This window comes from Carcharhinus amblyrhynchos, chromosome 20 (assembly GCF_965287045.1).
Source record: "Carcharhinus amblyrhynchos chromosome 20, sCarAmb.v2.hapA, whole genome shotgun sequence".
NCBI classification, from domain to species: Eukaryota; Metazoa; Chordata; class Chondrichthyes; order Carcharhiniformes; family Carcharhinidae; genus Carcharhinus; species Carcharhinus amblyrhynchos.
The window spans coordinates 15,277,802-15,527,268 of NC_137343.1; the positions used below are offsets into that span (position 1 = coordinate 15,277,802).

The following is a 249,467-nucleotide window of genomic DNA, read 5'->3' on the forward strand; positions in this document are numbered from 1 at the left end:
TAGGCATATGAACAAATGGGGAATAGAGGATATGAGCAGTTGGTTAGATAGGTAAATATGATGGGCGCAAGCTTGGAGGGCCGAAAGGTCTGTTCCTGTGCTGTACTATTCTTTGTTCTCACATCAGGTTAAAGTCCAACAGGCTTATTTGGAATTACTGTAATTCTGACAGATCTTATGCTAACTGCCCTGTTTTTTTTGTCTCCCTTTTTGAAAAAGGTTGCTACATTGGAAGTTTCCCAATCCTCCAGGACCTTTCCAAAATTTAAGGATTCTTGGAAGATTACTACCAGTGTCACTACTTCTTTTAATATCTGGATAGAACACATTAGGTCCAGGGGTATATCAGCTTCTAGTGCCATTAGTTTTCCTATTTTGTCTTCTCTTGTTATACTTATTGTATTTATTTTCTCCACCCCTCCCCACCCATTTTTGCCGCTCGATTATTTGGGATTTTTGGACTGTTATTAGTGTCTTCCACTGTGAAGACCGATAAAGTATTTTAATTCCTCTGTCATTTCTTGGTTCTCCATTATTACTTCCTCAGTTTCATTCTAATTTTGATCATTCTTGCTCCTGCAAGATTTTGTTAGTGACTCAGTTAATTGTTAAATTCATGTCAGGTCTGAATTACATAATGGCATTTATATATTCACATGGCCTTTCAGCTTATGTCAGGGGACTTGACGTTCCAAAAAACAGCAGAGATAGGAAAGACAGTGGAATCACTGTAGGCCCTCTTGCCTGCATAGAGTTTAGATGAGCAAAAGGGCTTACAATTGGCATGTCATCTCCAGGCAGCTTGGATGTGCATAGTGATGTGCAGACTCATTTGTTTATGTCTCACATCATCTTAACTTGACAGTATATTGCTCTACTTTTGTTGTGATTGGGTCAGCATTCAAGAATTGATTGCCTATCAGAACTGCAGCACCTCCTCATTGATACTAGGAACTGGAAATAAATGTGGATTTGTCAGATTGTCTATGAAAAATACAGATGTTTTCAACCACACCCATCAACAAATGCAATTAGCGCCCAAGTCAGTCAACGCAAAGTGCAAATAAAAAAGTGAACTGAAAGTAGAAAGACATCTCTCTGCACCCAGTAAAATACTAATTGCGGTTATTGCATTATGAAGAAATGAAATTAAAATCTAAATTTTACTTGTAGGGGAGGATTTAAAGCAGTTAAGTCAGCCATCCTAAATGATCCTTCTTCGAGCCACATTACATTTGATTTCAATATCCTTTGGTACTCACTTTATCTCTATCTTTCGATCTCAATCCCATTCTAAGTGGTTCACAGAATTGAAAGTTGTTTGTTTATTTTCTTCTACTATTAGTTGGAAGCATGGAATCATGTAGTTAACAATTCAATTCCTGTCTCTGTAGGAATTCTTCTATGATATTAAACACAATGACCTGGCTAAGAAAACTCTGGAACTTTCTGTGTGGGATTACGACATTGGCAAAGCCAATGATTACATTGGTGAGTTGTAAGTTATAAATTCTTGCAGTGAAAGATGACAACCTAGAAAATAAATAAACTATTTAGAAGTGTTGCAAAATGCTTTTGCATATTTTGAAATAGATGTAATGAGATGTAATAGATGTAATGATGTAATGAGACATATAAGCTGTTGAATGGGATGGATAGGATAGAGGTGGAGAGGCTTTTCCCGCTCAGAAAGGACAGTAGGACTAGAGGGCACAGCCTCAAGATAAAGGGGGGGTGATTTAGAATGGAGTTGAGGAGGAACTTCTTCACTCAAAGGGTGGTGAATCTCTGGAATTCTCTGCCTGTTGAAGTGGTGGAGGCTGCCTCGCTCAATATTTTTAAGACGCGGGTTGATAGGTTTTTGATAGGCAAGGGGATTAAGGGTTATGGGGAGAGGGTGGGAATGTGGAACTGAGCCACGACAGATCAGCCATGATCTTATTGAATGGCGGGGCAGGCTCGAGGGGCTAGATGGCCTACTCCTGCTCCTATTTCTTATGTTCTTATGATATAACTCCAAGTCTTACAATATATTTCATTAACAATCTTGATACATCCCATTTGATTCTTCTGGATCCAGCTGAGCAGATTTGAAGTAACTGAGCTAACTGGTCTTTCTTATTTTAGGTAGTTATTAGATGAGCAGCACGCTGGCACAGTGCTAGCATTGCTGCCTCACATCTCCAGGGACCCAGGTTCGATTCCTGCCTTGGGTCATTGTCTGTGTGGAAATTTGCATGTTCTCCCCGTGTCTGCAAGGGTTTCCTTCGGGTGCTCCGGTTTCCTCCCACAGTCCAAAGATGCGCTGGTTAGGTTGACTGGCCATGCTAAATTGGGTAAACACAGTAAAAAGTCTGACAACACCAGGTTTTAGTCCAACCGATTTATTTGATAGTAAACTCACAAGCTTTCGAGGGGACTCCCTCTTCATCAGGTGAATGGAGAGTTCTGGCCTCAGACAGAGCATATAAAGCACAGACAGTTTAGAGATTACTGATTCTAATTTACTATCAAATAAATCGGTTGGACTAAAACCTGGTGTTGTCAGACTTTTTACTGTGTTTACGCCAGTCCAACGCCGGCATACCCACATCATGCTAAATTGCCCATAGCGTCCTGGGATGTGTAGGTTAGCAAGATAAATGTGTGGGGATAGGACCTGGCGTGAGATTGTTGTCAGTGCAGGCTCAATGGGCCAAGTGGCCTCCTTCTGCATTATAGAGTTGCTATGATTTCTAGGTCTGGATATTTCTACAATCATGGTATTTTGGCTTTCGGAGCTTGAATTCAGCTCCGACACTGATTTGCCTCTCAGTATGGGCACACATCATATTTTGTTTAGTGGTGGCACCAGTTAGAGATGCAAAGCTTCAAGGACAACTACTTGCCTGTGACAGTCATTAAGAACCCCAACTATGAGTGCATACCATTATACTGGGCTATTAAATACTGTTACATAAGATAATATCTTCATTGACAATCTCTTAAAGGAGGGACCACACAGTGTAAGGTAAATCAAAACTGATACCAAATATGGTTGTGATGTGATCCCTCTATTATACTTGTCTTTGATGCACACAATGGGCCATAACTTCTTGGCTCCCCAGCATAGGATTTGGGGGTACCCCAAAATTGCACTGAGGAATCCCACCTGGAAATTCGCATGTAATGATTCACCTGGCAATTGTCCATGATGGCAAACTTGCTAACTAAAATCGCTAACTTTGGATGGTTCTGCTAGTTTACACACTTATTGGAGAAAAACACTTCTAACGTTAGATTATTTACTTTAAACACTCAGACCAAGCCCCACATGGTACACCTCCCATACTCCCCTCCCTCCAACCCAACAGGTCCCGACCCTCTCTCCGCGCCGACACAATGTACAGTCATCCAGCCAACTTCCACCCCCACATCACATACCTTAGACACTTACCTTCTCCTTTTCAATGGGACCTTTAAACTTTCCTGCTTTTTCTCCATTCCTTTTGCACTTCACTGCTGGAGATGTGAATGCTCCCCACATCTTCAATCTCACCCAGCCAGAATCAGGAATGTCGAGTGAGATAGGTACTTCGCAATTTAAGTGCAGGTAAATCTCTATGGAGTGGCGATCTGCCTCTGTATGCCACTCTGAGGAAGTTATGGGCACATGTCTTTTACGTAGTAGGCATACAAAGACATCGAGATGTAGGGCAGAATCAAATTGAGCCTGCTGGGGTGGGCATGATAGCAGGTGGGCTGAGAGAATTGGACAGGAGTACCTGTGTCCAATTCTTGGCGTTGGGAAAACTATCACCAATTAAGTTGGGTGGGGGGTGGAGGAGGAGGTGGGCAGAAAGAACCTGTCATAGGAATCCTGCTTAGTAGCAGTGGGATGCAATTAAGCTCATTAAAAGCCTCTTGGCACCAATTATCCCTGAAATCACCAGAATTCAAATGGTGGCTCATGAATTAACTGGACTCCCTTGTGCTTCCTGAAGAACATCCAAAAAACCCTATCAGGTTGCCTATGCAGCAAGTTTCCTTATTGTCAGGCGCTCAGGCCTGATCAAGGAACCCAGAATCAGGAATAGTCTAGGGACTCCAGCTGGAAGTGGGCCTTCTTGCCCTTGCTTCCAACCCATCCCTATTGTACGAAACACATCCCAGCCATACTCTTCATTGTTTCTTTCAATTCTGACTCTCCACAAATTGTTTATGAAAACTCAAAATCATTATAGGGCTCTAGACACATGCACGCATACAATTCATTATGGTCCCAGAAATGAAGTCATGAACAAGGTCGCCAAAGACAAGGTAGTTCCTACAAAATTTCCAGATGGCTAATCTGTTTACCATCTAACATGCAGTTAATTATCCTGAGCTAATGAAGATTCTAATCACCTCAAGACCATCATGACTGTTTCATTTCAAAGTGAAAAGTCTGACAACACCAGGTTTTAGTCCAACCTATTTATTTGATAATATTCTCACAAGCTTTCGAGGGGACAGCCTCTTCGTCAGGTGAATGGAGAGTTCTGGCCTCAGACAGAGCATATAAAGCACAGACAGTTTAGAGATTACTGATTAAAATGCGAATCCTTACACCTAACCTGCTGTTCAAGACCTGAAGTGGCTGACAATGTGAGTGGTAGGAGCACTGATCACAGTTTAAAGAGATGTGTATTGTCTCCAGACAGTACAGTAAGTGAGGTTTTGCAAACCCAGGCAAGTCACGGGGGTTACAGATAGTGCGACATGAACCCAAGATCCCTGTTGAGACCGTCCTCATGTGTGCGGAACTTGGCTATCAGTCTCTGCTCAGCGACTCTGCGCTGTCGTGTGTTGTGAAGGCCGCCTTGGAGAATGCTTACCCGAAGGTCAGAGGCTGAATGCCCGTGACCACTGAAGTGTTCGCCAACAGGAAGGGAACAGTCTTGCCTGGTGACTGTCGAGCGATGTTCATTCATCCGTTGTCGTAGCGTCTGCATGGTCTCCCCAATGTACCATGCTTCGGGACATCCTTTCTTGCAACGTATCAGGTAGACAATGTTGGCCGAGTTGCAAGAGTATTTACCATGTACCTGGTGGATGGTATTCTCACGTGTGATGATGGTATCCATGTCGATGATCCGGCATGTCTTGCAGAGGCTGCTGTGACAGGGTTGTGTGGTATTGTGGTCACTGTTCTCCTGAAGGCTGGGTAGTTTGCTGCGAACAATGGTCTGTTTGAGGTTGTGTGGTTGTCTGAAAGCAAGAAGTGGGGGTGTGGGGATGGCCCTGGCGAGATGTTCGTCTTCATCAATGATATGTTGAAGACTCCGGAGAAGATGTCGTAGCTTCTCCGCTCCGGGGAAGTACTGGACGACGAAGGGAACTCTGTCCACTGTGTCCCGTGTTTGTCTTCTGAGGAGATCGGTGCGGTTTTTCGCTGTGGCGCATCGAAACTGCCGATCTATGAGTCGAGCACCATATCCTGTTCTTACGAGGGCATCTTTCAGGGTCTGGAGGTGTCTGTCACGATCCTCCTCATCTGAGCAAATCCTGTGTATACGGAGGGCTTGTCCATAGGGAATGGCTTCTTTAACATGTTTAGGGTGGAAACTGGAGAAGTGGAGCATTGTGAGATTGTCTGTGGGCTTGCGGTACAGTGAGGTGCTGAGGTGACCGTCCTTAATGGAGATGCGTGTGTCCAAGAATGCAACTGATTCTGGGGAATAGTCCATGGAGAGGCTGATGGTGGGGTGGAATTTGTTGATATCATCATATAGTTGTTTCAGTGATTGTTCACCATGAGGCCAGAGGAAGAAAATGTCATCGATGTATCTAATGTACAGCATCGGTTGAAGATTCTGTGCAGTGAAGAAGTCTTGTTCCGCACACATGAGGACGGTCTCAACAGGGATCTTGGGTTCATGTCGCACTATCTGTAACCCCCGTGACTTGCCTGGGTTTGCAAAACCTCACTTACTGTACTGTCTGGAGACAATACACATCTCTTTAAACTGTGATCAGTGCTCCTACCACTCACATTGTCAGCCACTTCAGGTCTTGAACAGCAGGTTAGGTGTAAGGATTCGCATTTTAATCAGTAATCTCTAAACTGTCTGTGCTTTATATGCTCTGTCTGAGGCCAGAACTCTCCATTCACCTGACGAAGAGGCTGTCCCCTCGAAAGCTTGTGAGAATATTATCAAATAAATAGGTTGGACTAAAACCTGGTGTTGTCAGACTTTTTACTGTGTTTACGCCAGTCCAACGCCGGCATACCCACATCATTTCAAAGTGAACAGGCATAATCACACACTTTCAGCAGAGATTAAACAAAGTCATCTAAATTGTACCCTGACATATTAAAAGTGTACTGGGAATGAACTTTAACACTTTCATTATTTCTAGCTACAGTACATAGCTAAGACATGTCTAATAAACAAGAAATGGTAATCATAATACATAGTTATGATAACTAAATCCTAATTATGTGTTATGTGTAAACAACTCCGGGTTTCTTACAACAGGGCAATTTGAGTCATGATTGCCATAATTGCCTTCTAAGCAGAATACTGCATAGCAGATTTACTCATCAACAATTGTTTAGTCTGAATCTTTGGACAAAGAGCTTTAATCAAGCCTCAGGATACTTGGTGACAGCACTGACTCTCAGCTTGATCCTTCTTCCTTGCAACTGGTTTTTCTGGCTGTTATTCTTCAGACTTGTAAGCCAGAACCCAATTTTACAAAAAGAAACTAGCATCTAACACCAGTGGAGATAAACACCCCTATCTAGATGAAGCTAATCCCTGGATATTAGATTCAGTCTTGGTGGGAAATCCACTTTGGGACCAGTGACCATAATGCTATTAGTTTTATGATAGCTATAGAGAATGATAGATCTGGCCCAAAAGTTAAAATTCTAAATTGAGGCAAGGCCAATTTTGATAGTATCCGGCAGGAACTTTCAAAAGTTAATTGGAGGAGTTTGTGAGAAGGCAAAGGAACATCTGGTAAGTGGAAGGCTTTCAAAAGCGTGTTAACCAGGGTTCAGGGTAAGCACATTCCCCTTAGGCTGAAGGGCAAGGCTGGTAGAAGTACAGAACCCTGAATGATTCAGGATATTGAGACCCTGATCAAGAAGGAGGAGGCACATGACATGCATTGGCAGCTAGGATCAAGTAAATCCCTTGGAATACAGTGGGTGTAGGAGTAGAGTTAAGAGAAATCAGGAGGGCAAAAAGGAGACATGAGATTGTTTTGGCAGATAAGCCAAAAGAGAATTCAAAGAGCTTCTACAAATACATAAAGGGCAAAAAAAGTAACTAGGGAAAGAGTAGGACCGCTTAAGGATCAACAAGGTCATCTATGTGCGGGTCCACAAGAGATGGGTTAGATCCTAAACGAATATTTCTCATCAGTATTCACTGTTCAGAAAAGCATGGATGTTAGGGAACTTGGGGAAATAAGTAGCGATGTCTTGAGGAGTGCACATATAACTGAGGAGGTGGTGCTGGAAGTCTTAAAGCGTGTCAAGGTAGATAAATCCATGGAACCTGATGAAGTGTGGGAGGCTAGAGAGGAAATTGTGGGTCTCCTAGCAATGATGTTTATATTACTGATAGTCACAGGTGAGGTGCCTGAAGATAGGGGGGGTGGAAAATGATGTGTCTTAATTTAAGAAGGGCTACAGGGAAAAGCCTGGGAACCACAGGTCAGTGAGGCTCATATCTGTGGTGGGCAAGTTGTTGGAAGGTATTTTGAGAGACAAGATCTACAGGCATTTAGAGATGCAAGGACTGATTAGGGACAGTCAGCATGGCTTTGAGAGTCAAAAATCATGTTTCACAAATTTGAGTATTTTGAAGGGGTAACTAAGAAGGTAGATGAGGGCAGGGCAGCTGATGTTGTTTACATGGATTTCAGCAAGGCCTCTGACAAGGTAGGTTGTTGCACAAGATTAAATCCAGAGTGAGATAGTTAAATGGTACAAAATTGGCTTGATGACAGAAACCAGAAGGTGGTTGTAGTGGGTTGTTTTTCAAAATGGAGGCCTGTGAGCAGCAGTGTGCATCAGGGATTGGTGCTGGGTCCACTGTTATTTGTCATTTGTATTAATGATTTGGATGAGAATTTAGGAGGCATGGTTAGTAAATTTGCAGATGATACCAAGATTGGTGGCTTGGTGGACAGTGAAGAAAGTTATAGAACATAGAACATTACAGTGCAGTACAGGCCCTTCGGCCCTCGATGTTGCACCGACCAGTGGAACCAATCTAATGACCCTCTAACCTAAACTATTCCAATGTTATCCATAGGCTAGAGAGGTGATTGCAGAGCCTCTGGCTCAGATCTTCAGGTCGTCATTGGTCTCTGGTGTAGTCCCGGAGGATTGGAGGATAGCGAATGTTGTCCCATTGTTTAAGAAGGGGAACAGAGACTTTGCCGGGAATTATAGACCGGTGAGTCTTACTTCTGTTGTGGGCAAGGTTTTAGAAAAAATTATTAGGGATAGGATTTATAGTTATTTGGAGTGTAATGAATTGATTAGAAATAGTCAGCATGGTTTTGTAGCAGGTAGGTCGTGCCTTACTAACCTTATTGAGTTTTTTGAGAAGGTGACCAAAGAGGTGGATGGGGGTAAGGCAGTTGACGTGGTATACATGGATTTTAGTAAGGCGTTCGATAAGGTTCACCATGGTAGGCTTCTGCTGAAAATGCAGATGTATGGGATTGTGGGTAATCTAGGAAGTTGGATCAGGAATTGGCTATCAGATAGGAGACAGAGGGTGGTGGTGGATGGTAAATATTCATCATGGAGTGCAGTTACGAGTGGTGTGCCTCAGGGATCTGTTTTGGGGCCACTGTTGTTTGTAATTTTTATTAATGATCTGGATGAGGGTATAGTTGGGTGGATTAGTAAATTTGCTGATGACACCAAAGTTGGAGGTGTGGTAGATTGTGAGGAAGGGTGTCATAGTCTGCAGGGAGACTTAGATAGGTTGCAGAGCTGGGCCGAGAGGTGGCGGATGGAATTTAATGCGGAGAAGTGTGAGGTAATTCACTTTGGTAGGAGCAACAGATGTGTCGAGTATAGGGCTAACGGGAGGACTTTGAATAGTGTGGATGAACAGAGGGATCTAGGTGTGTGTGTACATAGATCCCTGAAAGTTGGGAATCAAGTAGATAAGGTTGTCAAGAAGGCATACGGTGTCTTGGCGTTTATTGGTAGGGGGATTGAATTTAGGAGTCGCAGCGTCATGTTGCAACTGTACACTACTCTAGTGCGGCCGCACTTGGAGTACTGTGTGCAGTTCTGGTCCCCGCATTACAAGAAGGATGTGGAGGCGTTGGAGAGGGTGCAGAGGAGGTTTACTAGGATGTTGCCTGGTATGGTGGGGAGGTCCTATGAGGAGAGACTGAGGGATCTAGGGTTGTTTTCGTTGGGAAGAAGGCGGCTAAGAGGGGATCTTATTGAAACATATAAGATGATTAGGGGTTTAGATAGGGTGGATAGTGATAGCCTTTTTCCTCGGATGGAGAAAGCTAGCACGAGGGGGCATGACTTTAAATTAAGGGGGGGTAGCTACAGGACGGATGTCAGGGGTAGGTTCTTTACCCAGCGGGTGGTGAGGGATTGGAATGCCCTGCCTGCTGCAGTTGTAGATGCGTCTAGTTTGGGGGCGTTTAAGAGATCTCTGGATAGGTTTATGGATGAAAAGGGATTGGTATAGGCTAGTGGGTCATTGTTTTTGTAACTGGTCGGCGCAACATCGTGGGCCGAAGGGCCTGTTCTGCGCTGTAATGTTCTATGTTCTATGTTCTATGTTCTATATGCCTGTCCACTGACCATCTGAACGCCCTTAAAGTTGGCGAGTCCACAACTGCTGCAGGCAGGGCATTCCACACCCTTACTACCCTCTGAGTAAAGAACCTACCTCTGACATCCATCCTATAATTACCACCCCTTAATTTAAAGCTATGTCCTCTCATGTTAGCCTTCACCATCCGAGGAAAAAGGCTCTCACTATCCACCCTATCTAACCCTCTGATCATCTTGTATGCCTCAATTAGGTCACCTCTCAACCTTCTTCTTTCTAATGAAAACAACCTCAAGTCCCTCAGCCTTTCCTCATAAGACCTTCCCACCATACCAGGCAACATCCTGGTAAACCTCCTCTGCACCCTTTTCAATGCCTCCACATCCTTCTTATAATGCGACGAACAGAACTGTACGCAATACTCCAAGTGCGGCCGCACCAGAGTTTTGTACAGTTGCAACATGACCTCACAGCTCCGAAATTCAATGCCTCCACCAATAAAAGCTAACACACCATACGCCTTCTTAACAACCTTATCAACCTGGGTGCCAACTTTCAGGGATCTATGCAAATGTACACCGAGATCTCTCTGCTCGTCGACACTACCAAGAGTCCTTCCATTAGCCCTCTAATTGCAATGGGATCTTGATCAATTGGGCCAGTGAGCTGAAAAGTGGCAGATGGAGTTTAATTTAGAAATGCAAAGTGATGCATTTTGGTAGATTGAACCAGGGCAGGACTTAGTTAGTGGTAGGGCATTGGGCAGAGTTACAGAACAAAGAGATCTTAGGATACAGGTTCATAGCTCCTTGAAAGTGGAGTCACAGATGGACAGTGATGAAGAAGGCATTCAGCATGCTTGGTTTCATTGGTCAGAATATTGGGATGCCTTGTTGAAATTGTACAAGACATTGGTAAGGCCACACCTGGAACACAAGATACAGTTCTGGTCACCCTATTATAGAAAAGATATCATTAAACCAGGAAGAGTGCAGAAGGGATTTACTAGAATGCTTTTGCGACTTGATGGTGAGTTATAAGGAGAGGTTGGATAGACTGCGACTTTTTTCTCTGGAGCGTAGAAGCTTGAGGGGTGATCTTATAGAAGTCTATAAAATGATGAGGGGCATAGATCAGCTAGATAGTCAATATCTTTTTCCAAAGGTAGGAGAGTCTAAAATTAGAGGCCATAATGAGAGAGGGGAGAGATACAGATGGGTCCAGAGGGGCAGTTTTTTCAGACAGAGGGTGGTGAGTATCTGGAACAAGCTGCCAGAGGTAGTAGTAGAGGCAGGTACAATTTTGTCTTTTAAAAAGCATTTAGCCAATTACACGGGTAAGATGGGTTTAGAGGGATGGGGGCCAAATGTCGGTAATTGGGGGATTAGCTTAGGGGCTTAAAAAAAGGGGAGGCACATTGAGTCAAAGGGCCTGTTTCCATGCTGTAAATTTCTATGACTATGACACTTCTGAGAAATACTCAGTTTTGTTTAATCAGAAACGCAAAGACCAAATTGGGAAAATAGTTTTGTCGTCCAGAGCTGCTGTGTTGTCTTGGTGAAGGTGCTACTATTGATTGTCTACTGTGGAGACCACAGGAGAATAATTCATGCATGTTAATGTAGATTGTGCCAGCTACCTTCATTTCTTGACACTGGCACTCAAGGAATAGGAATAAAATCACATATTGGAATGATAGTACTCGCAGTCTGGAAGATTTTGGAATAATCTATTTAGATGGATCCATGGCAACTCTTTCGTGATCTCAGATATGTTCCAATGTCATTCATTAATTCCTCTTCCTTATGACACATGTTCAGAACTCATTTACCATCTGTCCTTGCTGTCTTCATCATCACACAGCTAATATTGATCACAATGTATGGAATTCAGTATATAAAAATGAAGGGCCAAAAATCCACAGGATGAAAAATTAAAAGGCAGAAGTAAAAACCACAAGTCCAAAAGGATTTTTAGGTTTTACAGTGTCTGAAAATATGGAACTTTATCAGATGCAGAGCGGTTCGGCTGGAGATGTCCCTTTTCTGAGGATAGTCAAACTCAAATTATGGTTCAAGTCAAAAACTCTGAAGTGTTTTATGAAGCTCGCCTGAACCATAAGTATTTGATGTTGAATTTAGCTAAGATAAGCGTGACATGTTCCACTTCAGATGTGATTCAAAAGACTAGCAAGCTTTTATCAAACGAAGATTTAAGAATATAGTTAACATGTGTAGTAATAAAATTGATTTTACCAATCACAAACAATCCCACTATAAATGTATAACTCTGAATGAATGTATATAACCTGTCCCCATCAAAACCAACTTCAATAGACAAAGGACTCTTTTCACGGGTTTAACACAGCACAGATTAATGCTCACGTGATACTGGGATACTATTTGAATTCTGCAGTCAAATGCTCTTGAGACTCAAAACAGTTTGAAGAAATACAGCTTCCCAAAACCCCAAAGCACAAACTCTACTGCAGCCACCAAAACACAGATTCTTTACTGCAGGATGGCAAACAAGATGTGCTTTCAGGTAACTGGTAAAACTTTCAAAGTAAAAACAGAGAGAAATTTCTTTCTGCGATGCTTCTAACACTGCAGCCAAAACAACACTAAAAAACAACCCTTGTCATCTGAGCTGCACAGTTTTTTTGCTCTTCCCAATTATATCACCCAAGGCTGTGAGCATGATAAACATGGATTGTGAGAGCTGCAGAGATCATGACTGAAAAAAAATCTTAAATCTCTAAAATGGGAGGTACAGTGGCACAGTGGTTAGCACTGCTGCCTCACAGTGCCAGAGATCAGGGTTCAATTCTGACCTCAGTCACTGTGCAGAGTCTGCACATTCTCTCCATGTCTGCGTGGTTTCCTCCAGCGTGCACAAAGATGTGCACGTTAGCCCGATTGGTCAAACTAAATTGTTCCTTAGTGTCAGCAGGATAAATACGTGGTATTGCAGGAATAGCGCCTGTATGGGATTGTAGTCAGTAAGGACATGATAGGCTGAATGGCCTCCTTCTGTAACGTAGGGATTCTATGTTGCAGTATTTATGGGCAGCACAGTGGCTAGTACTGCTGCCTCACAGCTCCAGGAACCCAGATTCAATTCCCAACTTCAGTCACTGTCTGTGTGAAGTTTGCACATTTGCCCTCTGTCTGTGTGAGTTTCCTCCAAGTGCTCTGGTTTCTTCTCAGTCCAAAGATGTGCGGGTTAGGTTGACTGGCCATACTAAATTTCCACTTAATGTTCCGGGATGTGTAGTTAGAGGGACTAGCGAAATATATGTGTGGTGTTGCGGGGGATAGGGTCTGGGGTAGGATTGTTGTCAGTGCAGACTTGATGGGCTGAATAGCCTCCTTCTGCACTATAGGGATTCTATGAAAGGGACACTAACGTCACAAGCCATCTATAGAAACAAAGAGGGAAGTTCAAATTTACACACAAGTTTCACAATCAGGCAGCTGTTGATTTTAAAATATAGAACAAATTTGTATCCAAGTTTAAAGTACATGCGATATATGAATCTTTATGTCAAATGGGACAAGAGAGTATTTTAGTGTTTAAAAGACAGGCAGAAAAGATAAAAATGTATATGAATGACACCTACTCAGAAAATTCAGCAAGAAATGTAGCAAACCACTAACTGGTCCAGACCCCTTCACCCTCAGTACTACTACTACTGGCATTGAGGCAGATGGAAGATCAGAAACTTAGCAAAAGGGTTGTATCCACATTAATCTAGGGTGGGAAAATGACATTTACACCAATGCTTCAGCAAACTTGTGCCAAAGTTATTTACTCAGATTGTTAAAACTCAAGTTGATCATTTATCTTTTCAGACACTGACATTCCAACATTTAAAATGCTGGCAAGAAATTCAGGCCACACAAGATTAAACTACACATCCATCTCTGTTTAATCTAGTGAGGCTTTAATTGAACTAGTGGTACTTAAAAAATCAGAGAAACTGATTAAACAGATTAGTCCCAGTCTTTCAGAATGTTAATCCTATTATAACTATTAAAGATCAGTTTGCATTACTAGAAGGGGGGTGGACAGCAGGCTGCAGACTTCCAGAGACTTCAATATGGATACTGGATCAACTTGTGTTCAATAGCACATTTAACCCAGTAAAACATGCAAAATATTATGATGATTACATTTTGATTTGGAAATACTGAAGCAGAAAGTATTTCTTCTTTAATATTAATATTATTTTCTAAGCTTACGTATCTTACAAATACATAGCTTACAAATACAGGTTCAGAGTGCAGTTTGGAATATAGGCAGATTTACACTGTTGGGTACAATACATTAACAGGGACAGTGTCATTTCTTGGCACACAGTATTGGGTAAAAATAAATTAAGTTTTAGAATACCAAATACTTGGCTTCCCTTCCCATTTTACATTGTCATTATTTTTTGATTGTCTTTTTTGATGATATTTACCTATAATACCATTTTTTCTCCCGTCTGTAACAGGCAGTATTATAATGGGCATTAATGCAAAAGGAGACTGCTTGAAGCACTGGTACGAGTGTTTGAAGAACAAGGATAAGAAGATTGAGCGCTGGCACACTCTGTATAATGCAAATCCCATCCCTAGTGACTGATCAACATTCTCACCAGAGCCTAATTTTAGTTTTTAGCCATCAAATTTTCATTCATTCATTTCCCTCCTTCCTCTCTAGTCTCTCTCATTCTCTTCAATCTCAAAATACTTTGATTGGGGAGGGGGGAGGAGGAATACCAGATGAAGTAATGGCATTTGTGAGAAATCATCTTCGTGAAGTGTTTAATCAACACTTGTCTTTTGTTTACACACAAAATATATGCTATATCACCTTGGAACACATCATCGCACCATACGTGCAAAACATCACTGTGAGAAAAAATGTGCATGATTCTTCTGGAATTATTTATTCTCCCACAAAGTTGCTAAACAATTTTCTGGGAAGACTTTGTCACATTAAGCAACTATATGGGTTTGTGTCTATTTTCTACTTTCTGGAAGCACCTGGCTTTTCCTTAGCAAACTTTCTCCAATTAGAACCAACTGAAATACAAATGGTCCTAGTGGGACCACCAGTTTCTTCAACAGCTTTGCACTGGTACATGTTATCACTGGGTGTCCTGTACCAGGGCAGGTGATCAGCTGAAACTTGCATGCAGCAACCACCACCATCTCCCCCATGCACCACCATATTATGAATGTTTGTGCTGACCTACACTCACCAGACTAAAATTCCCATCAGGGAACAAACTGCAGTAGAATCTGGATTCATCAGGTATCCTACCCTTTAATTTACTTGGCACTCAGGTTGCTTCTTTTAGCCTGTTACATCTGGTACAATTTTGGGTCATTCTTGAGATAAAAGCAGGTGTAGCTTCCTTAAAAGGGGATAGTAATGAGGGGATTAACACACAAACATTTTTTTCCTTCCTCTTCAGCCTGTTTTGGAACTCCTGCCTCCTCCTTCTGAAGTAGCAGTGTGTCACTCCAACTTCTGTCTCCTCAGTGAGCAGACACCTCTGTTGCATTGTTAAAAGTACAAGCCCTGCCCCAAGTATTCACGTGACTCCTATCTCCATGATATAAGGCAGGGTCACTAGCAGGCACAATGCCAGATGCAAGTCATGCCACAGCATATGCTTTCTCAAAGGTAGACTGCAGAATTTGCTGCCTACTGGCTCATGGAAATGCAGTTTTGACCTAAAATGATTCAACCTAAAAATTGTCTAGTAACTGCTAAAAAGGCAAATTAAGCAACATATTTGACAATAAACATCAGGTTTGGAGTATATCCACCATAAATATTGACCTAAATCAGTGGTTAGGTTATTAAAAAAAAAATCATTTGAGCATGAAGATGGAAGAATCTGGTACCTGGAACTCTTGAGTTGATTTAAATGATGTAATAGAGAATCACTAGCTTCTTGTAATCAATATTTATATTGAAACTCTGACTTCAATTATTGACCTGTTTTTCAAGAGCAACAACACCAGAGCAGGATAGCAGAGAGAACTTAAGGGGAAAATATATTATACCAAAGTGCTTAAAGTTGTAATGGTGAATCTCTGGATACCTCTTGATGTCTTAGCCATTGCAACATTGATTTGGTTAGAGAAGAAGAGCAAAGTATTGTAAACAGGCTCCCCTCATGTGTAATCATAAATGCCAAGTGTTGTCCTCAGCATATTATTCTGATTTATGCTATCACAAGATCATGATATGAATAGGAGGAAGGTTTTATTAAAAGTCTGCTTTCAGGCTGCGCGTAACCGTTTGCACTAAAGCACAAAACACTGTAACAAAAGATACATGAGAAGGGAGATGATGTAGTTAACACCCTTTTATAACTTTGAGGTGATTATATAGAATAATTGTTGTTTATAATTGATTTAAGCGCAATGTAAATGAGTTCCTGCAAAGAATTACTTTTAAAAGAAGTTGAGAGGTGCGCATTCCAATATAAAAGGAAGATTTGGAAAGGCTGAATTTTGGTATGGCGTACTTTGAAAATGTGGCTGTATAAGAATATCAGATCATCACTAGGGGAGATTTTCTGCCAAGCAACAGGTATTGCATCTTTTATAACAGTTCTACAATAATCTTTAATCTTACTTTCAATTAAAGCTATTATCACCGAATCTGGAATCACAGAAGGCAGTCTTACAGTTGGCCTCAGTGCTCCATTTTATGGAACGTTCCTAGTCCTGATTATTGTCCAGTGCCTTGGTGTTGCATAAGCATGCATAGTGGGACAGGGCAGAATTAGACTCCGCTTGCATATCTGCTTGAAGTACTGAAGATTTCTGAACCTGTCTTATGCAAGGCCTCTGGCAGAGAAAGGGAGAAAATTGAAGAGAAAGTACCTTCCAAACAATTTGGAAACATTCAGCATTTGAGAAAGCATACAAGTTAACATTTCAGGCATGAAAATACCTGCTTTGCTAAATTGGTTATTTTCTCCACAAATGTTGGCTGATCTGTTGTGTTTCCAGCATTATTTGGCTGAGTACCACGATAATCAGTCAATCTTTTTTTGTCCATGCATCTCCTGTTTATACAGCAACACATTTCAAAATAATTAAATTACCATCTCATTTTATCAACATTTCCCTGCAATTAAAAGGTCAGTAATAAAAGGCAGCAACAAATAACGGGAGAATAAGTTTTCACTGAATTACAATATAATCCTAAATGACATCAAGAGCACTTACCAGTCATTCACCCTTATTTTGTCCATGTTTTATGCTTTCAAGTTGTTAGACTAATGTAATCCTGGAACAGACATTTTGTATGGAATCCTGTCATTAAAACCATTGTGAAGCATTATAGAAGTCCATTTTCAGCTCAGTTGTCAGAGATGGGGGCAGGTTTTCAGCCACGCTGACCCCAAAACCAGAAAACCCCCACCCGAGATCAACAGACCTTTCCATAGTCCTGCCCGCCCCCCGACAATTCCCGTGGCAAGCAGGGATGGGAAAATTCTCCCCCCCACCCCGGGGAGTCCAGATAAATATCAACTCCAATCTGTTTCTGGAATGATTATTGAAAACATAACTGGGAAACATGGCAAGGCATGAAGCTAGCCTGTGTGCTGGAGTTTAACGTTTAACACAACTTTCAGTCTGTGCACAGTCAACAGCTGAATTTATTAATGAAACTGATTTTGTTGGAACATAAACAGTTGTGTTCAGAATAATCAGTATAAATGGCACTTAAGCATATTAATCCTCACCCCCTAATGGTCCAGAGATTTTTATCATCAGATGACTAAAATTACCTGAAAATCTAGGGTGTGTATCCTGTGTGTTCAAAGTATGACATATTTATTTCAGAGTACCAGTTAACAGAAAACAATGTTTAACTATTGACTCTCACATGAGAACAAAGGCACTAATAATGTCTCCATAAGACCACAGGGTGCTGTCAACAATGAACTGCAAACATTGTGGATTCTAATTAAATAAGACTCAGAAACAGGCACCTTGATACAAATGGTACTCAGGTTGTGGGTATGAAATGATTTGGAAAAGGGCATTGGAAGCACATTCTTCAAGTCTGGAGCTGAATAAGGAGCCAGGCACATGGCTACCAATTCAAAAGATATGGATCTGCTAGGAAACAGTCAGTGTGGAAACTTAAACAAGGACAAGTATAGAACAGCTGAACTGAATAGTGTGAGGTCAGTGATGGAAAACAGAATAGAAGAACAAAAGTAGGCTATGGGATAATAGCTGACTTGCATCTCAATCAGCCTACCTTAGTTCCATAAGCCTTAATGCCCTTGCACAATAAAAATATATCTCAGTTCTGAAGTTGTCAATTGGTACTCTCAACCACTACCACCCTCCCTATCCCAAGCCTTAATAGCTTTTTGAGAGGGAGGGAGTTAGATTTCCACTGCACTTTCTATCCCCGAATAGCTTCGATCTAATTTTAAGGTTATGCCCCTTAGTTCTGGACCCTCATCCTCCCCTCCACCAACAGATTCCATCAAGTCCTTTATTTGAATTAAACACATCAACTAGCTCACCTATTAATCTTCTATACTGTTATCATTCTGGTGAATTTACACAGCATCCCCTTCAAGGTCAATATATTCTTCCTGAGATGCAGTGGCCAGATCTGAAAACAGAATGCCAGGTGGAGGCAACCAAAGTTTTATAACACTAAAAAACTTAGACCCTTTGTTTCACTGCCCCTTGAGATAAAGGCCAAATTTTTGTACCCATGTTCAGTGATTTCTGTATTGGCCTCAATTTCTCTGCTCCTTCACTGTTCCGATTTTTCTCACCATTTAGAAAATATATTTTGATCTATCACTCTTGGATCCAAAGAGAATAGCCTCATACCTAACAACGTTACATTCCATCTGTACAGTTTTGCCTACTCACCGGATCTATCAATATTCCTTTGCAACTGTTTGTTTTCATCTAAAGAAAGGGAAGAGACAGACAGTCAAGTGGAAGTGAAACCACAATGATTTTACTGAATGGCAGAGCAGGCTTGAAAGGCTGATAGGAGCAGGAGTAGGCCAAAGTCATGTTACTGTATCCTCTCACCTTGGAAACCTGTGCATAAGTCAATGCAGATTAATGCATACAAGTGGCTGCTGGCTTCTACGGTCCTAACTAAAATGAATTGGGAGTGGTGGGGGTGTGATCAAATTTTGGATGTGGGTTTAAAAACAAAATTGCCCATAATTTAGATGGTGTAGACATTGTGCTCCATTGTGAATATGGTAAATGGAATGGCTAATTTGAGGCTTTGAGTTAGGATGGAGTAGGTCTAGCTTGCTGCTATGGAGTGGGAGCAATGTTAATTCAACCCATGCTGAATCTGCTACGTATGGACTTATTACTGATGTGAAGTGGTGCAGCTGTTCCATTTCCCAATTCCTACAGCCATCATCTGATGGAAACAAAACTCCTCTCTTCCATCTACCAAATGCACAGAAATTTACAGCAACAACAATATCCCATATGTATATAACATTCACCATTAACTTTGTGATATGTGTAGAGGTAGTTTATAGGAGTGTTAACACAATTAGATTTATTATTGTCACATGTGTTGATATACAGTGAAAAGTACTTATTCTTGCAAGCTATACCGACAAAGCATACGATACATAGAGAAGGACAGGAGAGAGTGCAAAATATAGTGTTACAGTCAAAGATACAGTGCAGAGAAAAATCAACTTAATGCAAGGTAAGACCATTCAAAAGTTTGATGGCAGCAGGGAAGAAGCTGTTTGACTCAGACATGACCTCAGAGTTTTGTATCTCTATCCACCCCCTGCCCCCGCCAAGGAAGGTGGAAGATAGTATCGGGGGGGGTGGTAGCAGGGTAGGGTCCTTGGCTGAAGATTAGACAGTGTCAATGCTTGCTGAAGATTAGACAGTGTCAAAAGATGGAAGGCTGGTTTGAGTGATGGACTAGACTTCGTTCACAATCCTTTGTAGTTTATCTCAGTCTTGAACAGAGCAAGAGCCATACCAAGACGTGGTACAACCAGAGAGAATATTTTCTATGGTGCATCTGTAAACATTGATGAGAGTTATAGCAGACATGCCAAATTTCCCTAGTCTCCAGAGAAAGTAGAGGCGTTAGTGTGCTTTCTTAACTATAGCATCAGCATAGGGTGTTGGTGATCTGGACACCTAAAAACCTGAAGCTTTCGACCATTTCTACTTTGTCCCCATTGATGTTGACAGGGACATGTCCTCCACTACGCTTCCTGAAGTCGATGACAATCTCCTTTGTTTTTGTGACATTGAGGGAGAGATTGCTGTCGCCGCACCAGTTCAAAATTTGATCCCGATAAGAAGTTTAGTCAAAGAAGGAGGTTTAAAGAATTGTCTTAAGGGTGGAGAGAGATTCAAGGAGTGAATTTCAAGCAGTAGAAGATACTAGTGGCAAACAGAATTAACTTTGCTGTTCCCGAATGAGTGGATTATTTCAATTTTCATGGAGGTATGCAAGTAATTCAGTGGGTGTATAATTATTGGCTGTGCCTTGTTACTTACAACTATAGGGACACAAATTCCAAGTAATCACAATCTAACGAGCACAATATCATCACAATAGTAATCAGAATAGAGGAGATACAAATATAGCAACCCACTCCTGAAATCTCTACAAGCACCTTACAGCATTGAATTATTTTCATTTTCTCTGTCCTATGTATGCTAATTGTCACCTAATTCTCAAATCTTCATCGAATGGCCAAGAGAAAGCTTTTAAAAGGAAGAAAATATTTGGCACTAAATACTCCCTATAAGCAGCTGGCCTTAAACAATACCCACCTTCTCCAAGTAGGATATTAATCAAACAATACTAGTCTTCCAGTGTGTTTTTGTTGAATTCCAGTTGTCCTTCCACAATGTTAGATTGAAAATCTGAAGCTGGCTGTCCATGCAGCCACCCCATCCATTCTCTGGAGCCTAGTATTGAATCTGAAGAGCCAGCATGGAGGGGGAAAAAAAAGTGTTGTGATGATTATGTACTGATGTATGTCTTGAACTCTGTAAATAGGATATGATGCAGTATTTAATCAAATATGGTAGTGACATCTAGTAACAGAACTTAGTACATCATTGACCTTTGCTTTCTATTTTATGAACAGGCCATCTAGTTTGGACAGCTTTGACGCTTTCTCTGGTGCTTCCACTGGAATGGCTAATAAATGTCCTTTGTTAAATGTTAGATAGATTTTTTTCCCCCCACTTGAGATTAAAACTTTTATTAGAATAATGTGCATAGTGACTTTTGTGACAGATTTAACTAATGCGCTGAAACATATTGAACCCCATATCTGATTTTACCAATTTTTGTGTATAATACAATCTGGAGCACATCCTAAAGTTGACAAATTGAACATTACAATATTATGGCATTTTGCAGCTATTTTTCAGAATCCTATCCTGTTGTTCTAACACAATCTGAACTCTATTTGCAGAGTTATACATTTTTCAATCTTTGAATTCCAAATTTGAAACTTAGTTTTTTTTTAAATGGTGGTTTTAGCTATTAATTCAAGCTTCCATTTCCCAGCAACATATCAGAATATAATGGAATCTTTCTGAGACTAATAAGCATCATAATAACCAACAATAGCACACAAAAAAAAAATAGGCCCTAAAAGGCAATAAAAAAGGATAGATGTCCATTCTTCCATTAACAAAGATTTGCATAAACCTAGCACAAGACCTCATCAAGTCTCACTGAGACTCACCAACATTTCATGAAATGACAGATTTCCAAGCTCTCGTGAGGTCTTCTTTATATCCTTTCATGACATGAGAATGTTGCTGGCAAGGATGTTGCCCATTCCCAATTGTTCTCAAGAAGATGGCGGTGAGCCACCTACTTGAACTGCTCTAGTCCATCTGATGCATATTGCTGACATTTCACGCAGTCACATTGACACTTGCTGAGGTTTCACAGAATCACATGAAGACTCGGAGGTTCCATGGAGTAACCCTGAATCTCACTAAAACCACCAAAAATCTCTGAGGTAGTGTTTGACTATATGATGATATTGTAGTTAACTTCCTTATAACAAGTGCATGTGTCACAATATTCCACTGCTCACCTCTGTAAATTGTCTTCCATATGATACCGGTTGAGGAGAAGGACATCATCAAACCGGTCAGTAAGAAAATGGGAATCTTTAACAGCAGAATGAAAACCAATCACTACTACCAATCCTTACTTGGTCATTGATCTAGCACACAAAGTGATTTTCTCCACATCTTATCTTTTATATATAAATCAGGCTTATAGTCATACATGTCACTTTCTGGTCTCTGTCTTTGCTTCTGTTCATCTATCTGTAATTTACTTGCTGTTATGAGTTTAGGCAGTGCATGTTGCTATATAGCAGGCACTTCTAACAACCATGGGCTTTTATGGGGGTGAGTCATTCAATAGCAACAATGATAAATTCTAATTTGATGCTAAAGTCTGGAAGTATTAAAATCTAAAAGTGCCACTTTAGTGTGCTTATGGATAAAAATAAATCTACCAGTACTAAAAGAAACAAAAAAGGGTCAGCTATGAGGTACAGCCCCTAGCTCTGCATATAAGCAGCATGTGATACTTACTTAATCAGCATGTTCAAACTGATTACAATTGGAAGCTGCATAATAATTTGCAGCAGGTTTACATTCAAGTATGTAAAAGGAACCAAAACTTTATTTTGTATTGAGGTGCCTGCAATACTTAGGCTGTCTTCCAGTGCATGCAGATACACGCTGTGAACACTTTGTCCTGATGTTGCCTATAAAGTGATTCCACACACAACCCTGTCTTGTTCTGTTGATTTAAAGTAATGAAAGTGCTGATGGTGGATAGTTTGTGCCTTTGAGTATGGCCATATTAGGATGTGTGACCGACACATACAATCACACATTATTTGAGAACCTACCGCCTTTAAGGGTTTCATGATATGGAGGTGCCCATGTTGGACTGGTATGGGCATAGCAAGAAGTCTCACAACACCAGGATAAAGTCCAACAGGTTTATTTGGAATCACAATGTTGGCACACTGCTCCTCCATCAGGCACCTGATGAAGGGGCACCGCTCTAAAAGCTGGTGATTCCAAACCAATCTATTGGACTTTAACCTGGCGTTGTGAGACTTTTTAAGGTTTCATACAGGCCTAACCATAGTAAAGTAACCTCTGGCAAATAGCAGAGCCCGTCCCCGGCTGTTTACAGTTTTCTGCCCCGGCGTTACAACCGTGAGGACTGAATACGAGCGAGTGCACCGAGAGAAGGATTAAACATCAAACTGGATAAAGACCTGGCAGTCCTGCAGAGATGACCTCCGCGGTGGTAAACCCATTTGCGTGTATTAAGCCCTTCCGGCGATTTAAGCGGCGCCAAACAGTTCACAAGTTGCCATTCCATTTCCACAGTTTAAAAAAAACGAACGGTAAAACAATTTAAAACAGGCGCGTGACTTACAGTTAATCATCAGGCCGGCCGCCATGGGTATCCGGCGCCATTTTGGATGGTGGATGGCGGGAGGGGGGTCTGTTTAATGGGGGCTCAGATCTTGGCGCCAATCCTTTCTGCACTCATCTTAACACAGCCTCTGATCTCCAGATGGTATGAGCCAAGTCTGGAATCAATTACCGAGAAGATAAAACTGCAGCCATCTACTATATCTCGATGGGGCTGTTGGTGAAATAGACAGCCCTATTACTTTGCTGCAGGTGAAGGTGAGTGATGGCTGTTTTTATGTAAAAGAACTTAACATTTTCAAAAGTGGGCACGTGAAAATAAATTGCTGTAAGGGAGGCTCAACACCTGTGAGTAACACTAGTGCTCCGAAGGGGGTTGCTGAGACAACGGCCGAGGATTTCAGAACGAAACCATAATCCAGAGGGGACAACAAAAAGTGACACGGGGCGAGACTAAGTCATAAAGCTTACTCAAAAGAGGAGAAAGACTGAAGACCGAGGCAGACCAGAATATGATGGACGCTTAAGGTCCTTTAAAAAAAAATAAGGAATCCAGGTACACTAAAAACTGGGTGAGTTATCTTAAATAAAGGATTATAGACTCAGAGTAAAATGCCAGAAAAAGTGGATAACTTACATTTATGTAGCACATTTAATACAATGAAATGCCCCAAAATGCTTCACAAGACCATTATCGAACAAAATTAGAAACTGAACCAGAAAAGAAGATATTAGGTAAATTACCAACATGATAGTCAGAGGCAGGCCTTTAGTAGTTTAGATTGAAAGGAAATGGGACAAGAGGCAGAGAGAGATGTGGGACCTCGGCAGCTGAAAGCAATGGTGAAATGATGAAGGGATACACAAAAGGTCAGAATTGGAGAAGTGCAGAGATCTTGTGGTAGTTATCCCAGATCAGCGCTTGAAAGTATATTCATAGCTGGATGGAATTAATGCCCACCATAAATGTTTTTTCAAGGTGTTCAACAGAATAGCCTTGTCCTCTTTGAAGAGGCCCAATAGTGGTTTGTGGTCAAAAATGATGGTAAAGTGTCTACCATGCAAGTATTGGAAGCTCAAGACTATTGATAGTCCCTCCTCCTTGATTTGTGAGTAATTTTTATTTGGTCTCTGAAAGGGTTCTTAACACACACCTTATCAGTCTTCCAGAGCCATTGTCCATCTCGTGGACAACATCACACCAATGCCATATGGAGAAGTGTCGCAGGTCAATATCAATTCATTACATGGGTCAAAGTGTACTGACAGGTTAGAGGAATACAGCAATTGTTTCCTCCTGGGAAGCTTTCCACGACCAACAATCGTATTCCTTTTGCAGAAAATGCAGGGAGGTCAATACTATCAATAAATTGGTCAAAAGAAATGTCCATAGTAATTTATCATCCCCAAAATGGGGATTTACCCATTTACCATTGGGTTGAGTTGTGTTTGTGGGGGGCAGGTGCCTCCTTTATTGTCTTGACCTTATCTTCCATGGAGTGTATATAATCCATTTAAGGACAATATTGCAGAGTAAGGGTCACATGGCCTGGATGACTCTTCCTCTGCTGTGTTGCCTTTACAGGGACAATCACCACAGGAAATTATTGAGATATGATATAGAAAAGCTATATACGGATTTGGAAACCAGATTGAAAACTTCAAAATTGGCATAATGCTGAACTGGCTGTTGAGATGATGAATGAATAGGATCTAGTAGTGTTGGGATATGTATAGCTGAGTTTTGAACAAACTTATGTTTGCAGAGGATGGAAGATTGGAGGGAGGCCCTAGGAAAGTATTGAAATATTAAAGTTTCAAGCCAGGAAATACATGGATGAAAGTTTCAGTAGCACGAAAGCTGAAGTAGGATGGAGTTGAGCGATATTACAGAGTGTAGAAAAGGCAATAATGGCGTGGACATGTGGTCAGGTGTTCAACTCCGCGTAAAAATGACACTAAGCTTGTGAACAGTCTGATTTAACCTCAAGACAATTCTCAGGGAGAGGCATGAAGTCAGTGGCTAGGAAATGAAGTTTGGGGCAAGGATTGAGATGAAAACTTTTCTCTATCCAATAATTATTTAGTGCACATTTCTGCTCATCCAGTACTGGATTTTGAGTCTGACAAGAGAATAAGGTAGTGAGATAGATTTAGACACAAAAAGTGAACACGTGGACACTCAGTGCTTTTGGATGATAGGTACTGGCAGCACATAGATGAGAAATATAAAAGTAGACACGGAGGTGGGGGGCTCAGAGATTATGGTACATGATTGGGAAGAGAAACCAATGCAGAGGATTCTCTGACCATGACTGGTCAGAAAAAAATGCAGCCAAGTGATGCATTTCCTCCCAGCTGGATAGCAGTGGAGTGGCAATGGATTATCAAATAGATCAGAGAGGATGAGGGGGGGGGTTTCTGTTTGTCATAGCCACATGAAATATCATTTGTGACTGAGAAGATCCACTTTGATCTGTGGCAGGGATGGAAAACTGATTGCAGGGATTCATACATGGAGTTTCAGAAGAGTTGGCTATGGACTTGGAAAGATGACATGGTGGCATGATAGTCACCCCACTGCCTTGCAGTGCCAGGGACCTGGGTTCAGTTCCAGCCTTGGGTGACTGTCTGTGTGGAGTTTGCACATTCTCCCTACACCTGCGTGTGTTTCCTCTAGGTGCTCCAATTTCCTCCCACCATCCAAAGATGTGTGGGTTAGGTGGATTGGTCATGTTAAGTTGTTCCTTAGTGTCCCAGGGTGAACAATGAACAGTATAGCACAGGAACATGCTCTTCAGCCTGTCAGGCCTGCACCGATCACCTTTACCTATCTAGTCTTAAATGTGGCTAACGTAACTGCCTCAACTGTCTCACTTGACGGTGTGTTCCAGGCTCTCACCACCCTCATGTAAAAGAACATCCCCCCCCCGCACATCTCTTTCCCCCCTCTTACCTTGAACTCGTGCCCCCTTGTAATTATCATTTCTGCCCTGGGAAAAAGCTTCCAGCTGTTCACCCTATCTACACCTCTCATAATTTTATAAACTTTTATCAGATTGCCCCTCAACCTCCTTTCCAGGGAGAACAATCCCAGTTTATTTAATCTCTCCTCATAGCTAATACCCTCCATACCAGGCAACATCCTGGTAAACCTTTTCTGCACTCTCCCCAAAGTCTCCACGTCCTTCCAATAGTCTGGTGATGAGAATTGGACACATAATTCCAAATGTGGCCAAACCAATGTTTTATACAATTGTAACATAATTTGCCAACTTTTATACTTGATGCCCTGTCTGATGAAGGTAAACATGCATATGCTTTCTTCACCACGTTTTTCACCTGTGCTGCCACTTTAAGGATCTGTGGATTTGTACTCCCAGATCTGTGTGTGTGTATGCTCCTGATGGCTCTATTTTATAGCTTCCATCTGAATTGGATCTACCAAAGTGCTTTACCTCCCATTTGTCCGGATTAAATTCCACCTGCCATTTCTCCACCCAATTTTCCAGTCTATCTATATCCTACTGTATTCTCTGACAATTTTCACTATCCACGACTCCACCAATCTTAGTGTCATCTACAAACTTGCTAATCAGACCAGCTATGTTTTCCTACAAGTCATTTATATATATTACAAACAGCAGAGGTCCCAACACTGATCCCTGCGGAACACCACTAGTTACAGACTTCCATTCAGAAAAACACCCTTCCACCGCTACCCTCTGTCATCTATGACAAGCCAGTTCTGAATCCATCTAGCTAGTTCACCCCGATCCCATGAAATTTAATTTTTTGCACCAGCCTGCCACGAAGGAACTTGTCAAATCCTTTACTAAAGTCCATGTAGACAACATCCACAGTCCTTTCCTTGTCAATTATTTTCATCATCTCCTCAAAAAACCCAATTAAATAGTGAGACCATGACCTCCCTTGTACAAAATCATGCTGTCTGTCTCTAACAAGACCATTCTGTTCCAAATATGTATAGATCTTACTCCTAAGAATCTTCTCCAACACTTTCACTATCACTGACATCGAGCTTATTGGCCTATAATTACCTGGGTTATCCTTGCTACCCTTGTTAAATAATGGGACAACACTGGACATCCTCCAGTCCTCTGGGAGTTAACCAGTGGCCAAAGAAGAAACAAAGATTTCAATTAGAGGCCCAGCAGTTTCATCTCTTGATTCCCTCAGTAATCTGGGATAAATACTACCTGGCCCTGGGGATTTGTCTACTATAATGCATTTTAATTCACCCAACACTTTCTCCCTCATAATAATGATTAGTTCTAAATCCGAGACACCATCAATCGACATGTCCGTGTCCTTCGTGAATACAGATCCAAAGGACTCATTAAGGATCTAACCCACTTCCTTTGCTTCTACACACTTCCCTTCTTTGTTCTTCAATGGACCAACTCTTTCTCTAGCTACCCTCTTATTCCTAATACATGTGTAAAATACCTTGGGATTCTCCTTAATCTTGTCTGCCAAGGACATTTCATGACCCCTTCTTGCCCTCCTAACTCCCTGTTTGAGCTCTTTCCTATTTTCCCTGTATTCTTCAAATGCTTCATCTGTTTTTAATTGTCTAGACCTCACATATGCATCCTTTTTCTATTTGCCTAGACTCTCAATTTCCCTGGTCATCCACGGTTCCTAAATCCTGCCTTTTCTTTTCGTAGGCACATGCCTGTCTTGCACTCTGAACAACTATTCCTTAAAAGAGTTCCACATGCCCTGGATTTGCCCTGCAACAGCTTCTGCCAAATAACAGCCTCCAAATCCTGCCAAATCTGGTTGTAATTAGCCTTCCCCCAATTTAGCACCTTAACGCTAGGACAACACTCGTCCTTTTCCATCAGTATCTGAAAACTTACGGAATTGTGATCACTGTTCGCCATGTGGTCTCCCACTGCAGCTTTGGTCTGGCTGGACACATTCCCTAGTACTAGATCCAGTATAGCCCTTTCTCTAGTTGGACCATCCACATATTGTTCTAAAAAGCCTTTCTGGATATACTTAACAAATTCCTCACCATTTGGATCCCTAGCCCTAGGGGATGTCTAGGTCAGATGAATTAGCCGTGATGAATGTGCAGAGTTACGGGGATAGGGGGGAAAAATGGCCTGACTAAGACATTGTCAGAGAGTCAATGCAGACTTGATGGGACAAATGGCCTCCTTCTGCACTGTAGGGATTCTGTGATTTTAACAGGTTGAAGGACTTTGAGAAGGAAAACAGAATTTGGCCATGAGGTTAGGTGAATTAAAATGCATTAAGATAGACAAATCCCCAGGGCCAGGTAGTATTTATCCTAGATTACTGAGGGAATCAAGAGATGAAACTGCTGGGCCTCTAATAGAAAAGAATCAATTGTTTTTTGAGAAGAAGGGTCACGACACAAGATTTGAATTTGAAGGGCAGAATACCTGAGAACAGAGAAGTGTTAATTAACAATAAGAATGTAATGTAGTTAGGAGGGAAATTGTGTGGTTAATAGTGGGGAATTGGGTCAAGAGGTGAGTCTCATGGACTAGATGAGTTCAGAGGAAATGAGGGGAGAGAAAATAGTGAAAGATGCAAGTTCAGAGTTGAGGAAAGGGGAGTTTTAGAGAGCACTTAGCCTGGAGAACCAAGGAAACGGAGAATGTCACAGCACATAGGAACTGCAAAAAATAAAATTGGTTAATCTCAACCTCAGTGACTAAGAAGTCCATGAGCTCCTTGCACAAGTGAGGATGAAGGAGTCAGGATGGAGAGGTTTATGAGGATTTCTTGCAGCAGAGGAAAGAAATCATGGTTTATCACTGTATTCCAGGATGATTCTAAATTTGTGAACAATTTTGGCAAAGGAGAAGGACCATGTGATGCTTTATGTGGTCCAACCAGAAGTAGTGAATGGCTAAACCTGTTGTCTGTCATATCTGTTTAATTTGGCATCCCTTGGATTTAAGAGCATGGGGATGAGAGTGAGAGAAACTAATTGTTTTAATAAAGACAGGTATCAAACATATAGGTGAGAATGTTGCTAAGCAGATTGGTAGCTGCAGAAATGATGCAAAAGGATGGCCAAAGGGCAAGCAGTTGGAATTTTAAGTGAATTGGGAGAAAGTTTTTTTCTAGGGCAAACATGGATGTAGAGTTAGATGGAAGGGGAATATGAGTGAAGGGTGATATAAAGAAGTGATCAGAGATGTTCTTATCCATGACTGAGACAATGGAAATAGCAAGGCCATATGAGAGGGCAAAGTCAAGGGGATGGCAATGAATATTGGTCGGGGAGTTTATTTGGAGGGAAGGGTTAAGGAATGTTAAGAGGACAGTGAACTCGGGAGATGGAAAGCATGATCAATTAAACTGGAGGTTAAAATCACTTGGATAAAACCTCACATGGTGCAGAGGTTGAAGGAGGAAAACAGAAGATATCTCCAATACTTAGATGGACGGTAGACAATGAGGAAGTGAGAAAGATGGAATAAAATGACATTCTGAAAGGAGGAGAAAGTGCTAGAAGAGTAATAGACAGACTAAGGTGTGACTTGGTGATAAGACCCAAACTGCCACCACAAGTCAACCCAGGACAACTTTGGTAATTGCTATGACATTGTACACTTGGACTTTTAAAAGACATTTGATAAATTTCTAAATGAAAGAATTCTAATTAAACTCAATTGTAGAAATATGAGGTCAAAACCTGGAATAAAGATTGCCCTGCAGATTGCTGTTTTTCAAAATAATCTTGCATCCATCTGAAAGAGAAGCCACGGCTCCTGGTAAACGTCTCATTCAAATGTTGGCCCCCTTCTGAAAGTGTAGTACTCTCTCACTGCTGCACTGGAGAGGAGTCAGCTACCTGATAACAGATTTGCAGAAGGCACTGTGGCTTGCTGCTGATGAATTTTAGGTTTGCACACTGATCAGGGAAAAAATATAGAAACCCTACAGTGTAGAAGGAGCCATTCAGCCCATTGACTCAGCACCGACAATAATCCCACTCAGGCCCTACCCCGTAACCCTACATATTTACCCCGCTAATCCCTCTAATCTTTGCATCCCAGGACATTAAGGGACAATTTAGCATGGCCAATGCATCTAACCTGCACATCTTTGGATTGTGGGAGGAAACCAAAGCACCTGGAGGAAACCCACGCAGACATGGGGAGAATGTGCAAACTCCACACAGACAGACTGACTCAAGCTGGGAGTCAAACCCAGGTCTCTGGAGCTGAGAGGCAGCAATGGCAACCACTGTGCCACCATGCCTATCTTAAGGAATTGAGTTAGCAGGGGATGATTTGAAATATACCAGGTGCAGCAGCTGACATGCTACTTTCAACGCCCAGCTAAAAAAATTAAAACTAAGGTAATACTGAGTTATTAAAGAGGTAATTCCACTATCCTGTGCCTCCAGTTGGAAGCTCTACTAGAAGGAAGTGTGAATCGGAAACAAATCTACAACATTATAGTCCAAATTCTGTTTTCTCTTGCAATTAAAGGTGGTAGAATTATTCTAACAACCAAAATACAAATCTCCAAGCTTGTGCTAAATTTAAATATTCTAGTCAGGACAGACCTGTAATATTAGTTCTGCCCATGAGGCCACAAAAATACCTACAGCATCTACATTTCAAGAGGGTTCAGAGAAGAACAGTACAAACAATGCAAAACATGAAGAGCTAAGAGGAAAGATTAGAAGGATGAAAGCAGTTTTGATAGGGACTCCTCCTGGAGGTGTCTAAAATATCAAATACCTGTGTGGAAGGCAAGTCCAGATTATCCTTCAACATAATGACACAAAATAAGACTACCAGATATAAATTAATGAAAAATTAAATGGATATTAGGAAAAACTTATTTTCCTAAAAGATTTAATTTAAATAATCAGTAGAGTAGTAAAGCCAAAATCATTAAAGAAGTTTCAAGGCACGCTAAAATGAAAAAGACAAATTGCTTGACAGAAAAGCTGCTGGATTGAACGATCTATTCACATTTTGACTTGTGTCATTTTCTGCGAGTTAAATATGGAACCAATTAAACTAAGAGATGAGGGAAATTTTAATTCCATAGCAGGGGCTGGTTTTGATCCTGGATCATAGAGGTGAAGGGCAGCACACAGTGTAACTCAAAGTGCCATGTTGTCTCACACACTGTGCTATCAAATCCCGGAAATGGGTTATCCATTGAGCATGAGTGTCTTGACAGCAAAGGGGCACCGTGTTCTCTGTCAGTAAGTAACCTCTTTTCCCACAACAATTATGGGAAGGTTCGTGAAATATTAATTAATTTCTATCCTTTTTTATTTTCAATGGAACACTGAGTTGCAATAAAACATATTATAATGTTAGCTCGTTATAGTTTGATAGAACATTGACATAACAGCAGATATCCACGTCTGAGGTTAAGCTGTAAATTCGATAAATCTGGGCAAAAGTATCCACTTAACATCAAAGAATAGATTTATTTAATTCAATCAATTCATGGCTATAGAGGAGAAATTATATGTAAATTTAAATAATGCTTTATTGCAGTTTTGCTCAGCTGTAGACCATTGATGAGTCAGGTTGCTTCCAAACTATTGTCAGTATGCTGCTTACTCAGATTCTAGTAGATCTACATCAGAACAATCTCGTGGAAACCATCTCTTCTATCCATCCCCCCCACTTAAGATCTTTAAGATCAGAGCCTACTCTGAGCAATACACCAGGCTGCATCTTCCTGTGGTGTGACATTATCCACATCCTTCAAAGCTTTTCTGTTTTTGTTTCCTTACCATTTACTCACTATAAATTAAATCAAAAGGTATCCGTTTTAAGCTATTAAATAAGATGGCCTACCTTGCTGAAAATATGTGCGGACACAGGGATGCCTTCGAGCTGGCATCAACACATTTTTTTAAAATTCATTCATGGGTTTTGGGCATTGCTGGGTGGCCAGCATTTATTGCCCATCCTTGGTTGCCCGAGGGTAGTTGAGAGTCAATCACATTGCCATGACCCTGGAGTCATGTGTAGACCAGACCAGGTAAGGACGGCAGATTTCCTTCCCTAAAGGACATTAGTGAACCAGATGGGCTTTTCCAACAATCAACTATGATTTCATGGTCATCAGTAGATTTTTAATTTCAGACATGGTCCAGTTTCAATTTGTAGGGCAGGCAGGAGTTTCACTGACCAGTGTATCCTGCTACTAGTTAATCTATTCACCCTTCCTGGATAAGCCCTCATTTCTTGTGTAGGATGAGATAGCAGTACTAAAAACATTGCAACTGATTAAAGGGCAATACGTTTTTTTTGAGAACAAAGCAGTAATACAGTGCTGCAGTGAGCGATAATAGCATTCGAAGGGTGGTCAGCAATAGAAATGGATCCCGGATTTATTAATTTCTGAAGCTGAAATGCCTTTTGTACCTTTTTTTATTTTACCATTCCACCATATGTAGATGGGAAGAGCCTGAAATTACCAGGATTTGCACACTGTATTCTCAAAGTGAAGCCTTATTAGGAACAGATCTGACATTCCCTGGAGGCATATTCTTGTGCGTACCATCATGCGAAGAAGGGGGAGTGGTGGCATACCAGCATTGCGGAGGTCCAGGCTAGTATTCTGGGATTAGGAGTTCGAAACCCATTTTGGCAGCTGGTGCAATTTAAAAGTTCAATTAATGAATACAATATATAATTTAAAGGTTAGTGTTAATACTAAGGGAATTAGGGGATAAGGAGATGTTGTAGGAAGGTGAACTTGCTGTGGAAGATCAGCCATGAATATTGAATGATGGAGCACACATAAAGATTAAAATGGTCCACTCTACCACTATTTCTTATGTATCTTTTGACAAAGATTTAAGATAGCTGCCAAAAGAGCCAGGGGTGAGGTGAGGAGAAATTTAGCTTATGCAGTAAAATCTTGATCCAGATTTTGTTCTAATGACCAGACTGTTGATATTCACCATTGTTACCTCTCTGAGGTAACTTCTGGATTCTACATGTGTGCTGTAAAATGTGGCAATCCAGACATTGTTGTCAGTGATTCTTTGTTTCTCCACAGGTTTGCTTTTGAACTCCCCACAGTCTGTAATCAATTATACCTAATTGAACTGATAAAAGATTTTCCTTTTATGCTGAAGTTTCACTATCAATAACTGCCACCCCCACTCATCCCCAACCAAATGTTCCACCTTGTTAATGAAATGTAACTGGGTTTGTACTGAAAATTCTGGCTCTGGAATACCATTTTGTAATTGAAGGGTATCAAATATCAAACGTCTCCATTTTGTTTTAAAAGCTCCCAAGTTTCTTAAATTTATATCCCAATTATTTACTTCTGTCTAACATTTAATGGAAAGTGGTTTTAAACAGTAAATTTACTTAAGTAAAAGCAAAATAGTGTGGATGCTAGAAATCTGAAATAAGAACAAAGTGCTGGATAAATTCAGTAGGTCTGCCAGCGAGAAACATCTGGAGAGAGAAACAGATTTAACATTTCAAGTTGGAGTTCCAAAGAGCCATTTGACTCAAAATGTTAACTCTGTTCTGTAGATGCTGCTTGACCTGCTTAGTTTCCCAGCACTTTGTGTCTATTAACATATTTTATTTCTTTTGCGCGCTGTCAGTGAGAATACTTAATTATTATTGACTGCTAACCCTGACTGACAACTTCAGTGTTGCAGAATGCCTGGAAGTCTCTTTGACTTGATACCAGATTGAGACCTGAATTAGGATAGGGGAAAGCCACACTATAGATTATTTTTTCCAAAGTTAATAGTTAGCATTGTCGCTTTGCTGCTGACTGTAAAATACGGGCCATCTGAAATGTACTGCCTGGTAGGATAGGGAAGCAATGACAATTCTCATGTTCAAAAAGCAATTTATATAAATATTGGAAAGGAAGAACAATATAAGAGTATGGAGAAAGAGAAGAAGAACAGCATTTATTGGCTAGTCCTTTCTAAGAGCTGGCTAAGCAATGGACCAAATGTCTTCCTTCCTCTAAGATTCTATTCCAAATATTTACCTAATGCCAAAACTAATGTCAAAGCTGAAATCATTTACAGATGTCATGTGACTTGCTAAAACTAGAAAATAGCTTTATACTTGCTTTTATACAATGATGGCATAGTAAGACTAAATTTAAACATTCAAATAAATGGACTGTAAAAGTTGTTCTAATGCGATTGTAGAATAATGCAACTTCATTAGAGTATAAAGCAAAAAAATAGTTTTGTAGTGCCAAAAGACAGAGGAGGGATAAAGGTCTCCCACATAAATTTATTAATAGTAGATCTTGGTTTTATTTACTTATTACACTGTAAATGAATGACAGTTTGTGTTATTTTCTGGTAATTAGAGATGCTGAATAATGCAGACTACTGACAGTCAAACGTGGTTCATTTTCAGTCCCTACTGAAAGACATTTCTTTAGCATGCAGAATGACATATGCGTCCACCTGATGAACCATTTTGTATCATCACAAAATAATTATGTTGGTCGTGGGAGCTGTATGTCTTATCAAGGATTCACAGGAGTTTGACTCCAAATGAAAACAAATTTCCAAACACATCTCACAAAACAGGAAAGTACTGATTTCCAGCACATTCTTCAGTGGTTGGCACTGCTGCCTCAGTGCCAGGGACCCAGGTTCGATTCCCAGCTTGGGTCACTGTATGGAGTCCTCCTGTGTCTGCGTGGGTTTCCTCCGGCTGCTCTGGTTTTCTCCCACAGTCTGAAAGATGTGTGGTTAGGTGCGTTGACCCAAAGAGGTGCTGGAGTGTGGCGACTAGGGGAATTTCACAGTAACTTCATTGCAGTGTTAATGTAAGCTTTACTTGTGACAAATAAATTGTAAATAAACTTTACTTTCAACCAGTGCAAACTGGATTTAATATAACCTTTATATTACTGGACTGATCCAGAAATAAGAGTTCAAATTCCATCATGGCAGTTGGAGAATTTAATTAATTAAATTGATCTGGAATTAAAAAGTAGGATCAGTAATGGTGACGATGCAAATACCAGATTGTCATGAAAAGCCATCTTATTCACTATGTCCTTTATCTGCTGTCTTTATCAGATCTGCCCATATGTGACTCCAGCAGCAAAACAATATGGTTTTGTCTTAACTACCCTTTGACAAGGCATAGCAAGCCAGAGTCATATTCAAGAGGCAACTCACCATCACCTTCTGAAGGGCATTAGGGCTAAGCAATAAATTTTGGCTTGCCTGTGATATTGACATCCTGTAAATGAATTCATTCATGTGTGTTGGTGCCTAAAGGCGAATCCTTGGCTGATTGTCAACTGATGTTTCATCCTGAACTGCTTTTCTTGGCAGCTCTTGTTACTAATTGTTTGTCATTGCCTTCCATTCTCAGGGAGAGAGTGGGAGAAGGCAAATCCTAGGTATGCCTCAGCTAAAACAGGATTTGAAAATGTGTAGTTGGCATTATTCTGAATATGCTCACCAACTCAGCTAAATGCCTCCCACCACCACCTCTCCCATCCTTACCATGGATGAATAAGGTCGGGGGAAGGGGGCGGGGGGTGTGGACGCTAGCCTTAAACAGTGCAGGCTAGCTTTCAGTGGTGCTACCAAGACATAATAATGACAACTTGGTGATCAGCTAATAAACTGCATGGTTACCATTTGCTGAATGCTCCGATCATCGAAATGGCAGACAGTACAAAGTTCTGCTATGCTGCCTATATTGCAGTCAATATGTGCATGTGAATCGAGCATTGTGATGATGTAATATCTGGTTTTTGAGAGCTGTCCATTTTATGTATACAACCTTTGCATAAAAAGATACAAATTAATTATCTGACTGGAACATCTGCTTAATACAAGAAGCAGTAACTATATAAGGAATGCAGTGCGGCATAATTTAATACATACAATTTTCATGAGGTACTATTTAACAGCACAAAAAACATGGGATAAAATAAAAATGACTGGAAACAAAATTATTTAAGTAACAATTAAATATTCTGATGTTGAAATTAGCTGCATTGAATGTTGAACCTGAAGGAAGGAGTGAGTATCAACTCTGCACTGCAAAGGAAAGGTAATGTTGGAACCTCAAAAGGGAGCCCTTGTTTTTCATGAAACACACCACATTGTTTGTGTGTGATTGAGAGTACGAGATGAGACAGGAGAATGAGAGAAAGGCAGCATAAGTGAAAATATGTCTGCTTGTGTGATATAATGAGAGGAATTGAGTGGCAGAGGAGAATGCAGAACTGAGCAGTTAAATGAAAAACTAAGAGAGGGAAATGAGTAAAGAGAGAATCTTGATACAAAAAAAATTCAAAACTAAAAAAAACATTTTTCTAGCAGTTAAGACGGAAGCTGCCTCTTTTTTGCATAGTAAGAAGTCTCACAACACCAGGTTAAAGTCCAACAAGCTTCTTTGGTAGCAAAAGCCACTAGCTTTCGGAGCGCTCGCTGCTCCTTTGTCAGGTAAGTGGGCGTTCTGTTCATAAACAGAGCATATAAAGACACAAACTCAATTTACAAAATAATGGTTGGAATGCGAGTCATTACAGGTAATCAAGTCTTAAAGGTGCAGACAATGTGAGTGGAGAGAGCGTTAAGCACAGGTTAAAGAGATGTGTATTGTCTCCAGACAGGACAGTTAGTGAGATTTTGCAAACCTAAGCGAGTCGTGGGGTTACAGGTAGTGTGATGTGAACTCAGGATCCCAGTTGAGGCCGTCCTCATGTGTGCAGAACTTGGCTATCAGTCTCTGCTCAGCGACTCTGCGTTGTCATGTGTTGTGAAGGCTGCCTTGGAGAACGCTTACCCAAAGATCAGAGGCTGAATGCCCGTGACCACTGTAGTGTTCCCCAACAGGAAAAGAACACTTTTGCCTGGTGATTGAATGAACACCGCTTGACATTCATTGTTGTAGCATCTGCATGGTCTTCCCAACGTACCATGCGTCAGAACAAGTTCCGCACATGTAAGAATGGCCTCAACCGGGATCTTGGGTTCATGTCACACTATCTGTAACCCTCACGACTTGCCTTAAAATAAGTGACAAATAACAGTGAACCCAGCACCGATCCCTGATACACACTGTTGGTCACAGGTCTCCAGTTTGCAAAACAGCCCTCTACAACCACCTTCTGTCATCAAGCCAATTTTATATCCATTTAGCTACCTCACCCTGGACCCTGTGAGATGTAACCTTACGCAACAACCTACCATGCGGTACCTTGTCAAAGGCCTTGCTGAAGTCCATGTTGACAACATCAACTGCACTGCCCTCATCTACCTTCTCGGTTACCCCTTCAAAAAACTCAATCAAATTTGTAAGACATGATTTTCCATTCACAAAGCCATGCTGACTGTCCCTAATCAGTCCGTGTCTCTAAATGCCTGTAAATCCTGTCTCTCAAAATACCTTCCAACAACTGACCCACCACAGATGTGAGGGCTCACCAGCCTGTAGTTCCCAAGCTTTTTCCCTGCAGCCATTTTTAAACAAAGGCATAATATTTGCTACCCTCCAATCTTCAGGCACCTCACCTGTGACTGTTGATGATTCAAATATCTCTGCTAGAGGACCCACAATTTCCTCCCTGGCCTCCCACAATGTCCTGGGATACACTTCATCAGGCCCTGGGAATTTATTTACCTTGATGCACTTTAAGACTTCCAGCATCTCCTTTTCTGTACTATGTATATTCCTCAAGACATCACTATTTATTTCCCCAAGTTCCCTAACATCCATGCTTTTCTCAACAGTAAACACTGATGAGAAATATTCATTTAGGATCTTGCCCATCTCTTGTGGATCCACACATAGATGACCTTGTTAATCCTTAAGAGGCCCCGCTCTCTCCCAAGTTATTCTTTTGGCCTTTATATATTTGTGGAAGCTCTTTGGATTTTCCTTTGTATTATCTGCCAAAACAATCTCATCCTCATTGATGTAGAAAGGGGCATGTCCTCTAGTCAATGACCATCTTCTTTGTTTTGTTGACATTAAGGGAGAGATTATTGTCATTGTACCAGTTCATCAGATTCTCTATTTCCTGCACCCCATCTTGACATTGTTTTGAGATCTGACCCACTACTGACTACGGTGGTGTCATCAGCAAACTTGAAAATTGAGTTGGAGGGGAATTTGGCCACATAGATGTATAAGGGGCTGAGAGCACAACCTTGTGGACACCGGCGTTGAGAGTGATTGTGGAGGACATATCAGCAATGGACATGACTGGTTCAAAATTAAGTTTAAAAAGTTTATTTATCAGTGTCACAAGTAGGCTTACATTAACACTGCAATGAAGTTAATATGAAAATCCCCTAGTTGCCACATCCCAACGCCTGTTCGGGTACACTGAGGGAGAATTTAGCATGGCTAATGCACCCTAACCTGCACATCTTTGAAGGAAACCCACACAGACATGGGGAGAACATGCAGACTCCACACAATTACCCAAGCCAGGAACTGAACCCGGGTCCCTGTGCTGTGAAGCAGCAGTGCTAACCACTGTGCCACCATGCTGCCCTAATGGCTAACTCGATTCAGGTATTGTTGGCAACGGATATTTATCACCGCTGAAACATGGCATTAAAATTGCTAGCCCTCTTCAATTGTCTTTTAGCCACCAGGAATTAAAATTTAATCTCCTAGGTAGTGCCTTGAACAACTGGGGAGTTTTTCTTCTCCAAATGTGTCATTTTAAGTGAGTGAGGGGGCTGTACTGAAATTGAAATCAGTCACATGGTCTGTATTACCACAAAGATACATGTAAATATTTTCACATATTTCCTCTCCATTTGTTAGATCTCTTTTTCCACAGAGCAGAGTCCAGTTGTTAAACTTCAATGGCTTTATTCGGCACCCAAAGGTGTGGCACAGTTACATTTCTTGAGCTGTTCCCAAGGTGAGACAGAGAGAGAGCTGTTTACGCGCTTAGTTCATGTATCTGTGAGATAAGAACATAAATAGGAGCAGGAGTAGGCCATCTAGCCCCTCGTGCCTGCCCTGCCATTCAATAAGATCATGGCTGATCTGTCGTGGCTCAGTTCCACATTCCCGCCCTCTCCCCATAACCCTTAATCCCCTTGCCTATCAAAAACCTATCAACCCGCGTCTTAAATATATTGAGCGAGGCAGCCTCCACCACTTCAACGGGCAGAGAATTCCAGAGATTCACCACCCTTTGAGTGAAGAAGTTCCTCCTCAACTCCGTTCTAAACCGCTCCCCCTTTATCTTGAGGCTGTGCCCTCTAGTCCTACTGTCCTTTCTGAGCAGGAAGAGCCTCTCCACCTCTATCCTATCCATCCCATTCAACATCTTATACGTCTCAATGAGATCTCCCCTCATTCTTCTAAACTCTAACGAGTACAAACCTAGTTTATTCAGCCTCTCCTCATAGTTCAACCCCCTCAACTCCGGAATCAGCCTAGTAAACCTCCTCTGCACTCCCTCTAAGGCCAAAATATCCTTGCGTAAGTGCGGCAACCAAAACTGCACACAGTACTCCAGCTGCGGCCTCACCAGCTGCAGCAAGACCTCCCTACTTTTATATTCAATCCCCCTCGCTATGAAGGCCAGCATCCCATTCGCCTTCCTGACCACCTGCTGCACCTGCAGGCTGGGTTTTTGCGACTCATGCACAAGGACCCCGGGGTCCCTCTGCACCATTGCATGCTGCAGTTTTTCGCCATGTAAGTAATAGTCCTTCCTACCATTATTCCTACCAAAGTGGACAACCTCACATTTGCCAACATTAAATTCCATTTGCCAGTTCCTGGCCCATTCGCCCAGCCTATCTAGATACTTCTGCAGACTCTCCACACCCTCGGCACAATATGCCGTTCCACCAATCTTGGTGTCATCAGCAAATTTCGACACCATACACTCGGTTCCCTCCTCCAGATCATCTATATAAATGGTAAGTAGCTGAGGCCCCAGCACCGACCCCTGGGGCACTCCACTAGTCACCATCCGCCAATCCGAATAGCACCCATTGACCCCCACTCTCTGCCTCCTATTTGACAGCCAATCCTCTATCCACGCTAACACCCTACCCCCAACTCCATGCCCCCTTACCTTCTGTAATAACCTCTTGTGAGGCACCTTGTCAAACGCCTTCTGGAAATCAAGAAACACCACATTCACCGGCTCTCCTCTATCCACCGCCCTAGACACATCCTCACAGAACTCCAATAAATTTGTCAGACACGACTTCCCCTTAACGAAACCGTGCTGCGTCTGCTCTACCAAACAATTCTCCTCAAGATGCCTCGCTATTTTCTCCTTGATCACGGATTCTAACATTTTACCTACAACAGACGTTAAACTAACCGGCCTATAATTTCCTGCCTTTTGCCTGCCACCCTTCTTAAACAACGGCGTAACATTAGCCGTTTTCCAATCTTCCGGCACTTCCCCAGAATCCAGCGACATTTGGAAAATAATCACCAAGGCATCCACTATCACCTCCGCCATTTCTTTCAGAACCCTTGGATGCATTCCATCCGGTCCTGGGGACTTGTCCACAATCAGTCCCTCCAGTCTGTCGAGCACCGCCTCTCTAGTAACAATAATGTCATTCAGGCCTTCCACTCCTACCATCTTTCCATCTCTAACACCCGGCAAATTATTCACATCCTCCTCCGTGAAGACCGAAACAAAAAAGTTATTCAGGGCCTCAGCCATTTCCCCATCCCCTACCACTAAGTCCCCCCTCTCATCCTCTAAGGGTCCAACGTTCACACTAGCCAGCCTCTTCCTTTTTATGTATTTATAAAAACTCTTGCTATCCTTTTCTATATTAAGCGCTAGCCCAGCTTCATAGTTTATCCTACCCTTCTTTATCAACTTCTTTGTCATTCTTTGTTGACATTTAAACCTCTCCCAATCCTCTTCTCACCCACTACTCTTAGCTACTCTAAAAGCATCCGCTTTTAATTTAACACTTTCCTTTACCTCCTTCGTTATCCACGGCTGATTATCTCTCCTCCTACGATCCTTTTTAACCATTGGAATAAAGTTCTGCTGAGCACCAAGAAAGATCTCCTTAAAGATCCTCCACTGTTCCTCAGCAGACCTACCTTCCAACGCGCTCCCCCAATCAACATTCGCCAATTCCTCTCTCATCCTACCGTACTCCCCTGTGTTCAAACAGAGGACACATGTCCAGGAACCCACTTTCTCATCCTCCATCTGCATCAGAAACTCCAGCATACAATGATCACTCTTCCCAAGAGGATCCTTCACCACAACGTCCCTAATTCTACCCGCCTCATTACATAACACATCACTGGTCTTGACTTCATTGGTGTGTTTAAAATGCACTGCCAATTTCTGATAGGTCTTCATTGGGGCTGAGGTTGTCCTTGATTGGTGGTCAGGATTCATTGGTGGCATGACATCGGTGTCATATGGACCGTGGGGCCGAAATTGGGAGGTGGAGGTGGCCGTTTTGATCTTGTGCTGGCAGAGGGGATCTTGATGTGGCTATGCTGGTGTTGGACTGGGGTAAACACAGTGAAAAGTCTGACAACACCAGGTTTAAGTCCAACCGATTTTATTTGATAGTAAATTCACTAGCTTTCGAGGTTACCCTCTTCGTCTTGGCAATCATTTCACAGGGAGATGCTCCCAGACTTCCCGATAAAAGATAGGCTGCTGGCGGAGAGGAAGATCAGGCGCCACCGCTGCAGTCAGCATTGTTCCTGGCACAGCTCAGCTCTACCATTCCAGGAACACTCTGAGATGAAGCCAATCCACCCACAATCCCAGTGTCTCAATGGAGCCCATTGCCCCCAACAAAGCTGTCTTGGTTACTGTCACCAACTAAGGTGGTGGCTGTCAACTTGGGCCTGACCCCCGTGAAAAGCCCCAGCCAAATCCCACCCTGTCAAATGTGGAACCTGTGTCCATCACCATTCTACAAATTAGTTACACTAGCTGGCCCAATCAAGACAAAGACTTAGTTAAATAGAAAGTTTTTGACTTTTCTTTTCCTCACCATCGTCAAGGTTTTTGCTAAAGTTAATAAGGAGAACTGTTGCCACTAGCAGGAGGGTTCTTAATTAGAAATCAATTTTAAGTTAGTTAGCAAAAGAACCAGAGGGGGCAATTGTTATTATCTGGAATGCACTGACTGAAAGGATGATGGAAGCACATCCAATAGCGATTTTTCACAAGGGAAATTGAATAAATATTTGAAAAGGGAAAATATGCTGATCTTATACAGAATGGAGCTACTTTTGATAGCTCTTCCAAAAAGTTGGCATTGTCCCAACAGACTGAATAGCTTCCTTCATTGCCTGTAAATCTCTTACCACTTCTGTTGCTGCTGCCACTACCATTGTTTGAGTTACGTTTGTGGAGACAAGCAAGTTCACAATCCTTTGAAACAAGTGAGAAGTATTGAAATGGCTGTTTTGTTGTCAGGTTTTCTGTATTCCATACAATCTTAAATTTGGACTCTTACCTTACACAGTGATGCTGGGTGTTGTCACATCTCAGACAATTGCCTAACCTCCAAGGCTGCAAGTATAACAATGACTGTTCTTGTGATGTTAGTGTATACCTTAGAGATGTTTTAAAAAAAATCATGAACTCTGCAGCTCTCAGTTTCTGTGTTTCTCATCTCACAACCTTAGCTGATGTCATTATGGCACCAGCTTGACTGAAGATGTCCTTTTTACTGCTGCTTAAACAGGGGTTTGTTTATTTTTACTGGCATGTTTATGACTCTACATTGTTCAGAGAAAAACTGGTTGGCAGGCCAGTTAATATTGGAGCTTTTTCACTTTCAGTTTGGAGCTGCAGTTTGGGTTTTAATTTTAGAAGGAACATCAAGTTGAAAAGAAGTCTCTCTCTCTCTCCCTGGTCTTGAAAATTCTGTTGGTCACCTGAAACCAAGGAGCGAATCTGCTGTTGATTTGGGAAGCTGTTCTGACTTCAAACTGTTCTCAGTCTATCCAGAGAACTGCAGACTTCATCCAAAGGACTCGATTCCAGTATCACGTGAGCATTAGTCTATGCTGTATTAAATCTGTTTAGCAAGGTCTTGTTTGTGGGATTGGTTTGACTGGGACAACACCCATATCTGTTAAGGATTATACATTATCATGGTTGTTTTAGTGTTGTTTGTAACTGATAGAAATTATTGCTAATATTCTTACTATACATGTTAAGTGCATTCTTAAATAAACTTTGTTTGATAAAAGCTCCCATGTGGGTCATCTGAATCATACCTGAAGTGAAACCTATCATGCTTAACCTAGCCAAATTCAAATGCAAAACTTATGATCCAGGCGGCCTCCATAAAACACTTTGGAGTTTCTGACCTGAGCCCATGACATGTTGTAAGATAAGTATAGTTTGATAGATGAAGAGATTCTGAGTCGTATATAGTTTATCAGCAAGTATTAACTAATAACTATGTACATATGTACAATACAAGATTGAATCTAGGAATGGTATCCATACTTATCTCCACTCTGTTCAGTGCAAAACTGTCCTCTGGAATCTGGTCATGTGTTGCTTTACTTCACACTGTAGGTGTTATTGTACTGAGTCCCACCTTAACCCTTTCTATGCAAGACCATCTATACTACAACTGCTTCCCCCCCCCCCCGCCCCCCCCCCCCCCCCCCCCCCCCCCCGCACCACCCCAAGTCTTTATCCAATGTTTTGCAATACAGTCCTGTTTATCCAACATATTTCAATTACTTTTAATACCCCACCACCCCAGTCTGGCAGCTTTGAATTCTTCCCAGTCTTGTTTTTACAACTGTTGGAGGAGTGATGGACTCTGTTGTACTTGGTAAACTTTGATGACTAGGAGATTGTTTGTTTGGATATGGTCATTCTGGTGTTTAGTTGGTCAATATTTTGTTTTCCCATTGTTGGGAGTTGAACTACTCCTTCCCTAACTCCTTATCTTGTGTTGCCGAAAGTCATTGATTTGTCCTATTACTTGCAGTTCCTCTATAGTGCTATTCTGTTTTTCTTCCTCTATGACTTCTACTTGAGGCATCATGAGGAGGCAATCGCATGGTGATATTGTCACTAGACCAGTAATCCAAAGACCTAGCGTAATGCTCTGTGGATCTGGGTTTGAATTGCAGCATGGCAGATGGTGAAGTTAAAATTCAACAAAAGAACTGGAATAAAAATTCTAAATGATCATGAAACAAAAGTTAATTCTTGTAACAGCCCAACTGGTTCACAAATGGCCTTCAGGGAAGGAAATTTGCCATGGCCTAACAAGCCATGCAGTTCAAGAGAAATTTGGGATGGCAATAAATGCTGCCACAATCAGCAACTCCCACATTCCATGAATGCATAACAAAAATCTGAGTGATTTGATTGGTGTGGTAAGAAGATCCCTTTTAAGGGGGTGATCCTTTGCGGGCCACATGATCAGGCTGGATCCTATGGAGAGGCCGTGGGGGAGCCGAGCCAATAGGAGGCAAGGGCATGCATTCTGGTATGGAGAGGACCCTCAGTTTGAGCTAAGGAAAAGAAGAGAGTAGACCCTGTGTATTAGTTCCGTTAGACCCTTACCTTTGTATATATATTAGTTAATAAACCATTTCTTGTTGGAGCCACGATGAGTCTCCTCCCAATTTACTACAGCTGGCCTTATCAACAAGGAGCTCTTGGCAGCTGCAAAGAAAATTGGACAAACCAGGTCTGCACAAGATGAAGACAATTTAGAGCTGAAGTTCCATTTGAGAGTATCATTTCAGTCTGTGTAATTTGCGACAGAGGTTGTTGAAGTCTTCTGCTATTTTAAGAAGATTCGGTGCAATACAGGCATCTCTGTTCAGAAGAAAAAAAGACTGGTTATGATGACAAATGTGATCTGTTTGCCATCATACAATGGTTCCAGAACCATACCTATGGATTAACTTTTTGTGCTGTCTTTTTGTTTATACCTGAATCAGTCATGCATCTAAAGAGTCTGGGCCTTAGATGAGTCCAAATTGGGCTGGTACGGTAGATTTTTAATCCACTGTCATTTAAAATTAAAAATGTGTACAGATTTGGCATCGCTATACATTCTTTGTTTTCTCAATGGAGTTGCCTTTGCTGATCGATTTTGGTGATGTCCCGCAGTAATGGTGTTTCCAATTTCTTTTATAATATTTCCAGCAGCGACTCCCTGGATTGAATGTTCTAGGTTTTTCCTATGCTATCTGAGGGTTTTTGGGTCTTGAAGTCATTGAGTGCTTAATTTTTTTATTCTACTCTTCGTTTGGAGTGAGCTCAGGCACCATGTGGTTAGGCATCAACTCAGAACTTGTGCTGTTCACAGTGCACTTTAAAACAGCAATTCTAACTGCTGCTTGTTTTGCCCAGGCCTAATGGCGAGGTGCTGAATCTTGTCAGTATATACAGTAGAAGGTTTAAGCTAGGAGCTGTCTTCATGCTTGTCTCTACACGTGTCTCTACAGTACAAATTGCCCTCTAGACTTAGGTCATGTATTCCTTCATATCACATCTATGGGTGGTACTGTACCCAGTCACATCTTAACCCTTTCTATGCCAGACCTTTTGTAGTAGAATAACTTGCTTTTCTATTGCATCTTTTAACATTGTAAAGCTTCACTGGAATATTATCAGACAAAATTTGACACTTAGCCACCTTAGGATATTAGGGTAGCTAACTAAAAGTTTGCATGTATGGACTTGTGTTGTTAGGGAGGAGTACTCTCTATGGATTAGTTCATGCAAATAATATTCCTATTACAAGGATCCATGTCAAAATAATTTTTCATTAAGCGTAACACATGTGATCCATTCCATGTCAAATAGTTCTCTGATCTCAGACAATCAAGATTTGTAGGTTGGACATGCGGGTTTCAGCCAGTTGAGGGTAATGCCTATAACGGCAGCTATAATCAAAATTTGAAATGGGTAATATTTTCTCCCTCCCATCCCTTTTAGAATTATCCCCCATAAAGCAGTTAGAGGGTCTGTGGGATGTCCGTGTGGAATACCTCAGTTAATATTTTGAATATCCTATCCCAGTACTTCTTTAAATTTGGGCATGACCAGAATGTGTGTAAGTAATGACCAATTGGTTCCCCACAGTCTCTCCAGCAATTTCTTGTGCAGGAGAAGCATTTTTTATAGTAATATGTGGTGTTGTGAAGTACATCATGATGAGCTTCCATTTATATTCTCTCCAGATCTTTGAGCAAGTAACAGGATAGTCCTCAGAGAAGATTTCATTCCAGTCTTCCATCAGCATATCCTGTTGTTTGACCTCCCATTTCCTTTTTAATATATAAGGAATTACAAGTCCTGATGGAGTGTGAAGTTTGATATATAGATTGTCGTTGGCAAATCCCAGATTCAAATGGTGACATCATGAACTGAGCATGTTTTAATTTTAATTTATCTCTCTGCAACAACAAATGAAAAGTTTATTTCCTCAATGCAAAATCCATACACACACTCTTTCCATTACACTTGTCAAAATTAAAATTTATTTACTCCTTTAGAATTTAAGTAACTTCCTATTTATGAGTTGGCTATTTTATGCACTCAATTTATTCAATTAGTTAAATATCAGAAACCGTAATGCCTAAATATAACCAATCACTTTAATTCAAAAGATAACAGTGAAAAAAATCTGAACCAAACCCTTCAGGTCTCAATTATCACCAGGTTTTGATAAACAATCTTGAAGCTGCTGGATTTGTTTATACTCTGTAATTTACAATCCACCTATTTAGAACAAATCACAAAAATATACATTCAGCTTGAGCTAATGTCAAATTAAAAATTAAATTCATAATCCCAATGTAGATAAATTCTTAATTGCCAAATTAGGAACAGAAGATGGTAAAATCTCTGCCATTTAAAACATAAAACAAATTTTGATGTGATGACGTCACGATTTCTAAGACAAAGGGCACATGGTTCCCTCCAAGCTTTAAACCCTTTCTTATCACAATTTGAATCCAGGACTATTCAAAGTTCAAACTGGTTATTTCAAACTCCAATTTATATACTTTGAACACAATTTTTGGAAAGTAAATAGAAATTTTAAAATCAAAGTAACTTCCTGCATATATGTATATCCTATATCTCTTGAGAACAACCACAGCCGTCGATTATACACAAGATTAAGGAATTTCAAAATTTATCTTCTTGCAAGATACACTTTAATCCAATCCAATTCCCTTTTGATTTTAAACTCTGTATCACATCCAATATTGTAAAATTACAATTAGTTGAAAACATTAAAGCAAACAACATAACAAAGACCATCCATACAAAACTTTAAACACACACACGCTCATGGAAGCTTCTGACATACCACATTCTCGGACAATCTTCATCATTATCCACAAATCCGCCAATCTTAGTATTGTCCACAAACTTGCTAATCAGACCAGCTATGTTTTCTTCCAAGTCATTTATATATATATATTACAAACAACAGGGACCCCTGCAGAACACTGCTCGTTACAGACCTCCATTCAGAAAAGCACCCTTCCACCGCTACTCTTCCAGGCCAAGCCTGTTCTGAATCCATCTAGCTAGTTCACTCCTGATCTCATGAGCTTTAATCTTTTGCACCAGCCTGCCAAAAGAGGGACTTTGTCAAATGCCTTACTAAAGTCCATGTAGATAACATCCAGAGCCCTTCCCTTGTCAATCATTTTTTGTCACTCCCTCAGAAACCTCAATTAAATTAGTGAGACATGACCGCTGACCTACAAAGCCATGCTGTCTGTCACTAACAAGATCATTCCGTTCCAAATGTGTATAGAGCCTATTCCTAAGAATATTCTCAACAATTGTACTATCACCGATGTCAAGCTCACTGGCCTATAATTACCCAGGTTATCCTTGCTACCTTTCTTAAGTAACAGGACAACATTGGCTATCCTCCAGTCCTCTGGGACCTTGCCAATGGCCAATGAAGAAACAAAGATAATCTGTTTTCTCTCGCAGTAAACTGGGATAGATGCCATCTGGCCCTGGGGATCTGTCTACCTAATGCTTGTTCTAAAGAGTTTACACACTCCTCCAAGACACCGTTAATCGACATGTCCCTCTCCTTGGTGAATACTGATGTAAGGTAGATGGAAAGAAACTTCCCTTTGGTTTGGAACCAGAGTTTATCAATTTAAGATTGACAAGATCCAAAGACAACATGAGAATCTTTTTAATGCGGTGAGTGAATAGGATCTAGGGTGCACTGCCTAAAACAGATTCAATTATGGATTTCAAAAGAGAATTGGATAACTGTTGTAAGATTTTTTTTTAAATGTAGGGTTGGGGGAAAGTGTTGAGGAATAGCACAAGGTAAATCGCTCTTGTAGAGAGCTGGTGTAGATTTGATGGCTAAATAGCCTTCTGTATTATAACGATTCTCTGATTCAACATTGTATAGGGAGAGAATGACAATAGAAACAGTAAAACAGATTCTTAGATTTTTGGGGTATTAAGGGTTATGAACAGAAAAGGGAGTTGAGGTGGAAGATCTTATGACAGAGCATGCTTAAGGGACCAAATGGCCTGCTCCTGCCCTTTTTTTTTAATGTATCTTATGATAAGTGCCAAAAAAGCCAGGAATGAGCTGCAGCATTTATTTTTAATGCAGCACATTATTGGACTGGATATTGCAATAGTAATGATGGCAAAATTGTCGATGTTTCCTGTTCCTCTGACATTGGCAGTATCTTCTGGAATTCGTACATGAGAATCCAGAAGTAAATTGTTTTTAATTATTCTACATTTGTTGAAGTCCCTGGAGAATGCAATCAGTGAGAAATCACTGAACTGGTGAGAACTTCAGCTCTTGTGCTGTAAAGTTTAAAACACCCCAAGAAAATTGCATCCTGTTAAGTGTAACTGGATTTTTAAAAACATACTAAGTGATAACTATTGCTGAAGAATCTCATTGCTCCTGGAAAACTATTGTTATATTTGTGGAACAACTTTTCATTCTGGTAATTCTAAGTTTTTAAAATTTTAATATTTGCTTTGGGGCACGCACATTAAAAACTGAAATATAAATCATTTAATGGTAGGATGAGTTACATGGCCGCTTCCTGTGCTATGACTGAATGATCCTGTTCCAAGATTTTGGCTAGTACCAAAACCATGAGGCCAACTAAAGACCATTCACAATTGTACTTGATTTTCTAAAGATAGAAAACAGTTTTGTAAACGCCACTATACAATTTCAGTATTAAACTGAATTTAAACATTATTAATGCAACTACAAAATTATGCAGCCTAACTCATGGGATGAGACAAGGGCATAGTTCGACAGTATCAGAATAGTGTTCTGATTGTTCATAAATGGTAGATTTTTGCCTTTGTTTCATTTTTTAACTTTATGGTGTTACCTGGAGACCAGATTTGCTGAGTCATGTTCACACAACTGACAGCTATAAATATTGCTCCATGTCAGTTCATTAGCAGTTCCTCTGGGAACAAATTTCAATTGCATAAATGTGATAACCAGCTTTGTTTTATCACAAGAGTTAGGTAACCAGTGGGAGTCACGTGTCTTATCAAACTTTCACATGGGAATTTATTCCAAGAAATGTTATGTTTGAATCTAGAAGGGGGAAGCTTTGTTTTTCATGGAAAATCCAATGAATGGAAAGAATATGTGAGTATGTGTTGAGCAAGAAGAATTGAGTGGCGGTGGAATGTACAGGCTTAGACGGAAGTAAATGGAAGGAAAGCAATAGAGAAAAGAATGAAACTTGAGAATACAACATTGAATACAATCTTGATAAGAAAATTTGAAACTAAGCCTGAGAAAGTTAAAATACTCTGCTTGCCTTAAACGTATTTTAATTGCTATTTTTGGGCACCGAACATATTTGGAGGCATTAGCCTCAGAAAAGGGAAGCATTGTTGCCAACAATTGCCAACATGCCATTGGTTTCTTTGTTTTTGGCTTGCTGTAAACAGGGTTTGAAAACCAGGTCCACTTAGAAAAAGATCTGACACAGTCACCAATTCAGATACTGGCTCTGCATGTACCTTTTGGAACTGGGATTAGCACATGATAAATCACTGGCCATAATCCAGCAATGGTCAAGATAAGACATTATCTCAACAACATTACTTTCCTCCTCCACCCTTTTCCAGAGAGTGAGCTTGTGGGCTTTATGTATGCTGTCCCAGAAATGGACTGGTGCATGCAAATAAACGGAATAGCTGGAGTATCCCTTTATTTAACCCTGCAGGGTCACCAGCTTGGCCCATGTCCCTAAAATCAAATATTAGCATAAAAACCAAGGAATTTTTCCAAGTGGTACTTGTACAGTTCTCCCTGATATACATTTGAGCATGACCCCCAAAGTAGCATTTTAGCCTGAAAGCAAAAGCATTTTTAAGCAAATTAGATGGGCGGTTAGATGGCAGGCCACTTCAGATGCAGATCTGTTATATATTTCTTTTTATATCCTGCTCCACTGTTCAGCTTGTATAATGCCAATTTTTGTAACTGTTTGTTAAAGAAAAGTAGTTACGTCAGGTATTACAGTTTTGGATGGATGTATCTTTCCTCCAATGTTTACTGATGATTTCCAGGCCCAGTTCAGCACCGTTGCCACTCTGCATTGGGATTACAGGCAGAAGGAGGGAGGAGGTGATTGGGGCTGGCCATCCAGTTTGGGGGGGGGAGGGTGTTCAGGGTTGCCCAGGGAGGTCCAGAAGACCAGTGTTGCAGGGCTGGCCAGCGATCTGGAGGTTGGCAATGTGGGGCCACTGCATATGCGCTGATTTCCACACTGACAGATCAGCGCATGCACAGCAGCCCGCTCAGGGCTATGCTGCCAGCCTCTTGGGTGGTAATTGGCCCGGTCAGAGATTCATTCTGGAAATCACGCTTAAAAAAACCAGCGGGATTTACTCCTTTTCCCACAAATTGGGGACTTTGAATTTTTTTGGGAGAATCCCAGCCCGTCTGGTTTAGATGTCAGCTGATGTTGGTCAGACATTTCTTTTTTCAAATAGTGTCACGGATCTTTTAAGTCCATCTGAGAGATGGACTTTAATATCTCATTTGAAAGAAGATACATCCAACAGCATAGCACTCAGTTTTAGACTATAGTGTTGGCCTAGATAAAGTATTTTTAAGTGTCTGGAATCAGTCTTGAAGCCATCGTGTTCTGACTTGAGGCAAGAACCTACTGTAAAGCTAAGGCTGACATAATCCATTTAAGAATCTGGCCTTTTTGAGTCAAAATTGACGGGTATCAGGGATTGTGTTTTTAATTACTTGCATGGTATAAAGCAAATGTAATGAACATTGGGCTAGGTCACATCCAACAAGAACAATTTATGTTCTTGTTGGGAGCACTGTAAACATAATTGAATATTCCAGTGTATTTAAAACATTACCAAGCCACGTGTGAATATATTTCTAAGAAATAGGTTTTAAGAAATGTGTTAAAGATGGAAAGGTTAGAAAGGAAATGCCAGTGCTTGGAGTCTAGGTAGTTGGAAGGGACGGGCACCAATGTTTGAGTGACTAAAATTGATACTGAAAAATGCTAGACCCAGGGATGAAGCCAGCTATTGTTTGACCAGGAGCCAATGTAAGTCATTAAGCACAGGTGTGTTGGCTGAATGGGGCTTGCTGCGAGTTAAGATATGCACAACAAAGGTTTGGCTGATCTCAAGAATATAGAAGGTAAGAATGTGGGAGACCAGCCAGGAGCAAATTGAAAAAGTTGCGTCTAGAGCAAAGGCATGAATGACAGTTTCAGCAGCAGATAGGCTAAGACTGGGACAAAGCTAGTTGAGGTTATACAGGGACAATTAGACAGTCTTGGTGATGTTGGAAATGTGCTACAGAAGGTTAGGGTGCACGGAGTTGGGCGTAAGGTGTTAGCATGGATAGAGGATTGGCTGTCTAATAGGAAGCAGAGAGTTGGTATCAATGGGTGCTATTCTGGTTGGCGGTTGGTGACTAGTGGAGTGCCGCAGGGATTGGTGCTGGGGCCTCAACTATTTACCATTTATATAGATGATCTGGAGGAGGGGGCTGAGTGTAGGGTGACGAAATTTGCTGATGACATGAAGATGAGTGGAAAAGCAAATTGCGTGGAGGGTGTGGAAAGTCTGCAGAGAGATCTGGATAGGCTGAGCGAGTGGGCAAGGAACTGGCAGATGGAGTATAATGTTAGCAAGTGTGAGGTTATCCACTTTGGCAGAAATAATAGTAGGAGGGATTATTATTTAAAAGGCGAAAAGCTGCAGCATGCTACGGTGCAGAGGGACCTGGGGGTCCTTGTGCACAAGTCGCAAAAACCCAGTCTGCAGGTGCAGGTGATCAAGAAGGCAAGTGGAATGTTGGCCTTTATAGCGAGGAGGATAGAATATAAAAGTAGGGAGGTCTTGCTGCAACTGTACAGGGTACTGGTGAGGCCACAGCTGGAGTAGCGTGTGCAGTTTTGGTTGCCACACTTGCGGAAGGATATATTGGCCTTGGAGGGATTGCAGAGGAGGTTCACTAGGCTGATACCGGAGATGAGAGGGTTGGACTATGAAGAGAGACTAAATAGAGTAGGTCTGTACTCGTTGGAGTTTAGAAGGATGAGGGGGGATCTTATAGAGACGTATAAGATAATGAAGGGGATGGATAGAGTAGAGGTAGAGAGACTCTTCCCGCTTAGAAAGGATAGCAGGACTAGAGGGCACAGCCTCATGATAAGGGGCAGTTTAGATCAGAGTTGAGGAGGAACTTCTTCACTCAAAGGGTGGTGAATCCCTGGAATTCTCTGCCCGTTGAAGTGGTGGAGGCTACCTCACTAAATATATTTAAGTCACGGGTAGATAGGTTTTTGATAGACAAGGGAATTGAGGGTTATGGGGAGAAAGCAGGAAAGTGGAACTGATCCACTTCAGATCAGCCATGATCTTATTGAATGTCAGGGCAGGCTCGAAGGGCTAGATGGCCTACTCCTGCTCCTATTTCTTATGTTCTTATGAGATAATCTTGGGGTCAAATATGACACCAGGTTGCAAACAGGTTAACTCAGTATCAGACTGTTGCCAGTAAGAGGGATGGAGTTGGTAGCCAGGGAAAAGATTTTGAGTGAGGGCTAAAAATAATGGCTTCAGTCTTCCTAATATCTGATTGGAGTATTTCAGTAAGAATATTTTTACACAATCATTAACAGCATGGCATTCAGCCTGATTACTGTCTCTGGTGGGCAGCTATGTTTGTGGAAAGGGAAGTGCATCAGTTTGCAGAAAGCCCTCAGTGCTAGGGATACCCACTGGTCGCAGGAATGCATGATTATCGCTGGGAATAACATTTTGATTTAAGAATTGCCGCCTGTCAATTGTTGATAAATCATTTACACTGCAGAGGAGTTCACTGTAAGGCAGGTTTCATATTAAGTTCAAGATTGTCCAAAGATGTGCGGGTTAGGTGAACTGACTATGCTAAATTGGCCCTTAGAATCGTGGGGGGACTGGCTAGGGTAAATGTATGGGGGTAGGGGGATAGGCCTGATGAGATTGTGGTCGGTGCAGACTTAATGGGCCAAATGGCCGCATCCTGCATTGTAGGATCCTATGATCTATGATTGCCCGGCTATCTGATTATTTGAGCATACAGCCGAAGCAGAATAGACGCCCATATAATACAGCCACCCTCTCCCTAACTATACAAGTGAGTGGGCTGGGTGTGAGGCATTGATGAATTAAGTGTGTTGGAGCTGAGGAGGAGGAGCTGAGAGAGGAAATTGGTTATAAAAGCCGGTGAGGGATACCGTGTGCCACATTGTCCGATCCGAAAGGCTGCTGCTTATTTACTCGCTGACAGAGTGAAGAGACACAATGGGTCACGGAGCCCAGAAAACCGACGAAGGGGTAACGGTGATGGCGGCGGAGAGAATGAGGTTGGAACCGGACAAGGGAGAGAAGCTGCCGTCGCCAGAGTTCCGCTGGTCACCCGCGACTACCCGGCGAGGCAGAGGGACCTGGAGCCGCCAGCTCGAGTTCACGCTGGTGTGTGTCGGCAATGCGGTGGGGCTGGGGAATGTCTGGAGGTTCCCTTATCTGTGTTACCGGAGCGGGGGAGGTAAGCCTGGGGAAGCCGGAGTTAGCGGATAAGCTTTCTTGTCGACGCCTGAAAGGAACCTCCCCAGTGTTTCAGTTACTCTTGCTGCCCTTTATGATTACAAGATCAAGCGCACGCTGCAAGCCAGCGGGGTTTGAACAGAATTTTAAAAAAAGAGGGAGAGAAGTAGCCAAGTCCAGAACAGAAAGCTGGAGAGAATGTATAGGGCCCCAGAGTTATAGGACTAGGGACGTAATTCTCAGACTTTTAGCTTAAACCTCAGGAGAGATTTATACACGAGTGGAGGTTGAACTGAGGTATTTGGAGAACATGGAGTCTCAAGAAGATAACGATGAGGAAGCAGTGGAAAAAAAATCTTTTACGATAAGATCAGACGTCGGAATACGAGTAAGGCATTCGGCCCATCAAGCTAGCTCCACCAAGCAGCAAGATCATGGCTGATCTGATTGTGGCCTAACTACTTTCTTGCTATCCCTCTAATACTTCGTTGATCAAAATCTGCTTAAGTTAGTCTTGAATATATTAAATGATCCAGCCTCCACTGTTCTGTGGGGAAGATCCAAAGATTAACAGCCCACTGAAAGAAGAAATTTCTCCTCATCTCTCGCTTAAATGGAAAAACTCCTTATTTTTAAACTCTGCCTTCCAGTTCTAGACTTATACACAAAAAAAAATTCTTTAGTATCTACCCTGGCAATTCCCCTTGGAACCTTGTATGTTTTTGCAAGATCATCTCTCCTGTGAACTTTTTGTTATGAGACAACGCCTTTGTCCCAGAAATCTGCCTAATGAGCCTTCTTTGAATTGCTTTCACTGCAAGTATATCCCTTGAGTAAGGAGTGCAAAACATACATAGTGCTCTAGTTGCAGTCTCAATGCCCTTAACTTGTGTAGGAAGACTTTCCACTTTTACGCAACACCTCTGTTGGAATAAAGGCCAGATTTCAATTGCTTTGAAATTTCAGTTTCAGATGCTGTGTCTGCATGCTAACTTTTTGTGATGCATGTCTGAGATGCTCCAATCCCTCTATTGCGGCATTCTTCCTTTCTCATTTAAATAATATTTGTTTTTCTACTTTTCCTGCCAGCATGGACAACACGTTTTTGCCCATTCACTTAACCTGTGCTTTCTCCTTTTCAGACTCTATGGGTGCAATGTTACGAAGTGGGAGATCACCTGCCATAACCTCCCTCCTGCTGCCAATTGCTCCTTGTGCCAGTCACTCCCACCCCCGCTCCCATATTACCACCTCTGGAAAGCATTCCCTTGCCTCCCCCTCTTGCAGAGCTCAGGCTCCATCCCCTTGGCATGGCCCCAAACGTCTGAGCTGATTCTGCCAGCAAAACAAGGCTGGTAAGATTGTGAGGCAGGAGCCTTTTTTTAACTTCTCAAGCAATCTTTACCCACCTGCTGGTGAGGATTGCACCAAGGCTTTTTTTGCACTGAGTGCTGTAAGATTTTGATTCCCAGTTCATCTTTTTTTTTTGAAAAAAAGGTGCCATTCTCCTATTTTCTTGCACTTCAGCACTTAGAATTTGTTTTGTGAGATCACATCCTTTTTATCCTTAGAACTTTCTTTCCTACATATCTTTGTTCATCAGCAAATTTGGCTATAATACAATTTGTCCCTTCATCAAACTCTAACATAGTTCATAAACAGTTGAGGCCCCAGCCTTGATCCCTGTGGCACTTCACTATCACAAAATCCTACCCTGCAGAAGATGGCCTTTGGCCCATCGAGTTTGCACCAATGCGTGAAATGTCCTGACCTGTTCACCTAATCCCACTTGGCACGTCATAACATTCAAGGCTATGGGCCCAAGTACTCATCCACGTACTTTTTTAAAGGATGTGAGGCATCCACCACTCTCCCAGGCTGCATATTCCAGACTGTCACCGCCTTCTAGTAGTTTTTTCCTCAAATCCCCCTCCCACCCCTCACTTGTGCCCCCTTGTAACTGACCCTTAAATTAGAGGGAACACCTGCCCCCTATCCACTCTGTCCATGCCCTTATAATCTTGAACACCTCAATCAGGTTGCCCCTCAGTCTTTCTGCCCCAGAGAAAACAACCCAAGCCTATCCAACCTCTCTTTTTATAACTTAAATGTTCCATCCTAGGCAACATGCTCATGACTCTCCTCTGCACCTCCTCCCATGTGTTCACATCCTTCCTATAATGTGGCAACCAGAACTGCACAGAATATTCCGGCTGTGGCCTCACCAAAGTTCTATACAACTCCATGATCTCTCTGCTTTTATAATCTGTACCCCAATTAATAAAGGCGAGTGTGCTATATGCCTTTTTCACCACCCTATTAAACTGCCTTTCTGCTTTCAGATATCTATGGACAAACACACCAAGGTCCTTTTGCTCTTTGGAACTTTCATAGTGTTCTTCCTTGTCAAATTATTCCTTTCAAAGTGCTTCACCTCACACTTTTCAGGGTTAAATTTTATCTGCCCATGTGACCATCTTGTCTATGCCTTCCTGTAACCCAAGACACTCAATCACCCTGTTAACCACCCGGCCAGTCTTTGTGTCATCGGCAGACTTACTGATTATTTATATAAACGACATAGATAACAATGAACAATAGGGAGCCCAGCACGGATCCCTGTGATACATCACTAGCTCCAGTCACTAAAGCAGCTGTCTGTCACCACCCTCTGTCCCCTACCATTAAGCCAATTGTGAATCCATCTTATCAGAGCACCCTGTATCCCATATGCATTTAGCTTCTTAATAAGTCTCCCATGTGGGACTGTGTCAAAGGCTGAAATCCATGTAAACTACATCAACTGCGCTACCCTCATCCACACGCTTGGTTATGTGCTCAAAAAATTCAAATTTGTTTGGCATGACCTCCCTTTGGCAAAACCATATTGAATAACCCTGATCAAATCTTGCCTCTCCAAATAGAAATAGATTCTCTCCCTCAGAATCTTCTCCAGTAGTTTCCCAACCACAGATGTGAGATTCTATAGTTCCCTGGCTTGTCTCTACAACCTTTCCTTAAATAGTAGGACAACATTAGCTGTTCTCCAGTCTTCTGGCACCTCCCCTGTGGCCAGAGCCCCTGCAATTTCTTCCCTTGCCTCCCTCAACAGCCTCGGATACAATTCATCTGGACCTGGAGATTTGTCTACTTTCAAGCCTGCCAATATCTTGTCACTCCCTATGATTTTCCCCAGGGCTTTAGTCTCTCGCCCCAAGTTCCATAACTACCTCCTCATTCTCATGGATGAAAACAGATGTGAAATATTCATTTAACACCCTACCAATGTCTTCAGCCTCCACCCATAGTTTTCCCCCTTGATCCCTAATTCCCTGGTTATGCTCTTCCCATTGATGTACTTATATATCTTAGAATTTTCCCTACTTTTATCATCCGGAGACTTCTCATAGCCCCTCTTTGCTCTCCTGATTTCCTTAGGTTCCATCCTGCACTTTCTGTACTAGCCTCTGCAGACATACTCCATTTATACTTGTTAAATGCCTCTCTTTTCCTTCTCATTGAATCCTGAATGTCTGTGGTCATCCATGGTTCTCTGGGTTTGTTACCCTAGAGGGAATAAGTTGGGCCTGTACCCTCCCCATTTCATTTTTGAACGTCCCCACCCCCCAAACCAACTGCTGTTAGGTAGATTTCTCCACAAGTAACTTGCTCCAATCTACCTTGGCCAGATCCTGCCTAATTAGATTAAAATAAATCTACTCTTCCCCCCAATCGAAAACCTTTTTCTGCAACTTGTCAATTTCTTCGTTAAAGTTTATTTAATAGTTACAAGTAAGGCTTACATTAATCCTGCAATGAAATTACTGTGGAAATTCCCCTAGTTGCCACAGTTCAGCTCCTGTTCAAGTCAGTTCATCTAACCAGCACTTCTTTCAGAATGTGGGAGGAAACCCATGCAGACACAGGGAGAACATGCAAACTCCACAGTCACCCAAGCTGAGAGTAGAGTGCTATGAAGCAGCAGTGCTAACCACTGTGCTACCGTGCCATCATTTGTTATTTGTCCATAACAAATTTGAATTGAACCATGTTGTGATCACTATCACCAAAACGCTCCCTCACCAACACATCAACCACCTGTTCAGCTTCATTCCCCACAATTAAGTCCAGCACAGCTCCTTCCCTTGTTGGATCCTCTACATATTGACCCAAGAAGTTTTCCTGTATAAGTTTCAAGACCTCTACTCCATCTAAGCCCTTAACATGATGGCTATCCCAATTAATATTGGAAAAGTTGAAATCACCTAATATAATAAACCTCCTTATTATTTTTACACTCCTGCAAATTGTGCACATTTGCTTTTCAATTTCCTGCTTCTGTCTGGGGGTCTATAATAAACACCTAGCAATGTAGCTGTCCCTTTTTGTTATTCCTAAGCTCTACCCACATGGCTTCATTTGATGTCCCACCAAAATATCATCTCTCCTTACTGCAGAAACTGCCTCCTTAATTAATAAGACAATGCCTCCTCCTCCTCCTCTTACCACCACCTGTGTCTTGCCTGGAGATTCTATATCTCAGGACGTTGAGATCCCAGTCCTGTCTCTCTCTCAACAATGTCTTTGTGATGGCAATTATCATAATTACACTTACCAATCCTCACCCTTAACTCATCTGTTTTATCTTTAATACTCGTGGCATTAAAGTGGAAGCCCTCCAGCCTTGTCTTACTCCCTTGAACTTACTATCACTGTATTCCCTCTGACCCGATTTGCTTTTCAGTTCTGCTGTGTTCTTATTCTGCTAATATCTGGATTTCAGCCCCCCCCTGCCAAATTAGTTTAAATTCTTCCCAACAGTACTAGCAAACCCACCAGCAGGGATATTCTGCTCTGGTTCAGATGTAGACTGTCATGCTTGTACAGGTCCCACCTTCCCCAAAAGTGGTCCAGGAATCTAAAACCCTCCCTACTGCTCCAACTCTTCAGCCACGCATTTATCTGTGCTGTTCTCCTATTTCTGTACTCAGTAGCTCATGGCACTGGGAGTAATTCAAAGATTACAGCTTGAGAGGTCCTGCTCTTTAGTCTATTGCCTACCTCCCTGAATTCTTGGTGCAAGACCTCATCCCTCTTTCTATTTATGTCATTGGTACCAACATGTACTATGACCTCTGCCTTATCACCTCCCCCTTCAGGATGCCCTGCAGCCATTCAGCGACACCCCAGACCCTGCCACTACAGAGGCAACATGCCATCCTGGAGTCTCCTTCACGAAAATGGAAGTGCCTGTCTGTGCCCCTGACTATGGAGTCCCCAATGACTATTGCTGTTCTGTGTTTTGACACACACACCACCACCACCCCCCAACAAGGCCAGCCGTACAGCCACAGGGGATTCCAACACTGATTGCCTGTCCTTTCTGGCAGTCACCTATCTATCTGTCTGCACCTTGGGCATGACCATATTTCTGTAACTCCTGTCTATGACATGGCAATTACAGGTTGCCAACCTAAAAATGACTCATTTACACTTACTCTTTTGATCTCCTGTAATGTTGAGAAATAGTAATTTCAGGCCAAGATCAGGACAGTCCCAATCAAATAGGTCAACCTGAAACAGCTACTAGAGGGAGTAGGTGTTTAACTTTGCCACAGTTGACATTTGGCCCTGATGGATTGTCCTGGACTCGCCAATCCGAGACTCTGGTGTGAGCAACTTGGAGTGGGGATGGGGGGCAGCATTTGATCTGCCCACTTGTGTTCCAAGAGGATCACTGCATTGAACTTGACTTCACAGCCTGTGTTACCACAAGACTGCATACAGCTGGTGTTATTCCTTGTATTTTCCCCATTCTACAAATTAGCTGCACTAATCTAGCTAAAAAGCTTTAATTTAAATTAGAATTCCTGATTCCGCCTTCAAGGGTTTTGCTGGAGTAAATAAGGAGAAATGGCTGCCACTAGCAGGAGAATTTTAAAATGTGATAATGTTTGGAAGATGATTGGCAAAAGAACCTGAGGAAGGAGACTTTTTTAATGCAGAGTTTATGATTTGGAATGCATTGCCTGAAATGATGGAAGTAAATTAAACAGTAACTTACAAAAGGGAAATTGGACAAATACTTAAAGGAAAAAATTGCAGAGCTATAAGTAACAAAAAGAAAAAATTGCAGGGCTATAGGAACAAAACAGGGAGTTGGTCTAATTTAATGGCACTTTCATAGAGCAGACACAGTTCGAATGGGCCAAATGAGCCCCTGACTCTAAGATCTTACTGAAATTCCACTGACCGTTGACCTCAACATTAATCTTTATGCACATGCACTACGAGTAACACTAAACAAAAAGTTTGGTGCCTACTTTGAAAAAATAAACGTTCCCTGTCCTTTGGTGTCTTGAAACTCCTCTATAAGACTCAAATATTCTTCTTACTACCATTGGTTAACATTCAGTAAATGGCTTTGAAATACCCTATCTTATAGCGATTTAAAGCATGGTTTCTTTACATTTTTTATCCTCTGTATTTACCAATTTATTGACTGGAACAACTTTTGCTTTCTCTTTAGAACTAGAGTCTTTCCTATTCTTCCAGCACCCCTATGGGTTTACAAATGGAGATCTATTGCTATCTAACTGCATATAGCCATCTGCCAGACCACTGCTTTCCAAATCTTAGAAACCTTACAGTCCTCCAGATGTGACCTAATAGCTATTGGGATGCTGTTTCAAAATACTTCCAGTATCGTTAGCTGCATCTCATTCTCAAAATCCTGTTAAACAAGTGTTTCATTCAGCCTTTTCTTCAAGGTCTGAAATTTCAACTGATGTGCTTCAGATTTAAAGTTTTAGTGTCACAAGTAGGTTTACATTAACACTGCAATTAAGTTACTGTGAAACTTCAGTGCGTGTTCAGGGACAGTGAGGGAGAACTTAGCACTTCTTTCAGACTGTGGGTGGAAACCGGTGCACCTGGAGAAATCCCATGCAGACATGGGGAGAATGTGCAAACTGCACAGACAGTGAGCCAAGTTGAGACTCGAACCCCAGTTTCTGACGCTGAGGCAGCAGTGCTAACCACTGTGCTATCATACTGTGCCATCGATGGTTCACTAAGATCCTGCTAGTGTAAATGGCAGCAAGATTTCAGTGAATGTTTCAGGCTGATGACCTTTAATCAGAATGGATTAACGTTTTAAAAGTTTAAATTTGTGTGCATTAGGTACCATAGGTTTAACTACCTCGTAATCTGACGACTGTTTTTCAGAAAGCCTAGAATGTATGTTCATAGCCTTCCCAATCAAAACGTTTTGCAAAATGGAAGTCCGTGGGTCCCTTAACTTTGTAGCTGCCTTTTCAAACTTTATCTCGGTGGAGAGAAAATTTCTTTTAGCTGTTCTTGGTGAATTTAGGCACTGAAAAATTTTAATTAAAGCAATGGATGGGACTCTTACTCATCTGAACTACAAGGGTGCAATCTTTCTGGCCTGCTGTGCTGGTGAATCAATGGAATGGGCGGAAAGATAATGTGCAAGGCTTTGGTGCCAGGCACGAAATGGTTTCATGCCAAAAGCCATCTTCCCAACACTATTTTGCTGGCACGATTGGCTTCATGCCGTTTTTGGCTTAGTATGTCATTAATATTCCAGCCTTCCAGAAGATTCCCCTCTTCACAAGAAGTCTCACCAATGTGGACCAGACACCTGGGCACACTCTTTCCTAGCAAACAACAGATAAATTGAAACCCTGGGACTTTGTGAAGCTCTGCTGATCTCCATGATGATGTAGCCTTCCTGGGCTCACTGCTTTTAAATTAATTGTAGCTTTAACTCAAAACAAAACAACTCTTCTGGCCTGCATTTCTTTACAGGCACTTCTCCAATTCACCAGCAGAAGTAAGCCATCCCGATGTTTTATGACCTTGCCCATCAACTATTCACCCCTCAAGTCAAAATGGCCACAGGTCAGCATGCTGGCAAATAAACTGCTCAGAATTCCTGATCACTCTTCAAGGGATTCTAGGTATCTGAGCAGACAGTTGTGATCTCTCAACACTTGCCATCCATGGGAACCATGGAAATTCAGAGTAAGCCATTTGGCCTCTCGAGCATACTCTACCATTCAATAAGATTACATTGTTCAAAAGCTGCTAAAGCAAAAAGGATAAATGTGCAGAACCAGCACTTGTTGAAATCAAACATACCATTAATCTGCCAACTCAAATGACTGGAGACATCCTAGAGGAGTTGTAGGCTGGTGATATCATACAGATCAGCGCTTGATCTGTACGATATCACCCAATTTGCCATTTTAAGTAATCAAAAGCCATCATAAGTTGTTGAGCTATGAATTTTTTTTGTGTACCTGTAATCTATTCATTAATTCAAAGTTGTTTAATCGAAATTCAGCAATTTAATACTAAATTCATACTTATTTACATGGATTTACTTTTAACAAATTAGCCATCTGCCAGTTAAGGATTCCTACTTTTTTAAGCCCTGATTTGTTTTGGTGTAATCTCGGGATTTACTGACAGGGTGGAAGGAAATGCTGTCCAGGCACTTGTTGCAAACCAGAATAAACTTTCACATTGTGCACAAGAAATACTTGCATTCAATCTTCTTGCACTGGAAAAGGTCAACATGTTTCATGCAATAATTTATTGCAAGTGTTTTTGAACTAGTTGATTTTTGAAACCTTTTGTTTCTTTGCTTGAAGCTGAAAATTTGGGATTGCCATAAGGAATTACTTTACATTATATGCTCTTCAATTTAGTTATCCCAATTGGTTCCACTCTGATCTTAGCATTTTAAACTAGCCAGCAGAGATCACAGAATTTGTTGTGCTGTGATTGATTCCCAATCTTTTGCTGTGCCGCTGGTACTTTGTGATTGGGTGTAACTTGCTGTTCTTCTTCCTTCCCTGCTGAATGGGGACTCTCAAGCTTTGGAGAATCATAAACCCAGTTAAATAACGCTTGTTGCTATTGCCGAATGTAAATTGTATCGTCAGACCCTCCCTCTGCAGCCTGATAGTGGCAGAGGGCAAATAGCCGGACAACTTGTCTCCTTGATCACCCTCAGGGTCCAAGGTCCCAGGCCAGGGGTTTTTTCTATTCATTCATGGGACATGGGCATTGCTGGCTGGCCAGCATTTATTGCCTACCCCAAGTTGCTGAAGGGCATTTGAGAGTTAACCACATTGCTGTGGCTCTGGAGTCACATGTAGCCCAGACCAGATAAGTGTGGCAGATTTCCTTCCCTAAAGGACATTACTGAACCAGATGGGTTTTTCTGACAATCAGCTATGATTTCATGGTCACCTGTAGATTCTTAATTCCAGATACTCTTAATTGAATTCAAATTCCACCATCTGCCGTGGGGGATTCAAACCTGGATCCCCAGAACATTAGCTGAGTTTCTGGATCAATAGTCTAGCGATAATATCACTAGGCCATCATCGCCCCATGTCAGCGCAAGGATGCAAGGGGTCAGTGCACCGTTAGCTCTGCCAAGACTGAAAAGTGTGGTAGGGGGAGGAGGGTGGGGATCTCTGGAGTTTCGGAGGTGGGGTTGGGTCACTCATGTCACTGGTGGGGGGAAGAGTATGACCCATTATTTTGAGTGGTAGTAGGGAGGATGTCCCTCTTTGCTGGGTCCCGTGTGCCAAGCTCACACTGGTCATTACCAGCACTAAAGCCCACCTTTCTCACTGGAGATGCAGATGAACAGTAGGGAACTGGTGAATGCACTTCAAACCCACTAGTTGTATTGCAGTTAGTGGGTTTGCATAATTATTGGGTTGCCACCTGCTATGGGTGAGATCCAGACTGGGACCTGCATGCTGAGAGCATTGTGCCTTGTGTCAAACCTGTTCTTTGCCTGATTCTTGCTAACAGGCCCAAAGAATCCCTCCTAACAGGAAAGGTGGGTCGCCCTTCCTTGTTGACTCCACAGTGGACTTAATGAAGGTCATCAATGCCCCAGAGGACTGTAGGCTGCTCTCAAAAAGTATAAAAAGAGAGAGCTGACTGCTGACTTAACTTGAGGGTCCCCACACCTCGGGTGAGGAATAGGGTTGTGAAGGTAGTGTTTTATGAAGACACTGAGTTGGTACTGGGGTGAACCCGTGCTGTTGGTGTCACAAGAACATAAGGAGCAGGAGTAGGCCATCTAGCCCCTCGAGCCTGCCCCGCCATTCAATAAGATCATGGCTGATCTGTCGTGGCTCAGTTCCACATTCCTGCCCTCTCCCCATGACCCTTAATCCCCTTGCCTATCAAAAACCCATCAACCCGCGTCTTAAAAATATTTAGCGAGGCAGCCTCCACCACTTCAACGGGCAGAGAATTCCAGAGATTCACCACCCTTTGAGTGAAGAAGTTCCTCCTCAACTCCGTTCTAAACCACCCCCCCCTTTATCCTGAGGCTGTGCCCTCTAGTCCTACTGCCCTTTCTGAGCAGGAAGAGCCTCTCCACCTCTATCCTATCCATCCCATTCAACATCTTATATGTCTCAATGAGATCTCCTCTCATTCTTCTAAACTCTAACGAGTACAAGCCTAGTTTATTCAGCCTCTCCTTATAGTTCAACCCCCTCAACTCCGGAATCAGCCTAGTAAACCTCCTCTGCACTCCCTCCAAGGCCGAAATATCCTTGCGTAAGTGCGGCAACCAAAACTGCACACAGTACTCCAGCTGTGGCCTCACCAGTGCCCTGTACAGCTGCAGCAAGATGTGCACTCCACATATTTGTCCAGCTAACTGAGGCTTCCCCCTTGTTGACCGAACAACAGGCTAGTAATTAGCACATAGACCTTGTTCTGATATTTTAACAATATAAAAACGCCACTTCTGAAGCAAATTTTGCCCAATCGTTGTTGTCCCAACATAGTTTTATTCCAATACCATGGCCAGTGGGATCAAGCTGTGTTCTCCAATGTGAAGGAATATTATTATGGTTGCTATATCTGGTAAATGAATAGTCCTGCCCCATTGATTAGAAAGTGACATTAAGATTTTTAGCTTCCATCTCCTTGACTGTTTTTCTTTCCCTTCTCTGTGCTGTGAAAAATGCTCAGACTGAGGAGCTGGCAGCTGATTTGGGCTAAGCCGTTATTGCCCCTGGCAGTTTGCCAGGAAACTGAACAATTCAGCTGACTTCAACAACCAAAACCTGTTTCATGAGACACCTTTGGTACCTTAACCACATTCCATATGATAGCAGAATATGGCGCCATATATTGGATGGAATTTGTATGGCCTAGAGAATTGCCCCACATTCAAAATGACATTAAAATCACAATATGGTAACAGGCTATTGTGCCCAACAATTTGATATTCGTGTTCACGTTCCACATGATCAGTAGTACTAATCCCAAGTACCTTTTCCTGTAACATTCAAAGCCCACCCCTTTTCCTTCAGCTGCCTATCTGATCTATAATTGTTGACATGGTCTCTGTTCAGTTGCTTACTCCAAAAAGTGAATTCTACAGCTTCTCAAACTTTTGGATTTTTAAAATAAAAGCAAAATCTGAATAGAAGCTAGAAATCTGAAATGAAACGAAGTGCTAAAGTAGCTTAGCAGGTCTGGCAGCATCTATGGACAGGATAACAAATAACATTGGAGTCGAGTACGACTTATTTGGAACAGGATTTTTTATTAAGTTTCTCAATTTTAGTCCTTGCCGTTTATAATTAATCTTCTATGTGTCCCTTCAAGACCCCTCAGTTTGCAACTAATATATTTCTATCAAACCTGCCTAATGGTACTTTATCAAATTGGCCCATTGGCAGCTAAAGTTCTTCAATTTCTATATTTCTTCATTCCAGGCCATATCCTAGTCAATGTGTGCTGTTTCCCCTCAATTGCCTCAATATTCTTCCTTTAGTGTCAAACTGAATTATACACACTGTTGCAGTTGGGGACTTAAGCATGTTTCATAAATAAGTTTTTTTTGTGTCGGTCTTCACGGAGGAGGACACAAATAGCTTACTGAATATTAAAGATAGAGGAATGGTAGGAGATGAGGTCCTTAATACAATTACTGTTACTAAAGAGGTAGTGCTTGGTAGACTAACGGGACTGAAGGTAGACAAGTCCCTGGGACCGGATGGAATGTATCCCAGGTTTCTGAAAGAAATAGCAGATGCCTTTGTAATTATTTATTAAAATTCGCTGGACTCTGGGGAAGTGTCGGAGGATTGGAAAACAGCTAATGTTGCGCCGCTGTTTAAAAAAGGTAACAGACAAAAGGCAGGGAATTATAGGCTGGTTAGCTTAACGTCCATTGTTGGAAAAATGCTAGAATCAATCATCAAAGAAGTAACAGCAGAGTACCTAGAAAAGAACAGTTTGATCAAGCAGACGCAGCACGGATTCGTGAAGGGGAAGTTGTGTTTAACAAATTTACTGGATTTCTATGAAAATCTGACTAGTGTGGCAGACAGAGGAGAACTGGTGGATGAGGTGTTTTTTGATTTCCAGAAGGCATTCGATAAGCTGCCTCACAACAGGTTGCTGCAGAAGGTTAGGGTACATGGGGTTGGGGGTAAAGTGTTAGCATGGATTGAGGATTAGTTATCTAACAAGAAGCAAAGAGTTGGCATCAGTGGATGCTTTCTGGTTGGCAGTTGGTGACTAGTGGAGTGCCGCAGGGATCAGTGCTGGGGCCTCAACTGTTTACCATATACATAGACGATCTGGAGGAGGGGGCTGAGTGTAGGGTAACAAAATTTGCTGATGACACGAAGATGAGTGGAAAAGCGAATCGCGTGGAGGGCGCAGAAAGTCTGCAGAGAGATCTGAATAGGCTGAGTGAGTGGGCGAGGACCTGGCAGATGGAGTATAACGTTAGCAAATGTGAGGTTATCCACTTTGGTCTAAATAATAGTAGGAGGGATTATTATTTAAAGGGTGAAAAGCTGCAGCATGCTGCTGTGCAGAGGGACCTGGGGTCCTTGTGCACAAATCGCAGAAACTCAGTCTGCAGGTGCAGCAGGTGGTCAAGAAGGCAAATAGAATGTTGGCCTTTATAGTGAGGGGGATAGAATATAAAAGCAGGGAGGTCTTGCTGCAACTGTACAAGGCACTGGTGAGGCTGCAACTGGGGTACTGTATGCAGTTTTGGTCCCCTTATTTGCGAAAGGATATATTGGCCTTGGAGGGAGTACAGAGGGTTCACCAGGCTGATACCAGAGATGAGGGGGTTAGCTTATGAGGAGAGATTGAATAGACTGGGCCTGTACTCATTAGAGTTTAGAAGGCTGAGGGGGGATCTTATAGAGACTTACAAGATAATGAAGGGGCTAGATAGGGTAGAGGTAGAGAGATTCTTTCCACTTAAAGGAAAACAGAACTAAAGGGCACAGCCTCAAAATAAGGGAGGAGGGGGAGCAGTTTAGAACGGAGTTGAACTTCTTCACTCAGAGGGTGGTGAATCTCTGGAATTCTCTGCCCATTGAAGTGGTGGAGGCAACCTTGCTAAATATATTTAAGTCATGGGTAGATAGATTTCTGATGGACAAGGGAATTAAGGTTATGGGGAGAAAGTGGAACTGATCCACTTCAGATCACCCATGATCTTATTGAATGGTGGGGCAGGCTCGAAGGGCTAGTTGGCCTACTCCTGCTCCTATTTCTTATGTTCTTATGGATTCATCATTATGCCTTGACCATTGATTCTGTTCCCTGCCATAAAAGTTAATATTCCATTAGCTTTTTTTTTGCAACTGTTTTACTTGCGTTATGCATATTTTAAGTGCCTTTTGAACTTAAAAGCCATAGGTCCCTATCCTCCACATCGTCCACCCTGCCTCACTCATTGGAATGGTTATTAGTATTAACCAAAAAGAACTACTAGATTTGCTGACATTGAATTTCATCTTGCTCAACCCATCATATTGCCCATTTCGCTTTGCAGTTTCCTCAATGCTCAGAATTATTTGCTATACCTCCTTAATTTACTATTACCTTCAGTACCTACTCTCTTTCCAAATTGTGAGGTTAATGTACCTTTAAATTAAAAACAAAATCATTGCAAAGCCTCAGGTGATGTCATTGTGGGAGGAGAAAACCTGTGGGTCTGTCAGGTGAGAGAAGTTTTTTCAGCTTTTAGTTTTGTTTTGGCTGCAGTGTTAGAATTAAAAGCATAGCTGAAAGAAGTCTCTTTCTCTTTTTAATTTGGAAGCTTTACCAGTTAGCTAAAAGCTATTTTGTTGGCCATTCTGCAGTAAAGCATCTATATTTTGGGGAACTGATCTGATTGCAAGTTTTCAAGATCACTTGAAATCAGCATTCAACCCAGGGAACTGGATTCCAATGTTATGAGCTTTAGCTTGTGTAGTGATGAATCTGTTTTGAGGGTTTTGCTTAATGGATGTTGGTTTTGCTTAGAACTTCTGATTATATATTGGCGAAGGGTTGTACATTAGTGTGGTTGTTTTATTTTGCTTATAATTGTTTAAAGGTTCCTGCTCATTTTCTTTCTATTCATGTTAACTATATTCTTAAATAAACTTTGTTTGATTCAAAACACCCACTATGGTGTTTTTAATCAACTGATGTGGACCATATGCTTATCCTAGCCGAATTCAAGATGCAGAACTTGTGGTTCAGACAACCTTCATAAAACGCTTTACTTTGTGTCGGTGCCAAAATTTTAATGTATTTAGTGTGGGACATTTCAATGCATGTCCAACCACTCTGGAAATGGTGCCCTTAATTCCCACTTGGGCTTACTCCTTTCTGACCAGCTCATAATCCAATTTGCTACCCTCCCTACTAATTCTCTAATAGTCTGCAGCATGAGTAGCAGTTGCAACAGCTTTCTGAAATTTCAAGTCTTCATCTCCTTTGGCAGTCCCTCAGGGACAAGGGTGACTTGCTTCTGCTCTGGGGAGTTGGGTTCTGTGGAGCCTGAATAGTCCAATCCTGGAGCGCCAGACTCTGCCACAGATATAGCAGGTGGTGTTTGAGGTGGGTGGGCAGGACATTCTGGATTCTGTGCTATCTCCACTGTTTACACTTGGCCTCCGTGTGGTCCACCTGGTGATGTGTGAGGTAATTGATGCCTTCGTGATGCTTCTCCATTTTGTTCGAGCTGGCTGAGAATGGTAGAATTAGGGAACTTGAGGTGAAGGATCCTCTTGGGGAGAGTGATCATTGTATGGTGGAGTTTCTGGTGCAGATGGAGGAGGAGAAAGTGGGTTCCCAGACACGCGTCCTTTGTTTGAACAGAGGGGAGTACGGTAGGATGAGAGAAGAATTGGCGAATGTGGACTGGGGGAGCGCATTGGAAGGTAGGTCTGCTGAGGAGCAGTGGAGGATCTTTAAGGAGATCTTTCTTGGTGCTCAGCAGAAATTTATTCCGATGGTCAAAAAGGACCGTAGGAGGAGAGGTAATAAGCCGTGGATAACGAAGGAGGTGAAGGAAAGTGTTAAATTAAAAGCGGAGGCATTTAGAGTAGCTAAGAGTAGTGGGCGAGAAGAGGATTGGGAGAGGTTTAAATGTCAACAAAGATTGACAAAGAAGTTGATAAAGAAGGGTAGGAGAAACTATGAAGCTGGGCTAGCGCTTAATATAAAAAAGGATAGCAAGAGTTTTTATAAATATATAAAATGAAGAGGCTGGTGAGGGTGAACGTTGGTCCCTTAGAGGATGAGAAGGGGGACTTAGTGATAGGGGATGGGGAAATGGCTGAAGTCTTGAATAACTTTTTTGTTTCGGTCTTCACGGAAGAGGACGTGAATAATTTGCTGGATGTTAGAGATGGAAAGGTGGTAGGACTGGAGGGTCTCGATGACATTACTGTTACTAGAGAGGTGGTGCTCAGCAGACTGGAGGGGCTGATTGTGGACAAGTCCCCAGGACCGGATGGAATGCATCCGAGGGTCCTGAAAGAAATGGCGGAGGTGATAGTGGATGCCTTGGTGGTTATTTTCCAGAAGTCGCTGGATTCCGGGGAAGTGCCGGAAGATTGGAAAACGGCTAATGTTACGCCGTTGTTTAAGAAGGGTGCCAGGCAAAAGGCGGGGAATTATAGGCCTGTTAGTTTAACATCTGTTGTAGGTAAAATGTTAGAATCCGTCATCAAGGAGGAAATAGCGAGGCATCTTGAGGGGAGCTGCTTGATAGAGCAGACGCAGCACAGTTTCGTTAAAGGGAAGTCGTGTCTGACAAACTTACTGGAGTTCTATGAGGATGTGTCTAGGGCGGTGGATAGAGGAGAGCCGGTGGATGTGGTCTTTCTTGATTTTCAGAAGGCGTTTGACAAGGTACCTCGAGGTTATTGCAGAAGGTAAGGGGGCATGGAGTTGGGGGTAGGGTGTTAGCGTGGATAGAGGACTGGTTGTCAAATAGCAGGCAGAGAGTGGGGGTCAATGGGTGCTATTCGGATTGGCGGATGGTGACTAGTGGAGTGCCCCAGGGGTCGGTGCTGGGGCCTCAGCTATTTACCATTTATATAGATGATCTGGAGGAGGGAACCGAGTGTAGGGTGTCGAAATTGCTGATGACACCAAAATTGGTGGAAAGGCAAATTGTGCAGAGGGTGGGGAGAGTCTACAGAAGGATCTAGATAGGCTGGGCGAATGGGCCAGGAAATGGCAGATGGAATTTAATGTTGGCAAGTGTGAGGTGGTCCACTTTGGTAGGAATAATGGTAGGAAGGATTATTACTTACGTGGAGAAAAACTGCAGCAGGCGACGGTGCAGAGGGACCTCGGGGTCCTTGTGCATGAGTCGCAAAAACCCAGCTTGCAGGTGCAGCAGGTGGTCAGGAAGGCGAATGGGATGCTGGCCTTCATCGCGAGGGGGATTGAATATATAAGTAGGGAGGTCTTGCTGCGGCTGTATAGGGCATTGGTGAGGCCGCAGCTTGGAGTACTGTGTGCAGTTTTGGGCGCCGTACTTACGCAAGGATATTTTGGCCTTGGAGGGAGTGCAGAGGAGGTTTACTAGGCTGATGCTGGAGTTGAGGGGGTTGAGCTATGAGGAGAGGCTGAATAAATTAGGCTTGTACTCGTTAGAGTTTAGAAGAATGAGGGGAGATCTCATTGAGACGTATAAGATGATGAATGGGATGGATAGGATAGAGGTGGAGAGACTCTTCCCGCTCAGAAAGGATAGTAGGACTAGGGGGCACAGCCTCAAGATAAAGGGGGGGGTGGTTTAGAACAGAGTTGAGGAGGAACTTCTTCACTCAAAGGGTGGTGAATCTCTGGAATTCTCTGCCCGTTGAAGTGGTGGAGGCTACCTCGCTAAATATTTTTAAGACGCGGGTTGATGAGTTTTTGATAAGCGAGGGGATTAAGGGTTATGGGGAGAGGGCGGGAATGTGGAACTGAGCCAAGACAGATCAGCCATGATCTTATTGAATGGCAGGGCAGGCTCGAAGGGCTAGTTGGCCTACTCCTGCTCCTAGTTCTTATGTTCTTATGACCAGGGACTTAATAGTGGAGATGTTGGCCTGGGAAAGGACACACGTTGGTATGCCTGTCCCACTAGTGGATTTGCAGAAGCAAGATTGGTGATATATAGCAGACACCCCAAATCGCTGGAGAGATATTGACCTGATGTGGGGGAGATAATATTCCTAAAAACATTCAAGTCTCCCATAAATCTGAAAATGGGGTTGTTGCACACCTGACTTTTTGGATGAGTTTGTGACTGCAATCTTCCCACCCTGTCAGCTTATCTTGCAGCTGGAAGAATAGCATGAGGGGGTTGGAGCTTAAGGAAGCTGGCTGCAGCAGACTGCCCAGTGGCGCCCCAATTTGACAATGAACCAATAGATCTCCTGCCAACACTGCCCCACCTCCCCCCAAAATCAGACATCTCTGGAGGCATGTTCTCCCTTCACACCAACGTGGATTGCTGGCAATGTGGCATCAGGACCTTGCCAGTGAGTCCCCTAGAACTCTCTTATTTTGCCAACCAGGCACTGCCAGGATGCCATGTGGGCAATCAGCCAAGCCCTGACCACGCAGGGGCTTCAGTGGCTTCCTGTTTTGCCAGCAACCGTGCACACATGCGCACGGTTTTCCAGCACTGTTCCTCAGGCGTCCAAAGACGACTAGTCCATTTGAAGTCCATGCCATGTTGTCTAAGAACTCACTGCCGATCTTGATGGTCAGGGGGCAGTGTTACAGGAGCAGGCTGGCAAAGAACCTTTTGTTTTCTGGATGTTTAGTCTGAAGCCCATTCTCCTTTCGCTTTTGTGAATGCATCACTGATAATTTGTATATTGGCCTTTGTGTACACACATGGCATCTGCATACTATAGCTCAATGACAGCCATTGGCACAGTCTTGGTTCGGGCCTGGACGCTTCAGTTGGAATAATTCCCTGTTTGTCCACTTCAGGAAACAGAGAATCTGGCGAAATAGTATGAGGGTAATAATTTTTCTCCAATGGCAGTAAAACAGAGGATAGTCATCAACTTCAGGAAGTGTAATAAAGGGCATGGCCCTGTCTACATCAATGTGGGTGAAGTGGAAATGGTCGAGAGCTTCAAGTTTCTGGGTCTCCAGGTCACCAACAACCTGTCCTGGTCCCTCCACACTGCTATGGTTAAGAGAGCCCACCAAGGCTTTCTTGGCTGGATTTCTGACCAATAATGGAATTGAGGGTTATGGGGAGCAGGCAGATAAATGGAACTGAACCACAATCAGATTAGCCATGATCTTACTGAATGGTGGGGCAAGCTCGAGGGGCTAGATGGCCTACTCCTGCTCCTTCTATGTTTTAAGGCATCTCCTTTCTAAGAAGAGTTAGGAAATTTGGCATTTCCGCGATGATTCTCAGCAACTCTTACAAATACGCCATAGGAAGCATCCTTTCTGGATGTATCAAAGCTTGCGATGATTCCTAAGACCACAAATAACTATGAATGAAGCTCAGTCCATCACGCAAACCAGAAAAGCAGCCAGCATAATCGAGGACCCCATGCACCCTGGACATTCTCTCTTCCACCACCTTCTGTTGGGGAAAGAAATACAAACGTCAGATCATGTATGAACTAATTCAACAGCTTCTTCCCTGCTCATCAGACTTTTCAATAGACCTACCTCATTAAATTGATCTTTCTCTACATCTTTTCTATGACTGTAAAACTATATTTTGCACCCTCTCCTCCCCAGTGTATTTTATGTACGGTATGCTTTGAATAGCACACAAGAAACTACTTCACACTGTATACCAATACAAGTGACAAATCAAAAATTAGTTCCACTCCAGCGAGTACCTTTGTGGTAGAAGATGAAGAGGTTGGTATGATGGTATAGCCCTATTTGACCCTAAATCTTACAGATTATCCATATCCAGGGCTAACCATATGAGTACTACGCATTGACTTGTAGCAGGTCAGAAATTGGGAATTCTGTGGTTTTGCTAGCATCCCATGAAAGAATTTTAAGAAAAGAGCTGGCTTTGAGTGTGTTGCAGCCTGAGATATTGTGTTGTACACATGTCACTTCAAGGGAGCATCCATTTTACAGGAATGTCTAGAACAGTGGTCCCCATCCTTCAACAACACCTTTTTTTTCCGGAACTGCCCTCTAGCAAAATACTTTGCAATTTTCAGTCTGTGCTCACAATCAGAGAAAATGGTGATATGGGTGGAAAATCTGGAGCAAATTAGGAAGCATGGGTTTCCATGTTTTACAGTGGAATGTAGATGCCAAAAATCTAACACAATAATGCTAAGCACTGATACCATCAGTAACTATTGCAAAATCTGGACCACTGACTTTGAAAAATGTAAACCGTACAACATAAATATGAACTGTATAAAGGAACCTTAATTTCCTTTAAAAACACAAATTTATCCATTTCATACAAGATTGAATATTTTGAAATGTTCATCAACATGAATGTTAGTTTTTTCCACAGATACTGCCTGATTATTGGTGGTTTTACAGCATTTTTCTTATATCAAATTTGCAATATTTTGGTTTTGTACTAATATAGCCTTTGGGAGAAATAGATTAGCATTTTGAATACTATCTAGGCATTAGCTAAATGTAACTACCGATACAAGTTATTGGCATGGTTTCAATAGTATGATTTGTTTTTAGAGCAGCGTTTGCTGTTTTTTTTTAATTCTTGTATGGCTGTCTCTCGAGTTCTTGTGCTTGTTGAGATTTTGTTTTCCTCGTGGAGCCATTGCCTTCATCTCCAAGTCATGTTGGTCGTGGGCCTGACCAACATAAACTGTGCACGTGCAGCCCTTTCCCAACTAGTGCATGCATGGGAGGCCTGAGGTTCAAGTTTGGAGAAGCTGACAACAGAGCTGAAGACACGTTATTTTTTAGTTTAAGTACATGAAATGTTAATTTGGAATACATTTTAATGGTACAGTTGGTTGTGGTAGGGGTGCACTCTGATCAGGAACCACAGGCCTAGAATGTTAATCCCTACAGTACAGAAGGAAGCCATTTGGCCCATCAAGTTTGCACCAACCACTGTCCCAACCAGGCCCTATTCCTGTAACCCCACATATTTAACCTGCCAATCTCCCCAACGCTAGGGTCAATTTAGCATAACCAATCAATGTAACCCGCATATCTTTGGATTGTGGGAGGAAACCAGAGCACCCGGGGGAAAAAACCCACGCAAACACAATGTGCAGAGTCTACACAGACAGTGACCTGAGGCCAGAATTGAACCCAGGTCCCTGGTGCTGTGAGGCAGCAGTGCTGATCACTGTGCCACCATGCTGCCATTTTGGTCTGATCAAACTTTGTATTGGAAAATGATGCCACCATTACTTACAGGATACTATGAGGCCTGGATAGAGTGGACATGGAGAGGATGTTTGCACTTCTAGGAAAGACTAGAGGGCACAACCTCAAACTAAAGGGACAATCCTTTAAGACGGATGAGAAGGAATTTCTTCAACCAGAGAATGGTGAATCTGTGGAACACTTTGTCACAGAAGGCTGTGGAGTCCAGGTTATTGAGCATCTTTAAGACAGAGGTGATTGATAAGGGAATTAGGGGTTATGGGGAAAAGGCAGAGAATGGGCATGAGAAAAATATCAGCCATGATTGAATGGCAGAGCAGACTCAATGGGCCGAGTGGCCTAATTCTGCTCCTATGTCTTATGGTCTTGTATTCAAAGCACTAATTACAAATTCTAGAAGGAAGCCATTCAGCCCATCAGCCTGTGCTATCTCTTCAAAAGATTAGTCCCATAGCCTGCTCTGTATCATATATGCAACAATTTCTTCTACTTTGCATCCCGTGCATGCAATTTAAATAACAATTTTTTTAAGTTTGTAGTTCTGCCACTGAGAAGGGAGAAAGGTACAAGGAGAAGCAATGTTCCGAAGCATTAAATTCTGCACCCTCTCTTTTCCTTCTCTACATACAAAATTCTTTGTATAACATGCAAGAAACAATACTTTTCGCTCCTTGATGTGACAATAATAAATCATTTAGCTGCTGCATCTTCCTTGGTCTCCTGAGTTACTGTGTAATGGTACTGCATTTTTGCAATTTTAGCATAGAGAAAGAAAGGAGCCGCAAATGGTGTACAACAGCTGAGAGTTATGATTCCCTTGGCATTTTGTAGCAAATTTGTCAATGACTTTTTTTAAAAAATGCAACATTCACACTTACAAAGCAAAAATCCCCTTGTAAATCTCCCCCCCTTCCCCCCCACCACCTCCCCAGCCAACCCAAACACTTAAATCTGTTAACATATGCAAAGAATGAGCTTTGCTCCCTTTTTGCTCAGAATTGGTTTTATAATGATTTGGATTTTGAAATAAAAGTGAGTCTATCAGCGCACATTGCTAAAAGCATAATCAGACAGTCCACTTTGGTGACTGAATTTACATTGAAACACAGTTTTAAGTTTCCCTGCTTGTCCAGAAACTCTGCTATATCAATATCTCATTGCAAGACTTTGACTTCTATGATGTTCCATGTATTTGAATACAATGTACTTGTGATAAAACATGCTAGAAAAATTGGGGCTTGTCCAATCCAATGCGCGAGCCTGTTTAACTAAGTGATAATTCTTAATTGTTACCAAAAACTTCCTTGTCACTCAAAAGGCTTTTTTTAATGTAGATTTTAGATTATTGGGATTGAAAAGAAATAGAATTTAAAATGTTAACTTTTATCTCTCCCAGTCCTATCTTTCCCTCTGTATTTTGCTGTTCATACATGATTTGGCATTTAATAAAATACCCTAACTGGCACTCCTCATCATAAATTCCCATTTAACTAAACAGATTAAGAATGTTCCTATGGATTGCTCCATCACAGGTCTATTGGCCACTGTATGTTTGAAGTTGTAATATCTGTCATTTACTGTTTGGACTTTTTTTTTGAGTTGTGCCATCTGATTCTGTTGAACCAGTTACAATGTGAACGGGTCAGAATGTACAGGCAGTCCTCCCACTCTTATTTTGATGGTCTATGAAGATAGTAGTTAAACTGCATAAGGAGACTTATTTATTTTAGTGTCACAAGTAGGCTTACGTTAACACTTTGTAACAAAGAACTTACTGTGAAATTCCCCTAGTCACCACACTCTAGTCCCTGCTCAAGTCACCTAACCAGCATGTTTTTCAGACTATGGGAGGAAACCAGAGCACCCAGAGGAAACCCACACAGGGAGAACATGCAGGTTCGGCACAGACAGTGACCCAATCTGGGGGCCCCTGGCACTGAGGCAGCAGTGCTAACCACTGTGCCACCCACAATGTAGTATTTTTAACTGGTAGCAAGCAACAAGAAGCTTCAGTTATAAGGAGACTTGCTTGCTTGCGCTCTCATTTCAGTCTCACTTTCTTCCATCCTGTAACATTAACAAGCATACTCATGCCAAAAACCGACAGTAACGGTGTTTGATTTTTAGACCAATTATGGTCTAAATTAGGTCAGTCTGACACAAATCATATCATTGACATAATCTCTATTATATCTTCCTTGTTCAAGGCCACTAATCTAAGCACAGTCTGAATTATGGCAAGAAGCATGAGCAAATCTCAAGAATTATTTTATGGTACCTGCAGTGCAAAGTCACTCTTTTTTAAGTTTGAAATGTTTCCGAGGGTTCTGTCTGACTGCTTTTGTGTCTGGAATCATTAAAATGCCGAAGGAAGTCACTGACCCACAGTGTTTGTGTCAGCAATTTAAAGTTAATAATGAGCCAATCAGACCAGTCAGCTCCAAAGTAATGTTATAATTTCGACAGTCATCCATGCTACCTGTTGTGCAACTTCTACTTCATCCAGTAACACCAGGCGCAGCACGCGTTCAGCGTCTATACCGCTCTAAAGTAGGTGTTATGCTGCATTGTCAAACCAATCCTTGTAGGATAACGTAAGTTATTCTGTTCTATAGCTTTGAGCCTAATCAATATTGTTCATATGCAGCAAATAATTCATTTTGGTGTCTTTTTTGGATTTTCTATTGGACTAATAAGGCAGTCCTGTGGTAACTGCCACAATCACAGTTGCTGACTCATGCTATTTGAATTCTAATTTGCTGCTGATATAAATTGCAGAGTCATTCTGACTTTGAATTTTGGTTGCAGATTAAATGAAGCAAGAAGACATTTTGTTATGATCTTTAAAAGAATTTCAAATATCTGGTTTTAAATTAGCTTTATTGTAAAATGGTGGTTTGTGGCAATGGTCTCTTAAGGGCAACATAGCAAAGTAAAGGTCACTTGGCTTAAGGGACTAATTGGGGCGCAGAGTGGATAATCACCCCAAGGAGTGGCGTCCTCTGATTCTTAGGCTAGAGATATGTAGGGGACTCTGCGGCTGTGTGGTTGCTGAACTACCATATAATTCATAATTCTTTTGGGCACAGCAGTAAACTGCATTTCAAAAAATGTTTGAGGTTTTGAGGAAGGAAACGACTGCTGAGTCTTTTTAAACTTGACGAAAACCAATAGTTGGTGTGTGGGTCTGAGTGAGGTGGTCCACTTTGTTAGGAATAATGGTAGGAAGGATTATTACTTGCATGGCGAAAAACTGCAGCAGGCAACGGTGCAGAGGGACCTCGGGGTCCTTGTGCATGAGTCGCAAAAACCCAGCTTGCAGGTGCAGCAGGTGGTCAGGAAGGTGAATGGGATGCTGGCCTTCATAGCGAGGGGCATTGAATATAAAAGTAGGGAGGTCTTGCTGCAGCTGTATAGGGCATTGGTGAGGCCGCAGCTGGAGTACTGTGTGCAGTTTTGGGCGCCGTACTTACGCAAGGATATTTTGGCCTTGGAGGGAGTGCAGAGGAGGTTTACTAGGCTGATGCCGGAGTTGAGGGGGTTGAGCTATGAGGAGAGGCTGAATAAATTAGGCTTGTACTCGTTAGAGTTTAGAAGAATGAGGGGAGATCTCATTGAGACGTATAAGATGATGAATGGGATGGATAGGATAGAGGTGGAGAGACTCTTCCCGCTCAAAGGTTAGTAGGCCTAGGGGGCACAGCCTCAAGATAAAGGGGGGGTGGTTTAGAACGGAGTTGAGGAGGAACTTCTTCACACAAAGGGTGGTGAATCTCTGGAATTCTCTGCCCGTTGAAGTGGTGGAGGCTACCTCGCTAAATATTTTTTAAGACGCGGGTTGATGGGTTTTTGATAAGAGAGGGGATTAAGGGTTATGGGGAGAGGGCGGGAATGTGGAACTGAGCCACGACAGATCAGCCATGATCTTATTGAATGGCGGGGCAGGCTCGAAGGGCTAGATGGCGTACTCCTGCTCCTATTTCTTATGTTCTCTCTCTTGACTTTCTCTCTCTCGATTCTCTTGTGCTCATGCACTCTGTTGCACTTGTGTGCCCTAGCATGCTCCGTCCTTCCTCCCCTAGCATAGCCAGTCATTTATACCAAAACATTAATTCTGTTTTATCCCCTTTTCCATAGATGCTGCCAGATCTGCTGTTTATCTAGAATTTTCTATCTTTATCAGATTTCCAGCATCCACAGCTTTTTTACTACTTAAGGCTTTAATGGAAGGTTGTGTGTTCATTCTTTTCTGTCTGCCACATATTGAGTTTTGACCTACTCTTTTGTCCAGCATTAAATAAGGAAGCAGACAGCCTAGAAATCCCATAGCCCTTTAGGAATGGGATGCAAGCGTTGCTGGCTGGGTTGGCATTTATTGCCCTTAAACAGAATGGTTTGCTACGGCCATTTCCGAGTGCATTTGAGTCAATCACGTTGCTGTGGATCTGGAGTCAAATGTAGGCCAGATCAGATAAGGACAGCAAACTCCCTTCCCTAAAGGACATTAATGAACCAGATGGGTTTTTATGACAACAATGGTTTCATGGTCATCATTAGATCTATAATTCCAGATTTTGTTTTACTGAATTCAGATTTCACCATCTGTTGTGGTATGATTTGAACAAGGGTCCCCAGAGCATGATTGAGTCTCTGGATTACTAGTTCACTGACAATACCAATACGCCATTGCCTTGGCAAAATACCCACAAGTTGAGGCTCATGGGTTGGGGTAATGTAGGCATGAACGGAAACTGGTTAACAGACAGAATGCAGAGAGTGGAGATAAAGGAACATTTTCAAGATGATAGTGGGCTGCTACGGGTATTAGTGCTGGGGCCTCAGCAATTTGCAATTTATATTAAAGATGTAGATGAAGGGATTTGAGAGTATTGTATTCAAATTTACTGATGATCTCAGAATCCTAGAGACGTACAGCACGAAAACAGACCCTTTGGCCCAACTCACCCACGCTGACCAGGTTTCTTAAACTGAACTAGTCCAATTGGCCTTTGTCTTTTAAATATTGTATTTGTACCTGCCTCTGCCAACACCTCTGGCAGCTTATTCCATATACGCACCACCCTCTGTGTGGAAAAAGTTGTCCCCCAAGTTCCTTTAAAACTTTCCCTTCTCACCTTAAATTCACATGCCCTCTAGTTTTGGACTCCCCTACCCTGGAGAAAAAGCCTTGGCTATTCATCTTACCTATGATCCTTGTGATTTTATAAACCTTTTATAAGGTCAACCCTTATCCTCAATGCTCTAGGGGGAAAAAAATCCCAACTTCTCCTTATAATTTAAACCTTCCAGTCCTGGTAACGTCCTTGGAAATTTGTTTTTTGCACCCTTTCCAGTTTAATAACACTATGTAGGAGGACCAGAAGTCCTCCAGATGTGGCCTTATCAATGTCTTGTACAGTTGTAACATAACATTCCAACTCCTGTACTCTGACCGATGAAGACAAGTGAGCCAAATGCCACCTTCATCACCCTCTCTAACATGTGGTGTCACTTTCACAGAGCTATGTATGTGTACTCCTAGATCTCTTTGTTTGACAACACTCCCCAAGGCCCTACCATTAATTGTGCAAGTCCTCCCCAAGTTTGTCTTGCCAAAATGTATTTATCTGAATTAAAATCCATCTGCTATTCATCAACACATTGAAGATCAGTAGGACAGTAAGCTGTGAGGCAAACTCAAAGACATTTAAGTTATAAAATGCATTTAATGTGGAGAAATGTGAGGTTACTCTGATAGCAAAAATAGAAGAGCATTTTATTTTTTGAATAGTGAGAACCTTTTAACGATGTTCTGAGAGATCTTCGTGTCCTCATATGAGAAATACAAAGTTAGTATCTAGATAACTGCAGATAGGAAGGCAAGTGGGCTGTGTACTTTTAATACAGTTTTTCAGTACAAAAATGAGGAAGTTTGTGCTACGATTGGGTTGGGCTTTTGTGAGACCACGTCAGGAGTAGAGCAAAATTTTTTTTTGGTCTCCTTATTGGAGGATATATTCATTTTGAGGTGGTACAGCAAAGGTTCACTGGATTTATTTCTGCGATGAGGAGTGTCCTCTCATGAGATGTTAAGTTATACTCTCTGGAATTCAGAAGAATGAAAGGTGATCTTATTGAAACACAAGATTGTGAGGGGGCTTCACAGCTTAGTTCCTGAGTGTTTATTTCAAATGGCTGGAGATCAAAGTTCTGAAAAAGTAACCAACCTGAATTGTGAACCCTCTTTTTCTCTCTCCACAGATGCTGCCTGTCCTGCTGAGTATTTCCAGCATTTTGTTTTCATTTTTGATTTCCAGAATCAAAAGTATTTTGAGTTTGTATTAGTAGACAGTGGAATTGATGGGAGCATTTGAGGCCTATTGGTTATTTTTTTTCCCCAAAAGTTAGCAATGGGAAATTATAAGCTGCTACAGAAGTAGTGAAGAGCTAGAACTGGTTAGTACTAATATGCTTTTTGATCCTATGTCTTACAATAATGTTGCCAAGGCATAGTAAGTAGCCATGGATGAATCGATGGCCAAACCTGTCTGCAAACACTGAACTATTGATTTCAATAGCCTAGCTAAACCCCAGATCAGTCTCCTGTATTTTTTTTCTCAAGCATGTTGTTTTTAACATCTGATTTTTTTTCTTGCAGGTGCTTTCCTTATCCCGTATCTGATCATGTTGTTGTTGTGTGGGATTCCGCTGCTCCTCATGGAATTCACCATTGGCCAGTTTACATGCTTGGGTCCTGTTCATGCCTTGGCTAAGCTCTGCCCTCTTCTGAAAGGTTTGTTCATGTCTGTTACTGCAATATTACTACAGTGAAACTCCTCAATTAGAGCTCCTTTGTAATAGAGCATCGGCTCATCTCATTGACTCTGTTATTAAAATTGGTTACAAATGCTGGAGGTAGTTTTTCTCCTCCATACTATTAACTGAACTTGCTGAAACAATTTGCATTTTATGTTCCTTTCAACATGAAATGTCCTAAAGTTCTTTGCAGATTAAAAAGTGTAATTCCTCATAGTGGTGATCATTGTCCAAATCTCTTATTTATTAAAATAAAGTGCTTCAATCAGACCATTTTAATTTATCTCTTGGTACATGCTATTGTAATGAGTCCCACTTGCCATTAAACTCCTGACGCCATCATTGGTATTTTGAAAGACTTGAATCTTGATGCCAAAGCTGCTTGTTTTTATTTAATATTAAACTGAGGGTTTTGTAATAAAAATGGTCTGTAATAATGGAGCGTTCTTTCTTGAATAAACTGAGGCGTATAGAACTCTGTGGCTACGTATTGCCTTTGAACAGTGATGCCCATTTGGTTCCTCCTCAGCATAAATTTCAGTTGATTACTCATTCCCAAATCCTGCTATTGGATAATTTGTTGCCTTTAAAGCTGAATTAAGTGTAGACCTTGAACACCAGAGTTTTGTGGTTTTGACTTTATTAAGCTCGGTGTGAAGAGAAGTTACTTGAGCAGAATACAATCTTTTGTGTTATCATCCACTGTTCAGGTATCACCTCACAGTTTATTTACTTAGTTAATGACTTCTGATAAGTACCTTACTCTTCCCTGTTAGCTCCCTTTTGCAATAAGGTCTCCTGTGATGCTTCCCGTGGATCAGCAACTTATCTCCATGTCTGAACGGCATTTCATCATGAACAGCTTCCTGCTCTGACCTCTAGTTTATCTATTCAGTTATGGTTAGAGCTCTCTCTCTCTCTCTTTTCCCCCCCGCCCGCCTTGGTTATTCATTTATATTGACTTGGCTATCCAATGCCCATCTTGGATACACTTGTGGAGTAGGCACATCATGATCGTTCTGATGGCTAATACTAATCAAATAACTAATAGTCCCATTAGGGCCAGTCTAGCCCAGGGATGTAATTCTGCATTTCTTGCTATCTCCCACTCTTAATGGTTTCCTTTTTCATGGTTTTTGAGGTTCCTGTTCTGTGGGCTGTGGATTTCAGACAGAGGGGTAAAGGAGGTAATACAATGTCTGACTTGCAGGATTGCTTTGCCTCATTTTTTTTTCCCTCATGCAGTTTGACTTAAGTTGCATTTTATGACAGTGCACCAGAATCTTATCACCAATTTGATTTTCTTTTTTCTGTTGAAAACCTTCAGAGTTGTTGTTTTTGACATGGGTATCTTGTCAATCCAAGAGTCATAAAGGCAACTGTTGTAGTCATGTGGTATTTTCTCCTACCTTTTCATAGTATTGGCTTGTTCCTTTTCCCAGAATCCTAGACTCCTCTTACAATTGGGTAATTCCTTGTCAACTGTGAACCTGCAGGCTGGAGTGGTACATTACTCTATCATGTCCAAGTGGTCCCTTTTTGGGGATGTGGCTTTGCATGATCAGTGCTATTCACATTCTGTCCTTCATTATCATTCTTAATATTTTTTCTGTACCTGGCTTATTCTAGAGTCTTCAGTTACTGATGGACTCTATCTGGTACAATTTCCAAAATTGGCTTTGATTTAATTTCTTTATGGAGGCTCATGTTCTTATTCACACCCTCATCTCATTGGGCCAAGAATACCATACGTAATCACTGTCCTTGTCCCACCAAACAATGGATAAAGGAAGGGATAATTTCCAGAACACCTAGTCTTTTTTGAAGCACATATTTACCACAGTGACGCCTATAGTAAGATTTTAGTTCTGGTTGACCTCAGATTTGGCCTGTATTATTTCATCAATTGCATCTTGATGCTTTAAGATTCATTACTAATCCCTCATTGAACAACAGTGAGTTCTGATGCTCCTTCCTTCATTTTAGGCAACAATCTTTTTTTTCAACTGACTCCTCTTTACCTCATTCTACTGCTACATGTTTGCTATATCTGGGCTCATCGTTCTCTGACTCATGTTCCTGATTTACGATGAGAAATTCTTTTACTAATTTTCCTATCGTTCTGTCTGTTAATTGTGAACAACTTGGTATTCTGTTGATATATTCAACCTCTTGTTTAATACAACAGGTGAAAACTGAATGCATATATTTTAAAATATGGTTCCTGATTTCTATTTAGTAGGACTGACAAGTGGGTTCTTTCTCTTCTGACTCTATCATTCATTTGTTCCAACACAATTTTTTTTATTTTTGAGGATTTCACTGTTATGTTCCTATTCTGTCATCAACATAGATGCTTCACTTTTTTTCTTTCCATTAGTCACCTCCATACTTGTGACTATTGTTTACCTGTGAACACAAGACCAACTGTTATAGAATAACAGCACAGAACAAGGTCCATCATGTCTGCCAATTCCCTGCTTTTAAAAAAAACTGCTGAGCGAGTCCCACTCCCATGCCTTTTCCCCAAAGCCTTACAAGATTCTCATCAAATAATGATTCAGCTCCTTTTTAACAACAGTGATTGAATCAGCCTCCAATGCAGTGTTCAAATGCCCAAGTCCCTTTTTGTTTCTCTGGCTTGACCCTTGGGGGCTCAAATGTATTCTATGCCCGTTTCGAGCAAGAGGTCAGCGAGAGCACATCTTCTGCCCTGGAAGGCTCAGCTGAACCATTATCTGAGGTCACCATCAAACGTTGGATCAGTCTTGAAAGTAAATCAACGGGAAGCAATTGGCCCCGATGGGGTACCCGGATGAGCACTCCGATCCTCTGTGGACCAGCTGGCATGGGTATTTGCATACATCTTTAATATCCCCCTTATACCAATCTGAGGTACCTACCTACCTATTTCAAGAAGTTGACCACCATTTCTGTACCAAAAGCCAGGAAGCACGCATTAATGACTATTGTCCTGTGGCTCTGAAATCCATCATTCTGAAGTGCTTTGAAAGGTTAGTCATGGCACAATCAGGGAGGCCAGAATTGATTTGTCTGGGTCCACTACAGTTCGCCTATTACCAAAACCGGTTCACAGCAGAAGTCATCTCCCTGGCCCTAAACTCAAGGCTGGAAAACCTAGATAACAAAGATACCTATGCCAGACTCCTATTGATTGCCTACAGCTTAGTCTTCGACACCGTTTACTCCCACAAAACCCATCTCCAAACTTCGTGGCCTAGGGCTCAGCCCCTCTCTCTGCGACTGGATTCTGAACTTCCTAATCCACAGACTGCAATCTGTAAGGATAGGCAATAACACCACCCCCACGATCATCCTCAATACCGGTGCCCCGCAAGTCTGTGTCCTCAGTCCCTTACTATACTCTTTGTACATCTAATTCCCTTCCAACCTTTGCTGATGATGTTACTGTAGTGAGTCAGATCTCAAACAATAATGAGACGGAGTACAGGAAAGAGAGAGGAACTGGTGCGGCAATAATAACCTCTCCCTCAGTGTCAGTAAAATGAAGGAAACCATCATCAACTTCAGGAAGCATAGTGGAGATGTGCCCTTGCCCACATCAATGGGGATGAAATGGAAATGGTCGTGACCTTCCAGTTTCTAGATGTCCAGATCACCAACAACCTGTCCTGCTTCCTCCAAGCAGATGCTATAATTTAAAAAGCCCACCAATGCCTCCACTTTCACAGGAGGCTAAGGAAATTCAGTATGTCTGCTATGACTCTCCAACTTTTACAGATGCACCACAGAAAGTACCTTTGTGTGGCACAGTGGTTAGCCCTGCTACCTCACAGCACCAGGGACCTGGGTTTGATTCCGGCTGCTTGGTCATTGTCTATCTGTGTGGAGTTTGCACATCCTCACCTTGTTTGCATGGGTTTCCTCCTGGTGTTCCAGTTTCCTCCCACAGTTCAAAGATGTGCGGATCAGGTTGATTGGCCTTGCTAAATTGCCCCTTAATATCGGGGGATTTGCATGGTAAATACGTGGAGTTACAGAGATAGTCCTGGATAGGATTGTTGTTGGTGTAGGCTCAATGAGCTGAATGGCCTCCAACTGCACTTGTAGGTATTATTTATCACAGCTTGGCATAGCTCCTGTTCTGACCAAGAGCACAAGAAACTACAAAGGGTGATCGCGCAAACCAGCTTCCCCTCCATTGACTCTGTCTATACTTCCTGCTGCATCGGAAAAGCAGTCAGCATAATTAAGGACCCCATGCACTCTGAACGTACACTCTTCTGTCAGGAAAAAGATACAAAAGTTTGCGATCATGTACTAATCAACTCGAGAACAGCATCTTCTGAGCTGCCATCAGACTTTTGAATGGACCTACCTCCTATTAAGTTGATCTTTCTCTACACCCTAGCTATGACTCTAATGCTACATTCTGCAGTTTCTTGTTTCCTTCTTTATGAATGGTATGTTTTGTCTGTATAACACACAAGAAACAATACTTTCCATTGTAGACCAATAAATGTGCCAATACTAAATCAAATCAAAATGGGAACAGGTACTGACCAGACCGCTCTTTCTAATATCTTCATTTCAATACAACAATTCCAACTTCACCATTCTATTCTTGTAACTGAAATCTCTCATTCCTGAATCCATATATATCTTTCCTGCACGCTTTTAAAACCTTCACACTCTCCCTAAAGTGTTGGACACAACATTCCAGTTCAGCCTGACCCAGTATTTTATAAATAGTCAACACAACCTTTTGGCTTTGTTCTATTTCAGCTAATAAAGCTCAGGACAGTGTGTATGCCTGGCTAGCAATCTGATTTGTGCACAAATAACCCCCAGAAAGTTCTGCTCCTGTACCCCATTTAGAATGATATCCTTTATTTCGTATTGTGTCTCTCCATTCTTCTGACCAAAATAATCACTTCACACTTCTCTGCATTAAATTTCATCTGTCACATGCCTAACAATTCCACAAGTATGATTATGACCTCAAGGTTTATCACTATCCTCCTGCTCACAGTCACAATACTTCCAAGTTTTGTATCCTCTGCAGATTTTGAAATTGTCCTGCTCAAATCTAGGTTAGTTTAATTAGGTCAAGAAAAGCAGAACTGCTCATACTGACCCCTCTCCCACTTAATGAGAAACCCTACTGCATACTTTCCCTCAGTCTGCAAAACAGCTGTCTACCATTGCTCTGCTTTCTGTCACTCAGTGAACTTCATAGCCAAGCAGATACTATCCCTTTTTATTCTATGGGCTTTAATTTTGCTAACTTTTTTTTGTGCTAATTTTTCAAGTGCTTTTTTTGAAAGTGAAAAGTACATCATATGAACCACATTGCCTTCAACATTCTTTTATTCATCTGACATCTATTTTTTTCAGCATCTACAATCTTCAATCACTCCTTTTTATAGCCATCATTTTGCACATGTACTTAGCACTTGAATTTCAGTCCAAATAAATCCACAACATTTGATTTTAGCATGTATAAATGCAATTCTCAAGAATGCACTATTCCTGGGGTACAAACCTTAAGTTGAAAATGCCACTATTAATCCAAGAAACTCATCACTCATTGGCTCCTCATTCTGCAACTGCATCCTGAACTTCCTAACCCATAGACTGTAATCAAAGGATAGGCAATAACACCTCATCACAATCATCCTCAACACTGGGGCCCTAGAAGGCTATGTTCTCATTATATTCCTTATACACCTATGACTGTGTGGCCAAATTCCCCTCCAACTCCATTTTCAAGTTTGCTGATGACACCACCATAGTTGGTGGGAACTCAAATAATAATGATACTGATTACAGGAAAGAGAGAGAATATCTGATGAATTGGTGTGATGACTATCTCTAACTCAATGTCAGTAAAACAAAGGAGGTGGTCATCGACTTCAGGAAGCGAAGTGAAAGACATGCCCCTGTCCACATCAATGGGGATGAAGTGGAAATGGTGAAGAGCTTCAAATTTCTGGGTATCCAAATCATCAGCACCCTGACCTGGGCTGTCCTCACCAACGCTATAGTTAAAGTCCACCAATGCCTCCTTTCTCAGGAGGCTAAAGAAATTTGATATGTCTGTTACAACTTGCTCCAACTTTTACGGATGCATCATAGAAAACACGCTTTCTGGTTGTATTATGGCTTGGCTTGGCTCCAATTCTATCCAAGACCACAAGAAACTACAAAGGATTGTGAACAAAACCCAGGCCATCATGCAAACCAGTCTCCCAAAGCAGCCAGCATAATCAGGACCCCACGCACCTTAGACATACACTCTTCCACCTTCCATTGGAGAAAAGATACAAAAGTCTGAGGTCACGTATCAACTGACTCAAGAACAGCTTCATCCCTGCTGTCATCAGACTTTTGAATGGATCTGCATCGCATTGGGTTGATCTTTCTCTACACCCTAGCCATGACTGTTACACTACATTCTGCCGCCCTTCCTTTCCTTCTCATTGAACAGTATGCTTTGTTTGTAAAGCACACAAACAGTACTTTTCACTGTATGCTAATACATGTGACAATAATAAATCAAATCTTTATCTTCTGTCATGCTACGGTTTTACCCCTTACAACAATGTCTTTACCCAGATGAGTGTAGAGTTGAGATGGTGCAACTAGTTTAGTAGCTTCCTCAACCACGAGCACATCATAATGTCATCCAACTTTGTACTTGTTATACCTCACCTATCAAATTTAATTACCACTCACACATGCATGTAATCTTTAACTGTGTCTTTCTGCATGGTTATTGTTGTCCCAAGATTTGACTGGATTAGTTCCTATTGGTTTAGGTTTTACTTCAATTCGATGTTAACCATCCCTGGTTTTCAAAAGGAACTGAAACATCTCGTGCATTCAGCAGGTGAGGTTAGCTTGCCAATATTGAATTATTTTGATTTACAATGCTGAATTAAGCATGACTGTTGGATTCCAGACTATTTTTGTTTGGCCCTCCCCCTTCAGCAATTTTCCTTCAGACCAGAACCTTACATCATGAACCAAAGAAATCTGAGAGTTGGGAAAGAAGTTTTGCTTTTTAAACCCCTCCAGGTTTGCTGAGCAAAGCTTTGGGAAGAATACGAAATCTGATTTCAGGAAAAAAACATTTTATATATTGAACTGAAAATATGCTTGGATTTTTTTTGGCTGCATGATATTCTGGTTTATTCTGCAAATAACCCAGTCAACTGTTGCTAGAATTCTTGTTCCAGACCATCTTCCTACCTTCCATGTTTCAACACCCAGGTGTAAAGTGGGAGAATTGGAAACATTACCTTAGCAGGCACAGACCAACTACACCATAGCCATTTTCCACTGACTAGCATCTGTCCACATGCTGTATTTACTATGGCAGAGTTCTAGTTGTTATTTCAGTGCTCAGTTTTCTGACATCAGGCAGCCTCCTGGAAACATCTTCACGCCAAAAATGAGTGCTGTGTCTGATATTTTGTTTCAGCAACTAGTTTAAATGACTGGAGAATCTCTGAAACACCATCCAGTGTGCACTCGGCAGACAAAACCTAGCAGCAGAAGTTGTGAAATAAACCTGCTAATGGAAGTTGTTGTCAGTTTGCGTTTATATGCATCCACGGTTGGATACAGCCATTTTGAGCACAGCAGTTGTGTGGATGGCAGATAATGTAAACAGTATGTGTTGCTAACAAATGCTCCTAGGATGTTTTTCTGCTTATTTTTCCTTTTTGTTATGAATATTCCAATAAAAACATCTTATAATTGGTAAGTCGCTGGCGTAAAAAGTTTGTTGCATATTCCCCATTAAAACTTAGCACACTTGGGGGAAAAGATTATGCTTCTGGTTATCCATCTAATGTAAATGAAATCTTCTAAGATGCACTTATCCACATGGTGACTGCATGCTACTCTTTCCTGTTATACATGTTTTGCCATGCAATCATTCATGACGCGTTTAACATCTGATGTTTATTGACAATGGAAGATGCCCTAGGTTATATTCAATGCTGTGGGATCAAGGTCAGTTTAACATTTATTGACCTGGTTTATGGTTTTAGCTGCCCAACTGGAGGCTGCAGCATCTGATCTCCACTGAAATGAGAAGTGTAGAGAAATTGAATGGCTGAGTCATGCCCAAGAGCCTGACTATTTCTAACCTCTGCGGTGAATTTCAACCCATGTAGGAAAATATATAGCATTCAGTCAATCATTCCTGCCCCTATCTCGTCACTGATGTTCTGTTTCATAAAGGTAGACTTGCTAACCACATACTGGCCACAAACACAAGCTACTTCCTGGAATAATGAGAATATTTTCTCATTTTTGTTAAAAGCTTAAACAGTTGGTGTTCTGTCTGGTTTCATTTACAGGAGTGATTCAGAGGAACACATTACTGTTCTTTTGTAACACAAATGGTGTCAATTATGCTAGTGTAGCCTTCCAATTAAGCTTTTGAAATAGCTTTCATTTTGAGCCTCTATCCAGTGTTTTTCAATTCTTTAATGAATGGAACCATTGCTACAGCAACCATCACATGGCTGATTTGGGCTATCTGAATACTTTAATGGCTGAGGTTGTTCATGAAAGAATGCTCCTCTTTAAAGGCAAACATAATGATGGGGGGGGGAGGGGTTCGATTCTCCCAAAACAATTCTAAGTGTTGAATTTGCATGCAAACTGGAGTAAATCACACTATCACACTTTTTTTCAGTGGGAGTTCAGACAAGAATCTCCCACACTCTGTTCACTGCAGAGTGCACTAGCATAAATAACCTAAGAAATCTGTGGGTGGGGTCTATTCATGCTGGATTGGCCGAATAGAATAACACTGAGCGGGCTACTGCTCATGCCCCGATTTTGTCAGCATCAAGATCGGTGCGTGTGTAGTAGCCCCTGTCTGTCAGTCTCCCGATTTTTTTTTTCCTGGCCAGCTCTGACCCCACAATGCTGGCTCGCTCTCTTTTTCGCCCTCACTCCCCCCAAGCATGCCTAGACCTAGCCCCACCCTGCAGCCCCAATCACCCAATCAACAACCCTGACTACCCAGCCCTGATTGCTGGCCTCTCTCTTTCTTTCTGCTCAAGATCCCAAATGCAGAGTGGCAGCAGGGCCCTGCTCCATGCCCAGTGGGCAGTGCCAAAGGGCCCAGGCTGGCACTACCAAAATGCTAACACCTGGGGGCTTCTCTCCACAGCCACACTAGCGGGCCAGGAGACTTCAGTCTTGGATCCCTTAACAGCATTTAAAATATATTTAAATGAATGTGCAAATTAATGCAACCCCCACCTATTTCTGGACCATGCCAAAAATCCAACCCTAGGACTTGGGGTCAGGCGCCCAGCGCAGATCACAGTAATCTGCACTGGGTGCCTGAAATCTGGCCTGCTGTGCTAAAAATCAGTGCAGCAGGATGGGAGAGTTGCCTGTATCTTTCCGCAGAGGAGAACAAGCTCAATTATTTTCTTTAACCTTTTAAACAAAATGAGATTCCTGATACTGTCACACTCACTAAACCAATGATGACCACTGATGGATCAGGTTATGAAGTGCTGTCTTTTCCTGTTGCTGCTATCCTTAAAATGGAGCTACAGTTGTGGATTATGTTTTTTTTAATTCAGCTATTAAACATAGATTTCAGTTTTTAATGCAAACATGCACATGTTCTGACTGTAAAGTTGTCAACCTAAATTTAAATGGATAACTTAGCTTAATGGGTAACTTTTACAAATAGTTGGGGATGACACTCCCTAGAGTTCTGTTTTGCAAACTGGTTGATACATTTTAAAAATAACGGCTTTGTATACCCTCTATTTAAATTGGTAAGATCTTTTAGGTGACATTTGCACTGTATTAGATGCACAGAAACTTTGCAAAAGCAAATGAACATTAATGGTAACCATGAGGAATTTCACCCCTCAAGCCATTTGGTATTAAAAGTTCTTTCTTGAGCAAGATGATCAAGATTATTGATGGTTTGCATTTGAGATTTAGAACGGTTGAACTGGAAAAAGGATTTCCAAAAAACTATTAATTTGTTGTGCCAGATTAGTATCATTTGGAGAGGTGTTTGACTGTACAATGTTGATTCTTTTCTAATGTGTGAGTATGTCAGTGACTGAATCCCCACCATCCAAAATAAAATACAACGGGTCTGATCAGTGGCAAGGCTTGCAGTGAAGATCAAGTGGACTTCCATCAATCAGGTGTCCTCCATTTGAAGTTTACTCTGCATTCTTCTTGTTTCTACACAGCGGCCTATCTTTGTGTCACATTTTATTTTAGGTTTTCAGTTTTTAACCTCCCTGTGATATCTAACAGACTTGTCCTACTGAACTAATTCTCTATCTTATCCATAAAATCTTAATATTCTCTTCCATTATGCCCCTTTTTCCCCTGTGCTGGATTCATTGCATTTAAACTTGCACACCAGTGCATTCTGGAACCCAGCGATAGCCAATGCTATCAGTTTATGTTGCCTGCAATCTGTCAACCATCTTTGCACTTAATTTTGCTGTGGTGTGGTGAAACTATGTTTCATGTGTTAAGCTATACTGCAGTGAGAAACCTTTCATGATATCCCCTATACAATGGTATCTTGCCTGTGCTGAATGATGCCAGGATCAGAAAGTTCCACAGTGCAACCTGAGTAATGCTTTGCAGATTGGCAATCACTGAATGTTGGTTTAACCAAACCTCATTGTGCATGTAACTGCTGCTGTTGACTGTTTTGATTACAATTGTGGCTCTCAAATTCTGAACAGAAACAAATTAAGGATTTTGGCTGTCCTTTTTTGGGGGAAGCAGTTGAGATGTTGGTACAGATCTCTTTCACCAAAGTTTCTATGTGGTGCTAGGGGGATAAAAAGACATTTGGGAAGAAATCCCAACCTGTCAATAATTGCAGGTGTAATTTTCTAGTACTTTTCTATTGATACAAGTCATCTAGCGCACAGCCATCTGTGTACGTTGGCCTGTTTGCTGCTGTCCTCTTTCTCTTCCTCTTCCCAAGGAATGGCAGCTGCTTTGCAATCTTCATGCTGTGCTACTTACTCACTCTTTTGATTGGCAAACTTGTACGAAATGAAGAAGATTTTTGGAAATCTTGGAATGTTTATTTTTACAACCATATGCTGTGCTAAACTAATTCAGGTGGGCTTCATTACATTTACTAATTTGGATTTCTAATTGGCACCATCAAGATGATTAAAACAGTAGCCTTGTTCTTGTACAGTTACACTCCTTCCTTCTTTCAGATGCTTCAAATAATTCAAGCACTCTGGATTTATACGTAATAAAAGTGGGTAGTCCCTAGATAGTCGGTATTAATGTGCACTGTTTGAGGTTTTATGGATAGCTATCAACTGAACATTCATTAAGTGGAATCCCTTTCTGTATATATGTATTATAGTAGATGCGTAAATGAGTGGCTACAATATACTACCTACAATTTCTTGGACTCTTGGGAAGCCTGCAGACTGATTAACACTATCTGCAGATGGTATTTCCACTTCATTGGAAAAGTTGTGATAGGTTCCCTAGAAAATTTTGCATCAGCCACTTTTTTTAATAGCTGCAATAGACTGACTTACCTGGCATCCACTTCCTGTGAATCCTTAACATTAAAGCTTATATTACTTGAATGCCATTCTAGTCCTTTATGTTGTCATGCACTTTAGGATTTTTCTCCCTCATAAAATTATCTGTTTCGAATCCGTGCAGTGTGAAAGAATTCCATTCACTATTTCAAGCATTTTAAAAATTCATTTATGGGATATGGGTGTTGCTGGCTAAACTAGCATTTATTGCCCTTTGGAAGGTGGTGGTAAGCTGCCTTCTTCAACCATTGCAGTCCCTGAGGTGCAGGTACACCTCTAGTGCTGTTTGGGAGTGAATTCCAAGATTTTGACCCAGTGACGGTGAAGGAACAGAGATCTATTTCCAAATCAGCATGGTGAGAGGCTTGGAATGAACCTGCAGGTGGTTCCAGATATCTGCTGCCCTTGTCCTTCTAGATGGGAATGGGTTTCGAAGATGCAGCCAAAGGAACCTTCGTGGGTTCCTGCAGTCTTTCTTGTAGATGGTATGTGCAGCTGCCAGTGTTTGTCAGCAGTGGAAGAATTGAACGTTTGTGGAAGAGGTAGCAATCCAGCAGGCTGCTTTATCCTGGATAGTGTCAAACTTCTTGTTAGAGCTGCACTTGGAGGCAAATGGAGAGTATCCCATTACACTCCTGACTTGTGCTTTGTAGTTTGTGAACAAGCTTTGGGAAGTCAGGAGGTGAGTTATTCACCACAGGATTCGAAGCCTTTGACCTGCTCCAGCAGTCACAGTATTTGTATAAATAGCCCAATTCATTTTCTGGTCACTGGTAATCCTCCAGGATGTTAGTAGGGGATTCAGCGATGGTAGTGCCACTGAATATCAGGGGGTGATAGTCTTTGCCTGGCACTTGTGGTGTGAATGTTACATTGCAACTTGTATTGCTGCAGCAACTATCACTTCAAAGTATTGCCAAGTCAGCTACACTTAAAAGCTCAAATATAAGAATTTTTAAAAATACTGTGCACTAGAGATGAAGATAAATGTTGACTACCCAAAAAGCTGCAACAAAATACCACTAACCTTGTTTTCAAAGTTCGGCCAACGTAGCTAAACCTATTGAGCTATGATGCACCAATAATATTGGAGCATGGTGTGTGCTTTAAGGCAGAGCTTTGCCAGAGTTTGTGCAACTTGTGTGGAATTGATTTTAAATCTACAGATGTTCACCTTGTGCAGTGAAGTAAAACATCACCGTAAACACTCACACCTGTCACCACCAGCATACAGTGGCTGCAGTGTGTACCATCTACAAGATGCAATGCAGCAACTCCCCAAAGCCCCTTCAACAGCACTGTCCAAGCACACCATCTCTTGTCTAGAAGGACAAGGGCAGCAGATACATGGGAACACCACCTGCAAATGCCCCTCCAGTCCACATAGCCATCCTTCTTCCTTCACTATCGCTGAATCAAAGTCCTGGAGTTCCTCCGTAATAGCACTGGCTGTTCGTGTAACCCATGGACTGCAGCAGTTCCAGAAGGTAGCTCACCACTACCACCTCGAGTTTGGGCAACAAACTCTGGCATAATCAGCAACACCTGCATCTGTGAACGAATATATTTAAAAAGTGCTTGTTCCATAGCACTATCCCCTTTCTTGTATTTAGACATGTCAAAACTGAGTGGCAAGGCCAGTGATCTCAATTTTTTTTTCCTGCTTTCAGTAGAATCTAGTAAAATCAACCCTGCAGAACTGGCTACCTTTTTTTTAAATTGAATCAAAAAAGTCTCATTTAACCTATAGGGAATGATGATCATTCCTGATGAGTGATGCTTGGTAAATCTGGTGAAACATAAAGAAGAACTTGCATTTATATGGCACCCTTCATGACCTCGGAATGCCTCAGTTCAGCATTGAAATGTCTAGATTTTGTGCTCTGGCCTCTGGAGTGAGGCAAGAGTGGTATTTTTATCTAGTAGAGTAGGACTCCTACTGAATCAGTTATTAATACAGACCATGTTTGCCAATACTCGGCTGCTTTCTTTTATGAAACTGGAATGTGACCTCTCTTTAAACCAAAGAAAGTGGGATATGAAATGAAAAACTCAATTTGCAATAATATTTGCCAAATCTGTGTTTCATGTCAGTAGCAGTGAACAGCAGCAGCACAGCACCGATTAGATTTCTGAACTGAAATCACAACGAAATATACTCTGTCCCATTGTATTAGGGCTGGCACTGGTTCAAATAATCCCTAAATTGTAATATACAAAGTAAGAGGCCAAGTTCCTGTTCCAACATGTGCTAATTTTGGCACCAAAGTATTTTCCTTTAAAATGTGGCCCCACCACCAAATCCCTCATCTGTTATATATTTGACATCTGGCCTGTCTTGAAACTGGGAAATGCAATGTATTCCCAGAAGGAAAAACTAGAAAATTGTGAAAATGATTGGTATTGGTCCAAACTGTAGTTCCGTCTCAATACAAGACCAGTACTATTCATTTCCCAAATGTAATTTTTTTTTTCCTTCTGAGCTAATGGGGGCAATGTCTTTACTGAATTGTATTTCAGGCCTAAGCTTAAGGAAATCCTGCCGTTGTAATGTGTTGATTTTTTTTCTATACCAGTTACATACAATAGGACATGGTCTTCAGTCACTGGCAGAAACTGGTGTCATTTACCGTATTGCTTTTCTCAAGGGGTTTGCTGCTTTATTTTTCTAATTCTAACCTGAAGACTTTCTCCTCAGTTTGTTTTTTTGAGACAGAGATAGTCTACCCGATCAAATCTGTTAACCGCTTGATCATTCACGTCTGTGCTAATCGAAGGGAGAGACAGGTAGTGAATTCGCATCTTCTTTACACACAATCTCGAGTCACACTGTTGTCACATTTCCCATGATTCTCCTGACACTTGCATGTGACTCTTATTGCTGAACAGAGCAGAATTTAATGTATTTGCCCCTAGCAACATTACATTAGAACAAACACTGACAACACAGCCACCTATTTAAACCCTTTCAGGCAATTTTTAAATACAACTAAAGTTTAGTTCCTGGGGTTATTGAAAGCCCAGGAAAATCTGCATTCTAGAACTGCTTGCAGCAATTTTCAATAAGGTGCAACAGCCAGTTTTTTTTTAAATCATAAGAGCTTAAATTCCTCACTATTGTGCAAGTCACACTCATCCATTATACATTTCATTTCACAATAGCTTATCTTGAAAACTACTTGCATCAATGTGGTTTCCATTCTGTTCACCCCACAGTAGGATTCAGCAGTTCCAGTAAAGTCAGTCCAATAATGAAATATGTTATTCTCTGGTGTTGCAGTAATTAGGAATGGAAATTTAGTACCTCTGTACTGTTATACAGAACTGTGCACCTTTTTGATTTTTCAAACAAACTCCATTTTTAAACATTTTACCATTTTATATAGATGATCTGGAGGAGGGGGCTGAGTGTAGGGTGATGAAATTTGCTGATGACACGAAGATGAGTGGAAAAGCAAATTGCGTGGAGGATGTGGAAAGTCTGCAGAGAGATCTGGATAGGCTGAGCAAGTGGGCGAGGACCTGGCAGATGGAGTATAATGTTAGCAAGTGTGAGGTTATCCACTTCGGCAGAAATAATAGGAGGGATTATTATTTAAAAGGCGAAAAGCTGCAGCATGCTACGGTGCAGAGGGACCTGGGGGTCCTTGTGCACGAGTCGCAAAAACCCAGTCTGCAGATGCAGCAGGTGATCAAGAAGGCGAATGGAATGTTGGCCTTTATAGCGAGGGGGATAGAATATAAAAGTAGGGAGGTCTTGCTGCAACTGTACAGGGTACTGGTGAGGCTGCAGCTGGAGTACTGTGTGCAGTTTTGGTCACCGCACTTGCGCAAGGATATATTGGCCTTGGAGGGAGTGCAGAGGAGGTTCACTAGGCTGATACCGGAGATGAGGGGGTTGGACTATGAAGGGGGACTAAATAGACTAAGTCTATACTTGTTGGCGTTTAGAAGGATGAGGGGAGATCTTATAGAGACGTATAAGATGGTGAAGGGGATGGATAGGGTAAAGGTAGAGAGATTCTTCCCGCTTAGAAAGGATAGCAGGACTAGAGGAGACAGCCTCAAGATAAGGGGGGTGCAGTTTAGATCAGAGTTGAGGAGGAACTTCTTCGCTCAAAGGGGTGGTGAATCCCTGGAATTCCCTGCCCGTTGAAGTGGTGGAGGCTACCTTGCTAAATATATTTAATTCACGGGTAGATAGGTTTCTGATAGACAGGGGAATTAAGGATTATGGAGAGAAAGTGGGAAAGTGGAACTGATCCACTTCAGATCAGCCACGATCTTATTGAATGGCGGGGCAGGCTCGAAGGGCTAGATGGCCTACTCCTGCTCCTATTTCTTATGTTATTATGTACTCTAGCAAATATTCAGCATTGTGTGAATGAGTAAAGAAAGTCTTTCAATAGTGTGTGTATATTTTTTCATTTAATTTGCAAAGAAACAGTTGGGATCCTGTTTTCAGCCATTTCTACCTAGTGAGGCTCAGTCACCTCTGCAGCTACACTTTCCAGTAACCAAACCTAAACAGAAGGCTGTGAGTGCTTTGCAGTTCTATCCATGAGGGTCCATTACTCAAGGTGTGAGGGTGGAAAGCAACACATTTTGCTGAAAAGGTTACTAATCCAGAATGAAGATTGCTAGTCCTGTGACTGGAATGCACAACATTCAAACTGAGTTAACATTGTTTTTCTGGTTTGATGGTGCTTTAAAGTGATTGCAACATGCTGTCATTTATCTTTGTATATAAACCTTTTTAGAAATGCGGTTACTAGTTCTTAACTTGAAATTTAGTATCCCACCCCCATCATAGGCAACTGTTCTAAAGCCATGAGGTTGACTAGTTACACAACTAAGTCACAGGCTTCTGTAAATGAGTGTCTATACTCACTGGAATCTGTGGGGTGCATGTCTTGGACTAATGTTCCTTTTTTAAATTTTTTTAACATAATTGTGTGTAATGTGAGTGCTGGGGGAAAAAAAGCATTTTGACTTGAGGTAGATGGTATTGGCATCAAATTGCCCAGGCCATGTGTTGTATGGTGTAGATTCACAGTATGGTTAACACTGCTGCTTCACAGCGCCAGTGACCTGGGTTCGATTCCCAAATTGGATCACTGTCTGTGAGGAGTTTGCACGTTCTCCCCATGTCTGCGTGGATTTGCTCCCACATTCTGAAAGACGTGCTGGTTAGGTGCATTGACCCAAATAGGTGCCAGACTCTGGCAACTAGTGGAATTTCATAATAACTTCATTGCAATGTTAATATAAGCCTTACTTGTGACTAATAAGTAAACTTAAGTTTGCTATCCCAGCAGTATGATTTGGCCTGAGCCCGTAGCAGTCTTTCACCCTCTTTGCACCAACGTAACCTTGTTTCCTTTTCTTGCATTAGAATCCTGTGACAGTGAAGTGTATATCAATTAGGCATAGTATAATCCTTTTTGGCTAACTCTCACTTGCAACCAGATTATGACTACCCAAACTTATTTTGCAGAGGACTCTGGTAGCAGTTGGTAGAGACATTCAGCCCATCAGTTTTGAGCTGCTTTTGAAATCCTGTCCCAGAAGTGCAAGACCAATGTATAATGTTTGGTTTATTGACTTTCCTGTTAAGAAGGAAAGAACACACCAAGAACACACTCAATACTTACATTGCTCATGTACAGCACATCTTGTATCAAGGATTTAGTCTAAATTGCAGAAATAAATTTTCTTCTGGGTCTTTTGACTTGGGTGAGAAAATGGGGATAGATTGGAAAACAGCTAATGTTACGCCGTTGTTTAAGAAGGGTGCCAGGCAAAAGGCGGGGAATTATAGGCCTGTTAGTTTAACATCTGTTGTAGGTAAAATGTTAGAATCCATCATCAAGGAGGAAATAGCGAGGCATCTTGAGGGGAACTGCTTGATAGAGCAGACGCAGCACGGTTTCGTTAAAGGGAAGTCGTGTCTGACAAATTTACTGGAGTTCTATGAGGATGTGTCTAGGGCGGTGGATAGAGGAGAGCCGGTGGATGTGGTCTTTCTTGATTTTTCAGAAGGCGTTTGACAAGGTACCTCACAAGAGGTTATTGCAGAAGGTCAGGGGGCATGGAGTTGGGGGTAGGGTGTTAGCGTGGATAGAGGACTAGTTGTCAAACAGGAGGCAGAGAGTGGGGGTCAGTGGGTGCTATTCGGATTGGCGGATGGTGACTAGTGGAGTGCCCCAGGGGTCGGTGCTGGGGCCTCAGCTATTTACCATTTATATAGATGATCTGGAGGAGGGAACCGAGTGCAGGGTGTCGAAATTTGCTGATGACACCAAAATTGGTGGAAAGGCAAATTGTGCAGAGGGTGGGGAGAGTCTACAGAAGGATCTAGATAGGCTGGGCGAATGGGCCAGGAAATGGCAAATGGAATTTAATGTTGGCAAGTGCGAGGTGGTCCACTTTGGTAGGAATAATGGTAGGAAGGATTATTACTTACGTGGAGAAAAACTGCAGCAGGCGACGGTGCAGAGGGACCTCGGGGTCCTTGTGCATGAGTTGCAAAAACCCAGCTTGCAGGTGCAGCAGGTGGTCAGGAAGGCAAACGGGATGCTGGCCTTCATCGCGAGGGGGATTGAATATAAAAGTAGGGAGGTCTTGCTGCGGCTGTATAGGGCATTGGTGAGGCCGCAGCTGGAGTACTGTGTGCAGTTTTGGGCGCCGTACTTACGCAAGGATATTTTGGCCTTGGAGGGAGTGCAGAGGAGGTTTACTAGGCTGATGCTGGAGTTGAGGGGGTTGAGCTATGAGGAGAGGCTGAATAAATTAGGCTTGTACTCGTTAGAGTTTAGAAGAATGAGGGGAGATCTCATTGAGACGTATAAGATGATGAATGGGATGGATAGGATAGAGGTGGAGAGACTCTTCCCGCTCAGAAAGGATAGTAGGACTAGGGTGCACAGCCGCAAGATAAAGGGGGGGCGGTTTAGAACAGAGTTGAGGAGGAACTTCTTCACTCAAAGGGTGGTGAATCTCTGGAATTCTCTGCCCGTTGAAGTGGTGGAGGCTACCTCGATAAATATTTTTAAGACGTGGGTTGATGGGTTTTTGATAAGAGAGGGGATTAAGGGTTATGGGGAGAGGGCGGGAATGTGGAACTGAGCCATGACAGATCAGCCATGATCTTATTGAATGGCGGGGCAGGCTCGAGGGGCTAGTTGGCCTACTCCTGCTCCTATTTCTTATGTTCTTATTGGAGACATTCCTTAAAACTGTGGAATTGTTTTAGGATGGGAACAAATTAGATCAAAGCTTTGATGAAATTGTGTTTATAGAATGGCTTCCATTTTGTAAAACAAATAAAAATGAAGGCTTTTGACATTAACTGCATGATTACTGAATGTTCAGTGATGGAAAACATTGTTTTGTTGAACATCTTCCATTCATCTTCATCCGGTGGGATTCTGGAATGACTTGTAATTGTCACTGTATATTTGAATTATTGAATGCCAGCTGTGCAAACTCATATGTAAGTACTGTAATAGGGAATGATTGGTCTTTCTCCAAACAGAAAAAAGTAAATTAAATATCAAACATGAAGGAGTAGAACAAATTTTAGACCACTAGTTCCAATCATATTTGGAGTTTGCATGGATACAAATTTTAATTATGCTCAATTGTTAAATGAATAACCACAAAGAAAACTTGCAAGCTCCAATCCTAAATGGTCCTCGTGCATGAACCCCAGGATTGATCCAACATTCCAAGCTGTTATTCAACCCTATGTTATTTCAGAAATGTATAATTGATATTCTAGTGGTCCTGTGACCCAGACCATAGTGTTCATGGCCTATGTATGGAAGAGAGACAAAATTTTCTTGCATCTAACAACTAATTATGTGGTGTTATCTTAGTAAATATTTGAATCTAGAACCCGAACAGAAGTACGTTGTGCGTCTATTCATTTGCATACAAGCAGCCTAAATCATTCCTGTACACAAACACCAATTGAAAAGCATTTTTTTGAAAAGGTAATGAGTTTTTGAATTTGAGGTGAAGAATGTTGGTGCTCAAAAATGACATTTTGGGCGGGGATTTCTGATCCCATGTGTGGCAGGCCAGCCCAGAAAATTCTACATGCGGCCAAAATTAAATTTCCGTTGGCAGGAAGGCAGGTTGCAATTTTCCTCTCCCAGGATGGTTCAAGGTAACTGCTGCACCATGTTGGGGAGACGTTTTTGGATCTTATGAATGCTCATTAAAAACCCAGCTTGCCAGAATCATGTTTGCAGGCTGAATCTAATTACCTCGTCAGTGGATAATTAGATCCATGTTAATCACAGTTGGATGTAACAGATGTGCACCTTGTGAACTCAAACTGCTCTTCACTTGCAACTTCGAAGTTTGGACATTTGCCTCCCTTTCGCTGAGCTGCTCTTAAGGTTGCACCAACTCCATGCCAAGACTGCTTGGACAACAGCAGTGGTAGGGAAGGACTGGAAGGCACACTTGACTCAGTGAAGATTGACACAACAGAAGCAAGAAAAGGCAGACGGTTGGGGGTTCTTGCAGTACTGCTGATCACTTTATCCTGTTGTCTGAGATGACCCTGGCAGGCATCCTCCAGAGGCCGGAGTCCAGTCATCTACTGTGGTTAGGTGCACTCTTTTTTTTCAGCCTGAGCAGCTGGAGTTACTGTGGCCGCAGATGGATTTGGGATAGCTGGACAACCTCAGAGTCTTGGATGAATTGCCCTGGAGTGTCTGACTGATGTTTGTCCTCCCTGTTGGTGTACGAGGTCTCTTTGATTCCTTGAGGAAAACAGGCTCCAGAAGAGTGATTGAGGTGTCCAGTCACCCTCTCGCATACCCTACTGATGGATCCCACACATGAACCTGCACACCATCACTCTCTAGCCAGGCACATATCCAGCTGGAGCCTGGTCTCTGGCAGTCGTCCAAGTGTCAGTGATCTTGTCTGTCACTGCCTCCACCTTCTGTGGACCTAAATCTGTGATCACCCCAAGTCTGCTCTAGAATTGGCTGCCACTAAGATGTGTCTCTCTGTGCTGGTGGTGTGTGCAGATGAACAAAGTGATGGGTTTTTGGATGTTTCTTTGTGATCCTTACCTGAGGGGCTGAAGTTGATGGGCTGCCTGACTATATCCCTCTGCCTTTTCTTGCGGGTGCTTGTAATACTGAAGAGCTCATTTGTGATTGGCTGGAGAGTCACCTGCATTGAAGAGCACTCAGTTTCAGTGGGTGACTGAAAACTCCTTGATGGATCCTTGCTGCTTTATTGGGAGGTGCTAACCTCGTCTTTGGCGCAAGAAATGTTAGCATCTCCCAACAAACCACCAACCCCTGAATGCTGAATGGCCTTATGAGTTGAGAGTGAGGAGAAGGTTAACGTACCTTGGCAGAGCACATGAGATCATTCATGTTCTTCCAGCATTGGAGAGCAATCCTCTTCTCAGATCCATGAATGCTGACCTTCCCAGTGACCTGCCAAGGCTGCATAGTATGGTTGGACCTCTGGCTCCCATCACAGAAGTAGGGGAAATTCTGCTGGCCCTTGACTGCCTGGAGAAGTCTCTCTGGGCATCTGTTTCTGAAGTTTGGGGCAAAGCAGTTTTTTGAGTGGGGGGTGTCATCACTCACCACAAGAAGTCCTGGGCTACAGAGAGTGAATGTGTGTGGAAGAGTGTTATTTAAACATGGGAACATCGACCTGATGGTGGGGTGGATAAATCCCAGCCCATCCTGCCGCAAGATGCAATGAGCTGCTCGTTTATGAATACAATGAGCAATCAAGTGAATGATTTGGCATGGCAACCTGTCCTGCCAGCCAGGGTGTGTCGAGCCAGCTTTCCTGCCTGCTGCAGTGTTTGATCTCTGGAGTGGGAAGTTTCATGCTTTGACATCGTAAGCATATAATACCAGCATTACTCTCCTATCTGATATAACCAACTAGGTGAAGCATTGAACTCAAATGATTTTTAGATTTAACCTGAAAAAGCAATTGTATCAATGCCCCACAGGTTCCAATACCAGTATTCATATAGCTTTTTTGTGAGGCTGCACTTAGTGCTGAATTAGGGACAGTGTTGCTGTGGGTCCTTTGGCCACTTCCAACCTATTTAACAATGTAATTTCAAAAGAACCATTCTCAACGTTTTTAAATATTAAATTTAAATGCAGTTCCCCTCCCATCCTGCAGCGTTTTTTGAATTAGCATATGTGTAGAGTACAGCTTCAAAAAGATGCTATATTCTATGCTGCTTTCACTGATCGATTTGTTTGCTGTGGGCCAAAATACCATGATTGGTAAGTTTCAACATTAGTTGAGGCGGTGGGGAATGGTTTCATTGTGTATGTCTTCATCAAATGTGAAGGCTGTATCTCAGTATTAATGAGGCATGCAATATTTTGTCTCATAAATCACATGATATAGTGCTTCATTAAATTTGCTGTATTACAGCTTTGGATGATCCATTTAATCTTCAACATCACATACCACTTACAGGCATGGATTACCCAGGAGCAGTGCCACAATGGGCTGATTTTCTGTGCTGTCTGACTGGCTCTTATTCCTGCACATTTTCACGTTGATGCACCATGAGTTAACATTTTGCTCATAAAAATACTAGTTGGATCAATTACCACAGAATCATTTTAGTTGTGACTTTGAGCACATTTCAGGATATGCGCAGTAAGTAGTCTCACAACATCAGATTAAAGTCCAACAGGTTTATTTGGTAGTATGAGCTTTTGGAGCACCGCTCCTTCATTAGGTGTGTACAGAATTTGTTTCACAAACAGGACATATATAGGCACAAACTCAATTACAAGATAATGGTTGGAATGTGAGTCTTAACAGGTAATTGCCGAACAGAAACTGATGGCCAGGTTCCCCACACATGAGGATAGCCTCAAATGGGATCTTGGGTTCACGTCACGCTATCTGTAACCCCCACGACATGCCTGGACTTGCAAAATCTCACTAACTGTTGTGCTGGAGACAATTCATATCTCTTTAACCTGTGCTTAACCCACTCACGTTGTCTGCACCAGTAAAGACTTGATTATCTAAAAGAAATGCTGCACTCAGCTGATGGAGTGCTGCTCTGAAAGCTCGTACTACCAGATAAACCTGTTGGACTTTAACCTGGTATCTGAGACTACTTACTCTGCCTACCCCAGTCCAATGCCAGCAACTCCACATCAGGACAGGTGGGCAGCATGGTGGCACAGTGTTTAGCACATCTGTGTCTTGGCGCCAGGGATTCAGGTTCAATTCCAGCCTGGTGTGTGTTTTGCATGTTCTCCCTGTGTCTGCATGGGTTTCCTCTGGGTGCTCCAGTTTCCTCCTATAGTCCAAAGATGTGAGGGTTAGATTGATTGGCCATGGTAAATTGTCCCTTAGTGTCAGAGAAATTGGCAGGGTAAATATATGGGATTGCAGGGATAGGGCCTGCATGTGATTGTTGATGGTGCAGGTTCAATGGACCGAATGGCCTCCTTCTGTACTTTACAGATTGTATGAGCATGTAATGTAGATGTGCAGGACAATTCTGAAGGCTTATTGCATTGTTTTTTTTAAATGCCATTCCTTAGCTAAGATGTTTCTGCTGAATTCTGTCTGTTCAGATGCCTGATAAAATGTCAAAATCTGGATTTTGGAGTGTTGAGATCTAATTAAAATCAAATAACCCTTTAGTTCATCTATTGTAAGTGTAGATGTATGAAAAATCTTTCCAAATTCTATATTTTAATAGCCAAGAGAGACATGTTGAAATGGGCGTGAGGCTCCCTAGGTGGCCATGGCTTCGATAAGTATCCTTTTACTGGAGCTCCTGTAACTTACAAAAGCATTGCTGAGACTTTTGAGGTCATTTTCCAACCCAATCTCTCCATTTACTAAATAGTGCTTATACTTTTCAAATTTCCATCTATCTTTTTGTAATCTCTATTTTGTTTTCTGCCATATTGGACTTCAAACTTCTCAAATTTCTAATTGTTTAAGAAAAATAACAGTTTTATACAACTGTTATTTTCATTTTTAATTCAAATTTTATTCTGTTTTTGGTATATTCTTTATCATTGAAGTCTTCCAAAAGGTTAGAGACCAACCAGGCTGTAACATTATGAGCACTGCCTGGTTGCTGATCCTACCACACAGTGATATGCTGAATCATCAGTGCCTGAAACCAGATTTAATGCCAATCCAGATGTGTCTGTCACTATTATGGGCATGTCTAATGTTTGACCCACAATTATGCAGGATATAATCCAGCCATATGATATTATTGTGACAGTCACCCAGCACTGAGTTGGAGGTTACTGAACTGTGAGATTACTGTCAAACTGACCCAGACAAATGTTGCTGTGGCACTGATGAGTTCAGTTTTGATTGTCATAAAGGACTAAAACCTGATGTTTTAGATGTTTGCTTGGTGAATGGAAAGAAGAATGACTATTGACTGTGATTTTCAAGAAGTATGTGCACAATTATAACAGGAAATGTGATTTTCTGATTGTGAAATATGGAATATCCTGCTAACATATTATCTATTTTAATTTGAATCTTTAAAGAATAATGGGACCTAAATAGGATTTTATGCCCAAGATGGTCATGCTGGTATCAAATATTGAACTGCATCAAGCTCTGTTGAGGCTCGTACTCCATACACATTACAGCCCCTTTGTGTGAATTTTCCTTTTCAAAAAAACAAAATCATGCTTCCTCTTTCTTCCAAAAGCTCTCATCTACTTTTTTTAAAATGCATTATTGCATTATCTTGTTAGTAGGATAACCCAGGAAAACTGATGAATATGACCACTTCCCCAACACAAACGCACACCACATTAGCAGCTAGCTTGAGAATGGGGTTCAGGTGAGGGAATTGGGGTTTAAAATGGTTAGTGTCTATTTCTGACTATATCTTTCCATTATTTTTGTTTTGTTATACAAAGTGATCCTGGGATACAGTGTGTTGATTTTCTCCACTGCTATTTTTGTGTCTTCCCATTGTCACTTCAAGTTGATGCTGGACATCTACAAATCCAAAAGCTAGTGGGCAGGCTGCTGCTTTTCAACTGTAGTAAGAAGTCTCACAACACCAGGTTAAAGTCCAACTGGTTTATTTGGTAGCAAAAGCTGTCCTCCCATCCCCTCCAAAAATCAGGCAAGTGGGCTGGACACAGAATGATAGCTCATGAGATTTACAAACATCAGGATCTCTGTTCCCAAGCCTATTAAGAATGAACTTAATGGAAGCATGCAGTGACCCACCAAGTCAATTTTAACAATGTCAAACCACCTTTTAAACTTTGGTTCTTAATCATAAGCATCTGATTGCTTAGAAGTGGGACAAAGTCATAATGACCTGTTTTAAATGTAGAATAGAATATTTTTCTTGTTACAACAATAATCTGCATAAGGAGCTTTCAAATGCAATAAAAAGGAACATTGTGAATATTACTGGTGGATGTGATGGGAGATTGAGAGGCAAGGCACCAACATCAACAGCCCACATCTTTTATTAATTGTATTTACATACAAAACATCCTAAGGTACTTCAGAGGTACAATGCACTTTTAAACTAGAGATTTTAAAAATGGTGATCAAAAGATTAGTCAAACAGGTGGCTTTTAAGGAGGTTGAGTTTAGGAAGCGAATTCCAGACTATGCTATTCATGACACTGCCTTCAATTGCAATGTCAAGGAAGCAGTGAGAAGATGCATGGCATAACTCCATAGAAAAATTAAAACATTCTTGATGAGAATTTAAATTTGAGGCCTTGGGGACTTGGAGCAAATGTGAGTCATTGTTGACAGACAGTGGGACTCTGAGATAGGTGCGAGGTATGGGGAAGCCATTCTGGTGCACAGAAAACAACAGCTTGTTTTATATAGTGCTTTTTAATGTAATAAAATATCACTAGATGTTTCATTGGAAAACAAACAAAATATACATTCACTGTTGAGGTTATTGTATTTTTTTTTTGTCTGGCGTGCACTTCTAAAGGTAAATTTTCCCTTTGGCTTTTTTTTAAGTTTCCAATCCAGCTCCACAGTATTACATTTGAGAACGTACAATTTTCCATGAGATACTGAGATAATTCCTATTGGATGCAGAGAAGAAATGTTGCACAAAAGCTGCTCTGACCAGAGAATGACATGGTCTCAATTGTGAACTTGTTCCTGAATAGTTTGTTTCATTAAGCAGACTTGTTTTTTAAAAAATGTGTTTTGGCTTAAATATTCAGTGACAGTACAAAGTTGTTCTTTGATTCACATTCAGTAAAAGATGCTAAGGATCATGATGCAAGCTGTGATGTGCTTAGTAATCAAATTATACGTAAAACCATTGATTTATTCTGGATGTTTAAGAGCTTTTCTGAACTTTGAGCATGCGTTTTCATTTGTTGGTTTTACTTATTAAAATTTCTGCAGTCTCTTAAATATGAGAAGTTTGTTATTGTTACTACTAGATTTTGTGACTTCCATTACAGCTTGATGACTTTTTCTTTTTTTCTCCTTTTAATGCCACCATCACAGCTGCTACATTTTATCAGGGCGGGCTCGCAACACATTGCACAAGGAAAATGGCTACAAGATTCGTCTGGACCTGGATTGTAACATCAGCTAATGGCGTTCTTACTGAAAAATACTACTCTTTCAATTACTGACTTATGATACTGTGTATCTGTAATAGTCACCTCACTGCATTGATTACATTGTGCATAGTCAGGGTAGGCTAATTTACATCTGTCTCCTGTCCCCAACTCTAGGTTACTGTGCAATGAAGCACAGAGTGTTGTCTCTGGATGCAGACAGCAAGGTCACAATTGCAATTATTGGATTACAAATCTGCACAAATTCTAGTTAATTTTCTTCTTTTGCGGAAATGAAAGTTTAAGTTAACACTTGTACTAACTCCCTTCCCTGATGATGACTGTAACAACACCTTCTGTATACAATACAGGGTCTATGTCAGGCCTCAGGATTGGATTTCATTAAGTTGCTTATTGTATTGGAAAATATTTCTGTTTCTCATCTATTATTCCTTTAGTTGCTCAAAAACTGAGGGAGCTTGGGTTACAAGTGAGTCTTTATGCTACCATTTGGTAAATGGGAAGGATGAATATTAAATACTTTATACATTTGACTTGCCTAAAGCAACAAACTGGTAATTGCTTCATGCCCCGATTTTGATTGGAAAGATGAAATGGTTAACCATTATACTTTCTAAAAATATTTTACCAGACAGAATTAGAGGAGAAGCAGGAACTATTTTTTTTTCTAAATTTTGTTCCATCTGATGCTTGACTCTTTGAGTACTGAGTGGCACTCTCAATTTCAAAATGTATTGTCTATCTGACACATGCAAGAAACATTATTTGTAGGATTCCCCACTGTTTTAAATGAATTGGCCAATAAGAGGACAGAAGAACAATGGGTAGAATCCAAGAGGTATCCTAGAATACCCACATAATGTAATGTGTTCGTAAATAACCAATGGGTTTAATTCAGAAAACAATGCAGAAATTAATAGATTATTCAAAGGTTATTTCAAAAGGAGTGGGATAGAATATAAAAAAGTTTGATATTTTTAGTAAGCGTTCAGACCAACAAATTGAGTTACTGAGAGTGACATTTGCTTTTGAACTTGATTGAAGTAGTATAGGAGGGTAGTCTGATGTTTGGAGTAAGAACAAGAAGTGTTAAAATGGTAGCTAGAGGTGGCTTAAAGTCATGCTTGAATAGAGTTAGGCATATTTGAGCCTCTTGGTTGCAGTTCAGTAAAGGAGACACAGTTCAGCTTTTTCATAAACTAAACTACCTTATTTCTTTGAAACCTTGATGGTGAGAAATGGGTGGAAGTAAGAACTGTAATTAGTGAGCTTCTCTAGTTTAGAGCGATATCAATAGGTGTCACCTACTAGATTCCTGGGAAGCTATACTGTTTCGTAGTTGGCTCTATTGCAAACTCACAAGAACACTCGCATTGAATTCTTCTCTGAAAACACCATTCTACCATTCGTTATCAGTGAAACCTGGAATTAAGATCCAACTTTAATACTTCACACAAAATGTTTAGACAGCTGTAGGAAACAACTAAATTGGTAGCAGAATTATTTGGTATCTTAACTTTATTCTTCAAGTACAACTCCATTACCTTCTTTGAGTTTATCCTTTCCCATTCGGCAGGAAGACAGTGGTGTATTATTGGTAGGAAGAAGCTCTTGGGAACTTGTCTAGTCTTATGGATTCAGGACCAATATGAATGGGGAACTCTGTTAATTATCACCCACCTTCACCTGCTAATCAAGGTGGATGATGTCAAGTTATGCAGACTTCACAACCTACAATCCAGAACTAAAGTTCATGAAGAACTTGTCCGAGAGCTCTAGGTTGCTGATAATTGTGTCATTGTTTCTCATACAAAGGAGGACTGCTTTGTCACCACTGAACATTTCTCAAGGATGTATGAAACGTCAACCTTTTGGTCAGTTTAGCATCTTGTATTCGATGTGGACTTTCTGGTCAAGACAACATATAGTCTGGATTGAATTAACGATGATTCATAGACTGTCATCAACAACAATGGACAAAACATCAACACCCCTCTATTCAGCATCACTTGAACAAAGCACTGAGGATGGCAAGTGCACAGAATATAATCTAGGGATACTGGAAGGGTTAGGGACACATTTCAATATCAAACATGGAAAGTAGCTTGATAGTAACTGAACTGGCTGACTCCTAAAGGACTTGGCTCCAGACTTTACTTACAGTATGTGGTGAGAAAACCACAACAGAACATAGAACACTACAGCACAAACAGGCCCTTCGGCCCACAAGTTGTGCCAATCACATCTATACCTACTATGCCATAGAACTATCTATAACTTCCAATGCCATTAGATCCCATATACTCATCCAGAAGTCTTTTAAAAGACCCCAGCGAGTTCGCCTCTACCACCACTGACAGCAGCCAATTCCACGCACTCACCACCCTCTGAGTGAAAAACTTTCCCCTAATATCTCTTTACATGCTTCCCAGCACCTTAAGCCTGCGTCCTCTTGTAGCAACCATTTCAGCCCTGGGAAATAGCCTCCGAGAATCCACCCTATCTATTCCTCTCAACATTTTATAAACTTCTATGAGGTTGCCTCTCAACCTTCGTCTCTCCAGGAGAAGAGACCTTGTTCCCTCAACCTAGCTTCATAAGGCATGCCTCCCAATCCAGGCAACATCCTTGTAAATCTCCACTGCACCCTCTCAATAGCTTCCACATCCTTCCTGTAATGAGGCAACCAGAACTGCGCACAGTACTCCAAGCGGGGTCTGACAAGGGTCCTATAAAGTTGCAGCATTACCTCCCGACTCCTAAACTCAATCCCTCGGTTAATGAAGGCCAGTACACCATACACCTTCTTGACCACATCCTCCACCTGTAAGGCTGATTTAAGAATCCTATGGACCCGGATCCCAAGATCCTTCTGCTCTTCAACCCAGCTAAGACTCCTACCCTACCAATGGAGTAACTGCTTCGAAATATTCGTCACCAAGATGCATCTGTACACGACAGCTTTGGTAAGAGTGACCAACACTCATAGAAACCCATTCCTGTTTTCTGCACACTGAATACCACCCTGCCACACCCCCCCCCCCCAAATCATATCATATGGGATTACTACTGTGCCAAGTAGGACATATTAAGAACTGATTTGAATATAGTAACATAGGGCCTGGCATAGCTCTCACTTCATTACCACAAAGCCAAATTCCAATGTTATTTCAAGGAAGAATGCAGAAGAGCATGCAAGCACAGCTTCTGGTGTTCCTGTCAATGAATTGCCAACCTAATGAAATTACAACACACAATGGTGCCGTGTTAAACAATGACAGCAGCGTAAAGAACCACGTATGCCCAAACCAACAGATCAGGCCACAGCTCTGCAACCCTGCCACATTCAGTCATGAATGGTGAGCAATCTATAATTAATGGATAACTTAATAGGAAACGCCACTAACATCCTTGTCCTTAATAATGGTGAAATCCAATATGCAAAGGCAAAAAAAAACACATCTGCAACCACCTGATCCAAAATGCTGAGTGAATTATCCTCTTCTGCTATCTTCTGAGGCCCCATAATTACATACACCAATGTTCAGTCTGTTTGATTTGTCACTCCAGCAAACAGCTGAATACAATGGGCATAACATCCTGCCTGAGGGTGCCGAATGTCTGTACGACTGAAATAATCATGCCCTTTGCTAAGCTGTACCTGTTATAGCACTGATATCTAGCTAAAAGTTCAAAATTGCCTAGGCATGTCCTGTGCACAAGAAGCACCTAATCAAATTATCATCTCAGCGGCATTCTCCTCATCATCTGCAAAGTGAAGGATGGAGTCATCAACAGTGATAGCAATGTCACTTAGTCATTTATACACTGCTAACTAATCCTCAGTTTGGACTCCAGTAGGAACATTTGACTCCAGACATTGTCTCTCAAAATCTCATTGCAGCCTTTGCCCAGAACATGAACACAGGCTGAATTCTGAAGGTGTGGTGAAGCAACAGCCTTGACAAAAAGGGAGCTTGAGACAATCTGGCACCAATGAAGTCAATAAGGACAAGGGCTAACTCTCCACTGACAGGAGTGATCTTTAGGGGATAAGGAGATAGTTGTGGTTGCCCAGAACATTGCTGTAAGAGTTCTTCAGGATTCACACCAGTTCTAGCTATCTCCAGCTGCTTCGTCAGTGATTATCCCATCATCGCTAGATTATGCAATCATTAAACATCCGATTCCAATGTTCCATCCATTCGCAATTCATTAGGTAATGGAGCAACAAGATCTGGACAACATACCAGACTTATGCTGGTAGTGGCAAATAATATTTGTTTCAAAAAAGTGGCAGACAATGACAGTCTTCACTTCCCCTTGAGAGTCAATGATTTTTGCATTGCTAAGTACCCCACCGTCAACATCATGGATGTCACTATTGGCCAGAAACTCAACTGGATTCACCAGATAAATGCTGTGACTACTACAGATCAAAAGTTAGGTATTTTATAACAAATGGTTCATTTCATGACTTCAGAAAGCCCCTCCATTATCCAAAAGGCACAAGTCAGGAGTATGATGGAATACTTTCCATTTGCTTGAATGATTGCAGCGGCAAAAGCTCAATGCTATGAAGGACAAAGCCATTTGCTTGATTACCACTTCATCATCTCTAAACCAACTGATCGCCATGATATACCTTGACTGAATTGTATGATCAACAGGATACACTGCATCAAATTGTAATGACTTTAGCAGCACTTCCCAAACCTGCATCTTCCACCACCTTAAGAGGTCAAGTACAGTAGAGGCATGAACGTGCATGACGAAAGATCATCCCCTCCAAGTCACATACATCCTGATTTAAATGCATATCTCCAATTTTTTCATTGTTGCTGAGTCAAAATCCTGGAACTCTTCTTAACAGACTTATTGGATCACCAGCACACCACAGTTGTGTTTCAAGAAGAAAGCCCATCTTCCTAAAGGCAAGTAGAGATGACCCATAAATGTTGTCCTTGCCAGCTATGTCCACATCATGAAAAGTAATTTGAATACAACTTGAGATAGCAACTCTGTCCTGGCTGACTTTCCACGCCATGTTGTATGAGAAAGGAACTGCTTAATCTTGTGTAGAGCAAGCTTATTAGTATGTGATTCAGCATGAATTGGAGTTCTGCATCATTTTGAGTTGTCACTGATTGATGCTAAGTATTCAAGTATGTTTCAGTTTGCTTTGAGCTCTACTTTCACTTATGAAAATAGTATTTTGTAGTGTATAAAAAAGTGGCATTAAGATTTGACTGAATTTGTGCAAGAATAAATGAATATTTAATTCCCTAAAGCTTTGAAGATCTGATTTGGTTTGAAGCCACAATGGAATTGGACCTGCTGAAAAGGATGATTCCCAAGGTGCCATGACCTGGACTCTAAAAATTCTATTTAGTGGTTAGATATGATTATTCTTCTGTAACTTTAATATATATAAAACCTAACTATCCACTCAGCTTGGGCTTGAATTAATTGTGCGGCATTTAAAAATCAATTATTCCAAAAATGTTTCCAAAATCTGATGGGGATGAGGGGGGGGATAGATTTAAATGCAGGAGATAAATTTGGAAACTATATTACCTACAATGCTTTCCCCTTACAGCATTTTGATAACGAGCCACTGCTACAGTTCTCAAAGGGTTAAATTAGGCTTGAATATTGATTCTCATTCATCAACAAGGTTTCGTATTGGAACTCCAAACTGACTATGTCACTTAATCACAAGTATTAATCGTGCAAGCTACTTTGTGTGGTTTTTTTGTTAATGGCCTTTTCTTTGCTGCTATGCAGGTGTCGGCGTGGCGACGGTTGTGATTTCATTCTTGCTCTGTACTTATTACAATGTTATTATCACCTGGGCTCTATACTACCTATTCCACTCATTTCGATCATCACTTCCCTGGCAAAGCTGCAACAACACGTGGAACATTGTGGAAAACTGCTCTGATGGTCTTCCTGGGAATGCCACTCACCTTCGCTCTGCCAGTCAACAATTTTTTGAGTGAGTATAGCAAGGAAGGAAAAGGAGATTGCTTCTGACGGTCTGAATTATAGACCATTTTAATGTTCAGTAATATACAGGTTATGCATGATATATATCTGCTGATATTTTATTTGCTCAGACATTTTCCATCCATGTGTTTTTTCCATCCATGCCACCAACACTCTTACCACCCCTCCAATGAGTCCTTCAGTATAAAGGCCAGTATTCCATTGACCTTTTTGATTATTTTCTGTACTTGTACATGGCGGTTTAATTGATGTATATGGCCCATCAAGTCTCTTTTGACCTACAATGTTTCTTGTATTCAGCATTTGGAAAATACTCTGTTTCATCGTTTTTAGGTCCAAAGTGGACAGTTTTCCATTTGCCTACATTCAAATCCATTTGGCACAATTTTACTCATTGCCGATTTGGTGAATCTGTTAATAAGAACATAAGAAATAGGAGCAGGAGTAGGCCATCTAGCCCTTTGAGCCTGCCCCGCCATTCAATAAGATCATGGCTGATCTGTCGTGGCTCAGTTCCACATTCCCGCCCTCTCCCCATAACCCTTAATCCCCTCTCTTATCAAAAACCCATCAACCCCCATCTTAAAAATATTTAGCGAGGTGGCCTCCACCACTTCAACGGGCAGAGAATTCCAGAGATTCACCACCCTTTGAGTGAAGAAGTTCCTCCTCAACTCCGTTCTAATATTTCCTGGTAACATTATGCTTCCATTTACACTATTTAAGTGGTGTACAGCGTAATTGGCAAATTTAGACATGAGGCTCTGTATCCCAATACCAGAGTCATCAATAAATACTGTGAGAAATTGAAGCCGTAACACAGATCCTCACAGCACACAAGTAGTTACATCTTTCCAATTGGAGCACCTGCACATTATCTCTATTCTCTATCTCCGGACACTCCGTTAATCAGATGAACAGTTTTCCTTTAATTCCATGAGATTCAACTCTTATCAGGGACTTCCATCAAGTGCTTTTTGGAAGTCCATATAAATAACATTCTCTTTGTTGCTAATGCATGGCGATGGTTATGATTTCATTCTTGCTCTGTATTTATTACAATGTTATCATCATCTAGGCTCTATACTACCTATTCCACTCATTTCGATCATCACTTTCCCCGGCAAAGCTCCTGTGTACTATCTTAGTCATTTCTTCACTCTATCCTTAATTATAGATTCTAATAAAATTTCCTGACAACAGGTGTTGGACTAATTAGTTCATAATTTCCTGGTTTCTTTCAGTCATCTTTCTTAAATTGGAGGTGGGTTCACTATTGAATCTCCTAGTAGTTATAGAGCATTCATGCGCTCAAGGTTAGAACATGTCCAGTTATGAAGCCAGAAACAAAAACTGGAAAGTTCCTCTTAGTCCTAACTAGTTTAATATAACCCAAATTCAAGCAGACCAGTGGAATCCATGAGAATAGTCTACAGTAAGCAAACTTGATTCTCTGTTCTCTAGGATTATTGCTGTAGCATCCCAACTAGTGGAGTTTCTAAGCTTACACAAGAATGCGAGAGCCAATGCAACAGTATTTAGCATTTTTCATTAATCCTAAAAATCCTTCCACTAACCCAGCAACAAGAGCTTCTTCTGCCTCCCAAATGTGCCAGGCAATGTGGTTGAATTTCAAATGCAGTGTGACCCTTCATGTAATGCCTTTCACTACCTCAGTATGTCCCAAAACACCGCATGGCCAGTTAAATACTTTTAAAGTATCATCACTTTTGCAATGTAGGAAACACAGCAGTCATTACACATTCCAGGGGCTCCTGCAAACCACGTCATGATACCAACAAAATAATACATATGTTCTGATAAAAGTTGGCCAGGACACTGGAGAGAATTATCCTGTTCTTCAAAATAGTAACATGAGATATTTTACACCCACCTGTGGGTGCAGATAGGGTCTTGGCATAATAGCTCATCCAAAAGACAGCACTTTCGACGCTGCAGCATTTGTTCAGTCAACCTACAATTTTCTGCTCCAGTTTCTGCCCTTGGAGTTGAATGCACAACATTATGATTGAAAGGTGAGAGCGCCAAGTGTTTACTGAACTATGGATATTAACATATTAGGCAATGGAAAGATGAGTGATTTGCTTATTCGCATCCAGGTGTAATTTGTCCGTGTCTTGCTGCTGGTGATGGCAAATTGGACTGGTCTTGTATAATAGTTTTCGCCTGCTGCAGCCTGTTGGCATGCTAACTAATATACCAAAGGATTGGAAAATCACATAAATGTTTTTAATATCCAACTCTGGATCCATCGGGTAGGGTAAATTTTCCTAGACTGCAGGGATTCTTGTTTTGAATGTATTCTTTCCGTTGTATCTCACACTCGTTCCCTCATGTCACATCCCAACATCAACCAGGTAGATGGGAAAACACCAACTTACCCTAAATGAGTTGCTTTAACATTGCACATCATGGTACCTGTTACTCATCAATTATTTTATTCCTAAAAGTGTGAAATAGATAGAGTGTGAATATAAGTATAACACTGCTTACCCCATCACTGTGATTGAGGCTGGTAATTCACAATAGACCACTGGCAGAGAGTCATTTCTAAATAACCACTGCTTCCCACAGGAGTACAAATTAATTGCTAAAATGAGAAATAAATGTTCTAGAACTAAAGGCTCTGCAATTTAAAACGAAGACCTCCTGCAAATTCACTGTGTTTTGTACAGTTACAGGTTATTGCAGATGAGTGAAGGTATTGAAGCAATCGGCAGCGTACGCTGGGACTTGTTTGGCCTACTCCTATTGGCTTGGATCATTGTATATTTCTGCATATTCAAAGGAGTTAAATCTACTGGAAAGGTAGGAGCAGCATATGTCATTGCTGGGCAGAAATATTTCAGACTATTAACTTGTTTCAGTAGTTTTGATTCTTGGCAGTTTTGAAAACTAAGCTAACTAAAATGTTATAGTACTCCTCAGCGCCCGAAGTACACAAGTAGAAAGTTTCATCATAATTGTAGGAGCTAGTCCCTTTAAGGGACATGCATCGGAAGGGTCAGAACTGATCAATGGGGAACAAGTGCTGGGATCTTTGGGCAGAACGCTGGCTTTGCAGCCAGCTGATCCGAGTGCTGAGAATGAACATATCAATTATAGTACTCTGTATGTAGTTGTAAAGAGTAATAAACCCATTGCTATTTGTTAGCTTACTGGTGGTTGCCAATGATTGCATTTACTACATTGACAACAGGGTAAACAACAACTCTGAATTGTAACAAAAAGAAAGTTTATTATCAAGAATTGCAAAACATTCCAATCGAGTCCAAATGAGGAGAAAAGTACACATACCTCTCTTCAGAAAAGTAGAAGTTTTCAATGCTGCTGCAGAAGACTGGGTATAGTATATGGAGTGTTCAAAATATGTTTTCCGTGCTAATGGAATAGAGGGGTAGACTAAGAAGAAAGTTTTTTTGCAGATTGCATGTGGAACCCAGACATATAAATAATCCTAAATCTAATGTCCCTGGATGCTCCTGTCACAAAAATATTTGCAGAGCTCATTGAGCTAGCAACAGGGCATTATCATCCTAAGCCCTCGGTAATAATTATAAAGGTACAAATTTAACCCCACAGAGAGAGCCACAGGGAAGCCCATTGCAGCCTTTGTATCAAGGATAAAACAAATCAAGGAGCATTGTGATTTTGGATCAGTGTTGAATGACTTGTTAAGAGATTGATTGGTATGTGGTGTACACAATGCAGTTATACAGAGAAATTTGTTAGTTGAATCAGAGTGAACTTTTAAAAAGGCACTGGAAATGACATCAGTGATGAAGAGTGCCGAGAAGGACACCCAGAAGCTACAAAGTGCATAGAGCAACGAGGTTTACCAGTTAGGATGGGAAGCTGTGAGCTGCAGTGACACCCGGGAGCGAAGGCACTGGTTTAAGAGAGATGTAAATGCAGAAGCCGGAAGAGTGATACAGTATAGAAGATTTAAACAGCAGTCTAAAAATAATAGAGTGATATCTTTGCCGGGGAAGTCACTCCCCAAGAACATGTAGATTTAGAGCAGCAGAGTGCTTCGTGTGTGGAAGTGGCACAAGCGTAAAAACAAGCAAATAGGAACTGTCTTGTCTGGTTTAACTAGACCAGATAAATGGGTGCTACCCACTCTGCAAATTATACAGGCCTAATGATGCCCAAGTCTTCCAATCGTTTTGGCTCTATCGCTACCTTCTCTACTAATGCAGAAAGGCACAGGTCTTGCTCTATAAAAATAAATCTGAGTGGCTTCTAGATCCACATGGATTTTTGCTTGCTTTCCTTTGATCTTCCCCAGTTCTTCCTGAAATACATCCTGGTATTTTCAGATGACTTTGTGCAGGCCCTCCTCTTTTATTTTAAAAATTTCTAGCCAGTTCAATTTGGTCTCTTGGAGCCAATCATGCCCTTGGCCTGACACCACTATCAGTGGTGGCAGTCATGGTCATCCTTTGCTAGCAATGTTAACAGAATTGGGAGGAACCATCTATATCTGTGGGACTACAAGTTGATGGTAAAACAGGCTGCACAATGCAGGGACGACCATCAGCTTGTAGATATGGATGGTTCCTCCCAATTCTGTCAACATTGTAGCAATGTGCATGCGCTGTTAAAAAAGCATCAGAGATGATGCTGGAAAACACCACAAAAAGAAGCTTTTAACCAAGTTAAGTAAGTACTTCAGTCAACATCCTTATTAGTTCATTTTGACCCCTCTAAGAAGATAATATTTGCATGCAATGCATCACCATATGGGATTGGGCTGTGTTACCTTATACAATGAATGACAGATCTGAGAGACCCATTGGTTATGTATCCAGAACTCAATCAGCCATGGAAAGAGCATACTCCCAGATAGAAAAATAAGACCTAACTGCCACCTACAGCAATAAGAAGTTTCATCATTACATTATTGGGAGATTTTTTACTATTATCACAGACCACAAGCCACTTTGCGACTTTTTGAGGAAGACAAAGCGATTCCACCAATTGCTTCTGCGAGAATACAGCGCTGAGTACTGCTCTTGTTAGCCTACGAATATAGCTTTGAACATCAGCCAGGGGCTCACATAGTCTTAAGCCATCTTCCATTTACAGAAAGCATCCACCCTCTCTAGTACCGCAAGAGATTGTAATGGCCCCATATCAAATGAATTGGCTGAGCACGCAGTTCAGACTTTCAAGACTGATTATGAAAAAACAATCACAAGCATCATTAGAAACCAAGATAGCACGTCAGCCTATAAATCCATCGCACATCTCCCTATTGGAATAGCTCCAGCAGAACTGCTGATGACGTTTGAGAATCAGGTTGAGCCTAGTAGTTCCAAAGTTGGTGGAGACAAGGCAGAGATGCCAGAAAAAGAACCAAGCGGGAAGAACATTTGAGATAGATGATCCAGTTTTTGTAAAGAATTTTGGAAGTGGATCAAGTTGAGTCCCAGGAGTTGTGGCCAGGTCAGGCCACTGTCCTATAAAGTTAAAATACAGGACAAGTTTTTGAAGAAACCTATACATCATTTGTAAAGATGGGAGCCATGCCAAGAGCCAGTGTTACTACCTGATCCAATTGCTTATCCAAGAAGTGAGGTGGCTGATCAACCAGTCACAGACCACTGCTCCCAATGAAACCAAGAGAATAGTGAAAAATGATGTGTTGGTGCCAGGAGAGAGTCTGGGGTAAGCAAGTCCAACTGAAACTACCTCTGTGGTTGAACGTCAACCAGTTGAACTGCTTTGCTCCCAGAGAAAGAGGAACTCTTCTGACAGACTGAGTTTCTGTTAAACTGTGTTAATACTGTTCATTATTGCTAATGGTTTGAAAATTGTACATGGTATCAATGGGAGTGTGTAACAAGGGACTTAAAGGGGGAGTGATGTAGTAGGTAGCCCCTTTAAGAGGTGTGCATTTGAAAGGTCATGTGACCAAATCAATAAATTCAGAACAGGCATGGAGATTTTGGAGTAGAGCGCTGGCTTTTGCAGCCAGATTAACCCTAGCGCTGAGAATGAACTCATCAATTCTAGTGCTCTGTATGTAGTTGTAAATAGTAATAAACTCGTTGTTGTTTGTTAGCTAACTGGTGGTCACCAAATGTTACATTTACTGCCAAACTATTTCACTAGGAGAAGTGCAAACCCCTTCAACTCTCGACAAAAACCTGTCCTGTAATGTTTAACTTTGGCCAAGTGGCTTAACCAGACCTTCCACTGTATTTTCCCACTATACAAATGTTGGTATGAGCACTGCAATAGTGTTCCTGAATTAGATAGTACATTAAGAAAGACATTTTGTTCCCTGTAACTGAAAGTTGGTTTTACTTTGACTGAATATCAGTTATCTTTTTGATGCTCTCCGGGAAATTCTGTTAAGATCTTTTCCTACAGTCTTAGTCGATTCGATGGACTTTGGATACAGATTGCCCACTGGGAATTATTCCAATCTCATCTTATGAAGAGGTGACAGAGGGTAGACTAGGAGAATTAATGAGGGAGTCCAAAATATTTTTTTCCTATGTGATAATAAGCACTCGTAGTTATAAGAAATTATTTGATTTCTCTGCATGTCATTACTTCATAAAGCTACATTTTCTCTTTTCCTCCCTTCTCATTCCCCACCCTAAGGTGGGAGAGGAAAAGAGATTCTTCACCACCACCAGGAAGGAAGTGCACAGTAGGGGGGAAACACATGGAGGAGACAAGATGGTCAGCAATCAAAGAATAAAGGACACAGCTTATTGTACTAAACGTTCTGTGATTCTATGTTGAGTCATTTGATTCCTGTGTGTCATCCCCCCTAATATCCTCACAATGTCCCTGATGTAAAAGACATTTCTCTGCAGTATGAAGAGGGTTACAAGCCACAGCTAAAATTCCTTTGTGCTGGAATCAGAGTAAGCGCTAATAGTTACCATGTCTTGGTGTTGCTGGTGCACAGGTTCAGAGATGCATTCTGTTGCTGCACAAAAGGTCATCTAACTCAGCTCAGCCTTGGACCTGGAAGCTTTTGTGTGTTTTTAGCCAAGATAACACTGAATAAACTTGCCTGTCCGTTGGGGAAGGGAATGATCTTCGTTTATCATCCTCGTCCATTCTTCTGGGGGTTGTGCCTGAACTTTCTGCCACCTACTCCCTGGAATAACTGGATTAACAGCTCTGAATGTAAGGGAGGGATCACGGGCTGCGATCGATTTTTTTTGTTTTTGTTCTGTGGTAGTTGATAAGCCAACACAATATGCCGACCCACTTGAGCTTGAAAATGTGTAGGAACTAATTATCTGATCAGAAGAATTGCAAAAAGAAATCAAAATGGTTCTTTAAGCTGAGAGTTACCCTGTGTTTCAAATAAAATTTGTTATTTTGGTCATTTTTATTTATGCACAGCTAATCTTTCTCTCGGCCTTCCTAGGTGGTGTATTTTACAGCCATTTTTCCATATCTCATCCTGATAATACTACTAATCAATAATGTGCAGCTGCCAGGAGCCAAGGATGGAATCCTCTTCTTTCTCACACCCAAGTGGAGCAAGCTGCTAGAAGTCCAGGTAACAGCCACAATAGTTATTATGTTTTGCATCAGCTCAGTGGGTAGCTGGAAGGTACAAGTGAGAAAGACAGTTTGCAATCATTTTGTGATAAAAGATAACCAATTTTTGTATACATTACAGTGAAAAGCATAGAGCCCCAGACCCATCTGAATTAGATTTTCCGTTTGTCACAATTTTTCTTTGAGTAAGGGAAATAGATGGTTTCTAATCTGATGTGGACTATGTCGTCATTGTTAAATTGATGGCAACAGTGTTAAAATGGAAGACAATGGACTGACTTAAACAGACTGGACTGTGCTAAATTGGGGTCCCCTGACTCCTTCCACTCTGAAGAAGGGGAAGTTGGATTGTAAAAACTAAAGTCCAGAAGGCTTAGGGGAAAGAAGGAAGGCCAATAAGTTTGTGTTGTCATGATGTCAAACACATGACAGGATTCTGAGGAAATGTGCTTCCCGCTATACAAGACTATTTCAAATAAACTTTATGCCCAGGTTTTGTTTTTTTAAGATAAAATTGTGTCAACATTTCGTTCTTATATTCCAAGAATGCAGATTTGCTTCATAGGTATTAATGAATCAATCAACTATCAAGAAACATATTGTAATTGATAACATTTTTGAATTTGAACTCGTTTTGTTTATTTCTAATGTGGATATATAGTAAATTAATTAAACTGGACAAATATAATTACCATTATTGGATTTTCTCAGTCTGAGAATCTCCTTGTTTCTAGATCAATACACTGTAATACTGGATATAGAGCAGAATTCTCCAGCCCTTCCTCAGTGGGTTTTGCCACAGTAGAGCTAGCTCATATCGGCTGCCAGCTGGAACTTCTGGCCCCCCCCAACATCAATTTACATTTGTCATCCATGCCACCATCAGGGAACCTGTGGTAGGAGTCAACTTGGCAGGATCAGAAGATCCTGCCCACAGGAAGGGCTGGAGAATTGCTCTCATTGATTCCCAGGAGTCACATTCCACTGTCTTACATTCCTTTTCCATGCTATCAATATTATCCTTGACGCAGCAACAAAATAAGAGGCAGTTTGGCAAGTGCAAGGTTGGATCTATGAAGTGATATGTTTGAAACGTATAAGATTCCTGGGAGGACAAACAGGAAGATATTTCTATTCATGGGAGAGTGTAGGACTAGAGGGCATAGTTGCAGAATAAAGGAGTTCTCATTTGACATGGATTTGTTAAAAGATTTTCTTTCAAAGAGTGGTGTATCTTTGTAATTCTTTACCCCCGGAAACTGTGGAGACGATTCCTTGAATGTTTTCAAGGCTGAGATTGATAGCTTTTTAATCAGCAGGGGAATGAAGGGTTATGGAGATAAGGCAGGAAAGTAGACTTAATGAGGGACTCAGCCACGGTCTTATTAAATGGTGGAGCAGGCTTGAAGGTTGAATGGCCTACAAATGTTCCTATTTCTTATGATCAAGAAAGTTTGTTATTATGGTCATTTGAAATTGGTTAAATGTTTTGATACATCAGAAATGTTGTTGGCTGCCGGAGTACAGACTTTTCTTGTTCTTCATGGGTAACCAAGGATGGAGTGATGAGAGAAGACAGAGAACCCATGCACTTGAAGTCATGAATAATTGTGGATCCTTTAGTTTGTGCATCAAGAAATTTCTTTTCCTACAGAAAAATCTCCTTAAAAAAAGAAAAATATGAGTGTCTCCAGAGGTTCAACTGGTTAGCAAACCTGATAAACTGATAGGGAAAATATCCAGATGTGAGATCAGGTAGTTATGTGTTCATGTTTGCTGATGAAACCTTTGGACTGATCTTTGCTACCAATTTTTTAATGGTCTGCCTATTTTTCTTAAAGTCGCTGAAAATGAATTAAAATTAATTGATTCAGAAATTGATGCAGAAACTGAGTCCAACAGAAGAAGCGTGTTAAGATCCCAGTTGGCATTACAATTGGATAGGAAAATCCCAGAATGGAACCTTGGCTCAAAGAACCCTAAAATTTACCTTTTTTAGAAAACATCCATGGACAGTCACTTGGAATGCCACTTAGATTTTAACAACAAAATATTTATTGAACATGAATAGTTTGACTACAATACAATTCTCCTTCACTCCCACTTATCTTCACAAATGTACACAGAATTTGACGATAATGCAGGTTACAAAATATATCTTGTGTTATACTTTTTAAAATTCATTAATGGGATGTGGACATTGCTGGCTGGGCTAACATTTATTGCCCATTCCTGAGGGTATTTAAGAGTCAACCACATTGCTGTGGATCTGGAGTCACATATAGGCCAGACCAGGTAAGGATCAATTGCTTCAACCTTTTACTTCACAGGCCATAGTAAGTTATTACCAACCCTAGAGTGCTTCAGGTATCGATGGCTTTACCAGCTAACTCCCCCAGGACTGCACTTTTCAGTTCTGAGTTTAACTTAAATGAACAGTAGCCTGTTCCAATGGCAGCTCTTCTTTCTTCCCTTTCACGCAAACTTCCTAGAAACCTCTCTTCATTCTCTAATTTCTGGAACTATCTGTTCTTTAGCTTCAGGACTTGCTTCGTTGGCCATTACTCCATGGTATGGCTTTTCTGCTTCTAGCAGGGATCATTTTTTAGAGTTACCTTCTCTTTCACTGCTAAGCTCCAACTACTACGAATTCAGCTAAAGCTAAACTTAAAAGGTTTCTCACCCTAAAGGTGACCCAGGTGTGAAACTCATTCTTTCTCTAAGCTCGCATTTACTTTGCGTATCATAAAGTCTCTAAGCACAATTCAGACACAGTTTGAATGGAAATCAAAACCCCCCTCATTCATGCAAACACCTTGCTTAACATAAATTTAAGTAGAGTTTTACTCTTCTTACACAAATACACTCAATTAAACTCACTTAAATCTATATCTTATGTCTAATATCCAACAGTACAATCATAGATCACTTAAAACTACCTCTGTTTCCTGCCATTAAAGCACAAAGAAATGCACATGATTTCCCAATGGAAAATTCTAGAATTCTGATTTAGTATTACCAACACTAACCTCTGTGAATTAAAGCAACAGACAATGAAGTTTGTCTCCAAGCAGACATGGAGAATTACGATTTAGGAACTGAAAATACTGGGAATACTCAGCAAGCCAGGCAGCAATTATGGAGGAAGAGAAGCAAAGTTAACATCTCAAGTCAGTGACCTTATGTCAGCAGTTCGCCAGTTTTGACAAAGACCCTCGGCCTGAAATATTAACTCTAATTCTCCCTCTCACTTTTCACAGATGCTGCCTGACCAATAAATAGGAGCAGATGCAAGCTATTTGGCCCCTCGAGCCTGCCTCACAAATCACTAATATCATGACTAATCTGATAGTGACTTCTCCTCTTTCCTACCTGCTCCCCACTGCCTTACAGATCTGACTAATTCAGCCTCGAATACCCTACTTCTAGATCCTTCCATGAGGGCAAACATCATCTCAGCATTTATCCTGTCAAGCTTCCTCAGAATCTAATTCATCTAAACTCCAATGAGTATAGACCCAGCCTGCTCAGTCTTTGTGCATGAGATAATCCCTTGGAATCAACCTAATGAGTCTCTACTGAACTGCCTCCAATACAAGTATCTCCCTCCTTAAATAAGATGATGAAAACTGTATACAGTATTCTAGGTGTTGTCAATGCCATGTACAATTGTAGCAGAGTGTATTCAGCATTTTCTGTTTAGATTTCAGATTCTCAGCATCCATAATATTTTGCCAGTGATTTGTGACAGATGCACATTTTCTGCTGACTCAACAGATTACAATCAAGTGCATTGTATTATATGTGCTAATCTTAAATCTTGTCAATAGGTATGGGTGAATGCTGCTGCACAGATTTTTAACTCCATCGGAATCGGGTTTGGTACCATGATGTCAATGGCCAGTTACAACAAATTTAATAACAATGTTCTGAAGTAAGAGTTTAATTTCTACTTTACTTTTAAAGGAAGGTGGCATTGTGTGTTGGGAGCTTCATCAAAGCTTATTACACAACAACATAGAGAGGGGAAAAGAACTTAGCTTTGTGTTTATGTGGGGTTCACACAAGGGCAGTTAGGGATGAACCATAAATGTTGGCCTTGCCAACAACTCTCATCCCATGAGGAAAAAAATGCCAGCTGGGATTTAAGGAACTGTCAGTGGAGTGAGCTTGAGAGAATGAGCAAGAGACGAGGGGTTAAAAGATTTTAATCAAATTTCTCTCTTGATGGGAAGAATTGTGAGTTCAGTTATGTGTCAAAATACAACGAATTGGCACTCCTCCTTGTGTGAAGAAGTACTTCCTGACATTTTCACTAAATGGTCTAGCTCGAATCATGCCCCATTGTTCTAGACTTGAGCATCAGAGTAAATAGCTTCTCTCTCATCTACTTTGTCAAATCCTATAATCAATTAAGCATTTCCATTATATCACCCTTAATCCACTTTCCTCAAGGGAATATGGGTCTGGCCAACACATGCTGTCCTCAATTTGACCCTTGTCAAAAGGTGCCATTCAAGTGTATCTGCTCTGTGATGCTTCCAAGTCAGTATATTCTTGACATGCAGCTCCAACAAAGTAGTACTCCAGATACAGTCTAACTAGAGCTATATGCAGCTGAATTCCAGTTCCCCCCTGAAATCACTGACTCTTGAGATTCTGTTTCCCAGTAACTTGTCTTTGAACGCATCTTGTGAACACTGCTTTGCTCTGTGCGCCACCCAACTGCTTCCCCCAACATGACAATTGATGTACTTTGTTGACTGTAAGGTGCTCGAGGATGTCCTAAGGCTTTGAAAGGTCCAATCTTATTTTGATCCACTATTTGAAACTGCTTTATATGTTTAGTTTGGAGCTTGCAAATGGTACAGGAATTGGGAATGCATCAATGACTAGTGCTGTATTGCCAATCATTGATCAGTTATAATGGGATCAATGGTGCAAGAACAAAGATCTCTTACTCCTTCAGAGTAAAATATTTAGTAATGATTCAAGATCCTTTGGCTCTTTTTAAAACTAACCTTTTCCTTGAGACAGGATAAATTTCTACCTTGGCTTTAGGAGAGGGAGGGTAAGGGAACATTTCAGAGCAAAATGCATCTTTTCCCTGACTATGTAGTGTCAATTTATACTCCATTTTTTCTCCCTGATATAGTGCCCTCATGGGAGACTCAATAATACTTGCCTAATTTGTGACTGTATAGAGGTGACCTCTGGCCTAAATTGCCATGCACATATAAAGGGATATAACATGCTGACTTAGGAGCTGGATTTCAAATTATTTTTTAATTGATGTTTTGTTTCATTGCATTGTGAATTTGTATGTTTACACATCTTTGTTTTTTCCCCTCTTCCTAGAGATACTCTTATTGTTGCAGTGACAAATTCAGCCACAAGTATTTTTGCAGGATTTGTGGTTTTCTCTGCAATTGGGTACATGGGCCACCAGCACAACCTACCTGTTGAGGATATCGCCACTGATGGTAGGTTTAATTTCAGTGAAGCTAGGGCCATTGTGGTACTCCTTAGGATGCAGTGAAACTCCCTAGTAAGACTTTGAAATTGCAATTGTTCCCATTTCTTTCTATCCAATTAGAATGGTAACATACACGGGACAGAGCAGTGGTTATATAGTGATTTATGCCAGTCCCTGAAAAATTCATGAATAAATCGGAATGGGGATGAGCAGAACAGATAGTAGTCACACATTATTGGCTAATATCTGTTGGACAATCTTCTAACTAATGTACTTTCATGTCTTACTCCCTTACTCAGGCCCAGGACTGGTGTTTGTTGTTTACCCAGAAGCATTTGTCACCATGCCCTTAGCACCAATGTGGGCCTCACTGTTCTTCTTCATGCTTCTCTGCTTGGGCGTGGATAGCCAGGTAAGATGGCAAATGTGATCAGAAAGTTGACAGAAGGGCTCAGAATTGTACAGTCAGTGCATGGAAGAGTAGGAAGCATAACAACATTCAGAATGCAATTGGACATATGCAGTACATGTCTGCAGTTTGAGTTACAGAAGTAACCCCATTATGTCATAATAATGGCCCAGATTTTGCAACCAGTGGCAAAGCAAGGATGGCTTGCCACCGTTCTAAAGGAAACTGCCCACAAGATTCTAGCAATCTTTTCTAATTGTTTAAATCTGGCAACTAGTGACGGGTAAGTCACCAAGCGCACTGAATTATTCACACAGTAAACATGCAAGTGCAAGGCATTCAATATGCATAGAATCCCTACAGTGCAGAAGGAGGCCATTCGCCCCATCGAGCCTGCACTGATAATCCTATCTAGGCCCTCTTCCCTTAATCCCATGTATTTACCCTGCTAGTTCCCTGATACTCAGGGGTAAGTTAGCATGGCCAATCATCCTAGCCCACACATCTTTGGAGTGTGGGAAAAAATCGGAGCACCTGGAGGAAACCCTTGAGGACAAGGGGAGAATGTACAATTCCATACAGACAGTGACTTGAGGCTGGAATTGAACATGGGTCCCTAGTGCTGTGAGGTAGCAGTGTTAACCACTGTGCCACCATGCCGTGACTGATGAGAGCAGGGTGGCACAGTTGTCTACGTGGACTTTAGCAAGGCCTTTGATAAGGTCCTTCATGGTAGACTGATACAAAAGGTGAAATCACATGGAATCCGCAGTGAGCTGGTATGATGGATACAGAACTGGCTTGGTCATAGTACATGGAGAGTAGCGGTGAAAGGGTGTTCCTCTGACTGGACATCTGTGATCAGTGGTGTTCTGCAGGAATCAGTGCTGCGACACAATGTGTGTGTGATCAAGAGAGATTTGGACTCACCATCAACATTAAAAAGACTGAAGTCATGCACCAGTCTGCTCCTCATGCACTGTAAACAGAACCCATAATCACAATCAAAGGGCAGAAACTACAGGCAGTAGACCAGTTCATTTATCTTGGCAGCACCCTCTCCCAAGCAGTGACTATTGATACAGAAGTTAACTGCAGAATAGCAAAGGCAATTTGTGCTTTCAATAGACTGCACTCCACTGTATGGGAACGTTGAAGAATCAGCCCAGCAACAAAACTGAAGGTCTACAGCGCCGTGGTACTCACTACCCTCCTGTATGCCTGTGGACTGTGTATCGAAGGCATGGAAGACAGCTCAATCATTTCCACATGACTTGTCTTCGCAGAGTATTACGCGTCAGATGGCAAGACAAAGTACCAGACACTGAAGTTCTCTCTAGAACAAGTCTACCATCAGTCCACACACCACTGATGAGAGTGCAGACCCAGTGGGCAGGTCATTCATCCGTATGTCAGATGAGCGCATATCCAAGCAAGTCCTTTTTGGGGAACTCTCTGCTGGAAGACGCTCGCACGGAGGGCAGAAGAAACATTTCAAAGACACACTCAAGGCCTCCCTGAAGTCGCTTGACATTGACATGACCACCTAGGAAATGCTGGCACAAAACCTCCCTACCTGGCGCTGCCTCATCCACAAAGGCTGTCAAGCTTACGAAGCAAGGTGTATTACTAAGCACAACATAAGCGCAAGCTGCGCAAGTCCAGAGCCACCAGCGCAACCACTACAGTATCTACGCGAGTCTGTCCAATGTGCCAGGATATTCTGTGCCCGAATTGGCCTGATCAGTCATCTTCAAACACACCGCAACCAGCCTCAGAATGACCAATGGTGTCGAGGTCCTCATCGATGATGATGGACGAACAACATATATACGATATGGAGGAATTTAGACTTGTCTGATTAGTAAGTTTGTGGATGACACAAAGATTGGGGGAGCTGCCGATAGTGAGAAGGATTGCAGCAGAATTAGATAGACTGGAGGCTTAGACGGAGAAATAGCAGATGGAATTAAATCTGGACAAAAGCGAGGTGATGCATTTTGGAAGGCCAGATGCAAGAGGGAAGTATACAGTAAATGGCAGAAGCAGTAACATGCAGAGAGATCCAGGAGTATGGGTCCACAGTTCTCTGAAAGTAGCAACACATGTGGACAAGGTGGTCAAGCAGGTGGACGGCATGCTTACCTTCATCAGTTGGGACATAGCGTATGGGCACGGTTTGGTCGTCGCCATACTACCAGAAGGATGTGGAAGCTCTGGAGAGGGCACAAAAGAGGTTTACCAGGATGTTGCCTAGTTCGGAAGGTATTGGCCATGAGGAGAGATTGGACAAACTTGGTTTGTTTTCACTTGAACATTGAAGGTTGAGGGGCAAGCTGATAGAAGTTTACAAAGTTATGAGAGGCATGGATAGTCGGAGTCTTTTGCCCAGGCTAGGAATGACATGTCAATTACTAGGAGACGTATAATTAAGGTAAAATGAGAACTACATTTTTCACACACAGGATGGTAAGCGCCTGCATTGCAGGGCCAGAGGAGGTGGTAGAAGCAGATACAATAGCAACGTTATACAGACCACGTAGAGGCAAAAGGTCTTTAGTTTAGAAAGGCATCATGTGGCGGTGCAGGCTTGGTGGGCCAAAGGGTGTGTTCCTATGCTGTACTGTTCTTTGTTTCTAATGCGACTGCCCCATACCAGTGTGGTTTTGGTCTCCTTACTTAAAGAGGGACAATAATTGCATTGGAGCCGATGCAGAGAAGGTACACTAGGCTTCATTTCTGGGATGAAGGGGCTGTCCTGCAGGTTGCACCCATACTCTGTAGAGTTCAGAAGAATGAGATATTTGTGAGACACAAGATTCTGAGGAGGCTTGACAAGGTAAAAACTGAGAGGATGTTTCCCAGAGAATCGAGGACTAGGGGGTACCGTTTGAAAATAATGAGTCTCCCATTTAAGAAAGAGATGAGGATTTCTAATTCTCAGAGGGTGGTTTGCCTTTGGAATTCCCTCCCCCAGCGAGCAATGGACGCTGCGTCATTGAATATATTCAAGGCTGAGTTGGAAGAGTTTTTTGGACAATCTTGCCCTTAAAGGGCACAACAAGGGAATTGAGGGTAATGGGGGAGGCAAGGAAGTGGAGTTAAGGCCACAAGCAGATCAGCCATGATTTTATTGGCTATTAGATCAGGCTCGGAGCCAATCGGACTGTTCTGGGTGTATGGCTGCATTCCACACCAATCTATTAGGACGTCTGGAAGCGGAGGAAGGGTCAGGTGATCATCTTGTCTGGAACATAAAGGAACAGGATTTGACTGGCTTCCTGACGAGAGAGACCATTGACTGGAATTGTGAAAAGTGGATCCGAGAGAGAGGTGGGGGGAGAAAGTCACAACATTTAATGAACACGCATCCACACAAACATTAGACATTATTTGCAGGTAGCTGTCATTCAGTGAAATAGAAATGTCTGAACCAATAGGTCTAGGTTCTTCAGCAGCAAATGAAAAACACACAGCTTTCAGATACTGATTCAAGTTGTGCAGCACCACTCCCCAGCTCCGAATGCAGAATAAAATCAAACTTCCATCTATTATTAATACTCACTCCTCCAGCCTTGAACTGCAAAGCTCTAGACCTGACCAGCATGGGGGCAAATGGATACTGTTCACAGTTATCACTGACTTGAAGTCTGTAGCTACCGGCTCACCAAATTAACTAATAATTAACCAGCACAATCACATCTAATATTTTGCTGCTGAACATTGTTGCGTCAAATTGCAATGACTTCCCTTTAATGTTTGTGAGGCAAAGTACCTTTTGAGCTAAGTTAACACTTGCCCCACCCCTGATAATGAGCCATGAGTTTATCAGCATTTTGCAGCAAATGACAGTTTTTAGTCCTGATGCTCTTACCTTGCCCACACAGGATAATCCAGTATCAAGTCTCTGCCCAGAGCCGCCTCTGTCCCCAGATCTTTGCCTTCGCAGCTGATTCTTTCTTCGAAGAATTCTTGTATTGTTCTTCACTTTTAATTCAAATTTTCAAATTGTGAAATAAATGATTATAATTGGAATAAGTTACAAGCTACAATAAAGACAAATTTTATACATTTTTTGTTTTGAAAAAATGTTGTATCCTTGCAGAGAAATATGACATTCCACAAATATAAAATAGCTTTTCAGGACCATGTTTGGAAAAGTGCCTTTGTGTACTGTGGTATTTCATAGGCATGTGACCTCTTATTTCATCCTTTATGTATGATGGCTTGACAGCAGAAGCTATTTCATCCATGACTGGATGACTGGGTACATGCTGTCAAGAGTGGGCAGCTGAAACTCAGTGGATTTTGATAGCTGGAAGAGAGCCAAGAAACAAAGCCCTAGTCTGCAGGACAATATCAATGGACTGGTCAGGTGGGCCAAAAAGCTTCAGCCAAGGAGCCTTGGAGCATGTCCATAGATCCCTGAAGGTAGCTGGACAGGTAGATAAGGTGGTCAAGAAAGCATGCAAGAGTAGCTGAAGCATAGAAAATAAGGGTAGAACACTAGTTAGATGGCACCTAGAATATTGGGTGTAGTCTGGTCACCAAATTGCAAGAAGGATGATCTTGCAGCCTAGAAAGGGTACAGAGGAGACTTATGAGTTTGTTACCAGGACTGGAGAATTTTAGGTATGAAGAAAAATTGGATGGCTGGAGTTGCTTTCTTTGGAATGGAGTAGGTTGAAGGGAGATTTACTTGAGGCATATAAAATTAAGGGGCCTGAATGAAGTGGGTAGGAAGGACCTCGATCCTTTAAAAGATGGGTTAAAGCCATGGATCTTAAACTGGAAAGTGGGAGTAGGACAGATGCGTTTTTTTTTTCAATTGACACTGACGTAATGGATTGAATGGCCTCCTGTGCTGTAAATTTCCATGATTTATGGGTCAGCAGACTCTTTAAATGAAATGCAGGCTCCTTTTTTGCAATGTGTGTTTCTGATGGCAGCCGGATTGATCCTGTGTTTGTGATTTTTTTTCTTGTAGTTTGCCATGGTGGAGGTGATGGTAACCAGTCTGATGGATGCCTGGGAAAAGAATTTGCTTCAGTTCCTCAAACACAAAGAGATTGTGGTTCTTGTTGTCTGTTTTGTTGCTTTCATGCTTGGGATTCCCAACATCACACAGGTATCCTGCTTTCTTTCTGCTACAACATTTTAAACAGACATGTACAGAAATCACATCAGAATTGGCTTTTGAACATGATCCAGCAGGCAGGCATAACCATTTAATACTCCAGTTTTAGTAAATAGTGTAGTCAATGATTATAAACAGGAAGATCAATAACGTAACATAGCGCATGAACATAAGAAATAGAAGCAGGAGTAGCCAATCTAGCCCTTCGAGTCTGCCCTGCCATTCAATAAGATCATGGCTGATCTGAAGTGGATCAGTTCCACTTCCCCGCTTTCTCCCCATAACCCTTAACTCCCTTGTCTGTCAGAAATCTATCGACCCATGACTTAAATATATTCAGTGAGTTGCCTCCACCAGTTCAACGGGCAGAGAATTCCAGAGATTCACCACCCTTTGAGTGAAGAAGTTCTTCCTCATCTCTGATCTAAACTGCACCCCCCCCGCCAACCTTATTTTGAAGCTGTGCCCTCTAGTTCTGTTTCCCTTTATAAGCAGAAAGAATCTGTCTACCTCTACCCTATCTAGCCCCTTCATTATCTTGTAAGTCTCTATAAGATCCCCCCTCAGCCTTCTAAATGAATTGTAACTTGCTTCCCTTGTATTATTTGGATACTATAGTCTCTCCTATCGCTATATGCTGTTTATATGGAAGGCACAATTTCCTAAGATCAGGTAGTTTGGCACCAATTCAGAATTAGACCTGAGAGGATCCTACTCTGTACACCACTTTGTAACAAGTTGTGCTGAGTCTCTGAGAGCTGCTTTGTCAACATTCCCTGAAAAATTCCCAAATAGGACCTTGGGGTTAGGTTGATGCATGGCGATCAAGCTTTACAATTATCTGAAATCCAGACTAAAAGCTAGAAACAGTTGATATTGGAAATTAGAACTAAAAACTGAAAACGCCGGAAATATGCAGCAGATCCATCAGAACAGATCTACACCCAAGCATTTTGTCTTTTCAGAGTCGGTGAACCTATTATGCATTTCCAAAATTTTATTTTATTATATTGTGTCTTCAGATCTTCAGGACTCTTTTTAAAAATGAGATATGCACACTGTGTAAAGCTGGAGATAATTAAGTAACTTTTACGTGTTTTTTTTTAAAGGGTGGAATTTATGTATTCCAACTGATGGACCATTACACAGCTGTCGTCTCTCTCATGTTCCTGGCTTTCTTTGAAGTTGTGGCCATTTGTTGGTTTTATGGTACAGTTTTCATTTTGCCTTGCCAGCATTTATTTGACTGCTGCTCTGCCCTATACTTATCTTCCTGTTGTGCAAGTCGTTCCTCTTCCTTTATCTAATTCTTATCCTCTAGCACATCTGCTTTCTTTGTCCTATTGTTTCTTTCCTTGGCCTATCAGTGCAGAGAATACAGATCAATTACAAATTAACTTTTCATTAACTTGGAACCAGTAATGGACCTGTTTCTTCCCAAAAATTTAAACACATAACCATATTTTCAAGTTTCCTATGTTTAACACTGACTACAATTCAAAAATATTTCATTGGCGGCAAAATGCTTTGAGATGTCCAGTGGTCATTAGAACATAGGACATAGAAAAACTACAGCACAAACAGGCCCTTCGGCCCACAAGTTGCGCCTTAGTTTGGTAATCTACTTACTAGGCTTACCTGTAACCTTCAATCCTATTAAGTCCCATGTACTCACCCAGAAGTCTCTTAAAAGACCCTATCAAATTTGCCTCCACCACCACTGATGGCAGCTGATTCCACACACCCACCACCCTCTGAGTGAAAACCTTACCCCTGACATCTCCTCTGTACCTACTCCCTAGCACCCTAAACCTGTGTCCTCTTGTGGCAACTATTTCAGCCCTGGGAAAAAGCCTCTGAGAATCCACCTGATCAATACCTCTCAACATCTTATACACCTCTATCAGGTCACCTCTCATCCTTCGTCTCTCCAAGGATAAAAGACCGAGCTCTCTCAACCTTTCCTCATAAGGCATGCCACCCAATCCAGGCAACATCCTTGTAAATCTCCTCTGCACCCTTTCAATGGCTTCCATATCCTTCCTGTAATGAGGTGACCAGAACTGAGCACAGTACTCCAAGTGGGGTCTGACCAGGGTCTTATAAAGCTGCAGCATTATCTTCCTACTCCTAAACTCAGTTCCTCAATTGATGAAGGCCAGTACATCATATGCCTTCTTAACCACATCCTCTACCTACGAAGCCGATTTGAGAGTCCTATGAACCCGGACCCCAAGATCCTTCTGATCTTACACACTGCTAAGAGTCTTACCCTTAATATTATATTCCTTCATCCCATTTGACCTGCCAAAATGTACCACCACACATTTATCCAGGTTGAAGTCCATCTACCACTTCTCCACCCAGTCTTGCATCCTATCTATGTCACACTGCAACTTCTGACATCCCACCAAACTATCCACAACACCTCTGACCTTCGTGTCATCGGCAAACTTACCAACCCATCCCTCCACTTCCTCATTCAGGTCATTTATAAAAATCACAAACAGCAAGGGTCCCAGAACAGATCCCTGGGGCACTCCACTGGTGACCGACCTCCATGCAGAAAATGACCCATCTACAACCACTCTCTGCCTTCTGTGGGCAAGTCAGTCCTGGATCCACAAAGCAACATCCCCTTGGATCCCATGCCCCCTCACTTTCTCAATAAGTCTTGCATGGGGGACCTTATCGAACGCCTTACTGAAGTCCATATAAACCACATCTACCGCCTTTCCTTCGTCAGTGTGTTTGGTCACATTTTCAAAAAACTCAACCAGGCTCGTAAGGCACAATCTGCCTTTGACAAAGCCATGCTGACTATTTTTGATCATACTGTACTTCTCTAAATGTTCATAAATCCTGTCTCTCAGGATCTTCTCCATCAACTTACCGACCACTGAGGTTAGACTCACCAGTCGATAATTTCCTGGGCTATCTCAATTCCCTTTCTTGAATATAGGCACCACATCTGCAATCCTCCAATCTTCCGGGATCTCTCCTGTCTCCATCGATGACACAAAGATCATCGCCACAGACTTTGCAATCTCTTCCCTCGCCTCCCACAGTAACCTGGGGTACATCCCATCTGGTCCCGGCGACTTATCTATCTTGATGCTATTCAAAAGCTCCAACACATCCTATTTCTTAATGTCCACATACTCAAGCTTTTCAGTCTGCCACAATCCTGCACTTCAGCCACCAAGATCCTTTTCCAATGGGAATACCGAAGTAAAAGCATTCACTGAGCACCTCTGCTATTTCTACAGGTTCTATACAAACTTTCCCACCGTCACATTTTATAGGTCCTAGTCCTTCACATCTCATCCTTTTACTCTTCACATATTTATAGAACGCCTTAGAGTTTTCCTTAATCTTACCTGCCAAGGCCTTCTCACGACCCCTTCTGGCTCTCCTAATTTCCTTCTTAAGTTCCTTCCTACAAGCCGTATACTCCTCTAGATCCCTAACATTACCTAGTTCCCTAAACCTTTTGTACGCTTTTCTTTTTGACTAGATTCATTACAACTTTCGTGCACCACGGTTCCGGTAATCTACCAAAACTTCCCTGTCTCATCGGAACGTTGTCATGCAGAACTCCAGACAAACATTCCTTGAAAATCTGCCACCTTACTTCAGTACATTTCCCCGAGAATACCTCCTTCAAGTTTACGCCTCTAATTCCCTGCCTGATGGCTTCGTATTTCCCCTTACTCCAGATAAACACTTTCATAGCTTGCCTGGTGCTATCTCTCTCCAATGCTAATGTAAAGGAGATAGAATTACAATCACTATCCCCAAAATGCTCTCCCACTGAGAGATCTGACACCTGTCCAGGTTCATTACCCAATACCAGATCAAGTACAGCCTCTCCTCTTGTAGGCTTATCCACATACTGTGTCAGGAAACCCTCCTGAACACACTTAACAAACTCCTCCCCATCCAAACCCCTTACCCTAGGGATATTCCAATCAATATTTGGGAAATTAAAGTTTCCCATCACAACAACACTTATTAATACATCTCTCCAGGATCTGTTTCCGTATCTGCTCCTCAACATCCCTGTTACTATTGGGCAGCCTATTAGCAAACATCCAGTAAAGTTATTGACCCCTTCCTGAAGTGCTGTATAATTACATGTCTTTATTCTTCTTTCTTTTATGCAGTTCATCCAATTTTCCAGGGGCTATTCCTCAAATGTAGTCACATGCTGAATTCAGGGTTGGGGTTGGAGGTGCAGGGTGGCAGGAGAGCGCAATGTCATTGATGCAAAATAAAATCTGTTATGCAGGTTCGGCACATAAATGGAAAGATAAATAAGGGATCTCATAATGTTCAGTCACATCCAAAAATTTGTTGTTGCAAAATATTCTTTGTTGTTAGTCATCCTGTAACAAACTCATTTACGTAAAAGTTCAATTATTCATAAATTCATGAATGGTCTAAATCCCCCAGCTCACACCCTAACTTTTCTTACTGTTAGTCCCTTCTCTCCATCCATGTCAGCAGCTGAATCTTCATCAATGTTCCCTCTAGCATCTGTTTGCTGTGAACCACCAGCGAGTTACATGGCACAGTAAGTTCCCGATTTCTGTGCAGTCGTGCACTAGCACTGCTTAGAGAGAACACTGGTCTTCAGCCATTCAGGCTGCAGCTAGAATATATTTATCACATTGTATCATATACTTTACTCATGCAAAACCTGCTTATTGAACATGATTCAATCGCCTCTCCTAACTCTTCCTCCAACTCCTGCTCCATATCTGATTTCCTCTTTAATGTTGTGAAGTGTCTCTTCACACTTCATTGATTGAAATCACACTTTAGGGAGAGAGGTCTGTGTTCCTTTTACTGCTTCCCTCTGAAATACCCCCATATCAGTTTCAGAGTTTGTGTTTTGAGGCAGTCTGGGAGCGGTGAAACTTTTGGTATAATCCTCCCTTCTTGTGATTTGAAATGAGGACTTATACTGTTCACAATTCACCATCACTATTCATGGTGTCAGATGATGAGAACATTCTCAGGGGCAAATTGTGACTGGCACCACGAATTCTCCTGCTTAAACAGGGTAACAATTGGGCGGCATGGTAGCACAGGAGTTAGCACTGCTGCCTCACAGCGCCAGGGACCCGGGTTCAATTCCCAATTTCAGTCACTGTCTGTGTGGAGTTTGCATGTTCTCCCATGTCTGCATGTGTTTCCCCCAGATGCTCCGGTTTCCTCCCACATTCTGAAAGATGTGCTGGTTAGGGTACATTGATCCGAACGGGCGCCGGACTTTGGCGACTAGGGGAACTTCACAGAAACTTTATTGCAATGTTAATATAAGCCTTACTTGTGACTAATAAATAAACTTAACTTTAATCTATGACTGACTGAGCAACAATAGTCTTAATAATATTTAGGTTTTTTCAAAATTCAGTTGACTGTACACATCCTGTATTAAGGCAAAATACTGTTTATAAGACAAGGTCTGTTTATAGAATAACAGCCTCATTGGGCCCGGTGTTTGATCCTATTGCAGGTGTCCGCAGATTATCCGCCAACTACAAGAAAATGCTGGGGGCTCCTCCAAATTTCTTTTTCAAACTGTGCTGGTGGTTTGCTTCTCCACTCCTTGTTACAGTGAGTAACTTGCCTTTCCTAATAATTTTTTTCCACCCACGGGGGTCTCCTGCTGAAGTAGAGAGAAATTAAACTACTGCAATTACAGAGATTCCTGGGAGATATTGTTCAAAGTGAAATTGACTATTGATGATACCAAGAGGAAGATTTTGGAATACACCCGCCCATCACCCAGTGCTGCCAGTGGGAGACTGTGCCACATAACAGCACCTCTGGCACACTGTGGGCATCATGCTGGGATTTGCTGGTTCCAGACCAGCACAGAATTGGGTAATGGTAGATCTAGAGGGTGAGTGCTTGGCAGCAGAAATCCACATTTTCAGGAATTCAGAGGAGCATGGTTGTTCCGCCTGGCCTCACAGTTTTAAACTAAAAACGCTGTGGTGACTATCTCCTGAAATTAGGCATAAAGTCCATCCGGCTATATAACAAAATGGTAATCATAGTTCCATGTATATCATAGGACTCTGATTGCTTTCAAATAGATATATTTAGAAATAAAATGTTCCTATACAAAAAAAATCAATGGGACAGAAACCCAATCAACCTTGGATTCACGTTACTCAGTGTCTGGCAATATGTGAGAAATGTTTGTGAACAATTTTGTTTTTTAAAAAGTATTATATGTTTTCAAACAAAAGGCCCTGGGCTTAAGTCAAAACAAGGAAGTGAGATTCTTCTTTCGGCCTCAGCGTAGCCTCTCGAGGTCAGAGGCTATTAAGGTCTCCAGTGGGAGAGTGAAACAAAAACCCAAAATATTGCAGACCCTGGAATTCTGAAATAAAAATTAAATCATTCAGCAAATCAAGCACTGCATCTGAGAAGTGACACGTTTACAACTTGGACATTTCATCAGAACTTTCATCACTCAAGTGTGAAATGATGCTGGTGCTACAGAGTGGCAAAACAATGAGGAAGACCTTGACATGGTTCTTTTTCGGGGGTGAACTGATGAAGGACAGCAGGGGATCAGGTGGGTCAGTCACATTGGGAAGCCAGGGCCAGAAGCAGGTAACACTAGGTGGGATGAAGTATCAGACCACACTGATGGCACAAGAAACCATGGACATTGCTCACGTAGGAACCAGGACAGGGATCATGACAGCTAATAGGAGCAGCAGTTCAGAGAAGCCTTGAAATGTTCAACCAGGGTGGAAGAAGAGGGAAAAAGGAAGAAGAGGTTGTACAGAGCTCCCGGTTGTTAAGGGAGTTCAGCTGCAGGCAGGTTTGGGAAGTCACGAATCCAGATGCTTCATCCCAATGAGAATCACTAAAGGCTGTGGGGTGGGGGAGGAAGGAGAGGGAGAGGCAAGGGGAACTCTGCAGGGGTGCTGATGGAGGGATACTTTGCAGGGATGGCAACTAGGGAGGAAGAAATCCGCAGACGGAGGTGAAATGTGGCATGGGGAGGGTTAGTGGAAACCCACATAGAGGGCGATTGGCGGCATGGGGAGGGAGGTGGGAGTGGTGGAGGGGGATCCAATGTCCCCCAAACCCCCTTACCCCATGCTACACCCCCTCACCCCACCCCAACCCCCTCACCCCACCCTCACCCACTCCCACTCACCCCACTCCCCCCTCCCTCACCCCTCTCCCTCCCCTCCCTCACCTCTTCCCTCCCTCACCTCTTCCCTCCCTCCCCTCTTCCCTCTCTCCCCTCCTCTCCCCCCTCCCCTCTCCCCCCTCTCCCTCCCTCGCCCCCTTCCCTACCCCCTCCCCCTCCCTCCTCCCCCTCTCCTCTTCCCTCCCCTCCCCTCCCTCTTCCCCTCCCTCTTCCCTCCTCCCCACTCCCCCCCTTCCCTCTTCTCTCCTCCTCTCCCCCACCATTCTCCACCCCCCCCCCCCCCCTCCCCACTCTGTAAAACTAACCCAGCATCTCACTGCTTTTAAAGGTCAATGAAACTCTGATGGACACTAAATTATATCTTTTTTCTAAATCAATAGTCTGCAGACTAGCAGTCTCTAATGCCGTGTGTTGATTTCCTACAGGTTATACTTGTTTCCAGCATAATCCGTTACACTCCTGCCCGATATGGCAAAACATACACCTATCCAGCTTGGGCTGAGGGCCTTGGCTGGATTATCTCCCTCTGTTCAATCATCTGGATCCCACTTGGAGCTGCACACACCCTGTATACTAGCAAAGGTTCATTTATTCAGGTGAGAGAGAGGGAGGGAAAATGGAGAGATGGTTTCAGTGCATTGCATATGTAGCCATTTCCGTGAAGATCACAACTTGCTGATTCTACCATTTTGCATAGTATTGAACTAATACTGCAATATTTGTACCATTGCAACAGTATCAGGTTATCCACCTTCCATTACAGACTAAAATTACACACACAAAGAAACACACTTAAACTGGATTTGTATAAAATTTGTATTTTCTCTCCTTGCTACCTCATGACTAAGGCCATGATTCATGTACAACCTCATAGCAACAATGTAACCAGCGAGAATGGTCGTTATTTGGAAATATGGGTGATGATTGTAAGCAAACTATTTGTCAGTAAGAACACATACTATCATGTGCTCAACTAAAGTTCACGCGTAACACACTTTGCAACAGGTTTCTCAGATGATGAATACGAGTAGGAATCTGGATGGCTTTTTCAATTTGTCTGCAACAAATTTCTTCTACTTGATGTGTAGAGGCATGTGTGGCTGTGGTGAGAATTCCACATAAAGATTCTGTTTGTCAGATACGGAATGTCTGCTCAGTCCAAATCCAGAGAGCTTTCATTCAGATTGGCAAGTTCCAATATTGCCCCAAGTGTGTACAGTGACTTTAACAGGTAAAAGGTCTGCTGCTGTACACTCAGTGGCCTCCTCAATTAAGACTGGGTATTGGGGGAGTCAATGGAAAGCATCTTGTATCCTTAAAAACCATATTGGGGAGGCAGTAATGTTTTTAGGACAGAAGATAGCTTGCCATAATTAAATTTACTTTCCATTTGTATCAAGAATGGTAAACAGTGCAATCATTTATGTTGATACGATATTCACTTCCACCTTCAGCAAAGATTGCTGAATAGAGATCCAGAGTAGGAGCCTTGGCTAATTTTTAACAGGCTGCTGGTATTTGTGAAATCATGTCTATAGTCATGCCACATGTCCTAGAGGGTGAACAGAACAAAACTGGAGTATTGACATTAAGGTACGTCTGAACTAATTGTGGAAGAGCAAGCTGAAACCTCAGGGAAATGGTGAAATCAATGTATAAAACATAGAACATGGAACAGTACAGCACAGTACAGGCCCTTCAGCCCTCATGTTGTGCCGAGCTATGTCCAAACCCACTTATCAGGGTTAAACTCCATCTGCCACTTTTCTGCCCAGCTCTGCATCCTATCAATGGCTCTTTGCAGCCTGCAAGAGCCCTCCACCTCATCCACTACTCCACCAATCTTGTGTCATCAGCAAATTTACTAACCCACCCTTCAGCCCCCTCTTCCAAGTCATTGATAAGAACATAAGAACATAAGAAATAGGAGCAGGAGTAGGCCATCTAGCCCTTCGAGCCTGCCCCGCCATTCAATAAGATCATGGCTGATCTGTTGTGGCTCAGTTCCACTTTCCCGCCCTCTCCCCATAACCCTTAATCCCCTCTCTTATCAAGAACCCATCAACCCGCTTCTTGAAAATATTTAGCGAGGCAGCCTCCACCACTTCAACGGGCAGAGAATTCCAGAGATTCACCACCCTTTGAGTGAAGAAGTTCCTCCTCAACTCCGTTCTAAACTGCCTCCCCTTTATCTTGAGGCTGTGCCCCCTAGTCCTACTGTCTTTTTTGAGTGGGAAGAGTCTCTCCACCTCTATCCTATCCATCCCATTCATCATCTTATACGTCTCAATGAGATCTCCCCTCATTCTTCTAAACTCTAACGAGTACAAGCCTAGTTTATTCAGCCTCTCCTCATAGCTCAATCCCCTCAACTCCGGTATCAGCCTAGTAAACCTCCTCTGCACTCCCTCCAGGGCCAAAATATCCTTGCGCAGGTGCGGCGCCCAAAACTGCACACAGTACTCCAGCTGCGGCCTCACCAATGCCCTATACAGCTGCAGCAAGACCTCCCTACTTTTATATTCAATCCCCCTCGCTATGAAGGCCAGCATCCCATTCGCCTTCCTGACCACCTGCTGCACCTGCAAGCTGGGTTTTTGCGACTCATGCACAAGGACCCCGAGGTCCCTCTGCACCGTCGCCTGCTGCAGTTTTTCGCCATGTAAGTAATAGTCCTTCCTACCATTCTTCCTACCAAAGTGGACCACCTCACACTTGCCAACATTAAATTCCATTTGCCATTTCCTGGCCCATTCGCCCAGCCTATCTAGATCCTTCTGCAGACTCTCCACACCCGCCGCACAATTTGCCTTTCCCCCAATCTTGGTGTCATCAGCAAATTTCGACACCCTGCACTCGGTTCCCTCCTCCAGATCATCTATATAAATGATAAAATCACAAATAGTAGAGGACCCATCACTGACCCCTGTAACTGCTGGTAACTGGCCTCCAGTCTGAAAAATTTCCTTCCACCACCACCCTCTGTCTTCTATGAGACACAGTAAAAAGTCTGACAACACCAGGTTTTAGTCCAACCGATTTATTTGATAATAGACTCACAAGCTTTCGAGGTTTCCCTCTTCGTCAGGTGAATGGAGAGTTCTGGCCTCAGACAGAGCATATAAAGCACAGACAGTTTAGAGATTACTGATTAGAATGCGAATCCTTACACCTAACCTGCTGTTCAAGACCTGAAGTGGCTGACAATGTGAGTGGAAGGAGCACTGATCACAGGATGTCAGCCACTTCAGGTCTTGAACAGCAGGTTAGGTGTAAGGATTCGCATTCTAATCAGTAATCTCTAAACTGTCTGTGCTTTACATGCTCTGTCTGAGGCCAGAACTCTCCATTCACCTGACGAAGAGGGAAACCTCGAAAGCTTGTGAGTCTGTTATCAAATAAATCGGTTGGACTAAAACCTGGTGTTGTCAGACTTTTTACTGTGTTTACGCCAGTCCAACGCCGGCATACCCACATCATGACTTCTATGAGACAGCCAGTTGCTTATCCAATCGGCCAAATTTCTTTCTATCCCACACCTCCTTATCTTCTTCATGAGTCTACCATGGGGAACCTTATCAAACGCCTTACTAAAATCCATGTATACAACATCAACTGTTCTACCTTCATCTACACACTTAGTTACCTCCTCAAAGAATTCAGTCAAATTTGTGAGGCAGGACTTACCCCTCACGAAACCGTGCTGACTATCCCGGATTAAACTGCATCTTTCCAAATGGTCATAAATCCTATCTCTCAGGACCCTTTCCATTAACCTACCGACCACCAAAGTAAGACTAACTGACCTATGATTAACGGGGTCATTCCTATTTCCTTTCTTGAAGAGGGGAACAACATTCACCACTCTCTAGTCCTCTGGCTCAATCCCCATGGACAGTGAGGACCCAAAGATCAAAGCTAAAGGCTCTGCAAATGGATGTAGAATGGTAAAAATGGCCTGTGACATAATTTGTCCACTGTCCTGCCATGAAAGGAGATCAGGTCTACCCTGTCAAAATTCAGGGCCATAAACTTGATGAATTTTCTACAGTTATGTTTAACGTAAATAAACAGATTTTCTTTCTTGACTTTCAGCGCCTTCGTTCTTCAGTATCTCCAGTAACTGATGTCATTTCAACAGAAAACCGGGACCTGATGGTTAAGTTAAAGTCTGGGATATACAGGCCTTCATGTTCTGTCGTCCATTTTGACAGCATTGACCTCACAAAACAAGCTGACATGTGATTTTTGTTTAAACTTATGGAAAGGCGGTTGGGAAAAATTAATTTCGCTGAAACTTTCTTTGCTTAAGCTTGCACTAAAAACAAATGTCATATTCTGATGATGACAGACTTATTTAACTGTCCATTCATTTTGGAATTGTGTGGACATGTATAATTAGCATCACTGTCCCTGATTCCCAGGGACTTTAATTGTAATGAGCTGAGCAGATGATAACAATTTGACAGCATGGTGTAAGAAGCAGTTAAAGTCCGGAATTGGAAGGTATAGTGGTGGTTAGTGAAATATTGGCATTGGGCTTATTTAGGAAAATATATATGTGAAATTATCCAGCAAAATGTGTTGGCAATATTAAATCCTACTGATTCAATTCAACACCTCAAATAATAGTCACCTCTATAACCAATACTTCAGCCTGTGTTGTACACCTCTTAATAGTTTCCAAAGCCAAAGCTTTTTCCACACACTAATGAAAACACCAAATGAGTGTTTTCACTAAAGTAAAACAATTAGTTCTTTTACTGAAACTACTTCTAGACTTCCTCCTCAAAATTAAACTTGCAGTAATCCTTTCAATTAAATTAGAAGTCTGCAACCTTCCATCTGCACCCTTCTGGTGTACAGCCTGCATTATAGTAATCACTGCTGCTCACCCGCTCTTATTCCTACAGTTTGGTGTCATTGCTGACCTTTGAGTCTTACACCCACTTGTACCTGAGCTGGATGTAGCTACACACTATACATCAAAATTAGGTGCATCAATTTCATCAGATGTTATCATAGAATAAAATAAAATCCCTGCAGTGCAGGAAGAAGCCTCTGGGCCCATCGAGTCTGCACCGATAACAATCCCATCCAGGCCCTATCCCTGTAACCCCACATATTTACCCTGCTAGTCTCTCTGACACTAAGGAGCAATTTAGCATGGCCAGTCCCCCTAACCAGCACATCTTTGGAGTATGAGAGGAAATCCATGCAGATACGAGGAAAACACGCAAACTCCACACAGTAACCCGAGGTCAGAATTGAGTCCCTGGAGCTGTGAGTTATCCCTTGTGTTGTCGCTACAGATGTTAACTTAATGCTGGTAATCTTGCTCTTGCGAAGAGTGATAATCTCTGTTGATCTCTTTTCATAGATTTGTTTGTAGATGTTTAAACCTTATCCATCTTTATGTTGATATCATGATAGTTCTTGTACTTAATCACAATCTCAGTGAGGAGCTTCATTTTCACCCTCTGTTTCTGCCCCCCATGTAGATTTTCTACCTTTTTACTTTTGTGAGCGAATATTCAAACCTCAAGTCTCTCATTTTCAATCTGCATATAGTATATAGGAATCACTCATCCAAATCTTCTTCTTTCTTCCAGTCCAGGCTATCGTATTGTAGTCTTCTTCTTTTCAATATTTATAATGTTTGTTTTTTAAAAAAAGCTTAATAAAATGCTTGGATTTATAAGGTTAAAAAGAATCAATGAAGTTAAGAATCTGGAGAATACAGTTTGTTTCCCATTGCCAACATCTCACTGACTTACCTTTGTTACTAGCTGGTATCTCTTCTGCTGTTCTAGCTTGGTCACCAGTGTGTCCAGTGAATTGATCTTGCCCAGAGCTACAATGGACCTTGCTGCTGTTGGGTTAGTGAAGGGAAATTGGTCAGAGTTCCCACTGCTGGCCACTATCCAGAAGCTCCCTTGCTGCAGGTGCAAGTGTACAGATGTTTGATTTAGGCAGGCTAGACTGCTGTAGCCCTCCATCTTAAACACATGAACAGTTATCAGACAATAACTGGCACCCAGTGAAAATTGGCATTCGGTATGGATTTCAGTGAGTTGAAGCTCAGGGGAGGAACAAGAAAACATATTCTTTAAATCTGGGAGAGTTACAAAGCAGCCATTCTTCACCTGCTTCAACATCTTCAAAGATCTGTTGAGCAGTGCATTTGTAATGCCTTTTCTGATAAAATTTGTTCTTTGCTTCTCTGTGACATGTACTTAAATCACTCATCCTGCAGTTTCTGAACATGTTTTGATGGATGATTCAGAAAGCATTTGTTAAATATAGGCAGTTAGAAATGAGACTAGAATGAAATTTTTAAAGTTGCTCCAGAATCTGTTTGCATTGTTTGTATTAACCACTTATGCATGAAATTTGATTTTTAGTTTTTGGTGCTAATGTGGTGAATTTTCTGCTGAACGGAAGTCGAACAACACTGAGCTCAAGAAGGTTAAATTGCTTGGCAGTTGAATTTGGGAGGAGGTGGATTGGGTTTGTTTAAAGAAATCTCAGCTGACACTCACAAAACTTAGTGACTACCTGAGGCCAATATGGTGGAAAGTGCAGATAGAAAATGTCCTGACAGCTGGTTTGTGGTCCAAGGAGAGTGGGAGGATTTTACTTGATAGTTAATTTGCGGATGTTTATCCTCAACTGGGGAACAAATGGAATGAGTCTTTATTTCACACTGAACTGGATTTTGCTGCAAGTTTGTCTCTTTGTTGCTATATTGGTAATTACTGATTTTTCTTTAAATTTGTTTATTTTTTCCGTTAAAACAAACCTGTTATTACCAAAACTGCTGTCTATAACATTTTTTTGTACAATAAAACTGCTGCACAGTATGTTGTGATCAGGAAACTGAAGAGAATCACATTAGAATTTGTCAGTATTGTCGTTGCTTTTTTACTTTTGCAATGAAAGGATGTAGCTTAGTTACTAAACAAATACTTCTATCATGTCATTTCTATGTTTTAAACCATGAACTGCATTTATGTTTTTCTTTACATTCCTGAATACAACTTGACTGCAATGGATTGCTTTGTGTTTACAGTCACAATTGTGACCAATGGATAATTACTCATGTGCATGTATAATGAGTTACTAATATACATTAAGTTTAAAAATCTTCTCCAAAGTACTGTTATTGGTTACATGGATATCAGTAGCTGCTTGGGGAGATGCAGTTGTAAATTCCTACTGGAAAGATAAAACAAGACCAGTAGTCCTTTCTTTTCATCCAATGTAAAAACCCAATGTCTAATTGTTAGACAATGCAACCTCATGTACAATCAAACCCTACATCTCCCCTCCTAGTACTGCTAACTCCTGCGGCAGGTGAATGGAGAGGCCAGGGGCTGAGCAATTTCCAGGAGCAAACTGGGACTTTTCTCTCCAACTCCATAAGATGGTTGAGGAAGCTCAGGAGAGCATGAAAACTCAGGAGAATTGTGACTTTGGAAATTTACTTAATTCCCTCCACCCACTGCAAGGTCATCTTCATTCAGGAACCTGTCAAGTCCATGAGCACAACTCCCAGTAGCCAGATCTGGGAGACAAAGCCCTCTTCAAAAAAAAAAGTACCTCCTGGCAACTAATCTAATTTTGTGCCTTCATATTTAATCTTATCCTCTCATCCATTCTGAAAAACTTCACCAAATCTGCACCAACTTATCCTGATTTTTAAAGGGTGATCAAGTGCCCCAATCTGAATAACCCTCATTCTAACCCTATTCTTAAAATGAAGCAGTGAAAGATTTGGGACCATCCTTGTTCCCTTCCTCTGCATTCCTATAGAGTCTTAATGATACAGCAGTACTGGGATTTAAATTCTATGTAATGCTTCAGATTGTTTTAATGAGAATTAGTCTTTTACAGGTTCCCCCTTTATAAGTGTTGCACATCTACAGTTTATGAAATGACCCAGGCACTGATGTTGGGATTCGTATTGTTTCTAGTCTACACAAACAACTTTGCTTCAGAAGTATGGTGCAAATTGGTGGTTTGATAAAACAGAGCTATAGAAGGATCAAGATAAATCTGTCAATGGGCATCTACAGTTTATGAAATGACCCAGGCACTGATGTTGGGATTCATATTGTTTCCAGTCTACATAAACAACTTTGATTCAAATACAACAAGAGTACTGGGTCTTTAGGAAGAAATTGTGGGACGTAATTGATGAATATTTGAATATAGTTGCAGTCGTGAAAGAAACCTAGGAATATCATTAGATATTTCATTCAGTCTTGGTTTACAAGACATAGGAAAAATGCATAGAGAAGGGCCACAGGGCAAATCCCTATCCGATGATATTCCTAGGTTTCTTTACGAGGAACACAAAATCCTGATGCTTGACTGAAAGGCAGAGGTGAAGCACCTGTGAGGAAAGATTAGAAAACTCAGCCTTTAAAGGACAATTGACTTATGTCTTTATCAAGTGGTAAGTGGAATGGAAATGGTGAAGACCATTTCAAGTTAGAACTATACGACAAAGGTACACATCAATAGAGAGAACTTAGAGGACTGATGTCAGGGAGCACCCTGTCACTATGAATAATGGCAGAATGATATAGGGAATATCATGGAAGCTGAAACGCTGGAATTGATTTGTAGAAAATTAGATGCTGTGAATGACAGGATGGGGCAGAATGATCTCCCACAACTGTATTCAGTGATAATGGATTAGTCAAATTTTATCTTGTAAAAAGTGACTCAGATCCCAAATCAGTTTGTAATTTTTTTTTGGATGTTTCTAACTAGTGTTCAGAATTTTCTAACATAGTACCCTCCCCTTAAACAGTCCATCTTCATATATAATTGTTTGTACAGACCAAAAAACACCAGTTTATTAATTAGTGTCACAAGTAGGCTCACATCAACACTACAGTGAAGTTACTGTGAAAATCCCCCAGTCGCCACACTCCAGTATTGTTTAGGTACACTGAGGGAGAATTTAGCATGGCCAGTGCACCTAACCAGCGCGTCTTTTGGACTGTAGGAGGAAACTGGAACACCCAGAGGAAACCCCCGCAGTTCTGGTCACTCTATTATAGAAAAGATATCATTAAACTAGAAAGAGTGCGGAAAAGGATGCTGCTGGGACTTGATAGTTTGAGTTATAAGAAGAGGCTGGATAAACAGGGACTTTTTTCCCCTGGAGCGCAAGAGGCTGAGGGGTGATCTTATAGAGGTTTATAAATTAATGAGGGGCATTGATGAAGTAGTGTCAACATCTTTTTTCAAAGGTAGGAGAGTCTAAAACTAGACGGCATAGTTTTAAGGCTAAGGGAGAGATACAAAAGAGTCCAGAGGGGCAATTTTTTCACACCAAGGATGGTGAGTGTTTGGAAGAAGCTGTCAGCGGTAGTAGTAGAGGTGGGTACAATTTTGTCTTAAAATGCATTTAGATAATTACATGGGCATAGAGGAAAATGCAGGTAATTGGGACTAGCTTAGTGGTTAAAAACTGGGTGGCAGGGACCAGTTGGGCTGAAGAGCCTGTTTTCGTGCTGTAAACCTCTTGTGGTTCCATGACATGGAGAGAACGTGGAGACTCCACACAGATAGTGACCCAAGCCAGGAATCAATCCCAGATCCCTAGTACTGTGAGGCAGCACAAATGCAAGGTAATGCATTCTGGAAGGTCTAACACAGATAAGGAAATATACAATAAATGGCAGAACCCTTAAGACTATTGATAGGCAGAGGGATCTGGGTGTATGGGTACACAGATCACTGAAAGTGGCAAAACAGGTGGAGAAGGTAGTCAAGAAAGTATAGGGCATGCTTGACTTCATCGCCCGGGACATTGAGTTTAAAAATCGACAAATCATATTGCAGCTTTATAGAACCTTAGTTAGGCCGCACTTGGAATGTCGTGTTCAATTCTGTTTGCCACACTACCAGAAGGATGTGGAGGCTTTGGAGAGGGTACAGAAAAGATTTACCTGGATGTTGCCAGTTTTGGAGGGCATTAGCTATGAGGAGAAACTGGAGAAACTTGGTTTGTTCTCACTGGAATGACAGAGATTGAGGGACAACCTGATAGAAGTCTACAAGATTGAGGAGCATGGACAGAACGGGTGGTCAGAAGCTTTTTCCCAAGGTGGAAGAGTCAGTTACTAGTGGGCATAGGTTTAAGGGGCAAGGTTTAAAAGAGACATATGAGGCAGGTTTTTTACACAGAGGGTGGTGAGTGCTTGGAACTCATTGCTGGATAGGGAGTAGTAGAAGCAGATACAATAATGACTTTTAAGGGGCGTCTTGACAAACACATGAATAGGATGGGGATAGAGGGATATGGCCCCCGTAAGGGTATGAGTTTTAGTTAAGTCAGGCAGCAGGGTCGTTGCAGGGTTGGAGGGCCGAAGGCCATGTTCCTGTGCTGTAATTTTCTTTGTTCTTTTGTCAGTGCTAACCACTGTTCATTTTGCGTTTGTGTTAGTTAAAAAGTTGCCACTTAGAATTGAGCATTTCATGCAAGCCTGGCAGAATCAGGTGTTTATTCAATAGTTTGTGCTTTATCAAGGTGCACTTCCTTTGGATACTTCAGTCTATAAACCAGTATTCTTGGAACTGACACCAACAATATAGGAGTGGTGCTGGGTGCAGCGTGAGCCCACAGTGGAAGAGGGAGAACAGGATCTGGGCAGTGAAGAAATTTGTGATAGTGCTGACTGATATTAGCTCTGCAGTTCTTGCACTGTGTTTTGAACCAGCCCCCTTTTAAAAAAAAAACTAGACTGGGAGGCCCTCACAAAGACATAGTTGGGCATCCATACTGCCAAAGATAGCCTGTACAAACTTGAATTCCAGAGTCCTTTAGTGGTGACCTGTAGGAGTACTGTGTTGCCAATTTCTAATTAATTATATTTTAATGTGAAACAAATTATTTTTAAAACCTTTTTAACAACATTTTTAACATGCATTTAACTTTATGGAAGATGTGGTTTAAATAAAGTTGTTCACATTATTTACAGTGTTCAATTTATTTACATGATTGACTACAGTCTTAGTGTCCAACCTGTGTAACAGGTGTTAGCTCCAACGTACCCAGTCATAAGTGATGAGGATTGTACTTTACACTGTTAAATTTGAATTCAGTATCCAAGAGCCAGTTCCTGGCACTTATGGTAAATTTGTTTTCTATAGCCTTGTGGCAGAACCTGGGCCTGTGGGACTCCCATAGCTTACTGAGAATGGATTTAACACTGTAAACCTCAGGAGCTCGTTCACTGATTCTAGACTTTGAAAAGAGGAGAATAGAATAAAAACTTTTGGTTTCATTCTAAATTATAAGATGCAATGGCAAAGGGTAATTTAAGGCAGGAAATTACTTTATTGTACCACCACGTAATGTATCTGTAATCAGTAATGTTTTAACAATGACGTGATTTTATTAACTACAAGAGCTTTCTATATCAGTCTAGATTTAGCTTTCCATGTAAAGTAATGCAGTTATCAGTAATTTGTTGAGACAATATTTATACGCATGATGTTGCATCTTATTTGGTTGTCGTGATCTTTACTGAACTCTGTTTGTAAACATAAATTCCAGGGATTCAATTTTTGTAAAGTGTACTTATTTTTGTAAAATATTTCAAGATCTGCCTTCAAAATAAACAATGCAGTAAGAACTGTTTCGGTGTCCTGCATTCATTGTTTGAGATTATGGCTCCAAAATGTGTTGTCAGTTTTTTTGTATATACACATATATACTACACTAAAATATTTAAATCTGGTTACAACAGCTACAGTGGATATACTTCGGTCATGAAGGTCAAACATTATAAGTTCATAATTTACACTGAATTACTTATAAACCCTTTTACGATCCCAGCTAGTGTTAAGACTGGAAGATTCCAGAATGCAACCCTGGCTTAAAACATGAAATGTTTGATAACATAATACTGCTTCACCAATCTATCCGGTTTTCAAAAAATAAATCCCCACTCTGAACCAAATGGCTGATGCTACTCGACCGATAAAAGGCGAATGGAATGTTGGCCTTTATAGCGAGGGGGATAGAATATAAAAGCAGGGAGGTCTTGCTGCAACTGTACAGGGCACTGGTGTAGCCGCAACTGGAGTACTGTGCACTCTGCATTTGCGAAAGGATATATTGGCCTTGGAGGCAGTACAGAGAAGGTTCACTAGGCTGATACTGGAGATGAGGGGTTAGCCTATGAAGAGAGATTGAATGGACTGGGTCTGTACTCGTTAGAGTTTAGAAAGCCGGGGGATCTTATAGAGACATATAAGATACTGAAGGGGCTAGATAGGGTAGAGGTAGAGAGATTCTTCCCGCTTAGAAAGGATAGCAGAACTAGAGGGCACAGCCTCAAAATAAGGGGGGGACAGAGTTGAGGAGGAACTTCTTCACTCAAAGGGTGGTGAGTCTCTGGAATTCTCTGGCCATTGAAGTGGTGGAGGCTACCTCACTGAATGTATTTAAGTCACGGGTAGATAGGTTTCCAATAGACAAGGGAATTAAGGGTTACGGGGAGAAAGCAGGAATGTGGAACTGATCCATGTCAGATCAGCCATGATCTTGACGAATGGCGGGGCAGGCTCGAAGGGCTAGATGGCCTACTCCTGCTCCCATTTCTTATGTTCTTATGATCTTTTGTGGATTTCTTCTCAGATTCCCCCCAGATTATTGTCATGAGTGTTTCTAAACTCCACCCCCAAAAGATCAACACTTTAAAATCTTTCAAACAATGATTTCCGTCATAATATAAAAGCAAAATACTGAGGGTGCTGGAAAATCTCAGCACGTCTGGCAGCATCTGTGGAAAGAGAATAGAATCAACATTTCAGGATGCTGAGATTTTCCAACATTTTAATGCTTTCCACTGGCTGTTTTCACATTAAGAATCCACTCCCGGTTTTTCAACTATCCTTTCAAACAAAGCTTTTGCTCCAACTTTAACAAGGGATCCAGCACCGGGTTTTCCACCTCTCCTTTCAGGCTTCCTTTTATCTTGAATTGCAACATGTATCCAAAATTCTACACAAACTCAGGTTCTCAGCCCCAAACAGAATATTATTGCTTCAAAGAATAGAAATATGGGCAGCAAACTTTACAAATGCTTCATATACCTGGTTTGCCTGTAGCCAACCTCATCAGCACTTCCTGGGTCTGACTAACTTCCATAAACAATATCCTGTTCCAAAAGCAGTTCCTCTTTGATTCTCATTATCTCTATAGTCCTGGAGCTTCTTTTCCATTTCCTGGTTTCTAGAACTAACTGTCCTTTAGTTCCCTTGGAGTTTGCTTTCATACATATTTCTCAATTTTACGCTTTTTCTGCTTTTAGAATAGCTGAGAGCCATTTGCTCTCTTGCTGCCTAGCCCCAACTGCAATAAATTCAGTTAAAACTAAACTCAAAAAGCACTCCTACCCTAAAGGTGCCCCTAGTTACTAAGCAATGACTTAATACTTCTCTCAGCTTGTTTACTTTTCATGCTGTAACCCCCATGAAGCACTGTTTGTGCTAATCAAACACTTTTGTCTAGCATGAATCTAACTATAGGTTTATCCTTCCTTACATGGAAGCACTTAATTAAACCTACTTAAGTTTGTACCTTATCTCTAAGTAGTAATACAAATATAAATTTCTGACAACCCCAGCACTGTTCTTTAATGTGTCAAGTGGCAGCTGTGATCAAAATAGCCTTCATTTAACAACTTTGTGATCATCATTGATTTTAACTACCACTTACTGCTGATGACCACTACAATCTAGAAGGGTAAGACCAACAGATACATAGAAACAACACCATTGCCTGGAAGTTCCGCTTCTAACCGTTCACCATTTTGATTTAGACATTTTGCCATTCCTTCATTGTTATTAGGCAAAAATCCTGAAACTCCTTCCCTGTCACTGTGGCTGTACCCACACCACATGGCAGTTCAAGAAGGTAGCTTATTACCACCTACTCGAGCACAATTAGGATGGGCAATTAATGCTGGCCCAGTCTGCAAAACCTACATCCCATGAGTGAATAAAAAATACTTATACAGCAGAAAAACAGACCATTCAGTACATCAGATTTGTTTGTACCAGTGTTTTTCTCTATGTGTGTCTGATCCAGCATCTCAAATTAAAACAATAAAGACAACATTTTGCCCAATTTCTCCCCTTGTGCAGACAAGGGGAGAATTTGCAAATTCCATAGTCACTTCAGGCCTGGCAGAGACAAAATTGGCACTGCAGCCTTGTTCTCCAGCAGTATATAATAATGGTATATAAATGATGTAGACTTTACAGAGGCATAAAACAACAAAACCCAAGTTGTTAGAAATATGACAGGTAAGGCTTTAAGAATGATTTAATGTATTGTCTATATCTTTTACTTTCACCAGGTATTTTAATATTCACTTTAAACACTAACGCCCCGATTAATTTCCCCTGCCTGACTGAACAGATAGTGTGACAATTCAAATTGAATAAGGAACTTATCACTTCCTTCCGCACTCCATATAGGCTCTCTCTGATCAGCTGATAAATTGCAAACTATCTCTCATTTTATCCTTAATTATAATCTCTGGTCATTTCCAGGCAACAGATGTTGGGCGAACTGGCAACAATTCTCTGATTTCCCTCTCTCCTCTTCTGAATGGTGGAGTTGCATGCATAATTTTCCAATCCTAAAGGGATAGTTCCCAAAGTGAGAGGATGTTAGAAGAGCATGGGGTCCTCAAAGAATCCATAGCATTTCTGACCCAGAAGAGAACTCCAAATATGGGAAATTTTCATGAGATGTGGACACCAGCAGTAGAGCCAGCAATTGTTGCCCATCCTGAGTTTTTGCAACAATCACAATAGTTTTAGGATCACCATTACTGAGAATTGTTTTCAATTACAGGCTTAGTGGGATTTGATCCCATCTCCCCAGAGCATTAACCTAGGTCTCTGGGTTACTAGTCCAGTGACATTACCACACCACTGTCTCCCCCATAGCACAGTGAAGGAGGAAAGTGGCTACACAGAAAATTTACAGCTCACTGTATGTTTAAAGATGATGGACAAACAGCAAATCAAAACTTTTGGGGATGGGATACCTTAATATAGTGCACTTTTGCTACTGGCAGAAGAAATCAATCCGTGAGAGGCAGGTTCTGCCACAAGTGCCACATATGAAATGTTCACCAAGTGTTGGATGTGTTGGTATTTTCAGTATTAGTGTATGTTCAGCAGGTGTTGTTTAGGTTGATGTTTTCATATTAGTGTCAGGTTTTGTGTGATTTGCTGTTTTCAGGGTTGCTGTCTAGCCACTGATCGTCACAGCGACACACATAGGTCTACGTATGATGATGTGGCAATGCCGGTGTTGGACTGGGGTAAACACAGTAAGAAGTCTCACAATACCAGGTTAAAGTCCAACAAGTTTGTTTGATAGTAAACCCACAAGCTTTTGGAAATGCTGTTACTTCATCAGGAGTGTGGAAAGTTCTGATCAGAGAAGGGCATATAAAGGTTTTTATAGGAAGGGCATATACTCACATTCTAATCAGTATTCTGTAAACCACGTGCCTTTATACGCCCTTCTCTGATCAGAACTTTCCACACGCTTAAAGAAGTAACAGCATTTCCGAAAGCTTGTGGGTTTACTATTAAGTAAACTTGTTGGACTTTAACCTGGTATTGTGAGACTTCTTACTGTGTCTACAGATGCTGTCAGCCTGACTAGAACAAAGCTGTGCAATTTAATTTCATTTTCCAACTCTTAGCAATTTGGTAATCTCTAAGTTACAGGAACAAAGAGTAGGCCATTCTGCCCCTCGGGCTTGCTCCACCATTGAATAAGATCACGACTGAGCTTGAGCGTATTTATAAACCGGCTCCGGAAAGAAACGCCGCCTTTCGAATTTTGGCCCTACCTTTACCGGAATGGCGGAGTACCGCCTCGTCGCGACGTGATGATGTCAGCAGGCCGGCAGGAGTTGTCGCGCGATGATGATGTCAACAGGTCGGCAGATTTTGTCGCGCGATGATGATGTCAACAGGTCGGCAGATTTTGTCGCGCGATGATGATGTCAGCAGGCCGGCAGAAGTTGTCGCAATAGTGTGAGGGTGATGTGGCGTCAAAATTAGAAACTGCTTTACCCCAGTACAGCTGACTAGATATAAGATTCAGTCAGAGATCTGAGTAGTTCTTGATTCCTGCTCAGTGACCAGGCAAACTCAATTGCAACTTGTTCTTCAGCATCAAATTTGGTGCTCAGCGGAAATTTATTCCGATGGTTAAAAAGGACCGTAGGAGGAGAGGTAATAAGCCGTGGATAACGAAGGAGGTGAAGGAAAGTGTTAAATTAAAAGCGGAGGCGTTTAGAGTAGCTAAGAGTAGTGGGCGAGAAGAGGATTGGGAGAGGTTTAAATGTCAACAAAGATTAACAAAGAAGTTGATAAAGAAGGGTCGGATAAACTATGAAGCTGGGCTAGCGCTTAATATAAAAAAGGATAGCAAGAGTTTTTATAAATATATAAAAAGGAAGAGGCTGGCTAGGGTGAACGTTGGTCCCTTAGAGGATGAGAAGGGGGACTTAGTGGTAGGGGATGGGGAAATGGCTGAGGCCTTGAATAACTTTTTTGTTTCTGTCTTCACGGAGGAGGACGTGAATAATTTGCCGGGTGTTAGCGATGGAAAGGTGGTAGGACTGGAGGGTCTCGATGACATTACTGTTACTAGAGAGGTAGTGCTCGACAGACTGGAGGGGCTGATTGTGGACAAGTCCCCAGGACCGGATGGAATGCATCCGAGGGTCCTGAAAGAAATGGCGGAGGTGATAGTGGATGCCTTGGTGGTTATTTTCCAGACGTCGCTGGATTCCGGGGAAGTGCTGGAAGATTGGAAAACGGCTAATGTTACGCCGTTGTTTAAGAAGGGTGCCAGGCAAAAGGTGGGGAATTATAGGCCTGTTAGTTTAACGTCTGTTGTAGGTAAAATGTTAGAATCCGTCATCAAGGAGGAAATAGTGAGGCATCTTGAGGGGAACTGCTTGATAGAGCAGACGCAGCACGGTTTCGTTAAAGGGAAGTCGTGTCTGACGAATTTATTGGAGTTCTATGAGGATGTGTCTAGGGCGGTGGATAGAGGAGAGCCGGTGGATGTGGTCTTTCTTGATTTTCAGAAGGTGTTTGACAAGGTACCTCACAAGAGGTTATTGCAGAAGGTAAGGGGGCATGGAGTTGGGGGTAGGATGTTAGCGTGGATAGAGGACTGGTTGTCAAATAGGAGGCAGAGAGTGGGGGTCAACGGGTGCTATTCGGATTGGCGGATGGTGACTAGTGGAGTGCCCCAGGGGTCGGTGCTGGGGCCTCAGCTATTTACCATTTATATAGATGATCTGGAGGAGGGAACCGAGTCGAAATTTGCTGATGACACCAAAATTGGTGGAAAGGCAAATTGTGCGGAGGGTGTGGAGAGTCTACAGAAGAATCTAGATAGGCTGGGCGAATGGGCCAGGAAGTGGCAAATGGAATTTAATGTTGGCAAGTGTGAGGTGGTCCACTTTGGTAGGAAGAATGGTAGGAAGGATTATTACTTACGTGGAGAAAAACTGCAGCAGGCGACGGTGCAGAGGGACCTCGGGGTCCTTGTGCATGAGTCACAAAAACCCAGCTTGCAGGTGCAGCAGGTGGTCAGGAAGGCGAATGGGATGCTGGCCTTCATCGCGAGGGGGATTGAATATAAAAGTAGGGAGGTCTTGCTGCGGCTGTATAGGGCATTGGTGAGGCCGCAGCTGGAGTACTGTGTGCAGTTTTGGGCGCCGTACTTACGCAAGGATATTTTGGCCTTGGAGGGAGTGCAGAGGAGGTTTACTAGGCTGATACCGGAGTTGAGGGGGGGTTGAGCTATGAGGAGAGGCTGAATAAATTAGGCTTGTACTCGTTAGAGTTTAGAAGAATGAGGGGAGATCTCATTGAGACGTATAAGATGATGAATGGGATGGATAGGATAGAGGTGGAGAGACTCTTCCCGCTCAGAAAGGATAGTAGGACTAGGGGGCACAGCCTCAAGATAAAGGGGGGGTGCGGTTTAGAACGGAGTTGAGGAGGAAGTTCTTCACTCAAAGGGTGGTGAATCTCTGGAATTCTCTGCCCGTTGAAGTGGTGGAGGCTACCTCGCTAAATATTTTTAAGACGCGGGTTGATGGGTTTTTGATAAGCGAGGGGATTAAGGGTTATGGGGAGAGGGCGGGAATGTGGAGCTGAGCCAAGACAGATCAGCCATGATCTTATTGAATGGCGGGGCAGGCTCGAAGGGCTAGTTGGCCTACTCCTGCTCCTATTTCTTATGTTCTTATTTACTTTAAATTTTTTTTAATCATCAGGCTCATCAAAGTAAATTATATTTCAGAAATTTGAGTGGGTTCTATATATTGTTTAATATAAAAACAGAAAATGCTGGTCAGGCAGCATCTAGAGAGAGGTAACTCCACCTAACATTGCAGGCCGAGTTGTGTGTTTACATTATAATTTACATATACTGGTTGCCATTTGGGACCTTTTATTTCTTTACCAATGCCAGGGTTTGACTAAGACACTGCCCCTGTGTTTTGTTGTGTGGTTTAAAATCTATGCAAGAGAGTTGGCTAATTCCGAATGCAGACACTGGTTTCAGGTTGCATCACGTATTAAATTGGGAACGGCATCAAGAGTGTCGTACTGTGATGTATCAAGATGGTGTACAGATAAGTGCTGTTCAACACTAGAGGAAAAACTAGACTGACTTGAGGAAGAAATTAGACATCGCTCTTGAGGCTAAAGGGTTCAAGGGATATGGGCGGAAGGGGAGAATCAGGATATTGAATTTTTTCAGCCATGATCAAGATGAATGGTGGAGCAGGCTCGAAGGGCCGAATAGCCTATTCCAGCTTCTAATTTCTGTGTTACTCACAAAGGCTCTTTGACAACACCAATCAGATATGTGGTCTTTATCACCAAGAAGGACAAGGACAACAGATGCAAAAGAACACCACCAACTGCATATTCCCCACCAAGCCACACACCATCCTGACTTGGAATTATATCACTGTTCCTTCACCATTGCAAGATCAAAACCCTAAAGCTCCTTTCCTCACAACACTGAGGGTGTACCTATAGCACATGGACTGCAGTGGTTTAAGAAGGCAGCTCGGCACAATTTTCTCGAGCAATCGGGGGGGACAGTAATGCTGGCCTAATTGGTGACATCCACATCCCATGAAAGAATTAAAACTGATTGTAAAGAAATGCTGCCTGTGGGGCTTGAAGAATTGTGCTACATTAATGTAAGATACTGACAAAAGAGAGGCAGCAGTGCACGGTGCACAACTATTTGTGAATTGGCAGAAAGAAGTGGGATTTTTAGATGTGAGCTGAGACACAGGACTGACAACATTGAACGAATGTTATGAATCACTCGTGATCATACAAATGATGACTTCAGTTAAGTAAAGAACAAGGTGCATTTAAGTGTAATAATATGTATTTCTTAAATTATAGCAATGACTACACTTCAATTACTCAAGTGGTTATAATGCACTTAGGAATGAAAGATATAGTATTTCAATGTAACAAGATGGGCATCCTTCCATATGTTTATAGATGATGGACAGGCAGCAAATCAAATCGTCTGGGAATGGGATACCTTAATATGGTGCATTTTTGCTAATGGCTGAAGTGATCAGTCTGTGAGAGGCAAGTTCTGCCATAAATGTCACATATGAAATATTCACCAAGTGTTGAGTGGGTTGGTGTTTTCAGTATTAGTGTCTGCTGATGAGGTGTTGTGTGGTTAGCTGTTTTCAGTGTTGGTGTCTGTTGCCTCACCACTGTAGCTACTAATCGTCATGGTGATGCACATGGGCCCACAGATGATGTCAGCCTGTCAGTAATCAAAGTCTCCTGGATGTGAGAATATTTAGGGCCTTCATGTCATGCTTGAAAGCACCCATGAAGTGGAGCTTTGGCCATCTGACTGACTGTCTGCCTCTGGCTAACTTGCCATACAGAAAATCATGAAGTACTTGCCCAACTTCTAACTTTCATTTACATAGCTGGCCAAGTCAGTTCTGCTTGACGTCTACCAAAGTATTTGGAAGATTTGCTTTTGAGAGGACTGCCACCCTCACGATTTTGTCTTTCCATGAGATGTACAGAATAACCACAAACAATGAAAATGAAAGTTATGGAGTTTCCTTTCTTGATAAATGGCTGCAAGTTCTCCCCCCAACAGTCCCAACACCCCCGATCCCACTGACCAGCCCTGATATCCCCTGCTGGCCCCGATTTCCTTCTGACAGCCCTGAACTCATCCTGACAACCCCCCTGACAGCCTCAATTGCCCTTTTCCTTCCTTCTCCCAACTCTACAAGTGCAGAGTATCAGCAGGTCCATCCCAGACCCAAGGCTCCTTCCAATAACCTGCACCCCCCCCCCCCCAATTGATCCCCCTTGCCCTCTCCCCATCCCAGGTGGGCTGTGCCAAGGTGACCTTTGGGCAGTGCCACCTTGTCATGCCCAAGGGGCGTTCTTCCCTTACCCTGATCTCTGGGGTGGGGTCAATGACCTTTGTTCCCTCCAGAGACCTATTCCCCCAGGAAAGGGGAGCAAGAGTAAATGCTGCTGTAGTGAACCGCTCCCGGGGGGGGGACATGGACGCTAACAAGCCCGGAGGCTTCAGTCCTGGGCCCACTAAACAGATGGAAGTGCTGATTTCCATATGAGGCCATGGTGCCCAGTGGGAAGCTTGGGAAAGGGCTCTTACGGCCTGCTGTGCTACTTGAGCACCACAGTGGACTGGGAGAATTGCCCCCTCCATCTCAAACGATGTACCTGCAGAACCGCACTGAAATTTCAGCTAAGATTATGTGGTGAACTGAGCCTTGATTTCAAGACCTACCAGTGAGCCAGGACTGACTCAAGAGCATCACCTATCAGAAAACAATGAACATTTGAATCAAAATTTGCCCCAAAGTTTCTTTTTCAGCTAAACATGCTGTATATTTGTAGTTAGAGCATAAATATTTGGAATTATTGCAACAAATAATTCTAGAAAATTGTTATTTTGTCCTCAAATAAAACCAACTTTGATCTAGGTATGGATTAGGAACAGGATAAGGCCATTCACTTGTGTCCATTTTGCCATTCAATTAGATCATGGCTGACTCATATCACGTTAGTGCCATAATTTTTATCTTGTTTCCATAATCCTTAATATTCTAACAAAAATGCATTATTCTTAGTTTCAGATTTTTCGATCAATCTAGTCCCAGCAGCTTTTTGGGGAGAAAGCTACAGGTTTGTTTTGTAAATATTTTTATTTGCGTCTTTTCCTTTTCTTTAAAAACGCTACACACCTATAAAATTGGTACAGTACAGCACAATCATTTCACTGTCTAGAAAGAAAATACATTTGATTCATCTAACCCAGCACTTTAACGTTAAAAAAAAATAAAATGATGAGGAGAAAAAAGAAAGATAAAAAAGTGAGGGAGAAGGGGTGCATATCCTCCCCTATGGGACATTAGGGACTGTACTACACGTTCTACAAAAAGTCTTGTAGGAGTAAATCTGACACTGCAACCTGTATATTTAAGATAGGGACCCTTCATTTTTTTAAATGAATTAGATCGAAGTATGGGGTGGCACAGTGGTTAGCACTGCTGCTCCATAGCTCCAGGAATCTGGGTTTGATCCCCAGCTTCAGTTATTGTCTGTGTGGTGTTTGCATATTCTCCCTTTGTCTGTGTGGATTTCCTTCGGGTGCTCCAGTTTCCTCCCAAGCCCAAAGATGTGCAGGTTAGGTGGATTGGCCATGCTAAATTATCCCTTAGTGTCCTGGGATGCGTAGGTTAGAGGAATTTGCCAGATAAATGTGTAGTTATGGGAGTAGGGCCTGGGTGGGATTGTGGTTGGTGCAGACTCAATGGGCTGAATGGCCGCCTTCTGCACTATAAGGATTCTATGAAACAAATTAGAAATTCCATTGGAATACACTTTTGTGCCTATTACATACAGAAGCTGACTTGTCATTGATCCAAGAATATAATTTTTTTTGTACTGTAAATGTTAGAATACTATACAACCTTTTTCTCGTTTTTGCCAATTATCATGTTTATCTGGAAGCCCCAGAGTCAAAAACATTGGCTCCCTCTTCGAGGTTATATCAAATATATTTTCCAGTTCTTTAAGTATACCTGACCAATAGTTTTTTATTTTTACACAAGACCAGACACTGTATGTAGTCCCCTATTGCAGATTTACACGTTTGGCACAGTCGAGCTATGGTAGGGCCACCTTGGCAGAAGTTCCCCAACCTCAGCCATGGCTGGGATTCTCCAATGCTGCTGCTGTGAGTGGAGATTTGGCTGAGCACCAAATTCTCCATTATCGGTAGCAGGGTTTACAAGATTGGGAATTCCTTTTGATTTGATTTGATTTGTTATTGTCACACGTACTGATACACAGTGAAAAGTATTGTTTCTTGTGCGCTATACAGACCAAGCATACTGTTCATTGAGAAGGAAAGGAGAGAGTGCAGGATGCAGAGAAAGATCAAATGTAAAAGAGTTAGGATGAAATTTTAGAAGCGTAGAAAGAAATGAAAGAATTAGAAGGTATGCTGGGCACAGCTTGCAGGAAGTTGCCTCACTCTGGCATCATCTTAGAAGAGATTGGCCCTTGTGTTTTATGTTTGGGGTGGAATTTTCTGGCCATTCACACCAGCGAGATCTTCTGGTCCCGCTGCAGTGAACAAAGATTTGTCTGAACATCAAATTCCCTGTCTTTGCTTGCAGCTGCAGCAGGGCTGAACGGCTGGGAAGATCGCGTTCTTGGTGTAATATGCAAATAATCTAAAATTTTTACCTGAATTGCCTTCACTATTTTACAAACAGAAATTTTATTTGCATTCTCCCAGATCTCTTCACTGCGAGATCTGTTTCTCAAATCTGCAGTACCTCCTGCATTTTAGAACATAAAGTGTCATAAAACTTACTAATTAATCATTTAGATTCCATGAGTAGTAATAGTTTTTTCTACAGGGGAGACACTGGCATTTAGATATAAGGTTTTATTAGGAATGAAGTCTCTAGGTTGTAAGTATCTAAAAAAAGAATGTCAGGGGCTATCACATGTTGACACAGTGATAAAAAGGACGCCCCTCTAATCAGATCCACCAATCTTTGTGAGTCCCCTATCACACCCAGTGTCAAAACCATGGTCCATGAGACCTGGAGAGAAATCAGGGTTTCCCTGTATAGGAGTGAGAGCAGAAGTTAACATAGATCTTCCCTCTAAATCACGGACTCTCTTCCAAGCCCTTAGAGTGTTAAAATTATTGGATTCTCACAGTTGTGTGTTATTGTCTTGAAATTTCATAGAAGCAAAAGCATTTATAAAGTATATTTAGTCTGACAAGCCTCAGTTTCAAGCCAAATGGAATTCAGGTCTTTTATCCATTCCCGTATAAATCTAAGTTGAGAAGGTAACTGATATTATTTTATATTAGGCACATCAAGGCCCCTTTCTGAACTTGAAAGTTGCAATTTAGCCAGTTTCAAGTGAGGTTTCTTTTTGTTATTTTATCTTTTTTAAAGGAGCTGGTATCATCTCTAGAGGGTAAAGCAACCTTGGTAATATACTCATCTTAATCATAGAATCCCTGTAGTGCAGAAGGAGGTCATTCGGCCCATCAGGTCAGCACAGACTCTCTGCCTGAGCATCCTACCCATGTCCTCTGCCTGCCATATCCTGTAACCCCTCACATTTACTATGGTTAATTCATTTAACCTACACATGTTCAGACTTTGGGAGGAAACCAGAGCATCAAAAGGAAACTCACCCAGACACGGAGAACATGCAAACTCCTCACAGACAGTGGCCCAAGGCCGGCATTGAACCACTGTGTCACCGTGCCACCCTATCCTGCCCATCCATGATTTAGGTCCAGTGATGTCGATAACACTTTATGAATATGAGTAATGGAGTAAAGTTTGCCTTGATATTTTGGCCTTGGAGGGAGTGCAGAGGAGGTTTACTAGGCTGATGCCGGAGTTGAGGGGGTTGAGCTATGAGGAGAGGCTGAATAAACTAGGCTTGTACTCGTTAGAGTTTAGAAGAATGAGGGGAGATCTCATTGAGACGTATAAGATGATGAATGGGATGGATAGGATAGAGGTGGAGAGACTCTTCCCGCTCAGAAAGGATAATAGGACTAGGGGGCACAGCCTCAAGATAAAGGGGGGGTGCGGTTTAGAACGGAGTTGAGGAGGAACTTCTTCACTCAAAGGGTGGTGAATCTCTGGAATTCTCTGCCCGTTGAAGTGGTGGAGGCTACCTCGCTAAATATTTTTAAGACACGGGTTGATGGGTTTTTGATAAGAGAGGGGATTAAGGGTTATGGGGAGAGGGCGGGAATGTGGAACTGAGCCACGACAGATCAGCCATGATCTTATTGAATGGCGGGGCAGGCTCAAAGGGCTAGATGGCCTACTCCTGCTCCTATTTCTTGTGTTCTTGTACAGCTGACAGAATGAGGGGGTAATGAAAATACCAAGCTGCCTGTTTACTGGTTTTTGAGAAACCTGAATGATATTTAATCATCTGCTGACATTGTTAGATGAATTTCAGACTGTTATAAACTCTTGGATCAGCTTGGATAATTAAAGGAAGAATTTTTCCAAGACACAAGGCTAGTATTTTAGATGAAACATTCAAATCTATATTTGGAAGTGAGACTGGTCTCTAAAAGATGCAATCTTCCAGACTTTTGTATGTCTTCAAAATTTAAGGAGTATTTGCTTCTCTAAGTGACCGAGGCAGCTGTCCTACTTCAGATGAATGGTCATACATCCCAATCATAGCTTCTTTGAATTCCTTATAAAATTCATTTCCAAAACCATCAGGTCCCAGAGCCTTAGCAGACTGAAGATCTTTCAATGCAGATAATACTCCCTCTTTAGAAATAAGAGCATTTCAGATCGAACTTTGGTCTTCAGAACTTGTTAGAAGTTAAAAAAGAGAGAAAAATCACTTCCTCAGTATTAACTGTACAAATTCACATAAAAATATTTAAATGCTTTACTAGTATCCTCGATTTTAAACATCCTATTGCCCTTTGAATCCAATACAGAAGACATAGTCCAAGAGGCTGCTTTCTTCTTTATAAGGAGAGCTAAGTATCTATTTGGGTTATTTCCAGATCCATCTAGTTTTTGTTGGGCAAATTTTATGCTCCCCTCAGCACTTTGAGTCAGAAAGGAATCCAAAGTTGTTTGGATGGTAGTAATTTCTTTCAACAATAAATGGTTAGAATTTTTAACACGCTCTCTACTTCAGCGAGTTTTATTTCTGTCACTATAGTTCCATAAAGGTAATATAGGAAATGACCAATCATCTTGCAAGCGCCTTCCATTTGTGCACAGAATTGAGGGGTTGACTTCAGAAAGAGGTTGATTGAGTAAAAAAGGTCCAAGTCAGATTTAATATAAATAAAATTGTGATCCTTAAGCGGTGAAGAGTTAAATTTCCATAATCTAAATCGTAAATATGTCCCGTTAGGTGAAAATTTCACAAAAATGGGCATGATCAGAGATCACAAAAACTACGTAGCAGGAAATCACTGGATGTTTTAGGTTTGAAAAAATGGTCAATTCCAATATTACGTTGGTGGTGAGCAGAGAAGGTGTAAACTCTCTATCCTGAGTGTATAATGTTGCCCAAACATCCAAATATCCCAGTTCATCATATCATGACATTAGTGCCTTCGCCTGTTGTGTAGGTGGATTCCTAGTTATGAGAAGTTTGTCAATCAAAGAATTTAGATGGCATTGAAATCCCCTCCTATAAATGAATTTATTGTTGCTAATTCAGCAAAATCCCTAATGACTTTAGTAATAAAATCAGGAGAATAATTTGGAGAACCATAAACTTTAATTATCCAAATACTTTCCCCCTATTCTGCTGATAATCATCTATCATCCCCCTTTATCCTTCGCCCAGTTCTCGAGTCTAAATGGCAGGTTTTTATTAATCAAAATCGTGACCCCCCCCCCTGCCCTCAGCTACTAATAAAAAATAAAGTTTATTTGTCACAAGTAGGCTTACATTGAAATCCCCTAGTTGCCACACTCCAGTGCCTGTTCGGGTACACTGAGGGAGCATTTAGCATTGCCAGTGCACCAAACCAGCACGTCTTTCAGACTGTGGGAGGAAACCGGAGGAAACCCATGCAGACACGGGGAGAATGTGCACACTCCACACAGACAGTGACCCAAGCCGGGAATCGAACCTGGGTCCCTGGCGCTGTGAGCCAGCAGTGCTAACCTCTGTGCCACTGTGCCACCCCAGTCGAAAATGAGGCAGAAACCATTTGTCCAACCCATTACTACTTCAGCTTCAGATGTTCTTTATCGTCCAAGTGAGTCTCTTGTATGGTAGCTGTTACAACTTAGGTCCAGTGATGTCGATAACACTTTATGAATATGAGTAATGGAGTAAAGTTTGCCTTGTACAGCTGACAGAATGAGGGGGTAATGAAAATACCAAGCTGCCTGTTTACTGGTTTTTGAGAAACCTGAATGATATTTAATCATCTGCTGACATTGTTAGATGAATTTCAGACTGTTATAAACTCTTGGATCAGCTTGGATAATTAAAGGAAGAATTTTTCCGAGACACAAGGCTAGTATTTTAGATGAAACATTCAGATCTATATTTTGAAGCAAGATAAAATCCTCTTTCTTTTAATAGGATCCTCTGTGAGCAAATTTTCAGTGTTGCTGCTGCCATTACTTATCCTACATTCTTTATCAGCGAATAACAAAAGAAAGTTGGCCTTTTATGTATCATTGCCTTTTCTCTTGGGTGTGCATCAAAACTCACAAGAAGCAACATTTTAGAGTATTGCCGGAGCTCAAAGGAAACGCAGCGACACCAACTCTTGCATCACGTGACCCCGAGCTCCAGATTTTTATTACACTTTGTGTGAGCAAGTACTTCCTGACAGCACATCAATGTTTGTTGTAATGCTGTGACTGACCCATTACAATCTCATAATTACAGTACTTAAGCTAAATCTGGAGAGTAGTTGCCTTTAATTGAGTCTCAAATAATGAATTTTCATGTACACTTTAAAGTACTAACCTGAGCTCTTGCCATGTAACTGAAGAAACAAATTAATTTTAGCTGCAGAACGATCTCTTTACATGACAGTTTTTTCCATGTGCAGCTGTTTCAGAGTCAAGAATTAGGTATTAGCATATAAGTTGCAACATCTAAAAAAAAACAAAGACTTGGGGGATGTAGAACTGTCTCCGCTTTCTTGCAAACTCCATAGATGTAGGTTTCAAATGATGCCGCTGGTGAGTACGATCTGACAGATATGAATGTCCGGGTAGCATGGTGGCACAGTGGTTAGCACTGCTGCCTCACGGTGCCAGGGACCCGGGTTCAATTCCACTCGGGTGCGAAGTTTGCACATTCTCTCCATGTATCCATGGGTTTCCTCTGGGTGCTCCGGTTTCCTCCCACAGTCCAAAGATGTGCAGGTTAGGTTGATTAGCCATGCTAAATTGCTCCTTAGTGCCAGGGAGATCAGGTAAATATGTGGGGTTATGGGATAGGGCCTCAGTGGGATTGTGGTCGATGCACATGCGATGGGCTGAATGGTCCCCTGCATGGTAGGATTCAATAATTCCATGATTTATAAAGCTGGGACACTGTACTGGTGCAGGGACATTATGAATGGAGTATTCAGTTAGTACAGCTTCCTCATCAGTTTAGTGAAATAGTGGTTAAAACATTTCAAATCTAAATTGCCCCAGGACCACAAAACAATTACATGTAAGAGTGAGTGTCAAAAGTATTCCTTTCTTTGCATTTGTATTGTATGGGTGGATGTGTCTTTAATATATTTAATATTTTTTAAATCCCCAAAATATGTGGTCTTTGGATCATAGTAAGATCTACATTTGATTCAGCTATTTTAATTCAGTCGCAGTCTGTTACTGTCAGGGCAGCTGTATTTACTACATCACATAAGAACATAAGAAATAGGAGCAGGAGTAGGCCATCTAGCCCTTCGAGCCTGCCCCGCCATTCAATAAGATCATGGCTGATCTGTCGCTGCTCAGTTCCACTTACCCGCTTTCTCCCCATAACCCTTAATCCCCTCTCTTATCAAAAACCCATCAACCCGCGTCTTAAAAATATTTAGCGAGGCAGCCTCCACCACTTCAACGGGCACCGCTAGATTGTTTATTCTATTACTATCAGATGTAATCAAAGCATGAAAGTATGAAGAGAAATGATATAGAGCTGTTGATGGGTTGGAATTGAGTGAGTCAGAGAATTTATAAATAGCAGTAAATACCTGGGAGTGAGATAAAGACTAGAATCTACTTAAGAAAATTAGATTGTCAGGTATGGGATTCTTTCTGTTGCCTTTTTCCTAAAAGTGGTGATATCTTGTCAATTACACTGAGTAGAATTGTCATCTTTTGCTGAGGTCAAAGCTGGATAAGGTCTTGGTATGAGTGGAATTAAAGCTTCTGATATTCATAGGACCCCTATGTGCAGAAAAGACCATTTGGCCCATCGGGTCCGCACCTGACAGAGTATCTTACCCAGATCTACTCCCTTAACCGCACACATTTCCCATGGCTAATCCATCTAACTTACACATCTTGGGGCACTAAAGAGCAATTTAGCATGGCCAATCCACCTAACCTGCACATGTTTGGATTGTGGGAGGAAACCAGAGCACCTGGAGGAAACCCACGCAGACTCCAGTCACAGTCACCCAAGGCCAGAATTGAACCCAGGTCCCTGGGGTGATGAGGCAGCAGTGCTAATCACCATGCCACCTTTGCTGTTTTGCTTTGCTATTCCAGATACCGTGATGGCAATAAGAACACAAAAGCACCCATTAAGTCTCTGAGCCTTTCAGTTCCATGCCAATTTCCCTTCTCCTTGCTTTTCTTTTCCTGATTTTAGCCAGTAGGGCATGGAAGTATTCCAGTCTACAGTCAGGAAGTATTCCTGACTGTAGAAGCTTCAGCTTCTCAGGATGGCCATTCAGAATAGAAATATTTGCTGTGGTTTGTTTTGCAGCAGCATTTTTATTGTCGATTTTCTTTTCACAGCGGTACCCGCCAGCATGTCTGTCACCAGAATTATCCATATTCCGCAATATTTCTTGGCCAAATCACGGAAAGTTGTGCACCTGTGCAGTCATCCACATGTCTCAATGTGGATCTTATCTCGATGGAAACACTCCAATGCTCAGCGGTACAAGGCTGTGATTTTTGACATGGGTGGAGTTCTGATTCCTTCTCCAAACACATTTGCTGCTGGTGAGTAATTGTGCTGGATTTTTATTTCGTTTTTTCATTAAATACATCACAAATTTTTTAAATGGAATAACATATATAATCCCTACAGTGCAGAAGGAGGTCATTCTGCCCATTGAATCTACACTGACCACAGTCCATCCGTAGAAAGTGCTTTCTAGCTACTTTGACTGAAACAGAACTAAGGAACGTAGCAAACAGAAGAATTTACATTTCATAATCTCCTACATACTAAAAATGACTTTGTGTACAGGTATTCCGTTCCCCCAAACCTATTCCCATAACCACTTATATTTATCCTGCTAATCCCCTGACACTAGGGTAAATTCAGCAAGGCCAATCAACCTAATGTGTTATCTGAAAATGGTCGCACAAGAATGATTACTACTCCCTCATGGTTCAGTGCAACTATTAAGATGGTAGCCACCATGCCTGAATTAACTGATCTCATCTGGGATTATGGTTGGGGCCCAATCTCTGCTGGAATTGGAAATGTGCAGATGCTGGGAAGAAGACTGCTCTGTTCAATGAGAAACAAAGGAGACATGTCCTGAAAGCAGTGCAGAATCAGGAATGTTGAAGCTCTGAAGAAAGACTGGAGAAACCTGGGCTTTTCTATTTGAAATGAAGTATCTGAGAATGGTTTTATCAATGTCTTAGATAAGGAGATGGCAAGGTAGATACAGGATAGTGCTTTAAGTTAAACTGAGTAACGTGAGGAATCATAGGTTCAAATTAGTGAAAGGTAAATTTTGACAAATAAAAAGAAATAGCTCTGCACACAAAGTGATTAATATTATCAACCATGGACTCATTTGAAATAACAATTGGACAGTGAAAAATGGATGTATACAGTCTCATTTCATATGCATAAACTAAGGTAGGTTAAATGACCCTTGCAATCTTCTAAGCATTAGGTTTGGCTGTGGTGCTGACTACGGTTGAATAATTGCAGGACTTTTAAAATGCATAATAGATTTGCTGTTAGATATAATGGAACACAAGTTTGCATTTATATATGTTGTAGGATCAGCTGACAGATGGTGAGATGGGTCAAAGGTTGCCTTAGCAATTCTGTATTCCTTATCTCAGCTGTACCCTTATTAATGAAGAAATGAGTTGGCGCCAAACATTTCTTCGCACAGAATGAAGCAGTCTGACGGACAGACTCATTCCATGGCTACTTTTGCACCTTTCTTCCTGTGGAGTCTCAGTGTTATAGTGACAAACGAGGAACAGGTTCTCTGCTTTTTTAGCTGGGCAGGCTTGGGGGAACAGAATATCTGTACACAAAGCCATTGTTAGTATGTAGGAGATATTGAAATATTGTAAATTCTGCAGTTTGCTACGTTCTTTAGTTCTGTTTCAATCAAAGAAAGCACTTTTTACAGGACTTATAGCTCCTCCACTTCCAATATTCTACAATCTGTGACCTGATTTGATTTGATTTGAGTTATTTTTGTCACATGCATTAGTATACAGTGAGAAGTATTGTTTCTTGCACGCTATACTGACAACGCATACCATAGATAGGCAAGGAAAGGGGAGTGTGCAAATGTAGTGTTACAGTTATAGCCAGAGTATAGAGAAAGATCAACTTAATACGAGGTAGATCCCTTCAAAACTCTAATGACAGCTGGGAAAAAACTGTTTTTGAGTCAGTTGGTACATGACCTCAGACTTTTGTATCTTTTTCCCGATGGAAGAGAGTATGTCCGAGGTGCGTGGGGTCCTTGATTATGCTGGCTGCTTTTCCGAGGCAGCAGGAATTGTAGACAGTACCACCAGATGGGAACTGGTTTGAGTGATGGATTAGGGTTCATTCACAGCCTCTACTCTTTGCATTCAATAGAGTGGGAACTGAAAAATTGTCTTCAACCTGGGTGGATCTGGAAAACCATATTATCAGGAGAGAACTGTGTTGCCTACGACAGCTGCATGCATGGAAAATTGACATTCGAAGAATTTGTAGAAGTGGTGACTGCAGTGAGTATTGTATATTGAGTCTGATGTCTCAAGTTTAATTAATGATTCTCCCTTCTCCCCCATCAATTTTCTTCCCTCCTGTCTGAGGATATTGACTGCCGTTGCAGTACTCACCATGGCTCTCTAGTTCCCTTCATGAGACTTGTTTTGTGTGTTTTTTTTAAATTAAATGACCAATGAGCCAAAGCATGAAGCAGCTTGCAGTGCAGTAATCGAACATAGCAACACAAAGCAATGTTTTTATTATCCTGTTTGATGCTCAGTATGTTGATCCCAGCTGGGTCCATAAATATGTACTTCAATCAAACTTAGTGCTCTACATTGGGGAACAGTTAAAAACAGTCAGCTTTTCTAATATGCCCATAAATGGCTTCCTGCATTGTCCTCCAGACAAGCACAACCTTGATTTTAAAATTTGTGTCCTTTTTTTAAATCCTTCCATTGCCCCACTTCTCCTTAACTCTGCCTTCTCCAGCTTCAGGCCCTCGAGATATCTGCGCTCCTCTAATTTTGCCCTCTTGAGCATTCTGATTTGAATTGCTCTACCTAGTGCCCGTAAGCTGTGGATTTCCCTTCCTTGACTTCTCAAATTTGGTTTCCTACTCTAATAGGTCCCTTAATACCTAATTCTTTGACCAAGCATTTGGCCATCTGACCCATATCTCACATGGCTCGGTTGTATTTTGATTTATAAGGCTCCTTAGGTTTTATTACATGAAGGGTGCTATATATATGTTGTCATGCTTTACATAACCTATTAGTTCACCCCTAAATTGTCTGTCTTTTATTGATGGTGCTGTGGTCAAGTTGCAATCGCGATCCTAAATGCTCATCTTCCCCTGCATTCCTACTGTGTTGAAGTTAGAATTCAGTGCATTGTCTACCACTTTAATACATTCTATTTCAGGACTTCTGAACTGTGTAGCTCTTTGCCTTTCTCAGTCTTCCCAACCTCGTAACAGGCTTAAAATCTAAGTTTGCCATCACCTACCATTACTATTTGGATTACCTTTCTTCAGATTTCCTGCACTCTGGCCTTTGTCTAGAGATTCCTGGTTTAAATCAATAATGATTTACAGGTAATACAGATATGAACTGGAAGTGCTTAATAAGGCATGACATTTTTTCTCTCACACAGAAACAGTTCATTGATCATGTTTACCTTTCCTCTAAGTGGCTGAATATAATATGAATGTAATATGTTATTCTGGATGTAGACATTTAGAGACAATAGGAAAAGGAAAGCAAATAATAAATACCCCATGTGCAGTATTTTATCCATTTCTGGTCACTTTACTTCCAAAGGACATTGAGTTACCCTTGAGAGGATGCAAGGGCAGCAGTAATTCTGTTTTGTCGTTGAAGTTGAACTTGGAAGTGGCAGGTGTCTGAATCAACACACATGTATATGAACTGCCACACCAAACATAACAGGAAGATCCGAGGATTGATGCCTGTCGGTGCTGGGGCAGCACTGACACCCATACAATTGGCCTCACTGTGCCTGGGCTTAGGGAAGGAAAAACTACCAGGCAGAGTTTCCAGTACTGTAATTGCGTATGTAATTATGTTAGGTGACAACAGGCTTCTTCCAGGAGTTCCTTCCTGCACACTCATTATGTAGGCTCACATCTAATGTGCAACTACTTGTCAGAAAGTACTAGTGTCAGTGTTTTCAGGAGGGAAGGTCGAAAGACCATGGAGGGAAGCAAGCTCTTCATCTTGTTTTCCACTGTATGTTTTGCCTATCCAGCTTAAATCCATTTTTATCTGGGGTGTCTGAAAATAAGGACAAATTTGATGAGTTCAGATATTATCATCTCTGTATCCCATTTTTACAGCATTTTAGCACTTTTACAGCCACCCCCGCTCATGTGGGGCCCTCTGAGTCCTTGATAGTAGGATTGATTATCCCGGTAAATCATTTTTTTGCTTCCTCTGTCTATTACTGGTCATGTATCTGCTGTTTCTGAGACCTCTGCATCTCCTTTTGGTTTATTATTGCCTTGCATTCAACTAATGTTTCCTTCCTTCCTTTTTCTCTTGTCCGTTTCTGCATCCATTTTAGACATTTCCATTCACATTGCTGGTGTGTAACCAGCCATTAGAAAGTTTGAATGGCCTGACCTTCCTGTGGGTGAATTGCCCAACTTGCTTGGCCAGCCTTCAATTCAACTCCAGGCTGACAGCAAGGCTTGTATCGCAGTGGCATAGTGGTTAGCACTGCTGCCTCACAGCACCAGGGACTCTGGTTCGATTCCTGGCTTGGGTCACTGTCTGTGTGGAGTCTGCATATTCACCCCATGTCTGCGTGACTTTCCTCTGGTTGCATTGTAGGGATTCTATGCTCCTGTTTCCTCCCACAGTCCAAAAGATGTGCCAGCTTAGGTGCATTGGCCATGCTAAATTCTCCCTCAGTGTAGCGACTGGGGGATTTTCATAGTAACTTCATTGCAGCATTAATGTAAGCCTACTTGTGACACTAATAAATAAACTTAAATTGTTTCTGAAGCTTAGGATGTGGGGGAATTATAAACACAAATTCTTAACCCACCAGCAATGCATTGCACTTCAAAGTCTCAGCCCTGTCTTGATCCTTCTGCATTTCCTTGTCGCCCTTTCTTGTCTTATTTATCCTACCCTCAGTTTCTCTGGTTTTGCACACATGCATTCTCTCTCCTTTTCATTCCCTACTCCTAAATTACCACCAATCTCTCACCCTTAATTTTTCTCTTAGTTCTGGTTCCCCTGCCAGCTTCGCTCAGACAGGTATTATCTTGTTGTCGTTCATGTTCTGCCTTATCTTAATTTTTTTCTTTCTCTTGTATACTGCTTCTTACTCTTACCATTTCTCTTGCTTGCCTTTCTTTCGGTAGTTCACTCTCAAGCTGTTTCTCCCTGTCCCTGACTCTTACTAGCTTTCCTTTTCCCTGCAGGATCAGACCCCTGACTTACTCAAGTCCTGTTTACAAGCGATAGTAAGTCAGCAGAATTATCAGATTCCTGAAACTAGGGATGTAGTCCAGTGTATCAGAGCAGAGGGACTGCAGACTGCTGTGCTGACTAATAACTTCTGGTGCAAAGGCCAGAGCTTCTTGCCTGTGGAGAAAGCTGATTTTGATGTGGTGAGTACAATTTATCAAGCATTCTGGGATTTTACTTCTCTTCATGCATCTCTTCTGTGGTTTGGTATGTGAGGTAGAACTATGATTAGATATACTTATTGACACAACGTTGCCAAACATTAGCACTTAGTGCCACAGAGTAGGGGAGAGATTCTGCATCAAGTCCTGTTGCACTCATTTCCTGATCTGAATTGCATTGCGTAGGGCAACACCAGGTGGAGTGTGTGATGTCGCTGAGCAGTAGGGAGGGAAACTGGGGCATAAAGGTTGGCACAGTGCCAGGCATCCGGCTTCAATTCCAGCCTGGGTGACTGTGTGTGTGGAGTTTGCACATTTCCCCCTGTTTTTGCGTGGGTTTCCTCCGGGTGCTCTGGTTTCTTCCCACAGTTCAAAGATGTGCGGGTTAGGTAGATTGGCCATGTTAAATTTCCTCTTAGTGTCCCAAGATGTGTAGGTTAGAGGGATTAGCTACAGTAAATGTATGGGGTTATGGGTGAGAGGGCCTGGATAAGATGCTGTGTCAGGGAGTCGGTGCAAACTCGATGGACCAAATGGCCTCCTTCTGCACTGTAGTGATTCTGTGATTCTATTATATGTTGTCAGTCTCTTAGTGGACAGGTGCAATGTTGTTAGTGGTAACTTGGAAATGAGGTGTGAACTTACCTTTCAGCTCCATCTGCAGGGGATGAAAATTCAAAATTAAAAGGATTTTCACTGAATGCTGTCTCAGTAAACATTGTACTGTTGTCCAAAAGATGGTCTTGATGGATATTCTTGCTTGTCCTTCTTGAATACTGCACCACCATCAATGGGAAATGTTAATTCAGCAAAAACGTGTCTGTTCATGTTTATTTTTCAAAACCCTACAACTACCTTGGTAAGCATCGTCAGTTTGGATTTCTATGGCACTTGTCACAAAAAGAGATGTCAGGAGACTTTACTGGGAAATCAGGTGTTGGAAGTTGAGAAGGAGAACATTCAGGGAGCTGACAAGAAGTTTGAGTTTACTTATTATTGTCACAAATAGGCTTACATTAACACTGCAATGTTATTATGAAAATCCCCTAGTCCGGCACCTGTTCGGGTGCAGTGAGAGAGAATTTAGCATGGCCGATGCACCTAATAACACATCTTTCAGACTATGGGAGGAAACTGGAGCACCCAGAGGAAACGCACACAGACACGGGGGAACGTGCAGACTCTGCACAAACAGTGACCCAAGCTGGGAATTGAACCCTGGTCCACTGTGCCACCGTGCTGCCTAGCACTGTGAAGACTGAAGGAGATGGGGAGAGAACTAGCAAGATGAAGCAGCAATGGAAAGGTATTCTGGAGTACAGAGGCCTAATCTTTGGTCTTTTGGACCAAAGGAAGAGGAGCGAACCTGCCTCCTGGAACAGTGCGGATGGATGATTGCAGGGGTAGAATTGATTAAAACCACGATTGTTTTTAAACTCTGAACCAGGAACAGGGGATGGATGGGCAGGAATCTGTATGAGGTAGGATGCAAGTCTTGGGGATCTGGTTGGTTTGCCAATATTCAGGGAGGCTGTTGAGGATCATGTTGGAATAACTAAGCCTTAAATTTTTGAAGATCTATGAGGCTGGTAGAGGTGTGTTGCTTCTGTTATAAATGACTATGGATTGGGCTGTAGTAGTCCCCCTGCTGATATGTTATGCAATCATACTGTGGTAATGAGATTATGTATAATTTTTCAAGTTGCATGCTTAATCATCATATGAGTGTGTGTGTCATATGAGTGCAAAAATGACACAGGTTTTTTAAATTGTGGGCAGTAAAAATTTAACCGAAATCTTCCGTCCTTGTTCATGGCTGGGATTTTCCAATGCCACTGATGGTGAATAGAGTTTTGGCTGGAACACCGCTCACAGTGGGTCCTGCCACAGATGAGACCGGAGAATCCCACCCTATGTGTTTGTAAGTCCCCTGGGGGTTATGAATAGATTTTGTCACACAAAGTTTTGAAAGCCTGATCTGTTTTCTTGTTGTTTGACTGCCACACAAATAAGGATGCTTAATAGTTGAAAAAGCAGACTTTAACTGAAAATTTTGTAAAGGTACACCAACCAATCATGATGACTCTAAACCCTGTCATTTGTGCAGCTCACCAAGAGATCAGCCGCTGATCAATATAACAGAGACAAGTGAGCACATTGTGAGGATTGGTTGTAGAAATGAATTTGGTTTGAAAACTGAGAACTTTACCTTCACTGCTTTCTTACTGTTTCTTCAATGTTTGCAGATCGTTGAGTCATGCCGTGAAGGTATTAGCAAACCAAACCCTGCAATCTACAAACTCTGTTTAGAACGTCTGAGGGTCCACCCTGAGGAATCAATTTTTCTCGATGACAGTGGACTAAATGTGAAACAAGCAGCTCAGCTCGGAATGTATACTATTAAGGTAAAGCTGTCTAGAGATAGTTGATGGACACAGAAAGATAACTTGCAGGGTCACAGCACACAGTGAAATAGTGATTGGAGAGACAGGTACAGTATAAAGGCCTCATTAATTCTGTGTCAATTAATTACTTATTTAATGGATTTTCTTTTCTTCCTCCAAGATTTGAGAGCAATTTTCCCTCCTAGGGTGAGGTTATACAATCTACCTCAGACTTTGGTCAACTTTATTTATGAACTGGACAGTGACTCTCAAATGGGTATTCAGCTTTTGACACACCACTGGAACCTGATCCCCTATACGTGCTAGTGTATATTCAAGATCAACATTTAGTAATCAGGAGTGAAAACAATAGCTTAAATCTTCCCAATCGAGGACGATCAAACCTGAGACCTTTTTGGTCTGAATGGTGGTGGACTGGGTAGTGCTTTTAGTCATGAAGCCAGTGGAGAGTTTATAATTGCATTTATGTTTAAGTTTATACTGCTGCATGGAGAACCAGGAGTCACCAGCTGAACAGCAATATGGAAAAGATGTTTCATTTTAATTTCTAGGTTAAAGACATAACTACAGCCATTCAGGAGTTGGAATTAGTGCTGGGGTTCCCATTGCTTGGATATGTGCATGATACACAAGCTGTTCGTAAGGGCATGGAGATTCCTACAGATCGTCTGAAGGAATACCTCCAGGTCACTCTGGGGCTAAGTTCAACAGGTAGGTTGTTCATCCACCAGCAACATGCAGCAACCCAAAACGTTACACCAGAAATATATGTATTTGCAGAATAATTTCATTGCTGTGAGACACTTAGTTTTGGAATGACCCCTGGTTGGATAACTAAATGGCCTGATCTGATTCATTTTAGCATGTCACTCTATGAAGTTATATACGCAGAATTTTTTTTTTATCGATGGGATATCGCTGGCTAGGCCAGTATTTATAGCTTATCCCTGAGGTCAATTAAGAATCAACCACATTGCTGTGGATCTGGAGTCACATGTAGGCCAGACCAGATTTTCTTTCCTAAAGGGCATTAGTGAACGCTTTGTTTTTACGATAATCGGCAATGGTTTTATGGTCATCATTAGATGTTATGAATTAATAAAATGTAGCTGAGGAGGTCACCTTAGATAATGCCTTCTTTCCTCCTGGGATTTCAGTTATTGAACCAGAAAATATTTGAGATCCAGTGCACACTTTCCAGCTTGTTGCAGTTTGTGTAATAGTGCCTGCACAGCGAAAAGTTTGAGAGATACCATCACCTGTAGCTCTCTGGTATTTCAGTAGATGATTCACAGAAACTTGAAACCAACTAACATTTTGCTGCTGCCGGATCTCTTATTTGCAATTTGCGATTTCATCACTCCTATGTTTGTCAATGACGAAGTTAAGTTCAAGATAAGGATGAAGGCCTCTAAGAACCATTGTTTAATCACCCATTTTTTCGGGGCCTTGGCAGCTGAGTTGTTTGAAGAGAATTGGAAATCTCTCTGGTTGGCTGCTGCGGTTTCATTAGTCAGTGTCTCAGAGCTCTGGAGGGTGTGATAAAGTTTGCCTCAGCAATGAAGTGACCCAGTGGTCGATCCACTGTCTCATATGCATCCGGTGCCACCACAGTCAAATTGCCCAGCCAATGGCCAGCCCAACCCACTATGTACTTGAAGAATGGTTTTTGGAATAAGGGCCTGCAGGATGCTGGTGTGCATGAAACTGTTGTGACCTTCAGGAGAGTTTGGGGAAACACTAGGAGGGATCAGAAACCATTAAAATGTCAAACTGGAGCCCTGCAGCGTTTGAGTGTGCCATCTGGTATCTGATTTTAAAAGCAGCAATAAACAATTGGAGTATTGCATCTAGTTCTGGTCTCCGGATATTAGGAATGATAAGTGGGTTCCTGAAAGTGTTGCAGAGGAGATTTACCAGAATGGCTTTTGGGATGGGGGAGATTTAGCTACAAGGTTAGTATGGAGAAGCTGGAGTTGTTTTCCTTGGAGCAAAGGAGACTGAGGGGAGATTGCAGAGGTGCACAAGATTATGACATATTTAAGGCAAAGTAGATGAAATATTGTTCCGATTGACGATACAAGGAATAGGGGCCATAGATTTACAGTTTTAGGCATGAGATGCAGAGGGGAGTGAGGAAGTACATGTTTAAGCAGCGAATGCGACTGACATCTTGTTGAAGTTGTACAAGACATTGGTAAGGCCACACTTGGAATACTGTGTACAGTTCTGGTCGCCCAATTATAGAAAAGATATTATTAAACTAGAAAGAGAGCAGAAGAGATTTACTAGGACGCTACTGAGATTTGATGGTTTAAGTTATAAGGAGAGGCTGGATAGACAGGGACTTTTTTCTTTGGAGCATAGAAGGCTGAGGGGTGATATAGAGGTTTATAAGATAATGAGGGGCATAGATTAGCTAGATAGTCAATATCTTTTCCCAAAGGTAGGGGAGTCTAAAACTAGAGGGCATAGGTTTAAGGTGAGAGGGGAGAGATATAAAGGGTTCAGAGAGGCAATTTTTTCACGCACAGGGTGGTGAGTGTCTGGAACAGGCTGAGAGAGGCAGTAGTAGAGGTGGGTACAGTTTTCTCTTTTAAAAAGCGTTTAGGCAGTTACATGGTTAAGATGGGTGTAGAGGGATATGGGCCAAATGCGGGCAATTGGGACTAGTTTAGGAGTTTTAAAAAAAGGGCAGCATGGACAAGTTGGGCCAAAGGGCCTATTTCCATGCTGTAAACCTCTATAACTATAATTGTTTGGTTAATAGTTTCCTATTCATTGTTGCACAATGTCATGCCTTTTATTGTATATTGAGTTACTGCCCAGTTGTCCATTTTGTTTACCATCAGTACCTTTTAGTTCCTGTGGGAAATTTCATTTCAAGGTAGCAACTGCAGATTGCTTTTTGCATATACTCACTCACTCCCTGCAACCATTTAAATATTTCTTCCCAGGAGGGAAGCAGCAACAAGGTGACCACACTTAACCAAGTAATGACATAACTTGGATGCCCAGGATTGGAACTTACTGCACTTCCAGATAAAGGGAGTAATACGAACATGCATGCCTAATTTCGAAGGGATAATGTGGTTCTCTTTATTTTAGTTTTGATAAACGGGTTATTAGAAAGTGTCGAGGTTCTTTACATTTTTGAGAATTTGTGTCTCCAAATGGGCTGAACTGATCCCCAAAGCATCTCCCTGTTTGAGAAGGTTTGATCTACTGTTGGGGTGTTTATGCATTAAATGTTAAGAGGTGTCCACCTCTTCTAAACACAACCAGGCCAACACCAGATGTTTCTCAGAGAGAACCAAAAGCCTATCATGCTTTCAAGTAGTAAGGTAGTTTTAGCAGTCCATCATGCCCCTGTTTTGACCAAGTTTAATTGAAGTGCAATGTCTGGTTTCAGAGCCTTTGACACTCCGGCAGTTTATTCACGGTCAGTCCAATCCTACATACCACGTGCAAAGTGGCAACCGACAGCTGGTCCTGAGAAAGAAACCACCAGGAGAACTGCTACAATCAGCGCATGCGGTGGAGAGAGAATACAGGTGCGTTGTCGATAAAATGGAGTGAGCCTCTGTGCCTGACTAAACTGATGATTCCTCTTCACTCAGTGAGCCGAGAGTTCAGTTTTTAACCTGTTGTCAGATGCCAAGAAATTCAGGCTCATTGGGCCATCCATTTCAGAAAAATAAAGCCTTCTACTCTCAACTTATTAGGTAACTGTGCTGCCTGGTTTTAAACATTCATAATCAGGACAATCCCAAGTTTGATTCCCATCTATGCCAATTCAGTGGCTTTCAGCCAGATTGTCACATATGGCTTCAGTGTCCCTGGAATTGGCTTCAGTGTCCCTGGACCAAGGTTGGGGAATTTAGACAGGTCTCCCCACTGCCAGAGAGGCAAGTCTGCCAGTTTGATCTGAGCACCGGGCTCCCCACTCTTCTGCATTGTATATGTGTGCACTGGTTAACAATGAGTTCATCCATAGTTGTGATACCCCTGACAGTAAGATACCCTGCCAGCACTCTGCCTAGGTTTGGGCGAATGTTTTCAGTACCCAGTGAACTAAATGTCAGCGAAAATGAGCACCTTCAGGGGATGAGAAGAGAAGATTGATTAAAAGTAGAGCAGTTATACTGTTAATTGTGCTCCGTTTGGAATTATTATTTCAGTCAACTCATTGCCAATTGTGTTTTATTAAACTTGAATTAAAGTTCAAAATTTCATTTTTACTTCATGGTCCACTCAGGGTGATGAAAGCTCTTTCAGCCATGGGAGTTCCTGTTCCCAGGACACTTGCCATCTGTGAGGACCCCAGGTAAAAATTCAAACTCCATCATTGCATGTGTATAAGTATGTGTGTATCTGTAACATGGCCATCAATAAGTGGTGTGGTAAAGAAGGAAACTCTGAAGAAACAGGTTGCGCATGGAAGCTGGACATTTCAGATTTGACCCCTGTAGTCTGGTAGAATCAAAGCTTTTAAAAACAGTGCATGGAAATTAGATCTCCAAAATAATGACAATTAGCACCTTTATATTACATGTTAAATAAACAAATAGTAAAATGCCCCAAGGCGTTTCACAGAACATTATCAGACAAAATGTGGTCCAGTCTTGGTGGATATGAACACAAAACACAACATTCAACACTAAAACAGTATTTTGCAATTAGATACTAAAAGGATAACTGGGTGGCAGGTGGACAGATTCAGTTTTCTGATGCTGTTGAAACATATGAAGGGGTGGCATGGCAGCACAGTGACAGTTTGCACCTTTATATTACATGTTAAATAAACAAATAGTAAAATGCCCCAAGGCACTGCTGCCTCACAGCGTCAGTGACCCGGGTTCAATTCCCAGATTGAGTCACTATCTGTGCGGAATCTGCATGTTCTTCCCTTGTCTGTGTGGGTTTACTCCAGGTGCTCCAGTTTCCTCTCACAGTCTGAAAGACATGCTGGTCAGATGCATTGGCCATGCTAAATTCTCCCTCAGTATACCCGAACAAGCACCGGAATGTGGCGACTAGGGGATTTTCACAGTCACTTCATTTCAGTGTTAATGTAAGCTTACTTGTAAATAAATAAACACATATGGACCATTGTGATGGCAGCAGTTGCCAAAGCAGTGTGGCTGGAGATCCAACTGGTTCTATCCAAGCAGCAGCGGGAGCTTGTGCCTTGGCATCAGGAGGTGGGTGAGTAAGTCCAGGAGGGCGGCGTAGAGCCCAGGCTCTACTGGCTGATGTAACTTGATCACCTGGAATCAGCCTGTAGCAGTTGCCACCTGAGCTGTACGGCCTGAGCCAGCTCTGCAGCCTGGTGCTCAGGTCAAACTGGCAGACTGGCCTCTCCGCCAGCCTAGGCTGCCTGCTCCCTATGGACCCTCGTGCGTCCAGCAATGAGCTCTGTTACCTGCCCAACAGCCTGGGCCTTATGGAACAACATGAATGTGAGTACTAACTGCCTGAGGCAGCTGTGATCTCTCCTCGCAATCTGGCTCATAGTGCTTTCTTAGAGTTTAATAACTTAAATAACTTTTATATGTAATATTTAATAACCTTTTTGTGATGTGATAACTAAAGCCCAACTCTCAATGAGGCCTTAAACTTTGTTAGAGTTCTTTATTCTTCCATGAGATGTGGATGTTGCTGGCAAGGCCAGCATTTATTCAGAAGAAGAGTCATATCAGACACGATGAATTAATCATGTTTCTGTCTCTACAGGTGCTGTCACACCTGTTGAGTTTTCCAGCACCTTCTGTTTTTATTCCAAAAATCATTGCCTTAATTTCCCTTGAGAAGGTGGTAGCGATCCACCCTCTGGGCATCTGAGTGTTAAGGTTAGAGTGAATGGCTCACTTGCCTATTCCCTGTTGCTCAGAAGATGTTGCCTTTCATGGGACAGTGTAGAATTGGGGGCAAAGTTTAAAGATGAGGTTTCCCATTTCTGATAATTGATGTCTCGCATCCTTGGAAGCATTCTCCTAAATCTTTTCTGCACTCTTTCTAAAATCTTCACATCAAGTCCAAAGATGTGCAAGTTAGGTTGATTGGCCATGCTAAGAAATTGCCCCTTAGTGTCCAGGGATGCGTAGGTTAGAGGGATTAGTGGATATAATATGTAGGGATATGGGGGTAGGGCATGGGTGGGATTGTGTTTGGTGCAGACTCGATGGGCAGAAGGGCCTCTTTCTGCACTGTAGGGTTCTACGGTTCTATTCCTTTGAGGTTGAACCAGTGTTTCATAACTTACTTGTTTTTATACTCTATGCCCCTATTTATAAATGCAGGATTCTGTATAATTTATTAACTGCTTTCTCAACCTGCCCTTCCACCTTCAATGATTTATGCACATATACACCCAGCTCCTTCTGCTCCTGCATAACCTTTAGAATTGTACCCTTTAATTATGTCACCTTTCCTCATTCTTCTGACCAAAATGTATCACTTCACACATCTCTATGTTAAATTTCATCTGCTGTGTTCAGAGATGTGCAGGTTAGGTTGATTGGTCATGCTAAATTGCCACTTAATGTCAGGGGGACTAGCAAAGTAAATACGTGGGGCAACGGGGATAGGGCCTGGGTGGCATTGTGGTCGGTGCAGACTCGATGGGCCGAATGGCCTCCTTCTGCTGTAGGGATTCTATGATGTTTCTGCCCATCACTCAGCCTGTCCATATCCTCTGGAAATCCATCATCATTCTCCTCACAATTCACAATACTTCCAGTTAATACCCACCGCATGATTATAATTATTATTGTATATTCAATTATTATAGAAGTTAACACAGATGCTGAGATATGTTGTATCAGCTTGACTTACCACATATCAATACAAACATGTAGAATGTGTGGACTTGAATGTTTCATGACAACTGGAGGACCTGATGAATCTGACTGTACAATGGTGAAAACACAGTTCTTTCCCGTGGTGGATGTAGAATTAAACAATAGCACTCCAGCACTTTATAATGTGAGTGATAATGAAGTGGCACAGCCATTGCATCTTTGGAGCTCGCTGCTGTTTCTTCAGGAATGTGTTCAATAAACCAGGAGTCGATAGTTAGGATAGCTTGATTTGGATAGACAGATACCGTTGTAAGAATTGCTGTAACTTTTCTGTGATTTGAAGCCCAAGTCTTACAGTGGCAGAGTGGAGGGCGGCACGCTGGCACAATGCTTAACACTGCTGCCTCACAGGGCCAGAGACCCGGGTTCACTTCCTGATCTCGGGTCACTGTCTGTGTGGAGTCTGCACATTTTCCCCTTGTCTGCGTGGTCCTCTGGTTTCCTCCCACAGGCCAAATATGTGCAGGTTAGGTTGATTGACCATACTAAATTGTCCCTTAGTGTTAGGGGGACTAGCAGGATAAATAGATAGGGTTAAGGGAATGGGGCCTGGGTGGGATTGTGGTCGGTGCAGACTCGATGGGTCAAATGGCCTCCTTCTGCATTGTAGGGATTCTGTGATCCTTTCCATACACCCAAGAAGTCATGGGCTTATGGCACAAACTCAACTTTTAAACAAGATGATGGCAAATAACTAAAAAAAGAATTTGCACTTCATAGCCAACAAATTACTTTTAAAGTGTAGCCAGTGTTGTTTTGCAGATAAGTGCAGTAGCCAATTTGAAACAAGAAGGCACTACAGCAAGTAAATTACATAAATGATCTGTTAACCTGTTTTGGTGGTGATAACTTCATGGAGAAATGCTGACCATGGTAGCAGTGGAGCATAGAATATTTTCTGCCCACTGGAACAGACACGTGGGGACTTGGTTTGACATCTCACCTGAAAGATGCACTTCCTCAGGCTAGATTGTGTGCTGAAGTCCTGGTGTGGGGCTGGAATCCATGACCTTTGCTACCACTGAGGCACGTTAACACAAGTTGTGGCATTGTCACAAATTGCCACTTTCACAAACACAAGCTGCTGAAAGAGAGAGACAGAAAGAATGAGAAGTAGGAAGGAAAACAGATAACAAGAGGAGAAAAGGAGGTATGAAAAATTAATGGAGGATAAGGAAGAGAGTGAGAGATGCCTGAGAATGAAGGAGAGTGAGATTATAGTGCGAGGAATTGAGAGCATAGTAAAGAGTACAATTTCATTCAAATACAGGTAAGCAAATAAGACAATCTCAAAGGCAGTTAGGGTTGGACAACATAAAAAAATAAGGAAAGTGACTGTGGATTTTTGTCAGTACACATATTGGCTGCTGTTTTAAGTTTTGAAAAGTAGGCTGCACCCATTTGGATTCTATTGGATCTCATATTACAAAAGCATGTAATACACTGTTGACTATAACTTGCTTAAATGTACCTCTGTTCTGGGACTCAGATGGTGTGGACTGACCAAGTTATATAGGTTAAAAAATTAAAGTTTATTAGTCACAAGTAAGGCTTACATTAACGCTCTAATGAAGTTACTGTGAAATTCTCCTAGTCGCCACATTCCGGCGCCTGTTGGGGGCAGTGCACCTAACCAGCACATCTTTGGACTGTAGGAGGAAACCGGAGCATCTGGAGGAAATCCAGCAAACAGGGAGAACGTACAGACTCTGCACAGACAGTGACCCTAACTGGGAATCGAACTCAGATTCCTGGCGCTGTTAAGGCAGCAATGCTAACCGCTGTGCAATAAAATGCAAGTATTAAGTGATATTTCCTTCTTTATAAACAGAGATGATGTTCTCAGTGATTTTCCCTGTTTTCCAGTGTTCTTGGGACTACTTTCTATTTAATGGAATACTGCCCGGGAAGGATATTTAAGGACCCAACACTGCCAGGATTAACTGTCAGCCAGCGGAGAGACATTTACACAGCCATGAACCGTGCTCTCTGCCAGATTCATCAGGTTGATATCCGTGCAGCTGGATTAGAGGATTATGGAAAATATGGTAAGGAATGTCTGCTGATGCTAATCCATTATTATATATGTATGTTCCTCTGGTTATGTATTTGGTTTTGAATTTGCCCCCACCCCCAGCCCACTCCCCATCACTTTCATCATGACAGTTGCAAACCAGGTCTTTCTACCAGGTAAACCAGAGACATGGGCCCACTCACTATTCTTCTGTGGCTGCAGTTTGTCAGAATACCAACGTATTTTGTCACTACAGTTGGCCTTATATTTGCACAGTCGTAATCAATGATTCTTACCAAGTATGTGTTATATATGGCAAGTGCGAGGTGGTCCACTTTGGTAGGAATAATGGTAGGAAGGTCTATTACTTACGTGGCGAAAAACTGCAGCAGGCGACGGTGCAGAGGGACCTCAGGGTCCTTGTGCATGAGTCGCAAAAACCCAGCCTGCAGGTGCAGCAGGTGGTCAGGAAGGCTAATGGGATGCTGGCCTTCATAGCGAGGGGGATTGAATATAAAAATAGGGAGGTCTTGCTGCAGCTGTATAGGGCATTGGTGAGGCTGCAGCTGGAGTACTGTGTGCAGTTTTGGTCGCCGCACTTACGCAAGGATATTTTGGCCTTGGAGGGAGTGCAGAGGAGGTTTACTAGGCTGAGACTGGAGTTGAGGGGGTTTGAGCTATGAGGAGAGGCTGAATAAACTAGGCTTGTACTCGTTAGAGTTTAGAAGAATGAGGGGAGATCTCATTGAGACATATAAGATGATGAATGGGATGGATAGGATAGAGGTGGAGAGACTCTTCCCGCTCAGAAAGGACAGTAGGACTAGGGGGCACAGCCTCAAGATAAAGGGGGGGGGTGCGGTTTAGAACGGAGTTGAGGAGGAACTTCTTCACTCAAAGGGTGGTGAATCTCTGGAATTCTCTGCCCGTTGAAGTGGTGGAGGCTGCCTCGCTAAATATTTTTAAGACGCGGGTTGATGGGTTTTTGATAAGCGAGGGGATTAAGGGTTATGGGGAGAGGGCGGGAATGTGGAACTGAGCCACGACAGATCAGCCATGATCTTATTGAATGGCGGGGCAGGCTCGAAGGGCTAGATGGCCTACTCCTGCTCCTATTTCTTATGTTCTTATATTGAGCATTAAACTGGCTGATTTTGTTTCCTTCTAACCAATGGCACCAAGACAAACGGTGGCAATCTAAATAGAGCCCATGGGGAGTAGGCACAGAGGAGATGTCAGGGGTAAGTTTTTCATTCAGAGGATGTGGGTGAGTGGAATCGGCTGCCGTCTGTGGTGGTGGAGGCAAATTCAATTGGGTCTTTTAAGAGACTTCTGGATGAGTACGTGGGACTTAATAGGGTTGAGGGTTATAGGTAAGCCTAGGAGGTAGCGATGTGATCGGCGCAACTTGTGGGCCACAAGGCCAGTTCGTGCTGTAGTTTTCCTATGTTCTATGTTCAGCACTAATTAGGAGCAAGAATAAGGCACTCAGCCCGTGAGCCTGCTCAGCAATTTGATAAGATTGTGGCTGTTCTGAATGTGGCCTCAAGTCTAATTTCCTCTCCTCCCCTCATAACCCTTGACTCCCTTGTCAGTCGAAAATCTATATAACTCAACCTTGAATATATTCAATGACCCAGCCTCCACTATTCTCAGGGGAAGAGAATTCCACACACAAATCTTAAATGGGAAACATCTTCTCAGCATCCATCCTGACATGTCCCCTCACAATGTTATATGTTTTAAGAACATAAGAAATAGGAGCAGGAGTAGGCCATCTAGCCCTTCGAGCCTGCCCTGCCATTCAATAAGATCATGGCTGATCTGTTGTGGCTCAGTTCCACATTCCCGCCCTCTCCCCATAACCCTTAATCCCCTCGCTTATCAAAAACCCATCAACCCGCGTCTTAAAAATATTTAGCGAGGCAGCCTCCACCACTTCAACGGGCAGAGAATTCCAGAGATTCACCACCCTTTGAGTGAAGAAGTTCCTCCTCAACTCCGTTCTAAACCGCCCCCCCCTTTATGTTGAGGCTGTGCCCCCTAGTCCTACTATCCTTTCTGAGCGGGAAGAGTCTCTCCACCTCTAACTATCCATCCCATCTCATTCTTCTAAACTTCAGTCCAATCTTCTCAATTTTTCCTCATAAGGTAACCCCATCATTCCAAGAGTCAGTTAATTGAACCTTCTCTGAACTGCTTCTAATGCAGTTATATCCTTGCTGAAGTACGGAGCCCAAAACTATCCATAGTACTCCAGGTGTGGTCTAACTAAGCCCTATAAATTCTGCTACTTGCATATAAGGAAAGAATGAGTCTGAAGCATCAGACAGAGTTATTTCCAAAACTGCAGATAATACACAGACTCTTCCAGTTTCCCCAACACCCAGGGTAGGATCACATAATCCCTACAGTACAGAAAGAGGCCATTTGGCCCATCGTGTCTACACCAACCACAATCCCACCCTGGCACTACCCGCTAATCCCTCTAATCCACGCATCTCAGGACTCTAAGGGACAATTTTTAGCGTGACCAATCAACCTAACCCACACATCTTTGGACTGTGGGAGGAAACCCATGCAGACACGAGGAGAATGTGCAAACTCCACACAGACAGTGAGCCAAGCCGGGAATTGAACCCAGGCCCCTGGAGCTGTGAAGCAGCAGTACTAACCACTGTGCTACCATGCTACTCCAGCCGTGCTCACCCCGAAACTGGAGAGTCCCTCCCGAGGTTGTTGGACCTTCATGAGGCCCACTGCCAACCAACCCCGCCCGCCCGCTACAATTCCCGTGGTGGGCAGGACGGGAGAATCCCCACCCCTCCCTCAGCACTAATACTTCCCCAATTGAAAACAACTGCTTTTAATTATCAGTGTAAAGCACATATCGCATTGATACTCGATTCCTCTTATAATAGAGGCCAACATTCACTTTGCCTTCCTAATCATTTGTTACACATGCATGCCAGCTTTCTGATATTCATGTGCCAGGACATCCAGATCATTCTGCACCACAAGAGTTCTTAAGTCACTCTCCATTCAAATAACGTACTACCAAAATAGATTAATTCACATTTTTCCACATTATACTCTCATCTGCCAATTTTTTTCCCCATTCACTTAACCTAGGGGCATTGGTCAGACTTAATATTCCCTCAGTGTACCCGAACAAGTGCTGGAGTGTGGCATCTAGGGGATTTTCACAGTAACTTCATTGCAATGTTAATGACACTAATAAATAAACTATCTAAATCCTTTTGTGGAGTTTTTAATGTTCTGTTGACAACTTGAAATCAGCTAATTCAGACCAGACCAGGAATGAAACCTCCAGGAGTTCTGATCTACGTGTCTCTGCACCACAGTGAACATTATTCCATAAAACCATTATGGGAAATCTAGTACATAGCAATATGAGATACCCAGGCAAAATAAATTGCATCTGCAGAAGTTGACATAGATTGTTGGCTTTATCCCTTGTTATTTCCCATTTTGATTTCCCCCTCCTCCTGACATTGTACTGCTCTGACTTAATAATATTTATCCTTAGGCAACTACATTGAGCGTCAGGTACGCGTGTGGACGAAGCAGTACCGGGCAAGCGAGACTCATGTTATTCCAGCAATGGAACGACTCATAAAATGGCTTCCAAACAACCTACCAACGCATGAAAAAACCACAGTTGTGCATGGAGACTTTAGGTATGTAATGTAACTGTTTAAGTGATGGTAGTTTTAAGAGACAAGAGTTTAGCCACAGGCTTCGAAGATAACAATTCACCATGACTTTTAATTTTAGTGTTTAAATATTATTGAATTGTCAAGACTTGATTTAAACAATGGACCACAGTGAATCCCCATAAATCTGTCACCAATACACCAATTTGCACACTTAAGAATCTAACGTAGTGAATATTATACATCAATTATGTAAGTCAAACTGCAGTTTAACACACGCCTTTTCTCTTTTCTTCTTTCACTTTCTCCATTCTCTTTTTATTTTCTATCCTGACTTCCTTTCGCGTACGTACACTTTATTCTCAACGATTTAGACTGGACAATCTGGTTTTTCACCCTGACAAGCCTAAGGTGCTGGCGATTTTGGACTGGGAACTGTCCACGCTGGGCGACCCCATCTCTGATGTGGCAAGTAATTGTTTGGCACACCATCTCCCACCAGAGTTCCCCATCTTGAAAGGTAATGTGAGTTAAGCTGCTTACTAACACGGGTGCTTTGATGTCTTTTTTAAAGATAGAGCTTGTATATATATTGTACCTTCCCCCGCAGTGTAACTTACTTGTTTTATAGGAAAACAAAGCAATCAACTTGCACACAGCGGTATTCCACAAATAACAATGAGACAAATCTACAATTCATCTATTTTTGGACAAGAGCAAAATACTGGAGGTGTACTGAAATAGAAACAAAAAATGCTGGAAATACTCAACAAGTCTGACAGCTGTGGAGAAAGCAACAGAGATAATGTTTCTGGTCTATTTCATATTTCCAGTTTCTGCAGTATTTTTGTTTTTGTATATGCATCTGAAGACGGTCTGAAAGATAAGATCCGCAATAGCTGCCATCCAAAAGCAATTAAAGGAAATTATAGAAACAGCACTGAAATGCCAGTATAGGTTTTACACTTAGACTTAGCTCCACATCGAAAACGCATGAGATAAACAAAGTACTCCATTTGCCCCTTTCCAACACTAATATTCTCCATGTCGCTCCAAGATCTGCTGGCCAGCTGGAGAACTCTGCTGACAGTCATAGAGTCCCTACAGTGCTGAAGAAGCCATTTAGCCCATCAAGTCTTCACCAACACTCTGATAGGGTATTTTACCCAAGCCCTCTCCCACCCTAACCCTATAATCCCACAGGTTTGCCATGGCTAATTCATCGAACGTACACATCTTGGAACATTAAGGGGCAACTTAACTTGGCCAGTGCACCTAACCGGCACATCCTCGGACTGTGGGAGGAAATTGGAGCACCCAGAGGAAACTTGTGCACACGTGGGGAGAATGTACAGACTACACACAGTGTGTAATTTGAGGCAGCATTATTAATCAGTGATACACTGCGCCACCTTATTTGTTGCTAATTCATCTTGGTGGTGTCAGGAAAATGAAGTGGTTTTAAGTAAGCTATATTTTTATTAGAAATAAGGTACAAGTTTAATTTTGTGTTTCTATTTAAGAAAAGGTTAAAATATCAGCTAGCTCGTAAGAAACAAGGCCAATTAACTTTTAACAAAAGAATAAAACATTTATTAAACATGGAAAGATTGACTATACTATAATACTCCCTCACCCTACCTATATCTTCACAGGTATACACTGATGTTTAAGGATAACACGAGTTACAAAATGTATCTTATATTTTAATGTTCTCAGTAAGTGCAAGTCCAAAATAGGCAAAATGTGGTCAGACACACCACACTCTGACACCAAATGGCAGAAGCCACCCAATACAACTTCCATGGAATACTTCATACATCTGAGATTTTTGCTTTTATTTCAAACTGTGCCTGCATTGTAATTAAAGGTTTACAATGTGAAAACAAACAGTTTTTAAAAAAGATATAAGCAAATTACTGCAGTTGCTGGAATCTGAAACATAAACAGAAAAGGCTGGAAAATCTTAGCAAGTGCAATGCTAGCTCCAATCTCCACAGATGCTATGTGACCTGCTGAGATTTTCTAGTTTAAAAGAAAGACTAGGCTGGCTGTTGCTTAGCATCCAAGGGCCCACACTGAAATGCATAGGCTCTTGTGGTTCAGTTGGAATCAAGTTTCTGAGAAGAAAGCAGCTCTCACAAAAACAGCCAGCAGAGAGGTAGGACAATGGGGTAAGTGCCAGAAAGCATGTCCCAGAAGCTAAAGAACAGATAGTTCTCAGAAACCAGGGAATGAAAGAGAAGTCCCAGGAAGACTAAAGTCAAAGAGATAGAGAACAGAGTCTGAACAGGGCGGCACAGTGATTAGCACTGCTGCCTCACAGCGCCAGGGACCTGGGTTTTTTGCTCGGCCTGGGTCACTGTCTATGTTAAGTTTGCACATTCTCCCTGTGTCTGCATTGGTTTGCTCTGGGTGCTCCAGTTTCCTCCCACAGTCTAAAGATGTGCGGGTTAGGTTGATTGGCCATGCTAAGTTGCCTCTTAGTCAAGAAGACTAGCTAGGGTAAATGCATGGAGTTATGGAGAAAAGGTGAGATTGTGGTCGGTGGCAGACTCAATGGGCCAAATGGCCTCCTTCTGCAGTGTAAGATTCTAAAGTACTGTTCACTGAAATAAAGAAATGGGCAAAGAAAGGTTCCCAGTTTAAGACAGGGCTGAATGATGCAGACCTGGTAATGTTGCCTAGCAAGAGGCCAGACATATGAAGTATTCCATGGAAGTTGTATTGGGTGGCTGTGCCATTTGGTGTCAGAGTGTGTTGTGTCTGACCACATTTTGCTTCTTTTGGACTGTGCACTCACTGAGAACATCAAAGTATAAGGTATATTTCGTAACTTGCGTTATCCTTAAAAATCTGTGTATAACTGTGAAGATAGAGGTAGGATGAGAGAGTATTATAGTATTGTCAAATTTTTTATTGTTTAATACATGTTTTATTCTTTCGTTAAAAGTTAATTGGCTGTGCAGTGACTCTCTTCATCCACATCTCTAACAAAAACTAGAAGTTACGGTTTATTGAGGTATGGTTCCATTCTAGGACCTTCCTGTCCAGTTTATCAGCTGGGATTGTGACAATCACCCTCTTCTACATTCAGTAGGAGCCCAAGCATGACCTGATGGGGAGGCCACTGTGACAGAAGTCAGATGACAAGCCAGCTGAGCTGCCTTGATGGATGAAACTGGAGGCTGTTCTGAACATTTTCTTCCTCCAGTTTGGGTATAAAATCCCTCTAATTTAAGCCTAGAATCCTTCAAAGATATTAGGTATCAAAGGTATCCAATCTCCTTTCTTGGCAGGATTTCAGGTTCAAATTTCATAACCATATTGAAGAATGGAGAGCGCATTTGCATTGTAAAACCTGAACTTTGTTTTCACTGAATTTTTTTTCAGTTGGTTGAAACCTGACGATGCTTTATCTATGTTTGCTTTGGCTTTGGCTTCCTGGGTATTTAATGGCACTGTCCAGATAAGTGAAGTCATCCATGATGTTATGTTTAGATTCACTAGGTTGATTCCAGAGTTGAGAGGCTTGGCTTATGAGGAGAGACTGAGTAGACTGGGACTACACTGATTGGAATTCAGAAGAATGAGGAGAGATCTTATTGAAACATATAAGATTATGAAGGGAATAGATAAGACAGAAGCAGGGAGGTTATTTCCACTGGTGGGCAAAACTACAACTAGGGGACATGGCCTCAAAATAAGGGGGAGCAGATTTAGGACTGAGTTGAGAAGGAACTTCTTCACCCAAAGCGCTGTGAATCTGTGGAATTTCCTGCCCAGTGAAACAGTTGAGGCTACCTCATTGAATGTTTTTAAGGCAAGAATAGATAAATGCTTGAACACTAAAGGAATTACGAGCTATGGTGGGTGCTTGGGTAAGTGGAGCTGAGTCCACAAAAAGATCAGCCATGATTTTATTGAATGGTAGAGCAGGCTCGAAGAGCCAATGGCCTGGTCCTAGTTCTCATGTTCTTACGTCATACATACATGCATGTCAACTTTTGTTTTGATTTTTATAAACATTTGTTGGTTGCTGTTAGTCGTCTTCCGTCATCATGCTTTTTGTTTTCTTAGGGTAGGATTTTTAGGATGAGCTCTCATCACCCTGAGTTGATGTGTAATGCACTCCCCCCAACTCTCAGAAGCCCACTGCCATCTAACACTCAATTGAGTGTTGATTGGCAATGGCGGAACAATGCACGTTTGGAAGGATGTCCTGCCTTAGACAGCTGTTGGCCAATTAGATTGGCTGACAGCTCTCCACCACCTCCAGGCAGGAGGCCATAAGAGGTATTGCAACACCCTTACCTGGAATTAAGTCCGAGGACTGTTCCCAATGTAAATCCTAGCGGTCCAGGGGAAGGATGGTCAGGGATGCCCTGGATGATCAGGAGGGGGACAGTTGCAATTTTAGGGGATAGGTCAGGGGAGTGAAGGTTAGAGCTCCCAGGACCCGGATGGGAGGGTGCCCCAGATCTGAAGGGGCCCTCAGGTTGTGGCTCTTCTCAGTTCACATCCATGATTGAGGAAAGTTGAAAAACAGATTGCCTGTCTGCCTATCCTGCTCATATAATGATCTGAAAATCACATGGACAATATAATGTTCTCAGTAATAAGGCAGATAACCCCTTCAAGTCGGCTCCATAATTGTCCGCAGGCGGTCTGCTGATCTGCACCTGCCAACTGAAAAATCATGTGAGTGTGGGATAATGTGCAACTTCATCACACACTATTTTACAGTATTCTGGATCAGGCACGTCCAGCTGGGATACACAAAACTGTGCCCTTGTGTTTATGATGAACCCCAACCTCTCAGTCTGATTGCTGATTGAGTTGATGAGCTGTTTATATCCTGTTATGTTGTCTGATAAGGCGGCAATGTCATCAGTGAAGTCCAGGTCTGTGAGCTGACCATTATTTCAATGCAAGATTATCCTTGGCTATTACCCAGTCAATGGAAACAACCGAAAGAAGAAGGGACAGATTGACAACAAGCACGTTGAATCAGTCACTGTAATGATCACCTATCCTCTGACAACACCTGGATTCCCAAAGATCTTCCCAATAGTTGAAACTGCTATATAAAGAGAAAATTTTCCAAAATGAAGACTGACATATGCTATCAAAGGCCTTGAAATCAATACAGTTGATAGCCAGACTGATTGGTGCTCTTGACAATTCTCAACAGTGTAAAAGTCTGCTCGGCACAAAAGTGACTGGGTCTGAAAGCTGCCCATTTTTTCCAAGGTTCATCACCCATTATGTCTTGAATATAGTTAAGGATCATTTGGCAGCATACTTTACATGGTATTGAAAGCAGAGTGACTCTCCTCCTATTGTCACATCTGGTCCTTTTTTTTAAAAAGATATAGAAAATTGACCCATCTTTTCAGTCTTGTGGAGTAATGCTTGTCCCAGACTTGGTTGCCACACTGATGTAGCCACTTGAGAGTTGTTTCTCCATGTGCCTTGAGTGTTTCTGCAGTAATATCTATACCAGGAAATTTGTGGTTCTTGAGTGCAGCAATTACCTTTCTTCACCTCATCTTCAGTGACCTTCTCTAAATGTATTGGAAGCTCAGTCAGGTACTGCTTGACTTGATTTGGGTTGTTCAGGTCCATCGAAGACATCTTGGAAGTGTTCTGCCTGCTGTTTTAACTTGCCTTCACCTTTAACGATAAGTGTACCACCTCTCCCAGTCTTTGATCCAGGCCTTACTTTCCTACTGCTTGGAACATTCTTTTCAATTTGGGACAGCGATCTCATGTAACTGTGGACAGATGTGTCTTCTGCCTCTTGTGCTTATTTGTTTATCCATTTTTGCTTGTTGTTGGGAAGTCCTCTTCTCATCTCTTTATTTCCGTAGGCCTGATGGAAGGCACTGCTTCCTGTTTTATTTTTCTGTCACTTCTGATGAAGTATCCCCCCCCCCCGCTTCCTTTAAAGCCTTTTGGTATCCTTGCACCTCTTCACCTGAAACTTTTATTGCTACCTTCAGTTTCTCCCATCAGTCTACTCTTCTAGCTGAAGGGTAGGGCTGCTAACAATTACGTCCGTGTCCCAGGTTAGAAGCTACTTTGGATTTTCTACTGCTACCCTAATTTGATATGCCAGAATAATGTCCAACAAAATAATGTTTATATACTGGTGCATAAAGAAACACCCATATGGAAAATAATTGATCTTCAGCACTTGGTCAGGAGGAACTTATGATAAAGAATGTTAACAATAAACGCACTGTAACAAAGTGCTGCTAATACTGAGGCAAGTATGCACGTTTCACTGATGTACATATTTATTAACACATGTTATCTTAGTGAAAATTATTTGCCAAGGTGGCGACAGTCTGGAATGCGCTGCGTGGCACAGTGGCGGAGGCGGAATGCCTCACATCCTTTAAAAAGTATCTGGATGAGTACTTGGCATGCCATAACATTCAAGACTGTGGGCCAAGTGGGTTTAGATGGACGTTTCATGCTTTGGTGCAGAATCGATGGGCCAAAGGACCTCTTCTACACTGTAGCATTCTGTGATTCTGATTCTGAGAAGTGCCCAGATTCTTGAGTTGGGGCCTGTCAGGTACCAGCAGTGGGTGTAATGTTTTACTTTATGTTGAGTTTTGAGGTTTAATATTTATAAGTAGTGTGTTCAGCTTCTTGCACAGCAGCGACTTGATGATTTTGTAATACATTACTATGTCAATTTTCAGCAGATTAATCCACCTGCAAATCTTGGTTTCAGTCCGTAACATTATTTTCTGTAATTACCATAATATAAATGTCAAAGCTGTCAGGATCCAACTGATATATAAGTTACTTAGCAGACCAAATTAAATCACTAATGCACCAGTTGCTTGAGTTTGTAACTGAATCCCCAATTTAATTTGTATACATCCAAAATTCCACCTGACAGATTTTTCAAAATATTTGTTTTTCTCCTTTAAACTGAAATGTAACTGAATCTGTAATTTCTTTGCAAATCTATCTATCAGCAGCTATCTTGAGAATGTAAGAACTAGGAGCATGAGAAGGTAATTCAGCCCCTTGCCCTTGCACCACCATTCAATACATTCATGGCTGATTTCATTTCAGCCTCAGCTCTGCTTTCGTGTTTGTTCTCCATAACCATTCAACTCATTACTGTTTAAAAATTTGTCTATCTTCTCAAATTTACTCCAAGCATCCACTCCTGTCTGGGGTAGTGAATTTCACAGATTCATGACCCTTTAAGAGAAACAGTTCTCCTCATCTCTGTTTTAAACCTGCTATCTTTATCCTAAAACTTTGGTCCCTTGTTCTAGATTGCCCCACAAGAGGAAACATTCCCTCTATGTCTACTTCATCAGTACCTTTTAGGAACTTATATACCTCAATGACATCTCTCATTCTTCTAAACTGTAGAGAGTATAGGCCTAAACCGCTCAACCTTTCTTCAGAAGACATGAGGTTGTTTAATTTAGTGTATACCCACGTAATATCTTTTCTCTTTCTCCCATAGGATTGAAGAATCATGATTTGCTTGAGTTTGGAATCCCATCTGATTTGGAATACCTTTCCCTTTACTGTGATAACATGGGAATTAATCCTGTTGAAAATTGGAATTTCTATATTGCTTTCTCCTTTTTCCGAGTCACAGCCATACTTCAGGGCATCTATAAACGATCACTACAAGGTGAGAGCCTTAAGAGTGTTTTCTGTTTGTGGCTGGATATCAGACATTTTAGGACCAAATGAAGAAGAACTGGACTATTGAACCTTGCCCAGTCTGGCTTTGGAGGAGTATTACAGACATCTAGCGACTGAAGTGTCACCAATGGCTCAAAGATAAAAAAAAAACCACGTTATACTGAGCTGCACAGATCTTTATTCAGCCACACTCGCCACAAAAGTTCCATGATAGCTGCTGTAAGCTGTGATGCCGCAGCTGACAGAAGCCACTAACTGTGGGAAAGACAGTGAGAATTTTCACTCTTCCGATCACTATCCACTATCACCTACTAGAAGGTCCATGTATAATATAAAAAGATGCAGATGGTCCATCAAGATTGTCCCATTCAGCCATGTTGTAACTAGGCAACACAATCCTGAATAGTCCCAACATCAACAGCTGTTTATTCTCTCAAGAGAGCCACAGAAACAAAATAACTTCAAGCTAATCCAGGAAAAAAGAGAAATTGCTCTCAAATTGAGTTCCAGGAAATATCAGGACTATGAGACACATTATATAACGTCCCATCTACTTTCAGTGTGGCGACGTATCAAATTCTTCAGAATCTTTCTTGTTCCTTTTTAAAGGTTTGCAGTAACTCAGCATCCACTATAGAATCATAGTATCTCTATACTGCAGAAGGAGGCCATTCAGTCCATCGAGTCTGCACCGACTCTCCAAAAGAGCATCTTACCCAGGCTCAACCCCACCCTATCCCCATAACCCCATGCACTTATCCTGTTAATCCCCCAGTGATTATTTTGCACACAGTAAGGTTCCCAGACAGGACTTTAGTTTAATATTTCAGCTGAAAGATGGCACCAAAATTGCAATTTATTGTGGTACTGTACCAACAGCCTAGATTTTGTATTCAAGTCACGCAATGGAATTTGAACCTGGAAGTGTTGATTCAGGTGAGAGAGGTAACAATGAACTGACTTTGTAATTTTATATCTTAAATGATGAAGCAAAATGAATAAATGATCTTCTATTCCTGAATATCTTCAGCATAGTTTCTCAATATAATGGACAACAATATTATAGACGAGTGGCAGTACATGAGTACTCCAATAGCCTTTATATTTTTATTCTATTAAAAGCTTGCCCAATAGGGACATCTGTGATCCATTCTATGGAATCCAGATGGGAATGTTGATCACAAATGCCCCATTCGGTGTACACATTTCCATGGTCTCATTTCCCTTTTGTTATTGTTTTGTTTAGGTCAGGCAAGTTCCACTAAAGCTGAAACAGCTGGGAAATGCACTGAAAAAATAGCCGAGTTGGCCTGGGTGTTTGCCGTAAGGGAAGGATTCCGAAAATTCAAATCGATTCCGATGGGAAATCCAACTCCTCCGGTGAGAAAATACTCCATGTGGAGCAGACAAAGTTCATCAGCAGCCTCTTTGCTTCATCACAATTCTCAACAAACGACATCAGTCCCTAAAGGGCATTTAATTATCTCACCTGATGGACTGCCTGCCCTGGCTCAAGAGTTGTACCTCAAGCTTTCTGCATTCATGGATAAGCATATTTATCCCCAGGAGCAGGAACTTCTGGACCATCAAAGTGCTGAAAACCGATGGATTCCAAATCCTAGAATGGAGGAACTGAAGGTATGTTTAACTTTTGTGAAGGACATTTAGCTGTATCTGCATTCTAATTGTCCCAACAAAGCAGACCCTTCTACCATACCAGAATCTCTGCATTCTGAAATCATTTAATCTGGGCAAGAAACAACTTTTAAGAAGGATGACTTGGGGGCAATTATTCCGTCTTTGGTGTGAAGTATGGATGGAAGAGAAATAAGTCTAAAATGATGATATTTTGGGTTATGGACTGAGCTAAAGAAAAATGCAAGAAGGAGTTTTTGGTTTTAGAACACTTTCTCTAACTTGAAGCATTTTTGAAAAATAAATTCTTAAGGAATCAGGAATGGTAAATTGCCCCTTAATGTCAGGAACTAGCTAGGGTAAATAAATACATGGGGTTATGGGGATGGGGCCTGGGTGGGGTTGTGGTTGATGCGGACTCGATGGGCTGAATGGCCTCCTTCTATATTGTAGGATTCTATATGATCTATGCTTCCAATAATTTTAATTTCTCTTTCAATTTTCACAAATAGCTGACGGATGCTCGATTCAGTTCAGTAATGCAGTCTCAGAACATTTTGTAGATTGGAATGTGGGCTGATCTTTAACATGCAGACAAACTAATACATAGCAGCACATAGCACCTGGCTGAGATGTCACTTGATTGGGCCTTTCTCTCACTATTGATTGACCCAATATGTGGAAACCCAAAAGAAATCAGGGAAATATTGAAATAGAAGGATTTAAAAAGTAGCTCGAAGTGCGAGATTTAAGAGACTTTTGAAAGTTTTTTTCTGGGCACTGTTGCCTGGGCCCATCCCTGATTTCCTTTCAATTGAGGGAATTGCTAAGCCATTTCACAGGTATTTACGATCTGGAGTCACATGACCAGATGAGACCAGCAGATTTCCTAAAAGATATGAGTGAACCAGATAGGTTTTTACAACAATCGACAGATTCCAAGAGAGGGGAATTCTCCCATTCCACCTGCCACGAGAATTGTAGTGGGCAGGGGACGGATCACGCAAAGGTCCCTTGACCTTGGGCGGGATTCTCCAATTTTAGGATGAGCGAGGCTGGAGAATCCCAGATTTTTATTCAATTCAAATTTCATCATCTACTGTGGTGGGATTTGAACCCAGGTCCCTCGATTGTAGTCCACCAACCATACCACTATGCCATATGGGGAAGTGATTTAGCCAGAATGTTCACCATTGTTTACCGTTTCATGTTTTTGCCTTTAGAATGGGTACTTTTGTATTAAAATTACACTCTCAAACATAGCATTCAATAATAACTAGAAGCTGCCTGTGTTAAACGTTCCCAGCAGAACTCCAAGTCATTCCGCCTCTGGTTTGATGGCAGATGTGAGTTTTTTTGTTTTGAGGACCTTTGTTCAACATTTTACGTGGTAGGAGATCACTATGTTTGGATGAGAATGACCTGAAAATATTTGCTGCAGATAGCGACTAAGTGAAATGATTGCATTTTACATTTTCAGTGTGAAGCTAAAGCGAATGGTCTCTGGAACCTGTTTTTACCATTGAAAACTGATCCTGAGATTAAATATGGAGCCGGGCTGACAAACCTGGAGTATGCTCACCTTTGTGAGGTTATGGGGAGGTCTCTGCATGCTCCTGAGGTACTATAATTATTAATGAATCATTGTGATAAAGAATCTATTTGCTATTGCGACATGATCTGATTAAATTCATGCGCATAATCTTTTGTCATTCCACGATCCCTGTTTTACAGGTTTTCAACTGTTCTGCACCAGATACAGGGAACATGGAGATCCTGGTAAAATATGGGACTGAAACACAAAAGGAGCAATGGCTTCGGCCATTATTAGATGGGAAAATCAGGTCATGTTTTGCCATGACTGAGCCCCAGGTATAACACATACTCTGACCGTAGCTCCTCCCCTACATAAAACAATCAGTGAAACCCTAAAAAGGCCAGAATTATTTTGTTTACTTTGGAACATACTCATTTCAACAAGACATACAGGGTACATTGACAGATAAATTGGTATTAACTGAAACCTCTTGGTCGCCCTTGTGCATTCAAGTTCAAAATGTAAGCTCAGCTGTAGCAATGCTGGACCATCATGAATGAATGAAATATGTGTAATTTTGGATCAAGATTAATATGTATCTGCACCTTAAGACTGTAATAATGAAACTGGCAGGAGGTTCACATAGTAAAGTAAAACTGCAAAAAGTTTGCTTCCTTTGACCACCTCTGTTAGCAGAATAATAGGCCTTAGTAGCAGCTGTTGGTAGAATTAATTTCCAAATCTTACCAAAAATGGACCGATTCAATGATTTATGATTTGTATTGTAATTATTTAAAAAGGACTAATTCTACAGCCTAACAACCCTCTGAGAAAAATAAATTCTCCTCATCTTAGTCTTAAATGGGAGATGACTAACTTTTAAACTGTGTCCCTTGTTCTAGATTCCCCCACACAGGGAAAACATCCTCTTAGCATCCACTCTGTCAAGTCCCCTCAGGATCTTGTATGTTTCAATAAGACCCCCTCTCATTTTCCTAAACTCCAATGCATATAAGCCCAAGCTATTCAACCTTTCATCATAAGCAAAGCCCTTCATCCCAGGAATTAGTTGAGTGAACCTTCTCTGAACTGCTTTTAATACAGTTATATCTTCCTGAAATAAGAATACCAAAACTGTGCCTCTTTAAGGCCCTGTGGAATGTCATAATACTTCCCTACTTTTTATATTTCATTCCGTTGCAATAAATTCTAACATTTGATTTACCTTCCTAATCACTTACTGTACCTGGATCACAGCATACTGTGATTTGTGTACCAGGACACCCTTTGTACTGTAAACATCTGCAGTCTCTCCCCAGTCGGAAAAGTAGATCTTACACCATCACTAGATCAGCCATGATCTCGTTGAATGGCACAGCAGGCTTGAAGGGCCGAATGGGCGACTCTTGCTCCTATGTCGTGCATTCCGTCTGCTTTTCTATTCTTACGTTTTCACATTTTCCCACGTTATATGCCAGATGTCAAATTTTTACACTTTCACTTCTAAATCCCTTTGTAGACTCTTCATGTCCTCTTGATAACTTACTTTCCTACCTATCTTTATGTCATCAACATATTTAGCTACCATAAATTTAGTCCCTTCATCAGCCAAGTCATTGATATAGATTGTAAATAGTTGAGGCTTCAGCACTGAGCTCTTATTTTCTGTAGTAACCTTTGATGTGACACCTTGTCAAATGCCTTTTGGCATCCAAGTATACAACATCTACGGGTTGTCCTTTAAACACATTACTTGTTACTGCCTCAAAGAATTATTTGTGATGTACCTTAATGATTTTGGCTTAAATGTATGGGGCATGACCAAGAGGTTTGTGGATTACCTGAAAATTGGTAGGGTGGTAAATAATGAGGACAGCCATAGAATGCAGGAGGATATCAATGGACTGGTCAGGTTCAAAGCAGTGACAAATAGAATTCAACTCAGAAAGGTGTGAGGTAATACACTTGGGGAGGACTAACAAGGCAAAGGATTACAACATGGATGGTTGGACACGGGATATCAGAAAGACCTTAGAGTGCATAACCACGGATCCTTGAAGGTAGCATGACAGGTAGCTAAGGTGGTTAAGGTACGTGGGATACTTGCCTTTATTTTATTTTTGAAAAGTCATGTGGGAACTGTATAAGACACTGGTTAGGTCACAACTGGAGTACTTAAGCAGATCCAGTCACCATATTATAGGAAGGATGTTATAGCACTGGAGAGGGAACAGAGGAGATTTACCAGGATGCTGCCTGGGTTGGAGGGTTTGTGCTATGAGCAAAGATTGGAAAGGCTGTGGCTGTTTTCCTTAATGTGGATATGCCGGCGTTGGACTGGCGTAAACACAGTAAAAAGTCTGACAACACCAGGTTTTAGTCCAACCGATTTATTTGATAATAGACTCACAAGCTTTCGGGTTAGTCCCTTCGTCAGGTGAATGGAGAGTTCTGGCCTCAGACAGAGCATATAAAGCACAGACAGTTTAGAGATTACTGATTAGAATGTGAATCCTTACACCTAACCTGCTGTTCAAGTCCTAAAGTGGCTGACAATGTGAGTGGAAGGAGCACTGATCACAGGTTACAGAGATGTGTATTGTCTCCAGACAGTACAGTAAGTGAGGTTTTGCAAACCCAGGCAAGTCACGGGGGTTACAGATAGTGCGACATGAACTCTTGAACTCAGACTTTTTACTGTGTTTTCCTTAAAGCAGCAAAGGTTGAGAGGGCACCTGATAGAGTTGCATAAGATTATGACGGGCATGGATTGGGTGGATTTTCCATTAGTAAAGGGTCAATAACCAGGGGCATAGATTTAAGGTCAGAGGTAGAAGGCTAAGAGGGAAGTTGAGGAGAATTTTTTTCACCCACAGGGTGGTGAGAGTTTGGAGCTTACTCCCTGAAAGATTGGTTAAGTCAGAAACTCTCATAACATTTAAGTATTTAGGTATTCAGTTGCATGGCCAAAGGGCAAGAGGCAAAGCAGTGAAAAATGGCATTAGTGTAGTCAGATCTTTGATGTCTGACATGGATATGATGAGCCGAATGGCCTCCTGTGCTATAAACATCCATGAATTCTAATAAATTAGTCAAATATGACTTCCCTTATACAAAATTCTACCTGACTGAATTATGATTTTCTCTAAATGACCTGCTATTGCCTTGTTACGTTTGCAATTTTCCAATGCACTGGAACCTTTCCTTAATCTAGGGATCTTTGAATGATCAGAACCAATCACACTACTATATCAGCAACCATTTCATTTAAGATTCTAGAATTCAGGCCATCAGGTCCAGCGGTTCAAAGAGTTTTTTTCAGTATCCTTTCCCTAATGATATGATCGTTTTAAGGTCCTACCTCCTTTTGAACTTACTGATTATCAAGTATTCTTGGGATATTTTTGTGCTTTTATGTACTGAAGACAGATCACAGAAAATCTGTTCAACCCTTCTGCTATTTCCTTGTTTCCCATTATTAACTCCCTGGTCTCACCCTCTGAGAGACCGTGCCCACTTTAGTTATGCATTTTCTTTTTAAATCTTATATATAAACTTTTGATATCTGTTTGTATGGTTATAGCTGTTTTTCTCTCCTACTCGAATGTCTCTCTCATTTTTTGCTGGTTTTTAAAATCTGCTCAATTTTTTGACCTACAGATAATCTTCGCAGTATTGTAAGGTGTTTCTTTCAATTTGATACTATCCTTAACTTTTTTAGTTGGTCATCAATGGTGCATCCTTCTCCTAGAGTCTTTCTTAAAGTAATATATCTTTGCTGAGAGTTTTGAAATATCTCTTTAAATATCTGCCTACATTCCTTTATTATGCGACCTTTTGATCTATTTTCCAAGTTCACTTTAAAACCCTATAATTAAGTATAAGGCACTTTTCACAGATCCACGCTTCTCATTCTCAAACTGAGTGTGGAACTTTGCCTGAGAACGAACCTCCTAGTTATTTGACTACAAGAAAACTCACAACCTGTGAACCCTTCAATTTAAAAGACCCTCACTTCAACTTTAAATCGTCAAATCCATTCACAAGACCCAGGCCTGCCACTTGGAGACCAGAGTTAATAAAGCAGAGACAGAGATAACTGTAGAGTGTCAGATTGCATGACCTTTAATTGTAACAAACATTGTCAATGTGTGCATGTGTGAGAGAATCTAGCATCTTTTTTATTTTAAATTCACAAAAGCTTGCTACTGAATTATTAACTGGAATACACATTCCAAGGATAAGAAAAACACAATTCTTTCCATTCAAAACATATTGATTAAAGGCAGCAAGAAAGCAGATACACTTTGTGACAGTAAGAAGTAACATGTGGAAATAGCTTATGAGTCTCTAATAAACTTCACTGTAGGATGAAGTATATGTAAAGAAATAGTGGGGGCTTTTAGGGAAAGTAAAGCAATAATCATGAGTGATTATCATCTATACATAGATTGGATGAATCAGATCTAAAGAGGTAGACTGGAAGATTAGTTCACAGAGTTTTCTGGGACATTTTCTTAGTGCAGCACATTCTAAAGCCAACCAGAGAAAAGGCTATTCTAGATTTTGGAGTGTACAATGAGGCAGGTTTAATTAATGACATTATAGTAAAGGAACCTCTAGATAACAGTAATCATAATTGAATTTTGCATTCAAGGGAGAGAGGAACAATCACTAGGGAGAAGGTACTAGGAAAACTATTAGAATTAAAGGTTGACAAATCCCCTGAACCAGATAGTTTTCGACCTAGAGTCTAAAAAGAAGTGGCTACAGCGATGGTATAGTTTCAGCAGCTGTTAATGTTGTAGATTCTGAAATGAGAAGATTACAGTGATTATCACATTCCAAGCATTAATCCATTTTACCTTGCTGTTCTTCCATGCAATGTGCAGGTTGCATCTTCAGATGCCACAAACATTGAAGCTTCAATTGTCAAAGAGGGAGACGTTTATGTCCTCAATGGCCACAAATGGTGGACATCAGGTAAGAAAGATCAAGCAAATTTGCACATGATTGGATAGGAATAATGATAAACTGGCGTGAGATTAGTACATTCTCCTTTTATTTCTTGGATCTAAGTTTTGAAATTAAGCAAAATTTTGGATGAGAAAAGCCAATTTTGCCAATCCAAATTCATCCTTCTGTGACCCATTGTGGCATTTGCCTATGTTAAATAACCCCAATGTTTTACATATTTACTCTGAACTAATGGTCTTTCTCCTGACTTCAGCTATTTCTATTATTTTTACTCTCTCGACATATTTTGAAGCATTTATTTGGGTTTACACTATCCATACTACCTATGTACATTTTCAGAAATGTTTTAATCACCTCCTTTCTTAAACTAAAGCTTCTCTTTGTTCCTCATTGTTCATCAACTTTAGTATTAATCTTGTTGCTCTTCTCTGCACCTTTTTTATGCAGACATCTATTTTTTAAAGCTTACTAGCCAATATTGAGCACAATATTCATGATCTAACCCAGTTAATTTATAAAGAAAGAGAACTGAATAATTTAGAAAACCAGGTTTGAAAAGATGTAAAAATATACTGCATATATTATTGAATGGCAGTGCCACGTAAGTCACAGAAAGGTATGATAGAAGTATTTAGGACAAAGCAGCTCATTCCATCAGCATCCCATCCACTACCTTAAACATTCACTTCCTCCATCACGATGCACAGTGGCAGCAGTGTGCACCATCTGCAAGATGCACTGCAGCAACTCATCAGGGTTGCTTTTCAAACTCATGAGCTTCACCATTTAGAAGGATAAGGGCAGCAGATGCATGGGAGCACCACCACCTCCAAGCCTCTCTCCAAGTAACACACAATGTTAGTGTGGAACCATGGTGTTGTTCCTTCGATGTCACTGGATCACAATCCTGGAAGTCCCTTCTGAACAGCTGTTCTTAAACCAGATTGACTGCAACAGTTCAAGAAGGTGGCTCATCACCACTTTCTCAGGGGCACCGTGGGATGGGCAACAAATGCTGGCCTTGCCTAAAATGGCCTCATCCCGTGGAAGAATATTTTAATAGTTAGAAGTTATGTAAGAAAAGTTTTTTAAAAAATTACTCATGCCATTATGCTTATCTAGAACTCAAGATCTTTAATTATACCGGTCAGCTGTGGTTTGAATTTGTATTTGTGTCTTAACTGTCCTAAATAGACTTTTACAAACATTTATTACTCTATATGAATAGATAAGTTCTCCATATTGTTACAAAATCCTGGTGATTTTATATGCACGAGTGTTCCAACCTGAAACACTGGTTTTCCAAAGTGTATTTTCATTCATAGAAACAGAGAAAGACTACAGCACAATACAGGCCCATCAGCCCACAAAGTTGTGCCGAACATGTCCCTACCTTAGAGATTACTAGGCTTACCTATAACCCTCTATCTTACTAAGTTCCATGTACTTATATAAAAGTTTCTTAAAAGACCGTTTCGAATCCACCTCCACCACCATTTCGTGGCAGCCCATTTCACAAACCCACCACACTCTGAGTGAAAAACTTATCTCTGACATCTCCTCTGTACCTACTCCCCAGCACCTTAAACCTGTGTCCTCTTGTGGCAACCATTTCAGCCCTGGGAAAAAGCCTCTGACTATCCACTTGATCAATACCTCTCAACATCTTATACACCTCTGTCAGGTCACCCCTCATCCTTCGTCTCTCCAAGGAGAAAAGGCCAAGCTCACTCAACCTATCCTCACAAGGCATGCTCCCCAATCCTTGTAAATCTCCTTTCTATGGCTTCCACATCCTTCCTGTAATGAGGCAACCAGAACTGAGCGCAGTACTCCAAGTGGGGTCTGACCAGGGTCCTATATAGCTGCAACATTATCTCTTGAATCCTAAACTCAATTCCTCGATTGATGAAGGCCAGTACACCATACGCCTTCTTAACTACAGCTTCAAACTGCACAGCTGCTTTGAGCGTCCTATGAATTCGGACCCCAAGATCCTTCTCATCTTCTGCACTGCCAAGAGTCCTATCATTAATATTATATTCTGCCATCCTATTTGACCTGCCAAAATAAACCACTTCACACTTATCTGGGTTGAACTCCATCTGCCACTTCTCCGCCCAGTCTTGCATCCTATCAGTGTCTTGCTGCAACTTCTGACATCCCTCCACACTATCCACAACACCTCCAATCTTTGTGTCATCAGCAAACTTACTAACCCATCCTTCCAGTTCTTCATCCAGGTCATTTATAAAAATCACAAAGCGTAACGGTCCCAGAACAGATCCCTGGGGCACTCCACTGGTGACCAACCTCCATGCAAAATATGACCCATCTATAACCACTCTTTGCCTTCTGTGGGCAAGCCAGTTCTGAATTCACAAAGCAATGTCCCCTTGGATCCCATGCCCCCTCACATTCTCAATAAGCCTTGCATGGGGCACCTTATCAAATGCTTTGCTGAAGTCCATATATACTACATCTACTGCTCTTCCTTCATCAATGTGTTTAGTCACATCCTGAAAAAATTCAATCAAGTTCGTCAGGTATGATCTGCCTTTGACAAAGCCATGCTGACTACTCTTAATCATATTATACCTCTCCAAATGTTCATAAATCCTGCCTCTCAGGATCTTGTCCATCAACTTACCAACCACTGAGGTTAGACTCACTGGTCTATAATTTCCAGGGCTATCTCTACTCCCTTTCTTGAATAAAGGAACAATATCCACAATCCTCCAGAACCTCTCCCATCTCCATTGATGATGCAAAGATCATCGCCATAGGCTCAGCAATATCCTTCCTCACCTCCCATAGTAGCATGGGGTACATCCCATCCAGTCCCAGTGACTTATCTAACTTGATGCCTTTCAAAAGCTCCAACACATCCTCTTTCTTAATATCTACATGTTCAAGCTTTTCAGTCTGCTGCAAGTCTGCACTACAACCACCAAGTGAATTTCCATACTGAATACTGAAGTAAAGCATTCATTAAGTACCTCTGCAATTTCTTCCTGTTCCATACACACTTTCCCACCGTCACACTTGATAGGTCTTATTCTTTCACATCTTATCCTCTTGCTCTTCACATACTTGTAGAATGCCTTGGGGTTTTCCTTAATCCTGCCTGCCGAGGCCTTCTCATGACCCCTTCTGGCTGTCCTGATTTCCTTCTTGAGATCCTTCCTATTAGCCGGATACTCTTCTAGATTTCTAACATTACCTAGCTCTCTAAACTTTTTATAAGCTTTACTTTTCTTCTTGACTAGATTTACTACAGGCTTTGTACACCACAGTTCCTGTAACCTACCATAACTTCCCTGTCTCATTGGAACATTGCTATGCAGAACTCCAGACAAATATTTCCTGAAAATTTGCCACATTTCTTCTGTACATTTCCCTTTCCAATTTAAGCCTCCAATTTCCTGCCTGATAGCCTCATAATTCCCCTTACTCCAATTAAACAATTTTCTAACTTGTCTGATCCTATCTCGCTCCAATGCAATTTAAAGGAGATAGAATTATGATCACTATCTCCAAAATGCTCTCCCACTGAGAGATCTGACACCTGACCAGGTTCATTTCCCAATACCAAATCAAGTACAGCCTCTCCTCTTGTAGGTTTATCTACATACTGTGTCAAGAAACCCTCCTGAACACACCTAACAAACTCCTCCCCATCTAAACCTCTTACTCTAGGGAGATTCCAATCAATAATTGGGAAATTAAAATCTCCCGTCACGACAACTCTGTTATTATTACACCTTTCCAGGATCTGTTTCCCTATCTGCTCCTCAACATCCCTGTTACTATTGGGCGGTCTATAGCAAACACCCACTAAAGGTATTGATCCCCTTCTTATTCCTAACCTCCACCCACAGAGACTCCGTAGACAATCCCTCCATGGCGTCCGCCTTTTCTGCAGCCGTGACACTATCTCTGATCAACAGTGCCACTTCCCCACCTCTTTTGCCTCTCTCCTTAATGAGAAGCATTTGCTAAAACAATAAGAACTCAAACCCCTCTTTAAACAACAACAAAAGTATTTATTAAAGTAGAAGAAAGATAATAACACAATGCAAAGAAACAATCTTCAACAGAAAATTATGGTGGCACAGTGGTTAGCACAGCTGCCTCACGGCACCAGGGACCTAGAGTTGATTTTGGACGTGGGTCACTGTCTGTCCAAAGTCTACACATTCTCCCTGCGTTTGTGTAGATTTCCTCTGGGTGCTCTGATTTCCTCCTACAGTACAAAGATGTGCAGGTTAGGTGAATTGGCCATGTTACATTCTCCCTCAGTACCCGAAGAGGCACCGGCGTGTGGCGACTAGAGGATTTTCACAGTAACTTCATTGCAGTGTAAATGTAAGCCTATTTGTGACAGTAATAAATAAACTTTAATAGTAAGCCCTTAGCCCCTCACAGACTATAAACCCAAAAGCATCCATTTTCCTTGTAATCCTGAACTCTACTGAGATCTGTCCATTTCCAAAACAGTACCCATATAGGGGAGGCACAGTGGTTAGCACTGCTGCCTCACAGCGCCAGGGACCCAGGTTCAATTCCCGGCTTGGGAAGTTTTAAGTCTGTGTGGAGTTTGCACGTTCTTCCTGTGTCTGCATTTCCTCTGGGTGCTCCAATTTCCCCCCACAGCCCAAAGATGTGCAGGTTAGGTGATTTGCCGCGCTAAATTCTCCCTCAGTGTACCCAACAGGAGCCGGAGTGTGGTAACTAGGGGATTTTCACTGTAACAGTGTGAATGTAAGCATACTTGTGACTAATAAATAAACTTCACTTTACTTTACATCTATTAGTCAAATCTAGCCAGTGACTACCACATCATACAGCTTAAGTGTCTGGGACTTGGATTGGTCTTTGGTTCTGTGCAGAAAATGATCTTTTGCACAGACAACTTTAGCACCTCATGTTTAGCTGAGCTGTTGAGCTGTTTTCTGAAAAATGGATGTCTTTCTCTCTCTCTCTTATAACTTCTTCAGCAGCCCTTCTGCACCTGTGTGCTACTTCCTCACTATAGGCCTTTGACTACAAAAACATATCAATCTCAAAGACCATTCTGTTCCCTTACTTCCTGCCCAGACATGGTTAAAAATATACATGGCAGTTTTAATTCCACTTTTGCACAAAACAATACTTTTATTTTACTGGCACCCTAATCTTTCATGACAATGCATTTTTTATTTATTTTTACTTTTAAACAATATGTTACTAATCTCCTGATTGCAAGGAAACAGAGGTAGTTTTAAATAATCTGTATTTGTATTTGTGGGTATTTGAAATAGCTATAACCATAGAGTCATAGAATCAGAGACTCTGCAGTGCAGAAGGAGGCCATTTGGCCCATCGAGTTTGCACTAACAATCCCACCCAGGCCCTATCCCTGTAACCCCACATATTTACCCTCCTAGTCCCCCTGATACTAAGGGGCAGTTTATCATGGCCAATCCACCTAACCCACACACCTTTGGAGTGTGAGAAGAAACCGGAGCACCCAGAGGAAACCCATGCAGACACAGGGAAATCATGCAAACTCCACATAGACAGTGACCCAAGGCCAGAATCGAACTGTAGCTGTGAGGCAGCAGCGCTAACCACTGTGCCGTCACTTATCACTTTAAGCAAGTTCAATTTTGTGTTCCTGCATTCGAAAGAATTGATAACTACAGTTTGTTTTTGATGTATGCTTCGTAATTAGGGTTTAAGATGTAAAAGCAAACAGGGTTTAAAAGAAAACTAGGCTGGTGCTTGGGAACCAGGGGCTACCTTAGAACAGGAAGAACTTTTCAGTTAGCTGTAAGCTAGAGCCAGGAGAAGCTGGACAGGACAACGGGGTTGCAGGGAGCAGACTTCCCAAAAGAACTAAACAAATCCTAGAAACAAAGAGGTTGGGATAAAAAGTATGTCTCAGGAAGACAGTTAAGTTAAGGGAACAAAGACCAAGTTGAACAAGGTCCAGTTCAGGAGAATTCAAGTAAAGAGCAGAGAAAGTGCTCTGAATTAAAAAAAAAACAGCTGCAAGGTGAGAAGCCAGACATCTGAGGTAAATCAAAAGTTTGGTGACACCTCAGTTCTGCCTGTGAAGTAGTAGTGTGCTGTTGGCATGCCTGGTTTCCTGAGAGATTGTATGGAAGTTTGAATGCATGTGGCAGTCCAAGGCAGAGGAATACCAAAAAGAAATTGAAAGCCTTGAGGTGGATCACTGGGGAAGATATTCGAGAGAAGATTCCAAGCATGTTATTCAAGAGTGGAGTTTGAAAACATTTATGGGAAGTCAAGAATTCCAGTGGAACCAGTTGGCTCAAAGTGTGATAAGCATCTGGGGGATTTTAATATGAAATCCACAGAAGTTCTTTTGGTTGACATCTCTCACATGGTGTCAGAGCGTGGTGTTCCTAACCACAGTTGGCCTGCTGGATTCATGGACAATGTATTTTCTGAGAACATGTAAGTATAACATCCATTTCGTAACTTGTGTTATCCTTACAAATCTGTGTACATTTGTAAAGATATAGATGAGGTGAAGGTGTTGTGTATTATAGTTAATGTTTTATTGTTTAATAAAGATTTTATTCTTTTAAGTTAATCAGTAACCCTGCAACTCTGTTCAGCCACATCTCTGAACAAAAGAATAAAAGCTATGAACTATTGAGGCAGGATTTCACTTTGGGACTTGACTGTCCAGTATTTACACCAGCTGGGATTGTTACGCTGACTCAAAGTAATATGTTGAGATATCTTGTCTATGCTGTGTACTACATCCTATCAATCATTGATGTTTCTCAGGACCTATTTAAATGGGCTCTTCTTTGGCCATAGGAATTAAGCTTGAGTTTTCTGGTCAGCTTAACACATTCCAATAACCCGCATTTGCTGTTGTGGCATGGAGACCAGAACTAAGAAGGAAATTATACATGCGTTAGAACTGAATTAATGTGAGCAGCATGATCACTGTTACATGATTCTTACTCTGACATCATCATGACAGCCACCCGTGATTCTTTGCTGTTGAGTGTCATTGAACCTAGATTGTGTGTTTTGACAGGTGCAATGGATCCTCGCTGCAAACTCTGCGTGTTTATGGGAAAGACGGATCCCGAAGCTCATCGTCATAGACAACAGTCCATGATTCTGGTTTCTATGGACACACCAGGGATTAACGTTATCCGACCCCTCTCCGTTTATGGGATGGAAGACCCTCCAGGTGAGGCAAACTGTTACTGATGGGACGTCTGCGTGAGGTAAAAGTGTATTATACAATTGAGAGATCTGTGTGGACAAATGACACAAAATAGATGGGTAGGGAAATGGAGAGGATGGCACAAGGAGTCGACAGAGGAAAATCGATAGATTAAGCGAGTGAGCAAAACTTGGCATATGGAATATAATGTAGGAAAATGTGAAGTTATGCACTTTGGTAGGAAGAGTAAAGGAGTTGATTATTTAAATGGAGAAAGATTGTGGCACAGAGGGATTTGGGGTCCTTGTGCATACATCACAAAAAGCTAGCATGCAAATTCAACAAGTAATAGGAAAGGCAAATGGAATGTTGGTCTTTATTTCAAAGGGAATGGGAGAGTCTTGCTAAACCTATACAAGCTCCAGTTAGACCACGCGAGGAATACTGTGAACAGTTTTGGTCCCTTTATCTAAAGAAAAGTAGACTGATGTTGTGGAGATGCCAGCGTTGGACTGGGGTGGGCACAGTAAGAAGTCTCACAACACCAGGTTAAAGTCCAACAAGTTTATTTGGTACTACAAGCTTTTGGAGTGCTGCAGCTTCATCAGGTAAGTGGCTCACCTGATGAAGGAGCAGTACTCTGAAAGACTGTGATACCAAATAAACTTGTTGGACTTTAACCTGGTGTTGTGAGACTTCTTACTGAAAAATATACTGGCATTAAATGCAGTCCAGAGAAGGTTCACTAGGTTGATCCCGGATATAGAGAGATCTCCTTATAAGGAGGGGTTGAGTAGGTTGGGCCTGTACTCATTGGCATTTAGAAGAATGAGAGGTGAACATATTGAGACATATAGGATTCTCAGGTGGCTTGATAGGGTAGAAGCTGAGAGATTGTTTCCCCTTGTGGGACAGTCTAAGACCAGAGGGCATGATTTCAGAGTAAGAGTTTGCCCATTTAAGACAGAGATGAGAAATTTCTTCTCTGAGGATAGCGAATCTTTGGAATTCTTTACCATAGAGAGCTTTCGGAGGCTGGATCGTTAAGTATGTTCAAGGCTATGATAGATGGAATTTTAATCAGTAAGGGAATCAAGGGTTATGGGGATAGATGAAAAAGTGAAGTTGAGGATGATCATGTTAGATCAATCACGATCTCGTGGCAGAGCAGACTCGATGGGCCAAATGGCCTACTTCTGCTCCTAATTCTCAGGAACAGTGTATGAGCTTGGAGATAACCCTGCAAAAAAGATTACATTTGGAGGATGTAGAAGGTGATACCGGTATGGTGGATATATTGGGTGAAGCAGTGTTAGAAATTCTCTTTGTCCATTGGTTGTAAGAGTTCTGTCAAATAAGTTTACTTAATCTTAACTCGGTTCCTTGTCAACATGTTCCAAGATTCTAAAATGTCCCTAATGTGATGTAAATATGCAATCTTGTTTAGGGAAGCCACAGGTTGGTTGGTGTAAATGTGGGAAAGTGTCACACTGAATTAGAAGTGATGCTTTTTTAAGATTGGAACAAGGTGAAGGAGAATTATTCTGTAAATTTGTTGTCTTTGATCTGAGAGTGCTTGTGGCTGATATTGTGCTCTTGAAGTAGGAAAATGTTCCACTTCCTAGCACTGACATCCATTACTTTGGTAAACATAAAATTCACAAAACTTAATTGCCTTCAGTATTGTTCTGTCTGCACAGTTCCTTCCATCTAACAGCCAAGGGTTTCCTGTTGTGCTACCGCCAGATTGTTGGTGTCCTGCTATAGGACATGATGAAAATAATCCGTCTTCTCTTGAAGGTGAAGCATTCCTTCACAGTGACGCACTTCATTTGCCATGTTCAACCACTTGAGGGAATTTGATAGAGTAAATATGGAGAAACTGTTATCACTGATGGGAGGGTTGGTAACCAGGGAACACCGATTAAAGGTAATCAGCACAAAAATCAGGGCGGGGAAGGGGATCAGGAGAAACGTTGGCAACAGAAGTAATAGTAACTTTCAAAATGCAACTGAATGATATAAACTTGAAAAGGAAAACGTTGCATGTATGAAAGAGCTCTTTCAAAGTGCTGGAACATGATTGGTCTCATGGCCTTCTATGCAGTATGATTCTATGAATAGATGCTGAAACTGGGTGGCTCAGCTGAGAACTAATGAGACTGCTCATCAGTGCCTTGAGATAGCAGAGCCACCTGGGTGAAGCATCTGTGACCAGCCTGAAGATAAAAGCAGCTGCCGGGGTGGCACAGTAGCATAGTTAGCACTGCTGCTTCACAGCGCCAGGGACCCAGGTTCGATTCCTGGCTTGGATCACTGTCGGTTTGGAGTTTGCACATTCTCTCTGTGTCTGCGTGGGTTTCCTCCAGGTGCTCCGGTTTCCTCCCACAATCTGAAAGATGTGCTGGTTCGGTGCATTGACCCAAACAGGAGATGGACTGTGACGATAGGGGAATTTCACAGTAACTTCAGTGCAATGTTAATGTAAGCCTTTTGTGACTAATAAATAAACTTTAAAAAGGACAAGAGGGAAGGAAAAGTCGATCCAGTTGTTGAGTAAGTTTAGAGAGATGATGGGGGGGTTGGGGGTTGCTACTATCTGGACCGTGAATGGAAAGGAGGATGATGGTACAGGTGAAATGAGGACAAAAGGGAGATAAGGCTGGAGTTGTGGTTGATTATAAAAACACATCTGTTAATTTATCTTGGCCTTTTCTAAGTTTATTTATTAGTGTCGCAAGTAGGCTTACATTCATATTGCAATGAAGTTACTGTAAAAATTCCATAGTCACTACACTCCAGTGCCTGTTGGGGTACACTGAGGGAGAATTTAGCATGGCCAATGCATCTAACCAGCACGTCTTTCAGACTGTGGGAGGAAACTGGAGCACCCGTAGGAAACCGGTGCAGGCACAGGGAGAATGTGCAGGCTCCACACAGACAGTGACCCAAACCGGGAATCGAACCTGAGTTCCTGGCACTGTGCGGCAGCAGTGCTAACCACTTTGCCACGCATGATTGAATTTTTTTTGGATCAAACAAGGAGATGGATTAGGGGCTCACTTTGTATATTCACTCTGTGCTTGGCTTTGTAACTCTAAGAAAGTAATACTTTTTTTTTAATTGTTACCTTACTGCAGGAGGTCACGGTGAGCTTGTATTCAAAAATGTTCGAGTGCCAAAAGAGAACATTCTGCTGGGGCCTGGCCGAGGGTTTGAAATTGCCCAAGGTAGACTTGGACCAGGAAGGATACACCACTGCATGCGACTCATTGGCTACGCAGATCGAGCTTTGCAACTTATGAAGGAGCGGGTGAGGTTGATCATCTGATGCTTCCTTTCAGATCTAGACCAGCAGGACTGTTGGAGAGTGCCCCTTACTGACTAGTAACTGCAATCTCACATAATAGGTGTTGTTGAAATATGGATAAATTTCCAAAAGTACCTCATTGTGTGAACTTATCAGAGGCGTTTTAACAATATGAGATTCTTTATAGGCTTCTCAGTTTTAAGATGGGTTGCAATGCCTTATCTTGTTAACTTGGAACTTGTTTGTCTCTCGTGTGGGGACCTTGAATTGGATCCAATTTGAATTTGGTTTTTGGAATAGATTTGGGTTTGCCCGATCCGTTCTCAGTTCACTCTGCGCATTGACTTTGTAACTTCAAGATGGAGTAAACAATTTTTAAAAGCAAGTTTTCTCTATATGAAATCATTTACTTTTCTCTATTCGCACTGTTATGTTGCGATGTTGCTTCAGACCCTTTTCTTTTTCTGCTCCTTTTTCCATTTCTTCACATGTAATCGGGATGAAATGGAGGGTGGATCACACCACCATGTGACAGATTTGAAGAACTGCAAGAGTTGGGTTTCAAGATCAGGTCAACTACCCAGCTTACCGGGTGCAGAATGGCTAACAATCAAAGATCTAGATTGGAAAAGTGTCTGTTCCATGTAGAACAGGGAGGATTGGGTCCAGGTTTGATCCTGGGAATCAGTGATTTCTATCCATGACAGCAAGGAGAAACTGCCCTAGATCTTGGGGCAGGGTTTTTCCAGCCCTGCCACCTGAAGAGTCAGCGGGAAACACATCTCTGCTGATCACAGCAACCCCATGGTCATTAACATTCCCAGGAGAATTAGTTGACTGGAAATGGCTCATTCACCCCTCAGATTGGCTGGCAGCTCTGTAATCCCATCAGCTACGATGGCAAGAATGGCCAGGACTGGGACTATTTACAGTCCCGGGATTCTGAGTTCTGGTAATCAGCGCCAGGTAAGTGCAGAGGGGTCCTCATTGCAGAAAGAAAGGTGAGGTCTGAGAATATGGAGCAGTCACAAACCTTGCTGTGGGTGGAGGGTGTTCACGAAGGAAAGCATGCTTTCTGGTTGTATCACAGCTTGGCATAGCTCCTGCTCTGCCCAAGACCACAAGGAACTACAAAAAGTCGTGAACGTAGCCCAATCCATCAGACAAACCAGCCTCCCATCCATTGGCTCTGTCTACACTTCCGCTGCCTCGGCAAAGCAGTCAGCATAATTAAGGACCCCACACACCCTGAACATTCTCTCTTCCACCTTCTTCTGTCAGGAAAAAGATACAAAAGTCTGAGGTCATGTACCAACCGACTCACGAACAGCTTATTCCCTGCTGCTGTCAGACTTTGAAATGGTCTTACCTTGCAGTAAGTTGATCTTTCTCTACACCCTAGATATGACTTTAACACTACATTCTGCACTCTGTCATTTCCTTCTCTATGTATGGTATGCTTTGCCTGTATAGCACACAAGAAACAACACTTTTCACTGTATGTTAATACGTGACAATAATAAATCAAATCAAATCAATGTGGAAAAGGGTCTTGAGGAAGGCAGCCAAGGCCAAAATGAGTAGTTTGCCACTTACCCTCCAACTCTTCCCACTAAGGAAGTGGCCCTTAAGTGCCCAGTTAATTGCTTTAAATTGAGTTTGCTGATGGTGAGCGTGGTACACTGCTAGAAAGGTCTATCTGGCTTTAACTAGTCTGATCATTCTGCAGATGTTGCCTGACCTGCCAAGTGTTTCTAGTATTTTCAGTTTAGTTGCAGATTTCCAGCATCTGTGTTATTCTTTTGCTTTTTGTCTATCTTTTTGCAAGGTTGACTGACATGTCTATCCCTGCCAGAAATGTAAGGTATGGGAAGCTGGAGGAACTGATGTGATATTTTGGCCATAGTGGGACTCTGGCTAATTTTAGATTCTCCTAACACAGGGCAATTGAAATTATAGTCCATGGGTTTTATACAACCAACAAGCTCTGTTGCAAAGGCCGCTAAATAGCCATTAATGCCTCGCCTTTATTTATTAAACCCATTACCACTCATCATGGAACCTTTTGTTTGCCAATCTCTCCTACCCTCCACTTTATCACAGACCTTCCCTTTTTTTCTTCCTACCCCATTCTACCAGCTTAAAAACTCTTAAGAACATAAGAACATAAGAAATAGGAGCAGGAGTAGGCCATCCAGCCCTTCGAGCCTGCCCCGCCATTCAATAAGATCATGGCTGATCTGTCGCTGCTCAGTTCCACTTTCCCGCCCTCTCCCCATAACCCTTAATCCCCTCTCCTATCAAAAACCCATCAACCCGCGTCTTAAAAATATTTAGCGAGGCAGCCTCCACCACTTCAACGGGCAGAGAATTCCAGAGATTCACCACCCTTTGAGTGAAGAAGTTCCTCCTCAACTCCGCTCTAAACCGCCCCCCTTTTATCTTGAGGCTGTGCCCCCTAGTCCTATTGTCTTTTTTGAGCGGGAAGAGTCTTTCCACCTCTATCCTATCCATCCCATTCATCATCTTATACGTCTCAATGAGATCTCCTCTCATTCTTCTAAACTCTAACGAGTACAAGCCCAGTTTATTCAGCCTCTCCTCATAGCTCAACCCCCTCAACTCCGGTATCAGCCTAGTAAACCTCCTCTGCACTCCCTCCAAGGCCAAAATATCTTTGCGCAGGTGCGGCGCCCAAAAATGCACACAGTACTCCAGTTGCGGCCTCACCAATGCCCTATACAGCTGCAGCAAGACCTCCCTACTTTTATATTCAATCCCCTTCGCTCTTCCACTTCCATCTTTCATCAGTTCTGCTGAAAAGTTATCAACCTGGAAAATTAACTCTGTTTCTCCACAGAAGCTGTCTGACCTGCTGAGTATTTCCAGCATTTTCTGTTTTGATTTCCAGATTTTCAGCAATACTTTCGTATTGTCGCAAATGGTTTTTTCTGGTTTTGAAGCCTCAGCAAGTAAATAGTGAATAAAGACACTAAGATTGTATGAGTATCAACAATTTGAAATTCCTGCAGATTAATGGGGACATTGACTTACTCTTCTGTCTCTTTTACCATGTCCATCTTCATTGCTTTCCATTTCCCCATCTCCTCCTCCACAACTCCCTCCCCCCCCCCCAACTATATAATGCATTACACTTCTACTTATCTTCAGTTCTGAGGAAGTCATATGGATTCAAAACATTAACTCCGTTTCTCTCTCCACAGATGCTACCAGGCCTGCTGGGTTTAACCAGCATTTTCTGTTCTTGTTTTAGATTTTCAACATCCACAGTATTTTGCTTTTATTTGCATGTTTAATTCACTGAGTTAAAGTTAAAGTTTTAATATTTATTTATGAGTCACAAGTAAGGCTTACATTAACATTGCAATGAAGTTACTATGAAATTCCCCTAGTTGCCCCACTCCGGCGCCTGTTCAGGTCAATGCACCTAACCAGCACATCTTTCAGACTATGGCAGGAAACCGAAGTACCTGGAGGAAACCCACACAGACCACAGGGAGAATGTGCAGACTCCACACAGACAGTGACCCAAGCCAGGAATCGAATCCGGGTCCCTGGCACTGTGAGGCAGCAGTGCTAACCACTATGTTGACATTTCTGTTCCAGAAATGCCTGCCTTATTGTTCTTCACTCCAACATTATTTTCATTTGTCTCTTTTACCATATTCACCTTCAGTTCTTTCCATTTCTCCACCTCCTTTCCAACTAGGGGTCACTGTCTGTGTGGAGTCTGCACATTCTCCCTGTGTCTCCATGGGTTTCCTCTGGGTGCTCTGGTTTCCTCCCACACTTCAAAGATGTGCAGATTAGGTGAATTGGCCAATGCTAAATTGACCCTTAGTGTACCTGAACAGGCACCAGAGTGTGGCAATTAGAGGATTTTCACGGTAACTTCGTTGCATTGTTAATGTAAGCCTAACTTTACTTACTGTACTTTACTTTAACTGTATAATCCATTACATTTCTACTAACCCTTAGTTCTGAAGAAAAGTCATATAGACTCAAAACGTTAACTCTGTTTCTTTCTCTACAGATGCTGCCAGACCCGCTGAGTTTACCCAGCATTTCCTGTTTTTGTTACCCATTTCATGTAGCTCAGGAGGATTCATTATGCAACTGAAGCATCCAAAAGAGAAGAATTAATCTCTGATGCATTGGGCCAGAAATGTCAATGATCCATTAGCTAAAACATCTGCAACATCATAAAGCAGTTGTAGTAATGCAGTGCAGATTCTAACTCATTTCCTAACCTTCCACCTGCTGCTTGTAGGTAAAAACACGAGTGGCTTTTGGAAGACCATTGGCCGAGCAAGGCACTATCATGGCAGACATTGCTAACTCCCGGGTCGAAATTGAACAGGCAAGGTTGCTGGTGCTGAAAGCTGCCCATCTTATGGATACAGTGAGCGACAAGGTAAAGACATATTGGAAATAGAAACTTCTATCACACTGCAGCAAGTTTTGTCATAAACTATTACAAGCAGTGTGGAGTGAAATCAGCATATCTTATGTCATTGTCTACTTCTAATTCCATGCGTTTTGGCTTATAGAATTTTGCCATCTTAGTCTATCAGTTTAATTATCTTATATCTGCCATGCATTTTTTTATTCATTCAAAGTATGCAAATATCACTGGCAAGTCCAGCATTTATTGCCCATCCCTAATTCTCTTCGAGGAGGTGGTGAAGAGCCAGCTGAATGGTTTGCTAGGCCAACCAGAAGACAGTTACGACTCAATCACTTTGTGTTGGGTCTGAAGCCACATGTTTGCCAGATCAGATTATAACAGATTTTCTTCCCCTCAAGGATATTAGTAAACCAAATTGGTTTTTATACAATAAGTTATCTTTATTTGGCACAGTACCTCACAGTAATTGGCGCTGCTGCCTCACAGTGCCAGAGACTCAGGTTCAATTCCAGCCTTTGGTGTCTGTCAGTGTGGAGTTTGCACATTCTCCCCATGTTTCCTCCAAGTGCTCCAGTTTTCTCCTATATCCAAAGATGTGCAGGTTAGGTGGATTGGCCATGCTAAATTGCCCCTTAATGTTCCAAGATGTGTAGATTAGAGAGATTAGTGGGGTAAATGCACGGTACAAAAAGAAATGGCAGAAATAATAGCAAATGCGTTAGTTGTAATTTATCAAAATTCGCTGGACTCTGGGGAGGTGCCAGCTGATTGGAAAACAGCTAATGTGACGCCACTGTTTAAAAAAGGAGGTAGACAAAAAGCGGGTAACTACAGGCTGGTTAGCTTAATGTCCGTAGTTGGGAAAATGCTGGAATCCATCATTAAGGATGAAATAGCAGATCACCTGGAAAAGAATGGTTCAATCAAGTAGATGCATGGATTCATGAAGGGAAAGTCATGTTTGACAAATTTACTGGATTTTTATGAAGTTGTAACGAGTGCGGTTGACAGAGGGGAACCGGTGGATGTGGTGTTTTTAGATTTCCAGAAGGCGTTCGATAAGGTGCCTCACAAAAGGTTGCTGCAAAAGATTAAGGTACACGGAGTTGGGGGTAAAGTGTTAGTGTGGATTGAGGATTGGCTATAACAGGAAGCAGAAAGTTGGAATAAATGGGTGTTCTTCTGGTTGGCAGTTGGCAACTAGTGGCGTGCCGCAGGGATCGGTGCTGGGGCCTCAACTGTTTAACAAAGAACAAAGAACAAAGAACAACCCAGCATGGGAAACAGGCCCTTCGGCCCAACGAGCCCGCACCGCCGCATCCTCCTACACCTACCCTGCCCTGTGTGTATGCGAGTGGAACCCCTAACTTAGCCAGATTCAGGGGAGAATAGTGTCAATTTGGTAAAACCAATCAGCCTAAGAGCACACCTTTGGGGTGTGGGAGGAAACCGGAGCGCCCGGAGAAAACCCACGCAACCACAGGGAGAATGCGCAAACTCCCACAGACACAGGCCCAAATCCATGTATCTGCACAGCTAGCAGTGCTAGTCACTGAGCTGTTGCGGCGCCCGTGTACCGGTCCAGGATCAAGCGCACACACCGACACGAAGTACTAGGCCACTCCTGGAACCTCCAAGAGCAGCCCACGCACGACCCACCGTGTGCATGCCCCTTGTTTGACAACAAGGTGGACCTCCACCTGCGGAATAAAAAGACAAAAACATTAACATATAAGTCTGCATTTCCGGTGTCTCCCGAGGCTCTGACTCTATTTAATACCCCCTACTATAACCCTCCATCCTTGTTTCGCTCATGTGTCTGTCTAAGTAAACCTTAAACAAGTCCAATGTGCCTGCCTCCACCACCCTACTCGGTAGCGCGTTCCATACCCCCACGACCCTCTGCGTGAAGAACCTTCCTCTCACATCCAAATTATACTTCTCCCCCCTCACCCTTAGATCATGACCTCTCGTAATTGTACCCAATCTAGGGAGCAGCCTATCACTATTGACTCTATCTATTCCCTTCAGTATCTTATATACCTCTATCATGTCTCCCCTTAATCTCCGTCTTTCCAAGGAGAAAAGTCCCAGTTTCTCCAACCTTTCCTCATAACTCAGTCCTTCCATGCCAGGCAACATCCTGGTAAACCTCCTCTGCACCCTCTCCAGAGTCTCCACGTCCTTCCGGTAGTAAGGTGACCAGAACTGGACGCAGTACTCCAAATGCGGTCTAACCAACGTTCTTTACAACTGAAGCATTAGACAGCAGATCCTATACTCTATACCCCTTCCTATAAAGGCTAGCATTCCATAGGCTTTCCTCACAACCTTCTCCACTTGTGTTGCAACCTTCATAGACTTGTGAACCTGCACTCCCAGGTCCCTCTGCATTTCTATACTCCTAATCGGTCTACCTTTTATCACGTAGCTCCTCTCTGCATTATTCCTTCCAAAATGCATCACCTCGCATTTGTCAGGATTAAATTCCACCTGCCACCTATCTGCCCAATGTACCAACCTATCTATATCCTGCTGTATCACCTGACATTCCACCTCAGTATCCGCCAATCCTGCCATCTTGGTGTCATCCGCAAACTTGCTGATCACACCACGTACGCTCTCTTCCAAGTCATTTATTATGCTACAAAGAGAGTTCCCAGTACTGAGCCCTGCGGCACACCACTGGTCACTGGCCTCCAGCCCGAAAAGGTCCCCTCAACAACTACCCTCTGTCTCCTATTGCCCAGCCAGTTCTCAATCCACCTAGCTACCTGTCCTTGTATCCCATGTGCCTTAACCTTTTCTATCAGCCTACCATGAGGGACTTTGTCAAACGCCTTACTGAAATCCATATAGATGACATCAACGGCTTTCCCATCGTCAACCGTTTTTGTCACCTCCTCAAAGAATTCTACCAGATTCGTAAGGCAAGACCTCCCCCTAACAAAGCCATGTTGCGTATCCCTAATCAGATCGCAACGCTCCAAATGCTCATACATCCTACCCCTAAGTATTTTTTCCATTAATTTCCCGACCACCGATGTCAAACTCACCGGTCTATAATTTCCAGGGTTATCCCTACTACCTTTTTTAAACAGCGGTACCACATTAGCTACCCTCCAGTCTTCTGGTACCTCACCTGTGTCCAAAGAAGAGACAAAGATTTGCGCCAGAGGCCCAGCAATTTCATCTTTCACCTCCCTAAGCAGCCTGGGATAAATACCATCAGGCCCCGGAGCTTTATCCATCCTTACGCTACCTAAAAGCCCTAGCACTTCCTCCCTTGTAATAGATATTTCCTGCCACTGATCTACAGCTCCCTCCAAGACACTGCACGACACCGAACCCCTCTCCTTTGTGAATACCGACGCAAAGTATTCATTCAGGATCTCCCCCATTCCCTCCAACTCAATACATAACTCCCCACCTTTGTCCCTAAGAGGACCAATTTTCCCTCTAACTACTCTCTTGCTCCTAATATAGGAATAAAATGCCTTTGGATTTTCCTTAATCCTATCAGCCAAAGCCATTTCATGCCCTTTCTTCGCCCTTCTAACTCCCCTTTTTAGCTCACTCCTACTCTCTCTATATTCCTCCAGTGCACTCTCCGTACCCAGTTGTTTCGACCTAACATACGCCTCCCTCTTCTTCCTTACCAAGTCTTCAATACCCCCTGTAATCCACGGCTCTTTAATCCTACCTTTCCCATCCTTCCGCTTAACTGGAACATGCCTTTCCTGCAACATTTTCAGTTTGCCCTTAAAAGCCTCCCACTTGCCAACCGTGGACTTGCCAGCTAACAGTCCCTCCCAATCAGTGTCCTCCAGTTCCCTCCTAATCTGGCTATAGCGCGCCTTCCCCCAGTTCAGCACCACCCTGTTTGGCCAGCACTCATCCCTACCATATACGTAGACGATCTGGAGGAGGGGACCGAGTGTAGGGTAACAAAGTTTGTGGATGACACAAAGATGAGTGGGAAAGCAAATTGTGTGGAGGACGTGGGAAGTCTGCAGAGAGATTTGGATAGGCTGAGTGAGTGGGTGAGGATCTGGCAGTTGGAGTAAAGCATTGGCAAGTGTGAGGTTATCCACTTTGGAAGGAATTATAGTGAAATGGACTATTATTTAAATGGTGAAAAATTACAACATGCTACTGTGCAGAGGGACCTGGGGGTCCTTGTGCATGAATCGCAAAAACTCAATTTGCAGGTGATCAAGAAGGCAAATGGAATGTTGGCCTTTATCGCGAAGAGGATGGAGTATAAAAGCAGGGAGGTCTTGCTGCAATTGTACAAGGTACTGGTGAGGCTGCAACTAGAGTACTGTGTGCAATTTTGGTCTCCTTATTTGTGAAAGAATATATTGGCTTTGGAGGGAGTGCAGAGAAGGTTCACCAGGTTGATTCCGGAGATGAGGGGGTTAGCTTAAGAGGAGAGATTGAGTAGATTGGGCCTGTACTCGTTGGAGTTTAGAAGGCTGAGGGGAGATCTTATAGAGACATATAAGATAATGAAGGGGCTAGACAGGGTAGAAGCAGAGAGATTATTTCTACTTAGAAAGGGAACAAGAACTAGAGGGCACAGCCTCAAAATAAGGGGAGTCAATTTAGAACAGAGTTGAGGAGGAACGTCTTCTCCCAGAGGGTAGTGAATCTTTGGAATTCTCTGCCCATTGAAGCAGTGGAGGCTACCTCATTAAATGTGTTTAAGTCACAGGTAGATAGATTTCTGACCCATAATGGAATTAAGGGTTATGGGGAGCAGGCGGATAAGTGGAACTGAACCACTGTCAGATCAGCCATGATCTTACTGTGAATGGTGGGGCAGGCTCAAGGGGCTAAATGGCCTACTCCTGTTCCTATTTCTTATGATTATGGGACTAGGGTGGGGGAGGCTTGGGTAGAATGCTCCATCGGAGAGTCGGTGCAGACTTGATGGGCTGAATAGCCTGCTTCTGCACTGTAGGGATTCATTGATTCTATGAATTGACTTAAATTCCCCAGCTACCATGGTGGGATTTGAACTTGTTGTTCATTAAACTCAGCTTCTGGGTTTCTAGTCTAGTAACATAACCACCACTCTAGAGTATGCAGCGTGAAGTTATTTGTAAGATGTGAGGCGCACTAACTCATTCACAGAAAAAAAATACTGATTGACCAATTGGTGATGAAAGACCAAACTATAAATTAAAAAAGGCATTATTGACTACAATCCTCAATCAGTCCATGATGATAAAAATTCCATTCCAAATGGGAAACAAATTAAAACCAAATAAAGAATGATGGTATTTACCCACCTGTTCCCCAGCAACTCCACAGATTCAATTTCATCTAAAAAAAAATTTATAGAATCCACAGAATCTCTACAGTGCAACTGGAGGCCATTTGGCCCATCAATTCTGCACCAACTCTCCAAAAGAGAATCTTACTAAGCATTCCCTCCACCCCCAAACCTACCCCCGTAACTGCGCACATTTACCATGGCTAATCCACCTAATGTATACATCTTTGGACACTAAGGAGCAATTTAGCATGGCCAGTCCACCTAACCTACACATCTTTGAAGTGTGGGAGGAAACTGGAGCACTCGGAGGAAACCCCACAAACACGGGGAGAACGTGCAAACTCCACACAGTCACCCAAGGCCAGAATTGAGCCCAGGTCCCTGGAGCTGTGAGGCAGCAGTGCTAACCACTGCGCCACCATGCTGCCCTGAAAACAGTGGCTCCCAAAGTGGTTGAATTGATTGCCCATAAACCTCATTCATGAACTGTTAATGATCTCTACAGTGATTTCTGCTTCTCTGCAACCAGGGACTGAGGCTTGTGTGGTTCATTTGAACGCTAATTTTTTTCTTCAGACTTTGATTTGATTTATGTGCATCACTGCCACTCACTCCATTTCTGTGTTCGCACATATGTAACCTCTGAATTCTGGCTTATAAATACCATACGAATACCAAAAGCCACTTCTCATCGAGCTGTGGTGTATTGAATCTTGTTAGGCTTCTCATTATCACTAGAATTACATTCTACTGGTTCATAATTTCCAACTAGCAACAGCTTCTCACAATTCCCAATCTTTGCCCGAAACTACTGGTGAGTGATGTCAGGGGAGATCTAATTAATACATGATCTAATCTAATACTAAAAAATACGTAATGCGCCCATCCCTGTAAAAGAGTGTCTCCTCCAATGTACAATCAGTCATGCCACAGGAGAGCTGCTTTGCTCGCAAGTAATGAAGCAGTAGATTGTCTTGGGTCTTTTAGAAAAATGCAACCATTAAACTCCCGGTTTAAAAGTCTTACTGTTTTTAATGCACTATATTTGTAATTCATTATAAGAACATAAGAAATAGGAGCAGGAGTAGGCCATCCAACCCTTCGAGCCTGCCCCGCCATTCAATAAGATCATGGCTGATCTGTTGTAGCTCAGTTCCACTTTCCCGCCCTCTCCCCATAACCCTTAATCCCCTCTCTTATCAAGAACCCATCAACCCGCTTCTTAAAAATATTTAGCGAGGCAGCCTCCACCACTTCAACGGGCAGAGAATTCCAGAGATTCACCACCCTTTGAGTGAAGAAGTTCCTCCTCAACTCCGTTCTAAACCGCCTCCCCTTTATCTTGAGGCTGTGCCCCCTAGTCCTACTGTCTTTTTTGAGCGGGAAGGGTCTCTCCACCTCTATCCTATCCATCCCATTCATCATCTTATACGTCTCAATGAGATCTCCCCTCATTCTTCTAAACTCTAACGAGTACAAGCCTAGTTTATTCAGCCTCTCCTCATAGCTCAATCCCCTCAACTCCGGTATCAGCCTAGTAAACCTCCTCTGCACTCCCTCCAGGGCCAAAATATCCTTGCGCGGGTGCGGCGCCCAAAACTGCACACAGTACTCCAGCTGCGGCCTCACCAATGCCCTATACAGCTGCAGCAAGACCTCCCTACTTTTATATTCAATCCCCCTCGCTATGAAGGCCAGCATCCCATTCGCCTTCCTGACCACCTGCTGCACCTGCAAGCTGGGTTTTTGCGACTCATGCACAAGGACCCCGAGGTCCCTCTGCACCGTCGCCTGCTGCAGTTTTTCGCCACGTAAGTAATAGTCCTTCCTACCATTCTTCCTACCAAAGTGGACCACCTCACACTTGCCAACATTAAATTCCATTTGCCATTTCCTGGCCCATTCGCCCAGCCTATCTAGATCCTTCTGCAGACTCTCCACACCCTCCGCACAATTTGCCTTTCCCCCAATCTTGGTGTCATCAGCAAATTTCGACACCCTGCACTCTGTCAAGTTAGTTCCATGTTTACTGCCTCCCTTATGTATTGCATCCCTTCTCTTATTTCTGGTTCACGCACACTGCAGTATTTTATAAACATTTGATCTTTTGTCATTTCAGGAAGCATTCTCCGAGATCTCAATGATTAAGTTGGTGGCACCAAACATGGCGTTACGAGTCATTGATCGTGCAATCCAGGTGAGAGTGGCTAATGCGTAAACCAACAAATACCTGAACTTTTAGCTCAATTTTTTAATTCAAGGATATGCCTTCTTCCCCCATAATACAAACACACAGAAATAAAAATGTTGGTTTCTTTCTCACTGACTGGGTTACATAGCCTTTGTTTTATTCTGTTTATATATCTGTATAAATCCCCAGATTAGAAATTATTCCAGATAAAAGCCCAGTGCAGTTTAACTTCAAACCGTACCATTATTTTTACAGATTTGCAGGAGTGATCCTCAACAGTTACTACATCCTTAAACCCATACACAAAATGAATTGCTGAAACATATTCTACTCTCCAAGACTTTTATTCTTACATTACAAAACATCTGGCTTCTGTATTTTCTGCCTCCATTTACAATGCCCATTGAAAACTCAGGTTTCATAGATCATAGAATCCCTACAATGCAGAAAAAGGCCATTTGGCCCATCAAGCCTGCATTATCTCCCCGAAAGAGCACCATACTCAGGCCCACACCGTGCCCTATTCCCGTAACCCCAAACATTTACCCTGCTAATTCCCCCAACCTTCAGATCTTTGGACACTAAGGGGCAATTTAGCATGGCCTACTAACCCGCTCATCTTTGTGACTGTGGGAGGAAACCGGGGCACCTGGAAGAAACCCACGCAAACGTGGGGAGAACATGCAAACTCCACACAATCACCCAAGGCTGGAATTGGCACTGTGAGGCAGCAGTGCTAACCACTGTGCCGCCAATTTCAATATGGCGCATTTTACAACCACAGCTTTCTAAGACAATTGCACACAACTTGGATGTTCATTTTATGCAGCCAACTCTACTGGGCCTATACAATATCCAGCAACATCCAAAAGAGTTGAACCCCATAAGCATCAATTCTATATACAAATGAGGATATCTCAAGCTAACTGTGATAGATTCCATTGGCACAGAATTCCTGGTTTCACTTCCAAACTAAAAAATGGCAAAACCTTCCAGTAAATTATCACCAACCAATGTTAACAGAAAAATTGCATTTTCTCATTTTACAATGAAACTTACCATACTTATAAATGCCCAGCATCGAGCATACAGTAGGAGCATAACGTACTGCAGATGTTGGAAATCTGAAATATAAACAAAAAATTCTAGAAATATCCAATAGACCAGGCAGTGTCTGTGGAGAGAGAAACACAGTTAGTGTTTCAGGTCCATAATCTGCACTAGTTCTGATGATGGGTCACTGACCTCTTTCTCTCTGTGCAGATGCTGCCAAATGTGATGAGCGTTTCTAACCCTTCCTGTTTCACTTGGAGCAAGAATAACCCCTTTTGCCAGACCTCCAAAAGGCAACCAGACTTCTTGTGAGCCCTTCATTCCCTTTCAGCGAGAAACCCAGCAGTGGCTGCCTGAGACATGGTTTAGTACAACATCAAATATGGTTTTCAAAAAAATTGTTAAAGTATGAAGAAAACACATACAACTTGCTGAGCCAAACAAAACAATGTCACTGCAATAAACTGATAATTTTTTAAAAAAGTAATTAACAAAGATGATCATTAAAAAGTGCCAGCAACAGAGTTAATTCGTAAAACCTTTTGCTTAAGAATCAGAGCCAGAAAGAAACAGTCTGAGCTTCAAGACTTGGTCCCAGGGAGCTAAGGAGCTGAATTTAACAGACACCGACCTCGTGTTTGCCATTGATGGTACAGACCGCAAGCTGGCCTTGGCAGCATTCATATGAAATTCGGGGTTAGAAGCAAGTCAGGTTACAGCCTAGGGTTTCCTTCTCTGTAAGAAGTCTCACAACACCAGGTGAAAGCTGTGAGACTTCTTACTGTGTTTACCCCAATCCAACGCCAGCATCTCCACATCGTTTCCTTCTCTCCCAGGTTGGTGTGGATAGGTTTTTGGGAAGGGACAGGGTGTGTATACTTGTGTGTGTGATGTGTGCATGGGCAGCGGTGGTTTGGCTGTCATACACAGTGACCACCTAGATTGACGCACCATTCCTTGCATGTGCAATTGTGGAACAGCATTGGAGATACTACCACGGTTTACTCCAGGTGCTTCTCAGCATCTTCAGCTCATATTTGTATCATCTTCCATTTGCTGTCACTTTTATTTCTGTGTTTTTCAGGCATTTGGAGCAGCTGGGCTTGGAAGTGACTATCCATTGGCTCAGTTTTTTGGCTGGGCACGTGCACTGCGATTGGCTGATGGTCCAGATGAGGTTCACAGAGCTGTAGTTGCCAAGCTTGAATTGAAAAGTTGAGTCGATGCCCAGAGATACTGAACACTGGTGCAGATCAGGACAACCACTACAATTCTTTTGAGATTGATTTGATTTATAAGCTTTGCAATCATGTCTTTGAAACAACACTATTGCTTTGATTTTTTTTTGAGACAACCAAACCAATAACACAAATTATCTTAGTTTTCCTCTTTTCACAACTCACGCTCCTTCCAATTCTTTGTAACTCTTCATTCTCTGATCAAGAATAGGTAAGAACTTCCTTCAAGCAATCAATTTGCACCAGTCTTTCAGTGAGCTGCCAAAAGGCCTTGCTGCACTCAGCAATGAGTTACTAAGCCTGAAATATAAATTATAATTTGATCTGACAAGATTTCTAAAACACTAGGTGAATGGATCCAAAATCAACTGATGTTGGATTTTCTGCTATATCCATAGCAAAATTGTCCAAAACTTAGCGACAATATTAGAAAAATTAACATTTAATTATTCAAATATTTGATCTTGTAAATGTAATTTTCATATTTTGCTTCCCTCTTTTGAAGACACTGACTCCTTAATTTCCCAGGGGAGCAGAAATCCTCTGTTATCTCTCAAGCAAATGAGGGACAAGAAATAGAAGATTATTCTGATAGGATCAGTTGGAGAGGGATGAAGGGAAGCTATTGTAGAGCATAAACAACGACCAAAAATGGACACCTTGGGCAAATCTATTGTGCCAGTACTGTAGATTTTATGTAATTCAATATAAGTTTCCCTATCTGATCATTTTTCATATGTGAGCATGGACCAGTTGGTCACACAACGTGGCTCAAGTTGATCATGTTTTCATTCATGATTTTTTTCAACCAAGAACTGAATTTTTCTGAATTTAATCCAGAAAGTACCACTGTTAAAATGGTTCAGCTGCACACTGATTGAATCAGGTGAACTATTAAAAGAATTCTGGTGGCTAGGCTGTAGTTCTAATCTGATGTTCTTTTGGTAATATATAGTGAAAGGTTCTAAAATCTACTCAGGTAGAGCTTATTACACAATTCTATCTATATATAAAACAGATTGCGATCATGTGGAAAACAAAGGGAATCAAATTGATTTTTTTTTGATTGAACATATGTTTATGAAAAATGACATGCACTTTGTTTAGACAGGTAACAAGTTAGCAGTTTTTTTATTGTTTTTAACTTTTCATTCCTCCTCTCTTTTCCCGCCTCCCCATTTTAGAATGCAGTAACCTGCTAGACTGTCTCTAATTCTCAGCACATTATTGGCCTTCACCAGCCTGTCAGATTGCCACCTTGCACTGGGCACAAGTATTCAGATATGTCCTTTCCATTGTGGGTCAGTAGATAATCATCAAGAATGGAAGTCTTTCTCCGTTTCTAACTCAGTTGATGCTAAGGTTAATTGTAGTCCCTAATGCCCGAGCTAACCTTCTTGGATTACACCATGCTGCTGACTGAGCGTTTAGCCATAGGCTACAGCACAGGTGAGCTGAGGTTAGTTCTTAGCTGATGTTCATATAAGTGGGTGAGCAAGGATCAGTGGCTAACAGTTAAGAGCAGAAGCCCTCCTTCTCTCTTTCCCACCTAACCCAGTCGTGTTTAGGATAAGTATGTTCTCATCCAGTAAATGTGGTCCCAGCTGAGATCAGCTAACTGGGAATGGAAGCTGGAACATTTTAGTCTGCTCGAGTCAATACCACACAAACAGCCACTGAACCAGTGAGTGAGCCACCTTACATTATAACTTGTCTTTAGCTTGTTAATAGTTACTGACACAAAAATGAACAGCTGCTGAAGATTTAGCAACTCTGAATTGCTTTTCTAACATATACTTCAATTTTTATTTTTTATCAACCATTTGGAAATGAACATATTTGTATCTAGGGGAAGTTTATTTAATGGAATTATTAAATTTAAAACTATCATTCAAGATGAATAAAGTGCGATTATAGAGTTGATAATATGCAACAACTGGATTGTGTTTAACACTGGACAATGATTCTCGAAAGCACAGATCAAATGAGAGGTAATTTGGAACTATTGATGGAGTGAGTTGCAAATATTGAACTCGACTTTTTGATTGGATTGTATCTCTTACAGGTGTTATGAGCCCAGTTGAAGTTAGTACTGGAGAAGTCAGATCCCGGAGTGAAACCTGGCTTGATAAATCCTTTTTTTTGTAGAAACTGGAGGTTACTGAGCACATTCACAGTAGTATGCCAGCATACTTTGAATACAAAAACAAAGACTATATTACACTAGACAAAAAGTTTAGAAAGATTTGAATACAAATACCAGAAAATGATTCAAATTCACACTACCGCTTTTATCCCAGCAATACACTTACATGCACAAAACCTCAGTGAAAATTTATCACTAGCTCAAGACTAAGAGGCTGACTCAGGTCCAGACAGGCTGTGATGGCCTAGTAGTATTATCTGTAGACTATTAATTCAGGAAACTCAGCTAATGTTCCGGGGATCCGGGTTCGAATTCTGCCACGGCAGATGGAATTTGAGTTTATTTTTAAAAAAGTATCTGAAATTAAGAATTGACCGAAGACCATGAAATCGTTGTCGATTGTCAGAAACATCCATCTGGTTCATAAATGTCCTTTAAGGAAGGATATCTACCGTTCTTACCTGGTCTGGCCTACATGTGAGTCCAGACCGCAGCAATATGTTTGACTCTCAAATGCCCTTTGAAATGGCCTTGCAAGCCACTCAGTTCAAGGGCAGCTAGGGATGGGCAACAAATGCTGGCCCTGCCAGCAATACCCAGGTCTCACGAATGAATGAAAAAAGTTTTCTACCAGTAGATTTTGGAACATTTACTTGATGTTTTTCCCCAGCTGGTACCTCTCTCATGCAAAAACCACAATCTAGACCCATTATTACTACAACTTCAGAGTAAACATGTAAGCTCCTTAAACTCAGTTCCCCAGCAGATTTACAGGATTTCTTATGAGAGAGCTTAGAACTTCTGCTTTTATTCTCTGGTAAACACATCCTGACTGATTGCCCATGTGTCTTTTTCTGTGTCTCTGGAACCCCATCGCTGGCAACAGCACAGTTTTTCTACTTTGTTTTTTCCCTAAATTCACTAAACTAAACCTTTCGTAACCCATCTCTTCAATTTACGTGTTGTAAAACCTCATTAAAATGCATGTATACAAACAAGGCCTCCAGACTCCTTAGCATCCAAATCTCCAAAAACCTCTTAATGAAACTAGAACCGTGTTTCACCCTTTCTGAACCCACAAATACAAATTAAACTTAAAAGTTATACTTTGTTCCTAAAGACTGGACACAAAGATCTAACAGGCAGGTAAATTTAGTCATTTTTATGTTATTAGCTTTGCACCCTCTCTGGATGCTAGGTCATTCTCGCTGGTAAAAGGGGCTGGGAGGATAGTGATCCAATTTGCACCCAGCATGCTACACTGATCAACTGGCGTGGTGAGGCGGGTGTAGTGTAGTGAGCGGAGTCAGACACTTTAGGAACTTTCAAGCAGTTATTGGATCGGCACATGGAACACACCAGAATGATAGGGAGTGGGATAGCTTGATCTTTGGGTTCGGCACAACATCGAGGGCCGAAGGGCCTGTACTGTTCTATACCTATATCTATCTTGCCCATGATCTTTTATTCTACCCTACCAAACCTTTTCATAATCTTCAAAATCTCTACAAGGTAATCCCTCAATTTTCTCATTACTAACATACGTTGGCGGAATGCAGACATTAGTCTAATACTAACACAACAAAAGCAAAAGAAGCAGGCCCCCAACTTGTTCAATCTTTTCTGAAAGGCATAACCCCTCTGTTCTGATATCATTCACCGTTTTTCATCATCTTCAAAACTTCTATGCCTTTTTATAATGTGCAGAACAGGACTGGGCTAACCAAGGTTCTATACGAGTTCAATATAACTTTTTTTTCAATTACATCCCTCAAAACAAATTCCAGTGCTTTGCTTTTCATGTTGCCTTTCAATGCTACTTTCAGTAATTGGTGTATCTTTACCTTCTGATCCCTCTGTTTCTGAATCTCATTCAGACATTCATTTATTTTCCAAGCATTTTGAGGCCTCTTCTGTTTTTCCTACCGCAAGGTATCACATAACCATTGCAATGTTTGTTTGCCAATTACATGTCTATTCTGCGTGTTTATTAATATCTCTTTGCTTTTCAAACTCTCTTTCCTTCTTTAAGATGCTCCTAAAATTTACCTGTTTGACCCCAGCTTTTGGTTATGTTGTTATGCGGCTTGGTATCAAATTTTGTTTGATAACGGATCTGTAAAGTGCCTTGCGTCTTTTATGTTGAAGGTGCTATGTGAATGCAAGTTGTTGGTCCTAGGCTGTATGGTAGTCACAGACATCTTTGCGGAGATAGCACAGCCAAGTAACCACATTGTAAGTGTACCTACAACAAGAAATTGCATTGATTCAAGGTGATAGCTCATCATCTTTAATTCCCAGCGGTTGTTAGTGATGGGCAATAAATATTAGCCTGGTCAGCAATGTCCAAATCCTTTGAATGAATAAAAAAGTTTTCCCTGTTGCTCCAGATCCAAGATGAGCACTTCCTTTGGCTTTTGATGGGTGGTGGGGGACATAGGTTTAAAGTAAAAGGGGGAAAGTTTAAAGGAGGTGTGAGAGGCAAATTTTTTTACACAGAGGGTGGTAAGTCCCTGGAATGCACTGGCAGAGGAGGTAGTAGAAACAGGTACAATAGCAATGTTTAAGAGGTATCCTGATTGATTCATGATTAGGCAGGGAATAGAGGGACACAGACCGCTAAGGTCTTTAGTTTAGAAAGGCGCCGTGTCGGTGCAGGCTTGGTGGGCTGAAGGACCTGTTTCTGTGTTGTACTGTTCTTTGTATATGCCTAGGCCTGCAGAAACTATTGTTCACAGGTGAAACTAATCCAGTCCTCACCTGACAATCAACAGAGATCATTGAATCAAAAACAGAAAACGCTGCAAAATCTTAGCAGTTGTGAGGAAATAGAGCCAACATTTCTAGCTGAATCGAAATGACCCTTCATCAGAGATTATTGAATTATGATTTTCCTCCTTTTCCAAAAGGCACTTAGATCAGTTGTAGCACTCAATTGTTAACTACACTGTGATCAGCTAACAAATTTCTTTTATGTACAGTTAAATAAAAATAAGTGAGATAGTGGGCAAACCACTGAGTACATAGAATTATATAGACTATACCTGAAAGAAACAAGCCAGCTAGTCTGTGCTGGTGTTTATGCTCCACGAGTCTCCTCCCATTCCAACTACTTCATCTCAGCTTTCGAAGCACGTCTTTCAGTACTTGTCTCGTTTGCTTTTGAAAGCATCAAATCTATTTGCCTCAATGCAAGGCAGAGAGAAGAAAAAGAATGAGGATGGAACAAACAGATGTGAAAAGAACACGATCTAAGTGTTAAGAAGAATTGAAGTAAAAATAATAGCAATTGACACCAGGTCAAGTGTTGATTTTAAATGTGGAGACTAATAGGCTTCTTAAAGGTGAGGCATGTGGAAAAACGAGAACCTGTATATGGAGAAGGGTCACGGTTCAGTCACATATTTATTAAATGATGCAACATATTTGAGGAGCTAAATGACTTTCACCGGTTCCCACGATTGACAGGAAAGAAATGAGATACAACACTAAAAACGTAGACATATGTCCACATGCAGTCAAGAAGGCATTCAGCATGCTTGCCTTCATCGGCCGGGGCATTGAGTTTAAAAATTGGCGAGTCATGTTGCAGCTTTATAGAACCTTAGTTAAGCTGCACTTGGAATGTAGTGTTCAATTCTGGTCCCGCACTACTAGAAGAATGTGGAGGCTTTGGAGAGGGTACAGAAAAGATTTACCAGGATGTTGCCTAGTATGGAGGGCATTAGCTATGAGGAGATGTTGGAGAAACTTGCTTTGTTCTCACTGGAATGATGGAGGTTGAGGAGCGACCTGATAGATTATGAGGGATATGGACAGAATGGATAGTCAGGAGCTCTTTCCTCGGGGAAAGAGTCAATGACGAGAGGCCACAGGTTTAAGGTGCGAGGGGCAAGGTTTAAAGGAGATGTATGGGGCAGATTTTTTACACAGAGGGTGGTGGGTGCCTGGAACTTGTTGCTGGGGGAGTAGTGGAAGCAGATACGGCAGTGACTTTTAAGGGGAATCTTGACAAATACATGAATAGGATGGGAATAGAGGGATATGGTCCCTGGAAGGGAAGGGGGTTTTAGTTAAGTCAGGCAGTGTAGTCGCTGCAGGCTTGGAGGCCCAAAGGTCTGTTTCTGTGCTATAATTTTCTTTGTTCTTAAAATCAAAAAAGTAGAAAGAAAATAAGTGGTGCATTAAAGAACAATGTGACCAATAGATTGACAAGATGGTTTGGAAGTGATTTCTCTGATGAGGATGTACGTTAGTTCAACTCTACTGTCATCTTTCCTTTGATTCTACAATGTACAAAGGCTAATCAGGTGCAAGACGTCCTGCAGAAGCTCCATCATACCTGTTTCCACTTTGGCCATCCCTATCAGCATTACGCATTGCCAAGTCAAACATGGAAAGTTGAATGTAGGGGAAGAATCCTCAACATTGTGCCTTTGAATACAGAGTGCAGTGGTATTGCAACTTTTTCTCATGAAGGTTACATTGTGATTTCTTAGGGCAAGGCAGTCTGCCTAATGAAGGGGTGAACAGTGGGAATTTGACTTTTAACAGCTGAGTTTGTTTAGCGTGATTAACCTGAATTTGACTAACTCACTTGGTCCCAGTGATAAAAAGGATGGTGTCCCAAGAGCAAGAACCCATCACCTATTACTATCGAATTTAGATTTTCATTTTTATACTCAAAATTAATCAATAAAAGTTCTTAACTAAATTGGTTTCGGACTGACTTAGAACTAAGAGATACTCTGTTAAAATGTGTTGTGAGGTTGAACTCCAAATGCTCTTTAAAGGCTGAGACTACAGCTCCCATGGTGCAGCGCGAGCATCTGGCGGAAGTTGAGTGATAGAGTTCCGGGAGTTCTATACCGCGGAGGCCCGGATGTTAGGCTCTTCCTTTTGAGCAAAGGTAAGAATGGCGGTGTATTTTGCGCCGAGGACTGGGCTGAAAATCGGACTCCATCGGAGCCGGGAGGCTTCGTACACATCCGGTGCCGCAAGAACAGAACGGCATAGAGTGTTAGCTGCTCGGATGAGTCTGTATTTGTTGTCGAGGCGTATCTTTGATGATGTTTGTGGGTCGTTTTGTTGAAGGCAGCAGGGGAATCGCTGGAGCACGGTGCCATTTCAGGCGAGATGCGCTGTAATGGCGGCTTCCGAATCTTGTGCGGGATTCTTGGCGGGGGGGAGGGAATAGAAAAGGAGTTATGATTGTAGGGGAAAGGCCTGCGGGAGGGAGCAGAAGCAGACTGGAACTTGGGAGTAGTGCACGGTGGTACTGTGGTTAGTACCACTACCTCACAGCGCTAGGGACCTAGGTTCAATTTTAGCCTCGGGTGTTGCTGTGGAGTTTACCCATTCTCTCCGTGTTTGCACGGGTTTCTTCTGGGCGCTCCAAAGATGTGTGCGTTGGCCATGCTAAATTGCCCTTAATGTTGGGGGAGAAGTTGGGGAGTTGCAGCAATAGAGCCTGGGGTGGGATTGTCATGAGGCTATCGGCCCGCTGAGCCTTCCTTTTTTTTGCACAGTAGGGATTCTGTGATTCTAGTTAGATAGTGTGTTGAGTTTAGGGAATGGCCCATGCACATGTCCTTAGCACTCCCAATGTGATGAGTATGTATACCCTGGATTAGGATGTCGCTGGCCTAGTATAGACTCTTATGTTTATTCAGTGGGAAATGAAATCAGTTTCTCCAAATTAATTCTGATATCTGAATAATATTAATCCCTGGGGGGGGGGTTAGTCTGTTTTCCAATGTGTACAGTTAGTTCAGTGAACTTCCCCATGCCATTTGTACAATTATTTCATCCCAATTTTCATCCTGAATAATCATTGGCTCTGAAATTCTGATGTGTTGATTATTGATTGCTATATCCAATACATTTTGGGTCAGTAGTAACTGCTAATATAATCTCACATTGTCTAGGCATGTGACTTGAACTTTTGAGATGTATGGAGTAACATGTTTTAGTTAGACAAATGGCTTTTAAAATATTTTTTGTATGGAATAGATAGTATTATATCAGTTAATTCCAGCACAGTAAGCTGAATGTACAAAGCAGTGAAGAGTACAAGCCTAGTTTATTCAGCCTCTCCTCATAGCTCAACCCCCGGAGTTGAGGGGGTTGAGCTATGAGGAGAGGCTGAATAAACTAGGCTTGTACTCGTTAGAGTTTAGAAGAACGAGGGGAGATCTCATTGAGACGTATAAGATGATGAATGGGATGGATAGGATAGAGGTGGAAAGACTCTTCCCGCTCAGAAAGGACAGTAGGACTAGGGAGCACCTCAAGATAAAGGGGGGGTGGTTTAGAACGGAGTTGAGGACTTCACTCAAAGGGTGGTGAATCTCTGGAATTCTCTGCCCGTTGAAGTGGTGGAGGCTACCTCGCTAAATATTTTTAAGACGCGGGTTGATGGGTTTCTGATAAGAGAGGGGATTAAGGGTTATGGGGAGAGGGCGGGAATGTGGAACTGAGCCATGACAGATCAGCCATGATCTTATTGAATAGCGGGGCAGGCTCGAAGGGCCAGATGGCCTACTCCTGCTCCTATTTCTTATGTTGTTATGTAACCCTCTGCATGCACAATCTAGATGTGGAGATGTCGGTGTTGGACTGGGATAAGCTCAGTAGGAAGTCTCAACAGCAGGTTAAAATCCAACAAGTTTATTTGGTAGCAAAAGCCACTAGCTTTCGGAGTGCTGCTCCTTCATCAGGTAAATCATCTAATGAAGGAGCAGCACTCCGAAAGCTAGTGGCTTTTGCTACAAAAATAAACCTGTTGGGACTTTAACCTGCTGTTGTGAGATTTCGTACAATCCAGGACAGAGGTTGAATTTATCCATCCCTGTAGATCATTAATTTTCCTTCTAGATTGTTCTCTTCGTCATCTCTAAGATTCATATTTTAGACGGCAGTCTTCAAGTCTGACAATTTGATGCAGGGTTTGGTTACTCGGTTGTGTGTGTTTTGATGTATTCCACTTTCAATGTGCTAAACATCTTGCATCACTAAGTGTTTTGATATAGTATTGCTGTAGTGCATCAAAAGGGTTTACTGCGTGCATTGGAGTCTAAACTCCAAGTTTGTCCCTGTTTCTGATGGTGGGGTATTGGCTTATGCCACTTAAAAGCAACTACTGCATATCATGTACAGGCTGTAAAGTGTAACATTTTTGCTTGGTAGATGGCAGGTGAGAAGGAAACGGTGGCAGAAGGAAAAGACCAGCCAAAGAAACCACGTCGCCATGCTAGCCGCAACCCTGTGCTGGCCAGGGGCATTGGCAGATACTCTCGCTCTGTCATGTATGCTAGGAGAGCCATGTACAAGCGCAAGTACAAAGCTCCTGAGACCAAGGTAAGGAAACTTAGAGGGTGGTGAGTGAGTGGAATCGGCTGCCGTCAGTGGTGGTGCAGGTGAACTCGTTGGGGTCTTTTAAGAGACTTCTGGATGATTACATGGGATTTAATGGGATTGAGGGTTGTAGATAGGCCTGGAAGGTAGGGATATGATCGGCACAACTTGTGGGCCGAAGGGCCTGTTTGTGCTGTAAAGTGCCCTAAAACTTTGAGAATGTGTGCCAGTGTAATAATCTGTGATGGAGCAAATTTGCCTAATAAGATTTGAGGTTAAATTGTTGGGACATGTGATGTTTGTGCAATTCTATATGTTTGATGCTGATTATTGTAAGAGGTTGGCTTTTATGAGTGTAATGAGGCAAAGTTAATAGCTTGCTTCATCTCTTTTCAGGTCGAGAAAAAATTGAAGGAAAAGGCTCCCTTTTCAATCACCAAGCCTGTTGGAGGAGACAAAAATGGTGGTACTCGTGTTGTCAAAGTCCGCAAAATGGTAACAGTCTCCCTCTTCAAATTATAGTAATGTTTTGGGAGAGGATATGGGTTCGTTTCGACTGTTGGGTCTTTTGAAATTGAGGCACTTGGAAATTTCATAGAAGCATACAATTGTTACAGTGCAGGAGGAGGCTGTTCAGCCCATCAGACCTACACACCTGCAATCCCACTTGGCCCCTGTTCCTTTAACCCCACGTATTTACCCTGCTGATCCCCCTAATGAGCTGTTCAGCATAGTCAATTCACCTAACATGCATGTTTTTGGAGGGGAAACTGGAGCACCTGAAAATCCATGCGCTCTTGGGAGAAAATGGAAACTCCACACTGACAGCTACCCGAGGAACACACATCCCTGGCACTGAGGCAGTAGTGCTAACCATTGTGCTGCCCAATGTTCATATTCTCCAGTGACTTATTTCTCCCAGATAAGTTTAATGTGCCATAACAGCAGTTCTGTGATTTTGATTTTTTTTTTATTTATTGTTAGAGTCATAGAGGTTTACAGCATGGAAACAGCCCCTTCAGCCCAACTTGTCCGTGCCACCCTTTTGTTTTATAACCCCTAAGCTAATCCCAATTGCCTCCATTTGGCCAATATCCCTCTATAACCCTGTTACCCACGTAACTGTCTAAATGCTTTTAAAAAGATAAAATTGGCAACTTGTTCCAGACACTCACCACCCTCTGAGAAAATTGCCCCTTTGGACCCTTTTGTATCTCTTCCCTTTCACCTTTAAACCTATGCCCTCTAGTTTTAGACTCCCCAACCTTTGGAAAAAGATATTGACTATCTAGCTGGTCTGTGCCCCTCGTTATTTTATAAACCTCTATAAGATCACCCTTCAGCCTTCTACGCTCCAGAGGAAAAAGTCCCAGTCTATCCAGCCTCTCCGTATAACTCAAACCATCAATTACCAGTAGCATCATAGTAAATCTATTCTGCACTCTTTCTAGTTTAATAATATCCCTTTTATAATAGGGTGACCAGAACTGTACACAGTATGCCAAGTGTAGCCTTACCAATGTCTTGTACAACTTCAACAAGGTGTCCAAACTCCTGTATTCAGTGTTCTCAATGCCTTCCTCACCACTGTCCACCTGTGACGCCACTTTCAAGAAGCTGTGAACCTGTATCCCTAGACCTCTGTTCTGTATTGTATTGTCATGTGTATTCGTATACAGTGAAGAGTATTGTTTCTTGCGTACTATACAAAGCATTCCGTTCATAGAGAAGGAGCAGAGAATGTAGTGTAACAGTTGTAGCTAGGTAATAGAGAAAAATCAACTTAATGTGTGGTAGGTTCATTTAAAAGTCTGAAGGCAGCAAGGAAGAAACTTTTTGAGTCGGTTGGTGCATGATTTGAGACTTTTGTACCTTTTCCCTGATGGAAGAAGATGGAACAGAGAATGTCCAGGGTGCATGGTGTCCTTGAATTTGCTGCCTGCTTGTCCAAGGCAGCAGGAAGTGTAGACAGTCAATGGAAGGAGAGCTAGTTTGAGTGATGTTGAAAGTTGCCTGGGCTCTTGACATTCTTGTTTCCAAATGACATTCCTATGCTGTGGAACAGTAATAGGTTAACAGAACCTCTGTCTGCCAAAAGTTTGGTGATTTTTTTTTCAGTTGATCTCTTACGGTTAATCCATAGAGTTTTACTAAATATCTAATCTCAGCTAGGCGGTGGGTATAGCAAGTGAGCTTAGGATTCTCAGTCCTTTTGCTGTTCAGCAAATGTTGGTAGAAGCCTGGCTTGTGTGATGGAAACTGCAAGCAGGTGGTGCACATGAAGCAATGAAGAATCAAGGTGTTTCAAAGTGAGGGTGTCTTACAAATTTGGTCAGGAAATGCAAAAACTAAATTCCAATTTAATTTTATCAAACTTGAATGGACCTACCTTGTATTAAGTTGATCTTTCTCTACATCCTAGCTATGACTGTAACACTACATTCTGTGCCCTCGTTTCCTTTATGAATGGTATGTTTTGTCTGCACAGTGGCAGGAAACTATTTTTCACTATGATAATACATGTGACAATAAATCAAATAAGCAATGTCAGTCAGAGTTGAGCTGTAGAATTTTTAGTGGCAGTTATCTGATTGCATAGTTGAATTAAAAGTTTCTTCTTGTGTTTTTAAAAAAAAACACGCAAACACCACTGAAATTTTTCAGTCTTAATTGCCTACTGGTGACTACACTGCACAATATTTCAATACGTTGGTCATCTTTGTTTTTGCAGCCACGATATTACCCCACTGAAGATGTCCCTCGAAAAAGGATTAGCCATGGTAACAAACCTTTCAGCCAGCATAAGAGACGCCTGCGTGCATCCATCACCCCAGGAACAGTGCTTATCATGCTGACCGGTCGCCACAGGTGTAAGGTAAGTGGGCTATGGATTGACTGATCATTGACAGTGCTTTGTCTTCATATCTGTGACTGTACAGTGAAAGAGATGGATGGAATAGTTCCTTCAATAAGAAGGAGGCCTACAGAATCCATGTAGACTCTTTTGCCTCGTTTCCTTCCTTTGCCACCTACTCTCAATTTGTCCTGACACCATCAAAAAGATTGTTAGTCACAAATCCCCCAGGTCCCTTTGTCCCTGCACATTATTTAGATATAAGAACATAAGAAATAGGAGCAGGAGTAGGCCATCTAGCCCTTCGAGCCTGCCCCGCCATTCAATAAGATCATGGCTGATCTGTCGTGGCTCAGTTCCACATTCCCGCCCTCTCCCCATAACCCTTAATCCCCTCGCTTATCAAAAACCCATCAACCTGCGTCTTAAAAATATTTAGCGAGGCAGCCTCCATCACTTCAACGGGCAGAGAATTCCAGAGATTCACCACCCTTTGAACGAAGAAGTTCCTCCTCAACTCCGTTCTAAACCCCCCCCCCCCCCTTATCTTGAGGCTGTACCCCCTAGTCCTACTGTCCTTTCTGAGCGGGAAGAGTCTCTCCACCTCTACCCTATCCATCCCATTCATCATCTTATACGTCTCAATGAGATCTCCCCTCATTCTTCTAAACTCTAACGAGTACAAGCCTAGTTTATTCAGCCTCTCCTCATAGCTCAAACCCCCCCCCCACTCCGGTATCAGCCTAGTAAACCTCCTCTGCACTCCCTCCAAGGCCAAAATATCCTTGCGTAAGTGCGGCGACCAAAACTGCACACAGTACTCCAGCTGCGGCCTCACCAATGCCCTATACAGCTGCAGCAAGACCTCCCTACTTTTATATTCAATCCCCCTCGCTATGAAGGCCAGCATCCCATTAGCCTTCCTGACCACCTGCTGCACCTGCAGGCTGGGTTTTTGCGACTCATGCACAAGGACCCCGAGGTCCCTCTGCACCGTCGCCTGCAGCAGTTTTTCGCCACGTAAGTAATAGTCCTTCCTACCATTATTCCTACCAAAGTGGACCACCTCGCACTTGCCGACATTAAATTCCATTTGCCAGTTCGTGGCCCATTCGCCCAGCCTATCTAGATCCTTCTGCAGACTCTCCACACCATCCACACAATTTGCCGTTCGACCAATCTTGGTGTCATCAGCAAATTTCGACACCATACACTCGATTCCCTCCTCCAGATCATCTATATAAATGGTAAATAGCTGAGGCCCCAGCACCGACCCCTGGGGCACTCCACTAGTCACCATGAACTTTTATATTGTCTCTCTGCTCTATCTGCCAAAATGCATCATTTCACACTTCTCTGTATTAAATTCCGTTTGCCCATTCTGCTCACTTATTTATGCCTCATTGCAGTCCAGGAGTATCCTTGTCACTGTTTGGTATCATTGTTGGATTTGCTGTATAGTTTATTTTAATATTTGGGTCATTTAAAAGGTGGTGCCATTCCAGTCTAAGAAAATTACCATTTATTGTAACTTTCTGTTCTTAAGCCAATTTTTTTCCCCAAGCTAACACTGATCCTTCTGTTCCATGGGCTTCAATCTTGTTGTCCAGCCTTTTTATGTGATACTTTGTCAAACACACTCTCAAAATCCGCACAGGCAGCGTTTATGTCCTTCCCCACAACTTTTCCTGTTACTTCATCAAAAATTTCAATTCAATTAGTCACGCGCAATCTGCCTTTTACAAATCTGCTGGCTCTCTTTAACTCCAGACCTCTCCAAGTGGCTGGCTGTTGTTTCTAAAACTTTGCCTGTCATTGATTTTAAACTGACTTGTTAACAAAATGTTCTTGTGCCCTTTCTTCCATAAAGCTCTGATTCTCTAGGGCAGATTTGAAGATGACGCAAGCCCTTCTGATTTCCACTCCTGCTTTCTTTTAGCAATCTGCGACGTAACTCATCCAGACCAGGAAACATACCTATTTTCTAACGCCTCCTGCTGTCCATTGCCTGTTATCTTGAGGCTTCCACATATACTTTGTCAGCATCCTCTTCCTTAGTAAAGACCAATACAAAAAAAGTTAGCTTTGACATAAATCTAAGCCTGTGTTACTGTCTTTGTCCTTAATAAGCCTCAGTCTGTTTCTTTACTATCCACTTACGATTTGCATGCCAGTGGGAAGGTTCTTGGATTCCCTTTTATGTTAGTTGCTATTTGTCTCCTCTCTTTTTGGTAACCTTCATTGTCAGCTTCACATTTTGTATTTGACTACATTCTTGCTTGAAAAATGCACCTGACATGCATCATGTATCCTGTTTCTGTTTCATATTCTCCATCTTCCTTGCCATCCTTGGAGCACTAGCTTTAGTTGCCCCCCCTTCTCCCACTGGCCAACTTGTCTAATGAGACTGCTTGCATCTGGAGGACAAAGGGGAGCTACTGTTAACAAATGTAGCTTTTCTCCTAATATCTGGGATAATAAATTTTGATTATAGACTCTTTTTCTTTGCAGCGTGTGGTTTTCCTGAAGCAGCTTGGTAGTGGCCTGCTACTGGTCACTGGTGAGTAAAGTTCCTTTTAATGTTTTCACTTAAAATTTTATCTGCTAGAGACGGGAAACGGATGTATGCTTTTTGTTCAATGATACTTACATGTATATTGCAGCTGGCACGTGTTTTTTCCAAGCCTTGTGTTTGGGGAATTTTGTATGTGCTTATGTTCATAATTAGTTTCCATTTCTGCAGACAAACATACCAACTTGTAAAATATTTTACAAGCTTAAGTCTTGTGAATAATTCTGCCCACATTTTACTTTCTTGAAAGCTTGTCACACAATTTTCCTTCAGGCTACACTGTTTGCATCTGAAATGGTGCAAAGATAACACCTCCCAGCAGACATTCTCACTGCAAGTTATGGTTTTGATTCCACTCTTTGCCACTTTGAATTATTAGTCTCCAGTGATGCTTATATATCAATTTCTAATTGCACAAAAATAAGAACAATCTTTGAGCCAAATTTTTATCTTGGTACTGCATACTGGAGCAACGTTGAGGCATATTGTCATGCAACGTTTATTTAAAATATTTGCAACTTGACCATGTTTGTGTGGATCCTTTGTGTTGCTTTTCGATTTGACGTATTTGCTGGGTTATTTCTGATTCCTCTGGTGTTTGTTGTAGGTCCTCTGACCCTCAATCGTGTTCCACTGCGTAGAGTTCACCAGAAATTTGTCATTGCAACAACTACAAAAATTGACCTATCACCTGTGAAAATCCCCAAGCATCTGACTGACTCCTACTTCAAGAAGAAGAGGCTGCGCAGGCCAAAGCACCAGGAGGGCGAGATCTTTGATACTGAGAAAGAGGTTAGAGGCTGCACTGTACTTTAGTATTCCTGCTCCTTTGTGTCATTCATAGTATATGGTGGCTACTTTATTCAGCATTTTCAAAACTACTATTTTTGTCTCCTGTTCTTCTTAAAGGCTTCCCATCTTGCCCACAGGATGGCTGTATCATGAAATGAGGCCATTCACCCTACTATCCATGCTGGCTCTCTGAGCTACTCGTCCACCTCCTCCATGTCCAATTTTATTTCTTCAGAAGGCCTGGTGAATAAAACGGGCTGACGTTTTGCACTTGCTACCTTAATGACGTTCCCCTGCTTGTGGTTTGGAATTGCATTTGAGTGATTTTAAACCTCGGGTTATTTGTTGCTTCCCCCTCTCTCTCTCGGCAAGTGGGTGGGGAAGGGGTTTCATGTGTTTTTGTCAGCTGTCAGTACATAAGTTCCAAAATGACACGGTGGTGGGTGTGTTTTCAATGCTACTTTGCTGATTGTTATATTGAAAATTTGATGGGTGGCATAAATGTTTACGTATTTGCAATGAAGGGGAATGGCAATTTGAAATGTTGTATTCCACGGAACATGCTTTTACAAACCACTGGGATTTTCTCCCAAAGGTGGTTTGTGCTGGGATGTGTTTGCGTGTGTGTAACTAATCCACTGACCTCACCAGTTGACAGAATTTGGGAGTTTCCTTCCTTAAACACAAACTTTGGGGTGTGCATCACCAGTGTAAGTTGTGGTTCAATTGGTTGTGTTCAAGTCACAATCCAGGGACATGCGCGCAAAGTTCCAGGCTGACACTTCAATGCAGTATAATGCTTAATTTACTAATGAGACATTAAAATCTACAGTCCTGCATCATGGGATCTTCTATGTCTAGAGATATCCCTGGTGTTCCGGTGAATAATATTCCTCCATCGTCGTCACAAGAAAATCTGGTCGTTATCCTATTTGATTTAAGGTGCGGGTACCTGATGTGATTGCTAGGGGTGCAAGCTACACTCTGTGTCAGAAGTTGACTTCAACGATGATGTGGCACAATTTTTGCTTGCTATAGTAACAGTCACAGCCCAGTGAGTAGTCTGCATTTCATGAGACTTACTGTCGGGTTTTTATTGACTGACAAAGACTGATTAATCCCAGTGGCTTGAGGAATGGTAGATTAGAATGATTTGAATCTGAAAATGTCACCATCATATAAACCAATCTCTGAGGAAGAGGGGTGCTTGAATTTGTACATTTAGGATGGGTCGTACAAATGAAGCAAAAATGGTCATTTGAGTATTTCTATTGTCAGCTGTCCTAGTGATTTTTTTTTCAAAAATTAGAGCAGATCTTGTGTGTGTCTCACAATGTAGTTTTACCTTGATTTTAGTGGTGGTATTTTCATCAGAAAACTGTAGATTGAAGTCCTACTGCAGAGCTGTGAGCTGACACTTCAACAGTGCTACGCTGATCTGAAAGCCCCATGTCATTTATTTTATTGTGCTGCTACATTTCCCAAATTTCAGTTTTTTGTTCTTTATATATTTGTAATATTAATTCCCATCTGTGGAAAGAGAAATGGCTAATGTCGAATAACTCTTCAAGTCAGTTTTAGAAATGTGTTCTGCATCAAGTTGATAAATTAAAATCAGTGGCAGCTATCCACTTTGTAAGGCAAAACTATTGTCATGCAAAACTATTGTCATACAAAACAGAAGACCATTGATTGCATTGATCTAATTTAACTATTTTGGAAAATGACCTTTACTGACTTAAGGAATTGGTTTAGAAATTACTATGTGGATGAAATTTTCCAGTACTTGAGAACAACCACGAATGGCTTCAGGTACTGCATTGTTGGTTTTAGGAAATTAGATTATATATTACAACCTGCTGTTGTTTAAGAATTAATCCAGACGCCTCAAGTAACCTTGAATGTGTTCAGGTGGCCAACAAAGGTATTAACAGGATACTATTGAGCATGTGACACATTGCTGCAAATTTGCCACAAACTCCACAAAATTGGATTGCAGTCATTTTGATGGAATTAACTCATTCCCCAGTTTTAGATAGTCAACACGTTTTAAACCCTCGACACTGTTAATTTGCCCTAACATTTTACGTGGCCAGGTTCAAAATAGTTGTGCACAAAAACACAACACATGATTACTTTACAAAGTTGCTGTTGCTCTGACATTCTTCTCTCTTCACAGAAATATCAGCTAACAGAACAGCGGAAGGAAGACCAGAAAACTGTGGATTCCCAAATCCTGCCCATTATTAAACAGACCCCACAGCTCCGTGGCTATCTCCGCTCCATGTTTTGTCTGACCAAAGGCGTTTATCCACATAAATTAATCTTTTAAGCAAGCTGTAAAGAGAGACACTTATTAAAACTGGGAATTCAACACTTATGGTTTTGTTTGTGTATGTGATTCAAAACTAAGAATGTTACCAATTTTTTTCAGGCTTTGAGCAAATGTCTATAGTGAATATGTAGTTGAAGCTCTTTCTGGGTCACAGTGCATTACTCTTATCTGTACTTAATACAAGAAATAAATGTTTTAATTTCTTACCTGGGGGTTTGTTAAAAACTGCATCTAAATTGGAATGAGCATAGATTTAAATATGTGGTCCTGAAAACTCCATAGTACGTGTGAGCGGTCCTTAGAAACAAACTTGGGCATTACTTTAAAACATTAGGTTGCAGCATTGTGTCTGTTAAATTGTTTTTCACTGTTATTGGAAGTTTCAGCTGTTCTCAGAGTTAATGTTTGCACGACTAAATTCATTGGCAAAGTTAGAGCAAGATACACAGACTTGGAAGTCCATTGTATTGGAAAACTATTTCTAGTTTTCCTTTAAGCAACTTTAAATTTTCTATCAACTGTGACTGGAAGCCAGGTGTCTTTAAGACAGAGAGAGGTTCTTAGGGAATCGGGTTATGGGGATGAGAAAAATATCTGCCATGATTGAATGGTGGTGCAGACTCGATGGGCTGAGTGGCCTAATTCTGCTATGTCTTATGGTCTTGTCGCCTGTGGCATTAAACAGGATCAAGTCCAAGTGAGGTTATCTTATGTGGTGCTAGTTGAGGGTGGGAAATATCTGAACCAGGCTGTAGAGATGTAAGGTAAGGAGCAAGAGATTTAGTGGGGGCTTTGAGGGAAAACGTTTCACCCGAGAGTGATTGGAATCTGGAATTCACTGCCTGAAAGGGTGATAGATGTGGGACCTCTCAGTAATTAAGAAGCATTTAGATGAGCACTTGAAATGCTATAACAACAAATGGGATTCAAATAGATAAATTAGAAAGGGCTGGAAAAATCTCAGGCCTACCAGCATCTGTGGGAAGGGAAAGCCAATGTTTTGGGTTGTGAGCATTCCTCAGTTGGGTGTTTGGTAGCTGATGCAGACATAAGAGACCTGTGTGTTGTAAACTTGTGACACATAGGTAACTATACCAACTACCTGGGGGTCCATAGGGATTCTGCATTCAGCAGATAACATTCAAAGGAAACGAGTTCTTCAGGAGTAATTTTTGGTATTACAACAGAAGTGTCATAGACTACCAAAATTTATTTAAACAAATTACCCAATTCTGAAATTTGGATTCTTCTTTACTGAGGAATATAAGTAAGACTAGAGCAATTGTGAGGCCTGCTGCGTGAATCAGTAAAGGTAATACTGATTCTTAGTGTCAGCCTTATTAGAGATTTGAAATGGGAATCACCACAGCAAAGAAAAAATAGGGAATAGAATGGTGGGAATTGATAGTAACAATGACAAAACATGAGGTAGCCATCCAGACGAACTACAAAGAACACTGTCAATCTTTTTCAAGGAAAACTAGGCAAGCTATTAAATGGGTACAGCACTTGAAATAAAGATCCAGCTTAATCAAACCACCATCTTTACATGCATTGCCTATGTAA

General features: G+C 41.8%; 4 protein-coding genes across 7 annotated transcripts in view; all 4 read left to right on the forward strand.

Annotated features, from left to right (window-relative positions):
- The window catches only part of LOC145355775 (rabphilin-3A-like), a 180,128-nt gene extending 157,512 nt beyond the window's left edge, over positions 1 to 22,616 (forward strand). The window contains exons 20-21 of the mRNA XM_080208131.1: positions 1,395 to 1,491; positions 14,293 to 22,616. Coding sequence (XP_080064257.1) covers positions 1,395 to 1,491; positions 14,293 to 14,423 — 228 coding nt within the window. The 3' untranslated portion in view covers positions 14,424 to 22,616. The remainder of the gene's footprint in view (positions 1 to 1,394; positions 1,492 to 14,292) is intronic.
- A 31,407-nt stretch (positions 22,617 to 54,023) lies between these two features.
- LOC145355776 (sodium- and chloride-dependent GABA transporter 1-like) lies at positions 54,024 to 151,508 on the forward strand. Its single transcript, XM_080208132.1, has 13 exons — positions 54,024 to 54,362; positions 81,726 to 81,860; positions 113,856 to 114,066; positions 116,774 to 116,906; positions 121,501 to 121,635; positions 125,468 to 125,571; positions 126,996 to 127,120; positions 127,413 to 127,525; positions 132,510 to 132,650; positions 133,769 to 133,868; positions 138,184 to 138,284; positions 140,274 to 140,444; positions 143,944 to 151,508. Exons 1-13 carry the CDS (start codon positions 54,119 to 54,121, stop codon positions 144,091 to 144,093), a joined length of 1,863 nt encoding a protein of 620 aa, XP_080064258.1. The 5' UTR covers positions 54,024 to 54,118; the 3' UTR covers positions 144,094 to 151,508.
- A 4,433-nt stretch (positions 151,509 to 155,941) lies between these two features.
- On the forward strand, positions 155,942 to 233,275 carry LOC145355777 (acyl-CoA dehydrogenase family member 10-like). Of its 4 annotated transcripts, none has more exons than XM_080208133.1 (22): positions 155,942 to 156,144; positions 161,106 to 161,160; positions 169,008 to 169,217; positions 171,067 to 171,200; positions 174,137 to 174,325; positions 176,590 to 176,748; positions 177,300 to 177,459; positions 180,161 to 180,302; positions 181,007 to 181,075; positions 185,478 to 185,659; positions 189,176 to 189,326; positions 189,677 to 189,822; positions 196,807 to 196,980; positions 198,241 to 198,632; positions 200,110 to 200,250; positions 200,364 to 200,501; positions 205,059 to 205,149; positions 212,207 to 212,365; positions 215,482 to 215,654; positions 219,943 to 220,086; positions 227,484 to 227,561; positions 229,693 to 233,275. In XM_080208133.1, the coding sequence occupies exons 3-22, from the start codon at positions 169,022 to 169,024 to the stop codon at positions 229,825 to 229,827; spliced, it is 3,153 nt and encodes a 1,050-aa protein (XP_080064259.1). In that variant the 5' UTR covers positions 155,942 to 156,144; positions 161,106 to 161,160; positions 169,008 to 169,021; the 3' UTR covers positions 229,828 to 233,275. The 4 variants fall into 4 exon arrangements, with proteins under 4 accessions (XP_080064259.1, XP_080064262.1, XP_080064263.1 ...); XM_080208135.1 differs by lacking the exon at positions 155,942 to 156,144 and adding an exon at positions 159,809 to 159,883; XM_080208136.1 differs by lacking the exon at positions 200,364 to 200,501.
- Positions 233,276 to 236,880: 3,605 nt separating this feature from the next.
- Positions 236,881 to 247,946, forward strand: rpl6 (ribosomal protein L6). Its single transcript, XM_080208138.1, has 7 exons — positions 236,881 to 236,901; positions 239,181 to 239,351; positions 239,745 to 239,843; positions 242,080 to 242,223; positions 244,714 to 244,762; positions 245,382 to 245,566; positions 247,746 to 247,946. The coding sequence occupies exons 2-7, from the start codon at positions 239,181 to 239,183 to the stop codon at positions 247,896 to 247,898; spliced, it is 801 nt and encodes a 266-aa protein (XP_080064264.1). The 5' UTR covers positions 236,881 to 236,901; the 3' UTR covers positions 247,899 to 247,946.
- The last annotated feature ends 1,521 nt before the right edge of the window (positions 247,947 to 249,467 follow it).

What these genes read in the sequence shown, in the direction of transcription:
- rpl6 (XM_080208138.1), top strand. Translation starts at nt 239,181, where the DNA reads ATGGCAGGTGAGAAGGAAACGGTGGCAGAAGGAAAAGACCAGCCAAAG. An exon ending in ACAAAGCTCCTGAGACCAAG is followed by an intron (nt 239,352 to 239,744) that starts GTAAGGAAACTT and finishes ATCTCTTTTCAG; the next exon opens with GTCGAGAAAAAATTGAAGGA. An exon ending in TGGCCTGCTACTGGTCACTG is followed by an intron (nt 244,763 to 245,381) that starts GTGAGTAAAGTT and finishes TGTTTGTTGTAG; the next exon opens with GTCCTCTGACCCTCAATCGT.
- LOC145355776 (XM_080208132.1), top strand. Translation starts at nt 54,119, where the DNA reads ATGGGTCACGGAGCCCAGAAAACCGACGAAGGGGTAACGGTGATGGCG. An exon ending in GCTCTGCCCTCTTCTGAAAG is followed by an intron (nt 81,861 to 113,855) that starts GTTTGTTCATGT and finishes GCTGCTATGCAG; the next exon opens with GTGTCGGCGTGGCGACGGTT. An exon ending in GCAAAGGTTCATTTATTCAG is followed by an intron (nt 140,445 to 143,943) that starts GTGAGAGAGAGG and finishes CTTGACTTTCAG; the next exon opens with CGCCTTCGTTCTTCAGTATC.
- LOC145355777 (XM_080208133.1), top strand. Translation starts at nt 169,022, where the DNA reads ATGTCTGTCACCAGAATTATCCATATTCCGCAATATTTCTTGGCCAAA. An exon ending in TTGCCATGACTGAGCCCCAG is followed by an intron (nt 200,502 to 205,058) that starts GTATAACACATA and finishes TGCAATGTGCAG; the next exon opens with GTTGCATCTTCAGATGCCAC. An exon ending in TGGGATGGAAGACCCTCCAG is followed by an intron (nt 212,366 to 215,481) that starts GTGAGGCAAACT and finishes ACCTTACTGCAG; the next exon opens with GAGGTCACGGTGAGCTTGTA.